The sequence below is a fragment of the Hydractinia symbiolongicarpus genome, chromosome 1, assembly GCF_029227915.1.
Source record: "Hydractinia symbiolongicarpus strain clone_291-10 chromosome 1, HSymV2.1, whole genome shotgun sequence".
NCBI lineage: Eukaryota > Metazoa > Cnidaria > Hydrozoa > Anthoathecata > Hydractiniidae > Hydractinia > Hydractinia symbiolongicarpus.
Window position 1 is genome coordinate 24638860 of NC_079875.1, and position 240913 is coordinate 24879772.

The 240913-nt window shown below is 35.2% G+C and overlaps 16 protein-coding genes and 1 long non-coding RNA gene across 25 annotated transcripts; 8 read left to right on the forward strand and 9 right to left on the reverse strand.

Annotated features, from left to right (window-relative positions):
* Positions 1-11224: 11224 nt before the first annotated feature.
* LOC130615087 (uncharacterized) lies at positions 11225-13761 on the reverse strand. The gene has a single exon (XM_057436367.1). The coding sequence runs from the start codon at positions 12974-12976 to the stop codon at positions 11225-11227; it is 1752 nt and encodes a 583-aa protein (XP_057292350.1). The 5' UTR covers positions 12977-13761.
* A 12121-nt stretch (positions 13762-25882) lies between these two features.
* On the reverse strand, positions 25883-30766 carry LOC130647864 (uncharacterized). 2 transcript variants are annotated; one of them, XM_057453882.1, is made up of 14 exons: positions 29970-30766; positions 29751-29883; positions 29521-29675; positions 29258-29291; positions 28781-28869; positions 28475-28527; positions 28322-28401; positions 28156-28245; positions 27686-27810; positions 27506-27566; positions 26945-27348; positions 26547-26660; positions 26370-26472; positions 25883-26295 (listed from the first exon to the last, which is right to left on the reverse strand). In XM_057453882.1, the coding sequence occupies exons 1-14, from the start codon at positions 30209-30211 to the stop codon at positions 26011-26013; spliced, it is 1968 nt and encodes a 655-aa protein (XP_057309865.1). In that variant the 5' UTR covers positions 30212-30766; the 3' UTR covers positions 25883-26010. The 2 variants fall into 2 exon arrangements, with proteins under 2 accessions (XP_057309865.1, XP_057309857.1); XM_057453874.1 differs by having other exon boundaries at positions 26927-27348.
* Positions 30767-30903: 137 nt separating this feature from the next.
* Positions 30904-34509, reverse strand: LOC130647882 (uncharacterized). Its single transcript, XM_057453891.1, has 10 exons — positions 34293-34509; positions 34071-34212; positions 33887-34000; positions 33755-33809; positions 33182-33302; positions 33009-33097; positions 32118-32309; positions 31746-31838; positions 31501-31579; positions 30904-31398 (listed from the first exon to the last, which is right to left on the reverse strand). The coding sequence occupies exons 1-10, from the start codon at positions 34356-34358 to the stop codon at positions 30952-30954; spliced, it is 1398 nt and encodes a 465-aa protein (XP_057309874.1). The 5' UTR covers positions 34359-34509; the 3' UTR covers positions 30904-30951.
* A 504-nt stretch (positions 34510-35013) lies between these two features.
* On the reverse strand, positions 35014-80836 carry LOC130647857 (AP-3 complex subunit beta-1-like). 2 transcript variants are annotated; one of them, XM_057453851.1, is made up of 26 exons: positions 80580-80836; positions 79127-79202; positions 67735-67809; positions 64908-65003; positions 64619-64779; positions 64475-64541; positions 59648-59833; positions 47996-48163; positions 47824-47921; positions 46506-46560; positions 46334-46405; positions 43950-44012; positions 43517-43870; positions 43381-43446; positions 43180-43293; positions 43014-43095; positions 42299-42417; positions 41791-42031; positions 41532-41707; positions 40986-41058; positions 40781-40905; positions 40532-40705; positions 36779-36821; positions 36270-36354; positions 35822-36061; positions 35014-35195 (listed from the first exon to the last, which is right to left on the reverse strand). In XM_057453851.1, the coding sequence occupies exons 1-26, from the start codon at positions 80726-80728 to the stop codon at positions 35054-35056; spliced, it is 3300 nt and encodes a 1099-aa protein (XP_057309834.1). In that variant the 5' UTR covers positions 80729-80836; the 3' UTR covers positions 35014-35053. The 2 variants fall into 2 exon arrangements, with proteins under 2 accessions (XP_057309834.1, XP_057309844.1); XM_057453861.1 differs by lacking the exons at positions 35014-35195; positions 35822-36061; positions 36270-36354; positions 36779-36821 and adding an exon at positions 37274-37715.
* On the forward strand, positions 79333-80381 carry LOC130647892 (uncharacterized). The gene is made up of 2 exons (XR_008982899.1): positions 79333-79427; positions 80036-80381. It is a non-coding gene; the product is annotated as an uncharacterized LOC130647892 (long non-coding RNA).
* Positions 80837-80997: 161 nt separating the features above from the next.
* On the forward strand, positions 80998-118199 carry LOC130647910 (uncharacterized). Of its 2 annotated transcripts, XM_057453912.1 has the most exons (10): positions 80998-81160; positions 101760-101799; positions 102452-102620; positions 112997-113129; positions 114154-114288; positions 115923-116046; positions 116120-116170; positions 116240-116311; positions 117914-117961; positions 118071-118199. In XM_057453912.1, the coding sequence occupies exons 1-10, from the start codon at positions 81114-81116 to the stop codon at positions 118119-118121; spliced, it is 870 nt and encodes a 289-aa protein (XP_057309895.1). In that variant the 5' UTR covers positions 80998-81113; the 3' UTR covers positions 118122-118199. The 2 variants fall into 2 exon arrangements, with proteins under 2 accessions (XP_057309895.1, XP_057309904.1); XM_057453921.1 differs by lacking the exon at positions 116240-116311.
* A 241-nt stretch (positions 118200-118440) lies between these two features.
* Positions 118441-121627, forward strand: LOC130647922 (vesicle transport protein USE1-like). The gene is made up of 7 exons (XM_057453932.1): positions 118441-118597; positions 118680-118735; positions 119259-119334; positions 119408-119555; positions 119634-119661; positions 120161-120317; positions 121323-121627. Exons 1-7 carry the CDS (start codon positions 118484-118486, stop codon positions 121509-121511), a joined length of 768 nt encoding a protein of 255 aa, XP_057309915.1. The 5' UTR covers positions 118441-118483; the 3' UTR covers positions 121512-121627.
* Positions 121628-121720: 93 nt separating this feature from the next.
* Positions 121721-124330, forward strand: LOC130647900 (probable ATP-dependent RNA helicase DDX59). Its single transcript, XM_057453901.1, has 7 exons — positions 121721-121917; positions 121988-122575; positions 122659-122833; positions 122969-123113; positions 123189-123488; positions 123589-123738; positions 123860-124330. Exons 1-7 carry the CDS (start codon positions 121845-121847, stop codon positions 124151-124153), a joined length of 1725 nt encoding a protein of 574 aa, XP_057309884.1. The 5' UTR covers positions 121721-121844; the 3' UTR covers positions 124154-124330.
* Positions 124331-124428: 98 nt separating this feature from the next.
* Positions 124429-126708, forward strand: LOC130647932 (cysteine-rich motor neuron 1 protein-like). 2 transcript variants are annotated; one of them, XM_057453948.1, is made up of 5 exons: positions 124429-124672; positions 125103-125423; positions 125775-125901; positions 125990-126188; positions 126557-126708. In XM_057453948.1, the coding sequence occupies exons 2-5, from the start codon at positions 125120-125122 to the stop codon at positions 126605-126607; spliced, it is 681 nt and encodes a 226-aa protein (XP_057309931.1). In that variant the 5' UTR covers positions 124429-124672; positions 125103-125119; the 3' UTR covers positions 126608-126708. The 2 variants fall into 2 exon arrangements, with proteins under 2 accessions (XP_057309931.1, XP_057309925.1); XM_057453942.1 differs by having other exon boundaries at positions 124472-125423.
* A 572-nt stretch (positions 126709-127280) lies between these two features.
* On the forward strand, positions 127281-128826 carry LOC130647973 (uncharacterized). Its single transcript, XM_057453990.1, has 4 exons — positions 127281-128124; positions 128206-128332; positions 128418-128616; positions 128692-128826. The coding sequence occupies exons 1-4, from the start codon at positions 127824-127826 to the stop codon at positions 128740-128742; spliced, it is 678 nt and encodes a 225-aa protein (XP_057309973.1). The 5' UTR covers positions 127281-127823; the 3' UTR covers positions 128743-128826.
* Positions 128827-128876: 50 nt separating this feature from the next.
* Positions 128877-132814, reverse strand: LOC130647947 (OTU domain-containing protein 7A-like). The gene is made up of 4 exons (XM_057453960.1): positions 132391-132814; positions 130861-131163; positions 130563-130793; positions 128877-130491 (listed from the first exon to the last, which is right to left on the reverse strand). Exons 1-4 carry the CDS (start codon positions 132665-132667, stop codon positions 129239-129241), a joined length of 2064 nt encoding a protein of 687 aa, XP_057309943.1. The 5' UTR covers positions 132668-132814; the 3' UTR covers positions 128877-129238.
* LOC130647958 (uncharacterized) lies at positions 132722-144423 on the reverse strand. Of its 2 annotated transcripts, none has more exons than XM_057453978.1 (16): positions 144300-144423; positions 136712-136807; positions 135771-135831; positions 135612-135689; positions 135484-135531; positions 135335-135411; positions 135134-135247; positions 134707-134799; positions 134513-134622; positions 134100-134137; positions 133955-134025; positions 133720-133867; positions 133597-133650; positions 133394-133527; positions 133111-133248; positions 132722-132925 (listed from the first exon to the last, which is right to left on the reverse strand). In XM_057453978.1, the coding sequence occupies exons 2-16, from the start codon at positions 136795-136797 to the stop codon at positions 132856-132858; spliced, it is 1320 nt and encodes a 439-aa protein (XP_057309961.1). In that variant the 5' UTR covers positions 136798-136807; positions 144300-144423; the 3' UTR covers positions 132722-132855. The 2 variants fall into 2 exon arrangements, with proteins under 2 accessions (XP_057309961.1, XP_057309952.1); XM_057453969.1 differs by having other exon boundaries at positions 133720-133870.
* A 2381-nt stretch (positions 144424-146804) lies between these two features.
* LOC130648027 (uncharacterized) lies at positions 146805-149708 on the reverse strand. Its single transcript, XM_057454049.1, has 4 exons — positions 148898-149708; positions 148438-148673; positions 148298-148362; positions 146805-147671 (listed from the first exon to the last, which is right to left on the reverse strand). Exons 1-4 carry the CDS (start codon positions 149130-149132, stop codon positions 147077-147079), a joined length of 1131 nt encoding a protein of 376 aa, XP_057310032.1. The 5' UTR covers positions 149133-149708; the 3' UTR covers positions 146805-147076.
* A 426-nt stretch (positions 149709-150134) lies between these two features.
* Positions 150135-162620, reverse strand: LOC130648005 (tRNA dimethylallyltransferase-like). Of its 3 annotated transcripts, XM_057454027.1 has the most exons (5): positions 160140-162618; positions 153424-153556; positions 151899-152333; positions 151206-151424; positions 150135-151135 (listed from the first exon to the last, which is right to left on the reverse strand). In XM_057454027.1, the coding sequence occupies exons 3-5, from the start codon at positions 152287-152289 to the stop codon at positions 150483-150485; spliced, it is 1263 nt and encodes a 420-aa protein (XP_057310010.1). In that variant the 5' UTR covers positions 152290-152333; positions 153424-153556; positions 160140-162618; the 3' UTR covers positions 150135-150482. The 3 variants fall into 3 exon arrangements, with proteins under 3 accessions (XP_057310010.1, XP_057310024.1, XP_057310017.1); XM_057454041.1 differs by lacking the exon at positions 153424-153556 and having other exon boundaries at positions 160140-162620; XM_057454034.1 differs by lacking the exon at positions 160140-162618 and having other exon boundaries at positions 153424-153852.
* A 4420-nt stretch (positions 162621-167040) lies between these two features.
* On the forward strand, positions 167041-184758 carry LOC130647982 (proprotein convertase subtilisin/kexin type 5-like). Its single transcript, XM_057454001.1, has 20 exons — positions 167041-167624; positions 168609-168707; positions 170315-170404; positions 170898-171000; positions 172029-172066; positions 172181-172257; positions 172334-172422; positions 172512-172684; positions 172751-172966; positions 173095-173195; positions 173261-173485; positions 173567-173865; positions 173943-174151; positions 174228-174405; positions 174515-174788; positions 175562-175761; positions 175967-176291; positions 176374-176588; positions 176702-177388; positions 183045-184758. The coding sequence occupies exons 1-20, from the start codon at positions 167409-167411 to the stop codon at positions 184241-184243; spliced, it is 5013 nt and encodes a 1670-aa protein (XP_057309984.1). The 5' UTR covers positions 167041-167408; the 3' UTR covers positions 184244-184758.
* On the reverse strand, positions 184671-197234 carry LOC130647989 (cartilage oligomeric matrix protein-like). 2 transcript variants are annotated; one of them, XM_057454017.1, is made up of 26 exons: positions 196834-197234; positions 193047-193102; positions 192517-192580; positions 191481-191726; positions 190753-190857; positions 190482-190684; positions 190186-190336; positions 189959-190113; positions 189830-189884; positions 189060-189220; positions 188776-188913; positions 188481-188555; positions 188266-188409; positions 188091-188195; positions 187914-188021; positions 187527-187686; positions 187337-187455; positions 187172-187224; positions 187018-187103; positions 186498-186772; positions 186374-186422; positions 186107-186306; positions 185953-186027; positions 185762-185859; positions 185434-185573; positions 184671-184941 (listed from the first exon to the last, which is right to left on the reverse strand). In XM_057454017.1, the coding sequence occupies exons 3-26, from the start codon at positions 192563-192565 to the stop codon at positions 184889-184891; spliced, it is 3003 nt and encodes a 1000-aa protein (XP_057310000.1). In that variant the 5' UTR covers positions 192566-192580; positions 193047-193102; positions 196834-197234; the 3' UTR covers positions 184671-184888. The 2 variants fall into 2 exon arrangements, with proteins under 2 accessions (XP_057310000.1, XP_057309993.1); XM_057454010.1 differs by having other exon boundaries at positions 189959-190116.
* Positions 197235-231361: 34127 nt separating this feature from the next.
* LOC130648034 (uncharacterized) lies at positions 231362-233164 on the forward strand. Its single transcript, XM_057454057.1, has 3 exons — positions 231362-231605; positions 231690-231830; positions 231908-233164. The coding sequence occupies exons 1-3, from the start codon at positions 231389-231391 to the stop codon at positions 232786-232788; spliced, it is 1239 nt and encodes a 412-aa protein (XP_057310040.1). The 5' UTR covers positions 231362-231388; the 3' UTR covers positions 232789-233164.
* Positions 233165-240913: the final 7749 nt, after the last annotated feature.

Genomic DNA, 240913 nt, shown 5'->3' on the forward strand with positions numbered 1-240913 from the left:
GGTTGTGAAGTGAATTACTTGTTTAAGCTCGAGACGATATGTAATGGTTTTCTGGGTTGCCGCCGCTGGGTTCCAAGTCTACCTTTCTAAGGGGCGGTTTCTTGGTCAGCCCAAGCATTACGATACGATTTCTCAAGTGTTCATGTCTAAGGTCAGAAAGCTTTTCTGTTTCCAGGTTTGCTGCTTTTTATTCTTTGTCACAACCTCTCTAAGGGCTGAGTTCCAAGTCTACCTCTCCTAGCCCTGGGCTCTGTGTCAGTAGGTAAAAGCAACAACGATACGATTTGCAGCTGTCGACTTTTCTTTTTCCAAAGTTTAACAAAAGTTATTTGTTTTGGCGGACGGTGTCAATGAATGTGGCTGGTGTCTTGCAGGAGGCAGGGGATGCTTACTCAAGGGCCCGCACCAGATCCCAAGCATGAGTGAATTTCACCAATCCTTGTGTTTCCACATTCATAGGTGTTTGTTTCAGTACAGTCGAAATCCATTAACTTTCCGATTATCCCTGTAAAGGGGAGAATGCAGAAGTTCTCCAGCAGCTTCTTATTCTTTGGAGAGAAACCTCCTTTTTTTAATTAAACTTTCCGTCTTAAAAGACTAGTTTTATCTGCATTGCGATTTAGTTACTCCTATTCTCTTTTTCCTGTTTCTTACACAGATCCAGTTGACTGCCAGGAAAGACTGGTTGACACTGGGAAAGACTAGTGACTGTGGGAAAGACCACTGACGGTGGGAAAGACCATAGATCGTGAAGGCTTTTAGGTTTTAGTGACTGAAGAGTGTGTGTTCTTCATTGGTTAGGATGGGTCTTCAGTTGCTATCTCGAGACGATTGATAACTCCTTCCAAAGAATGGAGTGTTGCGGATTTCGAAGCATAAAAGTAGACTGGGTGGTGAAGTGAATTACTTGTTTAAGCTCGAGACGATATGTAGTGGTTTTCTGGGTTGCAGCCGCTGGGTTCCAAGTCTACCTTTCTAAGGGGCGGTTTCTTGGTCAGCCCAAGCATTACGATACGATTTCTCAAGTGTTCATGTCTAAGGTCAGAAAGCTTTTCTGTTTCCAGGTTTGCTGCTTTTTATTCTTTGTCACAACCTCTCTAAGGGCTGGGTTCCAAGTCTACCTCTCTTAGCCCTGGGCTCTGTGTCAGTAGGTAAAAGCAACAACGATACGATTTGCAGCTGTCGACTTTTCTTTTTCCAAAGTTTAACAAAAGTTATTGGTTTTGGCGGACGGTGTCAATGAATGTGGCTGGTGTCTTGCAGGAGGCAGGGGATGCTTACTCAAGGGCCCTCACCAAATCCCAAGCATGAGTGAATTTCACCAATCCTCGTGTTTCCACCATCATAGGTGTTTGTTTCAGTACAGTCGAAATCCATTAACTTTCCGATTATCCCTGTAAAGGGGAGAATGCAGAAGTTCTCCAGCAGCTTCTTATTCTTTGGAGAGAAACCTCCTTTTTTAATTAAACTTTCCGTCTTAAAAGACTAGTTTTATCTGCATTGCGATGTAGTTACTCCTATTCTCTTTCTCCTGTTTCTTACACAGATCCAGTTGACTGCCAGGAAAGACTGGTTGACACTGGGAAAGACTAGTGACTGTGGGAAAGACCACTGACGGTGGGAAAGACCATAGATCGTGAAGGCTTTTAGGTTTTGGTGACTGAAGAGTGTGTGTTCTTCATTGGTTAGGATGGGTCTTCAGTTGCAATGTCGAGACGATTGATAACTCCTTCCAAAGAATGGAGTGTTGCGGATTTCGAAGCATGAAAGTTGACTGGGTTGTGAAGTGAATTACTTGTTTAAGCTCGAGACGATATGTAATGGTTTTCTGGGTTGCCGCCGCTGGGTTCCAAGTCTACCTTTCTAAGGGGCGGTTTCTTGGTCAGTCCAAGCATTACGATACGATTTCTCAAGTGTTCATGTCTAAGGTCAGAAAGCTTTTCTGTTTCCAGGTTTGCTGCTTTTTATTCTTTGTCACAACCTCTCTAAGGGCTGGGTTCCAAGTCTACCTCTCCTAGCCCTGGGCTCTGTGTCAGTAGGTAAAAGCAACAACGATACGATTTGCAGCTGTCGACTTTTCTTTTTCCAAAGTTTCACAAAAGTTATTTGTTTTGGCGGACGGTGTCAATGAATGTGGCTGGTGTCTTGCAGGAGGCAGGGGATGCTTACTCAAGGGCCCGCACCAGATCCCAAGCATGAGTGAATTTCACCAATCCTTGTGTTTCCACATTCATAGGTGTTTGTTTCAGTACAGTCGAAATCCATTAACTTTCCGATTATTCCTGTAAAGGGGAGAATGCAGAAGTTCTCCAGCAGCTTCTTATTCTTTGGAGAGAAACCTCCTTTTTTTAATTAAACTTTCCGTCTTAAAAGACTAGTTTTATCTGCATTGCGATTTAGTTACTGCTATTCTCTTTTTCCTGTTTCTTACACAGATCCAGTTGACTGCCAGGAAAGACTGGTTGACACTGGGAAAGACTAGTGACTGTGGGAAAGACCACTGACGGTGGGAAAGACCATAGATCGTGAAGGCTTTTAGGTTTTAGTGACTGAAGAGTGTGTGTTCTTCATTGGTTATGATGGGTCTTCAGTTGCTATCTCGAGACGATTGATAACTCCTTCCAAAGAATGGAGTGTTGCGGATTTCGAAGCATAAAAGTAGACTGGGTGGTGAAGTGAATTACTTGTTTAAGCTCGAGACGATATGTAATGGTTTTCTGGGTTGCAGCCGCTGGGTTCCAAGTCTACCTTTCTAAGGGGCGGTTTCTTGGTCAGCCCAAGCATTACGATACTATTTCTCAAGTGTTCATGTCTAAGGTCAGAAAGCTTTTCTGTTTCCAGGTTTGCTGCTTTTTATTCTTTGTCACAACCTCTCTAAGGGCTGGGTTCCAAGTCTACCTCTCTTAGCCCTGGGCTCTGTGTCAGTAGGTAAAAGCAACAACGATACGATTTGCAGCTGTCGACTTTTCTTTTTCCAAAGTTTAACAAAAGTTATTGGTTTTGGCGGACGGTGTCAATGAATGTGGCTGGTGTCTTGCAGGAGGCAGGGGATGCTTACTCAAGGGCCCTCACCAAATCCCAAGCATGAGTGAATTTCACCAATCCTCGTGTTTCCACCATCATAGGTGTTTGTTTCAGTACAGTCGAAATCCATTAACTTTCCGATTATCCCTGTAAAGGGGAGAATGCAGAAGTTCTCCAGCAGCTTCTTATTCTTTGGAGAGAAACCTCCTTTTTTAATTAAACTTTCCGTCTTAAAAGACTAGTTTTATCTGCATTGCGATGTAGTTACTCCTATTCTCTTTCTCCTGTTTCTTACACAGATCCAGTTGACTGCCAGGAAAGACTGGTTGACACTGGGAAAGACTAGTGACTGTGGGAAAGACCACTGACGGTGGGAAAGACCATAGATCGTGAAGGCTTTTAGGTTTTGGTGACTGAAGAGTGTGTGTTCTTCATTGGTTAGGATGGGTCTTCAGTTGCAATGTCGAGACGATTGATAACTCCTTCCAAAGAATGGAGTGTTGCGGATTTCGAAGCATAAAAGTTGACTGGGTGGTGAAGTGAATTACTTGTTTAAGCTCGAGACGATATGTAATGGTTTTCTGGGTTGCAGCCGCTGGGTTCCAAGTCTACCTTTCTAAGGGGCGGTTTCTTGGTCAGCCCAAGCATTACGATACGATTTCTCAAGTGTTCATGTGTAAGGTCAGAAAGCTTTTCTGTTTCCAGGTTTGCTGCTTTTTATTCTTTGTCACAACCTCTCTAAGGGCTGGGTTCCAAGTCTACCTCTCTTAGCCCTGGGCTCTGTGTCAGTAGGTAAAAGCAACAACGATACGATTTGCAGCTGTCGACTTTTCTTTTTCCAAAGTTTAACAAAAGTTATTGGTTTTGGCGGACGGTGTCAATGAATGTGGCTGGTGTCTTGCAGGAGGCAGGGGATGCTTACTCAAGGGCCCGCACCAGATCCCAAGCATGAGTGAATTTCACCAATCCTCGTGTTTCCACCATCATAGGTGTTTGTTTCAGTACAGTCGAAATCCATTAACTTTTCGATTATCCCTGTAAAGGGGCGAATGCAGAAGTTCTTCAGCAGCTTCTTATTCTTTGGAGAGAAACCTCCTTTTTTAATTAAACTTTCCGTCTTAAAAGACTAGTTTTATCTGCATTGCGATGTAGTTACTCCTATTCTCTTTCTCCTGTTTCTTACACAGATCCAGTTGACTGCCAGGAAAGACTGGTTGACACTGGGAAAGACTAGTGACTGTGGGAAAGACCACTGACGGTGGGAAAGACCATAGATCGTGAAGGCTTTTAGGTTTTGGTGACTGAAGAGTGTGTGTTCTTCATTGGTTAGGATGGGTCTTCAGTTGCAATGTCGAGACGATTGATAACTCCTTCCAAAGAATGGAGTGTTTCGGATTTCGAAGCATGAAAGTTGACTGGGTTGTGAAGTGAATTACTTGTTTAAGCTCGAGACGATATGTAATGGTTTTCTGGGTTGCCGCCGCTGGGTTCCAAGTCTACCTTTCTAAGGGGCGGTTTCTTGGTCAGTCCAAGCATTACGATACGATTTCTCAAGTGTTCATGTCTAAGGTCAGAAAGCTTTTCTGTTTCCAGGTTTGCTGCTTTTTATTCTTTGTCACAACCTCTCTAAGGGCTGGGTTCCAAGTCTACCTCTCCTAGCCCTGGGCTCTGTGTCAGTAGGTAAAAGCAACAACGATACGATTTGCAGCTGTCGACTTTTCTTTTTCCAAAGTTTCACAAAAGTTATTTGTTTTGGCGGACGGTGTCAATGAATGTGGCTGGTGTCTTGCAGGAGGCAGGGGATGCTTACTCAAGGGCCCGCACCAGATCCCAAGCATGAGTGAATTTCACCAATCCTTGTGTTTCCACATTCATAGGTGTTTGTTTCAGTACAGTCGAAATCCATTAACTTTCCGATTATTCCTGTAAAGGGGAGAATGCAGAAGTTCTCCAGCAGCTTCTTATTCTTTGGAGAGAAACCTCCTTTTTTTAATTAAACTTTCCGTCTTAAAAGACTAGTTTTATCTGCATTGCGATTTAGTTACTGCTATTCTCTTTTTCCTGTTTCTTACACAGATCCAGTTGACTGCCAGGAAAGACTGGTTGACACTGGGAAAGACTAGTGACTGTGGGAAAGACCACTGACGGTGGGAAAGACCATAGATCGTGAAGGCTTTTAGGTTTTAGTGACTGAAGAGTGTGTGTTCTTCATTGGTTAGGATGGGTCTTCAGTTGCTATCTCGAGACGATTGATAACTCCTTCCAAAGAATGGAGTGTTGCGGGTTTCGAAGCATAAAAGTAGACTGGGTGGTGAAGTGAATTACTTGTTTAAGCTCGAGACGATATGTAATGGTTTTCTGGGTTGCAGCCGCTGGGTTCCAAGTCTACCTTTCTAAGGGGCGGTTTCTTGGTCAGCCCAAGCATTACGATACGATTTCTCAAGTGTTCATGTCTAAGGTCAGAAAGCTTTTCTGTTTCCAGGTTTGCTGCTTTTTATTCTTTGTCACAACCTCTCTAAGGGCTGGGTTCCAAGTCTACCTCTCTTAGCCCTGGGCTCTGTGTCAGTAGATAAAAGCAACAAGGATACGATTTGCAGCTGTCGACTTTTCTTTTTCCAAAGTTTAACAAAAGTTATTGGTTTTGGCGGACGGTGTCAATGAATGTGGCTGGTGTCTTGCAGGAGGCAGGGGATGCTTACTCAAGGGCCCTCACCAAATCCCAAGCATGAGTGAATTTCACCAATCCTCGTGTTTCCACCATCATAGGTGTTTGTTTCAGTACAGTCGAAATCCATTAACTTTCCGATTATCCCTGTAAAGGGGAGAATGCAGAAGTTCTCCAGCAGCTTCTTATTCTTTGGAGAGAAACCTCCTTTTTTAATTAAACTTTCCGTCTTAAAAGACTAGTTTTATCTGCATTGCGATGTAGTTACTCCTATTCTCTTTCTCCTGTTTCTTACACATTTCCAGTTGACTGCCAGGAAAGACTGGTTGACACTGGGAAAGACTAGTGACTGTGGGAAAGACCACTGACGGTGGGAAAGACCATAGATCGTGAAGGCTTTTAGGTTTTGGTGACTGAAGAGTGTGTGTTCTTCATTGGTTAGGATGGGTCTTCAGTTGCAATGTCGAGACGATTGATAACTCCTTCCAAAGAATGGAGTGTTGCGGATTTCGAAGCATAAAAGTTGACTGGGTGGTGAAGTGAATTACTTGTTTAAGCTCGAGACGATATGTAATGGTTTTCTGGGTTGCAGCCGCTGGGTTCCAAGTCTACCTTTCTAAGGGGCGGTTTCTTGGTCAGCCCAAGCATTACGATACGATTTCTCAAGTGTTCATGTGTAAGGTCAGAAAGCTTTTCTGTTTCCAGGTTTGCTGCTTTTTATTCTTTGTCACAACCTCTCTAAGGGCTGGGTTCCAAGTCTACCACTCTTAGCCCTGGGCTCTGTGTCAGTAGGTAAAAGCAACAACGATACGATTTGCAGCTGTCGACTTTTCTTTTTCCAAAGTTTAACAAAAGTTATTGGTTTTGGCGGACGGTGTCAATGAATGTGGCTGGTGTCTTGCAGGAGGCAGGGGATGCTTACTCAAGGGCCCGCACCAGATCCCAAGCATGAGTGAATTTCACCAATCCTCGTGTTTCCACCATCATAGGTGTTTGTTTCAGTACAGTCGAAATCCATTAACTTTTCGATTATCCCTGTAAAGGGGCGAATGCAGAAGTTCTTCAGCAGCTTCTTATTCTTTGGAGAGAAACCTCCTTTTTTAATTAAACTTTCCGTCTTAAAAGACTAGTTTTATCTGCATTGCGATGTAGTTACTCCTATTCTCTTTCTCCTGTTTCTTACACAGATCCTGTTGACTGCCAGGAAAGACTGGTTGACACTGGGAAAGACTAGTGACTGTGGGAAAGACCACTGACGGTGGGAAAGACAATAGATCGTGAAGGCTGTTAGGTTTTGGTGACTGAAGAGTGTGTGTTCTTTATTGGTTAGGATGGCTCTTCAGTTGCTATCTCGAGACGATTGATAACTCCTTCCAAAGAATGGAGTGTTGCGGATTTCGAAGCATAAAAGTTGACTGGGTGGTGAAGTGAATTACTTGTTTAAGCTCGAGACGATATGTAATGGTTTTCTGGGTTGCAGCCGCTGGGTTCCAAGTCTACCTTTCTAAGGGGCGGTTTCTTGGTCAGTCCAAGCATTACGATACGATTTCTCAAGTGTTCATGTCTAAGGTCAGAAAGCTTTTCTGTTTCCAGGTTTGCTGCTTTTTATTCTTTGTCACAACCTCTCTAAGGGCTGGGTTCCAAGTCTACCTTTCTTAGCCCTGGGCTCTGTGTCAGTAGGTAAAAGCAACAGCGATACGATTTGCAGCTGTCGACTTTTCTTTTTCCAAAGTTTAACAAAAGTTATTGGTTTTGGCGGACGGTGTCAATGAATGTGGCTGGTGTCTTGCAGGAGGCAGGGGATGCTTACTCAAGGGCCCGCACCAGATCCCAAGCATGAGTGAATTTCACCAATCCTCGTGTTTCCACATTCATAGGTGTTTGTTTCAGTACAGTCGAAATCCATTAACTGGGAGGGGAGGGGAGAATGCAGAAGTTCTCCAGCAGCTTCTTATTCTTTGGAGAGAAACCTCCTTTTTTAATTAAACTTTCCGTCTTAAAAGACTAGTTTTATCTGCATTGCGATGTAGTTACTCCTATTCTCTCATGGATTGGAGAGCGCCTCATCGATTACCGCACAAATTTCTTTTCAGGAGAGTGGGCTTGCTTCAGACGGAACTAGGGTACTAGTTTCATAAGATTGATAGGCAAAGATATATATATTTTCAACTGTAAATTGTATTTCCTTCTTCCAATGTCCCTCGTGCACCCACCAAGTTTGAAAAATGATAAATAGTGGATAAAATTAAGTCTATAACTTAAGGGAAGAAATTTTGGTGGGAAAAAATTTGGTGAAAAGTTAACTTGGCGGAATTGACGGAGAGGGAAAAAAATAATTTTGGCGGGAATTTATTTGTGCGGGCGGCGTCAATACCACCAAATTTTCTTCCCGCAAAAAGATTTCTTCCCTTGGAAGTTGTAATTTTTCGACTTTCTTCTCTTTCCAGTACGACCAGAAATTGACGCAAGTACGCGAAATTACTTTAATCAGAAAATTAGATGTGGGTGGCCATTCTGCTGTGTCAGCACATTAACGCGGGTTAAGACAAGGATATTAGAAACAGTATATTTATCCTATGGAGGCATTCTCGGAGCCATTTTTTTTTGTATGTATGGATTAGTTATGATATTTAAAAAAGCTACATTCGCAATTGTCGTTCGATATCGTATTTGCAAAAATAAATATCGCAAAACCACAACCTCGAACCCAGGGCCTATAGCGTTTATTTGATATGATATCAAAAAAACGCTACAGGCCCTGGGTTTGAGGTTGGCAAAACCATATTTTCTCAATGAATCAAAAAAATTAAATCTAGCAATAATTTATACAGCGTTAAATATCCTGTTAAGGTACTTGTTCAAGCTCGACCTTAGTCAGGGATTTTTTCTTAGGGCGGGGAAATCAAAAGGACAAGGGGTGGAAAAATTACGCTGGGTCTCAAACGAATTTTCTGCGGTCGGGATACTGATCGATAAATCTGCGAAAGTTTCTTAGTACTGAACAACAATAATAGCTTTTTCTCTCCTTTTTTGACAATTAAACGTTACTAAGAAAATATTCTTCTAAATCAGGCTTTTGGTAAATTTTCCGCCACTTCCCATGTTGGAGAACGATAGCCAATCCATTTAACCTGATATTCTCTCCGATCATTGACCTCTCTGTGAGTCATTATAAAGTCAATGAAACCTTCATTTTGGGCAGACTTATCCAAAACTTCTCGAAGAGTCACAACCTTTCCAGATTTGTTTGGAACATTATCCACTAAATTAAGTGACTGGGTATTTATATCAAGCTCTTCGCGTTGAATGGCCTCTTTAGATTTTCGCTTTCTTCCATTAAATTCACGCACAACTGTTTTCTCAGACCCTACATTATCTTTTGAGCTATGCGGTTGTTCAATTCGCTCTTGCTCCTGCTCCTGTTGGTTTAAATTGACCGTTTCGGATGACTCGGCAATGCAACTTGAATTAGTTGTATGGTTTGTTATAATTGGAACTAAACAAGAAGTATGGTGCATTTTAATTATTTTCTAATCAGCAGTATATATCACAGAAATAATAAAAAACCAGCGTGAAAACAGCGAGAAGAAACTTAACCATGATAACAGATGTTTTACCAGTGAAAAATATGTGTTGCATATTCTCTTTTAATATTTTTAGCTCGACTTGGGAACAATTGCTAGGCTTTTTAAACATAAAACCGGCCGGTAACCCATTTACTGTTACGTGACCATTATCTACTTGTTTGTAGGGAACTGTTGTACGCTTCCCACGTGATGCCAAATCTATAATAGGAAGAGAAAACTAATGTAAGTGAACACTAGAAGCAGATTACAAACCTCTTTTTAAATAAGTAAAGCAAAGCAGCGTACATATTTTTTGATTCAGTTCCAAGGTTACTTCTTTTCTTAAAGATGTTGTTTCTATGGTTGCTTCAACCGGTACACCTAGTATAATATATTTGAAGAATGAAAATAATGAAGCTAATCGAAACATGGATTGTAGCGCATTTAAAAAATCACACTGGCGAATTGTAAACAGAAGGCTGTGCTTACTCATTATGTGACTGGCGAACTTCCATTCCAAATCATTTTGAGAGTCAACAAAATCAATTCCTTTTTGACTTCCGTATACAGTGACTTTATTTCCCGTTCTTTCTGTGTCCATATCCATTATAACGATATCCATTCTGATGGATTCCATCTCTCTACACTAAATAGTAAAGTTTTACGATTCAATATTCTGTTATCCCTAATCTCATATTGTTGAAAATATAGTAAAAATTACGGATTCTTAGGTGGTAAAATATTTCAAGTTCCGGAATATTTTAATTTAATAACATTTTTGGCATCAGCTCCTTAAAAAACAAAGTTTTTGTACTAACAATTTTTTCAATTTTTTCCCTCTGCGAACAGCCGACGATTGACTCTGTTGAGATAAACTTGAAAAATTTGGCTTCTCAACTGTAGAAGCTTGGGCGTTATAGGTTTTCTTATCTTCTTCCGGTAACGCCGTCCAGGCTTTATTCATATCCGCCATTTTGTTGACTGGATTATCTAAACAAAAAAAAACTAGCGAGTATTATGTACTTATAATATTTTCAGTTTATAGACTTACTAATCTCATTTTTAGCTTCTCTTCTTTTCAAACTCAGTTGGATGCGTACTATAATAATGGCTGGCAATAATATGTTAATGAGATGATACAACGATATAAAATAAGTATTGACAACAAGCTAAACCTTTCATATATTGTTTACGAAACATGTCAAAGCCAGATGGTTTTCTTTCGGGTAGTTTTGTCGACTTTACTTGTGGAGGTCTTCTTTTGCTATTAATCCAATCCTACACCAAAAAGAAAAACAAGGTCAACTTTGTAATCATAATAATGGTATTGCCGTAATTCTGTTTTTTAAATGTACCAAAAAGTGTTTCGACAGACAGAACAAACCTTGATTTTCGATTCACTTAGGCCTGTTTTCAATACCGCTTGCTCTAACAAAGATCGCGCCAGCGTATTGTCACTTTTATAGCTCTTCATTCCAGCTTCATAAAGTTCTTCGAGGACAGTGACTTGTTCTGGGGTCTTTTTTACTAGCTTTCTCTTATTTTCAGCCATGTTCTACTGTTTTTTGAACTACGATGATAATTATCAAACATACACAGTTGGCTATTTCCAAAAAATATAAGATCAGTTGGGATGAATCGGAACAAAAACAGTTTTGACATAGCAGTCAGTTAACTCACCCCTACAAAATGTCGCGTGTATTTATTTCGTTACTGCAAAGTATGTGGAGTATGTAAAGCACAATTTGTGGGTATTGTTACCCGAACTAGCAAAAATATGAGCGTCTGAAATATCTTACCATAATTTTTTTTTTTGCTTTTCCCTCGACAAAATTTTCAGCCTGCGACATTTTGTCCGCACAAGTTTACATAATTACATAAAGCCGGAAAGAAAAAAACTTTTATTTTCATAAAATTCGACGAAATATGATGATTTATTATGAACTGTGAAATATAATTTCGCGAAAATTCATTCAACCGCGAATCGCGATTCTCTTTTTTGAAAATCTAGTTTTTTTTTTAAGCATGAGAGAAGCTCCAGTCTAGGGATAGACAGTTCATTGAGAGGGGATACTTTTGTTTTACTACACACAATGCGTCCAATAGAGCGTCCGCTTGATAACGTTCCAATAATGTAGACAACAGCAGCGTATGATCTTTTACTTGCATCACAAAAGCCATGCAGGGTGATGTTTTTCAAATCACTTAAAGGATAGTTAGCGAAGTAATAACGTGGCAATCGATATTTCGACGAGATTGAAAATAACTGTATTAACGAATTCCATTCGTCCTTTAGTTCCTCACTAACCTCAGTGTCCCAATCGTTTACGGTTGTGCATAACTTCTGGAAGAATACCTTAAACGGTACAACGAGGGGCGAAACCAAACCGACTGGGTCGTAAATCGATGCGATGATTTTTAGGATGTTGCGTTTAGTAAGAAGGACGTCGGATTGAGCTAACTGTTTTTGTCTTGACAGGTCTATTTCCATTTCGTCATTGGCCGTATCCCATGTGATGCCCAAGATTTTTTCATCGGGAGGAGCTGGATCCTTGATTTCGAATTTAGAGATTTGCGCTTGGAGAGTTGGACTGTTAGAACGTAAGATTAAACCAGCTTCCTTAAGCCGTGCTTTTGCCTTTTGGTAAAATGTGAACACCTGATCGCTGGTATCTCCTCCGCCAATGCTGTCGTCGACATAAAGGTTTTCTAAGAAAGCTAGCACAAAGTCAGGGTCGGCACTTTGGTATTTCTCCAAGTGCTTTATAATTGATGCAGCTAAAAGGAACTGTGAAGCGTTCATTCCAAAGATTACACGAGTGTATCGGTATATCATGAGTTGAGGATTTTCTTTTGTTATATCGTCAAACCATAGGAAGCGTAAGAAGTCACGATCAGGTGTGTTGATCGCCACATTTAAAAATGCTTGTTTAATGTCGCTTGCTACCGCAACCTTGTAGGTCCCAAAACGGATAAGGATGTCCATAAGTAGAGGAAGAAGAGAAGGACCCTTTTCCAAGCAATCGTTGAGTGACGGAGAATTTGAAGAAGCATCGTAAACAATGCGCACCTTGTTTGTGGACTTATCTTCCTTTAAGATGTAATGATGGGGCAAGTAATGGACTTTACCTGGCGGCGGTGGCGGCTCTGTCAACTGCTCGATGATACCGTCACGTTTTTGCTGTTTAATGATGTCGTCGTATTGTTGCAGAAGCTCGGGCTCAGCCTTAAGTCGGCGGAAGACTGATGTTAACCGATTTCTGCTGTTTTGGAAATTGTCCGGTATCTGTTCATGATCTTGTTTCCATGGTAATGGGACGGAATATCTTTCTCCGTCGAAATCAATTTTCTCGCTGAATTTACCTATGTTAAACGTAGTATCTACTTCATTTATGTCCTCGACTTGCCAAAATTTCTTTAGATTATCAGTTGACAGTTCGTGCCCGCCATGCGAAAGTAAAACGTGTGCAACGTTAACAGTGAAAGAAGATACCCGCACATTTCCGTTAAGAGTCCAACCAAGGATAGTTTGAACAGTGGTAAGAGCGTTCTCGGTTTTTATAATTTGTCCTGTTACAAAGTTCCAATAATAATTTGCACCTATAAGAACGTCGATCTGTTTATTGTCAGAGGCGTTGTTGTCAGCAAGGCAAATGTTTGGGAGAAGGGTTTGCGCTAAATCGACTCTTTGGTTAGATAGAGGTGAGCATATCATGTCCATAACATACGCTTCGATTACGGAATAATCGTTAGAATGGGCGTTTTTAATTTTAACCTTTACGACGTCTAATTTTCGAGGTTTTGAAGAGTTGTCGCCAAACACTTTTACGTTTAAAATCTCGCTGCGGATGATTTTTAATTTTAATCGTTGTTTTGCGTTACTTGTGATGAATGATTTTTGCGAACAGTTATCAAAGAGCACGCAACCAGAAAAAACAACGGAATTTTCGTCAGTATTTAACAAGTGCGCATTTGCTGTTTGCAGCAGTGTACTGTCATGGCAACCAACGACGTTCACATTTGATGATTGATTTTGTTCATCATCCTGAAAATGTTTTATAGTTTGCTTCACGGGACTAAAAATTATACGTCAAAAGTCTTTGGATCGGCTAATTAGACGAGAAATAGTCTATTTAGGCTATGCGCCACCATGTTGGAAATATGCGCACGGGAAATTTAGCCTTTTTTCAGAAGCAACCGTGGCCGTAAAACAAAGAAGCCGTAACACAGCGCATGCGTTCTTAATCAAAACAAACTAAACGCTATATCTTCTGACAGCGCAAATAATGAAGAAAAATATATTTGGACCATCAAAAGGGGGTTCTATAGAATGTTTTTAGCTAATAAAATCATTGCGATTATGCAACAGAACAGCGATAGGCAGCAAAAACCATGTTGATAGCCTAATTAGGAGAGATAAATCGCCTAAATAGGCTATCGTAGACTAATTAGACTGTTATAGCCTAATTTGCGGTTATCCCTGAGTGTTTAGCTCGCTTGTATATCACTATTTTTTATATGTAATGAACCATTCTTATTCTCACTCACACCTAAAGCTAGCTAGCTTAAAACTGCAGATTTAGATAGAATAATAATAGAACTTAGATAGCATTTAGCTACCTAGCTACTGTAAGAGTTAGCTAGCATAAAAACGAACAAACAATGCAATATAGCTAGCATAAAACTAGCTACAAAGCTTGCAGAAAATTAACTACTTAGCTGGGATAGAACTACCCATGTAGCTAGCAATAAATTGCTATTTTTGCTGGCATAAAATCAGCAACATAGCTAGCATAGAAAAATTGTTTGAGACTGATTTTCTACCTATCCCCTATCTAGCTAGCTAATATACATATATACTACACAGTTGTTGCAATATACCACTATTGCGGCTACCATTTTGATATATAATAGTTTGTTTATATATGTCGGTCACGGCAATTCGGTAACACGTTTTTAGTACGAATTAAGATGGCGTCTAGTTTCTCATCCTTCTAAGTTGTAACTTGGTGTCAGAAGTAAAAATGAATACATCACATAAACGACCAGAATTGAAGTTAACTGGCAACATATCTGAAAATTTCAAGAATTTTGAACTTAGATTCAATGACTATTGCATTCAGTCGAACTACAGAAATTTGGAGAAAGACTCACAAACTGAGCAAGCAGAACATTACAAGCAACCTTTGTTGGAGATCTCTGCACTGAGATCTTCAATGCCAGATGAAGCTCTCCAGGTGATACGTTATACCATTGAGCCATCCATTCCAGTAGATGATAAGAAAAAACCGTGGATTTGGATGAATCGTCTACGCACACATTACACAGGAACAACAGGATCTACCCTAATGACTGATCGGTTCAAATTCTGGCATTCGTCCCAAAATCAAGATGAGACAGTGCAGGATTGGGAGGTCCGAATACGACAAGCCGGAAGCCTGTGTGAATATGGAGAAATTACAGACATTATGTGTCGTGATAAGTTTGTCTTCGGACTTTGTGAGGACACAGCACGAACTGAACTGTTAAAAACACATCTGAGAACAGATGGCACACAGAAAACAATGTCAGATGTTGTCGCAGAGGCCAAGTCAATGGAATCTGCTCGAGTGACAAACAAACTCATCAGTGATGCATCAAAAGGGACAGAAGAGAATGTTCACTGGACAAAAGCAACAATACCACCACAACAAAGGAAGAAACACAGAGACATGAAATTGAGACGTGAGCCAAATACTTGCCACTGGTGTGGAGACAATAAAGGACCACATCCTTGGGCAAATTGCCCAGCCAATGGACGTAAATGCACAAGGTGTGGTGAATTTGACCACTTTGCAAGAGTATGTCCAGAACAACAAAATGTCAGCCACTTTGGCAACAAGGGATACAACAGACCCAACTACAACAGAAGAAATAACCAACGTCCTCCACAACCAAACAGCAATCCGCAGGGTATGCAAAAGTCGACCAACCACCTTCATGCAACATCAACATATCATCAACCAGAAAGCAGAACAGAATCACCTGAGCAGCAACAACCAACATACTACACTGATGAACAGCCACTGTATTACAGCACAGCGTACGCAACAGATCAACGGAATGGACAATCCCAATCAAATCAGGAAAAATTTTATTCAAAGCTTTTGTGTTCATCAACAGGGAGAAACTTTGTAAACCTACAGTTCCAAATCGACTCCGCCGCTACATCCAACACCATATCGCACCAGGTCGTCCAGAAATACTTTCCTGATATCGAGCTTCAAAAATCGCGTTGTGTATTACTTCCTTATGGGAACAAAAGTGAGCCAATCAGACCCATCGGGAAAATCACCCTTTTGTGCGAAAAGTTCAAAAAGTATCATAGTCTAGTGTTCCAAGTCCTTGACTCGAAGGACATGATCGGAAAGCCAGCTCTCCTTTCCGGTAAAGACTGTGTAAACATGAACATCATGACAATCAACACAGGGGATATCTACTCTCTGCAACAGCAAGGCAACCTGAATCAGCCAACAACCACTAGCCAACCAAAAACACATGTTAACAAAACAAAGCCTTTAGATACAACCCATCCGCTGACCAAAGAGTCATTAATTGAATGCTATAAAGATAGCTTTAACGGTGTTGGCTGTCTCCAACCACCAGTATCATTCCGGGTAAAAAATGATGTTACACCAGTTCAAATGCCAATTCACCGAGTACCACTGAGCAAACGTGGGAAAGAAAAAGCAGCTATAGACAGATATGTCAAAGAAGGAATACTGGAAAAAGTGACACAACCAACTCCATGGTGCTCAAACATACTTTGCAGAGAACAACCAAACAAATTTCGTGTATGCATAGACCCCAGCCAAACAATAAACAAAGCAATAGAACGACCTGTATACCAAATGCCAACACTGAATGAACATCTACACAAACTGAACAATGCAAAATGTTTCACATTAATTGATGTAAAGGATGGGTATTTTCACGTGCCGTTAGATGAAAAATCATCAGATATGACAACAATGCACACTACCTATGGACGTTATCGATGGAAAAGACTTCCATTTGGCATCAACAGTGCTCCAGAGGAATTTCAAATGAGACTCATGACAGCGTTAAAAGGACTAGAAGGTATCGCACCCATAGCTGATGACATCCTAGTAAATGGTTGTGGGGAAACATACCAGACAGCAGAAAGGGATCATGACAAAAATCTCATTGCACTAATGGAAAGAGCTAGAGCCAAGAACATCAGATTCAACCCAGCAAAACTCAAATTCAAGCAGAAAGAACAGAAATTTGTAGGACACATTCTTACACAAAATGGCATCAAAGCTGATCCGGAGAAAACTGATGCCATCCTACAGATGCCAAAACCACACGACAAAAAGAGCCTGCAACGCTTCATTGGAATGGTCAACTACTTATCACCTTACTGCCAGAACTTGAGCACTGTCATCCGGCCATTGACTGAACTAACAAAAACAAACATGGCGTTCACATGGTCTTCAACACAACAGACTGCATTTTCAGATGCTAAATCACTTATAGCATCTACACCTGTCCTACAATACTTTGATCCAGCTAAGAAGGTGATACTCCAGGTTGACGCAAGTGACAATGGTCTTGGAGGAACACTTCTACAAAACAACAATCAAGAACAGTTACAACCAGTCGCATTCACATCTTGTACTCTCACTGAAACTGAGAGAAGATACTCTCAAATTGAGAAAGAGTGTTTAGCTATATGTAATGCATTCTCCAAGTTTGACCACTGGCTGTACGGACACAAAAACATTGAAGTACATAGCGACTACAAACCTCTGGAAATCATCATGAAGAAGCCACTCAACCGAGCACCGGCACGACTCCAAAGAATGCTATCCAGACTACAGAGATACCAATTTACGGTAACCTACAAGAAAGGAACCACACTCTACATAGCAGATACCCTATCCAGAGCACCACTCACCAAACCTTCTACAAACACAATAAATGCCTTTGAAGTATTCCGCGTTGATACAGAGTCAGAGTATCCACAACACCACCTTCAGCTCAAAAACGACACGGAAATGAACATCCTATCAGCTACGAAAAATGACCCAACCTTTCAACGGCTCTACACCCTGATACAAAGAGGATGGCCAGATGAACCACAACAACTTGATCAGGATCTCAAACCATACTGGAACTTAAGAGACGAACTGTCCATCAACAATGGTTTTATATATAAAGGACACTGTACCATGATACGAAACGGACGGAGAAATGAAATGCTTCAGAAAATACATGCCAATCACATGGGTGCAGCTTCCAACACGAGAATGGCAAAAGAAGTACTTTTCTGGCCAAATATGGCAAGAGACATTACTAACATGTGTCATGACTGCTCTGATTGTGCAAAATACCAAAGATCAGCATCTAAAGAACCGATGCGATCAATTCCTGTTCCGTCACTCCCTTGGCAAATTGTTAGCCAAGATCTGTTTGAATACGAGAATAAGGACTATCTGGTCACAGTATGCCACTTCTCTGACTGGATTGAAGTTGATCACTTACCAAACACCCTTGCTTCTACTGTTGTAAGGCACACCACAGCACACTTTTCGCGTTATGGGATCCCTGAAATATGCCATACAGACAATGGACCACAGTTCATCAGCAATGAGTTCGAGAATTTCGCCAAACAATATGGCTTCCACCATACTCGCTCTGCTCCATATTACCCAAAAGGGAATGGGCGTGCTGAAGCTGCAGTCAAAGTTGCAAAAAACATGCTCAAAAAGTCTCAAGACTTCCAAATAGCGCTTCTAAACTACAGAAATACTCCGCAACAGGGACACTTGAGTTCCCCTGCACAAAGAATGATGAACCGAAGAACCCGAACTATGCTACCAACCTCAAAGTCTGCACTTTTACCTTCACCCATAGACGTAGCCAATACAACACAACAGATAATTGACAAACGTAGAACAGCCAAGGAAATATACGACCGTCATTCAGGACCGGTTCACGACAAACCAGACGTTGGCACATACGCATATGCTAAACCACCTCCACAAAAACGGGGACAACCATGGACGTATAGACGAATAATCAGAAAAAATGACATGTCGTATACTTTGCAAACACCACAGAATACCATTATCACAAGAAACCGGGTTCACATCAAACCAGCGGCAGCACCATCCGGGCCACTGAGCATACATAAAACTGTCATCGTACAACCTCAACATACCACAGTCAAACCACGGTTGGATCAAATAACTACTGCACACAATCAAGCACCTGTAACCCATGTAGCACGACCTCTTCCATCTGAACGACCACGCAGCAGTCCACAAGCAAAGCAAGCCTCAATCGAAGATTCGTCCATGACAGCAATAAGGCCACAGAGAACAACTAAATTACCAACTCGCTTTAAGGACTATGTCATGTCTTAAAGAAAAATAGGACAGTACTTCATCAAAAGGCCATCGTTTTATTGACTCAGACTCATTTTTCTTTTGTTAATTTTTTTTCGGTAGGGAGGTGTTGCAATATACCACTATTGCGGCTACCATTTTGATATATAATAGTTTGTTTATATATGTCGGTCACGGCAATTCGGTAACACGTTTTTAGTACGAATTAAAATGGCGTCTAGTTTCTTATCCTTCTAAGTTGTAACTCAGTGAGTGAGATAATTCTACTCTGTAGGAATGTCCCATCATACAGCTTGTTCTAGCTACAATTGTCCACAAAATGGCCAAACATAGCCAGCTAGATATTTTGCAGATAGTAAATGTTTATATACAGGTATGTCACGTGTAATTGTTTACGTTGCTTAGCCACAAATGGGCAGTTCTTAACATTAAGGGGGAATAGAGAGCTATATTTTCGTGGACGGTTGTAGCTAGCTATATATATTGTACAAACGTCAGGAAATGAGCATACATCAGTGCGGCTTAAGTTGCAGAAGCGAAAATTATTTCAATATATATATATATATATATATATATATATATATATATATATATATATATATATATATATATATATATATATATATATATATATATATATATATATATATATATATATATATATATTGGGAAATTTTTACAACATCAACATTTGTTATTACTGAGGCTTTTTAAATTCTGAATAGCGGTTCTCGTTCAATCGTCGACATGTATTGAAAATCTGCAAATGTATTCATTATTTCTTTTTCACGATATGTATATGTTTTTTTCAGTTTGGAATAAGAGCTTTTTATCCTACCGTCATGAAAACTTGTTTGCAAAATAAACATATACTGCTGTTTGATTTTTAGCTGGACAGGATAACAACAGGCTGTTTCCGCTGTGTTTTTTTAAACCGAAGTTGCAAGAAAGTTTTTTGGGAAAATGTGTTACGCCTATCAGATGTCACGATTAATTTTTGATCTTTCACAGAAACTTTTCCCATAAAATATTGCAGTTTTTTTTTGCTTTAAGAGGGTAAAAACAGGTTATAAACTGTATTTTTATTTTTAAATGTTACAAAATTTTCCACAAAGTAAAATTGTTTTAGGTGCGTAGGATAACAACAGCTTGTTAACTGTCTGTTTGTTTGAACCGAAGTTAGGATATATAAGATGCACATGTAAAGTTTTTCATATATATATATATATATGCCCTGTTGGTCTAATGGCTATGACACTCATGCAAATGAGAGATCCAGGTTCAAATCCTGGACAGGGCTAGGAAAAATATAATTATCTTGCATCTACAACAACCAGATTGTATTGTATTGGCACATTATTCTGCTAAGATGATTTACTGTATATAGACCTTATATAAATTTAATACCCTTTTCATTGAATTTGAACCTCGATATTTTCTATACCCCCTGGACTAATATGACACAGAACTTAGATATATTGCCTTGCCAGCGCTGACCGTTCCTTTGCCTACTTTTCCTATGGCTTTTCTGGTGCCTGCCTACTATGCCTACCTTGCCCTACCCCTGCCTTGCTGATTCCTCTTCCTGTTTCCTTGCCTGTCTTTGCCGTGCCCTTTCCTTGCCGTGCTTAATGCCTTTGCCTTGCCTGTGCTTCCCATGCCTTGCCTACCCCTGCCTTGCTGATTCCTCTTACGTGCCCTTGCTAACCTTCCTATCTATGCCTTTTCTGGAGCCTGCCTACCCTTCCTATGCCTTTTCTGGTGCATGCCTAACTATGTCCTTGCCTGTGCCTCCCATGCCTTGCCTACCCCTGCCTTGCTGATTCCTCTTCCTGTTTCCTTGTCTGCCTTTGCCGTGCCCTTTCCTTGCCGTACTTAATGCCTTTGCCTTGGCAACCTCTCCGCGACACTTTCTATACTAGTCCGATATGCCTCAAAATTTTAAATTTTCGTCAATTTAAGAAACTTGTTTACCCAGTAGTTTAATCTGGTTATTTTTTCGTAAAATTTCTGATTCAGCAAGTCAACGGGGCGAAGAAGTGCTTTTGTTTTTCTAAAAGATGGCTGATTGGGGAATATCACGTGACTTTCTCTCTGATCTATATCTAAGCTATATTGCAACTGACGGAGGGCTTTTTCAAGAAAACGAAGATAAGGTATGTTTAGCTAGCTAGCTCGTATATCACTATTTTTTATATGTAATGAACCCATTCTTATTCTCACTCACACCTAAGGCTACCTAGCTTAAAACTGCAGATTTAGATAGAATAATAATAGAATTTAGATAGCATATAGCTAGCTAGCTACTATTAGAGTTTGGTAGCATAAAAACAAACAAACAATGCAATATAGCTAGCATCAAACTAGCTACAAGGCTAGCAATGAACTAACCACTTAGCTGGGATAAAACTACCCATGTAGCTAGCAATAAATTGCTATTTTTGCTGGCATAAAATCAGCAACATAGCTAGCCTAGCATAAAAAAGTTCTTTGGGACAGATTTTTCTCTAGCTAGCTAGCTAACTATTTTTATTATTTAATTCTTCAACATCTGCATTTGTTATTACCCAGGCGTTTTAAATTCTAACTTTAACATCAATGTCTACGATGTTTTCTGTTAAGAGGCTTTTTAAATTCTGACAAGCTGTTCTCGTGCAATCGTCAACATTTTATGACAAATTAAAGCATTTTGTAGTCGGTCCTAAAACTTAAATTCTTTTTAGCAGAAGAGGCTGAACTTTGTTATAATGATATTTAGTATATTTTACCACCAAAAAGAATACAGAAGGAAAATTTAGAAAATAAAAATAAAATATGACCAAATTTATCATAAAAATTATTTATTCATAACAAGTTATTTTTTGAAATATGCACCCGTAAAGTTTTGTTTTGTATATATATTTATTCATGCCCTAGATAGATAGATAGATGTGCATGTTTTACATGGCTAGCCTCACAAATATCGAGGGATATACCCTGTCTATTATTTCCAGGAGGGGCCATGGCTTAGATGGAGAGTCCTAGAGTATTTAATGCTCATTTTAAGCGACGCAGACCCAATTAGGGCCCGCGCTCTACTAGACAACTTCCGGCAACATCCAACGGCCCACACAGTGTGCCATCTTCCCAATTTCCCTCACATGGCTTGGGTTAACCCGGGGCTATGGTAACTCACTCGCCCGTGTTGAATCGCCGTCAAGAGGAATCGAACCCCCGGTCTCCCGCACAGAGTACGAGAGCTATAACCACTAATCTACGGCGCCACAATACGTCAGTTTTAAACTAGCTAGCTTTAGGTATCTAAATCGGCAGTTTTAAACTAGCTAGCTTTAGGTGTGAATCAGCATTGGCTCCTTCTTTACGTCATGACAGACTTATTTTAAGAGTGAGGCGGTGATGTCACGCAGTTCGTTGTGTCGCAGGGTGACCATGCCCCCTTTTTTACAAGACAAGGCATGGCAAAGGTCGAATTTTTCACCACACACGCATTCTGTCGGCAGTCGCCCGAGGTTTCAGTTATACCTTATTCTGATTGCGTCCCAAAACTGCTGTTTATTCAGATCGTAGCCCCACTCTTTCAGGGGTAGTGTTGTCAGCCAGTTCGAAACGCCACTTTCAAGGTTGGTGTCGTTCAAACGTTTTTCGGCATCCACCATTTCTTCTCGTAGGCTGTCGAGCTTAGCTTGTTGCTTTTTTCTCCGTTCTGCCTTGATCGCTGATTTCGTCTTGCCACCTTCTACTTGTGTGTCTAGGATCATGTTCTTTAGATGGAGCGTGACCTGGCAGGAATTTTCATATTCTTCATTTGCCGTTCGAGTAACATTTTTCAAACCAAGGCCTCCAAGACGTCGCGGAAGGGACAGGAGTGATCTCTCTCTATCATTAACGATATGTCCACCAGTAATGGCTGGGATGAACTGATGTTTAAGGATCTCTTCGAACGGTTGTAAGTAGTTTTCAATCCCTGGGATTGTTCGGAAGAAGTACGTCAGCTTATGTTGATATCCAGCATTATAACAGCCGTATGCTGCTTGCGGCTGTGTTGTCGCAATCCGAGAAAGCAGAGACATTTCATTCACCCATTTTTCGACCAATTCATTAACGTATTTTCGCTTGTACTGTTTGCTTCCTACCACCGACCCGAGATGTCTTTCTCCTTCAGTGGTTATTTTCACCCCAGTTCCTTCAAAAATCTCTCTTGCCTCGTCGAACTTCTCTGGCCTCACGATAAACCACGACTTTGTTGGTTGGGGATGATATTCATATTTTGGCCCACATTGGATGAGATTTGACCATCCGCGAAGGCCACCATCTTGTTGTTTTGATCCTCAGTTGTTGCAATTAGTATGTCAAGTAGAGGGGATATAGCCATTGCGTAAATAGCCATTCCGAATGGATCACCTTGTGTTGTGCTCTCTCTTGACAATATTTCTTTACATATGTAGCAATCGGTGATCATGTAATGGAGATGTTGTGAAGCAGCACTCTTCTGTTCACACTATTAAAAGCGTTTGCAGCGTCAACGAGGCGGACTGCTTCAGACTGCTCTCTTCCAAACAGCTCTTTCATTGCGTGTATCGCCGCTTCACTACCTGCTTCTCGGCCGCACATTTCTGATTTTGAGGAAGCTTCTTTGTGACACTCATCACGATTTTTCCTGCTATTCTCCTGAGCACTTCACCTACTCCAATAAGCCGTAGTCCTGGTTGTTTGTCCAGTGGGACTAGTCGGGAGTTTTCGTTGATGGTATCGACGCACATCCTTTTAATAACGTTTGCTAGAACTCTTCTAAGATCTTGTCCAGTGTGTCGCCATACATCTTCGAGGAAAGCATCTTCCTCCAACCGTCCGCATCCATACCAGATGGACCGGAACCCCCTTTCGTCATCTGGGCTGCTTTGAGAACTATGGATTTAAAAATAATTGGTTCTACTGTGGGAATTTCGCCTGGAAGTAGGGCTTCTTTATTTGCCTCTTTTCAATCGGGATGTTTGATTCGCAAAAGCTCCATTGTTTCGTTGTTTAAGAGTAATATCCCTCCTTTCATGTTGTTCGTAAGAAGCTTGATTGCACCATTCACGTTACCCTTTTGCATAAGCTCTTTAAATTGTCTTGAAAGAGCTGCCATATCTCTCTTCCCGTTGTTGGTAGGTAGTCTTGACTGAATCGCTTTCGCTTCTCTGTAAATTTTTGCTAAGTCTCCCTTTCGCCATGTTTCAAGGCGTCGTTCGAGAGCTTCGACGTGGTCTTTACTCTTTGATCTTTTGGATGGTTTCTGTAATAGCAAGGCGGGCATAATGTGTATCAGCCTCAGCGCACAGTTCTTGAGTGGAGAATTCTCTGTCCACGAATTCAGCAAGCGTGTCGTTTCACGAATGTATGCCTTTCCGGAAGCGCCGCTTGGTAGCATGAATAGATTGATTTCCAGAAAACGATTTTTTCGTAAATCTCTTTAGCCTTTTCTCCATCTCACTACCTTTCGTTTCGGACCACCAGAAATTTTCCGCAATTTGTTCTTCTTGTCGCGGTGGCAAGTGCTGCTAGGGTGCAGGGGGCGGCTGGCCAACTTCTTGATTGATTTCATTTCTCGTGCAGTGTCTTAGATGTTGGATAGTTCCACGTTCAGATTTGCATTTCTTACCACAACGTTCGCAATTAAATAGACGTTCACTCGTTTGTTCCATCTCTTCTCGGTTAATATTTGGTAAAACTCTTTCTGTATGAAGAATATTTTCCAATAGTGCTATTTTACGCTGAAAATGTTGGATGGGTTGTTGACGTCATCAAAATTTAAATGACGCTTCTTCTTCATTTTTATCCTGCCTCGGTGGATTTTTCCACGGGCTTTATCGACTAGTCTTTAATAAAATCTTCAAAATTAATGAAAAATCTAATGTTTTCGTTGAGATGGCATCATTTTGTTCTGGTTTTATAACCACGTGAATTGATTTTCAAAATATAAATTCGAATAACTTGATTTCGGAGTTCGAATGATTTATTTCAAAACAAAACTCCTAATTCACTAGTGAAATATAACTGATCTGTTCTAAAACTACAGACGAATGCGTAGACGAGTATAGACGAATACAAACGAATCACAGACAAGTACAGACAAGTTACAGACGACTTACAAACGAGTACAGACAAGACTCATAATTCACTAGTAAAATATAACTGATCTGTTCTAAAACTACAGACGAATGCGTAGACGAGTATAGACGAATACAAACGAGTCACAGACGAGTACAGACAAGTTACAGACGACTTACAAACGAGTACAGACAAGTTACAGACGAATTACAGACAACTAGGGTAGAGTCATGGGTATACCAGTAGTACCTTAATAATCTTTTAGGTTTTAACAGTAACGTTGAATAGCATAAAATGTATGCGGGTATTGAAATGACAACCATGGAATAATATGCAAGTCTCATATTCATGCAAAGCTATGTACACCTCAAAAACAAATCTGCAAAATAATCATCACTTTAACCTTGTATATTGACAGAAATTGGTACGTCCTCAAAATATTTAAAATAAATTATTTGTTAATATCAATCTTACTATAAATTATTAGTTCATGCTCCAATACTAACCCTATAATAACTGTTTATGAGGGCAATACCGGAGAATATTGACCGACGTCAAAGTATTGCCTGAGCTTGTGAGGGCAATACGTGACAGAGGTCAATATTCTCCGGTATTGCCCTCATAAACAGTTATTATATGGATTATTATCCGGGTACTGCATTTTACAACAAAAAATATTACATTATAAAAGCAGGATGTAGAAACCACGTCTTTATAGAACTATTGGAAACATATGGAACGTACGTACATTCGAACAAAAAATATTTTTTAAAATCGAATATCGTGTAAACATAGCAGGTTTTCATTGCAGCCACAACATTGAATTCTTTAAAAGATAAAAGTAAGTTTCATTTCTGTTTCACTTCTGTTTCGCATTTTGTTTACTTTTTTCCGTGTTTATTTACATTTAATGTTACCATATTTAAACTTTAAACACGGTTGTTATGGTAGCGGGCAATACCGTGAAATATTACCAACTATGACGTAAGTTCTAACCAATCACATTGCAATATCAATGCCGCTCTTTTACCCGGGTATATATATATATATATATATATATATATATATATATATATATATATATATATATATATATATATATATATATATATATATATATATATATATATATATATATATATATATATATATATATATATATATATTCAATTAACATTCTGATTATCCGCCAGATGGGAATAATAATTAGCTTTTTGTGTTCATTTGAAAAAAGTGCAGGTAATTATTACTTTTAGTCTTCATCTGAGTCTCCATCGTACGCTGTAAGTGAACTCAACGCACCCATCTTTATTGCTCCTGAGGTTGATTTCTTAATAGTCAGTGGCTTTCGTGCTTTGAATAAATCTGAATGCGCTCGATCTTTTCGAATATCTCTTCCATGTTTTTTATGAAATAAAGGAGGGACGGGTGGGGGAGGCAAAAATGCATCGCTTAGCGGCTTAACATCTTCCGCCTTCGGTTCATAAGAGTCTTCACGCAAATTTCTGGCGCCTCGTCCTTCCATAAGTTTAGGATCCTAAACCAAAAAAGCAAAACATGATCACGATCAAAAAAATTCTAATAAATAAATAAAAAAGCAAGGAACGATACCTCACTAAATTTTCTTTTCTTTCTCCACTCTTCTTTTGTCTTCCCTTCATATTTGCTGATATCACGCTCGGTGCATTTGTCGTCATAAGGTCGATAACGATGCCTAAGTAGTAAACAAGTCATTTTTTATGAAAGAGTTATCAACATTCCACATTATATCACCATGTATTATATTACCTGCTATCATGGCTTTTTTTTGCAGTTGGTGTTTCCTTCATTTCTCTCGTGTTACGATCATCACGAAATCTATCACGTTTTGTTTGGTTTGGTTCACACTGATCTGTATTTCCACTAAAAAGTAAGAATTTTAATAATAGCCGTAGTCCGTCTGTTTGTGCACGAAATAAACACTGTGCTACTAAAACATGGAAGACGGTAACTCCGTGGATTTTTCCACGGGTTAACGATAAGCCTAGACGCAAAATGGCGGCTCCTTTCATTTTGACGCGAAGTCTACGCCATTTTAATTGGTACGAATGAACGCTTTGTGACTCGATCTAACGTAATGATGACCATCGCGAACGAGGTTTGTAAATCGTTTTATATTTATATCTTACTGAACTCGATCGTCATACTTCGTAGCAGACTGATGATTTCGATCAGAACTCCAGGCGTGCAGTTCTTCATTAATATTATCTTTCGCAGAGTGAGCGTGCGTACGGTTTGGTCTTGCTATATCTAAATGGTTTCTTTCAACAGTATTGCTGTCGTATCGTCTTTTCATATCTTCTCTGGGGGGATAAATGTACTCCTCTTTTGTCGCTAGGACCTCCAACCGCCTACTTTCATCTGTCGTTAATTCATACCGCGTTGCAGATGAGAAAGATTGATTTTTAGTTGATGCCATCTTAACCTGCTCAATTTGACCAGCATTGAAGTCATATTGTTCTTCATGGATGTTTTGTGATGGTGAATAAAGGTACTCGCGTTGTTCTTCATTGCGTTTTCTCTGCAGCCAACTTTGATACTGTTGATGTACCTAAAATACGGACTGTCAATTATTAATGAAACATTATATAATAAAAACTGATAGTCGCATTTCTTCCACCTAAAACAACAAGCAAACGATTAAACGAACGACGAGGTTAAATTCGATCCATTATCTGTCGGTCACGTCGCCATAGCTTCATACTCACTGTGTCGATCAGATTTTCACAAAGTTGGCGAGCCAGGTCTAAACCGTCCTGGTGAGGATGACTACAAAGAACAAAACGTGGAAATTAAGCGAAAGACGAAATTAGCAGAAAGAGGAAATTAGCAGGAAGATGAAATAGACTGGCACGCACGTATGTAGCACACAAAATTGATACACTCACCTAATATAAATATGAAGAGCTTCAAAAGATTCCCGACCAGAGTTGTGCTCCAAATACCCTGAACGTTTACCACGCAGAAACACTTTACCACCGGATTGTTGCATGATAAAACCGAAGTTTGTACCCTAACGATGAAAAAAACTTAGGAATCATTTCATCCAATTAATGCCACAGAGGCTTTTCACATTACGTTTCAGGTAAAATGTTGCTTAACCTCTACCCGATATTTGATAATCCTTAACCAGGTTTCAGGTTTAAATAAGGGTAATATATAATACAAACCTGATGTGAATCAGGTTTGTATTAAAAACCTTGCAGCACGGAATTTTTTAACTTTAACTTTAGCACAAAAATTAAGAAACAATCGTCAAATTAAAAACTAACACAAATTCGTTTGTGTTAGTTCATTTTAATTTTGATACATGAACTTTTCCAGGATCATAAACACACAGGCAAAAATACAAACATACTTTGTCTCCCCCAAGTGAGTAATTAACATTAAAATCAGGATGGGCGTCATCTAAACCCACGAATATTTTATCTTGTACGTAATAATTCGCCTACAAACAGTAAAGAAAAAAGTTATTCTCGTAGTCCAACTGAAAAGCAAGTTCAAAATCTATAAGAAACACTTACAGAGGGTTGATTGTTGCTAGTAAAATTAGGTCCGAACTTCTTACAGTTCGTAATAAGATCCATAAACTTGTGCAGCGCAACTAAAAAAAAATGCCACATCTGTACACGTTGTGAAAAGACTTGTACAAACTGGTAATAAGTAGTTTATCCTACCTTGAACTTTCGCAGCAACATCCGCATGAATCATAATGCTTAAAGGTTTTTGACTAAAAAGATAAATACCAAGGTTGGTTTTGTTATTATAAATTTGAGTATCAGCTGAATCGTAATAATTTAAATAAACCGCTAAAGCCTTGTGTGTTTCTTTAATCTGAATTTCAACTTAACAAAACAAAAAAAAAAACGACAAAATGAAACGCAATGGAACCAGAGCATGTTTCTCTTGTTTTTTACATTTATAATTAGAACCGAAAAGTTTCCTTGTACCAACTCACTCTCAGAAATTAACAGAAAACTTACGCTATTCCTGATATGATGCTTCTTCTTTTGTCTTCAGTGGAAAGTTGTTTGCCACGTAGAGTCACTGCAGCACCACATTGCTTGCTTACCTAAACAGTAATACGTAGCCTGGTATTTTAGAAATTGGTGCACTGGCTGCTTGCGTATTTTCATTTGATCAAATTAGGATAGTAGGATAGTAATGAAAAAAATCAGTAAAAAACACAACTCACGCGTTCAAGTAGTGAAGGGTCTGTTACAAAAAGCAGTAAAAAACACTACTCACGCGTTCAAGTAGTGAAGGGTCTGTTACAAAAAGCAGTAAAAAACACAACTCACGCGTTCAAATAGTGAAGGGTCTGTTACAAAAAGCAGTAAAAAACACAACTCACGCGTTCAAGTAGTGAAGGGTCTGTTACAAAAAGCAGTAAAAAACACAACTCATGCGTTCAAGTAGTGAAGGGTCTGTTACAAAAAGCAGAAAAAAACACAACTCACGCGTTCAAGTAGTGAAGGGTCTGTTACAAACTGTCTAAATGTAAAGATAAATTAAATGTTATTTCTTTTCTGTTTGTTTTAACTATATTTAAAATATAGTGTAGAGCATTTTTTCCAAATTATTTAGTTTTGAGAATCAGCACACATACATAGGAATTTACAGACAGACGATGAGTAACAGAAAACATTTTAAAATTCTGGAAATATAAAAATCTAACCCTTAACAATTTTCTCTTCATAAATTCCCATAAAAACGGACATACCTCTCAGGAATATCATTTACGTCCATCTCCGTAAAGTAGCCTCCGTTTTGCAGCTTTTTTACTGTAGGTATAGTAGCAGCTTGATTCGACGCAGTTGAAAATCCAGTGGGTTTATTTTTAATAAACTGATCAACAGGGTTTGATATTGTCTGTGGCTAGACGACAGATATAATGTAAAAAACGCATGGTTTAAAAATTATTCTACTTACGATGAAACATAACCAGCTTACCAACAAAGACATGGGTTGTGTTTGATACTTCCCTTCTGCAGCTAGTTTTGCAGACAATTTGGCTGCTCGTTGTCTTGCTCTCTCTGTTGCGCTTAGATTCGAGTCGTCACTCTTCGCAACATCCCATTTTCGTCTGAACAGAAAAAAGAGAGTGTAAAGATTAAATTTGAAAGATTAAAAACAAAAAACAAACAAAACAAGAATAAAAATTGAATTCACCTTTTATCCTTTCGGAAGATTTGATCCAGGTTATCCAACAAGAAAGACATTCCATTTTTTTTATTTAAATCAGCAGCATCCAAACGCAACGCAGCTTCACGAACTTTCCCACTTAATTTTGCTCGTACAGCCAAAGCTTGTCTTTTCAGTTCTATCGCTGTATGCTCACGCCATGACACAATTTCAGTTCGCCATTTCTCATATGTGTCACCTTCCTTCAGTATGGGAGGTTGGTCAACCATCGCGACTTTTTAATATTGTTCTACATATATCAATATACAATAACTTTACAAAGTCAACAACAAAGATGATGCTTTTAATACTTAGGAACTGTACAGCTGTAAGTAACAAAATTATTAAACAAGAATTTTCTAAATTATTTAGTACAGACTATTTCGTTTTTAATGCATGTGTGTATAAATAAGTCGTCTTAAGTTATTACGTCAGGTTTTCTTGCTCGTAAGAAAAACAAAAAACCAAAAGATTTTAACTATCTAACACGCGTAAACAAAAGCATGTGAACAAAACTGCACTGTTTTTCTATAAACTTAATTCAAGAGCCATCAGAAAACACGCAAAAATTAAAAAACTTTGTTAATATTCTTTTATTTCTCTCCGCAATTTTCTTGTTTGGGTTTTTCCCTCTTCACTTTTTCTCCTCGCTTACTAGTTTGAACGCTGTGTTCGATTTGCACATGTCGCGCCAAAAAGTCACTTCACCCCAGTACGCAAAATCATCAAGCAGAAAATATTTCTTTGAAATACGCAAGTAGGCAAAAACTTTTCAATCTGGAGCGAAACTTGACTAAGAGTCATAAGTGGACAACTGACAAACTTTTCGAAAATGTTTCCTGGTAACTGATTTTATGCTTGCTCAAATACCAAATAGGCTTCGCTTGATGACTTAGCTCTGCAAAAACAAATGTTACATCCATTTGTAGTTGTGTAAAATTATTATATTTGCGAAAACACAAAATTTCATTCACAAAGAATCCTTTATAATACTTCGATTTTCAGCCTTTTGCTTGGTAGTCACGTTTGCTTCACCCTTTTTCACCTTTCTACGACGGTTAGTTTTTTGCGTTTTTGATAAAGATTTTTTAACACGTTCTTTGATGTAGCTCTGGCTGTACTTAGGTTTCGTAACAGTTAAATGTGATTTTGTTTTACAATCTCTGTGTGGTTTATAGTTTTTATTCATCTCATGCAAGTTTTCAAGCTCTGAATCAGTTGAATTTTCCCCATCTAAAAGAATAACAATATCTTTTTGTCTCCCTTGTTCCTCATCGTCCACCTCCTGCTTCTTCACGTTCCAGTCTTCTCCTTCGTCTTCCGTGTCGTCGTCATTATTGTCCTCTTCATCATCATAATCATCATCATCACTGTCAGAGGTATTATCAATATGGTGCTGCCGCATTTGAGAGATAATCTAAATCGAAAACAATCTATCTAGCATTTCAAATAAAAAAGAAATACATTGCACATTTTTTCACATATTAGTTTATTCAATAAACTCTGCTGTGACACTCACATGTTCATATTCTTTGTCTTCATCATGTTTCGTAGAAAATCCGCTTGCACAAACTTGCGTATCTAAATCATCCACACTCCTATAACAAAATGTGGCAAATTTCTCTTTTTTGGTTCGATTTTGTTGTAGCATTTAATATTTAGCATTAAGCTTATTTTTAAGACATTACATGCTTATATAAAGATATCAAAACTTGTTAAAATTCACCACTACTAACAAGTAATATGAAGCTTCGTGTTTCTTACCTGATGTCATTAAACTGTGGATAGCGGTCGCCTTCAAAACCAAAGCGCTTTTTAAAAAATTCTCGTATGCACTGCACATCTCTGTCGAAATACCTGTAATCGTAATGCAAACATAAATTAAGAAAAACTTTAAAAATAATATAACTAAATGAACGGCAGAAGTAATTATGTTTGCCACAAAACGACGTATGCTCACATTCGCTTTACCGCACCGTTTAAAGTTACAGTATGTTGTGAAGAGCATGTTTCATTACTATTCTAAAACCACGGTTTTCCATAGATAAGTATAAAAATCAGCAAAATCGATGAACTCCATATGATGTCGAATTGCAAGGGACTATATTTTTAGTGTTTATTTAGCTTTATACTAACATTTGAGCATTCTCATGCGATGTTGATACCATCTGTGGAAAGTCAATTACGATAACTTTGTTTTTTTCTGTAATCAACAAATTGAATTCGTTGAAATCACAGTGTACAAAACCATGAGCAGCTAATCCGAGGATAAGTTCCATACATTCACTGTATGTGTGACCAGGGCTTTTTAAGTTGTTTACTTGATACCTGCAAACAAAAAAATAGTTCTTTATCACATTCGTTGAAACCACATCAGAAGGATTGACAAAAAATAGTTCTTTATCACATTCGTTGACAACCACAGCAGAAAGATTGACAAAAAATAGTTCTTTATCACATTCGTTGACAACCACAACAGAAAGATTGACAAAAAATAGTTCTTTATCACATTCGTTGAAACCACAACAGAATGATTGACAAAAAATAGTTCTTTATCACATTCGTTGACAACCAAAACAGAAAGATTGACAAAAAATAGTTCTTTATCGCATTCGTTGACAACCACAACAGAAAGATTGACAAAAAATAGTTCTTTATCACATTCGTTGAAACCACAACGGAAGGATTGACAAAAAATAGTTCTTTATCACATTCGTTGACAACCAAAACAGAAAGATTGACAAAAAATAGTTCTTTATCACATTCGTTGACAACCACAACAGAAAGATTGACAAAAAATATTTTTTTATCACATTCGTTGACAACGACAACAGAATGATTGACAAAAAATAGTTCTTTATCACATTCGTGGAAACCAGAACAGAAGGATTGACAAAAAATAGTTCTTTATCACATTCATTGAAACCACAAAACAAAGAAAGACATACATCGATACTCACTATTAACTGACATCAATCTTCACTCACAAAACAAAACAAACACTTATAAATAGTTGTAAAAACTTACAGTGGAAAAGCATCAACCAACTCCATTATTAAACAATGTCTATTAAAATCTACAGGTCTAGGTACAGGATAGTTATTTTCATACAAAACCTACAAAAAAGTATGAAAATTAATAGCTATGAAATTGCAATGAACGGAAAGGTGGTTTTCAAATTTAAATTTTAAAAGCGTTACTTTCATAAACGCGAATTCTTTAGCTGCGGCTATCCTCGACAAATACAACCACGAAGAATTGCTTCGATTTTTATGATAATCACGCTTCTCTTTAACTTTTCGAAATGACGTGCGTCCAAGTCTAATCAAGAATATTAAAATTTTGTATTACTGTTGTAAAACCTAAATAAATTTTAATTCATTTTTACAATTTTGTGTGCGAGATTACAGTTCATTTTAAAAGTAAGTGAGAAATATATTAATTTCTGCCTTATGTTGGTATTGTATTTATTGTATGGTGATCCCATGGTAAAGTCGCTTTATTATCTGTCTGGCAATGTAATTGCAAATCAAGACTTGATGTTTTTTGTATGTAATTTAAATAGACATTACCATATGGAGAAGGATTATCCAGGTTATTGCCTTTTATCAATCATTAGCTCGTTTTCATTCTAATACTCAAGAGTCGTGTAACACATGGCTCCTGAATATTAGAAAGGGAAAAGATTGCATGGCGTATAGAAACTTGAAACCACAAAACAGGTTGTGAGAAAACTACGAAAACTATGGTAAAAACTTTTATTATTAATGTACCTGTGGAGTTTCATGGCATATTGAGTGCTTTCTTCATCTGCAACAATGTAGATGTCTATAAATTGTAATCAGGATATGTGTATTTAATTCACATTTATTGCTGTAAAGAAAAATGCTACTAAATGCAAATACCTGATTCTTTTCCAACACCTATTTGATTACCAACAGAGTACACAACATCTCTAGCAACTAAAGTTTTTAATGCCAAGTAATCATAACCAGCGTATGTTAAATGATATCCACAACCTAAAAATAAACAATTTATAACAAGTTTTGCAATAAGCTTGCTTTTTAATACCAAGTATAAAAAGTTTACCTTGTCTATTGTTGGCGTACGCTAACAACTTGTTCTTCACTAGTTCCCTAAGTATTTTGTGACAACCTCCATGTTTTAAACTAGCAATTTGAGAAATTAAGGATGGTGGAACAACCTCATGATTCTTCATGCCCATCTCAACCTAAGGGAACAGCAGTACATTATGTATACATAAATATAAGAACTAATTTAATACTTGGCCTTCATCAATGTTATACTTACTGCAGTCAGAACACGAAAATCCTCCCGTGACATGTATTTTAAGAGTGTTGCGTTTAACTTGACCATTTTTCCTTTTTCTAAAATGTAAACTGCACGTCAAAGCATTTTCTTGTGTTAATAACAAAAGATAACACTACGCAAAACATTTATATCTGTACAACGCTTTAATTCTTTACTGTGTTGCCAATCTTCACAAAAGAAAGAAATTTATTTTGATACTATTAAATCTACACTTTCTATTAAAATTACAGCTTGAAAAACATGGAGAAATCATCAATTAGAGTGTAAAATAGGGAGAAAATGAATATAAAGAGTCACAACTATAAAAAATTCTCTCGTCCTATAAACGAAAAAAAATCCAACACCGGAGTTGATCCTAAATATTCTATGCACAACAGTATATTTGGTGGGGAGTCTCACTGACAAGTATTGAAAATGTTAATCATCTATGTTGGCATTTGATTGTTATGTTGCACATTTATAGTCCCATGTACACACATACAGCATTTTTCAAGCCTTTTAAAATTATGTCTCTTTATTCTGGGAACGCAAAACTAAATATCCTAGACGTCTCTCAAATGGTTGTATTGAAGTCCAAAATGATACGGATCAGCCCCTGCATTAGGGTGCAGATGACAAAAATATGCCACATGTATTGGTAACTGCAAAACCTTCAAGAAATACTGATGGAAGAGGTTTGACAAAATCACAACACATAAAATTACATGATATAAAAATATTATTCAAATTTGTGCTTAAATTTATATTCCATTTTTAATTTCTTTTGCCAGCAAGGAAGCAATGCTCATCTTTTCACAGTTGACAACGATCGTGCAATCTTGCGAATGACCTTTCAGTGTCAAAAGCACTGGAAGGGTTGAAGATATCAAGCTCCCAGCAAACCTGAAGATAACATAGCAATATTTATTCTTTGCCTGGTAAAACTGGTATAAACAAACTACGTTTAAAAATAAGTCATGACACTGGGGTAAATATACAGTACAGGTAAACTGTGTTGCATATGAGTATAGGCATAATACCATTTTACAAAAAACCTTTTTCGCTACTTTGGTTTAAAAAAATTCAGAAAACTGCCTGTCGTTATCCTGTTTACTACTTTTTTTTTCTAGTTGGAGGTAGCTAGAAAAACACAACCACAACCCCAATTACAAATAAATAATAATATACCAAACTGAATAAAAAGAACAAAAAATAAAAAAGGCTAGCCAGCTAGCTAGCTGGCTTTGATGCTCCTTAGAAAACGTGTTAATATATTCGTCTGAAGATGTAGAAAGATACAATAAATAAATATTCCTATAGATAAAGTATTTTAAAGAGAAAAAAGTAAAAAAACGAAACTTCCCAACTAAAATGACCGGGTTCTGCCGTGATTTTTGAAATTATGCTGCATGCAATTAAAAAGCAGAGGCCCGTAAAAATTGGGTTCTGCAAAAATTATTACAACCATTTTGAACAGAATACAGCTATTATTATAGAGATAGAGATTAGAGAGATCAAAACTGCATTACCTCAGTATGTTTTCATCACTAGGTGGTGAAGGAACTTGTTGCATGTTAGTAATCTGTAGCACTTTACTGCATAACACCTTGTGGTCAAAGGTAGAATTCAATTTACATTCAAGTCTGCTTTCTGTCATACCAGTAAGTTGGCGCTGTTCACTTTCAAACTGATTTTCTGTCAGATTAGCAGGTTTCACCAATTCTCCTACTGGAACTTTGATTGTTACGGAGAATGTATCCACTTCCGTGCTTAAAAAAACACACGTTTGATACAGTTTCCAATAGCCTAAATTTTGTTGCATGACAGTTGCACAACATTTGCACAACAATCACTGCACCAATCGTTTTGGAAACACATGTTGCACAACAAAAACAAAACAAGAGATAGAATTTTTGTTACAACAATTTATTTGAAACCAGTGACAATACTTTGTTGATAGAAAGAATTGATTTTTACCACAATTCAAATGTGACGGGTTGCATGGTATCCTTGAAGTCAATGCCAATTGATACAACTTGTTGTTGTCCTGCAGGTAAACTTCCTAGACACAAAAGTAAGTACTAGTTATTGCTTCGTGCTGAGTGCAATGGTTTATCGATAGCAAGAAAAATAGTTTTTGAATGATACCATATTTCAAACTACATACATTTGAAAGCGAAAATACAAAAAAACCAACACAGAAAACTTTTAAATTATTCAAAACAAATGTCGGAAAACACAACGAATTTGCATTTTTAAGAGCAGTTGTAATTTTAGTTTGGAATTATTAACCAACAATAATCAATCATTAAATCTAGTTCTTATATTTATTTCCATCTTTTGAATTCTACCTTTGGAGTTTGGATGATGTGTTGAGAGTTACAAAATATTTTCGCTTCAGTAAGTTGTTTTGGACTTGTTATAGAGTGGTTCAATAATATCGCCCTTTTGCCTTTTTTTTAGGAGAAAACAAATGTTAAACTGACCAATTTCTGCGAACTCTTGCATCTGTGATCCTGAAGCAAGTTTCTGAAAAAAGAACAAAGTAAAATGTTAGAAGCACTTAATAAAAGGGTAACATTCAAAAAGCTAAAAAAATTTCTCAAACCAAAAAAGAAAATATTTAGAGTAAAGATGGCAGCGACGAAGACGGACGTGTCGAGAGTAGCTTTCTACGGATTTATTTTGATATTTTTACATCTTTCTCTTTTTGTGAGAAAACCAAGTTTCTGTAGACCGGATGGAGTGAGTGTTACAATCGCTAAAGATGGAAGGTATATAGAACCAAAAGAAACTTTTATTTACTCAAGCATATTTGTCTCATCATCACCTAAATTTTACTTTCGTATACGGAGAAAAAGTTTGCTTCTCTTATTGATGTTAATTTGTGGAGATATTGAGAGTTGCCCAGGACCAGCATTAGATGAAATACTGAACTCCCGTGGAATCAAGTTAATACACCAAAACATTAGAGGATTATTTTATAACCGAGAAAATTTACAAGCACTTTTTTCAACCGAAAATACTATCATAACCTTATCAGAAACTCACATAAAATCCGACAGTTGTTATGACAATAAAAACTTATACGAAATGCCGGGGTACCAATTTATCTACAAAAACCGTACTAAAGGTGAAGGAGGTGGAGTAGCGATATATATTTCTGATGATTTAAAGTGGAAACGACGAGCAGATCTAGAAAAGGACAACGTAGAGTGCATATGGATTGAGGTCATCATTTTTAAAGGAAAAAATTTGCTTGTAGGGTGTATATATCGACCCCCTGATTCATCAAACTACTTACCAAAAGATTTTAACAAGTTTTTCAAGGACATGTTAATCAAAGTGAATACTCTCTCCATGGAAACGTTTCTCTTGGGTGACATAAACGCGAATTACAACGTTAAATCTTCTCATAAAGAACTAAAAGAGATAATTACGTCTCAGGGATTTTATCAAATAGTTGAAAAAGCAACACGAATTACAGCTGAAACCAAAACGCTAATCGATGTTATATTGACCAACAAAAGATCAAATGTAAAAGTTACGGACGTCATTCCATTAAGTTTGAGCGATCACGATTGTGTTTTATATGTCAGAAAAATTAATCATAATAAAATTCCACATCGCACTATCAAATGCAGAAATTATGCGAAATACAACCACGAAGATTTTCAGGAAGACCTACGATCACGTGACTGGTCCCGTTTGTATATGATCACAAATGTTAATGCGGCTTGGCTTTACTTTAAACAGATTCTTTTTCCGATATTAGATAAACACGCTCCAATCATTGAAAAACGGGTGAAAGGTAAACGTTGCCCTTGGTTACCAAATGACATCAAGAAAGACATAAACACTCGAGACCAGCTTCTCCGTAAAGCGAGAAAATCCAACAAGGTATCTGACTGGTCTGCATATAAAACATTAAAAAATCGTTGTAACAACAGAATAAAATATGCTAGACAGAAGTATCATAGTGATTTACTTTCTGAGAATTGTAGAAATCCTGCAAAATTCTGGAAGTGTTTAAAAGAAATCCTACCTCCGAAAAATTCGAAAAAATCACAACAAACTACGTTAAACGATAGTTCCAGAAACACTGCAAGAGCAAAAAGTTTTTGTTATTACTATTCTACTGTTGCAGAAAAACTCAAACAAGCTGCATTTCCATTGCAAAATTTCATCTGGAAGAAACCTAAGCAGTACGACCGCAGAACTGACAAAACCTTTAAGTTTGAATACGTTAGCAAACTGTTTGTAGAAAGAGAATTACAATCGTTGAAACGTAAAAAAGCTGCTGGATGGGATAATCTGCCACCGGGTATTTTGAAAGATGCAGCGACAGTTCTGTCAGGCCCCCTTGCGCATATCATTAATCTATCGCTACAAACTGCTACGGTCCCAACAGAATGGAAAATTGCCAAAGTAACTCCAATTTACAAAGGAGGCGACACAAAAGATTGTGGTAATTTCCGCCCAATATCTGTATTACCTGTTCTGTCCAAAATACTGGAAAAAGCTGTACACAAACAACTTATCGATTATCTGGAAAATCACAAGCTTTTATCAGAACACCAGTTTGGATACAGAAGACGCAGATCCACAGAGCTCGCAACAATTTTACTAGCTGATAGTATCCGTAAAGAAGTTGATAATGGTAACCTAGTCGGTGTGCTGTATATCGATCTTTCAAAAGCATTCGATACGCTCAACCATCCAGCTCTTCTAGAAAAGTTATCATCATATGGTATAAATGGTACAACTCACGAATGGTTTAGTGACTACCTTTTTAATAGAAAACAAATGTGTGTAGTTGAAAATTCCAAATCTGACTTGATGAGTGTGACATGTGGAGTGCCTCAGGGGTCAATACTAGGACCGTTACTCTTTCTGGTGTATTTCAATGACTTCAATGAATGTCTAAAAAATTCAATCGACATCGAATTTGCTGACGACACAGTCATATACATAGCGGGAGCAAACAAATGTATTATTGAAAATCTATTAAACAACGACTTGAAAAATGTATCTTCGTATTTTGAAGAAAATGGTCTTGTCATCAACCTGAAAAAAGGCAAGTCAGAGTCAATGTTATTCGGTACATCTAAAAAACTGACCAAATGGGGAGATGAATTGTCATTGTACTACAACGAAACACCTATTCCAGCCACCAAAGAATACAAGTACCTAGGAACAATCCTCGACAACACCTTATCACTGAACAGCAATTTCAATCGAATGTACAGAAAAACCTGTGGCAAACTACGTTTGATGAACTCCATCTCGAAGATGTTGACACCATTAGCTAAACTGAAGGCATACACGGGAATGGTGTTACCTTGCATTACGTATAATTGTGCTGTTAATCTGAATTTAAATCGCACGCAACTGAACAAGCTGCAAAATATCGATAGACTTACAGCAAAAATAGTGGTAGAGAAACAACCTACGGTGATCCACGAAATACATAAACATGCAGTGATACTGGTGAAAAAATGTCTGACAAATGAAATTTGTAAAAGTTATACTGATTATTTTAAGATCCACACACACGGAAGAGCAACCAGAAATAGCGGATTTCTGCTCCACGTTCCTGCTACTAAGCTGAAGTTCGCTACGTCTGGTTTTTTCTCCATGGGAGTAAAATTATACAATTCCTTGCCTATAAAAATAAGGCAAGAGGAGAGTTTTTTGGTTTTTAAGAAACTTGTTTCCGAGCACTATCATGCTTGATCAACCTCGTTTCCAGGATCTACACTATTATTCTTCGAAACGAGGTCGGTGCTTGCATTGTAATTTTTGTCTGTAATAGACATACTTTACATTACTTTCCAGTAGTCTTCTTTTAGTGGCCTATGTTCATCACGTTGGCAAATGTTTCTTGAACATATGGTACTTGGTGGCTCGTTTGTTTGCCTTACCACGCTCGTGACATCTCTTTACGTAGTGTTTTCGTCGAACCGTCTCTTTTATTTTAAATTTTTGTCATGCTTTTTACCAACGATCTTTTCATTTTATTTTATTGTATAATATATTTAACTAATTTTAATTGATTATTCTTACATTTTAACTTTTAAACAGGACCCATATTAATAGCAATATTTTTATATTGAAGTGCACATCCTGTATAAATATTCTTAAATAAATAAATAAATAAATAAATACTAATTTTCAGATAGAATGACTGCTTAGAAGAACCTAATGGAGAAATAGAAAAAACGTTTGAAAGATTTTACCTTCTTGCCAATATGAAGATGTTTGATCTCTTTGTTGCTCTGATTCTTGAAGTCGATTTCAATTCCCACCATGGTCCTTGAATAAATGCACGGGCCTCTAGTAAACCTGTATTCAGCTGTGAGACCTTTTCCATTGATTTTGTTTAACAGTTCATAGGATTTTAAAGATGCCGTCTAAAAATACCTGATCTTATTAAATTTAGTTGGTATTAAATTTTTAAAAAAATGAAATTTGAAAATCTTTCTTACTGATATTTGACGAGAATAGTTAGAATAGTTGGATGGTTCCATAGATAAAGTTTCCATGTCAGATACCAAAGAGGGTGTAAGTACCGGTGCATTACCATTTATTGCTGGTACAGAACTACTTGAATCTAAGATGAGACAACCAGTGCTGTCATTAGAAAAAACATCAGAATATGGCATACGTTAAAGTTACCAAACATGCACCAACCATCATCCAGATCCAATAGTTGGTCGTAGGAACTCTTATGTGGCATAGACGATACAGTTTTATTTGTTGTTACCTGAAAACAATTTTTTTTAAATACTAATGTTATACAAAACATTTTATAAAATACACATTACTTCTATGTAATATTCAGAATATTAAAAACAGTTTTAGTGTCGAAATACTGTGCAAATATTTTTTACAATGCTATTTATTTGTTTTTCTTAACAAAAACATGCAGAAAACCTGTATGCACAAAACCAAAATTAAAAATTTAAATGTTAAAATTCCTTTTATATAACAAGGAAAGAGGTTTAGAGGCATAATTTCATTTTTAGCAATTGCTATTGAAAAAATTATATATTTACTTATATTATTTTTTGCACGTTTTTATAATAAATTTCACGCAATAGCAAACTTTTTCTGTGTAAGTAAGTAAGTAAGTAAGTAAGGCAATCGTATTACTTTTACTAAAAAAAGCATATTTAATATAAATTTTAGGACACTATAATTTATTCAATATTTAACAAAAACACATTCTGTCTGTACCTGCGTCTCTTGATCACTTTCCTCCTCTGAAGATGTTTCACCATCGTCATCGTCATCATCTTCATCATCCTCATCGTCATCAGATACATTTTCGTCACTTTCTTCATCTTCCTTAGCTTTTACTGCAGGCAATGAACTTTCTTCCTCACTTCCAGACAGCTCTTCAAATTCACTTTCTAGAACAAAATTTTTTCCAGTGAGATTATTTACAATCAAAATCTTGAGTCACACTTTAAAAAAATTCTGTTAAAAAAATAACCATCTTCCGAATCATCTTCTTCACTTGATTCTTCTTTGTCGTCGTCAGTATTTTCTTCTTCATTTTTTGTGTTTGTTCCCTCTTCACTAGACTCTTCATCGGAATCTGTTTCCTCATCACTATCCTCCTCTGATTCATTATCATCATCATCATCCTCATTTTCATCAGAATAAAAAGACTTATCTTTATCCTCATCTTTTTCTTTTGTAAGAAGAAACTGATTCCCCCATACAGGTAGCATCTAAAGTTAACAAAAGCAATATTAGTACAATTAAGGCTACTATTCTGATATTTTGATAATTAGCTAACAGGAGGAAGAAGCAATGGAAGAGGCAATTCATTATGAAAAAATACTTTATTGCTTTCTTACAAGTGAAAAAAAAAGTTTATTGAGGTATCCGCTGGTGGAAAAAGTACGAAGATTTTAATTACCAATCGAAAGAGGTAAATCTCCCTAACTTCAAAAAATGTTTTTTAGATCATGGCGATTAAACAAAAATTACGTCACCTCAACATTTCGAACTGTAGGATCTGGTTGTTTGTCAGGAAAATCAGGTAATTCTTGGTAACCATTTGCTTTGGCATCAATCATGTGTGACAACGAGCCTAACTGGTATTCTCCTCTGTCTATACAATTATAGAAATGTCTTTACTATGTGTTTCAATATCCTCACCAATAATAATAAGTACTAATTAAACTCACATTGTACGAATTAGGGTATAAAGAAGTAGAAAAAATATGTCAGTAGTAACCACAGGTTTGGGTGGTTAGGTTCGGACACAATTTAAATGCAAGGCAATCTTGAAAAATAACTGTGTATTTTACTTATACGCTATACATATAAGTTATTGTTTCTAAATTTTTCATATTTCTACAACATGTTAATCAACACTTACATGTCACAACAAGAAAAATCACCTAAAAAGTTTGTACTAAAATAGGAAAAAATGCTATCAAGCGTATTGCGTCTATTATCCAAAATAGCTTTTTTATGATATTATTTCTATTTATCAGATGGGTGCTTAATTCTCTGTTTTGATTGGATAAAAAGCCACCGAATCAACTCTTCTTGTAAAAACAAAAACAAAGTTAGTTCACAAGTCACTTGTACTTTTACCATATATCAAAGCCCTAAATTATTATAAAAATAAAAAATGGGGGAAATAGAATAGTCAAAAAAAAGACATTAAAAAGTTGCCACTATCTTTATGTATTTTTTTACCTTTAAAAAGAGATTGTAAGACTGGAGCAGGTTTTTCTACCAAGAAGACTTTCTTAGCTTTTTTCTTAAGGTTGTTTGTTCCCTATAATATATTTATTGTCAAATTAACATTGTGTTGACATTACATGAATCTCAAAGACTGGTTTAAAAGAAAGGTTTTGCTTACCTCTGCCCTATCAGCAGGAAATAACATAAACTTTAAAAATCTGGCACGATCTCTGATGTCATAGTTCTGATCATACTTAGCCAGCTGGATAACATATTGACACAGCGAGCGAGTCTATATATAAAAACTTTTTATCACTGCTGTTTTAAATATTTCTACAAGGAAATTGACTTAATTTGAGTTTGCAACAAGCATGCTGACCTGCTTTGAGTTTGTAACATACAATTTTGCACCAAGATTTAAAATCTGCAACTTCACAATATCTTCCTAAAAAGACAAGTAATATTTATAACTAACACTATACAAACAGTCTATTTTCAATATCTCAAAACCTCACCTCACTGGCAAATGTTTTGGCCATTTTTCGCAGCACATCTGGAGATATTTTTGGAATCCTATCACTGTATTCTCCAATCAGCCATAGGATGCTCGCCCTTGCCATTGGCACATGTACTTTCTCTAGTAGTTTAGCCATGTGTACAATAACATCACTGTGGTCTTTTTGTCGCATTTGTAAAAGTTTCTTGACAACTATGATGCTTTCGCTCACAACATGTTCATCATGGTTGGAAAGCATTCTGATTAATCCAGCTAAGCAAGTGTCTGTAACTTCCGGTATATTCGAAGCACATCTCCCAATTGACTGAATTGTTGAAGCAACAAACTCCTTGTCCGAACTGGCAACATATGTCTGAAAATCAGAATTTACTATATAAAGACTAAACAAATCATTAAGAGATAAATAGAAAAAATAGAAAGAATAATCATACCTGGAACTCTCTTAAAATTGTTGGTATGTTTGACTCAGTTGCTAGATTTGTCAGGATTTCCAACTATAATAGAAATTTCTTAGATTATAAATTGCGAAACTCCCTTAAAAGTCTTTATTTTTTTAGAACTACAGTACAAATAATCACATTTCCTCTCAGTTTTTTTCAAATGCGCTGTTGGAATTTTATGTCAAAAAAGATAAAAGATAAAAACAAACAAAATGTGTGGAAGCATATTTAAGGTGCTAGTAACACAATATCGTAACCCCTTTATTACTTTATTAAATCAGGCAGAGAAAAAAAAATCTGAACTGGAAGTTGTTTGTATTTAAAATATTATCCCAAGTGCATTTTTTGTTAAAAAAGCCTTTAAAAAAGCCTTTAAAGTAATAACCTTTTAAGTGTTAGAATTTGAAAACAGGTATTTCAAGCCAACCCAAGCTACGGATTGACTTTCTTAGCTTGCTGACCTGTGAAGTTGAATGACTAAGGTAACCTTTTGGCATTATTAGGCAACTTTGTGAGACTTTATGTAGGTGTGTGGTGAATGCCAAAACATCGCACAGGGCTGCTGTTTTGGCATGGGGAACATTTACTTGCTGGAATTTTAGGCCGTATATAGACAAATCACCTCTAACAAAATCATCTGCATTATTGCGAAGCAAAATTGTGGCACACGTTTGCTATGCGAAGTATACCAAGAGAATTATTGAGATTCTCAAAATTTTGATAGAAAAATAATCATATAAAATCAGCATAGATATTTTTTCACAAGGAGTAGTTTGTTTTTTCCTACTAGAACAATTAAGTTTTGACCTGTAATAAAAGTAAGCTAAAAAATTGCCCGTATTTCCAGATTTTCCGTTTGCCGGAAGCAAAAGACTGGTAAGTAAAATTGAGCAATCAAACTGATTATAATAAGTTCTATTTCATGATTTTTTTAAATATAGTTTATACAAGTTTTACGTTGTATTCTTTTTATGGAGCAGATGAAGAGTGAATTGTAGCTGGCTAAGTAAAGGTCCGGATGATCCAATATTAATTTTTTGCATTTTTTTTGTCTTGGTTTGATGTAGGTATACTTAGCTAAAGTACTTTTTGGTGACTGAGGCCACCATCGAAAATATTTTTATCAATATCTATGTCTTTAATGTAAAAAAGTCTAGCTACTGTAAGAGAGTCAAACTGAAAAAACCTAAAAAAATTTTTAATTAACAAGTGAAATTATGGTTGAAAAATTTTTGTACTGTGGTTAATAGCTTCTTTTCACTGATATATGTTGCAAATGCAAACTATATTTCATCAAGATCAAAAGGTGCCTTTACCTGAAATATAAGTTTGGAATGGACTGGTCTACAAGCAACATAACGCCTGCATTATTTCGCCTGTCGATTTGTGTAAAAAGTCTGAATATTATAAGCAACACATGTCACGTTAACATCTACAAAAACGTTGGTGGGTTTTTCTCAAATTTCTCAAATCTGCAAAAGTAAATAAATTTCCAAGACAAAAACAACTTAGTACCAACCAATCCTTTTTTTCTGTTTTTTTTTTCACTTTACTTTTTTCATAGTAGAAATTGGTCAATTGCAGGACATATATTATTTTGACCTCTCAGAATATATATAGTCAAAGTAGTCCTTGGTTGCCACCATGACATTTATATCAAAACATCTGGAAAGACAACAGGTGCTTCATTTAATTTGTTAGATTATGCCCAAGTTAGTGTACGCATGTTGTTAAAGGGAATAAAATGATGTTGAACTTATACTACAGAGCTTAAAACGTTGATTTTTAAAAAGCTCTTTTGGTTCTCAAGATATTCACTTTAAAGAATTTCAGACTTAATTATATTGCATAAATTAAGATGTTATATTTAAGTAATAGCAAATTTCGACATTTTCTGTTATCAATAATTTATAAAAAACAAATTAAACTTTATACAAAGTTTTCATTATTATTTTGTAAATTATTATTTTGTAAATTTTAGATTTTAAAAAAAAAGGATGATTAAAAGCATATTTGCAAAAAATGGATTATTCTTATTGTATTGTTCTTTCGAAATTGCTGTTGCACCATTACAATCTGCTAAACCCACGCAATGAAATTTAAAGATTTCCTGAGGTTTAGATTTTATTTTTGTTATTTCACAAAACTTTATTGGCAAGTTGGAAAGTGCGACAAGCTTTTAGCTTGCCTACGCATAAAGAAAAGTTGCTCCGGTTGTTGAGTTAATAGTTTTAGCCATCTTTGGAAACTGTCCCAAAAAGTCGTTGTTTTGCCAAACTTTTTCCTTACCCATTGTAGCTGTGGATATAAATTGTAAATACTTTAAAAGATGGTTCTTCTAGCTAATGTGTGTGCAAAAAAAAAAAAATTCTCACCTTTAACTTTTTGATGTGTGTAGGATCACCAGCATGTACAAAAAATGATTTTAGGTACGAGTCGAACAACCCCTAAAACGTTTTAAACAAAGTATATTGCAACAGCAAGTGTAATGGGTTAAAAAACAACTTTACACAAATTGTAAAATGCTACATATATACAATGGCGTACCTTACGCTGCAACGATATGGTAACAATGTTGCTTAAAACAATCGTTTGAACTTCTCTAAAAAAAGATGAAACTGGAAAACTTAAAAAAGAAGAACCAGCATCAGAAAAGTTCTGTCTACTACTTCAAACTTTTATCTGTGAATAGCAAAAATATAATTATTGTAATTGTAGAAAAATTAAAGCCAAACTATCATTAATTCTTTGAAAAAATGGTTAAAAAAAAGATTTAAAATGGTTACTAGTACATTAATCATGTGGTATGCCATTAACCATATTCTTACATTTTTCGGGGGGAAAAAGGGGTTGCGTTTATCACCCATGCTATATGTCACCCATATTTTCAACAACAAATTAAAAAAATTAGAAAAATATACATTGATTGGCTGGAAAAATGAAAAATTTAGAAAGTCATATTTTTAAAAAAGTGATGACGTCATCGAATTTCTTGATGTCAAATCATTTCTTCCATTGCAATTTCCCAATCTCCACCTACAGCTCAGGACACAAAACCTATTCCAAATAGTCCTCTGAAACTTCAACATCCTATATCTTATATATACAAATATTTTTTCACACGCTATTTTATTATAGTTTTTCCTTTGAAGCCTAACAATTAACAAACTTCCTTCTAAAATGACCATAAACAATTCCAAGTTCACGTTTTGACACATATTACACATATGATCAAGTCCTAATTTCGGTACATCTGTATCATTTTTTTAAACTGACCTTTGAACTGACAGAGCAACCTGAAACTACTATTTAAAGTACCGAGTTGCTGTTAATTTTACCACAAGCATGTGCTTTTTACATGCGAATGTGAAACCAATTAAGCTGTGTTATATGATTATAGATGAATGTTACAAAATCACTTTGAATAAAGTTACTTTTTAATAAAACGATTTCAAAGTGTTCAAAAAATAATGAAATGATTGTCATACAACTTAAATCACACGATTTAGATTAGAATGACTTCATTAAAAAGGTTTATTTTAAAAAAATAAAGTGAATGCTCTATCACCACAAGGCTATCAGAGAGGATACACTGTGTGCAATTTCTGCAATGTTGATGTGCAACTTCTGCAATGTTGATGTTTTTTATATCTGCCTTGTTTGTCAAACAAAGAGCTATTTGTTGACTTCATTAAAAAAATGTTAAATCTCAATTATTCGGTAGTTGTTTATTCAAACTACAATTTGTCTTAATTAGCACACAAAATTCCTTAAACTGATAACTTGGTCATTTGCCCAATCAAAAATATAAATAAAAGGTTGCATAAAAATAGATTTTAACGAATGTTTGTAACACGCAGCACACCTGTGACTTCTTAGCAGGCGAACAAGTGCTTTCACCACAATCCCAACTTCAGAGGCAGGGGCAATATGGTGATACACTTTAGCAATTGCCATAATAACCTAAAGTAAATGATGGAAGTATGACAATGCAAAATAAACAGATTAAAATGAACAGATTAATTAATTCAACATACTGCTGCATTTCTGCTTTGCAATAGTGGCTGACAAGAATGCAGCAATAATCTATGATCCGGATCCATGACATATGCTTTTGGCTTTTCAGCGTCTTCATTTTCAGATTCATCACTATTTTCAGATTCAGAGCTTGGATAAAACTGTTGTGATTCAGGATTTCCAGCTTGCTAAAAAATTAAAGACTTATAAAAATATTTGTGGAAAAATAGGGAAAATATGTCAAAATTATAAATAAATAAAAAAAATCGAAAATATCTCTTTTAATCAGCCCTTTCATAAATTTTATAGGAGTTGAACTTTTATTTATTTATTTATTTAAATACAAAAATTAAACAAGTTGCTGTTTTAACATAATGCATACTTTTACAACAGGTGGATTGGCCCATCTTTAGTGGGTCAGCTTAATTTTGAACCAAGGTGGTTACTGGTTAGCTGTATTTTGCCTTAAAATATGTGGTTTTGGGAAAAACAGTAACTGATTTATATAATAAAGGGAAACTACACGCAAAGATTATTTTTTGATATATATATTTTTGATATATTGTCAAAACTGGCTGGTCTATTTCAAAAAATAAAAAAGTGCAACTTAAATATGTTTTAACCTCAATAAGAGCAATTTCATTGCCAGCAATATGCCTTTTTTTAACAGGCGGCGTAAAAACAAGAAGACGGAAAATAGTAACAAAAATGACGTTGCAAAGTGCAACACGTAGCAAACCGCCGAGAGGCCCGTCTTCAACTTTGACGTTTCAATAAAAACTGTATAAAAACCAGTATTAAAAATAGCCTTGGCAGCACTAAATAGTATGAAACATGAGTTCACACATTAGCTCACTCTTGCAAAGTAATATGTTTAGGTTTAATTGCACAAAACCAAAAAACAAAATTCCGCTAATGAGTTTTGAGAATAAATGATAATGAGTGAAAATAAAAGTAAACGTAAATTATACAATGATTTGATATATGCAAATACAAAGAAAACTTTTTTTTTTCGCATTTGCGTATAAATGGTATAACCACAAAAATCATCAAAATATTATCCTTACAACATTAGTAAAAGGTAATTTGCTTAAATGATGGTGCTATTTATAAATTTATATGTAATGCAGATGAAAAAATAAAAAGGAAAATTAAAACATTATGCGCCTGTGACATTATCATATATTATATTTGTTTTTGTAATTCTCTGATAATAATGCAGAAATTTAGTGTAAGGGCAATGATGACATGAAATAAAAAATAAGTGAGGAACTATACCTTATTATTTTTTAAAATACTTCAATTAAAAAACAAGATTTATTATTATTGTCGAAACAACCTCCTTCATTTTTATTATTTTATATGTAATCTCTCAATTAAAAAAGTCGATACCATAGAGGAAAAAAGAAATAAAAACAAGGGAAAATAGCTTGTTTTTTACACTATTTTAAGTGGGAGGAGAATAACTTCCTGCATAAATATAACTTTCAAAATAGCCCAACCATATTCTGTATAATTTCGGGAAAACTTCTTGCTGCATAACCTTTTTTGTTTTTTGTTGTTTTTTCCGTTTTTGAGCATGCAAGTATTTTCATCTTTTCCTACATAGTTAACTTTAAAACAAGAGAACAAATTTATCCAAACATTTTTCTTGGTGAGATGAACTAATTTTCCCCTTTTCTTGACCAACAAGAAAATATTCGAAAGTCTTATGTGTTTCTATTGTTTCAGCGCACAAACATCTTTTATTCATGAATTAATTTGTTAAAGTATCTCCGATTTTGTAAGCGTGTATGCAAATGTTATTGTTCTACACACGAACGAGATGTATATCTTTTGTCTGAAAAAATCTAAAAAAAAGCGCAATAAAAAAAACAAATATTTCTGAGAAGAATCAAAACTTTTTTAGCACAATAAGAAGAATCAAAACTTTTTTTTAGCACGATAACAAGAAGAATCAAAACTTTCTTAAGAACAATAACAAGAAGAATTAAAACTTTTTTAGCACAATGAGAAAAACAAATGTTTCTGAGAAGAATTAAAACTTTTTAACCCCATATTTTGTGATTGTTTACATCAAAACAATAACATGCATGTCTTAAATTCGAATAGTTTTTTGCATATACAAATTGTTAACACATGCCAGTATAGATAACTGCTAAATTCACTAATTTTTTTTAATAACGTTTTATTAACTCTATTTTGCTACGCTCAATGCCTATGATATTAAACATCTGCATGTCAAGTCAATGGAGATCCTATACCACTCGGAGCCATTACGTAACGCTAGCCCTTAAATTTCTATGGTATCCTGAAAAAAATAACTTTTGTTAAGATTATACTTAGAAGTAAAAACCCACTACACAACTTTATTTCATTTACTAAATTTTGGACATGTTAATATATGAGTTTTACCTTAAAATTTACCTAAATTTACCTAAAATGGCAATTTTTGGCGTGTTGTTATACGCATTATGTAAAAACAGGGAGGTGTGTTTATTACATACATTAATTACATCAGCTGGAATTAGTATATTTGTGGTACCCTTTCAGCAGAAGAAGAGTGAGTTGTGAAGTTCTGGATGATCTTCTATTTATTTTTACATTTTTTGCCTGGGTTTGATTATGCTAGCTAGCTAAATTACTTTTTGGTGACTAAGACCACCATAGAAAATTTGGATCATTAGCTAGCTATACAGTAAGAATAAAGCTTTTTTGCCAATCTGAAAAAAATTGCAAAAAAATTTCAATCCACAAGTACTAACAAAAATCTTTCATTTTAAATTTTATTGTACAATTTTTGACAAAACCCACGAGATTCAGATTCTGGTTTGTTCTTAGAAATATTAACGTCCTGTCCTTATACAGTTGTTCTTACAAAAAAAGCGTATTGTCCAGTAAAATTTCATAAAAATTTCTAAAACGTATACCAGAGCAGGTGATTTGAATCACTCAATCCAGACAAACAAAAATTATGCTGGTGAATTAATACGCTTTTACAAAAGTTAGTGTCAAATGATCCTATGTTTTTTCCTATCCTGACTAAAAAGTTAGTGTCAAATGATCCTATGTTTTTTCCTATCCTGACTAAAGCAGGGGGGCAGGGTGCCAACAGCCTCAAGGCATATATCCTCGCAAACACTGTGGTTCTTGATAAACAAATTTTACTTGCAATTTGCGAGAATGCTTTCAAACCTTTTTTACTTTAATGACGCACTAAGTGCATCAAATTTGATCCAACCTAGAAAAACTTGTTAAAAGTTATTAAAACATATTCTACATACCTCACTTTAACCCTAGCCAACCTCCCCCTTACGTTTCTTTAAAAAAAATCCCTTTATTGCATGGCTGTGCTACTTACTGAGTTTTAATATTTATCTATTAGACACCTACATGCCAAATTATTAGGTCCCATACTGGTTAGAAGCTTTGATATTGGATATAACTTAATCTTCTCCTAATAATGTCTACAAAATCTTTGTAATCAGGATTATCCTTTGAACTTGAAACTTACAACACAACTTTGTTTTATCATGTAGAATCCTTCTGTTCTGTTTGTTTGAATTCGAACTATGCATAAAAACAAAAATTAACTTTTATATTGGATTCAAATTTATAAACGAAATGTAAAAATTTGCTCTAGAATTAATTTTATGCAGAAGTAATTGCTGCTCTAGAACTAAAGTAATTTTATGCAGAAAGTGGTAGCAAAAAATCATTGCTACCATTTAGTTCCTTTTGTGAAATACTTTAGTGTGCCAAGTTTGATTTAATTTGTACAAGCATATAAAAAGTTAGGGAGGGGGAGTTAATCTGCCCTCCTCCTCCATGGTTATAATATGTTCGAAAAACACTGAACCGAATAGGGTTAGCAAACTTATGTTTCATATTTTGTATTGTGATTGCACACTCCAAATTTAAGCAAAACTTTTGTTACATCCAGCTTGAGAAATCATATTGGCAAAAATGTTTTTAACACCTTAGAAAGGCTCACATTAACCTGCAATAAGAGCAATTACTAAATTTTTTTAACGAAATTTTATGGAAACCTTGCATTATATAAAGAATGTATAACAAAAAAGAATTATACCACTTCGTCTTAATTTGGGAGGATAAGTGAATATTTTATCTTAAACAAGATGCAGACCCTGTTTTCACAAAATAATGTATTTACTTGACCTGTAGCCAAGCCTACAAAATGGCTACAAGAGCTTTAAGAGACAATAAATTTAAACAGCTAGATATAGCCACAAAGTTTGCACAAATTTATAGCAGCTAAATGAACTGCTTAAAATAATTTTTTGAGGAGACAATTTCGATTCACAGTATACACGCCTATTTATAAAAATTTCAAAAATGTAAGCAGGCTATTCCTCATTCTTATTTTTCTATCGATATATTTATCTGATTTTTTAAACAACTGGAAATATCAGAAAAGTGATGAAGGCTGCTAACAAAAAGCAAAACACGGTGCGAAGAGGGAGAATTATATAAATTTACCAGTGATTAATTTGAATAAGAATAATAAATTTTTTTTCTGTATGAAAAGTGCTGCAAAAATTTTGTTCTCGTTTCTGTCTGTCTCCTGATAAGTAAATAGGAAAAAATTGTATCACTTCCTAAAAACAAATTTTATTCTATTTTAAACTGTTCTTTGTTGTTTCTTCGTTTTATTTAAAAAGTTTTTCTCCAGTATTAAGAAAAATTCGAATTAAATTGGAACGATTGTAGCAAAACTCTTTAAAAAAATATCAAATGTTTTTGTGTTCCTGCTTTAATTTAAAATGCCATGAAATTTTACCTGTGGAAAGTCCTGTTTTGATAATTTCATACGCCAGTGTTTTTGTTATTTTTTACCAATAAATGAAGATTTTATGGTTTCATAGAGCCCATCAAACATATCAACTTCACTATTATATAAGAGGGTGAGATATGGCCATGCTAGTTTTAGCTCATTGGTTGATTTTAATTCTGGGTTCACACTGAGAAATTATTTTGTGTTTATTGGTACATTTGACATAATTGTTTACATCTAAACTTTAAAATACTGATTAGCTTAAGGCAATTTAAACAAAATCTGAGGTCTGTACTCTTAAATGTAGGTCAAACACTTCTTATATGGTCAGAAATTTGTGAATAGACGAGCTTTTATTTAAAAAAAGGTTTTTGGTGTCAATAAGTTTCAAACGTCAAATCTCCTTGTTAAAACCACATTTTTATTTCATTTTATATCTCACAAAAACCGCACAACATTTTTATGAGCCAAGTATAACATGCATTTAAAATGGTCAGTTGCTAAAAGAACATTTAATATTTTTAAAAAAATAATGTTTTGAGGGAACGATGTGATGATGGTTCGTGGTACACACACTTTTTTATAAGAATATCAAAATTTAAGCAGCGCCTGGTCATTATTTTATTTCTCTACTGTTTTTCATTTATGTCTATTTTTATAAACTTTTTTTTTTAACCCTTCCCGCCCCAGGCATTTTTTAACACATTATGTCCCTGATCCCAGGCGTTTTTAGTAAAAAAACACATTCTTCGTAAATTTTATAATATTAGTCTAAAATAAACCTTAACAACTAATTTAAAGCATATACTATGTTTAAAATGCATGCAAGGTATTTTTCTTTTTTTAAAAATGGTCATAAAGCATTATCTAAGTCCCGGTTCGACTCCGGTAATAGACAATTCAGTATAAATTGTAAGTATATAAAAGGAAAGTTGGCAATCCGTCTATTAGCCATGCTTAGATTGTGCTTATTGGACCACAACCTATGCTTAGTTAGTGCTTTAGACCAGCAAATAAAAGGAATGCAAGAGGAACTTCTTATCAAATATATAAAACATAATTTTGAGATATATAAAACATAATGTATATACTAAAACGTTATCGGTTTCTCAGTTCTCTATTTAGACATCATTTGAATATATTTACAATGAAATCTTTATAATTATGATAAAGCATCCATTCTTGACATGACAGTTCTTGGAAATGGAGTAGAAATAGTAGTGTCTGTTGACCAAAAAGACTTTAGTAAATCTTTTTTTACTATGCCAAAATAAAAAGTCAAAGCCAAGAAGCTTGATATTTTTTCAGTAGAGATTCCATTTACAGGCCATCTAGCCAGGTCTGAAGAGGGAGGAAGACCATCACCAGCTTTTTTAAGAAATTCATGAGCATAGCAATTAGTTTCAGTAGTTATATCATAAATAATTTCATTGGTGATAAACAGTTTGAAAAAATAAAGTTCGTCGGCATCCTCAGGAATATCAACATTTATTCGAGGATTTGCAGCAGAATGGGGCAACTCTTGCAACTTCTTGTCACCAGATTTCCATTGCCCCATGTTCCAACCAGGAGAGTTTGGTTCCTTTCTACAATCCTGGACAAAACATATTGGAACTTTTCACATTTTACATGTTTTTGCCCTGCTCACATCCCCTTCACCCTATTTCAATGTTGCAAGGTGCCTTATAACCAGTCGGCAGCCCGGCAACATTGAAATAGGGGGCAAGGGGGCCAAGAAGAGGATTTTCCTTAAAAAGTTCCAAATATTTTGTCCGGGATTGTCTGAGAGGAGAATATTGAGAAGACTTAAAATTTTTTGCAACCAAAAATTTTTGCGAAACTTTTTATACTTGAATTACTGTCTTAAATTAACAACATGCTTGTCTTTATCGTTATAGTGCATAAACACACAAAAAATAAAAAAATATAGAACAAAAGAAAACTATACAAAGGAATGCCATCATCTCTCTAAATGTACGTAAAATACCTTCACCAGGAGTAAAATTGGCATTGCAGAAATGAAAAGAAGGTATCCAGCCTATTCCAAAACGACATTGTTTAGGCATATGAAGGGTAACGTTGCGGTTGAGTTTGAGGACCGTTGCCATGGAAACAGGGACAGGCCAAGGAAAGTTTGCGACAGGGATGCAAGATCGATACTGCACAACTTGACACAACTTCGTTTTTATCAGTGCAGGAAGAAAGGTATTCTTACCAGAGAGGATTTAACGAAAAGGCTAAAATTTGCCAAAAAATGTAAAAAATTGGCTCCAAATTTTTGGACAGACAGTAAGTTATTAAGGTTAATTATCTTGTGTTGTGTTGAGTTGTTTTATACATGCCTTGCTAGTTGATTCAACTTATTGAAACTTAAAATTTTGTTGTGCGCATCATGATATACCTGTGGGTAATTTTAGTGATATCTTTCTACCTTGATGGAACTGGCTGGGTGCATAAAACAAATCCATGCAAGGCAGCAAAAACAACAAGGACACAGATGTGGCGGAAAAGAGGTGAAGGTTTAAGCAGAGAGTGTACGGCTAAAGGAAGAAAGGAGTGCAGTGGCGGTAGGATGGCTAAGTTCATGGTAGCGATTGCGTATGGAAAAGGTGTAATTGAGTGTCATCAATATGAAGGTGGCCTCAGTGGTGAAAAGTGCGCACAGTTTTTCAGAGATCGCTTTCCAGTAATGTTTGAACGTGGAAATAACCAGCTCGAGAGACTGTTCCTTCAAGATGGAGACCCTTCACAAAACTCTCGTTTGTCGCGTGATGCTACGGATTCCTTCGGGTGCAGACTTTTTAAGATTCCACCTCGTTCACCCGACCTTAACCCCATTGAAAACGTCTTTCATTTGGTTGGTATCCAGCTTAAGAAACAGGCCTTGGAAAAAAGACTGGAGAAAGAAACCTATGTGCAATTCTGTCGTCGGGTAAAGAGAACACTTTTAAATTATCCTTTCAGAATTATTGACAAAACAATTGCTTCCATGCCAAAACGTGTTGATGAGGTTATAAAAGGTAAAGGACGTCGTACCCGGCACTAACCTTGTGAAAGACCTTGTAAAATTGTTGAAGTTTTGGAGCACCGAGTAACCATTGAGTAACCATATACTGTTTACAGGTTTTCTTAGCAAGATTTGATGAGTAACACGAGTAACCGTACTGTATATAAAGAATATATAGTATTCCTTTAATATAAAATATGGTGACTCGTGCTACTCGTCAATTTTGTTAAGAAATCCTCTAAACGACCTACGGTTACTCGATGGTTACTCAATGGTTACTCATTCACTTTTTGTTTGTTGTTTTTGTAGGAAGGCATAGTAAACTATATATGTGTTTTATAATATAAATTGACTTGTTGTATGTGCAAATCACATGGTGGACACAACACCAATTGCTAAAATGTTCGAACAAAATAATAACATAAGCTCATTATAGTTTTAAAAGCCAAAAAAGTTTGTGTACAACATAATTCGTCTTAGGTAGAATGCCTCTGTGATAGGAGAACAGAACCAAAGTAACAATAAATACGTGGTTGTCATTCGTCACAACCCATAAATACAAGTTCGGCGAAACATCTACTGCAAGCTGCCAAATCTCTCTGTAGCAATGTTGGTATTTGAGCAAATAGGTGAAATGTTCGCCACCTTGCCTCCATCATTGCGTCTTCCCCGTCTTTGTTGTTACTTTTGCCAGAATATTTAATTGTGGAAATGCTTGTCGCAAATATCGGTATGTCATTTTGTATGCAAATGTCTTTGTAGTAATGTGTCTTTGGTGTTGAGAGATGGACAAGTTGTCCTTCTAGCAAGTTGAGGAATTCTTGCCATGGAATATGTCTTGGTTCCAGTGCAAGTCATTTAGGAAAATAAGTTCTTTCTTTTCGACACCAACAAAGGCGTATTTACTGCTTGAAGGATTTGAAAATGTGTCGTAAATCTGTGTCAACGGGGTCAACAGAAATGTGTTGCCACAATTTGCTGGACCGATTAGCAGTAAGTTTCGATTTTTGCTTTGACCGTACTCCAGCAAAATGCGGACTGCTTCTGCAAAGACATATGCATTAATCTTGTTGTTTTTCAAAATCTCTTTAGCCATACATAACCAGTCTTTGTTTTTGCAGGATGCTATGCGTGTGTTTTTGACACTGGCAGTGAGTCGCTCCATGCAGTTCTGCAATTGTCTGTGTAGTGTTTCGGGTGCTTTAGCCATTTTTCATGTTTTATTGATAAGTTCCCGATAAACGTGTTCTGGTGTGTTAGCAATAAAGCCTTTTAGATCATTTGATCCATCTGAGCCTTGTTCCTCTGCCAAAGCTAAAGTTCAGTTTCACTTTCGATGTTGCATGTGCGAATGATATTCATAACCGTTAATTTTGACAATTTTTGATTCTTTTTGCCTTTGCTTTTGCAAATACCGCCTTTATCTACAGGTGTAGATTCTCTACGTTTTCTCATCAAACTTTTGCTTGCACAGGACGTTGTCGGTGATGCCACCAGGTTAAGGTTTGGGTGTCCTACACTATGATAAACTTCAGGGTCCTCTTTTGTCACATATCTGTAAGCACTCATGTAGTTTTGGTGGCCATCACTAAAGTGAACGCTAATCCCAAAGTTTGCAATTAGGTACTGTTTCGCCCCATACCAGCGCTTGTTTCCACTTAGCTTTAAACACATGTGGAAATGGTAACCGGTCTCTGCATGCAGCTCCTTACTAACTGCCCACTGCACAGGTTGCACTGAGCTTTCTTTCCTAGGATCGAATGCCTCAATAACTACCTCCCCGAACCTTTCTCTGTAAGCACATTTCTTTTCATCAACTTGACTGTAAGTAATCAAATATACTTTTCGTATTGCTCTGATGGCTAAACCGACTTCAAAGTCCTTGTCAACACTCATTTTTATCTTGTTTTTTCTAAATTACAAGATTAGCACTTTTAGCACAGGTCTTTTGGTCTTGTTTTTGTTCCTTTACGTGCACAGTTATGTAAATCACAGCTATGTGCTGTGATTTACGGCCTAAATTTGAGTAAAAAATTTTTGGTTGGCCAATTATCACAATTTCCTGTTCATTTTTTTGCTCAGACAATCCCGGACAAAATATATTGGAACTTTTCACATTTTACATGTTTTTGCCCTGCTCACATCCCCTCCCCCTATTTCAATGTTGCAAGGTGCCTTATAACCAGTCGGCAGCCCGGCAACATTGAAATAGGGGGCAAGGGGGCCAAGAAGAGGAGATTTCTCAAAAGTTCCAAATATTTTGTCCGGGATTGTAGCTTTCTTCAAACTAGGTTCTGTCAATTCATCATTATCAGTTGAACTTTCATCAACACATTCTTCCACACCATCAGAAATTCCCAAAAAATCTTCGTCTTCACTATCACTCTGGCAAAATAATCTGTTAATTGGATCATCACTTGCTACTACATCCTCATCGCTATCCTCTTCAAGGTTTAGTTCATTAATAGAGAGGCCAAATGATGCATTAATGCTGCTAAAAGGCGAAGATCCAGAGCCACAGCATGCGCTAAATCCAGTCACCATCTTTGTTTTAATTTTGAAAAGCAAATCTGCATAAGTTACGGTAGCCAAATTTAAAAATCGTCAGATCTGGCGCAAACGAGAGAGAAATTATTCTACTGTTAAAAAGAATCGATCTTGTTAGTTTTAAAGATACAGGGCGGCCGCGTGGGTCGTTCAAAGTGGTCCTAGTGAAAACCCCGACCTGTCCGGGATCAGGATTTTTCCGGGAACGGGACGGGAAGGGTTAAACTGAAACAGCAGTAAAAAAATCAGATTCTTATAAATAATAAAAAAAGGGGCAACGGTGATAAGAATATGCTTTATTAGAAAACCAGGCTGGAATTTTTGGTAAACACAATAGGTCTATTGTTTAAACAACAGAGAAATAAGAATAATGAGAAGCCTTGTTAGAATACATAAAGCAAGTAAAAGATCTTAAATTGAATATATGGCGTGGTAATTCACTCTGTCTATACCTTAGGTTGACTGGTTTAAAGAAGGGAAGCTGGGAAATTTAAGACTTGTTGCACCAAATCAATGGTCTGGACGTTGTATAGTATTTTAAAGAATTAAAAAAATTAACACTTTGCACTCGCAAAATGATTATCCACTTGGGAAGCGATTGTCCCTTATCAACTGGAACATAAATCCATTTTTTACAGTTAGGTAAAAATACCTTTTGCAAAACCAAAGTAATGTTAATGTATACTTTCAGAACCTTGTAATCCATTCACAGAAACTATGGCAGCAAAAGCAATAATAATTATTAAATTTATTCATTTTAAAATAAGTTTTGCAAGTCAATTAAATTGTCTTCTGTCTTCTGTTCAACAGAAACGTCATTCTTTTTTATTATGTACACAGTTACTTTACTGCATTTTAAAAATGCTGAGATGGGCGTTTACATTAAATATTCAGAAATTAGCTCTGTCACGATAGCTCAGTTGGTTAGCATGTTCACTTTGATGTAATGTTCTGCTGCAGTGCTGGTTCGAGTCTCCCTAGTTTTTCCAAAATAAAACCTTTTTGTTGAAGTTGCAACTGCAATTTGGAACATTGATAGTTAGTTAATTACGAGTTGGAAACTAATACTATCCTTGCAGGCGAGAGTTTAAAGTACAAACTTTTATTACTTATTGAGTAGTACAAAATTTCCACTTTACCAGTAATTTTAAACGTTACTACCAGTAGTCCTATTGTCTTACTACCGATCATAATGGTAAAATAATACCAGCATTATAGAATAGAAAGTTTCTTTTAAGCTGCTGAAAAAAATATATATACTAGCAGTAGTAGAACTTAAATACCAAAAAAGTATTTGAAAACAACAACAACAAAAAAACATACCATATTCTTGTTAGGATCAAGAAACTGTGTTCTAGAGTATCGCACTAGCATATTAATAACAGCCACTTGTCCCCATTCATCAATATCAATTAACATGTTGCACAGTTTTCGATAATTTTTGTGGATGAGGTCTATTCTTTCTGGACACACTTCTTCAAAAGCTATCACAGTGCTGCCTGCAACAAGCTAAGAGTAGAAAAAAGATTTGCTTGATATCGTTTATGTTGTTTAATCACTTTTTTGTTCACACTCAAGGTAAGAAAATAAACATCTTTTTAACCTTTACCCTTATGATCGTGTTTACCCTTATGATCGTGAAGGGTGAGAATAAGCAGTGTGATTATGTTATTTAGAGCGTCCGATGTGAGTACTCAGGGCTTCGTAAATTGCATGCACGGTGACGAACGTGCACCCAAAGTGAATAAATCTCCTTATTATAAAAATTTTGATTTGTTAAAAAAACAATGAAATATACTTATGTGTGACGTTTTTCGTTAAAAAATGATTAAGCCCGCATGGTCGCTGATAAAGTTTCTAGTGCTTTCTTCTTCACAAAAATGGCAGGCAACAAAAGTTATACCACCCAAAAGACGACGTTTCCAAGAAGTGGAGGACATCGATAGTGATTCATTATGCATAACTAGCAACAGTGAGGACGATAATAAGTGAAAAATAATTTTTTTCTAGGAACCTTTGTTCTAACAGTGCATAAAGTGCTTTCACACATAAAGTGTGTTTATGAATCTTGTTTATTGTCCACAACAGTATTATTGCTTTTGTTTTTCCCCCATCTCAAAATGAACTAAAAATGTTTTCATGAACCGATCATAAGAGAATATATAATATATAACGTTAATGTCCTTGAACAAACTTTGAATCCAGGTTTAGTATGCCCTCTTGCTTCGAAAGCTCTCTTTGCGCAAATTTTCTTTAGGTTTCTATATAAATAAAAACTTGCGAAGCACTGGGAACGACTTCAGTCTTCAAAAGTATAACGATGTGCTATCTAAAAACCAGAGTTGAACTGACGCAAGCTTGGTAAAATACAAGTTTTCAAGGAGCATTTGGAAAGTGCCCTGAGCTTTAGTTTATGAAAAATGAACATGTATATCATCAACTACATCCCATAAGCAGCTCATATTAAGCGTACGGAATACACCACGGGAAGGTAGGTCAATAGGACTTGTATTCCATACCTGAAAATTGGGAAAGGCCGAAATCGATTATATAAAGCTTCTGACTAACCTTTTTTGTTAGGGAAATTTCTAAAAATTGCATGCACAATTTACGCGCACGCCGATGAAATCACGGGCACGAAAATTGTCATGCACGACCGTGTATGTAATTTTATGTCACGTACATGTAAACCAGCCAAAAATGTAACAAAAAAGATATTTTTATTTTTTTTTAAATATAATCCTTTTTAACTAAGGAGAAAATCAAACCTGAAAACACTTAGTTGACACATTACATATGCTAAATTTTCCAATATTTTTAACAACAGGAATAAAATCATGGTAAAGTTTTAATTTCTTTAAAATTAAAAAAAAAAAGATTGAAAACTGTATTTATTTAACACCTTGACTATGTGTGGGCAAAGTAGTGATTGCAGGAGTAAAGGATTAATTCCAATCCAATCAACACTCAACAATTTCAAAGTGTAACTGTGTAAGGCCATTTTTTAATATCTTGATGATAATACCCGTATTCCATCTGTCTGTCTCTGCGCAACATGGCGTCGCAAGTAGCGAGACATACCCGCGGTCCTGAAGCTTTATTTTGGATCCACGGCAGACTCCGTTTTTACCGGCTTTGGTTTGATCGTTAACGCGTAAAAACCAATCATGAGGGTTGATTTTCTCTAATGACCAATTGAAGTGCTTCACGGCCTCAACATGCCAACGGAGGAAACAAGCTACCCCTACAAAGGTCATTTTGGTTTGGAAGTGATGGTTTGAAATTTGTATGTCTCCTTTTGATCCTTTTTTCTTCTGAGTACTTTAGTAGTAGGATTATTTAGTTTCTGTGTGTTTTCTATTCTTTTAAAGTTTTTTCGGTTTGGTATATTGTTATTTATTTTTATGTTGAAGTTGGGTTTACCTAGCTAGCGCCTTTTAGCTACCTCTGGCTAAAAAGTGAAAGTAGCTAAATGCAGTTTGGCTGCAACAAAATTCTTAATTCTTATGCTAAATGCAGTTAGGCAGCTACCAATTTTATTACTGCTATGAAATCTTATGCTGAAAAAAAAAATTGCTGAGTATATATTTTTTTAACTGAACTTGATAACGACAGGTGGTTTCTTGATTTTTTTTTAAACTGAAGTCGCGATAAGTTTTTTTAAAAATGGTGTTACGCCTTACTCATGTGCGACACAGTCTACCTGTACTTAGCGCTTTGTCCGGTGTTAACTACGGGCTGTTTCCTGTGTTTCTGTTTAACTGAAGTTGTGATAACGTTTTTTACAGAAAAAAGTACACATTGTTTATCGTTACTAAGCGCTCAGCTTAACATTTTTTGAACTTTTCGCCGGAAATATTCCCCGAAAAATAAAGAAGATTGGCCAGTTGCTTTCACTATGAAGGGGTAACAATGAATTGTAATCTAAGTTGCCGAAAGTTATTTTTCGAATAATATATTACACCGGAAACACCATAAAGTTGTGTGCACTTCACTTGATTTTCTACACACTATATGGCTGTAGTAAATCGCTTAACCTCCTGAATGTGTGGCACAGTTGACGGTTCTTATTAATCACATAATCTGGTGTTTAATGCTGGGTAACAGCCACTTGTGGCTTAACCCGGCGTTTCAACAGAGTGTATCCTGTGTTTTGTAAACCAAAGCTGCAATAGTTTTTTTTGAATAGGTTCTTATGCCTAAACGCATGTGCCGTACCGTTTACCTGTACTAAGCGCTCAGTCCAGTGTCACAATTAATTTGTTAACCTTTACTGAAACTTATTTCGCAAAATAAAATAAAATTGACCAATTGTTTTTCCTATAACGGGGTAACAAATGGTTGTAAATTGTGTTTTTATTTTAGCTAAAGTTGCAGTAGAGTTATATTTTCAAAAATACACTACAGCCGAAACACTATAGTGTTGTGTGCACTTTACTCGATTAACGACATACTGCATACCTGTACTAAAGTGCTCCACCTGACCGTGTGGCACAGTTTATGGCTCTTATTAGGCGCTCCACATAGTGTTCAACGGCGGGTCACACCTTGACTTGTGACTTACCCCTACATCTATTATCTCTTTAATAATAGCCGTATTTTGTCTGTCTGTCCGCGAAAGCCGCGTCCTGTTACGGAAACACGAAATTTTGTAAATTACGCGCCGATACCAAATGCGATATATTTTTACCGACTTTGTTTTGACCGCTCGCGCGTAGAATACCATTCACAACGCCTGATTCTTTAAAAAAAAAACAAGATTTTCGCAACCAGAAAGAATCCAAGATCTTCGCGGAACAAAGGCCATTTTGATAATGGTCATGTTTGTGGTCAGTGTGTGAGGTTTGTAGGCCTGTTTGACTTTTTTATCTTCTAAAAGCCTTATATATTTGTAATATTTGTTTTCTGTTTGTTTTCAATGTTAGGATAAATATATTGTCAGGTTTTTTAGCCACGTACAGATCTTAAACGCACCAGTTTTAGGATGTTTGGCTAGGAACGAAGATTAGCTAGCTATAGCTACTAGCTAGCTAGAGCCTCACTTATTGCTATTCTGTTTGGTATAAGAGCTTTTTATCCTAGCCAACATTTATTTTTATGTTGAGGCTGTGGCTATTTAAAAAGTGAAAGTATAAAAATGCAGTTTGGCTACAACAATATTCTTAAGCAATACATAATTTTTATGCTAAATGCAGTTAGCTAGCTAGGTATAGCTACATATTTTATAATTTTTCTGCAAACTTTTTCTGCAAATGAAATGGCTGAGCGATTGTTTTGGCTGGACGAGTAACGACAGGCTGTTCCCTGTGTTTTTATTTAAACCGAAGTTGCAATGAACATTTTTGGAAAAGGGTAATACGCCTTATGCGCCTGTTCAACTGTGTTTAACTGTACTTAGCCTAGTGTTAAAAACAGACTGTTTTTTGTAAAAGGCTGTTACGCCTATGGGCATGTGCAACACCGTTTACCTGTATATACTAAGGTCAGCCCACCACTGTGACAATTAATTTTTAAACTTTCTTGGGAATCACGCCTGGACTAACCGCTCAGCCCTGTGTCTGCGAGAAAGTTTTTTTCAAAAGGGTATTATTCCTATACGCTGTGCAACACGGTTTAACTGTACTAAGCGCTCAGCCCAGTGTCACGATTAATTTTTTAACTTGCGCAAAAAGTTATTCTGCAAAATGAAATAAAATTGACGATTGTTTTTGCTATGATGGAGTAACAACACTTTGTAAACTCTGTTTTTATATCAGTTATCGTTGCGGGAAAGTTATTTTTTGAAAAATATGTTACAGTCGCACACTATAATGGTGTATGCGCTTCAAAAGATTAACAACATACTGTATACCTGTACTAAAGCGCTCCACCTGATCCTGTGGGACAGTTTACGGCTCTTATTAAGCGCTCCACAGAGTGTTCAATGTCGGATCACACCTTTACTTGTGGCTTAACCCGGCGTTTCGACGCCGGGTTTCCCGGCTAGTTCTATATTATAATACCCGTATACGTCTGTCTGTCACACAAAATGGTAGCTTAGCTGCGCAAGTAGCAAGTAGCACGCAATGCAGTATAAAAAGGACGGGCGAACTTGTGGATTTTCCACGGGCTAATGACTAGTTATGTCACAAAAATAACAATTAAACTTACTGTTGTCTTATCTTGTAACAATTTCTCAATGATCTCCACTAGTGCATCCTTTTGTTCTGCATCCAAACTTAAAATGACAACGGGATTATTATTTTTATCCTTGCAATACATCAAAAATGCTAGCAGTAACAACATTAAACATACCAGTAAAGCTTTGGGATTGCATTAGCAGCAGTCTTGCGAACATAGGGTGACATATCAGTGACTGCTTCTTTTAATGACAACATCATGATTGGAACAATTACAGGAACACGAATACTTGACAAAACTCTTAAAGCACTTGCACGAATTAGTTGGTTTGGATCCTTTTATTTAGTAAACAAATGTAAAATTTTTTCACAACATTAATTGAACTACTAAGCTAAAAAAACTATTTCATGATTGGTAGCTATGAATAAATGCTGAAAGCTCAAATAATTTTTAAAGGAGATACCTTTAAGCCCCTTTGAAACGTTGCGATTGATAATAAAGCAAGGTCTTGTTGTTCTTCAGCATATCGCACCAGGTACACATACACTAGCTTCTTTATCTAAATATTGTTTTTGTTTATTCTGACAAAAGTAAAGAATTAAGAAACACATACAGAATGCCGGCATTCTTTTTGCCTCATAGGTAAGAAATTTATTATATTTATTTATATTCCATTATTCATCGTCATCATCATTCTTGGCTTAACGTCCGTTTTCCATGCTAGCATGGGTTGGACGGGGTATATTAATGACCCTCTTCCAATCTGATCTAGACTGTGTTAGATCTAAACTCAACTTCCTCTGTATCAAGTCTGTCCTTATAACTTCCTGCCAAGTCTTTCTCAGTCTGCCTCTGAGCTTTACTTCAGGAACTATTAAGTCTCTACACTTTCTTACCCAATTATCCCCCTACATTTTTTCCAAGTGCCCCAGCCAATTCAATCTTCTTATCTGGATAACATCTTTAAATCTATGGATACTTAGCCTGCTTCTTAGCTCATCTGAACACTTTCTGTCTCTCAGACTGGCGTTACACATCCACCTAACCATTCTCATATCTTTCTTTTCTAAACGGATCTTCCTGCTTCACTGCCCATGTCTCACTACAGCCCTTAAAGTTAGAACTTTTTTACATCGGCAATAAAACTGCCGACGTGAGATACATTTCAACTGATTTGCGTCGGCAATTTTTTTTGTAGTAAAATTTTTCAGCTGGCAAAAACTTTGTCATTCACCTTGTATTGGGGCTAGACCTCACATAAATTCGATGTATTGATCTCCTAAGACGATGACAAATGGAAACGGAGTACAAGTCCCATTGACCTACCTTCCCGATGCTGTACTTCGGTAAGTTAATAGTTCACTCCTAACTGGCATTCTATGTTTCGAGATGAACTCATTAGGAAGTACGTTGTGCACATGCTATTTACGAACTGAAGGTCAGGGTATCATTAAGTTGTATATTGCAGAAGTCGCCGGTGACATGCTTCGACAATGCTTCTCACCAGCACAGTTCACCGTGAAGCAGAACTCAATTTATAGAGTCTTCACAGAACATCTCTCCTCACAAAACCGAGGGCAGGGCTGACTTATTGCCTGCTGTGTTGTGTGGAAGACTGAACTGTCAGACTTCTTTTTAATACGATATACAATTTTTAGATTATTATTAAATTATTATTATTACTAAACATATTTGATTTCTCTTTCCCCTTTTAAAAAGATTTTTTAAACTTGATTTAACATGATTTTTCCTTGGTATTACATCACCAGAACATTCGTCCGAAAGCTGTATTAAGGTACAGGACACCTAACCTCTCCCATGTTCTGGTTATATTTAACTTGCATGGGTGCGCACTCTTCTCGCAGTATTCTCTGTGACGATGAAAGTCGGACTGACTTGTAGCATGGTTCCAAATAGTCTTCCGTCTTTCGTTCGAGTCTTAGTGAAATGCACCAGCCGAGTAAAAGAGTGTCAGCATGAAGGACAGGGGCCGACTTTAATGTTCTCTATACCTTACGCTCTTCATAATAACACCGACCGTTTTTGATCGTGGCATTCATTCAAATTTCACAACTAAATTACTACAGTATTTTCGTATTTTACGTCGGCAATTACGTCGGCAGTGCCGAATGCCGACGCTAATTTTAAGGGCTGCACTACCGTACAACATAACACTTCTTACACAGGCCTTATACAACCTACCTTTTAACTAAATTGACAAGACTCTGCTAGTCAACAAAGGAAGTAACTCTCTGAACTTTTTCCAAGCAGAACCTATCCTGTAAGTAACACTTCTTCCAACACCCCCTTCACTGCCCAACATATCACCAAAGTAACAGAAATTCTTAACTATCTCTAACAAGCCACTGTTGTACATCATTGAAGCTGGAAATACTTCATTCTCTATAATCTCACCTTTGCAACGCTTGCATACAAACTGGATGTCAGCTCTTAACCTTCTACCAATACTACTGCGCTTCTTATGTACCCAATGCTTGCAAGTCTGACAAAAAATTGAGTTACTACCAACCCCTTTCCTGCAAACTCCACAAGGCCACTTACCAACTACAAGGTCACACTTGTCTGCAATGCTACTAATCATGACTTAAGACTTTGCTGTGTTCACCCTTAGCTCTTTCCTTCTAGTCCTTTCTTCCACTTCTTAAACTTTTCAACTAATCCTTCCATCGACCCTGCTATGAGAACCAAATCATCTGCATACAGTACCACTATCAGGAAGCCTAACATCGTGTATCGTGTATCATGCGCGACACTCACAATCCATCAATTCTTTCTCTAAGTAACTTATCAACCACTCTTTCAACAACTTTTATTACTTGATCAACCAACTTCAAACCTCTATAGTTACCTTCTTACCACCCTGGCCCTTAAAACAATTCACTATTACACTTCACTCACTCAGAATAGCACCATCCTTTATAATCTGATTAGCAAGACTTGTAATAAGCTCAACTCCAATATATCCAGATGCTTTTACCATCTCTGCAACAATACCTGATACTCCTGCAGCCTTGCCAATCTTCAATTTCCTAATAGCCTCCACTACCCATTCTGTCTTGATCTGCATAGCTTGCCCTTCTACAACATCATCATCAGGCAAATTATCCTCATCACAATCAAACTCAGTGTTAAGCAACCTCTGATAAGAATTCTTCCAAGCTACCCTTTTCTCCTCCTCTGTGCTAGCCAAAACACCTTCATCATTATAATTAATGTAAAATAATATAATTAATGAGCAACAACTCATTATTTAAAAGATAAAATTTCACCTCTATGTTCTTTGAGACAACGTTCTTGACCACAGCAGGAAAAAGTTCTGACACATCTTTTCCTGATGCCATCATCTAAAAGTTTATGAGCAAACAATGTTTATATCCTTGCTTTTGGGAAATAAATAAAGAATAAAACAGATCTGATAAGCTCTGACCATAAGAAAAAGACTTTTGCCCAACAGGTGTTTCAACTTGCTTCAAACGTTGATATTTATACATTTAATTAATTCTATCATTATTGAGTTTTTATTTACTAGAAATAGCTTTCTCTTGTAAATAAGAAAATCATTAAAAGTTAAAAAAACTTGTGATGACAATTATTTGCCCATGCTTAAAATGCTGAATTTCAAGGGCTGTTATTTTAAACATGTAAAAGTGGGGACTCTTTTTGCAAACAAAACAATTGTTACTAAACAATTTTGAATAACATTTTCCATTTTTTTTTAGAAAGAATTTGCGATCCATCAAACAGTAGCAAATAAACTCTAGATATGTTGATTTTGACTACCGTATTTTCTCTAATAAAAGACCCTCTCTAATACTGGACCCACTTTCAAATTGTAACTGCCCATGGAGGTCGTCCTTAAAAGACTAATTTTAGAACCCATTCAAAATTGATCCAAATTAATAGTAGACCTGTCTTATATTAAAAACATCATAATTAAAGCCGTTAATTTACAACGTCATTGAATCATTTAACAGCTATTTCCCAATCAAAACATATTCCTGAATTTTTTAATCCAATAAAATAATGAATGGAATTATACATATATATACATATACTAAACATATACTAAAATGAGAGTCAGGACGAACAGACCATAGCTTAATTATCGTAAACAGTTGAAGTTATCAAATCCTAAATTTTTTCCCGGTCACCTTGGGGTGGGAAAATACAACTGAACTCAAGTCAAAAAGCTATTCTGTCTATAATACCATAAATTACAGAAACGGTAAGGTAAAAAAAAAGGGTTTTTAATTGTTAATTTAAAATATGAGAAACTCTTCTTCCTAACAGTAAGGATGTACAGACACTGGATAACAAGTCCAATTTCTCACTTTTGCTTTTTATTTCTTCAAAAAAAGTCTGAATAGCTTGATCGGGACCAATTTTTTATATAGAGTGATAGCAAAAGAAAAAAAGTTTGTGATATCACTTTTTTTATTCATTTCCCCTCCTAAACCTCATTCTAGGTATAATAGACCCTTCCTGCAGACGGTATTTGCAACATACTTTGCATGGTAATATCACACATGCACACAGCCATTATGATACCATAGACCATATGTAGTTAGAATATGTTTAAATGTTTAATAAACAAAATTCATGTGAAAATTTTGCCCTTAAGGAAGTTGAAAAGTATACCATTTTGGCAACTGTGAAAGAATAAAATTAACAATATATTTAATTCATTCTCGCTTCTATAGATTGTTGTTTTTGTTTTCAGCCAATAAATTAATTTATAAATTTCAAACAGCCCCTGCGTACGTATAACACCTATTTAAGGAGCACCACTTTTTATCCTAATTACTTCAATGATCTTTGCGAGTGATTTAAAAAAAACTTCAAAATAAAATAATACAGTAACTTTTTTCTCATGACTACGAGTTCATTGTTAAACTTATAAATCACGCAAACACTATTGTTATTAAAAATGTTTTACGCATATGTTTTTTTATATTTTAAAAATATCATCTTTTTCAACATTTTATTTAATACTTTTTATAACAAAACATTATGTAAAAGATTTTTAAAATTGCCCACGGAACTATTGTTGTTGTTAAAAAAAGGTTTAAATTTCCCGTGAAGAAGCTTTATTAGCCTTCTACGATACGGTAACTTTTTACTGTTATCAGGTCCCCGTTTTAGTAGCTTTCCATGAAACTATGGCAACGTTTTAGTGCATCAAAAGTTCATTTCTAGCACAACAAAAGCAGCAAACATGTATCTTAATTTTACAGTTCCTCATGCAAGTCTTTTCAAATTGGCACCATGGTTATTTACGTAGGTAAAGTTATACAAAAACAGATTGTTTTAAAGCAAGGTATGTAACAAACGATGCATGTATATCGTCTTTTACAAATATAAGATATTCTTGTTGAAGCAAAAGTATTAAGCTTTCTTTAATTACTTCATGGTACAAATAATATAAATTTTTATTGCTGTTGTTTATCAATTCTATAGACTCTGCGGTGAAAGTATTCTCCAGATCGTGATTGCAGGTTATTTTTGTTTTAGCAATAAGGTTCTTTGATCTATTCACCTTTTTAGTGATGTAATTATGTTCTTGTATGCAAAAGCTTTTATCTAGACTGCACTGTAATTCTTGCAGGACAGAGATACTCTTTTAATACTCAAGGGAAGTAGATTTAAAGACTATAATTTTTATGTGATAAGCCTGAAATGCCTTTACCTTCATTGGCTTAATAGTGAGCAATTCTAAAAAGGTACTTAAAGGAGAACTAACAATTGATAAAATGTTGTATTTAAAAAGTGTGAAATGACCCGTGTTAATTTTTTATATTTATTTTCAAGCAATTTAAGGTCAAAGTAGTCATGACAGTGTCGATTGGGACATTCTGTTCAGTAAAATACTAACTTGTGTGACATAAGTCCAAGGAAATGTAAACAAGCGCATTCCCAATGAACAAAGTGAGGGAATGTTATCTTCCTCAGAATAGAATGATGTTTCTTTGTTATAAATATAGTTTAGGGTTTTAGACATGAGTTATCACTTAAAAAAAAATATTAGAGATGTGTATTTAAATTTATCATGAAATGTTTTCTTGTGTTATTTTTGTATCAAACCTCTAGAAAGACAACAGGTGCTTTATTAATTTGGTAGATTTGAAAACAAAACTTTAAATGATTACTGCAACAAAGTATACTGAAAGCGATTTCGTCATAGAAAAACAAAAACAGTTTACCTTTGCTTGTTGGTAAATTCTTAAATTTTTTTTTTTTTTTACTGTGGTGTTGTTCTTTTGGCATTTAGCTCGTATTTGTTGATATTGTGATTTGTGTTAATTCTGTTGTTATCTTTCAGTAACCAATACAATAGTATTAGAGACTGGTGAAGCCTTCAAGTTACCTCACCAAGGTAAGAATCATTTAACAATGGTAGCAGAGTTAAAAGGTACAGATCAACTGGCCTGGTATTTATGATCATTGTGCGAGTGACATTTGAGTTGAAAGAAAGCAATTGAGGGCACACAACCGGGTGTCTTCCTTGAGGTAAGAGAGATAACTTTCCCTTTTGTTGGCTATTTGTTGACAGTATGTGTGCAAACCAATTGGTGAAGTGGTTTGTGAACAATGGCAACAACAACATTGAAGGCTCCACCAGTGTTTAAAGATGACTATAGCAGTTGGAAGAACGATTTGGAGATCTGGCAGATATTTACAGAACTACCAAAGACAAAGCAAGGTCCAGGGCAGTACGCAACCTGACACCTGCAGAAGTGGGATCAGATGATGGTTTGGGCAAGATTATATCTAAGCTAGATTCAATATATTTGAAAGATGAAAGCACAAGATCATTTATTGCTTTTAAAGAGTTTTATGACTATAAGAGAAATAGTGGAGACAAATTTCCTGATTTTATTGTGCAGTTTGAGAAGCTCTACAATAAGATATCCAAATATGATATGGCATTGCCTGAAGCTGTCAGGGCATATTTTTTTCTCACAGCTGCGAATATGTCTGAAGAACATGAAAAACTGGCTCGCACAACTTGTGCAGAACTCAAGTATAAGAATATGAAGGACACAATCATGAAGATATTTGGAAAACTGAGCAGAAGACGCTGCACATTTGGGAGCTTTTCCTGTGAAACAGGAATGCTTATATGGAAATCTTCATGCTGATAAGGAATACACGTTCAAGAATGAATCCTGTTGATAAGGATGGGAAACTCATGAGGTGCCATGAATGTGACTCAACAAGACATTTTGCTAATAAATGTCCTCATAGAAATCAAGAGCAAACAGGTTTCAGATTACGGAACAATAGACCTACAGAAAAGAAACAAGATGTAAATGAGATCCATATCACCTTTTTTGCAGCCTCTCCAGACCAAAGGCAATATTGTCTTGTTGGAGAATGCTCTGGTAGAGGTGTCTTGGATTCTGGCTGTACAAGACAGTAGCTGGGGAGAAATGGATGGATGAATATCTTGTGACTCTCTCTGAATCAGATAAAAATACTGTAGTTTCAAATAGTACTGATTCTATATATAGATTTGGTGATGGAAAGGAAGTGAAAGCTACAATAAATCTAATTATAACAGTTATTCTAGGTGGCAACAAGTATAAATTGTCTGTTGACATAGTAGAGATTGAATACCACTACTGATTAGTCGTAGTACCATGAAGTCTCTCAGTATCTATATAATAATACGCCAGTTCCGTGTGTCTGTAACAGGCAAAGTTGATATCGTCATTTTCCTTTGATGTTGCCGAAAAAAATCTTTGATGTTGCCGAAAAAAATATGTCTTCTTTGTCGTGAAAAGCCGCGAGTTTTGTGTGGTTTGTTAAATGAAGTTCTAGCACAAAGTAACGGAAATTGTGTTTGCAAAAAAGATGGCTGTCCTTTTTAAGCATTTGTCTTCTCTTGCCTTCAAAATAAATCTTTACAAAAGCATTTAAAAAGGGGCATGGTATATAAATGATGTATAGAAAGGTTTCTGTAAGGTTTGTTTATGTTTTTTAAAGTTTTGATGATATTATTGATGCGAGACATGTTTTTTAGCTAGCATCAACCACACCAACAACAACTAGCTAGGTAGCTAGGAATTTATAAATATGTAGCCATGTTCTTTATACCTAGCTAAGTCTCCAGTTTATATTTAAGTGACCAGCTATTAGCTGCTGTAGCTACCTTATGTTAGCTTAAGTTTTATGTTGCTTTTTACATGTAAGCTAATCTTAGTGGTCTTTGCTAAGAATGTGACTGTAACTTATTTTAATTGACATTTTAAGCTTAAATTAACAAGCCACAACAACTTTTAAAAAAGTATTACATAATATTTAAGAAGAGTTTAAGGACTGTTTTTAAGCAAATAATGTATTTTTCACAATTTGTGTATGCAAATAATGTATTTTTCACATTTTGTGTAACTAAACTTATATACATCGGTTACATGCAATATGACGAAACGATTTTTATTTAACGTGTAGTAATTCTGGTACCTTAAGTGTAGTGATTTTTGTTGTTCTAGATGTTCTGACTAAAATGTTTTTGTTTATGGCATTTTGTCTCAATTAAGAAAAGTTTCAACTTTTTTGAGGGAGTACAACACCGAAAAAACTTGTGTTTTTTTTATATTTTGTTTAAATTCTTACCAGGCAGGACTCTGTACAACATACCGAAATGACTGATCCCTCTCTATTTATAAATTTGATGCGTTCCAAATCACAGTTTTTTGAAATTTTGGGTAATATTTAATGAGTACAAGATGCAAATACTGATTTTTGTTGAATCAGAAGTATTTCCTACAACCATTCTTTTTTTACACTTTTGTGGAGAAAAAGTGTATGCAATATCATCAGAATAACTGATTTTGTTGCAAACTGTTTTTCTTTTTCAAATTTTGGATTGAAATATTGTTATAAAGGGCATATATCAATAGACATATATATACCAAAATAATTAAATTCTGCAAACTTTGATTTTGTCGTTCACCTCTCATCTTTTATATTTTGATTAAACTTTTGAGGAAAACCATAGGAATTATTTAGAATTTGTATTTTGTGTTGCAAATTTAGTGCAAAAATTTAACTGTTGTGAGGGAGGACCATATGCAATTATATATACTAAAAATAATAATTTGATATTCTACAAGTTGTATTTTTGTATGCACTTAAATGACTGCTTTTTCTGAGTTGAATTTGATGGGTTTCATATCAATTTTGTGGAAGATTTTATGGCTGAAGACAATATAGAACATGCCAATTGAACTGATTTTTGTTCATATTTTGATTTGCTCCTCATAAACCTTTGTGTTCTACATTTATTGTAAACTTTTGTGAGGAAGGACCATATATATATACAATGTTTTCAAAATAATGATTTTTGTTGATTTGAAATTTACTCCTTGCATATTGCTTTTTCGACATTTCAGGTTAAAATGTTTGGTAAAGTCAGTACGGATCATTAGACAAAAAATTGTTTTGTTAACCGGTTAATTTTTACATTTTGTGCATATTTTTGCTGGAGAGGATGGTATGCAACCGAATAAATGATTTTTCAAAGTTTAACTTTTTGTTTTTAGGTGTTTTGTGTTTGTTTAAGTTTGGCTTTTTGATATTGTTTAAAATGCGTAAAGAACTTATTTCATAGATCTGTGCTTACTGTTGTAAGCCTTTTTTTTCGACACTTTAGATTAAAATATTGAAGGTTTTCAACATAATCACATAATAAGATGTATACATATTTGAGATATGTGTTATTTCTGACATTATTATTATTGTTGTCGTAACTGTCTGAGTTGTGACTGTCAATGTTGTAACTTTCTACTAACTAGATTTTACACCTTGCACGCCGTTGTTTTTCATATTTTGTCTGAAGTTTTGTTGGGAGGATTTCATGCGATTTGACATTTGATATTTTGTGTTTGATTTTAAGAACTTTTTTGTTAAATTATGACTTATATACTTTCTTTTTATGCATTTTCAGATTATTTTTTTAGTAAAAGGCATATTCAATATACTGAAATATTTGCTGATGTCATCAAAATTCAAATGACAGAACTTTTCAATTGTTTTTCTGCCTAAGTGGATTTTTCCACGGGCCTAATCGACTAGTGAAGTAAGATTTTACCAGTGACCTAGCCCGTATTGGGAAGGAAAGAATTGACTTAATATGTACCACAACAGGACACTATTGTCTTCCACTAACACATTGTGATCTTGATGCTCAAAAAGGAACAAAAATCATTCTACATGGAGAAAATTTGAAAAATATTCATAAGACAGAGAAAATAAAGAAAGCTATGAAACTGCACCGCCAATTCGCTCATGCTGTCAAAATAAGCTACTTAAACTTGTAAAGGATAGTAATTTGTATGACAAGGGAAAATGTTGCCATGGTTGTGAAATATAAAAGGCCATACAGTAGACCAGTTGTGGGTATACCTCTGGCAAACACTTTTAATCAAGTAATATGTATGGATTTAAAAGTTTATGAACATAATAAACAACACATCTTACATATCATTGATGCTGCAACTCGTTACTCTGCTGGATGTCTTATTATATCGAAACATAAAGATGTCATTGTCAGTAGAGTGTTTAGATTTTGGATTGCATACTTCGGATCACCAAGTACTATCTTGACTGACAATGGTGGTGAATTTTCGAATGAGGTTTCAGAGACCATGTTCAAGACCATTGAAGATACGAAGTGTGAACCAGACGTAGCACTAGCATGGGCCCTCAGCGCAAGGAATTCTTTACAGAATCATGGTGGCTACAGCCCAAACCAATTGGTATTTGGCCATAATGTGAACACACCCACTATTCTGACAGATCATTTACCTGCATTGGAGCCAACTACATCAAGTGAAATAGTGAGAAAAAATCTATCTGCTCTGCACAGGGCAAGGGAGAATTTCATTAAAGCAGAATCCAGTGAGAGAATTAAAAGAGCGCTTATACATAATGTTAGAACATATTCTGATGAGACGTATTTGAATGGGGAAAAAGTCTACAAGCGAAAAAACACCAAAGGTTGGAAAGGTCCAGGTGTGGTTTTGGGACAAGATGGTCAAATGGTGCTTGTCAGACATGGTGGTAACTTTTACCGAGTGCATCCCTGTCAGTTGATGAAACATAGTCAAAATTATAAAGTTAGTGAATTCAAGTCAGATCATGTCAAGAGGAAGGAAGGCCATTTAAATGAGTTGTGTGATATGAACGATAGATGATGATGGTGATGATGATGGTGATGGTGATGGTGATGGTGATGGTGATGATGATGATGATGATGATGATGATGATGATGATGATGATGATGATGATGATGATGATGATGACACGGCTGATAAGAATGTTATAGATGTCTATGATGATTCTGAAGATGTAGAGCAATATCATCAAGAACAAGCTAGAAATGTAGACGAAAATGACCAAGAAGATTCTGGCACAAGTGAAAATGAAGTTGAGGAAAACAGAGATACTCATCAAAATAATGAAACTGAAGAAGACAAAGGTAGTGGTTGTACAATTGACATTTTCAGAAGACCATCTATAGAATCCAAAAAAGTTGAATGGAAACCAAAAGCAAAGATGGTATTGTGCAAAAGTTCTCTCAGCACAACCCAAAAGAAGTGGCAATTATAAAAATTTGGTAAGGTTACTGTTGTTGTGAAAGCTAGATTGGTGGCTAGGGGCTTTGAAGAAAATTCACATTCGTTGAGAACAGATTCTCCAACTTGTCGCAAACAAAGTCTTCGACTTGCTATGGCTATCATAGTTAGCAATGATTGGCAGATTAATTCACTTGATATCACTGCAGCTTTTCTTCAAGAAGATGCTATTGAAAGAAAACGGTTTCTACAACCACCAAAAGACACATTGTCATTGGGAACAGTGTGGAAACTAAAAAGATGTTTGTATGGGTTAAAGAGCATGGTACAAACGAGTGAGAAGTGAAATGTTGAAACTTGGTGGTGAAATGTGTACCTACGACCCTGCTGTGTTTTACTGGTATAGAGGCAAGCAAATCACTGGAATTCTTGTTTGCCATGTTGATGACTTTGTGTATCATGGTAGTCAAGCTTTCCACAACAAAGATGTTATTGCTAAACTTTTTGAAACGTTCAAAATCAGTATGCAATCGAGATCAACCTTCAAGTATCTAGGATTTGGTGTGGATCAATTTAAAGGCAAAATTAAGATTAATCAGGTGAGCTATACAGAGTCTTTGATAACTCTTAATATTGAAAATGATGTTAACAATGAACGAAAATTGACTAGCAAGGAAAAGACCATGCTGAGATCGTTGACTGGGCAAATTGCTTGGGTGGCCGGACAAACCCGCCCTGATGTGGCTTATGACAGTTCAAAATTTGAAAGAGACCAACAAGATTATTTGAAAAATTAAGAGCAAGCATGTTGCAATAGCCATTGCCAAAATTGCAAATATTAAAAATTATTTGCTACACAGATGCAACTCATGCCAGTTTCAAGTGTGGATCATCACAAGGTGCATTCATCATATTTGTGAAACACCTAAGTGAAGTTATACCAATCTGCTGGCAATCAAAGAAGCTACAAAGGGTAACCAAAAGCCCAATTGCTTCGGAAACACTTGCTCTGAGTGAAGAAGCTGATGGTAGTTTTTATTTGGCCAATGTCATACAGCAAATCTGCAAGTTGATGAAGGTTCCAAAGATCACTTGTATTATCACCAACAAGTAATTATTTGAAACCTTGAAAACGACAAATGTCACAAAGGATTTGAGACTGCCAGTTGATATAGCCAGACTGAGGCAGATGGTGGAACAAGATTAGATTACTGTCAAGTGGGTTGAAGGAAAACACCAATTAGCCGACTGCTTGACAAAACATGGAGTGTCTCAAAACAAGTTACTTGAGGTTTTGGAGTATTTTCTATTGCCCGAACCCGCAATAAATTTTAATCACCTTAGAAAAAACTGAGAAGTAAGTGAATCTTTACAAGTCCCATTAGGCTAACGTCACAAATGTATGAAAATATGTACGAACAAAATTAGGTTTTATTTAATAATGGCATCAATGGTTGATACAATTATTGTTTCAGGGAGGAGGAAAACATATATGTAAGTTTTTTTTTCATTCAGGATTGTCTTTATCATTTTAATACGAATTGAAACTATTTTTTATCGCAAGGAAATAGTTTCATTTTTTTACATTGTTCCTAATAAGATCAGGAAATGAATTAAATGTTTCATATTTTTTATGAAACTATTTTATAACAAACTAGCCAATTTAAACCAATTAAACTTGGTAAATGTGCGATAGTTATCACCTTCGCATGAGGTTTCAGTAGCGTCAGAACTTTTGTTGTTATTGTTAACCTCTTGTTAAATACATGAGCCATTATTGCATGTTGAAAACAATAGAGTTCATGTCTTGTTTGCGAAATTTAATTAGCTCATGTGAACTGCGTGTGTCCCATTGTTGTATTTAATTGCTATATTCATCAAGAGATCAATGAAAGAAAATAAAATTTAACAAAGATTTAAGTTTCGTTAAATTGCATTTTTAAAATTTAAGAAAAATAAACAAGAAAAATAAAAACACTAAAAAATAGATAGATAGAAAAAACGGTTGTCGTAACATCCTCCTCCGTTGTTATTTTTATTATCATTTTGTTGTTGTTGTTCCGACCATACATTCTCATTTTTCCATGAATTTTCATTAAATTGGACATCCACTAATTTAACATTCGCTAATTTTAAGATTCGCTAATACAAGCAAAACATACATAGAAAAATATGCTTGTCGTAACACCCACCTCTGTTGTTTTTTTATTTTTTTGTTGTTCCGACCATTTATACATTCTCAATAAAATTATTTTTATTTTGCCAACCGACAAACCGTAAACTACTATCTACTTCGCCCGTAGAACAAGTAATTAAGTTGGAGTGATCTTATTTCTAAAATCCAATTTCTAATAAAAATACAAGATGCAAAAGAATCTTTAAATGTAAAAAACAAAGACACAAGATTAGCTATACGCAACTATTGTTTAATATTTTTAATGTTATTCACAATCCATCATGACAACCACGATTAATAGTGAACAGCGACTATCGCAAAGCTCTTCGTTAACATTTTTTCTATCCACTGGTCACGATAGGATCGCGGATCATTCGTGTCGCGTATGATACGCACTCGCGATGTTAGGTGTCCTGATTCCAGTACTGTAGAACCTATTTTGTTATAACAAGAGAGTAATCGAAACTGCAATTTTAATCATTGTGAAAAAGTTTGTGAAATTTTTTTTTTACGACCAAACGCTTTTTATGCGCAACGTAAAACTAATTTAGTTTTATAATGAAACCATTTGAAAAAAATCAGAAAATAATGAAACAATTTCCATGTGATTTAAAACCATTTCATTAAAAAAATGTTCTTTTAAAAACGTTTAAAATTTGTATAGCAAGTCCTGTTAATTAAAAAATGAAACAATGTGAAACGATTTTTTTAAACAATCTTAGAGATGATCCCGTAGCTCTCCTTTAATAAATTTTACGTTTTCCTAGATATTATTTTATGAAATAAACAGCACTATCTGATAGGAAAATTAATTAAAAAAGAGCAGCCTTCAGTCTTTAGTACATATTTACTTTCATTGCATAAATCATATCAAAAAAATATAGTTCAAAACAGTATAAAACTTACACCAACTATGCGTTTCATAGCATCAAGTTTTTGAGAGTCTTTTGAACTGTCTAACATTGTCTTCAAATCATCATGTCTAGATATAAAGCAAATAAAGTAATAAAGTATAAAAGCAAGATTGAACACCGAACATATAGCCAGCTATAGCTGTCTATTTTTTAATTAATTTTTTATACCTATTTTATAATTTACCAATTCTTTTGTAATTCTCAAAATATTCACATTTAAAGAATTTCAGATTTAATTATGTTGCATAAATTATGATGTCATATTTAAGTAATAGCAAATTTTGACATTTTCTGTCATGATTAATTTTAGACCCATTAAAGGATGCGTATTGAAACTTTATGAATGCATAGGTATTATAAAGATGAATTGATTAACATAAAATAATGTTTCACTGTCATAAATATAGTTTTGGACATGACTATATCTCTTTTGTTAGTTCTAAGAGTGTAAAATAATGCAAAATAAAAAGAAATTAAGCAATACCAAAGTTCCTCTTAAAGTAGAGCAACATTCATCCCTTGCATCCCTTTCTACTGTGATTGTTACTCTCAGTAGAGTTCTATTGGCTACAAAGAAAAAATCTATTTCTTTTATGATCTCTTTCCGAGAACATTAACATTAAAAATCAATATATATATTTTATTCAAAAAGCAATGTTACAAAATTGCAAATGTTTTTCGAAAAGCTAAAAACAGTGTTTTTCTTTCACATTGTTCCGCATATTTTTCGTCTGCGTAAATCATAACTTTCATTACTTAAATCGCCACTATAAATGCAGCGTTGACATGTGACAAGAAAAGATGGAAAAAACCCGTAAATTTTACAAATATTCAGATGTGTAGTCCATTTAATATGTACCCTAAACAGCCCCTGATACAAAAATCTGCCTGGGGTAGATAGATAGATAGATGTGCATATTTTACATGGCTAGCCTCACAAATATCGAGGGATATACCCTGTCTATTATTTCCAGGAGGGGCCATGGCTTAGATGGAGAGTCCTAGAGTATTTAATGCTCATTTTAAGCGACGCAGACCCAATTAGGGCCCGCGCTCTACTAGACAACTCCCGGCAACATCCAACGGCCCACACAGTGTGCCATCTTCCCAATTTCCCTCACATGGCTTGGGTTAACCCGGGGCTATGGTAACATTCACTCGCCCATGTTGAATCGCCGTCAAGAGGAATCGAACCCCGGTCTCCCGCACAGAGTACGAGAGCTATAACCACTAATCTACGGCGCCACGGTAACAGGTCTTTAAATTCAAAATGTGCACTACAAACCCTGGACAGTATAATAGATTTGGTGTCTGTCCACCCTGATCCTCTAATTAATGGTAGCTAGCTATATATTTGTTTAATTAGTCTGTATCTAGCTATCTATTGCCATTAGTGCAGTTACACATTTATTATGTGAAACGTTTGTAAATATATAGCTACGTACTTTTTACCAAACTGATTAGCTAGAAAGGAGACAACAGCTGACGAAGCTGATTGAGTAGTACCCGAGTCTTCATAGATTGAATGACCCATTGCTTGTTGGGGTGCTCCAGAATCAGGGTCGTTATAAGAAACTGATGACAGAGAAGCCATTTTTAAAAAAATACAACCAGAGTAGCAACGTGGTAAGTAGTTAAAATCACTCTCAGGTTCTTCGTTTAGTTCCCCGGTTCGTTCACGGGACCCAAAACAACCGTACGGCAGGAGAAATGTAAACACGGTAGGCAATTAGCAAATAAAAAAATCTGATTAAAATTCTTAGTCGTGCCTAGACTAAGAGTGTTGTTGACCAATTGCAATAACAGAAAAGAAAATCCCAATTTACTCCGTTCTTGTTTCCAGTGGTTGACATTATCGATCTGGATATAAACTAAAAGGTCCCGTGGATTTAAAATTCCAAAACATAAATGGCGGAGTAAAAACACGTTTTACGGTGTACCTACGGATAAAGTGTCATGCATGATTTCGAAATAACGACATGCAAAATATAAACGCCATTAGTAAGGATGGCGAAGGAATAAAGTGGTAAGTATAACTTAGAGCTATTTAAGCAGCAGCCGATTGATTAAGGTTTCGTGATCAAGCAATACTCCTTTTCACAGTTGAGAAAAAATAACATACCCCTGTATTTTATCCAGCTCAAGTTATATTTACAACTAGTTGCACCGTACTAATCATCTTAAAACGTGTTTGTTATTGTTTACTTTAGTTTCTGTGCAGTAGCCCCCATGCACATTTTTCTCATAGCCGTGGGGACATTGTCTTTTGAAACCACTACTTCATGTATTATTACATATCATAATAACTGTGAAAACATGTATGACCAAAATATTCAATCTGAAAGAAATTATTGAGCCAAATGTTCTTGTGTCGTCATTAGGCTGTTCACATGATTTTTGCTGCCCATCACCCTTTTCTTCTGTAGTCGCAAACTTTTTTCTTGGGGGCGATATTTCTTTGTCTGTTGTTCTTATTATTTATCTTGCTTGTCTTGTAAGTCATTAACTTGCGGGTAATAAACAAAAGATTCTCGAAGAAAAGATAACTTACTATAACTCTGTGTAACTATTGTTAACTAGTGTAAAATAATTATTCCCAATAGCATAATTGTAATGTTATTAACTCTACCAATGTGACACCAAGAGCCATAGTTAAGATATTTGAAAAACTTCTATATAAACGGGTGTATGGATTTCTTCAAGCTAACAATGTCCTAAGCAACAACTTAGTTTCAGAAAAAAATTACTCAACCTCTCAAACACTAATGAATATCTCTCTAGAAAATATGGATGCTCTTGATAGGCTTCTTATCAATGGTAAAATGCTTATGCCAAGTGATTCTATTAAATATCTTGATGTTCTATCAGATTCTGATTTAAGCTGGAAGTCTCAGATCAATAATACTGTTCCCAAGCTCAAGAGGGCTAATGGAGCTTTAGCTAAACTTTGTCATTTTGTGCCTCAAAATGTCCTTATCCTAGTCTACTATGCTCTTTCATGATAAAATGTCTGCTACTATCCAGAATACTTTTGCGGTTGACTTCAACCATGCCCAGAGCACTCATGCAGGAAAGGCTGGGTTGATCAATCTTCCTACTGTCAATACCGTTTGTTTTGGTAAAAATTCTATTAGATTTAACACCATTAAATCCTGGAATAAGATACAGTCCTTTTCAGGAGAGGCGTGCGATCACACTCACACGCCTTGGCACACGCCTAAATCGTTTCAGGTGATTAATCGCACACTTGAAAAATAAATATTGAGTTTTCAAAATCAACCTTTAAAATCCATTTTGTAGCGTGCGATAGCAGCCCTTGAAATAATTTTAGGAGACTTATTGGACAAAATGTCCTTTAGATTTCCGTCATGGTCGGACACTTTAAGATCTCAGAAATTATTTAATAGTCCTGGTCCTTTTAATCCACGACCAGCCTATTCATAGCCAACTTGACCATCCTAGCTAATTCAGCAATTCCTGACTTATATACTTAAAAGAACTACATAGACATAAATCTATTTTGCCTGGCCCCTTCGTTGTTGGTAACCAGGTCTTACACAAGAAATCCAGTTATGCGGTTCTTAACTAATGCTGAGGTAAACGCCGACGGAGCACGGATGAAGCAAGTCTGCAAAACTGCACACACAGGCAGAATAGACATTTTATCATGGATTTAATTGTAGATAATTTCTTCAGGTCCAAATTTAATGGATTTTTTCTTTATGGCTGTAAAAACGAAACCCACGTGCGGTGTAAATTTCTTTGAAGCTTTAAGCCACATAGATGAAGATTTTTTTAAACTTAAAACAAAGCATATTTTTGCCTATTTTCTTGTGATGACCTGAAAAGTGAACAATAAATATAAAAATGACAGTATAGTCATGCATGCTATTTCGGACATGTAGAAAAGGAAGTTAAGATTGAGAGAGTCACTATACCAGTAGACGCTCAATCATCCTGTTTGGAGTTCACGATTTAAAACGTCCCCCAACTTTCCTACCGCAAAATGAATGCGCAACAAAAAATAACCTCGTAGACCGTGTCATATGTGTAACATTCTTTGCACGTGTGCTTTACATCGCACACGTTACTTGATTTACACGTGCGAATCATCGCACACCTACTCAAATATTCCTGAAAAAGACTGAAGATATCATCTGAAGACATCAATGTCTAAAATATTTTTTTCCATAGATTACTTTGTTCTTAAAAGTGATGTAAAGAAGTATTTTATTGCCTCTTAATAATTTGTAACAAATTTTCCCTTTGTTCTCACACGGTTCATTTATCTGGTGGTTATATATGTTCGTGCCGTTTTGTGTGCCTTATCCTCGTCTTCGCTTCTGCTATTAGGTAAGGTCTCCCTTCAAAAATAGTTTGTTTGTTTTTCTCTTCATATTACCAATTTATTTAATTATTTGAACTGACAGCTATTTTTGATTAATAAAATTATCTTATTTTATCTTTACTTATCTTAAATAGTTTCAATAAAAGTTTTGCGTGTAACTAAATAGACTAGTGAGAAGGCATTGTTGGTTGCGCGGGGTAAATAAAGCTTTTAAGCGATAGAAATAATGATATTTTAACAAAGATTGAAACTTTAATTTTAAAAAATTTCGTTTGATTGCATTTTAAAAGTTAAATAACGAAGAGCAGTGATAGGAATGCTTTCTTAGATTGAATTTTAAAAAATTAAGAACAAAGAACAGCGATAGAATATTTTCATTAGATCGCATTTAAAAAGTTTAGGAACAAAAAGTGGTGATAGAAATGCTTTTTTAGATTCCGTTTTAAATATATAAAAACGAAGAATGGCGATTGATTGTTTTCAGTATTCAAAATGTTATTAACTCTAACCAATGTGAAACGTTTTATATATCTATTTTTAAAAAGAAAAAACAAGACAATATTTTTAACAATAAAATGTAGTGTGATACTATAAAACACAATTAGCACATCAGTTCTGGAGACCGTAGATCAAATCCTGCTCACTGCTTGGCAGTGTGTTATCATCATCATCATCGTCATCATTCTCGGCTTAACGTCCATTTTCCATGCTAGCATGGGTTGGAAATATACCCCATATTAATGACCCTCTTCCAATCTGATCTAGACTGTGTTAGGTCTAAACTCACCTTCCTCTGTATCAAGTCTGTCCTTATAACCTCCTGTGAAGTCTTTCTCGGTCTGCCTCTGGGCTTTGCCCCTGGAACTATCAAATCTCTACACTTTCTTACCCAATTATCCCCCTCCATTCTTTCCAAGTGCCCCAGCCAATTCAATCGTCTTATCTGGATAACATCTTTAATTCTACGGATACTTAGCCTGCTTCTTAGCTCATCTGAACTCTTTCTGTCTCTCAGACTGGCATTACACATCCACCTAACCATTCTCATATTATTTCTTTCTAAACGGTCAGGATCTTCCTGCTTCACTGCCCATGTCTCACTACCGTACAACATAAAACTTTTTACACAGGCCTCATACAACCAACCTGTTAACTGAATTGACAAGACTCTGCTAGTCAACAAAGGAAGTAACTCTCTGAACTTTTTCCCAGCAGAACCTATCCTGCAAATAACACTTCTTCCAACAGTGATGAACAAAGTAGCTTTTCTTCAATATGACTTACACGCATTATACTCGCCCGTCAGAATCAGAGGTCTGATTGGGGTAAAGCATTTTCTGTTGAGAATGAAATACGGATGTGCTATGATAAATATTCACCTATGTATACACACCATCCGGATAAACTATCTGAGTTCATCAATAACATATTGCCGCACGTTGTGTAGTGGTTTCGTCTGCGGCTCCCAGTTCTGGGGACCGCAGATCGAATCCCGCTCACTCCTTGGCAGTGTGTTAGTGATGAACAAAGTAGTTCTTCTTCAATATATCCCCTTACCAGTCATAAAATTTTAATCTTTTTTTAGCTGCTTTTTGGCTTTGTCCTGTCAAAGTCACTCTAATAAACTGCTTATGACTTTACGAGATATATAAACTGTTAATAAAATATTAAGCCAAAACCAATTCCATATCTTGAGCTTGTTGTATAGTCTTTCAAATTCAATAATTATAATCATTTGTCATTATTAATGTATGTCTGCAAAATTTCTCAAACTTTTCATATGATTCATAAGCTGAATGGTGTGAGTTAGATACAAGAAGTTTAACTTCTTTACAAGTTCCTTTGCACCATTATTAAAACTTAAAACTGCAAGTTCCATCTCGAAAATTGCTTTCGTGCTTGACCAGTCAAAGTAAAAAAAAAGCAGTTGCTTGCTTCTTCTTCACCAGCGAAGTAAAAAATTGCCATATCTGTACTTCTTTCTTCATATCATATTAGTGTTATCACCAAGTGTTGGTAAGGCTTTATTCTCTATATCATGATTCTGTAAAAAATAAAAATTATTCTGACGAAACCTAAAGGATGGTATTGGATACATTTTCGATCAGATTCGACATATTCTGAACGTGGATTTCAAGCACTTTACAGTTTATACGGGTAATTACGTGTCAAGTAACAACTTTTTTGAATCTTAAGTAAGTGACACATTTTATTTATTTGTGATGACGCGTGCCCTAGTAAATTCCTTTCTTGATCACTTTTAAATCTTCTGTTTGCTTTCTTTATCTAGAAAATGATTATCTAAAAAGAAGAAAATAATGCATCATTCAAAAGGGTGATATGAACTTCATTTACTCCATCAATGTCCAAGTTGTCCTTTTTTGCCAAACCATCATTTATATAGGGAAATTTATTAGCAAATATTCACAAATATAGCATTTAATATAATTACCATGTTTACAAGTCTGAATAATTTTCACTACAAGTCCTTTTGTAATTGTATAATTCTTTCATTGCATTATAGGCTCTTGTATTTTCGTCCTTCAAAAAAAAAGCATCCAATTGAGTAATTATTTCATCAAGACCATCATTCTCAGTTAGTTATTATTATTATTATTATTAACAATTTCTTTTACATTGACGTGTAAATAAAAAAAAAAAATTCTAGCTTCTCGGGAAAAGTCGCTAATTAAAGAAGAAGGCAATTAATTTAGTTAATTTGACTTCTTTGCTTTGCATACCATTATCCTGAAATAAAGGATGGTTAGACTATAGCTTTTATTTTTGAGATTCTATATATTGCAAGGAAGTGGTATGCCAGAAAATTCGGGAAAAAAAACAAAAACAAACCGCAAAATGCTATAAATACTAAATAAAAGTCTGCCTGTCAAATAAAACCTAATCCATTAAAATACGGTTTGCACAACCTACAAGGGCAACTTTCTGGATTCCATTTCTTAATTTTTGACTTAAACTCTTGTAACGTTTCAGATGTTTTTATATTTGATGGTATCATCTGCCACAATTTTGGCGCAAAATTTGAGATAGTTTCAGTGCCATAAGTAGACGTTTTTGCTGTGTGATAGCAAAGTTCTCTTTCATTTCTCAAATTATAAGTGCTACTACGGAACAGAAAAATATCACTTATTATATCAGGTGAGAGTTTGTTTTTAGCTTTATATATTTCTATAGCTAGTGTTTCAAGATTTTTTTCGTGTATCGTTTTTGATTTATCTCTATGTAACAGTTCCTTAAATGTTGATGTATGGTCACAATAGATTATTCGAAGTGCTCTTACATGCAGATTATTAATTCTGTTATCCAGCTAGTCCTTGTTTATTCATATCCAAGTCAGTATAAATCTGCTACGCCTCAATATCATTTTTCCACGTTATATAATAATCTTTTTAACTAAACACCGGAAACAATAGAAACAATAAAACAAAAGTTACTCCTATGTCTGTAGTGCAACATCCACAATGCCACCAGCATCAACAGCATTCTTGCACAACAATCAGAATTGTCACCCTCTGTACCATGTTAAAAGCTTATATGGATGTCTTACCTTGTACGTTTAATGATAATTTTTAGTTACTAAAATAACAATAATAATATCACAATATTAGCAAAAAACACTTACTTATAAAATTATCAAAATGGGACTCCACAAAAGCAATTACCCTAAAGCTTCTATTGTGTGAAGCCAACAATAGCATCCTTAGGGCGCAGTTTTGATGCATTGCGATGTGTTGAATGTGAGTAAACATCTATTTTATTTTTTCTTAATTTATACATAAAGAAAGACTAATGCACTTTTTAATGAACTTAAGAAAATGTTCCTCTTTTTGTAAAAATTGGTCTTGTAAGCCATTTTCTGTGAAATCAGACAGAAAGCAATGTCTTCAAATTTTGTTCATTTGCATGCACATAATTTATTATTGTTTTTAAGATTATTGTATACTTTGTGGTAAAAATCAAATTGACCATCACTGAAAATATTTCCAGTAGCTTTGACATTAATTTTAAAAGTACTAACTTATTAATCTATATTTTGACCAAATTGGGTAAATTTTTTTAAGGGAAAATATATGGCGAAGCTTTGTTACATCACTAACAACATAGCTTTTGCAAAGATCTTAAAAGTAATTGGGTCGTTTTCATATGTTACTTTTTGGTGTTTTAATAATAGCTAAATAAGATTGTTTTACCACTACCTAGCTCTGCTAAGAGGGAGCTTACTGATATATTTGTCATTAGCTTTGAGGTTATTTAGTACTGCTATAGTAAAGTACTATTGAGTCAAATTATTGGCATTTGTTTATGATAATTCCGAATATTAGTAAAACCACTAATCTTTTGTCTTCTATAAGACTTTCTAATATTTTCTCAATATTTTTTTATTCTGATAGTCTGTGATCTTTCTGATGAAATCCAGCAGCTTTTCCTGCTTTCTAATATTCTTCTTTGCTTGTATTATTTCATCCAATACTCATAATGTGATCTTCCTGATGTAAACCAACACTTTCTCAGCTATATTTACAGATCAGTGATATTGTCTTACTCTTTGTTTGTTCTATATAACAATTAAAACATGTGATCAACTTTTATAAGCAGCAACTCGTACACCAGTTGCTAATGTAAAAGGAAGATTATTGCAACTAGCAATTTGCTATTTTTTTTAAATCCATGTTATCACTTCTTTTTTTCCAATCATTTCTTTTAAAAAAGCCAAATCTGCTCTTAAGTGATTGTCCTCCAAAACTTTTTGTGTGGAATATACAGCATCGTAAAGTGTTTTAATATTGGTTAAATATTGAATTGATGGTGCAATATGGAAAATTTCCTTAAATAAACATCGAACCCAATATCCTTTGCTAGCATCGATCAATTGCATGGTCTCTGCAGAAAGCGTATTATTAACTACTCTTTTTAACTTTCTTGGCTGCCAGGAAATCAGGGATAGTGATTGATTTAGTTGATTCGCTAAGAAAAATAAGACCCTTTAGATTTGCAAATGATACATCATGAAATACCAGAAGTTTAGCTTCTATGTTTCCAATTGCCCTGAATTTCAATTCCACAGGTTCACACTTTGTTGACTCTTTCATCGTTCATGTTACCCATTAGTTCACAGCAATCAAAAATAATGTCTGCAGGGTTTGAAATCCAACCCTATTTCTGGTGAGTCTTTTCAGACTTGTGTAAAAATAAGTAAGGCAAGTCTAATTTTTTTTTACTGTGGAAAGTTTATCATTTCTGGAACATAATGGTTTAGTAGGCGACGTTTCGGGAGATCCTTCTCCCATCATCAGGCAAAGTAAAATGATGTTGAGTATTTTTTATAATTGCAGAGGATCGAAATTCATAAAAATTAACAAATCAGAAACGAGCTGATAATTACAGTTAATTACTTTAATTAACATTTTCGGACCTATATGTAGGTAACTACTTCTTCTGTAGGGCTGGTAATCAAATCTCAGGAAGTTGATACGAGATGCCGTTTATGTGTTTGTTACATGCTACACTATTGATGGTTTCTTTAATCTTCCTGGCCGTTGTTCTGGATTCTCTGTCAATGATTATCTTCTCATCCCAATTAAACTGATGACTTCTGCTCCAGCTGTGGTCCGCAATTTTGTTTTTTTTCACATCTCCGTTTCTCACTGCACGCATTTGTTCTTGTACTCGTTGCTTAAACTTTCTTTTTGTTTCGCCTATGTACACTGCATCACAATCTTTACACGGGATTTTGTAAACAACATTGCATTGTTCTTTCAGGTTTATTTTGTCTTTTGGTTTAGACAAAGTGCTTCTTTGGGTGTCTTTAGAGTTAAGAATGCATTTGATCTTGTGTTGCCTTAAAACTCGACAAAAGATCTCGCTAGTACCTGGTACGAAGGATAGGAAAGCCGATGCGATAAGTTCCTCTGATGTTTCCTTGTTGTCTCCGTTGCATGGAAAGCAGCACTCATATACACGAATATCAAGCTGGAGCTGCTTACAGATCCTGATATGTTGTTAATGTTTGAAAAGGGTATTCGAGGTGGTATCACGCAGAGTGTTCACAGATATGCGAGAGCGAATAACAGGTACATGGGGGAGCAATATAATCCAGATGTTGAGTCGTCATACTTACACAACCTCGATGCCAATAATCTCTATGGATGGGCAATGCAACAACCACTCACAACCCATGGTTTTAAATGGGTGTGGAATATTGAGATAATAGATGAAAAGAAGATCGAGAAGTTGGTATCTGATAACAAACATGGATATCTATTGGAGATTGATATTGGTTACCCGACTGAGCTCCATGACAAACATAATGAGCTGCCTTTCCTGCCGGACCATAGGATGATTCACAGGGTCAAGAAATTGATACCAAATCTTGAGCATAAGCGTAAATATGTAGTTCATATTGCAGCTCTTTATCAAGCTATTAAGCATGGCCTCCTATTGAAAAAAGTCCACCGCGCTATCCAATTTAAACAAAGCGCATGGCTGCGAGGTTGTATCGATCACAACATGAATCTGAGAACTGCCGCTAAAAATGATTTTGAGAAGGACTTTTACAAGTTGATGAACCTCTCAGTCTTTGGAAAGACGATGAAGAATATCAGGAACCATCGCAACATCAAGTTAGTCACGAATGAAGCCGCTTATGCAAAATTTACTATGCAACCAAATTTTAAAAGCGGTACTTGTTTCAGTGAGAACCTTATATGTATTGAAATGGGCAGGACGGGAATCAAAATGAACAAGCCTGTATATATTGGCCAGGCAATACTTGATTTATCAAAAACCGTAATGTACTAGTTTCATTATGACTACATGCAGTCAAAGTACGGTAGTAAAATAAAGCTGTGTTATATGGATACGGATTCGTTCGTATACCACATACGAACAGAGGATTTCTATCGGGATATTGCCAATGATGTTGAATCACGCTTCGATACGAGTGCCTATACGAAGGATGACAACAGACCTCTCCCAATCGGCAAAAACAAGAAAGTCGTGGGCCTTATGAAGGATGAACTTGGGGCAAAATTATGACTTCATTCATCACATTGAGACCAAAAGCTTATGCATACAAGAGTCCCACGAAAGAGGGCGGAGATCGTAAGGCCAAGGGTGTGAAGAGGGCCGTGACTAAAAAATGCTTGCCTGAGGTCATTATTGGTTGAAGAAATAAAAATGGAGGATGTATTGTTACTGATCGCGATTCTACTCCCATATATGTTGATACTTGCTTTCCTTTATCGATACAAACACATAATAAATAGTATGTCTTCATAAGCAGAAATATTCGACAATGTTGCCAATGCTACGGAAGCACCTGATCAACCTATAGATAAACGTCAAACATTGAAAGATGTACGAAAGACTAAGCCACACCTCTTAAGAAAAAAATGTACTGAGACATTCCTGGACAAAGCATCACCTGAGGTTATTGAGAAAATACATGCCGAAGTAGTCGAAAAGGAACTCCATGAGAAAGGAGAGAAGACTGCAAAGGCATTATCAACTCATGACGAAGGGCAGCAGCCTGCATCAGCGGTTCAGTAAAAACATTCAAAGCCTGACCTTGATGTTTTTAAGATGCGATGATCCTTATAATAAAGCATGAGTTCTAATGTTACCCCTCAGCAAAAGGAGATTATAGACATGGTGTAAGAAAGTGTTGTGGACCTCGGGTTCACGTTTTTATACTTTTATACTATATTTTACAGCTGGTCGAGGTAGTCGAGAAATGGCAGTGAGTAAGGGGTGGTTGCCCGCGAGTATAGTCCCAAAACCTTAGTAAGCAACCACAAGTTTCATGTATACCACGTGGTATACATGAAGAATAAATTACTCTAGACATCGTTAAAGATCCATGTGCTACAATATTCACAGGACCCACTTCTTGTGGAAAGACACAGCGCATGCTTGACCTTCTCGAGAATGAGTACAGGGCCCACGTTCATAATATCGTTATACTCTGCCCTACTCTCTGATGAAATAGGACTTACTTGGATAGATCCTCGCTGTGGCTCGATCCTTACGTGTTCCTAATTAACCCGAAGGGCCAGTTATTTGAATGGATTGAGAAACTATCGTCACTACTGGCAGGCGAAGAAAGGTTATTTATGACGATATGATAGCCGATGAAAATCTCGATAAGCGACGACAGCCCTTGCTCGAATTAGCTATTAGCACAGGAAGCATTCGTTACGGCTCCTTACTCAGAGTTATACCGCTTTACCCAAAAAATTTGAGATGGCAAAAGAAGCAGCTGTTTATATGGTACCCTAGTGAGCGCTCCGATATGAAACTAATTGATGAAGAGACCAACCTTATGGATGATTGGGAAGCTATTAAGGCTCAACTCAAAAAGTCTAAGCACGCGTGTTTGTATATTAGACTCGAGCACCCAAGGATTTGGTGTATATTAAAATACATGTCATATATCAGAACATTAGAAAGGCAATTGGAAAATTGTCATGAAGAAATAGTCAGAATACCCTATCTGGAATCTCAACTGGAAGCCTCCAGGAGGAACTTCGTGATGTATTAGAAAGGGAAAAGAATACTAAGTGTTTTTTCATATCTGTCCTAATTATATGGACCCTAGTTGGAACCATTTTTTAAATAAAAAATGTCACTTAGCTTATTGCCTACCATTGAGATATTATTAAACAATCAAGGTAAACCCATGTTCAAGCGTGCTGATCTAAGAAGGTTCTTGGGAATTGCTGATATAAGAGCAACTTACAGAGACGTAAAAACCATGCCTCGTAATGAGATCACAGACCATGCGGCAGCGGCATGGTCCAAGTAAGTAAGTGGAGACGATGCTTTCGTAACCCTGGATGCTGCATTAGAGATTGTACATAGATCTAGAAAACCAAGGGCTCTTGAGATTATGAAATGGATTGCGATGAAGGGTATCAAAAAATTACAAAATGAAATAGAAGAATATTGTCAAGCTCTGGCAATACTCAACGATGACCTGAACAAGAGAGAACAACAGCTCTATCTTCGAACTCTAGAAAATGCGGAGCTTCTTGATCGGCACTTACACACAGGTTATCTATATGATAATGTGATATGTGTGATTGACAAGAACGATCCTAATGAATGTGGGAAAAAAGGCCAACATCCCCAAGAAAGAAAGAAATCCAATATGTGATGATCCTAGCGCTGTGCATACATGGAACAGGTTCAGAGATGATAATCTCTGGATAGAGAATTTATGACGTAATCATTTCAGCTTACCCGATGACGGCACGCGTGAGCTATTCGAGGGGTTGTATGATATCGATAGGTCATCATGTGTATATGTTTTTGTAGCTCATATATGAGCCACAAAACATCGAGAAATATTACCAATTTTTAACGTGCTCCGAAGGTACTTCTACATCCTCTGGAATCAACATTAATTTTCCTGCCACAAAACTTCGATCAGGCCCTCCGTCACGATAGTATAGGAGGCGTGTACCAGTCACGATACGATCCAACCTATACATACGCTTCGACCACCAGGCATATATGTTGCACGTCTTTTCAAATCCTTGTGTTCTTCCCCAGATTGCAAAAGGTATATGTAAAGGCCATAATCAGGCAAAAATCTTTTCCTCCGGGTGCTTCTCATTTTTTGCAAGCGGCACATCATCAAGCTTGATGGCAGATGAAGGTTTCATTCCGATCATAGCAGTCTTACTATTATTCAAAATCTTGACGATAGTGTATAGATGTTTCACCCATGTACTGCTAGTTTCATCAGTGACCAGCTCCTGCGCGTCCTGAGGCTTGAAGAGTCTTTCCACTAACACTTTATTATAGCTTTCGACAAACGCCATGAAAGTATGGTGGTATTTGGTAGTTACACGCTTTATTTCGAGACCCTCGCTTTCAAGAAACTTTGTCACGTCCGATTTAAATTCACTCCCGTTATCGCATTGGAAAGTCTTTGGGTATCGGAGAGGTCCTGCTTTATAAATGTCCTTGAGCATATCAGCGACCTCACTGGCTTTCTTGGTTCTGAAGGGCCTCGCCACCTTATACCGTGAAGCTACATCAATACCTGTGAGGATATATTTGTACGTATTACCATACACTTTATCATGGGGCATGTACAAGAGATCAAATTGATGCATTTGATTCGGCCTCGTAATGGTGAAATGCGGGTAATTGATCTTTTTCAGGCCTTTGATATGCCTTAATCAGAGCAACTGACGACTAACCCAATGTATGATTTTCTTTTTGGAAAGACCAGATTTTTCAGCGAGTATCTTAATGGCCTTTCTTCCAATCCATAGATGTTTTGGTTGGTAATAGATGCTGCTTAATTTTTCTGCTTCTTCAGGAGTAACAATATGCTTTACTTTCGACATATTTATTACATATCGAAAACGTTCTGCATCATATGTATTTGTACGCTACAAAACCGAGGGGGGCCAAGGAGCCTAGAACGAACGTGAGTTCACCGTCCTGTTGAGGTTTGGAAGGTATATAGTAGTCGGATAACTTAGGTGCTTTTTCAATCGTCGCTATATAGTATTGTCTCATATTTTCATCGAGCTCTTTGAGACTTTGCCCTGCCTCCCGCTCTTCTTCTCGTTTCTTATTGTACCAATCTATTTTTGCTTGACGATCCCGCACCCACTGCGCCTGAGCGGCTTGTAATTTCTCGAGGGCTAGATTGTGTCTTTTCCGCTCTTCTTTACCATGACCTAAGAGTTTACTGAATAGGAAATTAGAACCCAAAAAGGCCAATGCGTTAATCGCTGCACCTGCTACGAGTACACCAATTGTTGCCATTGTTTATTCTATGATATATCACATAATAACGCATGGTACTGAACCCGAGCACATTGATCAATACTCCACTGAGTGAAAACGCCCATCCAGGATGTTCAGCTGGGCGTCCATCAAGAGATAGACGCAACACCGTATATCACCGGTTCCTTCAGCTTTTTTCGTGATGTGCAGGGTTATGCCGTCACTGAGCCTCTGCAGAGGTCTACCATTTCCATGCAAGAAGTCCTTGGTCCGTTGCCCTAAAATCGACAAACAGCGCATAACGCTCAGTCATGAACTGGCCTATGGTCACGATCGAGTCATGCGATCCAAGAAACGCAGGCACCTGTTCCATGTGATCTTTCGACATCATCGCGTGGCTATACAGTTCATTCGGCTCACCCTCTAGGGTGATCGAGATTTTCTCGATCTTGGGGTTGTAAAACTTCTCATTATTTTCAGAGTAGGCCTTGACCACTGTAGGGTCCTAAAATATCAGTAAAACACCCTTCAAGCTCTTGGCAGGGGTATCCAATTGTAGGTTGTACGATGTATCACTTTTCTTTAAGGTCACCACTTTGCTCCTGAGTATACGCTCATATGGTAACGCTAACCTCGAATACCTTGAGAGCATAGCACTCCCCTATTGTTCATTGGTCACTTTATCAAACTTGAGCGCAATATTGGTAATTTTATATCCACTGTCGGCTGGTTTAGCTGCGGTAGACCCTGAAGCTGGTGTACCAGCATCTTTGATCACGTCACCGTACAGTGCAAAATGGATGACAAACTGCAGTCTATCATGTCGGCCATGTTGGTAAAATGGTAGATCCTTCTTCATCGAGAACATGGAGCCAAGAGGTATGCAGAATGTGTTACCGTAGGCCTCAGCGATGGCCATTTCCTCGTTATTTCCTACATGGTCGCTGGCTTTGACTTGCAGAGGTCTGATGGTGCCGCTGTTAGGGTTGATACCTTGTAAAATTAAGTTATTGTTCCTATTAAATTTTGAAATCCATAGATGACAGTACACTGATAGCACATTGTAATCTTGTATGTTTTGCACTTCATTACCGTTCAAGCTGATGCGAAGGTTTTGAACCAGGGCCTTGCCGATGTTGCTGACGATGGTGCGTTTGGTATTGGTACCCGTCAGCTCCAAGTCAAATAGGATTTTGATAGAGCCTGGGAAAATTATGTCGTTTTAACCAATGTTTAGGATATCCACGTATAAGTCCTCATTTTGGTTGATTGTGCTGGGTATATGAGATACCTTAACACGCTGTTTCTTGCCTTTTATCGCCATCATCGTTTTGATCTCCTTATTGGGATTAAGTATCTTTCCAAACATATTTATTATATGTTTCTGGGATTGAAATAAAATGCCTATAAATCCAACGTTTGAACCAGATTTTACACCAGAGGAAGACATTCCATACGAACCTGAAGAGTTTAGTAGTGAAATCCTTCGACCCAAGGATATTCAAGGAACAAGCACAGAGCCCGCAACACCTTCACGAGGTCACACTCTTGCAGCAAGGTGGGAAATACTGATATCAAAAGTTGATAGTCTATACGAAGCTCTTAGTAAGGAGCTGAGGCAACCGAATGCCAGACACTATGATAACTTTACAATAGAAGGTAATCAGCTTACCTACGATGGTAAAGAGCTTACAAAACAAGATGGTGACCTCAAGAGTGTTGCCGAGATACGGAGGAGTTTAGGTGCAGAGCGATTGCGAACCATGGGGTTCGACGATTATACTACACCACACAAGGGTAATGGAAATATGGCTCAGAAACTCAACGAACTGGATTATGTCAATGAAAAGGCTGATGATATTGAAATGTTGCTGCTACTAGAAAATGTACTTGATGACAAGAAAAACCTGATCGAAGATACTTCCTTTGGTGGGGATATCACAGAGCGTGAAAGAAGAGGGTTAAACCGCGAGCTACAAACGTTACGTGGTACCCTCTAGTACTTAAAGGGCAAGATGGTTGTCTACGACAGTGAGATCGACAAAGCAGAAGCCAAGGTGAAAGAGCTTGAGAGCAAGAAAGCCACGCCTTGGGCATTCGAGGAACAGATCGCGAAGGCAATGGAAGAGCTAGAAAAACTAAAGGATAAGAACTAAGAAGCACGAAAAGCGCACGGTTTACTTTCCTCAGATACCCAGAACCAACTAAAGCATATTAAAGAAACTCTTATGAAGATCGCGGGGGATGACATGTTACTCGTGGAAAAGCTCAAGGTTCTCTTCAAGGAACAAGGCTTGACTATTGGCAGCATTATTTCTGCTGTTGGCTTGCTCATATCCACCCTGGTCCTAGCACTCGCAGGTGGTGGTGCAGCAGGAGGTGCGGAAGGAGGTGGTGGTAGCAAAGGATTCGTTCAAAAACAATTGGAGAGACTCGGTCCTTAAATAATTAGCAGGCAAGGTTAGAGCAGCTCTTCCTGGAATCATTGGTACGATCGTATCGTTCTTTTTCCGTGTAGCCGCCAAGATTGTGGAGTATGTAGCGAGGCATCTGTATTTAGCAATTGCAGGAGCTGTAGGTATCGTAGTGGCTTATGTGAGTAATAGGATGAATAAGGCTGGGAAGAGATATTGAGTATGGAACGTTCTGGTAAGCTAGTGGCTTACCAGACAACTATTACATCTATTTTTTTAGCCAAATATATGCTAGAATGACCCCTACTCCTACCATAACCAGCATGGCTTTGGTATCCTCGTGAACAGCAGCTTCCTCGGAGGATGGTGGTGGGGGATGATGTCCTGGGAAGGCTGACGTTGATGCTTCCTTGGTATGGGCTTGGCAACAGTATGCGAAGCATTGATATTGGGATTAATACCAATATTAAAATGATCCCGACTTATAAGAATCTTGTTGTTGTATCCTTGCACATTTCCGATCCTCAGATTCATATCTGAGGGGATCATGTAAACCCTGTATGCTACCGAGAAGTCTACCTTGGATCTCGCATATCTCAGTACATTCTCGAATTCACTGATATCCCTACCCAGCGACGTAGGACTAATCACCAATTGTTCGAATGTCGTCAAGTATAGTTGTTGGGCATCAATCGCGGAGCCCTCACTCCCGATTATATTAGAGCGGGCGTTGGCTTGGCTCTCCAGAATCAAATATGCGTAGAACCTTACGCTTTGCGATAACCTTTCAATGCCAATACGGATTAAGCTGATCGATTTCTCAATCACCCACCGACTCCATGATCCCTCGTCGAAATACGAAAGCCCACTGACGGGGAAGTCTTTTCGTTTGGCCTGAACTGAAAATACTCTCATTTTTCCATTCTGGCTCATTTGGAGATACTCCAAATTCATGTGCTAATTGCTGGAGCTTTTGATTATTAAAGGGGTTATTCAAAAGATTAAAGCGGGAAGAGCCAGGCAACGATACCTCAAGCTCCTCTAATATTTTTCGAATTTGGAAATAGACATGGAATCGATAAACAGTGCGTACAAGGGGCAAGGGGGAGTTTAGATGTTGTATGCTGATACCACATGCCGATGTAGTGCAAAATGCCGCAAAATTTAGCTGCATTGACCAGACGCCGAAAGGGTGTGTTTTCCATTTATCAACCGGAGGGTTAGCATTGAAAACATAGTTCACAAAGATATCGAGAAACCTTACTTTAAATGACGAGCCTTTCGCGTCAACAACGATAGATTGCACAATGAGATCAGAGCCCTTTAACTGCTCCAGGTACCTGCCATGATTCGACAGATATTTGGGTTGCACGAATATATGTTCATTCTTTCTTAAAGAAAGATGCGACAGCTCTATGTCACAAATATAGATAAGCCTACGATTTTTGAAGATTACCTAGGGCAGGACAGATAGCTCTTAAATCCATCAGCATTCGACCTATGTGGCTGAATCTCTACAGCAACAACGATTTTACCCTTGTATACCGATGACACATTTAAATCTGCATCCTTGCCTTTGTTGGCTTTAATAGAATCGCTGATTACTATTTTTTCAATTTGAACCTCATCAATATCGAGCACAGTTGGTTCACTGTAAAAATCCCTTGTCTCTACGGAGTCATTGTAAAATTTGAACATCTTTATTATAATAAGCAGAGCCCAACTAAGAATTTTTACAAATACACAATCCACCGTTGTATGTTATATACATCATATAGTGCTGCCAGCAAAGCATCCTTTCTTTTATGATTAACCTCCGTCCACACTTCTCGCATCTATCATATTTATCAAGATCAATTCCGCATTCGTCGCAATATTCCTTGGTCATATTTATTTTTAAAGGCTTCGGGTAACCGTGGCCCCGAAAAGATCCCGCCATGTATTCCCTTCATTGTTTATTTACTCCACAAAAGCTCAAGATCCTTCTTTTCATCCTCTGAAAAACACCAATCAATAACTCTATCATGATGCCACGCAATAGGAGTATCTCTTCCTTAATCATGGCCTTTTCCTTCTTCCTCGATCGGTACGCATCAAGCAATCGAGGATCAATGCTACTACACATATCCCGGGTCACGAACCAGTCTGGAACAAACTTGAGTAGATGAGGTCTATCTCGAACCGCATAGTCACATATGTCTTGCGTCTTGAACCTGTCAGCCACATGTCTGATCATCCCTGGATACTCCTCAACTGCCTTTGTGCGCATGTCCCGCGTCTTGAACCTGTCGGGGGGTATACTTGAATAGCCAGGGGTTCTTTTGAACAACCTTGTTGCACATTTCCTGGGTCTTGAATTGGTCCGGTACATACCTTACCACTGGGGGATCCTTTTCAACTAATTTCTTTCATCTTTCTTGTCTCCAACTTGTTGATGTCAGCATTATTCCTGTTAGTTGCTTTTGGGCATGACGTCATATGATTTCGTTTATATTATTATATGTTAGTATTTAATGTTTAATATTATTTTGTGTTGGTTATTGGCAGATGACGTCATGTATTTCTGGTATATATTATTATGTGTTGGTGATTGGCAGATGACGTCATGTATTTCTGGTATATATTATTATGTGTTGGTGATTGGCAAATGACGTCATGTATCTTACATTTAATATTATTTTGTGTTGGTTACTAATGGATGACTTAGGGAATTTTCCTTTGACCAAGTCGTCTGTGCCAGAAGGAACATTTCTCTATCTCTAACATTACTATCTACGTTTGGTTGTTGAGTTAAATAAATGATCTTTACAGTTTAAAATATCGAATGAAATAAAGTAAGGAAATAAAAAATGCACAATAAAATATGTCTGCGTAGCCAACCAATTTAATTGTCCAATCAATACTCTCAAATCAAGTTTTTAATTCATATTCAATTTTATCCTAACCTTATGTTTGTCAATTGTGAGTACTTTGATTTTCTGCAAGTATGAATTTTGTGACACTATAATGCTGTCTTTTTTTCATGAAATCTAATCCCAAATATTAAAACTCTGTGTTGTGCACTCTACCAATTTTCTGATGCAATGGTAATATCACATTTAAAAACAGTTTGGTGCCACCCAAACAAAAATCATCTACATGGGTTGTCTCTCCATTCTGAACAGTCTTGCATCAAGTTTACTTACTGAAAGCTTTAACATTTCCTTCTTTTCTTGGAAATACATGTTCTAGATGCATCTAGAAGGCCATAGACTTTATTATTCAAATTCTAGACATTCCATTTTCTGGAACTCTACGTGGTGTAAGGTATATATCTCTTGCAATGGGTTTGCCTTGCAAAAAGGTTGCTTTCATGTCAAAAGAGTTACAGAACCAATTGACAACATTAAACATAATGATTCTTTAGTGCAATTTGGAGAGTCTGTCTAGATTGATTTTTCAAAAAAATTAATTATCGATCCAGTTGTACAATTTCTGCTTTTTCGCATATCAAAGGCTCTTGTGATAACTTTTCAGTAAAAAACCTACTCTTCAACCTTTGTCCAGTCTAAATTCTTAACATTTCCAACTTCATCAACAATCTTTAACCAATTCTTAAACTTTCCAATTGCCTTTCCAGCTAAATTGTTATTTACAAATGAAGCATCCATTATTTATATTAAGTTCACTGTTGGTAATTGGTGTTTCACTACTTTTCTCCTCATCTTCAAATATTTCTCTTTCAGTTTCCTGCATGCATGTTTACTTTCTTCTTTGAGGGCCTTACTTAAAATTGTTACTTAAATTGTTGTTTGTGTAATTTGCTGAACAACTAGAAAAGTTGTTTTAAAGAGTCTAAATTATGCTAACACAGGCACCTAAGTTTTACAAAATATCTAAGTTTTGCGTACATTTTATGACCCTGATTGGGTCAAATACAATCGAAACATTTTCTTTGGCATGATTATATCAGAGTAAACAATCCAGCTTCATGAATCCTGCTCCATTGGCACGCCTCAGTACAATAGCTTAAGGATACGGTAACACATACTCAGGCACATACTCAGCACATTTAAAATATCTCCTCTGCTCGCTATATTAACCCTAACAAATATATATCTTCTTAAAGCCAAATAAATTATCTCTAGAGTGATAATAAAATATTTCCATAAAATAAATCCAAAAAGGAGAAAAAAAATTATATACAAAAATTCACCCTTCCAGTTCATTTTGTCGAACACTCCCCTTAGTAAAATTTTTGAGCGTTGAAAAAAATATGATTGCGAAGCTCTTATTCAGCTCTAAAAAACTTTGCTTTTTTTACTCAAAATAACACGTGGTTTCAAAAGTATAGCATATTTTGTGTTACACTAGCTGTTTTATGACTGATTTATCTATTTTTTAGCATGATAGATCAATAACTCGATATTTCCTCACTTTCTGTGTTAGAAAAAGTAAAGTTTTGTAGCCAAAGATATAATTGTCGCAACTTGTTTTCGTACAATTTCGATAAGATGGAGGGGAGTGTTCGACAAAAATATATACTGTTACGACTATTTTTTCGAGAAAAAGCAAATGAAGAAGAATCATGGTTACACCCACTTAAACGTTATGAATAATTAATAACTCATGAATATTTTATTTAAAATTAAAGGTAAAGTGTTTTCGTAGAACTATGGGTCCAGTTAATGTTAAACAGACAACAGGATAAGATAACATAACAGGATAAAAACAAAAAAAATAAAGAAATAACTTAAATAATAATATATTTGTATAGATTATTAAAGTGTGAATGTTTCCTATGTTATATGCAATTTTTCATTCGTTCTGCAAAACTCCCTTTAATTATTATACAGATTAAATATATTTGAGGAATTTTAAACTTTGAGCACACTATTGAAAACTTTAAAAGATAAAAAGGATTTTTTCTCATTTTACCCCTCTTAACAATAAATATTTTTGATTCTTTTTTTAAAAAATATCAGGAAAATATGCCAAAGAATCAAAATTAAAAAAATATTTTTTTTAAAAAAAATAACTCTGAAGGGGGTTATCGTATCCTTAAATAACAATATGGGACTGTTGCTTAAAGATTTAAGTTCTTTTTATTTTTTGTTTAGTGTAACCAATCGAGAAAACTTGGCGAAGAAACATTTTAAGGTAAAAGTTTGTAAAAACATCAACATATATTGTGCTCAGCAATCCATATAAAAGTTGCCTAACTCAGGTGTGTCACTCATCAGACACACTAAATATTGTTGCTGGCATAAAACAAAGTGGAAATAAAACCATAAAATTTTGTATTCTGTACTTAAAGCTCCCAGTCCCATATCTTATGATCTTGGAGACTTACCTGAAAGGTTTGCATAAGAAATTCCTAATTTTTGCTTAAACTCTTCTTAACTCTAGATTATTTATTTTCCTTGCCATTGCAACCATGCTCTTTATTCAATTTTTTTAAACTGCCTTCAAACTTTTTGTTTGAGGGTGTGACCATATTATTATGTCACCCTTTGCTGTGTTTGTTACATGATTTAATCATTCAACTCCATAAGATCACCCACTCAGAAAAACTTTAGTGTGCCCACCCTATATTTTCTTTACAATTAATCTATTTTGCAGACTGACTGACCCACCCCTCAAAAAATTATTATCTTTGCCTAACAAATTTAAAATTTGTTTTTGTGATTTGTGATTTGTATTGGTACTTCATAATTTGATTAGCAAAACTGTATAAACGATGAATAAAATGTATTCTTAATTGTAACATTTGTAATTAAATTCTAGTTATTTACGATATATTTTTTTACAGATCAGATGTTGGCTTGAAGAAATCTTTACTTCCATACCATCTTATGAAGTCACTGAAGAAACTATTGCTTTTTTGCATGCTTTCTTAGAACAAAATAAAGCTATGAACAGACTGGCCACATTTCATTGTGTTGACATTCAAACGAAAAGCGAAGAATATAAACTTGAAGGTAATCTTTATTGTTTGTAAACATCACTAACAAAACTCAATAAGTTTGATGTTAATGGTTTTTTCACCTAAAATACGTCTCATTTTCTGACACCCCTTTCCCAAATACCTGGACATTTTTGCATTAAATCAAAATTCAGATTAATAAAGAAAGAAGTTTCACACTATGGTATCATATCATCTATTTTAATTAAAGACTTGTTTAAACAGAAGTCCAGGAGGCAATTTTAAATAATTAAAATGTAAAAAATGAAATTATTAAATATGGACTTTGAAACCCTCCTCCTGTGCACTTTTAGTTTGATGTCTCCCCTCCTTAAATGGATTTTAAATGCATTTTGTTACCACTAGACGCATGTTATGTAAGTGCATAAAAAAAACAGGAATGTGAGAAAGTAAAAGCCTGGGTCCAACTAAATGCGTCAAGTTATGGTGAACACAAACTTGTTGATGAAGAGTTGAAAAATGTCTGCACACAAACAATCTGTGGAAAAGGAGGGCAATGAAAAAGAAATGTCACTTGAATTTTAACGACATAAGCAAGCACCTGTCAAGATCCCAAAAAATAATTTGTTTACTGGTTTCTTCTATTGTGTAGAGTTAGAGACACTGACCCCGCTATATGAAATTGGTCCTATTTTGATCCTTAGTTACTTACACCCTAATCTTAATCAAAAGTGCAATGCAATGGCTTTACCAATCTTAATGAATTGACACAGTGTAGGCAGTTAACAAGTAGGACATAATTAAAAATGGACATGACAGTTTGCCTGTTTCAAACAATAATTTTGAATTTTATAAAGGAACAACTGTTTGTAGGAGAGACTATAGAATAATTTAAAGAACTAGCCGGGGTAAGCGCCACAAGTAAAAGTGTTACCCAGCATTGAAAAGCCGGTGGAGCAATTAATAAGAACCGTAAACTGTGTCACACATTCAGGTGGAGCACTTAGTATAGGTATGCACTATGTGGTAAACGTGGTAAAGCACACAGAGTGTTTCAGGTATAATATATTTTTCAAAAAAAAATTTCCTACACAATTAGGTTAGTCTACAACGCGTTGTTACCCTGTCATAGTAAAAGCACCTGACCAAACTTTGTTATTGTTTAGAAAATGTTTGCGGTGAAAGTTTAAAATTGAATGTTACTCTGGATTGTGCGCTTAGTACAGTTAAACAATGTTGCACATTCACGTAGGTACAATATCGTTTTATCAAAAAACTTTATCGCAACTTCAGTTAAGCAGAAACACAGGAAACAGCCCGGGCTTAGCACAGGTAAACCATGTTGCACATGCGTTTATACTTGATACCCTTTTAGCACAGTTTATTCATGGTGTTAACTCTGTCATAGCAAAAAAATTAGTTTCAGTAAACGTTACATATTAATCATGACAATGGAATGAGCCTTTAGTCACACATGTCTATAGGCGCAATATCTTTTTCCCAAAATAACTTATCACAACTTCAATTTAAATAAAAATACACAAAACAGCCTGTTGTTAACACTGGATTAAACATTTATTACAGGTAAACTGTGTCACACATGGGTTATAGCTAGGCGTAATAGCATTTTCCAAAAAAAACCACAGAAAACCGCCCATCATTACTCTGTCTAGCTAAAAAAATTTACTTTGCGGATTAAGTTTTCATGACAGTAATAAAATGTGTAGTTACCTAACTATATTTAGCATCATAAAAATTATCGAATAAGAAATTTGTTGTAGCTAACTTGAAACTGCATTTGGCTATTAAGCCAGAGGTAGGTCAAGAGCTAGCTAATAGCCACAACCCCAACAAAAAAATCAATATTGATATTCCAAACTGAATAAAAACTTTCAAAGAATGGGAATAAATACAGCTAGGTATAGCTAGCTAGCTAACTTCAGCGGAATGCTATACCTCGAAATCTATGTTCCTAGCTAAGATCTTAAAATTGGTTTGTTTAAGATTTATGCATAGCTAAAGAACGTGAGAATTATAAAGGGATGAAACATCAAAGAAAATGGGAAAGAATTGGGAAAGGTAAAGTGTGTAAAACCAATCCGTCCTCATGGCCTCGTGGTTGCGATATTCTGATGACCTTGTGAAAGCCCTGGCCCAAAATTAAACGCCAGGCTGCGCAAACGTGTGAAACGAATAAGGTTTCTGATTGGTTAATGAAGTTAAAGTCTAGGCTTAATACTCCGGATTAATATTCCAGATTAATGGTCCTGATTAATGGTCGGGGTGGCTAGGTCGAAAATGTGTATTTTTTGCAGAGGGGAAGATGGTGGTAAAGAGGGACGTGACTTTAAAAAGATGCATAAAAAGGTTGGTATGACGATGAAGAGGTTACGAAAAAACAAAAACTTTGGTTGTTTCACTATTGTTGAGGCGTGGAGGAAGCAGCGATGCACAGCTAAGCCCCCATTTTGCATTACATACAGATGGACCAGCGTATACGGATAATATAGATAATTATCTGAGGAAACAATGCAAAAAAATTTCTCAAGAAAACAGCGAAATTAAAAAATAATTTTATGAGGAAACAATGTAAATGTTGAAATTTAATTCTTCAATAGTGTCGGTTTGTACAAATATAAAACCACTAGTCGTTAGCCAGTAGAAGAATCCACGGGGTCGCTTGTCTTTTATATTTACCAGTCGCAACAAAGTGGATAAAAATATATGGCATTTGAAAATGTGTTTCTGTAACATCATTTTCTAACTCAGTGGGGGGTCCGTGCAGAGACAGACAGACATGACAAGTATTTTGTAGACTAAATTTTAAAGAAATTAATTCCTTTCTAGGCACAAAATTTTACAGAAACAGTTTAATAAAAAGAGTGAGCTTAATAAAAAGTGTACTTAACTTTCATCTTCAATAAATTTTATCTTTACCATTAGAATAAATGTTTTGGCATTCTTGAACATAATGAAAGTAATGAAAATTTTTCCATTTTTTTTTTAGCTAGACAGAGTAACGATGGGCTGTTTTCTTTTTTTTTGTTTTTTTGCTTAAAGTGGCGACGAGTAAAGTTGATTTGAGTAAACAATTTGTTATACTTCAAAATGTTTGGATTTCAACATGTAATATGAAAGATATGAAACATGTAATATGAAAGACACAAACGCAAAAGAGAAATTATTTTGAAGATGATTTTGCTGATGTAAATAAAAGGAGAAACAAGAAGAAAAAAGAACGAAATCTGCCAAGATACTGGGCAGCACCTGGTGGAAGTAATATCTGCTTCACAAAAAGATATCAAACAGAAAAATCTTCAAATCATTGGGACTCTCCCACTGATTTAATTTTTATCTGGTACTTAAACACGTATTTTTTGACAATAGTGTTCATGGTGGAGAACATTAACGAAAGTCATAGTGCCTCAAAAAACGAATTAATAGAAACTGTTTTAAATCGTCTAATGGAAACTAAGTCTTATATTCGTGTTTCAAGTGTGCTATTTTGATTGATAGAATTTATATATGTAGTTTTTTCATATTTGTTATCCATTCCTGCTTAAAAATCAAAGAAGCAAGTTTAACATTAAAATTCAAACATAAAGTTATAAATTTTTTTTATTAAATTCAAATAATTTACGTCTAGTAAAGAAGTTCGAAGAAGATTAAATAACTGAACTATGTTCAATCCTTTCAAGCCCTGTGAAGAATAGTTGTTTGAATGTTAAGTTTTTGCGGGATGACAAAAACTTTGTGTAATGGGAAAAGTTCTGTCATGGATTTTTGTCATCCCGCGAAAACTTAACAATTGTTCATCACACAAATTTTGTTTGTTGTGAAAGGACCTGTTTTAATATCCACGTCGAAATATTGATTTTTTTTGTCAAGGTTTTAGTTGGCGATACAGCTGTGATAAAGCCAAGCACCCCTAGATAAAACGAAAAACAAAGCATGAATAAAAAATTAAAAAAGGTATCCCAGTTATGAAAAAAAACATTTGGCGTAAATATGTTTTATGCGTATACCTGTTGCTTCATTTCGATTTATAGAAGAATAGAATTTCAAGGATCAAAAGATTCAGTTATAAATTAATTTAAAACATTTATAAAACTTACCACAGAAAACAACTTTTCACTGTGTAAGTACAGATGATGGAGTGTGAAAAGTAGGCTTGATTCCACTATATAACAACAACAGGTGGCCTCGTATCCTAGAAATTGGATACTAGTTTTTTTAGCTACTAGTTTTTTTAGCAGAGCTCAATTTTGTTTGAATGCTAAACACTAGACACATTAAAAAAAGTATCAAGGATTACACACAATACTTCACCTTTAAAAGCAACAGAAGGATGAAGTAGCTTAATCTTAGGCAGCTGTAAGAAAACACCCTTGGCGCAAATTTCCTTTCTAGTTGCAGTAAACATGTTCGGACCAGATCTCTATTATTTTTTCTCTTGCAATATTTAAAAGGGTCTTCCGACTTGTATCATATTCGTTGATTAACTCTTTACCAGTTACTTGGGAAGGTTTTAGATCAAATCATTCCAAATGATAACTAAAAACTTTTATTTTTATTTTTTTGTTTTTCCAGTTTGTCTAGGGGATAGTGGACGTACTTGCGTGTTTACACTTCTTCAGCCTCAAGACAAATGTTGTTTTACGTGTTCTTTCGATTATACGGTCAGATATTCAAGGATTTATAGACAGTGATGAAGATTTTTAGTCCGACATTGTACAGGGAGTGACTTTAAGTGGCGTGTGTTTGAAAATTACAGCACACGAACGACTGTACAATAAACACAACAAAACAAAAAACTCATACTCACGCTTTCTATTTTTATATTTTCGAGGATAACAAAAAAGACAACCACAAACCCAGTATTTATTGTTTTCTATCAGTTAATGATTTTAAAAATTTTTCATAAACTTAAGTTAGGTTGTGGGTGTATTATAAAAAGAGAAACATGATATAGCAGAGTTTAGTGATTAAAGAATATTCTATCAACTTTTTGCACAACATGTACACGTTTCTTTTAGAAGAAACATACTTCTTGGGTTCAGTCTGGATGTTTAGTAACTTAAAAAAAGATTTTTAGCAGTAGCTTCGTTAATTTTTTACTTTCCTTAATTTTATCACTATCTCGCAAATTAGTAGTTGAAAACAATTGTAATCTTATATAGCCCCTTGGTTTTTATAAATAATTGGATGAAGAATGTCAGTTTGTCAATTAGTCACATGTATGAGAAAGAAAATGGTTATTTATTGTTTTTGTTTTGGGCACTCTAAAAACGAATAAGTAGTAAAATTATTAAATCATGGGATTGGGTGTTTAGAGAGAACTAATCTACAGGCATCATGATCAGAAAAAATTTTTTTTTTTAATTTGGCAGGCGAATGTAAAAAGATCAACCAACACTAAAAGCGAGCCGGTGATATGTGTTGGTTTGTTTACAAGTAAGGAATAGTCTTTTAACATGAGGTTTAGATCTTCATTCTTGTTGAATGCATTGGTATTAAAATCTCCCATGACAATACCAGCACTCTAGCTTCTTAATAAATTATCGATCGTTTCTAGAAATGATCTAGCTTCCCATGATTTTTTTTCGATAAAAAGATTTTTTCAATATAGCATTAAGATTCTTAACTTTTTTTGTTTAAAAGATGGTATGCGAAATATGTCTGTTAACTCCAACGAATCACAATGAAGAAAAGCTAAATTCACAATCTATCTTCCTTATTGTTTGAAAAAAATTTTGAAGTTTTTCTCCAGTAAGTGATTATTTAAACTTATTTGTGTCTCAGTAAATCACTTCGAAGTAGACTTTGACTTGAAGCTATGTCTATTCCTTTTTTTAACTTACCTGTGGAATACAATCCATTTGGTGAAATTACTCTGCTGAGAGCAACATATATTTGTCGGAAAATAAAACTTATTACTGCTTTTTATATTGAATGGCTTTGAACTTTGTGTACAGTACAAGCCCAAGCTAAAGTAAGGAAATTGCGTTCTTCCGACTATGAGGTATTGTAATCTTCAACTTTTCTATGGGTACACTGTTGGTATGTATTGTATTATAATCAGTGTTTTATAGTTTTGTGCCAGCTCAAGTTTCCTCATATTTTGCATTGATTTGACTTACTTGCCCATTCGCAATGTTAAATCCTGCAGTCACCCATCAATAAGTCAACATAACACTTGGTGCAATTTTTTCTTTGGAAAATTCGTCAATGGCTATATATAACTGATTTCCATTAGCTTGTAGTTTTGTTTCATTATATAATATCATTTTCATTTCAAAAAGGGTAAAACATGAATAATAAATGGTTTGCATATTTTTCTGGGTGCTTGTATTGATTGAGAGTGTGATATCTCAAGGTAGACTTCACTTTTTTACGCATTAATACCTCCTGATAGACATCAGAGGCATCTTTTTGGGATAATCATGTTCACCTTGATTACTTTCCCATATTTCACAAGTAAGAACTTCTGATTGACAATTTTTCCAGTTTCATCACTTGATTTATATGCCAAATAATAGTGGGATGGAAATTTGCGTAACTCAGTTGATCTGCTATTCTATACTTTTCCTTTTTAAAATGACGGTCTGGCCTCTAGACATCTTTTTATTTTATAAATATTGACACTGTTTTCGGGTAGCTCATTTTTTCTTCACTTTTGCAAATCCTATATCTCTGTTCTGGTAAATGTTTTACGCAAAAACAACATAATGTGATACACAGCCTCTTGAACTGACCATTCTCTTTTAGTTGCATATGCTCGAGCTATAGCTTTTATTCGATTATACTTGTTTAAATTATTGTTAAAATATTATAGTTGCTTGTTTTATGGCTTGCGAAGTCTCATCTTCTGATTTTGGGAAATATGCACACATGTAACTAACAGCTTTGTATTGATTTATCACAGGCTTGATGTATAAGTTAGCATGCCACACTGAAAAGTAATTATTTATAATAGGAACATAAATTTCCTTCGTTGGGTACAAAAAATTATGTTTTGCCAAAAAAAAGAATTTCTGGCATTTCTTTTAGAAGAGATTCAGCCACTAATGACTTCTCCAAGGGGTCCCATTAACAAGAATGTCTTTGAAAAATAATTTAACACGATTTTGAAAATGTTGAGCCAAAAGAACTGGGTTACTGTTAAGATGATGGAAGTTCGTTTATCTCTTTGTTTGTCACTGGATGCCCATCAAAACATTTAGTTATTGAAACGTCTTAATTGTTTGACTGTAGCCATTACTTCTTGCTGGAGTTAATAACAGTTGTTTTACCTTTTCTTTAAAATGTTAACTCAGCATACCTGATTCCATCCTACCTTCTTTATGGCAATATTCATGCGTAGCTGTTGTAAGACTGAATGAGCGTAGAATATTTAGACTGGATCAAAAGCAAACATTTGCTTGTAATTTAGCAACCGCTAAAATACTTTAAAAGGCAAAGATGAATATCTCTATGAGCCTTGTAACTAAATTTACCAGTTTGAAGAAGACATGTATGGGCAAGCTCTTCACAATGATCATCACATAGTAAACACAATAGCCTTTTTTCTTTCCCGGGAGCAATTGTCAAATTTTCCTTGTTCACCTCGTATAAAATGGTGCTCAATAACGCTGTTTCTGTGGTCTGCATTCTGTGTTTATTCAGTGGGTTATCTTTATCCTCTTTTGTCATCGTTTTTTGATTCTTCATCTTGTAAAGATAAGAGAGTAGGTTGAATATTGTTTAAGTCAATAGTTTTGTCTTGATAAAATGGATTGTGCTCTTTAATATATGAATCCCTGATTCCAGCTTGAAACAGTACGTTAAAAACTTTGTTTATTTCTATTGGAAAAAATGTTAATTTCGTGACATTCCTAAAATATAGCTACAAGCGTCCACATAAATATAGCTCTGCAATCCTCCTCAATGTTAAAAAGTGGTCTTTGTGGCTGATCAGTGTAACAATTACACGTGACCACATCAACCTTTATGTAAGCATTGATCATGAGTGGGGACAGAACGTATTATCTGCAAAATATGTATCTAGCTTTGTTCTTTTGCTGACTTTGCTAAACTTTTTGGTTTATAGTTTTTGGTATAAAATTGCCAGAGACAACAAATTTTGTGGACGATTGTAGCTGGAAAAATGTGATAGGAGAATTATCTCACTTAACCCTATTCGGTCCGGGGTTTTTCGAACATACTATGACCGGGGGGGGGGGGCGGATTCCGCCCCCCCCCCTCAATAACTTTTCATAGGATTGTTCAAATTGAATCAAACTTGGCACACTTATAGTACGTCATAAAAGGAACAAAATGGCGGCAATAAATATTTGCTTACGTCAGCACATTTTCTGTGACGTCATCAGAAGCTTGAAAATTGTTAAAAATGCCACTATCTGCTTAAAATATAATTACTTTTGTTCTAGAGGGAATTTTTACATTCTGTTTGGAGTTTCTGAAAGCTAAATAAAATTTTTAACATATCTTCCGGTTTTTACATGGATCGAATAAAAAATTGCCAAAAATTGCCCGAAAATCCGTTTTTTTTCGATTTTCGGGTAAAATCCGACAATCCCCATTATAAGGATTTCATAGAGATTTTAGGGGTAGTTTCGAGTAATGGCCAATATCAAAGCCTCTGAAAGGTATGGGACCTAAAAATTTAGCATGCAGGTGTCTAATAGATAAATGTTGAAACTCAGTAAGTATCATAGCCATATAAGAAAGCAGTCAGAAGTTATTAAAAAAAAACCGTCAGGGGGGCGGAATCCGCCCCCCCGGACCGAATAGGATTAATGTGTAGTATATGTAGCTAGTTCGCTAGAAAATTTGTCCAATCCAACAGAATTTTTCTATAATATAATGTGCAGCTGATTTTATACTAGCTAGCTACAGTAGCTATATACTTTTAATGCTAGCAAAATTAAGTAGGTAATTTTATGCTAGCTTTGTAGTTAGTTTTATGCTAGTTGTACACTACCCATATATTTATATATTTGCTCATTTTTAAATTGTTTCCTCAAAAAATTATTTTTTTAAAAAAATTTGCTGGTCACCCTATTTGGCTGCTTTAATGTAATGCATCACACGTTTATAAGAATCTGGTTTGTTTGCTCTTATTTCAGTTTAAAAAATAGGCCTATTGTTTAGAAAAATAAATTAACATACATTTGTTGACAATGTATATATTTTTAATAGCTAAAGTACTGCGAACAATGCTATAGAATTTTTAAAGTGACTATATTTAATAGGATCACAAACAGTTGTCAAAATGGCAGACATGAAAAGCATTTTCTTGAACCATGGGCACTAACATTTTGAGGCTCAAGCATTAAAAACAAGTTGAACTAAGAGCTAAGAAACAGACTAGAAATTATGTTGAATATGTAGAAAAAAAATATCAAGAAAATAAAATAACATGATACTGTGACAGATCTGTAGTGTTTTTAACAATTTAATTTCTCCACAAATGAATGATTTAGTTGAAGCTCAATGTAAATGTTTAGTGGTTATACGCTTTATGCTTTTTAGTACAGCTATGCTCTTGTTGGTACATGTTAGTAAAAAGGTATGTCGCAAGTAGGACATATGCCTCGTCTGCAAGTAAGTAGTATCCTGACCTCGTCCAGATGTACTAGGGAAAACATCGCATAGATAGGGCAATAAGTAGAGCAACAACGCGACAAGCGAAAGGTTATAGGTTTAAGTCCCATTCGATCTATCATCTTTGCAACACTTGGTAAGCTAATGTGCGGTTTTACTTAGACTAATTTTTTATAAAACTAAAAATTTATCGTTTTAATTACATTTGCATCATTATTATTTTAACATTTGTACCATTTGAACCAGTTCAAGCTACATCCTAATTGTTGTTTTTTAAGAAACATAACAATGACAATTAAGAGCATCTCCCTGTCAAGCCATTCAAATATAGATGAATTATGTATACCAACTTGACAATTCTTTTGTAGCCACTGTGTCTAAATATCCAAATCAATATCAATAAGTTACCCTTGCTTTAATAATTGGAAAGTTTATTTTGACATAAAAGTTTATAGGAATATCATACTTCACATTTTGTATTCTGTTTCTTTTTTCTTTTCAAACACTCTTTTGTAAAAGCACGACTCTTCCTCTCAAACGCAGATAAAATTGAAATCCGGTCCTATGCCCTCCCTCAGCACTTTTAAAAAATGCTATTTAAAGCTTTCAAAGCCCTTTTACAAAGAAATTGGACAACTTTTTAATTTTCTTAGCATATTCGACTCTGGGCTACTTTATTACTTTAGATATTTATTTTGTTTTTGTAGTATCTCTTCAGCGCGATTGTTGCAGTGCACAATACTTCTTGTTTCCTCTTCGTGCCATGTAGTGTTATGAAAATAAAATAAACAGACCAATATATATATATAAATTTATATGCTTTAGGCGAACGCATTAAAAACATGCTGACTGCTCTTGGGCTATCCATACCCACCTTATCCAATGCTGGCAAATCAAGTGTGAAATCGTTAGCTGACGTTGCCATGCTGCTTGACATAAAAGATACTCAAAAATCAAGGTAGTGGTTGTTTCATTTTCTCTTCCAGCCCTGTGAATCCGAAGGATTGAAATTCCAGCCAGCCAAAGGCTGGCGAAATGTTGCCGACTCAAAGCAAAAATTAGGTCGGCAAACCTATCTGAGGTCAGCAAGGTTGGCACAAGCAAGCCTATTCAGAGCCAACCTGACCATCCTACCTAATTCACCGACTCCTGACTTAGCTAAAAGAACTACGTAGACATAAATCTCTATTGCCTGGCCTCTTCATCGTTGGAAACCAACACAAAAGATATATAATGCAGAGGTGAATGTCGACAGAGCACAGATGAAGCAAGTCTGCAAAACTGCACTTATGGGAAGAACAGACATATCATGGATTTAATTGCAGATAAAACTGGGGGATTTCAGTCAGGGAGGCTCATTAACAAATGTTAAGAAGTTATATGTCAAAATGGGGAGTTCACTTCTACGAACCAACATTCCTTCGTTCGTGTGACATGCATAACCTGAAAATGGTACAAATTTAAATTCTTATCAACTGCAATTAATTTTCATATTAACATCGAAAATTAAGCTTTTGATTTTCTATTTTGTGCATCGCAGGTTCTGAGGCGTGCAAGACATACACTCCCAAGTTTCTTTTAGACGTGTGACGAGGCGTGCGCATGCAATTGTACACTGTTTATGACCAGGCCTGATAAATGCAGGAAACTTGATTGACACTGACAAAATACGGACGCTATACTAAGTGTTCTCAAAGAATCTTGTTAATAGCAAGTAAAGTTCCGAGAGAAGTATGGAAACGGTAACAGTTCGTTGACGCTCAATTTTTTATACTTATTTGTGAAACAAGGTTGGTTTTGCCGACGTAATAAATTAATATTCTCGGAATGCCGACCATGGAAAAAATATAGATTAGTACAAGCCGACTTCAATTTAATGATGGTCGGTTTTCAGATCAGCATTGCTGAGTGACGACCTAGATTCACAGGGCTGCTCTACTGATTTTTTTTTAGTTAAAATATAATGTTTTTTTATTTTCCAGTTATCTTTTAGCAATGAGTAATTTGGCAGATGATATCCAGAATATTGAAAATCTTGCAGCGAAGAAAGAAGATGAATTCAATAAGCTTGTCTCACAAATGACTGCTTCTCTTCAGAATGTAAACAATGTTAAGAGGTACTATCTTATCTCCATAACATTTTTTTAAACTATGACTTTCTATCCTCAGGGAATTCTCTTTCGTTTATGAGCAAAGCAAAACCTCCGCAATTTTTTTTCATAAAAAATAGTTACTGTCAGGGTGCCTATCTCATCATTTTTAAATTGCAATAAAGTTGCTGTGTGCATTAAAAAAGGAATGAGGCAGACAACCGAAACAACAATTAGGGCAGATTAGCGCAAGTTTTCCTACTTTTTTTAGCAACCCTTAACACTTGTCTAGATAACCATCACACTTTTATAAGAATCTGGTTTGTTTGCTGATATTTCAGGATAAAAATAGGCCTATTGTTTAGAAAGAAAATATAAATGAAAAATAACAGAAAAATAAAATAATGACCAGGCCTGGTTTGAATTTTGATATTCTTATAGTATATATTATTCTTACAGTGAACCATCACATTTTTGAAATTGTTTCCTCAAAAAAATTTTTTTTAAAAAAAATATCTCTGGTAGCCCCATTTAGCTGCTTTAAATTTACCAGAGTCATTTAAGAGGCTTCAAAACCTAGTAGCATAGTTTGTGGTCACAGGCTAAGTAGCATACACCACTTTGGTTTTCTTAAATGTAAATTAAACAACAGAATTGGGTGTGTCACTATTGGGAATGTATTTTGGTTGCACCTTTTTAATAGCGAGATAGTTTATGCAGCTTCTGCATCTTTTTTGATGTTGGGTAGCAATCGCATCGTGACAATTCGTTGAAACAATGGATTTGTTACATAAAAATCTTTTCAGAAAGTAACAGAATATTGCAAATCATGCTGAATGAAAAGCCATCTGTGTATATAACTTGTCCTTGTTTTTATTGTAAACTTTCTTTTGAACATTCTAACCACCAAACTAACCTAATTAAAAGGTTCTGTCAACAAAAATTCTAAATGTTCAGGAATTTTTATTTTATCAATATTCATAGTTCTCTTCTGTTCCCATAGAGTCATTAGTGGCCAGGTGCTCTCCACCGCTGAGAATAATGAGTTTACTTGTGACTTCAAAGACTTGATACGTTGAAGGATATTATTTGAACACTATTTCAGAAAGAATGTTCAAACATTCTCCGTGAATTATAGATATTCTAATTAATAAAATACCTAATTAAAAGTAACTTTATTTCCTCCTATACCTTTTTGCAAAATCTCCTAAAATGAGTTTTTGTACGTTTTTAGTATTTTCTCCAAAATTTGACCCCAAGTACTTCCAAAATCTTCCTAAATTCTCCTAATTATAATGAAGTTCTATATCTATAGCCACTTTATTACATAAAACTATTTGAAGTGCAACAACTTAAATTTCTGTTAGAGGTTACACTTCAAAATTGTTTTTTTTGCAGCTATTATTAACTCTTTTCTTTATTGTATTTAGACCTTCTGTAATTTCTCATGATAGTGTATTTTCTATATTCAAAACATGCATCTATTATTGAAATAACGTATCATAGTAGTACCAAAACAAGTTATACCTTCAGTGTTCATAATCTCAACATTTCAACATTTTTGCAACACAATGCATCGCCAAACTAACTTCAGATGATATTCTGAAAAACACCGGAGTTGTTTTGCAACTACCTTTGCTCACTTGTTTGTTTTGTTTCAGATATGGCTCAAAATATGAAGAAGAACACACGATTGACGAATCAATAGCTGAAAAGAGGAGAAAAGATACAATTAACCTTAGAAACAAGGCAGATAATTATGCTAGCCAGATAATCGCGTCTGAGGTATTTGTCGTTTTATAGACATCGTCATTTTTGATGTCAACATTCACCTAACTGTTAACATAATTATATTTAGGTGGAGAGTGATCCTCACATCACGCATGAAACCCTCGTTCGTTTAGCTCAAGTGAGAAGTTTTGTTTTGTTATGGCTGTTGTACTAGTATTGTTTCGTATTGTATTGTGATTTTATGCAGGAGGTGAAAGAACTGAAATCTGAAGTGCAACCACTCCTTTCGAAATATAAGATGTACAGAAGCCTCCCTCCGGTGCGTATGTTTTTCACACTCTACCGACATATTTTCTCGTTACGGTAAAAAGAGAAATTTTCACGTAACTTTTTTTGCGATTGTGAGGGCTAAAGTAAAAATGTTTGCAGGACATCTTTTTGCGGATAAAGTTTAGTTTAAAAAATGAGGAACAAATATTTGGGATTGGTGGCACTAAGAAAATGCAGACGTGATCTTTTCGTTAAGAGTTAATATTGCATTTTGAATATTCCCACGCCTCTTCATAACTCCTAAAATCTCCTGAAATCCAAAAGGTCTCCTCAATTCTCCTCAAATTCCCTCAATTTTTTTTTAAATTTAGGTTTCCTTGTCAAGTCTGCTCAAAATTTTTTTGATATGTTGGATATTTTTTATATATGCTTTTATATAAGATGGAAAGAAGGAGTTCATTGAGTTTATTAAAAATGCAGTACATCATAACAGAGGTAATTTTTTGCAGTGTGACAAACCAAGTGGTTCTACTTGCCTTCTAAAATTTAGCAGGAGTTATTATAATCATCCTTACATTGTCACATGAACAAGCTTCTTCTGTTGAGCGTGGTTTTACTGTTAATAAAAATTTGTGAGCTGATAATCTGTCAGATATCAGCGATTACATGTCCAATGATGTGTTGCCACGTCACTTTGTCGACAAGTCAAAGATATCATGCTCACTTACAAAATCAGATTGAGTTTATAATAAAAAACAGCTAAAAAGAAGAACATGAATGAATAAGTGGACCAAATCAAGAAAAAGAAATCATTTTAACAATCACCAGATGCCGATCTCTATGTCTAACAAGCAGAAAATTGTAACACTCTAGATAATGATTGAGATCACTCCTAGCCGAAAAAGAACTTTGGGATTTCAATGATAGGATAATTGTTTTTATAAAAAGTCATGACGAGATTGATCAAATATTCTTTCAGAAGAAGATGTTCAAACAATCTTTGTGTTTCAAAATATTGCACCAAACATCAGACTTTGCTTAGTATATTTACCCTTTTCTGTTGTAATAAAAAAAAAAGATTGATTGATTTCGTATAAAAAGCAAATGTATTGCCATACTTGTTTTCGTGTTTGTGTTTGAAGCAAAGTTTCTTAGTTATCTTCTGAAATGATTAGTTTTCGAGCAAAAGTTCCTCAAAAACCACAAAAATCTCCTCAAAAGTCCACAAATCATTTTAAATTTTATTTTGAAAAAGTGTGTCAAGTGATCAAAACCTGTCCTTTTAAACTGGTCGCTGCTCGGCGGCTTTTTGTATTTCTAAAATGTTTTTGTGTAAACACAAGAATCAAAATCTATCGATGTGAAAGAATAATATCAGAAAAGTTTTCAAAACTTAAATAAGTTATTATTGATGATGCAGGATATGGGAGAAATGTTGTAGTTAGCTTTTTAACACAAAATGTATTAAGATTTGTTCTTTATACATTTTTTTTGTAATTTAAATCTCATTTTGCAGCTTTTCAATCATATGACCGGAAATATTTTTGGTGTCAGAATTTTCTTTGACTTTAATTAAAAAAGGGTCAAAATTTCATTACCATAGCTCTAATAAATTTTAGGATATGTTCAATTAAAGCGATTTTGTTTTCAGGATGTCAACCTGGCAAAAGTAAAGATAGAGGAGGCAAAGAGACAACTGGTACGTTTTTTGTCAACGGTTTTATTGGAGATTTCCCCTCTGTGAAACTCTTAAGTTACGCTCATGCGACAACGAGATACGCTTAAGCGATTATTTATTATTTTTTTAGATGAAATTGGAGGCGCAACTTCAAACTGATATCGATTTATTAACGTTGTGATATCGATTCATTAACGTCGTGATAACGATTCATTAACGTTGTGATTTTGTAACTAGTGTGAAAATAATTGTTTAACAACTTTGTCGTATTTCATTGCCATTCCGTGTACATTTATGATTGCCACCAACCCCCAAAACCTTACAAAAAAGCTAAATAACATTTCCCTAAATTGTCCTAAAATATCGAGGCCTTAATCTGAAAATCGAGGTTTCATTATTTTGAGTTTGGTTCAATTAATGAACTTGTGTTTCAGATACGCAAGAATGGCCATGCTTAAAGTTTGATTAGGACTTTTTGTGTCAACCATATGATTTCATCTTCATTTTTTATAAAAATACAGAAATTAAAAACAAAAACACAAAATGGGAAAATCATCCAGAAAGGAAATCAATATTCGGCGTTTGTTAGCACAATGTGAAGTAATGGCATCTGACTGTCAACACAACGAGTGTAAAATCGACTGGCGACTTGCTAAGGTATCTTTTGTTGTCATTTTTTTTTTTTTTTTTTGAGAGAGTTATCTAGAAATTATTGTTTAATGGTATTTTCTCGTCTTAGTATTTAAAACATCTTGATAAAGAAATCGAAGCATTAAAAAAAGATCAAATGAATCCGTGAGTAGTCCTGATACTTTTGTAGTCTCGTTTTAAATAAATTGTATGTTTCTCATGCAGTCACTGGCTGCATATGTAAAATTTTTTTCGGTAGGGACTCTATTTTGAATTATCTGATTGGTTGATGCAATATTTTTCAACCAATCACTTGCACACAAGACAGCATATTTTTTTTCGCAAATATTTTAATCTACAAGATGTGTTTTTTATGCACCTCCTAATATTGCTAAATTGGACGAGTTTGACACAACGATGACACAACGACAACTTAACTTTTTCATTTTTTTTTTCGATTAACATAACAACTTTATCGCTTTCGTTTTTTTATTCGTTAATCTGTTTGTCATTTTTTGTGGTATTGGTAAATACTAGACGTAAGATGACATAACAACAACTTTGTCTCTTTCGTTACTTGTAAGATTTGTCATATAAATACGTGAAGATATTTTTTTTCTCGACTATATTTTCATAGTTACTTTTATTTATAAATATTTATATATATATAAGATATTTTTTATTTCAGCCCGACGACAGACGTGGTGCGTGATTATGAACGTAAAGTGGAATTTCTAAAAGGTATCGTGAAAGCTGACGAAGTGGTTAGTATAAACCTTGATTTAAGAACGGGACTGTTAGAAAGGATAATATATATTGTGATTCTTTTCTGTATAGGATGATCCGTTGGAACGCACTTTATTGTGCCATCACTTACTCCCCTCAACAGTTATTAGTGGCGAACAATCTTGCGGATCGCACACTAAAGAACTACATTTGCAGGTCAAAGGAAAACATCAAAAAGAATTGCGTCAGCAGCTTTTTGGTGAGATTTTGTTTAATACTTTATTTTTGTTGATAAATTTATTTTAAAGGATGTTCAACGACAGCTTGTATGTTTCAGGTGGTGAAGATGCGCTTCGAAAGAGAAAGTAAGTTGAATTGTTGTTCGTTTCCAGGAACTGTTACTTTGCTCTCGGAGGGCTGTTACACTCCTCATAACTCCTCTATTTTGAAGTCTCCTCAAAACTCATAAAATATCCTCCAAAAGTAGAAAAAAAGTTTCATCAAATCTTCTCAATTTAGATGGAAAACTACACAGAAATCTACATTCTTCTTTCCTGGAATTATCTTGAAAAGTATAAAAATCTCATTTTTTTAAGAAAATAAAAGCATAAAAATTCTTATTAAAAGTGCTCAAACTTTCTCAAATTTGATTCTATAAAAAGAGTACCTACCCTGTGTGTTGTTTTTTTAAAGAGTACACGAATCTTCTACTACAAAAGAGTACCTACCCTGTGTGTTGTTTTTTTAAAGAGTACACGAATCTTCTACTACAAAAGAGTACCTACCCTGTGTGTTGTTTTTTTAAAGAGTACACGAATCTTCTACTACGAAAGAGTACCTACCCTGTGTGTTGTTTTTTTAAAGAGTACACGAATCTTCTACCACGAAAGATAATATCAGTCACATTATTAAACAACACCACGACATGCAAGAAAAAGTGGCTGAAGAGATGATCAAAATGGCAATCTCTATGAAGGAAAATTCTCTCGCAGCAAGAGATATCATTCAAACCGATAACCAGGTAGATATTTGAATCAATAGATTTTTTACACCCAGGATATCCACAAGCATGATATTTTAAGCCATTGTCAATAATTTGGCTTCCACACACTATAATTACAAGATTTGAACACAAAGTCTTTTTTATATATTCTTCTGTTCTGTAGAATACGTAGTATCAAAATGTGCAGTATAATTTGTTTTATATATTCTTCTGTTCTGTAGAATACGTAGTATCAAAATGTGCAGTATAATTTGTTTTATATAATCTTCTGTTCTGTAGAATACGTAGTATCGTAATGTGCAGTATAATTTGTTTTATATATTGTTCTGTTCTGTAGAATACTTAGTATCGTAATGTGCAGTATAATTTGTTTTATATAATCTTCTGTTCTGTAGAATACGTAGTATCGCAATGTTCAGTATAGTTTGTTTTATATATTCTTCTGTTCTGTAGAATACGTAGTTTCGCAATGTTCAGTATAGTTTGTTTTATATATTCTTCTGTTCTGTAGAATACGTAGTATCGCAATGTGCAGTATAGTTTGTTTTATATATTCTTCTGTTCTGTAGAATACGTAGTATCGTAATGTGCAGTATAATTTGTTTTATATAATCTTCTGTTCTGTAGAATACGTAGTATCGCAATGTTCAGTATAGTTTGTTTTATATATTCTTCTGTTCTGTAGAATACGTAGTTTCGCAATGTTCAGTATAGTTTGTTTTATATATTCTTCTGTTCTGTAGAATACGTAGTATCGCAATGTTCAGTATAGTTTGTTTTATATATTCTTCTGTTCTGTAGAATACGTAGTTTCGCAATGTTCAGTATAGTTTGTTTTATATATTCTTCTGTTCTGTAGAATAGGTAGTATCGCAATGTGCAGTATAATTTGTTTTATTTATTCTTCTGTTCTGTTATACAAAACAAATTGATATACATGAGCTTACTTTGGAAAAGTAAACCAACGTCATTGTTTGACAACACAATACACACCTGCAATATAAAATTTTTCTTTTTTTGTAGGAACTGGAGCGAGCCACCAAAGTTACAGAGAGCAATTACAAAAAATTGAAAACCGAGAGTGACCGTCTTGAAGAACTGAACAAAAAGACATGTTCATGTACTATTTGGATCATGCTCGCTATCGTGTGTGTCGTGTTTATCAATATGATCATATTTATCAAGTTCTTTCCCAAACGGAAAACTTACTGAATTTTAGTGAGTTGGAAAAGATGTATAATACGAATATAGGATATATTAACTTGAATATGTATATAATAAAATCTGAAATACTTATTTATTTCGTTGTCGATTAAATTTATGTTTGAGTTTTGATGAACGTTTTTGGAGTGCAGTCACGATGTTAAGCAACTTTCTTGAGGGTTGGGGTACAAAAAAACATGGACCCTGGTCAGTAAAATGCTTCTTTCACATGTCAAACCTGAAAAATAAATAGCTGCCAAATGGAACACTACTGCGTCAAAAAAAGGTTTAATTTTGTTGTTGTTTTTTAGGAAAGTAGAATGATAAAAGAATGAGAAGTTAATGTCGAAAAGGACGTTCAATCAATCACTTCCATTTCTACCAAGAAGTTTGCTGCAGAAAAACCCAGCAAGAGGTATGATTTAGTTTTGTGTGCCAAGCGAAGTGGAAGATTATTTCATCTTACGCTTAAGTTTAACAACTAGATGTAAAAGTAAAGAAGTTATCAAGAACAGAAGATGCAGTGGTCCGTGATGACAAAGTGAAGCAAACAAGCAGAGAACAACGATGGCCTTCTTATGACGAACCTGTGTGCGTTGTTTGTGGCAAGTATGGCGAGTACATCTGCGATGAAACCGATGAAGATATTTGTAGTGTGCAGTGCAAGAAAACCCATCTAGATGAACAGCAGCAGGAGAAAGTTAGCGAGTCAACCGACATCTGTGTAAACGAGACATTTGATTGTTACTATGAACGACAAACTAAGTATATGCCTCATCAAGGTTTGTTGCATATCACAGAGGATAAAGCTGCGATGTTTAGAAAGAAAATGAATATTTTTGTGAAAGGAAAAAATATTTCAAAATTGGCGACGACTTTCCATCATTTTAATTTTCCAGACCAGCTTCTCCATAACCTTACGGAGAATAAGTATGCGGTACCAAGCGCAGTCCAAATGCAAGTCATTCCACTTGTTCTCGAGAGCAGGGATGTGTTGGTGAGCGCAGCAACAAGTAGCGGTAAATCAGCAGCTTTCTTGCTCCCTATCATTCATCGTGTACACGCATGCACTGGTTAGCTTTTTTTAGTTTTTATTTACATTTTTTTAACTCAGTCGGTTTTTGTCAATCTTTCTCTCCTTTGTTTTTTTTACTAGGAGGACTTAAAGTTTCCCACGACTTCTGTAAATACCCAGTGGCTTTGGTATTAGCACCCACACGTGAATTGTGTATGCAGCTGGAGGAACAAGCAAAAGTTTTTTGTAGATCTTTACCAAACATGAAAACGGCACTGCTTGTCGGCGGCTGTCCACTTGCACAACAACTTCACAGGTACGACAATCCAGCCTCCTTTCATCTCGAATAAACGCTCCTCGATTAAGTGCACCTGTCAATTAAAGATAGCTTTTGAAATTACTTAACCAAATATTTCATGTAGTTTGTGATTTTCGTGAAATTATTTTCCAGGTTGAGACACAACGTGCAACTGGTGATCGGTACACCAGGCCGAATAAACGATATTCTGGCTCATCATAATTTGAATTTACAACACGTAAAAATGGTCGTCCTCGATGAAGTTGATGTAATGCTAAACATGGGATTCCACAACCAGGTAGCCTTGAATAGGAGATTCGTTTATTAAGAAGTGAGAAGCAAAGAACAGCATATAAATATATTTCTTTTGTAGATTTTATCGATACTTGAGTTGCTACCTACTAAACCACAACATCTTTTTTTTTCCGCCACTATTCCACCCACGATCGAGGCGCTGGCGGGAAAACTAATGCACGACGTTGTCCATGTGCGCGTGGGACCTTCAGGCGTGCCTACTGCACATGTCAAGCAGCTCGTTCTCTGGGTAGAAGAAGCTTCGAAAAAGAAGAAGTTGTTTTCTATTCTGACAGATCGAAAACATTTTCTTCCTCCTGCAGTGGTCTTCGTGAATTCTAAAATAGGCGCTGACATGTTGTGTGAAGCTGTTTCCAAGGTAACTGCTGCTGCTTCTGCCACATCTTTGTTTTGATACAACAAAAGGGAGATAGCGAGTTTGCTGTAATTTTATCTCTTATCTTTTGTTTTTATCTTAGAAATTTCGTTTGAGCTGCGATAGCATACATTCAGATAAGACACAAGACATGCGCACAGACATATTACAACAATTTCTCGCCGGTGCACACGACTTGCTTGTATCAACAAACGTCATGGGTAGAGGTTTGGATCTAGTGAATGTGAGACAGGTACGTAATAGTCTGTTTTATGGCTGTGGCCGGATGATTGCATTGTACATAAAAAATGTCATTATTGCTATTCTAGGGATTAAATTCATTATTTCTTTTTTATATTCTGATACCTCTGCAGGTTATTTTGTTTGACATGCCGAAATCTATTGAAGAATACGTACACCAAGTTGGTCGAGCAGGCAGATATGATGACAAAGGTTTTTCAATAGCTTTCATTAACAACACGAGCAAACGTTTGTTCGTTGACTTGAAAAACTTGTTTGATTTTACAAGTAATAAACTGCCCGACGAACTACTGCACTCTCCTTATCTCAAAGATGATGGCAGGAAAAAGAAGGTTGTGCAGTCTCAAGGAAAGGAAAGAGATATTAACACACAAAATTTATTCGAAATATTGACGAAAAAGCGATGAAAGAAAACTGTGTGCGCTTTTCATCCTGTCTACAGAGGATTAAGGAATAGGCAGTCCCACACAAATCCACTATAATTCATTGTTGATGTGCAGAGTACTTTAAATATTCGCCAGTATCAAGCATGTTTTTGTGTCGAAACAAATAAAACACTTCTTAAAAAATCGAGTCGTTTTTATCTTCTAAGAGTAAGACCTAATTTTTTTCCTCAGTTCTAGTTCGCAAGTTTTTCTTTTTAAGTGTCGCAAAAAGGAAAGTTGAGTTACAATTTTTTTTTTTCATCGTCCCTAATCCTTGATTGACGTTTCACAATCGCGCGCATTGTTATCTCTACTTAGTGGTATTTAGGGATGGATTGTAGAGACATTAATTCGTAAGGCTGTCTTATTTAATAGATTGTTTGTGAAAGCAGTCTAGTAATCCGACCTGATCTTTTCTGCCAACGTTACCAAATCTTTCTCTACGATCTGAAAGGAAACTTTTCCCTGACAACATATATCAGAGAAAATCTCTTTGTTGAGGTAAATCAAAAGCAACTAACATTTTCCGATCGTATTTTTTATTTATCTATGACACAACTTTATGTGAAACACACCAAAGAAACGGTATTTTTTGTTTTATTTTCAAATTGCAAAGTTGATCGTTTGAACGAAAATTTTGTCGAAAAAATTATTTTTGTGCGTTGTGAGCTCCTACGCAGTGACACCATTATTTACTTGTTAGTTGTATAGTAATTTCAATCTTTAGATGTATAAAAGAGGAAGGACCTTTAAACACATTCAAAGCATTGTTCAATATGAATAAATTCCTTCAAGCTCTCCTTGTGCGCATTTATCTCTGCAGCTATTTTGTTTTTATTGTGTATTTTTATTCTCCAAGGAGGAGTGACGGCTTTGTAGGAGCGTGTATAAAACATGTACCAACACAGTCGTTGTAAAATGTCCATTTTAGTTTTGTGCGCATACGTTATGAAGATAGTTCGTACCGGCGTATTGATCAGTTTGGTGCTTCAAGTGGAGGCTGTATTCAACAATTTTGTACAATTGAAATGTCCCGCAGATTGTTCAAGAATGTTGTGTGGCAAATTAAAAATCTTAAAATCGCTCTGTCGTGCTGCTGGTACAGTGTACGATACATGCGGCTGTTGTCAAGTATGCGCCAAAGCGGCTGACGAAAACTGTGGCGGCCAAGAAGGAATTTATGGTAAATGTGGCCGTGGACTTTACTGTTTTCTACCAAATCACAGAATTCAAGATATGGGACGTTGTCGGCGTAAGTGTATTGGGCGTATCCTTAGTGTAGTCGTTCCCCTCCTCCTAAATAAAATGGGCTGTGTTCTCTTTTCACGTTTTTGAAAGCATTTTGTTCTCATGTGCTAACAAGTTAATAGGTGTTAATTGGCGCTACTTATAACACGTCTCCGCTAATTAAGTTGAATGATTTATGATTGCCACGAAAGAAAATAATTCTCGTTAAACCAGTGACGACAATAACATGCTTTTGTACTCATTAAAAAATTATTCTTGGCTTCCTTCCTAATGTATCCTCGTAGTTCAAAATCTATTCCTGAATGAAACGACTTTTGACATTCTCGGCATTATTTTAACTCATTTCTTTTTTTAGCTATTCCGAAGCGGCCACCATCACAAAGCTTTACTCTACAAATCGAAAATTCTGTGGAAGTCAAGTGTAAACCTCGTTGTTCTCAAGACTTTTGTTCAAAATGGCCTGATGCTGTTTGCTCGGCAACGTAGGTGGAAGGGTGTGTTGTTTTTATGTGGGTTTTTTCACAGTCCGATGATGAAACGTCAGATTTTTAGCGGGTTATGTTGTTTTAGGGATAATGTGGTGATCCGAAGAACATGTCAGCAACCCTGTCAGCACACAGTGTGTCAAGCATGTTATTTTAAAACAAAACGTGAACCACCTTGTCCTAAATGTGCCACCGATGACTTTGGGTGTATGAAAAGGTTTTCTAAATGTGTACGCAAAGATGCTTGCACACGGCACAAGTACCCGTGTGAACCCCATCAGAAGGTAATAAAGCAGCCTGCATTTAGGTTAAACCTAGTGTGATCTGTACTTAACTTTAACCTTTTGTGAACCCCATCAGAAGGTATTAAAGAATCCTGCTCTTCAGTTAAACCCATTGTAAACTGTACTTAACTTTAACCTAGTGTGAACCTTACTAAAAGGTAATAAAGAACCCTGTACTCAATTTTAACTTAATGTTAACTGTACTTAACCTCACCTAGTGTGAATGGTATTAAAAGGTAATAAAGAACCCTGTGCTCAATTTTAACCTAGTGTAAACTGTACTTAACCTTACCTAGTGTTAATGTTATTAAAAGGTAATGAAGAACCCTGTACTTATTTTTTATTCGTGTTGATAAAATTATTTTTAGAGGAAAAGTGATGGTAGATTCGTGTGTAAAGTACCAGCTTGTTTGACATAAAGTTCGCGAGAAGATATTAGTAAATTAGAAGAAGTATTTATTTTATTTAACTAAGTTATTTTAGCTATGTAATTACAAATATATATTAACAATAGCGATTATTTAATTCAATTTGTCATCTGTCCTTAGAGATTCCAATGCTCCTTCCGTTTCATGAGTCACTTGACAAAAACTGTACAACACAAACGTACAAAATATTGCGACCGGTTGAGACGTGGTTGCACTAACCACGATATATATTTTTGTTTTTACAAATGCGTAGTATAAGTATGGATTAGTATAAGCTGTTTATATGTGTTTACGATTTTTTCCGTCACAGCTGTTTCTTTCCTTTTTGTCAACAAAAGATATGCGTTGTTTAGTTTTCGTTGTCTAAAACTATTCCAAAAGGCTGGCAAATAAATGCGTAACGTTCTCAAAATAACACTGAATACGGTGGTCGCTAAATCATTCAACTGATTACATTTGCGCGTACTTTTGTCTCTTCTGAACTTTTCCGAGCGATGCTATTACTGATTCTAAGGTGTTTTTAATTCTTCGTGTTAACGAGCTTCTTCTGCGTTTGTGGTGAGACTGCGAGTTATGTCGCCGACAGCTGATAGCAAACAAGTCATCAAATAACATTCTTAATCAACTTAAATAGTTCCGCCTAAATGTCGTTACCTAGAATTGAATGCCCTAACAATATCATTGTGCAACACCATTTGCGTAGTAGCTATTTTTAAGAAGTGATGAAGGTCTGAGTATGAAGTTGCACTGATGTATGCAAAATACGTTACGGTGAAATGGAATGAAAAGGCTTTTGTTTTTTAACAATGTTTCTTTGTTAGAGGAAGGAAGTGGACGTTTGTGTCTGTGCACTTTAAACGCACAGAATTTTTTTATGTAATAAGGTGGTGTTAGCGCGCCTGTAAACGACGAGATGTTTGTGTGGGATGCAGTTTGGTCAGTGTATCGTTGGTAACAAAACAAACGGAACGGCTAGAAATAAACGCAATGTGCTAATTACGCCCTCCTTGTTTAGGTGCGGTATTATAGCGGATATTATAAATACGTATACTAATTACAACGGCTAACTTTTATCACACATTGTATTGGAACACTTTATGATCATATTACATCAGAATGTTTGCGTCGTTGAAAAGACATTATGATCAAGCGAGCGTGACGACTTATTGACATATAAACCGCATGAAGAAAGATACAATCAGTCAAAATGAACAGTTTAAGCGTGAATGTGCTAATCGCTTTAAATCTTCTCATCTTCGTCCAAGCATCTATCAACTCTGTTCTCAAATGTCCTGATGATTGTTCACGACTGATGTGCATGAAAGGAAGACACTTGAAGAAAATTTGTAAAAATGGAATTGTATATGAAGCTTGTGGTTGTTGTCGCACATGTGCGAAAGGTGAAGGCGACATTTGCGGCGGTCCAATGGATATGTATGGCAAGTGTGGAGAACGTTTGATGTGTTATCCTCCGAAAGTGAAACCGGGAGACCTTGGCACTTGTCAACGTAAGTTTATTAACCCTCCACCCCCTCCTCCCTCATCCCATTAAAAAATCTCGCTTATTCTAATACTTTTTTCGTTTCTAGCGATCCCAAACAAACCGCCGCAGTCACGTGAAAAGAATGGCAAGACGAAAGTATACGAGAAAAAATGTCATCCGAAATGTACTTTCGAATTCTGTTCAAAATGGCCAAATTCTATTTGCTCTGCTTTGTAAGTTCACTTTTTTGTCGTGAAGTAAAAAAAAAAAAAAAACCGAATAACTTCGGGAGAGGTATTGTAAGTTTAATCTTCTTAGGGACAACGCAGTGATCGATCGCAGTTGTCAACGCAAGTGTCAACATACACACTGTCAAGCGTGTTATTTTAAAACAAAGAGAGAATCGCCCTGCCCCAGGTGTGCAACAGATGACTTCGAATGTATGAAAACGTTTGCGAGCTGCATCCGTCATGAGACATGCACTAAACATAAATACCCTTGTGAAGCCAAACAAAAGGTACTAATCTTTTTGTTCTTCTTATTTTTATCCAGTGCAAAATAATATATATATATATTGTACAATTTCTTTCAGAGAAAGATCGATGGCAAGTTTATATGCAAAGTAGCTCCCTGTACAAAATAGTGTCAAAAATATTTCAGTATATATAATAGTGGAATGTAGATATATTTATTTTAAAAGTATTTAGTTCAAATCAAAAGTCCTTTTTTATGCACATGAACCAATTTGGCGACCGATTTATAAATGTAGACCTTTTTTTATAAGAAACATATTTTGAGATTAGCCTAAATTCACAACCTTAGGTAAAACTCCAAAATGTCCTTCGATAGATCTGTCAACCGATCAGTGTATTTACAATTTTTTCAATATTTTTTTAAGTTGGAAGTTGAAATACAATTTCAGCTGCGAGTGATGAAATATTGTGTTTCTTATAAAAAAAAGACGTGAGTGAAGAAATAACATAATGTGGGAAAACTTTTACTGAGTTTGAAGCGAGTTTTGCATTTTTTCACATGGAGTATAAAGATGCTACTTGAAAGACAAGTGATTTCATCAACTTAAAATGACAACAACAACAACAAAAAGTTTTTTCACTGTCATGTTGCACCTTGAGAACAATCTAACTACCGCCATATTTTATTTGGCGATAGCAACCTGAGCAGAAACCTTCTGTTTCTTCGCTCCCATAAAATCTGCAGCCATTTACACGACAACTTCGCACCATTCTCCTACCCTCAAGAGCGCTAAATGTGCGCATGTCTGATATGGGAATAACTCTTTCCCGAGAAATGTTATTCTCTATTGTCGCGCTATCACGAGACACTTGATTCTCCTGGCTGTCTAAGTTAACCTTAATATCGTGCAAGGAGGCGGATCTATTTACCAGTGCATCGGACACAGGCTTTTGTCCATTGTCAAGAGGAGGAGAAGACCTGAGCTGTGGCACCTTGTTAGTTTGGTATATTCGATCGTAACATTCCACACATAGGTCCAAATAATCTGGCGAAGCAGCGTACCTACAACCTTTTGTGGCGCACTTTATCTGCTCTTGTGAAGCTTCTAAAAAACGCTGTTTCGTTGCTTGAATGTAATTCTCAATCATTTCTTTGTACTGTTTAGGTCGTTCGGATAAGTTTAATTTACAAGCCAACAACTTGGCTTGGTGAACAAACATTTCATTAATCTTACTTAATCCTTTATTCACTGAATTATTTCGCTCGTACTCAGGCTGCGAATCTCCTTGTTTATCGAACCGTACTTTAACAACATCAAGATATCGTCTCAATAGATTTACTTTTTCTTCAAACGAAAGTTCGTTAATTTCCTCTTTTACACTGTCATCTTGTACCAAATCCCATGTACTTCCTGGTTCAATGTAAAAACGCAGAGGGAGTAGTTGAAGATGTCTATTCATCAGCGGTATACTGTTCGATAATTTCTCTCCCTTATTGTACATTTCACCATCCGCAGGTACTAAAGCTGAAAAGTGAGATGCATCGTACGCCAACACTAGTGGGTATTTCAAACACACATCTGGGTTCTTTTCTAATGGCAAGTATATACCACCGAAAGGAATGGGTACGACATCGTTCCCTGCACCATCTTTAAGCATCTCCTCCGCAATTATTATAATCGGACGACACAGTAGATTAGCCAGTGCGTAAACATGAATGGATTCCAAACTATCTAAACTCTCCCCCTCTCGAAGATTAGGAACAGCTCCTCCGATTTCAACGGACGTTCTAAACGACAACTGTCGACTGATCCTTCGCCTGGGCATACCTCCTTCGAATCGTCGCGGTCTATCGGATGTCAGCTTTACTACTGCGTTCCACTCCTCCTCCCACTCAGAATGAGAATAAGTCAACCCACCTAAAAGAAAGATCTCAAATCACAACAACTTTCTATATATCTAAATTGACCTGTTCAAGAAGAACACTCACCGCATTTCAAGTTTTCTTGCCATAGGTTGTACTTCCATCTCCGCTTCAGTGCTTTTTTTGCTAACGGGTGCAACATAAATTGGTGTAGGGACTTTCTTAATGTTAATAAGCGATCATGAAATCCCCACATGCCCAGTGACGCTGCGTGCAACAGACAATTGCCATCGCCTACTGTGGAGAGAGGAAATAACTTTCTGCAAGCACCAATGTCCGCCCACCAATTGAGATAATCTAAAAAAAAGAAGACTGATAACAACCACTCATTTCACTCTTGCAGCAGAGAAAGAACAAAACTCACCCGCACTTGTCAGCGTTTGTAAAGTATTGATACTTATGAGGTCGTTTTTAATAAAGTTCGCCAGTTCCCGTGAGAACTGACTGATATCTGGTAATACAAAATTTTTTCTCGCCGATTCGTCGAACATCTCGAATTGGCTGCCGTCTTCGCGCTCATTCTCTTCGATAGAGAGCTGTTCGCGCGCTTTTTGAACGAGTTCCATGTTGGAGACTGAAAAGCCTCGACCAACTTGGCGGAGTGTTCCTACTTTGCGCTCTCTGCGATGCTTCTCTGCTTCAAGTAAATCATTGTAACCACGGATAGCTAAACAAGAGATATAATACTACATATTACAATTAATTTAAACGGAGGTTATTTTATCAAAACCAATTCTATTGGGACATAAGGCTCTTATTGTCTAATATTTTGGAGATAGGAATGTTGTAAAGGCCAGTGTTCGTCTAAACCGTTCGAGGGTATCATTGTTGTTGCTCAGAGGAACGATTTTGAGAACATCAGCGACGACAAATTAATTTTGCATGTTAACCTGGATGTTGTTGGAGTTCTGTTTTTTTGTTTTTTAAACTTTTCTTTGAATTTTAAGGACAAGTGTTCTAACTTTTATATCCATTTTTTTGTTGAGTTATCCTTCACCAATCTATCTGCATGTTGAAATTAGCTGAACCTTTTACTATAACATAAAGTGGAGAGCTCGGTAGATAACGTTTTTCTTACAATTTTCTAACGAGAGCTACGCTGTAATCTTCATTTAAAGTGGCCATTATTAAAATATGTCTTCAGGGAAGAGATGGTTGGCGGAACGCGGAATTAAGTTTGCAAAATGAAAAATTTACACTGCTAGTGTTTTGCTATCTAAAGTGAAACCACAATTTAAAAATTGCGTATGCCATTGTTGTTAAAAAAATCAGAACTTACGTTTCAAAGGTAAATTCGAAAACCATAATTCTCTTTTATTTGGCATTCCATGTAGCTGAAAGTAACCTTATCTTCCGTGGAAAGAAAAATTTGTTTTTTTTTATCTTTGTGAGTTTGATAATTTCCAATATGGCGTCTGTTCAAGCAGCAAAGAAATGATTTCAATAATATTTCAAATAAAGTTTCAAATGACTATTTTCATATCCGAGACTAATTTGAGAGTTCTTTGAAACTTTGCAATTCGAAAAACAGAACGCGAATTTTTTTAATTTTCGTAAAAATTATTTCTGCGGCAGAGCAAACTTTATCGATTTTGTTTTTCAGCGGATGAGCACAAGTTAAAATCTGCTAACAAACGAAAAAAGTAAAGTATATAATTTCACGGTGAAAATTTCTTATTTCAAACGTTGAATAGCCACTAAAGATTACAAACACTTTTCAGCAATATTATGATCAGATAAGAAAAACTATTATTAACTATTAATTATCGTTTAATTTTTTTTTCTTACTGAATTTTTTTTTTCGCGATTAAAGACTTTTAATAATTTCTCGGAATTTAACTTCTCGAAACCGCGAAAATTTCTGACAATAAATACAGAGAGAAGGATGACGTACCAGCGGCAAGATTCCAATTATTCGAAGCCAGGTACTCCCTCGCCAGTGTCTCTTCAATACCAGTCTCAGATGCAAGCTTCCGAACTAAATCTTCTCTGCTTCGTTCACGCTGCAACTTGGGGTTGTCACTGAGCATTGTGCTGTCACAAGGAGTAACTCTTAATTCTAATCTAAATGAAAATGTCAGCTTGCAAATAAAATACGAAAGCATAAATAAAAAATAAGAACAGCTGGCATTGATATTCCGACAACCAACATAATCTATAAATAATTCCATCCTAATTTTAGCTCTAAGTAGGAGAGTGGAGAGTTATCATCCGGCAGAAATTAATCAGCATAAAAAAACAGTTTTATTTTATAATGCCTATTCATAAAACATGTGCTTATAAAAATATAAAACTTATCAAAATAAATAAATAAATTACAATAAAAGATTTCGTGTTAAAAAATTAAACTCTATAAAATTTATTCATCGTGATGTTCACTTTCTTTTGAAGTAACAGTGCGGCATAATTCGTCCAAACAGTTGATCCACCTGAAAAAGGCAAAATTTATCAACTTTTAATGCAAGCAAAATAATGCAAGATAGGACCTTAATATCAACTTATAGACATCATGTCAGGTCATAAAATTGTCACACAGTATTGATGTACCGATATTGATGTCACGTCATAGAAATTGTCACACAGTATTGATGTACCGATATTGATGTCAGCACACCTTAATTTTTCTTGTTCATCATGTGCCATAAGGACGTATGTCCTCTCTTCTGTCAAGATATTAAATGTCGCATTATTTTTGTCTTGTTTGTGTGCACTCACGTCTTGTACTCCCAACACTTGACTCAGCTCGATGTACCTAATCAATTTTTCAACATTTTAGACACACAAATAAAGCTCACAACATCAATCAGTATTTATTGCGCATGCGCGTGACATAGTGATAAATATTCCTGTTGTTGATGAAAATTACAAACAGTTATTATGATGGTGAGCAAACTCACCCCTGTTGTTGATGAAAATCCTGTTTTTTGTAGTAATACAAACAGTTATCATGATGGTGAGCAAACCATCGTTTTTTCCAACGACGGCCCAGCGGTCCTCCCTTTACTCCACGTTTGCATAGCCAACCTTGCAACTAGAAGAAGAAAAAAACGGTTTACATAAACAGTTTCGAAACATGCGTGTCGTTATTTCATAAATTCACCTTCTGTGGTTGTGCGATACTTTCTGGTTCTGTTGTCTTTGTATCAGCACGATTCTGCAGAAGAGAAGAAAAGATAAATATCGGAGGACTAACTTCAACGTGGAGAGCAGGAGGAAGACTTACAGTGTTCATCTTTACACGAAGATTCTGCACCAGTGAATGTAGATCACTAATTTCCGCTTGCATCATTTCCACGTCGTGTTTGTAAGTCCCCAACATGGCGAGAAGATGCGCGTTGCGAACTCTCAATGCTTCATTCTCTAACTCAATCCTCCTGAAACATTCAAATACAAGTGACAAAATATCTGAAATAAGAAAAAAAAAAGATATTTCCTCAATCTGATTTAAACTTACATACTTGATTTTCAAACTTTTTCTCACAATAAAATCATCATCGCATACTTGGTGAACAATTTCTTTCACTTCTTCCTTTAACAACAACAACAACATAACCTACTTCAAAACCACTGACAGTCAAACAAATATTGCAAACTATAACTTACTCCTACGATCAACTTTTCCAATGTTTCTCTTGTGCTATCTAGAAACAAGAAGAAGAAACAACAATACAATTTACTATCGTACATCCGCGTTGAGTTATCCTTGTTTTTTATACGAAAGTCGAGCTGTTCATTTCAAATATAACCTTTTACCCCTTTCTTGTAATAAATATATCCCCCCTCCAAAAAAATTTGTATCAAGGTGGAATTTGGCCTACACATAACTCATATCTCATGACTCACTGTTATGTGTAAAAGCCGGGTTCCCTGTTATGTGTAAAAGCCGGGTTCCCTGTTATGTGTAAAAGCCGGGTTCCCTGTTATGTGTAAAAGCCGTATAACTCCTGAACGAACGGACTATAACATGAATATTACGATAATAAGTCAACACAAAACGATATGAAAGCCATATGTACCTTTTCTTGTATTCCGAACACCAAGCGCTGACGAGGAGGGCATACTTCCAAAACGTGTTAATGTCGCATTGTCAGCGCGTTTCAACTCTTCAAGCATTAGAGTTCGTCTTCTGCAGAAATATAACACTGTTTTCGTTAGAAAGTAGTAAGGCTGAAGAGAAGAAGAATTAAAAATGAATATGTCTATATATTACTGCACAGCTCTTTCTTGGAGTACGTCAGTATGCCAAATAGTTTCATCGTCACTATCACTGATGTGACTGAAATTGCTTTCAATGTCCGAATCACTACGAAAAAAGTAAACAAGTCTAGTTAAAAAAAACATTTGATGAAGCAAGTGAAACATATTCAACAAGGCTAGTTAAGAATTCTCAACAAGGCTAGTTAAACATTTAACGAGGCTAGTTAAATGTTTTCAACAAGGCTAGTTGAAAACAACAAACAAGGCTAGTTTAAACATTTAACGAGGCTAGCTAAGAACATTCAACGAGGCTATGTAAAAACATTCAACGAGGCTAGATTAAAAGAATCGACGAGGACATATATTCGAGGTTTCGATAGACATGTATTTAGCTAAAGAACATTTGTAGATTCGAAGTTTCAAGAGCTTCATGATCATACCTTTCAAATCCTGTCTTTAAGTATTCACAAGATATATCGACGGTTAGACTGACTTGTCGTACCATTTTAGAGAGAGGTTTCAAATCAATCATTTTGGTTTCACAATGTAGTTCGCTAAAAATATACATTTTTGTTTTAAAATTCATGTATCTTTTCCTAATGTTTTTTTTTTGATGAAATTAGTTTTACGAAAAAGATTACCTTTCACTTTCAAGAAGTGCAAAATCAGCAATATTAAATGAGTGAGTGGCTAAACGCTTTAAGGACAGTCCAGCAGTCTAAAAAATGGCGAGCGTCAATAAATTTTGTATGAAGACAAATAAAACTAAAGTTCGAAATTTGTTACCCACTTCTTCCAACTGTAATGTATAAACCTTGCCTTCAAACTCTCCACTGTTCTACAAAAATAAACAGACGACCATACAAACATCAAAGTACTGTGGCTGGATGAAGAGATAGATAAAACAACAGTAGTCACCTTGTGAAGAGTCACAAACATAGACTGCGGTGTCAAATCTTCGAATGTCAACACCTCTTCAGTGCGCTCATTGAAAGGCTGTTGTGAAAAAAATATTTAGCACGATATTAATAAAAATGTTTCAACAAATATAAACAGAAATAATTGGGAAAAACTTGCCAGTGGAAAATGTTTCAAGCGTTCTCCACGTTTCCATGTTATTTGTAAAGATGGCGACGACCTAAACAACAATAGTGTATTTTGTAAAAATTTTTAGCCTGACCAAGCCAGCTAAATTGAAAGCCACAAAGGATGTAATGATATCTAAATTAGGCCATCATTCTTATCTTACCATTCTCATTTTATCAAAATAATTTATTGAAAAACTCCCAATCTTACCTTATTTAACGAAGTTGTATCTTTTAATTTTTTTAAATCTTAGAACTCTCTTCTTATTAGAAGGGAGTTCCAAGTGTTGCAGAAACCTGCATTTTTATCCGTTTTCTTATTTATTAATCTGCTCAAAATCGAAAATAAATTGTGATATGCTACTTACCAGATTTCAAATTAAAATTATTTAAAAAAATTATTTAATCTTATTTCAAAATTAATTCTATTTAATTGTTTTTCTTGGATTTTTGGCTGATAATATAAAAAGAACTGTATTCATTGAGATTTTCCTAAGGACAGGATTAAAAAATTTTACTTCTATATAAATGACTGAATACTAAGACAATCGTAGAAAAGAAAGATAACTCAATTCATGTAACGTAAATTCATAAATTCATTCAAATGATAACACTGTATACTCTTCGCACAAGCATATAATGCAAAACAGTAAAAATTAAATTGACCTTTTTAAGTTGCAAATTAACTTCAAAGGTATTTCTGTTTTTATTTGCTTTTAAGAATCAAAAAGTGATGTAAATTACTAATTCAAATTAACGGTAAAGGGCACTTTGTTTTAACTTGTTAGTATAATGTTAAAATTACAAGAAAAAGTCTTCTCTTTTATTCTATTCTACCCATAATTTTTTTATGATCAAGTGTTAAAATGATAGAAAAATCCTCCCTGCTGAATATTTTGTTATAGGATAGTTGGTTTTACAAAAAGTACTTACCAACTGCTGGCTGCATAAATGACACACTTCTTTATGAGAAAAGTGAAACAAAATTTGACAGCTTCATTTTTCTCCGCATCCGCCATTCTGATTTATCTGCAATAAATCAAACAGCAAAATTACAAACATATATAAACCTATTAGCATAAAAATCTACACTATAAAAGAATTTAAAACTATAAACTACTATAATAGAATTAAAAATATTTCAAGCATTTTCCTTTTCTCAATAGACTGGAAAAAGTATGTGATTCTAATGGGTCTGATTGGATAATGTCAAGGATTAAATTATATGCTGCTAGAAACAAACATAAAACAAGAAACACTATACCTTGGCTTAAAGCGTGCTACATAAGCATGGTTTTATAAACAAAGCTAAATTTTAAGTGACTCCTTCTATTAAAATAGAAAACACAATACAACCAGGGAATAAAAATTTCAGCATTCAAAGTATATTTGCTTATTTGCTTATACTTGGCTTAAAGCATGCTACATAAGCATGGTTTTATAAACAAAGCTAAATTTTAAGTGACTCCTTCTATTAAAATAGAAAACACAATACAACCAGGGAATAAAAATTTCAGCATTCAAATTACTTATTTAAGCTTTATTAGACTTCTATTTGAAGGTGCATTTTGCATTTAAGCACATTTACTATAAAAAATCAAGTTTGAAAAAAAAGATTAATTTTGCAATTTAAAAATTTGAAAACTCGACAAGACTTGTTAATCTATCAAACACTGGGCTGCAAAATGCCCTGACTAAAGAATTTTCTAACACTTGCACAGGAAGATGCCCCACATGACTATGAAGTATTAATATAGCAGTCTGACTTTAATCATCCTCATCAACTAAATCTTTCAATACTGCAGCTTCTTGACAGTGGAGCTTCTAAAACTATATGTGGAAAAAATGGTTTGATATTTTCACTGAAAGTTTACCATCTAGTGAAAAATGTTACTTCTTCATCTAACATTTATTAATTTGGTGATGGAAAGAAAGTTTAATCTACAAATGGTGCTGGCACTATCTAAAACAAAAAAATTAGAATCCATACAGATATTGTTGACCAAAACTTTTACTTTCTCTTATCCATAAAAAAAGTTAACATGTTTAATAATTTTTTAAATTTTTTAAATGACACAACTCATGCGCTTGGACAAAACATCCCTGTAACAGCCACCACAACAGGACATTTCACCATCAATCAAATAATTCAGGAGGTGAAGAGTCACAATCAATAACCTTGACCATAACAGAAGATCTTAATAAAGAAAAAATGGCTGAAAAGATCCATCGTCAGTTCACACAGTCTAATAAAATCTGCTGGACAACCATCAGTAAAACTGTTAACAGAACTGAAAAAGGTATCATAATTCTGCACTTGATCAACCATGCCACCCGTCTGTCAGTTGCATTACAGATACCTAACAAAACACTATCAACTATTGTGAAAACAATAGTTGATGGTGTTCCATCAATATTTGCTTGAACAACACCCTTAAACAATTATTGATGACGTTCGCCATATTTGTTTTGATTTTGACGTGTTTCCCATGTGTTTGCAAAAGTTACGGAAGAAGTGATAATTTCTGAAACCCTCGCATTGTATTTTATAAAAATGTTGTGAATCTTGCATAGCTCATTCCATTTTGTGAGCATGTATGCACTTTGAGCTGATTTCGTCAAGTGAAAAATGGCAAAAACCCGAAGTTGACCAATACCATTTTAGCTAATGAATGCTCTAGCAAAGTTCTTGTTGAAAACTTAAAAGCAATTCAAGCTACCAGGAAAGCCTTTGTCAAAGCTGAAAATTCTGCAAGAATTCGTTGTGCTCTCAACCACAACATTCGGTCTTACTCTGACGCTGTTTACCTAAAACAGGGGATAAAGTTTACTACAAACATCGATCAGACAGGAGAAGACTAGCAAAATTGTTATTAAAAGAGGGTCAGCAGGTATTGCGGAAGCATAGGTGTAACTATATATTAGAGTATATCCTTGCTGGTTTACACGTAAGCCAGATCCTGCTTTTCCCCCTTAATACTCAAACAGTAATTGTAGGAAAACTGTAGACAATTTAACCATATCAGATTCCACCTCCTCGTCCAGAGTTTTAGATGATCTTACAAAAGCAATAAAACACAACAATCTGAATCAGACTCTGAGCCATATGTTAAAATAAACAACACCACACCAGCTAATAGTAACACCAATAACCTGAAGACACTATTGTTCCTCACGCGTCCAGTGCTGATTTATCAGGTATGGATCTACTCAGCTCATCTTCACCAAATCTTCCTGGTGATTTAGACATCAATGCTCCTTCATCATTTACTGTTTCACACCCTGCATGAAAGAAATCACATAACCATTTAAAGAAAAATAACATCCGAAAAGTTGTTTAAAAAAATGGCAAATCCATTACTGTCAAATTGTTATCTAGATTAGAAAAATAATATTAAATAGAGCCAGTCCTGGAATATCTTGTCACCAGATGGTAATGTCACCTCTCTTAAGGTTCAACATGACACAGAAAGCTGGACTTACGCTGATCAAGAAATACCTTAGATCATAACCAGAAATTTATCTCCAGTGAAATACAAATGCTGGAAGGATCAAAAGGTGTATGAAGACAGCAATGTGTAACCACTCAGTGGGTTGTGACACGAGAACTTGTTAATAGCAAAAAAAATCACTAAAGCTTGACCTTGTGCATGGGGTTTCCAGAAAGGTCAATCCTTCCACACAGACTAACCAACTTGCTCACAAGAAAGCTTAAAACTGACTCTTACAATCATGGTTGAAACTTAAGATCAATCTATAAAAAACAGCATCTTACAAGGACGGCATCTTTAAAGGACAGTGCATTTACGACCTACATCTAGGAACTTTTAAACATGTATGGCCTAGCAGATGCACCTGGAAAATTTTATCTACAGGGTATTCTCATTTTATTGGGCAACATTTTGTTCAAACATGTGAAGTGCTCTAGGGATAAAGAATGCATAAAATCATAATCATGGGCCTAAATACTAGTTATTATATTTATATCGTATTTTTATTTTTGCTGTTATCCTTACAAATGAATAAGTCTTGTAAATTTCTTATTCCTAATAAATGACTATTTACTAACTTACTTACTATTATGGTCACCAATTTCATGCAGGGTTGGATATAATACAAGGACACTATTTAGAAGTTCGCAAAGCTTTAAAGGACGCAACAGTTAGTTTCTACATTCTGCATTCTAAAACATGGTAAGCTCCCCAAATACTAACTGCTCCAATAGACTTGCACTTGTAAATATTGCAACATCTTGCATTTTGTTATTAATGGTTTGGTACCTATTTTGTTGACTTGCTTTCTTGTTAACTGAAGCATGAACTGATGCCATACCACTATCTTTTGTATATGTAGGAATTTTTAATCGTTATCCTTACCCATACCAACTCAAAGATCAACCACATGTTTCGCAATTTGATAGACATCGATTACTCATTAATTGTTATGGAATATCACAAATCAGTTCATCAACAAGAAAAGAAAGAAAGGAGAAATTGATAATATCTTTATCTTTAAATGAAGTAAAAGTATACAGTCTTTTTCAGGAATATTTGAGTAGGTGTGTGATGATTCGCACATGTTAATCAAGTAACGCAGGCGATGTAAAATGCACGTGCAAAAGATGTTACAGGGCGATACGGGCTCCAAGGTTAATTTTTGATGCACATTTATTTTCCGGTAGAAATGTGGCGGACGTTTTAAATCGTAAACCCTAAACACGATGATTGATCGTCTACTGATATAGCGACTCTCTCAATCTTAACTTCCTTATAGTATAGTATGCATAACTATACTGTCATTTTTATATTTATTGTTTATTTTTCAGTTCATCACAAGCAAAGGCAAAAATATGCTTTGTTTTCAAATTAAAAAAAAAACTTTATCCACGTGGCTTATATAAAACTTATTTAGAAAGTTCAGCTACATTTTAACAAAATTTATACAGAAAAAAGAACTATACGGCACGTGGGTTTCGTTTTTAAAGGTATAAGGAAAAAACCATTAAATTCTGACCTGCTATGGTTTCCGATTGTTTTGTCACATGAAGAAATCATCTACAATTAAATCCATTACAAAATGTCTATTCTGCCTGTAAGTGCAGTTTTGCAGACTTGCTTGATCCGTGCTCCGTTGGTGCTCACCTCTGCAGTAGTTAAGAACCGCATGGTTGAATTTCTTGTGTAAAACCTGGTTACCAACGACGAAAGGGACAGGCAAAAGAGATTTATGTCTACGTAGTTATTTTAACTAAGTCAGGAGCCGGTAAATTAGCTAGGACGGTCAGGTTCACTATGAATAGGCTTTTTCATGGATTAAAAGGACGAGGACCATTCAATAATTCTGAGATCTAAAAGTGTCCAACCAAGACGGAAATCTATTGGGCGTTTTGTCTAACGAGTCTCCAAATATTATTTCGAGGGCTGCCATCACACGCTACAAAATGGATTTTATAAGTTGATTCTAAAAACTCAATATTTATTTTTCAGGCGTGCGAATAATCACACGCCTGAAACGATTTAGGCGGTTGCCAAGGTGTGTGCGGGCGATCGCACGCCTCTCCTGAAAAGCCTGAGTATAGTGTCAGTTACTCGACTGCGGGTATTTATACACCAGTGTGCGAACAAAGTGAGAGAATATCAAAAGTTGAAGATCTAGTTAAAAGTATTGTGAAACCAGGGTTCAGTCAAACAAGAAGTTATACTCAGTTATCAAAGGTAATCTTACATTTCTTATTTATTCCAACAGAAAGTGTCACTTTCTTCAATTGATACAAGTCAAAAAAAAAACACACACACAAATTTGCGTTGTTCATAATGAGTTGCATAAGTTAGAAGTCAGTGTCAGGTAATAATAGCTCATGCAATACGTCACAAAGAACAACAAATGATTGGAATTATATAGCATCACCTCAAAATAAAGTTTGTTTAGAAGCAATGCTAGCTTAAATTTCTTTACTTAAGACACAAGCAAGGAAGGGTAGCTATAACTCAGCTTTTTTTGTAATTGCTGATAGTTATGGGTTTGCTAGATAAATAAATGGAGATTTTGGACGATTTTCTTTTGACTTTTCTGATACAAATAAAAAGATGCTAAAAAACACCTTCAACCAACCTTTTCTATTTCTAATCGTCCAAATCTACTTTTTCTTTTTTTGTATTTTTTTTACAGATTACGCCACCTGAACAAAATGTTGGCTGTCGATTTTGGGAAAGAAATAGTCCTTGTTTTTAGGAAAGAAATAGTCCTCGTAAAAACTTACCTTGTTGCACCTTGTTGTAGACTTTCGAAGAAAGTCTTCAGAATTAGCAGATTTGTGCCAGTCCTCCATTGGATTGAACATCTAGTTTAGACCAATGTGTGCATATGTATAATAGAGTTTGAATCAGCCCGTCTTAACGTGGTGTATCCAACCAGTTGTGGTTCATCTGGTATCTGGAATAGATATTTATCAAGGCTGTTTTTAAAAAAGTCCAGTGTGCAACCAGACATGTTACGGATGGATTTGAGGAAGATGTGGATAGGTAAACTGAACTCTGCTACCCTACTGTATGGATCACACGGTCCATACAGTAGGGTAGCTTTCCGCCCATGCCGAGGATGATGATAGTTTTGGATTTTCAGATTGGTCGATACCTTTCTCTTCTACGCTCCAATGAATACAGTTTCAGTTCCTTCAATGATTTCTAATAGTTGTGATTGGTCAAGTTTCTGATTTTTTATATATAGGACCATTGCAATGCCTCTATCATCTCTATCTCTCCAACTTTATGTGGACTCCATAGGACTGAACAATACTCTAATAGAGGAAGAACAAGAGATTTCCACATGGTCATACGGTGATACTTTGTTCTGGTGTAAAAAGTTCTTAAAATTCAAGACATCATGTTTTTAATGTCATTTACTACTTTCAATATGTGGGAATGAAAGGAGCAGTTGGTGGATAACATGACACCAAGACGTTTCAGTTCCTCTCGCTCTGTGATGATGGATCCAGAGGGGGAAAGATACAATGTGCAATTTTTCAGGGTGTCGTTCGTGCCATAACACGTGATCTCTAACTTTAGATCATTAAATTTCATGTTTTCATCTTCTTCCCATTCATAAATTTTCTGTAGATCACTTTGCAACTTGCCCATGTCCCTGAGAGAGTCGATGCTTTTGGTAACCCTTGTATCATCAGCAAATCACTGTACAATGTTATCACTGACATTTGAGTCTATATCTCCAAGGAGGATGATGGAGATAAGTGGTCCAAGCACACTACCTGAAATAACTGCAACAGGATGTGATTCCATGCCATTGACAATGACTGATTGGGTGCAGTTTGACAGGAAAGCTTCAACAAAGTTATATAATTTTCCTTTGATTCCAAGTTTTTCAAGTTTTTTTTAAGACAATGGTAAAATCTTTGTATATATATATCTTAAATCTTTAAAAAATTTTTAAACTGCAAAATCAGTTGTTGGGAGAGAAAAAATAATGCACATCCTGTCGCTCAGGATATGCATTATTTAATTGTGAATGTGACGAAGCATGAACGTGGTAACTGCATTTCAGCCCAATCCCCAAAATTTCTTTAAGTAGTTCAACGCTTTAGGAAGATTCTCATGATATAGATTGTAAAGAAAAACCAAATCAGGAAATTTCAAAATGCCAAGATTAAATGGGATTGTTGCTATTCAAATGAGATGAGTCTCACTGTGCAATGTTGAAGACAGTAAATATGGTCAATGAAATGATGACCTGGTTGGCCCCAAATTTCATTGACGTATGCGACTACAAAAAATAGCATGGTAGCAGACTTAAGGACATATTGTGGAACAAAGTGACGAAGTTTCGCTATAGCTCCGTTAGCCCTCTTGAGTTTGATGGCAACCTTATTGATCTGAGTTTTACAACTAAGATAAAATCCAGTAAAATGCCAATATACTTAATGCAGTTACTAACTAGGGAAGAGATTTTTGTTGTTGATGAAGATTTTGAAGTCATAGTTTAAGTTAACCTGTCTATTGGAGCAGATTAAAGTTCTCTTTATTATCATGGAGTATATTGGTCCCGTTCTACAACCCTTTATATATTGATACTATAACAGCTATTTCAAAATTTTCCCTGACTTTACCAGCTAGCTAGGTAGATACAGTAGAAAAATACATGAAAACAGATTATGAAAGAATGAACATACATTCTAGCTATCTGTGAGCTTAAATTTGGTCATTTTTTAGGCATAAGAAGATGTTGTGAAGTTTTCATGTTTGATGCTTGTAATTACTGGTGTTTAAAATTTATATATATAAATGCAATATTTTTTTTTAAAATAAGCAGATTTTGAGCCCAATCATGTGTTTTTCATAAGCATATTTCAATAAATCTTTTTGCCATTAAGCATAAATTAAGCATATTTTGATCCTGAAAAGTACTTTTCATAAGCATCCTAAAGTTAATTTTGAAAGCTGAGGATACAAACAAAAACAGGGCTTTTAAGTGATCAACAGTTAAAAGATTTAAAAAGGCAAAAGCCTACCTTGACAGTGTCAGCTAGCTATACATTCCTAATCAACAGGTTGATGACATACAATTTCCTTGTTATGATACAGATACGTTGTTGATGTCACCGAAAGTATAGAAAAGTTATTCCGTGCAGCGCTTACATAATTAATTTATTCCTAAGCTGTAAAAAAATGCATAAATTATCTTTGTATCGAAATTTTGTGAACGCAAACACTTTTCCTACTCTTGTCTCCTTTTATGTTACGGTTCATTCGCAAAACTTTAGTGTCTGCTGTCGGGGCTACCATGGTTAGTTGTGATCATTATAAACAAAAATTTGCAAGAATATTACTTCACTGGTTGCTACCGGCCTGATCAGAATATGCTTCATAAAAATATCAGGCTGGGATTTCAAGTTGAAAACAGTACATCAATTGTACCGAACAATAGAGAAATAGTTAACGCGCTCTAATTCGACACTCCTTTATTCCATAAGCTCTCGTTTTCGATTAAATTAAAAGTCACTGTCAAATTTCCTTAAGAAACTCTCACAAACGAAGCTCCATTGTTCGACATTCTCTTATTCGATAAGCTCTCGTTTTTGATACAAATTTAAGGTCCCGAGAAGGAGTTTTGCTCCTTTATTCGATTTCTACAGTGCAAAAAGGTTTTTATACGGTTTTGAATTTCGAACGAATTTCAGGCTTCGAATTTTCGTACGTTCGATTTCTAAAAGTTTTCAAAACAAACGGGTGAGGCGATGCAAACAGTTGATAAAAAATGGCGACTGCATCGGTGAAATGAACGTTGAAAACAAAAGCCTCGTTTATTATTTGCATTTTGCTCTCTCATTCGACATTTACCCCTTACTACACGAATTAGAGAGACTTCCCACTACTCGATAAGCTCTCTAATTCGATTAACTCCCCTTGAATATCGAATTAGAGAGCGTTAACTGCAAGAGCAATGACCAGCCTGGTTAGAATTTTAATATTCATATAAAAAACTTGTACAGGCACAAAAGTAAACAAAAGTGGGCATGTTCATAACGATTGAATTTTATAAATAAATTTTTGATCCGTCTTCGATGGCCTGGGGACGTGGTCGCCTAGTTTACAAAAAAAACGGCCTCTAAACTACTAAATCATTTTTGTTTTCACAATACGCAGCCCAACAACAAATATTTGTCACCAATAATTGCACAAACACAGCTTTAACAAGTGTTCTTGTCGCATCAAAGAAAAAATTCTCTTTGCATTGCGTTTCGACCCACACTACAGAAAATCAACATGGTGCAAAAAATAATTTTAAAATTTCTTTGTATCGGGTAATTGAAATTATTCGGGAGCAGTTCTTGTCTTTGCGTTAGCTGCTTTCCTATCTTAAGGGTTTAAGGTTACTGTAAAGGAAAAAACTCACTTGATGAGTAGTCTGAGAAAAACCCTTATAATTTATCAATACTTTTATGGAACTAAAAACGAACACAACTCTTTAACGACGTTTCGGCCGTACGACGCCCATTTTCAAGTATAGCTATTTACAATTGACAAATTCAACACTATATACAAAATATCGTACGATATACTTTTATATTTATTTTTTTATTTTATTTTTTTGTTTCTGAATGTTTGATGAAAGACTTTTTTGATGGTGTTATTTTCGTGAGATGTTAATTTTCCAAAAAGAAAATATAATGAATTAAACACACACCTTTTTTTTGAAATTATTTGTAATTATATATAATCATTCAAAAAATGCATATTATTTTCTTTCTATCGACATAATTCTCTAATCAGTAATTTATACAAAAAAATCCGGGAACCTTTTGTGCATAATTTATTCAGCTTTCCAGTACCGAAATTTTCAATGAGCCAATAGAAAGCTTTCGGAAAAAGAGACCACAAACGTAAAGGCATGTATGCAAAAATTTACCAATGAGATATTTGTTTTTAAAGATTTTCGTAGGTGTTATGAAAATGTGTGAACTGAGTATGCAGAAAGAAGATGGAAGTGTGAAAAGGCTTTTTCCAGAAAAAAGGGATGTTCCAAATATTTTTATGGAATATAAAATATGTCATTCGAAAGAGAATTTTTTTTTTCTATATGTCATGAATTTTTTGCAAAAAACCTAAAAAAAAATTGGTTTCCTTTACAGTAACCTTAAATTTACAAAGATTTTTGAGGGATTTGTCAAATAAGTTTTCTTCAAGTAGCATTGTGTTATTATAACGTATGTGAGGGGGGAGGGGCTGGCGGTGGGGGCGTTGTATGCCAAAAACAAAGGGGAATGATGATGCAATCTCCCCTACTAACTCGAGAGTATTTAAATTCTCTTTTGGATTTATATGAATTCATTCAAGTTATAACTGATATACATAAAATTGATTTTCATAAGGGTGTTGTGATGTAGCGTGCTCTGGTGAAAGCGTTTTCTGACCATAATTTTTCATGGCTTTGGTTGTCAGCGTTTTTCTTTGTACAATAAAAATATCCCGATTCGTAGTAAGGATTTACCCCACAAACAAAAATCAAGAAGAAATTCAGACATACTAAACAGTAAACAATATAGTATAAAATCCGCAATCGGTAAATAAATTACACATATTTTTAAATTACAAATATTTGCAAATATCCCAAAAAAAAATTCTGAAGCGTGTATACATTGTAAAATTTATTTATGCGCCTGCGCATGTGTAGCAAATTCGATATTGCCGTTATGGAGAAGTAATTGATTGGACGGTTGATTCACTTGATACAGTCCAATATTTTGTTGACTCTGTAATTTAATATACAATTTCGTTCTTGTTTCAATTACAACAAATTTAAATCTGAACCCTTCGTTAAAGTCCATTCTCGTTCGCTTGTCTTAACTCGCAACTCATTCTGGGTAATCTTCACCACGCTGTTACTAGGTATCTCAAGTGTAATGTCATAGAAAGTCATTTTTTTATATCCTCTGCGGGGGACCGATTTTGCAAGATTTCGAGGAGACGTCGGGATGTCATAAAAATTGGAATCCAGCATTTCTGTTGATTCTGCAATTTTTAGAAAAGGGGAAGAATATCGACGAAGATTTTCGTTTTCGAGTATCTCTTTTTTTTTCGTTGCAATGTCTGTTCCGGAAAAACGTCGCTCTTCTCCTCTGCTCTTGAGCATCGCCTTATTAACTACAAGTTCATCCATACGCTCGTATAAATTCCCGTTTTCAGACCACGAAGAAGAGTCATCTGCGTCTGTTATTAACGAGTGAATCCTTTCTAAACGAGGCTCCCTCTCCATATTTTCGTCCTCATTAGATGATTTTGAAGCATTTGTAATGGATGATATTCCGGAATCACGATTTTTATTTCCAACACTGTGAAAATCTCTCCAGCACGAACTTTCGGATGTCCGATGCATGTTTAATCTAAAAGGTAGCGATTAAATTCCCGCCAAAAATTTTTTTTCTGTCTGTCACGCAAAATGGCAGCTTAGCTGCGGAGGTAGCGAGACGCACGCAATGCGGTACAAAAAGGACGGGCGAACCCGTGGGTTTTTCCACGGGCTAACAACTAGTCATTTATTAATTATTACTAAATTCTTGCGAGAATAAATGATGATGACTTTTATGGACAAACTGTGAAACCTCTCACCATGGACACTTTTCTCTGAAACAGACAAAATAACTGTCAAACTCTCATAACTAGACCTCCATGCAGCGGACACAGCGGATATTGTCTTGTCTTTTTATATTTTTAACTTAGGTTCTTGAAACAAAATAAGCTAATTTTTTAAAAAAAAACTTTATGTACTGGACACTTCTTTTTAGAGAACATTTTTGTTAGGTGTCCGCCATGAGAGGTGTACAACTCGGGTAAAAATAGAAAACGCAAATATCATTTTAGCTGTTATATTTTCGAACCCAAAAAAGGATAAAAGTATGTTCAATGTGCGGAATGTAAACAAGTAAACATGTTTTGTGAAAATGTTTACTCTCTTTGTGTAACATCATGTTCACATCAGAGGTTGTGATGACGTAATTGTCTCGCTTACCTTTCACATGACGAACAACTCCGTGTCTCATCATCGTCCAAAACGTCCAACAGTGAGGCGTAGATCTAAAAATAAAAATTGAAGAGAAAGAGAAAATAATTTTTTTGTATCGATTACCTCAACTTTGATATTACATTTACCGGTTCCTCCTCGTTTTGTTCTGTTTCTGTGATCGGAAGTATCATTCCAAACTCACTATCCAGTTGTAGTAAATAAGTTAGCGAATCATACCAAAGTTTTTTTTGTGTCTCAGAATACGCACATAAATAATACTGTCTTGTTTTAGTATAGATAGCCAACACATGTGGGTATTGAGCAGGAAAAAATGGATGTTCCCGCATGTATACCGCATCATCCTTCGAGATTGCGATTGTTCCTAACAAAACAAAAATGATTACTCAGGCTGTCACTATTTCAGACAGAAAAGTACGACGCTAGAACTGAAAGGAAAAGATGTATAACTTTTTAGCTATATAACGAAAACAATGCACCAAAGCCAACTGTCGAATTAATACTAACGAGTTAATATTGGTAAGTTAACACTTAAAAATTAGCGTAAGGTTGTTGCAAAGACAAGAAAAAAGAACTTAAAGAACTCACGCAGAGGTTTCTTCCCTTTGTCGCGGTCAGTTTTGTGCTCCCAGTACACCAAAAATAATTCTCCGCGTATATTCTGTTGACTCTTTTTGACTAAGTTATTCAACTTGTCATGGGTCAAACGCACTAACGCAAAATAGCGCCTGTGCCACGACTTGAGTTGATCGAACTTTTCTGGAGGCGGCGATTTGACGAAGAAGTCTTCAAGTACGACACAACTGATATCATCCAACCTCATGTTGCACTGGCGTGCGTTCGACTGTGTTGTTTGTGGATGTCCACGCGTATTTATTCATGTCAGCAATAACATGATTTAACAACACTGTCATCTGATTGTGTGTCTTTCTTTCAGAATTAAAACATCTGCCACGAAGAGCTATAAATAAGCTTGAACCATTACGTAAGAAAAGAAATTGGTTTCGAATACTAAATAGCCTTAGGTAAAAAAAAACTGCTTACAATAGTAAATAATCGAAGCAGGTCATAAGCAACCATATCAAAATGCATACCCTTCGTTTTACGGAACACGTGGTTGATTTGTTAGCGGTGGTGATTAACCGACGGAGAACTTACTTAAATGCGTCCCAGTTTGAGTTTTTTTTCTCTCTCAGCATGTTTTTATAAAGAACGGGTTGGTGATGTCAAAAATGTGTTAGGACATATTTCTGACATTGTATTAATATTGACAAAATGGAAAAATTGAAAAATTAAACAAAAAATGTTGTAACAATAATGCATATTTGACACCATAAAAAAACGCTCTCCACATGAGAGGCGATAATGCAATCAATCATTCCGCGTTTTGTTGGATCAAATATCAAGATCACGCCAACAAAAATTAACGCAAATTTATTGAAACAACAAGTATGGTGTTTTGAAATGTTTTTTTTTACATCGAAATAAATAACCAATGAAACAGAACTCTCGTGTTTCATTTTTTTCCTGTTAATTTTGCGAAATGACTCACAAATCGAGAAGTGAACGCTAAACATTAATGTAACGTTTATAATTTTACTCTGCCTAAACATCGAAACATTAAAAATTAGTATCGTCAAGCCCTGAAATCAAAAGTAGACTGACTTTCGCAACTCTGAACCGCGTGGGAGGCAAATCAGTTAAAAATACTCTCTATTATCCAAAACATGTCGCGCTGTGCGAAATAATGTCAAAAGGCTAAAAACTGCGACTTTTCACAGTACAGATAAATAATGCAGGGAGTATATAAATAAATAGATATTAATTGGATTGATATCTGAATATTTTCATAAATATTTTAGTGCCATCTTCTCACCAGCGCGTATTCAATAAATAGGGCGTTGGCAGCAGATAGATCGCGAAATATTTTGAATTTGTATTAGTATCAACTATTAAATGCAAGGCGAGTTATTTAAATATCTGCCATGTTAGAATTAAATTTGACACAGTGAAAGTTTTTTGCGTTCAAAACTTTCATTGAATCCGGTACAACGAAGACATCTTAGGTCGCTATTTCATTTCAGTGTATATTGTGTTGAAACGTCCTCTGTCATTAAATATGTAAACAACGTTAACGTTAAATACATCCAGTGATTCGATGATAAAATAAATTTCAAGATGGCAGAACTTCTTTTAACTGTTTTTTTATAAAATATTTGTGCCGCTTCGAAGAAACATGCTCCTTCCAACTCGCCTCTCCCATTATCGTCCTTCCGCTACACGTTTCACAAATAAACTTTCTTTTCGCATTCAGGTTCACACTTCGTTTTTCTACTGGCGCTACAGGGATTTCAGAGTTTGCAAGAAATGCACGAGTAACATCGACAGCTTTTTGCAGAACGTCAGCCTTCCACGTGTCCAGGTTCGTGGCGTCCAACTCGTATATGTCAGGAGTGGTTTCGCCATGTCGAGATAAGAAACGGTTTTGTATCCAAGTTCTTTGTTTTTTAGAATATTTTATAGTGACACGCTTGAGCGCACTTAAACCTTCTCTTAAATGTGCTTCTTTCTTTTCTTTATCGTCGCATGTAAAATAATCATGAAATTCTTTAAATCCTATAGCTTGAAACAACCCTTCTTGATATAACGTGCTATCTGTACCTAGCGTCTCTTTGGATTTTTTGTAGTTCTCGTAAAATTTTGTAACTTCTTCATCGAGTCCTTTAGACAGCATGCTATCGACTCGCTCTGATATTCTCTTATCCAGCTCGCCTTGGTCACAAGTTAGCCAAAAGATGAGAGCTTTGGAAAAGCGGAGCGGACCACCTGAAAATTCAAGAGCGTAATAAATATTTCGAAACTGTGATTGGGCCGTACTATGTATACGACGTCTTACCTAACGGACTTGCACCAGGTTGCTGTCTCTGTTCTTTCAACAACTCGGAATGTTTTTTTCCAGTAGTACGAAACACTTGCAAACTTCTTGCTATTTTTCGCGTGTCATTTGGATGCAGCTCCGCAGCCCGTTCGGGATCGACAAAGATGAGTTGTTCAAACGTATCGCCGTCTATTTTTGCTCGTTTATTCGATCCTAACTCTTTTCGAGTCTGAAGCACTATGAAAAAAAATCGAAATAATATTCTAGTGTAGTGAGGCATTAAATTAAATAAACACAGAATTTAGTGCAGCGCTAACATGACTGCACTGCACTTGCAACTTTGAGGCTAAATAACATGTAAACGGGTGGTAACGCCAATTAACAATGAGACCACAATTGAGCGTTTCGGAACAGGTTAACAAATTTCTGATTTTTTTTGTATATACACTTATGACATCATCAAAATGTATCTCCGTATAATTTTACCTCCCCTAATAATGCGGATTTTTCCAACTGGTCCACTGACCTAATGACCACCACAGCGTCTTAAAAAAGCCTCGTCAACAGTTCTTTTTTATTAAAAGACATATCTAAAACATATCTTGCACAGGTAAGGTACATTTGAAAGAAAAAAATAAAATGTTCTTAGCTCGTTCTTTTTGCTTACCCACTTACTCCCGTATCTGGGATAGGGTTTGTTCTTTTACTTACTATCAGGCGAGCTGGTATCATCCATTAGGAAATTCCACAATAAAGCTTCTATGTAATAATTGGTCCCACCCACAACCACAGGAAGTTTGTGAGCACAAAACAACTGCTGGATAATATCAAGTGCAGCGCAACGAAACTCACTGACAGAGTATTCTGCAGGTGGTGTTATAACGTCAAGAAGGTGGTGTGTCACTTCAGCTCGCTCTTCTACGCTTACTTTGTTAGTAATAATCTCCAATCCCTTGTAAACTTGCATCGAGTCTGCACTAATTATCTCACCATTTAACCTCTTGGCAAGTTCAATACCAAGCTTCGATTTTCCAGTGGCTGTACTACCAAGGATAAATATGATAGGTGAAGCGAACATATTTCTCATTGTCTGTACACTCATGTTGCTTTTTTACAGGTGTCACGTGACGCATCGATGTTTATGCACTAACATAATAAAAGAAAATAATTAACGAATATACATTGCAGAAATGTTGTCCCTACTTCAACTTGAATATATATTAGAGAAATGTTGTCCCTACTTCAACTTGAATATACATTGCAGAAATGTTGTCCCCTACTTCAACTTGAATATATATTGCAGAAATGTTGTCCCCTACTTCAACTTGAATATATATTGCAGAAATGTTGTCCCTACTTCAACTTGGATATATATTGCAGAAATGTTGTCCCTACTTCAACTTGAATATATATTGCAGAAATGTTGTCCCTACTTCAACTTGAATATATATTGCAGAAATGTTGTCCCCTACTTCAACTTGAATATACATTGCAGAAATGTTGTCCCTACTTCAACTTGAATATATATTGCAGAAATGTTGTCCCTACTTCAACTTGATTATATATTGCAGAAATGCTGTCCCTACTTCAACTTGAATATGTATATTGCAGAAATGTTGTTCCTACTTCAACTTGAATATATATTGCAGAAATGTTGTCCTCTACTTCAACTTGAATATATATTGCAAAAATGTTGTCTCTACTTCAACTTGAATATATATTGCAGAAATGTTGTCTCTACTTCAACTTGAATATATATTGCAGAAATGTTGTCCCTACTTCAACTTGAATATATATTGCAGAAATGTTGTCTCTACTTCAACTTGAATATATATTGCAGAAATGTTGTCCCTACTTCAACTTGAATATGTATATTGCAGAAATATTGTCCCTACTTCAACTTGAATATATATTGCAGAAATGTTGTCCCCTACTTCAACTTGAATATATATTGCAGAAATATTGTCCCTACTTCAACTTGAATATGTATATTGCAGAAATGTTGTCCTCTACTTCAACTTGAATATGTATATTGCAGAAATGTTGTTCCTACTTCAACTTGAATATATATTGCAGAAATGTTGTTCCTACTTCAACTTGAATATATATTGCAGAAATGTTGTCCCTATTTCAACTTGAATATATATTGCAGAAATGTTGTCCCCTACTTCAAATTGAATATATTTAAGACAAATGAAGCTCAGCAAGAAAGGCATCCTCATAAAAAAGGGCTCACCTGAGTATACCAATCGATACAATATATGACGAGAATAAAAACTGGAAGTAGGGGACCAAACACAATAACAGAAACCCACAAAGGAACTGGTAATAAGTCTTGGATTTTTTGTACTATGCTATCTTTCATGACACTAAAATATATTAAAGGATATCAGTTTCACATCCTTAACACTGCTTTCCAGCCAACATAATTCCAATTGTAAAGATCTCAGGTTGGGATTTCAAGTTAAAAACAATAGGTCAATTGTTCATAAAAATGGATAAAAAAAGACACATGCATCAACATTTACAACAAATAAACTTTAGCCTAGAATCCAACAGCTTAGATAGATCATGTCACAAAGCATAGGCCATACAAAAGAAGTGTCTTAATAAATATGACTGATCTCCACACAGTTGCACTCTGAAAGCATTCACTACTGTGGCACGAGACCCACAACCCACCACAGAAAGTCATGGACGCAGCAAATACTAGATGCCAATTTTCACATCCAGACCAGAAACTTACTCTTGAACAGATACATTAAGGATGGAAACCAGAGGATAAGGACAACAATTTTTTGATAACCTCTGCTCCAATGCACGTGGAAACAAATAAAAGAATATTACAAGCCTATGGAAAAAATAGCTCTCAAGAATTTTCAATACAGATGACTGACCCTTTATGACATTTTGCAATGAAATTTAAAGAAAGACTGTCAGTTCACAACACAGCTGAAGATACAGCCATCAGTGACCAAATAATTATTGGGAGAAACCATTGTAGGAAACATGGACAATACATTTAACTACCAGCACAAGGAGAACTTCAAGGGAACCCAGGGTATAAAATGATGTTGGACTTATATTATAGAACTTAAAAAGTTAGCTCAAAAGTCTTCTTAAATTTTTTAAAAAGTTCTTTTCATTCTCAACATATTCACATTTAAAGAAACTCAGATTTAATTATGCTGCATGAATTATGATGTCATATTTCAGTAATAGCAAATTTGGACATTTCCTTTCATCAGTAAATTCAGACCTGTTAAGCGGTGTGATTTCAAACTTTATCAATGCATAGATATTATGACGGTTAATTGATGAACATAATTTTTTTTTGCCAAAATGACACTCGTTTAATTTTTTGCTGACAAACTCGTAATTTGGGATCTGCATGTTGGCTTGCAATCAAATTTTGTGAGTAAACATATATGCTCAAGTCATTTTTATTTCCTCAGTGTGAAGGATATAACACCTCTGAAAAGGATCTTTCCAGAAAAGAGGGATGTTCCAAATATTTTCATGGAATATAAATATGTCATTCGAAAGGGAATTTTTTTTGCTATATATAAGTCATGAATTTTTGGTAAAAATCTTGTTTCCTTTTTCTTTAAAATATGCAGCATTTTAAAATACACACTAACTGTAAATCATACACACAACAGCATGATACTTAAAAATAATAAAAATAATAAAAATAATAAATAATTAGGAGAAAGAAGTTTCTCTACAGAATTATTAACTTAGAAATAAAGTTGCTTTTATGTTTGAAAATGCGCTTATATAAAAAACCTCTTAGATCGTTTTTATAATTACTAAAATTTTATATAATTATAATTTTTTTAAAACTTTTCTAAAACTAAAAAAGTTTTCAATGAAAAAGTATTTTAAGTGGTTTTATATTTTTAATTGAAGGTAATTTTATTCACAACATTGTTGCATACAGCTGACCGATCTTATTAGCTCAAAACATTTTATCACACCCACTTTCATTGTCGTAAAATATTTTTCTTTATTATTTGGGCTGTCGTAGATATTATACGTTACCCGAGAATGATGATGATGCAGGGTGGCCACAGAATTTGGTAAAAGAAATTCCATGACTTTTCCATGACTTTTCCCTGACTTTTCCATGACCAAAACCGTTAAGAAAAATTAAACCCCTAAATTAATCAATTATCAAACAAACCATAAATTTCATTATTTAGAGAACAACTTTGCTGAAAGTACTTTTTTCTATGATGAAAAACAACAAAATCGAACATATATATTCATACAGAATATTCATATAATTCATATAAAATCAGAACTTTAGAAAAAAATAGACTAGAAAAACAACAAATATCAACTAATATCCTATATAGAGTGTGAGCATTGACGTTACTTTTCTTTCTTAACTAACTAAAAAGTCCATGTTCTCAGATTCCTCAGCTTTGTAGCAGAGTTTTTCAATATCCCTGTTCAGTGCATTGATGGATGAGATTAATCTTTTCTTATAGTTTTTAACATTGTTGATTTCGTCTGTTATTGATTTTCTTTTGTTTGATTTCTTGTCTTCGTTGACTTTTCTTTTTTGGTCTTCCAGATGTGTTCCGTATCTTTGTCTGGCAGCTTTACAACTTGAACAACAGACCATTACTCAATTAATACTCATCCAAATCCACACTGGATGATTGTAGGTGGTCATATACAACTCTTTGGCTAACAATAGATTTCTCTTGAAGATTCTCAATCAACAGTTCTTTATTGATACTAAATCCCCGTTCAACAGCAGATTGACTGTGTGATAATGTGAAGATCACTTTACAGATAGCCCATAACGCTTTTTGATCTTTGAAATACGGCCTTAGGAATTCATCCACTCTTGATTTGCTGAAATCAAATTGCACAAACTCTTCCTTAGTAGGTGCGTCGAGCAATGATAAGAATTTCTCAAGCTCTTCTTTTGCCGAATCTGCCACAGAAGGCAACACATGATCAACCTGATGAAGCTTTTCAACCAGAGATATAAACTGACTTGTAGCTTTCTGTTGGTTCTGTACCATATTGACTGGTGATAATGAGGAGAAGCATCGAACGATAAGATACTTCAAGGGACTTTTCTCTTGTAGCTTCAATATCAGATTAGTTAGAAAAGCCACACAATCTTTTCGGAACTGATGTTTTGCCCCATCTGTTATCTCTCTTGACCGCAAGATAGCCTTTACAGCTGTGCCTGTGTTCACCATGTCAACTAGCAATCGATTCTGAACCTCCTCAACATCAATGTTAATAAGTTTACGAGGAGTATTCGCTTCAGTCATAACCTCCTTACGAAAAAAAAGGTTCATGATTTCTCTAGTCAATCCCTCAAGCACATCACTCAAGAAAGGAACCATTGGATTATCTGATTGGAAAGCAACCAAGTAACATTTCAGGGTCGTTGCAATATTCTTGAAAAAGGTAAACTTTGCGACCATAAGTTTGTCCTTATAAGCAGCCAATAGAACATCATATGATTTGCACTTTGGCTGTTTGCTTTTGCTGAGACTCCCCCAATAAGACATAACTTTGACAACATTGTCCCACAATTCAATTGCTCTTGCTGCTACGTCCTCGTCCTCAATCCATCTTGTGGCGCAAAATCTGTGAATTAAATCAAATATTACCAAATTGTTGTTGTTGTTGTTGAGATTAAAAGTTCGCGCACCTTCCAGTTTGTCTTGGGACCATCCATAGATAGCTGAATCATGTTTTTAAAGCATAACTCCGCCAACGAGTCCTTCAATTCAGTGACAAGATTTTCTGCGTTTGGTCATTTTATAAATCTTGAATCTAGATACCTTGTACTGACTACATTCTCAGATTCGTTCCAAAAACGTATTTGAATGTCCATTTGGTCATCTTGGACTACACTATTTAAAGATTCATCAAAAGACACAACAAAATGAGATGATGCTTTTATCGAGTTCAAAAGTTCTTGCTTGAAATAAGGAGCTAAGCCAAAGTTAATGAGATATGTGCACTTCGTTTTACCAAGTTTAAAATCTTTGGCAATGTCACTGTCGTTGAACATTACTTGGGACTTGACAACGTTCAAAGCCCAGAGGATCTCGGAGCAAAGCACGTTGCTTGATACAATGAAAGACTCGATTGTTTCCCTTGGCTCAGCTTCTTTAGGAGCTTTAAGGTAATGGCAAGGTGATCTTTACTTTCTAAGAACAAATATATTCCTGTCCCATGCTACAAGCTAGAACTATGCTAGGACTCCCTTCCTTAGAAGAAACATTGATTGAAAACGATTTTACCGCACAGATTACATCAATACAAGTTATCATTGCTTGTAAACTAAGCAGTCACATGACATAATGTATAATAAAACAAATTTATAATATAATAAAACCAAACACAACTATGTTATATTGCAACAAAGCTTGACAATGAAACTGTTCAAAAAAATTGAAATTAAGTTTTCTTGAAATTTATGCTACAAAATATAAACTGCAAAAATATTTAGCCAGTCAAAAACTTAGGTTGTCAAGGAAAAAAAGTTCCATGACTTTTCCATGACTTTTTCATGAAAATCCTGTTTTCCATGACTCTTTCCAGACCAAATAAAATTCCATGACTTTTCCATGATTTCCAGAAATTCCATGACTTGTGGCCACCCTGTGATGATGATGATAAACGGGAATCATGACACCTAACATTATGGACAGGCACAATCAACGATACTGTCACGTTCACAAATTTTTTAGCATCGTGAACATTGCGATCTAATCTGAATTACATTAATTACATTACATGGTGATCTTATGACATTACTACCCTGAGTTGTGAATTAAATATAAAAAACATAAGCAGTTAGGAAAATAGATCAAGAAACAAATATAAACTTATTTACAATAAAAGAATGTTGTTTGTTTAAAAAAGGTTTAAATAAAAATATAAATCAAACAACTTTTCAGCCCTTAATATAATCGTCATTGGTTCAACCATTGGTCGATAAGTTTTAAGATTTGTTTAATCATGGATAATCCACCATTAAATTCGACAATTGTAGAAGTCGCTATTTATTCTACTCCCAATGCTCAAAACTAAAAACCTACACGCTTGAAGATCTTGGCTTTAAAATTGATAAAACCGAAAAGAATATCTGGAATCTGGATCAATGAATTGCTGACCAAAAGTATATAAATCATTATTCAAAAACACATGATGCTTGTTTTGCAAAAGGGAATAAATATTGTTGCACCAAGAATGGTTTCATCCATGTTCGTAAAGATGAAGGTGCCGTACTTATGAAATTTGTTTGCTTTTTTCAACCCTTCAGAAGATTTGCACTTGTGATCTTTTTTAACTCTTTTTTAACTTTTTTAATCTCTCCAATGACAGAAACAGAAAATACAATCTGTAAGCAATGTGATTATATAGTGGATCATAACCGTAACAGCATCTGTTGTGATGTGTGCAACACTTGGTTACATTTACGGTGCTCTAAAATTTCATTAACTACTTTCAAGAAAGTTTTTGTGGCCTTATCAGCTACCTGGTATTGTAAATTCTGTGCAAGTGAGGCTCTGCCATACACACTGATTGACAATAAAACTCAAATCATTCAGAATGGGTTATTTATTAGAAAATGCGAAAATATGAGAAGAAATTTACTAAAATTAAAACCTTTGAATGAAATTGACCTAGGCCAAAACAAAAGTCAGGCTAATGTTCACTCTCCAAAATCAGAAGCGTTAAAAATAGAATATTCTTTTTGATAGTATTGAAACTTCAGGGACGCAAATTAATTGTGGTTACTATGATTCTGATGAGTTCACAAAGCTTGGTAAACATGTATCAAAAAATAACTACTCAATCCTATACTCCAACATATCCTCCCTTACTTGTAATTTAGAAAACCTTAATACTCTTCTCAATCTAGTAATTTGATGAAATTTCACTTACAGAAACTTGGGACCAGAAATCTTGCAACAACAACTTCTCCCCGGATGGTTATCATAATTTCTTTAACCAAACAGGTAGTACAATGAAAAGTGGCAGTGGGCTTTTTGTATCAAACCACCTCTCTGTTATACCCAGAAAAGATCTTGCCTCCCATTCTTATAACAAATGAGTTTGAATGTAAGTGGGTTGAAGTAATTCACAAAACAAAACCAAATAGTGTTATTGCTTCGATCTATCAACATCTTAGCAAGAATGATACTGCTTTCTTAACTTATCTCGAAAACACCCTTAGTATACTTAGAAAAAAAAATTCTATTTCTCACTGGAGATTTCAATTACAACCTCTTTAAATTTCAATAAAGACCTTGAAACTTCTACCTTTTTAAATAATTTGTTAAGTCATAACCCTTAGCCACATGTTAATAATACTAAACCATCATTGTTTAACATTATATACATTGATGGAATTCAGTTTTCCTCTGTGAGTGGGAATTTTACATGCAAAATCTCTGACCACCTACCTAATCTTTTAATTATGGAAGGAAAATACAAAACTAAAACTAAATCTACTAGAGCGTCAGGATATGCACAAATATATAATGCATATCCTGACGCTCAGGATATGCATTATAGGCGTCTTTGTGCCCTGAGCGTCAGGTGCATGAGACGGATGAGATGCACTGAGTGTCAGACGCATTGACATGTCCTGAGTGTCAGGCACATGTTAGTTATGGTGTTTTACTCCACACCCTGAGCGTCAGGTGAATGAGAGATGTCGCGAGCGTCAGGGTCTTCATCATGCCCTGAGCATCAGGCGCATGTCTCTTATTCACATGATGACTACACTAGAGATGCCCTGAGCCTCAGGTGCATCGACATGTCCTGAGCGTCAGGCACATGCTAGTTACTGGTGCTCTTATTCTACAATGTTTCTACAATGACTTGTATCAACACATTACTTGCCTAAACAGCTGACGAAGGAGGCCCAACACACCCATCAATTAAATTAAAGACTACCTATAGACTCTTTGTTTCTATCTCTGGACTAAAATTTGTTTGGTTGTGTTGTGCTGTGTCCCCCCATAACAGTTGTGATGCAGTTGTCTTTGTTGCAATGGAGACATCCATGATATTTTGATTTCGATTCGATTCCATTGCACAACGGTGATAAATCGAATTGGTATCTCACATCCACCATTCATAGGCGTGTTGATGACATAAAACAAAGAAAAAATAGGTGAAGAAAATCAATATATAAGGGTGGGAGGGTGGGTAACTGTAAGCTGTATGGTACATCTGAAGAACTTGTGCAGTGTGGGCGTTGGGTTCTTATATGCAACCATTAATAATCAAGACCTGGGTGGAGGGTCTTTTTAAGAGACAAAAGAGGAGTCCTCCACCATACCTTAGTTTAAAGGAGAATTGTGGAAGTCCCATGAAATGCCACATAGTGATGGTGTCACTTTAAAAAAAACACTCAGTCCGGTCTGTGAACGGTTGGCGCTAGGAATGACATCCAGCTGTAAAACAATGCCAGAACTCTTTATTAATGGCCGTAAGAACAGTTGATCAGACAAACTGCGTAAACGGGGCTGGAACTCTAAGGAGTGAAGGTGTCACTCAGGGTAGGACAGATGTCAGGGGTGAGCATCGTCAGACTGTTACCTAGCTATCACATCACAAGGTATAGATAACACTAGGTTGAGGATAACTAGTGTAAATGTTGGTACTCTGAGAGGTACTGTGGACTCAGTGAGGAAGATAAAGATCAGTCACATTAAAGTTTGGAGACACTGAACTTGTCATGGTGACTTTAATGGTATTGTTGGGAAGTCATCTCAAGGTTATAGAGGTGTGCATGGAGACTATGGATTTGGGAGCAGAAATAAGGATTGCTTGAGTTTGGAATGGCAACGGACATGGTGGTTTGCAACACATCATTCAGTAAGAGACAGAGTAGGCTGATAACATATGAGTCAGGTGGCTGTAAGACACAGATAGATTACTGCCTTGTTAAAAAGTCAGACAAGAAAGTGGTGAAGGACGTGAAAGTTATATCGGGGGAAAGTGTGTTTCCCAGCATAGGTTGCTGGTTTGTGATATTATCTTGAAGAGTGTTAAAGAAGCCAAGGGAAAGTACAGGCCCCATCGTAAAGTCTGGAAGCTGGAGGAAGAGATTGTAGCAAGAAATTTATTGCAAAAGTTCAGCAGTTAGCCCACAATGGTCAGTGTGATAGTGACAATGTTGAAAGTACTTAGAGTACTTGGAAGAATTGTCTTCTAGAAGCTTCTGATGATACCTGTGGGTGGACGAAAGGACCAGCTAGACATAGACAGACCTGGTGGTGGAATAATGAGGTTGACCAGTGTATAAAGGAAAAGAGGAAACTTTGGAAAGAGTGGAAGTCAGGTGGTAGTAAAAATATTTACTTAGAAGCTAAGCATTGTGGTCGTACGGCAGTGTATAAGGCAAAATCAGAAGCAGAGAGAAACAGATTTGCAGAATATATTAAGAAGGGAAGACTAGCACAATGAGGGATTCAAGATAGCAAAGCAAATGAAGAAGACTAATCAAGATGTTGTAGGTGAGAAGTGTATCTATATAATAATACGGAGCTTCTGTCTGTGAATTTTGCGAAGTGGATAAAATTTCTTTGATAAAGTCTATAAAACATCGCCTATAAATTTGTTCTGTAAATTAGCAAACTTTGACGTTAAAGCAATATTGACGTCAAAGGAAAGTATATTAAGATTAGTGAAGCCAATGCATTGCACTTTTAAAATTAAGGCTTAATAACTTGGAAACGGGTGGAAATAACTGACGTCATCTCCTGCGTGGGTAACTAGGGACTACCTGGGACCAAGTTGGGTAAGTTTTCCAAACCTGGGTCACCAAATCCGTTTCGGAATGGACGGGTAAATGACGTCATAAAAAAACCTTTAAACCCTAATATCTCTGCATCCGTTTGTCTTAAGTACACGATCCTATACATTTTCTTGATCAGCGTTTTAAGATCTATACGATGAATAGGTACACAAATTTATTGAAAATAAATTTTTGGGTTTGACAGGCCACTGCTGACGTCTACAAAATTTTTAACACCTTACAGTACAGTCCAGATGTAAGCGTACGCCTAAGCTCAAGTTTCACACCTTTTTCTTGGAGGCGGTAGTTGTTTGTCTTTTGTTCTTATTAATTATCTTGCGAGTCTTGTAAGTCATTAACTTGCGCATAATAAACAAAAGATTATTGAAGAAAAAATAGCTTATTATAACTGCGCGTAACTATTGTTAAATAGTGTTAACATAACTATTCCCAATAGCATATTGCATATGTTATCAACTCTATCAATGTGACACGAAGAGCCATTGTTTAATAATTTCATTAAAGAAAAGTTATGCGTGGAAACTAAATAAACTAGCGAGAAGGCATTGTTGGTTGCGCAGGTTAAATAAAGCTTTTAAGCGATAGAAATTATTATATTATAACAAAGATTGAAACTTTAATTTTGATAGAAAAGCTTTTTTAGAACGCATTTTAAAAGTTTAAAAACGAAAAAAGGCGATAGAAATGTTTCTTAGATCACATTTTAAAAGTTTAAAAACGAAAAACGGCGATATAAATGTTTTTTTAGATCGCATTTTAAAAGTTTAAAAACCAAAAACGGCAATAGAAATGTTTTTTTAGATCGCATTTTAAAAGTTTAAAAACGGATAGCGGCGTTAGAAATGTTTTTTAGATCGCATTTTAAAGTTTAAAAACGAAAACCGACGATAGAAAATGTTTTTTTAGATTGCATTTTAAAAGTTTAAAAACGAAGAGCAGCGATAGAAATGATTTTTTAGAAAGTTAAAGAACGAAGAACGGCAATAGGAAAGCTTCGTTAGATAGTTTTTTAAGTATTTAAAATGTTATCAACTCTATCAATGTGACACGGCGAGCCATTGTTTGATAGTTTTATAAAATAAAAGATTTGCGCGAAAACTAAATAGACAGCGAGATGCATTGTTTAAATCTTTTAAGAGATAGAGCTGTTGCACGCTAGAAAAAACAAAGACAATGTTTTTAACAATAAAATGTAGCGTGATACTATAAAACGTCATAAGTTATATTTTTAGATTTTTTCTTTCTTCGGTATTAAAATTTAATTTGTTTTCGAAATCTTATCGCGAAGGGAAAAGTCTCGGACGTAGGGTTTTTCCGTTTGCGTTGCTAAACTTTGCTTTTTATAAAAAAACTTTTAAAAGTTTTGCATGTTAAAAAATATGTTTCGACGATCAAGAAATATTACTAAAAGTTTTAAAAGCATTAGTTTTTTTTAAATATTTAGATCATTGGATTTGTTGTTTTTTAAAAGAGCTTGTGTTTTTTAAATAAATCGAGATTAAAATCGCGTTACTATAATTAGTTTCGTTGTTAAAAAAAATAAAAATTCAATGGCCTTCGCGTTTAATTTATTCTCGCACAGAGTATTGTTTTTAAACAATGTTTCTTGCTACGCTTTTGTTTTTAACACGAAGCAATTATTTTTGCGCAATTTGAAAGGAACTCGCTATCCTATTGTTTTTTTAATGAAAGCAATTATTTTTGCAAGTTGAGCGTACGCGTACGCTTACATCTGGACTGTACTGTATATCTCCTTAGGCTTTTGTCGAATACATATGATCCTATACATTATTGTGATCAGCGTTTTAACCTTTACACGTTATAGGCAACAAATAAACTAAACTTGGCCAATTTTTTTTGTACCTGCACTGTTGACGTCAGCAAAAAATCTAAAACAACCTATTTTTCCATTGTCCTTCTGCCTGAGTGGATTTTTCCACGGGCTTTATCGACTAGTACGTAATAATGAAGGTGTTTTGGCTAGCACAGAGGAGGGGAAAAGGGTAGCTTGAAAGAATTATTATCAGAGGTTGCTTAACACTAAGTTTGATTGGGATGAGGATAATTTGTCTGATGATGATGTTGTAGAAGGGCCAGCTATGCAGATCAAGACAGAATGGGTAGTGGAGGCTATTAGGAAATTGAAGATTGGCAAGGCTGCAGGAGTATCAGGTATTGTTGCAGAGATGGTAAAAGCATCTGGATATGGCTTGCTAATCAAATTATAAAGGATGGTGCTATTCCGAGTGAGTGGCAGTCGAGTGTAATAGTGAATTGTTTCAAGGGCAAGGGTGATGCATTAGAAAGAGGTAACTATAGAGGTTTGAAGTTGGTAATGAAAGTTATTGAAAGAGTGATTGATAAGTTACTTAGAGAAAGAATTGATATATAGATAAGATGAAATTTGGTTTCGTTCCAGGGCGTGGCACTACAGATGCAATATTTTTACTCAGACAGCTTCAGGAAAAGTACTTAGGAAAGAGAAAAAATCTATATTTTGCATTTGTATAGAGAAAGCTTTTGAAAGAGTACCACCTAAAATTATTTGGTGGGCTGTGAGAAAATTAGGTGTGGATGAGTGGCTACTTACGGTGGTACAGTGTATGTACATCAATGCTAGAAGTCGTGTCAGAATTAACGATTCACTTAGTGATGAATTTAATGTAAATGTTGGTGTACATCAGGGTTCTGTACTTAGTCCTTTGTTGTTTGTTCTAGTCTTAGAAGCGCTGTCGATGGAGTTCAAAACAGGTTGTCCATGGGAGTTATTGTATGCAGATGATTTGGTTCTCATACCAGAGTCCATGGAAAAATTAGTTAAAAAGTTTAAGAAGTGGAAGAAAGGACTAGAAGGAGTTGGTAGTAACTCAATTTTTTGTCAGACCTGCAAGCATTGGGTACATAAGAAGTGCAGTAGTATTGGTGGAAAGTTAAGGGCTGACATTCAGTTTGTATGTAAGCGTTGCAAAGGTGAGATTATAGAGAATGAAGTACTTCCAGCTTCAATGATGTACAACAGTGGCTCATTAGAGATAGTTGAGAAATTCTGTTACTTAGGTGATATGTTGGGCAGTGAAGGGGGTGTTGGAAGAAGTGTTACTTGCAGGATAGGTTCTGCTTGGAAAAAGCTTGGTGAGTTACTTCCTTTGTTGATTAGCAGAGTTTTGTCAATTGAGTTTAAAAGTAGGTTGTATGAGGCCTGTGTAAGAAGTGTTACTTGGCAGGAGGTTATAAGGACAGACTTGATACAGAGGAAGTTGAGAATAGATCTAACACAGTCTAGATCAGATTGGAAGAGGGTCATTAATATACCCCAACCAACCCACGCTAGCATGGAAAACAGACGTTAACCCGAGAAAGAATGAATGAATGAAAATGGGTAGGGTCCAGTTCCTTTACAAGCAAGGGAGACTAATATCCCTGGCAACCTTGAAGATTAGGTCTATAGGTAGAAACCTCCCCCGCTGTGCCAGGCTCTACATGACATCCTCAATGAATAAGGTAAACCTAATGTATACTAACCACAATACTAAAGAACCGTACTTCTGTCACCACAATTGATATGAGCAAAACTTGCAGCTTAGCTTCATTTAAAAAAATTTGAAATAATCTATGAACACCAGTTTGGTTTCCAATCTGGAAAATCTGCTGATCTGCCTATTCTGACATATATGCTAAAACTAAAAAAAGCCTTTGAAAAAAGAAAAATATCTGGTAGTGTCAAAAATTTTGCAGAGGCTTTTGACACAGTTAATCATGAAATTCTTTTACATAAACTAGAATACTATGGAATCAGAGGCATTACCAAAAATGGATTGTCTTTTACTTGTCAAATATACAGCAAAAGGTTAAAATTGGTGATTCATTTAGTATGTGGCGTTCCACAGGATAGCATATTAGGACCAATTTTGTTTTTGCTATAAATTAATGATAAAAATCCCTCCCTTATTCTTGACTTTCATCTCTTTGCAGATGACACCAGGCATTGTGGCGCGTAGTTTTGCAGGAGACTGGGGTTCGATTCAACATGGACAAGTGAATGTTACCATAGACCAAAGCAATGTGACAAAAATTCAGGAGATGGCACAATGTGTGGGCCGTTGGATGCTGTTGGAGTTGTCTAGTAGAGAGCAGACCCTAATTGGGTAGCTCAAAATGAAAATGCTCTAGTACTCCCTACAGTATCTAAGCCATGGCCCCTGGAAATAATAGACCGGGTATATCCCTCCATATTTGTGAGACTAGCCATGGATAATATGCACATCTATCTACCTTAGTATACTCTTTCTTATTCCGAATGCTTCAAACTAGCTTCTATGGTTATTTTCTACCACTCTGGTGTATGGTATAGATAGCTACAGAAACAGTTTCCGTATATAAAGAAACTCTCTCTCAAAAAACATTATATATAGCTTTGTTTTTTTGTAAAACATAAATTGTTTCCTGCTTTGCAAGCTGGTTATTCAGAAATTATTTCTTATTTTTACACAAAAAAGTTTCTGAATATTGAAACTGTTACTCAACAAGGAAACTGTTTCCAAATCTGTACCTTATCCCAACTTTCAAAGGTGCAAGAAAATGAATTCTGGTGCTCAATGCAACCAAGACAGATAATAGGGGAAATACCAGTCTCTCCAGCCCACTCTTACGCTCAAAGTTTGTGCTTTATTTCCGAATAACAGCGATTAAGCAACGAAAAGAACAGTTGTTAAGAAAAGCACTTTTCCCATGTTATTTCTCTGACACGCGCTGTTGGAATCCGCCATGTTTGACTTAACTTTCATTCTGCAAATTCTCTTATTTATTTTTAAGAATGAGTGATTGAAGCAGTTGTTGTTTTTTCCCGCTCGTGTGAAAACTACATAATCCCTAAAAATCATTTGTAACATGTTTTTGAGATAAATTGTGTCAACAATAAAAAATTGACACAAAGCCACATTGTATTGAAAAATAACATGGTAATTTGATTTCAATTGTTCCTTTAATACAAATATAGAATGTCGGTTTAAAACAATAGAACCACTATTCAAGTGGATGAAACCTATGGCATCTCGTGTATACTTAAAACAACTCATTTTAGCTCATTCAATGAGCTTCATTAATCAAATTATACATGAAAGTAACAAGTGCGCCTTTTTTTGACTGTGTGGGAAAAGTTGTCGGATGTAAAAAAGAATACTTACCTAGTTACACAGAACACTCCAGCGCAGTTAGCGTATTATCGAATGTACAGAGTTTAACAAGAAGTCGTCTCATAAAAGCGTTATTGACCTGGTTTTTAAAAAGCATATATTTAAAATCTCTCATGTAGTGTTAAAGAATTGAGACAATTTTACGAGTGACAGTCACTAAAAGAGTGACACTGTAGCCAGAACGTATTGGTACCAGGGAACCACAGAATGAATCTCATCCCAGTTTTCAGTATTTTCGTTCAATTTTGTTTATTGCACATAGAAATCATATCGACAGGGAAGGGATACGTAATTCACCATAAGAAAAATCATAAAAACTTTGTAAAAAATGTTTTTCTAAACACATGGGCTGTTGTTGTACATGGCGATGAAAAGATGGCGCAAAGAGTTGCCACAGAGAATGGTTTTGTTAATAAAGGAAGAGTACGTTTTTTCATTTTCTTTTCTTACCCAACACGAAAAAGAAGTCCTGGGAACGAGGTGGTGGGGTTTTTCTCCACCACGATACTTCCGTTATACAACATTAGCCTTTCGTACAGGGGGATTTTCACGAAGCGAATTAAACGGCGAATTCGATGGCGAATTGTATCTGAGCATGCGCAGTTTTGTTTGTTATGATTTTGCACCGAAATATTCGCTTCGCTGAAAAGTAGAAACAGCTCCTACTTTTTCGCGACTAAATGTTTCGCTGTTAGTTTTATACCAATCAGAACGCAGTTAATCAATGTAAACAATGAATTTGGCGTCTATTTTATTTTGTCGTGAAAATTAAAAAGCGAATTCAATTGGCGTGTTTTTTATCAGCTAGAGATTTCCATTTAATCACGGCGGCAGTTTATTTGTGCTTTTAACAAATGACTAATATTGACTAGGTTCTGATGACGTGCTGCGCATGCACTGCTATAAATAGAATCGTTCTTTTTGAATCACGCCAATTCTGACTTTCTTGTTTACAAGCAGGTTTTTATTTCCTCACATGGCGAGCAGATGCGTATAATCAATTCCAAAAATGTCTTTGTTTTTCGCTACTTTAGCAGGGATCGTTTAAAAGCTAGTTTTAATTTCAATGATTACGCTGACTAGTGTTTTTTCACGAGCCGAGCAAGCTTAAAATAAGTCACGAAATTTGTTAATATTTAACCAGATTCTTCAATTCTTCCAGTTTTGTCAGATCAACGCTAAAACCAACCTCGTCATTAGGATGTCAAAATAACCGAAAAGGCGGAAAGTCTTACGAGGTTGGCTAAAAATACACAAATATCACAATAAAAGTGTGGTTATTGTATTTCAGGTATTTTCCCTGGAAAAATATGTCAACCCCGAGGTCCCTGGTTTGCGAGGTCTACTTGCCAGCATTTTAGAAGTCTTATTCTTGATATAATTTGTAATATATGATTTCTTATCTAGTTATTCGGAAATGTTTATGAATTTGTGCATCGTGGAATTCCAAGAAGAAGAAAGCGTGCTGCCTTTACGAAAACGATGCATCTCAACACGGACATACGGGTAAATAATTTCGTTTTCACTAACTTCAACCATTCTGTAAAATATTAACAAACGAACGAATCGAAAACGAAAGCATTTCCAAGAAAAAGTTGTCTTTGTCAGTCTTCGGAACTAAAGGAAGTTTGAGGTATGTAACAGGGATTTGACAATGTGTGTATTATTTTGAATTATATCTCAGGTCTTAAAGATAAAATGATAAAAAAGGTAAAACGATACGGTCTTATTTCTTGAAAGTACAAGAGGCCATAGCTAGCTAGATAGCTATATAACTAGACAATCTCTCCAGTAGATAGATAGCTAGATAGATGTGCATATTTTACATGGCTAGCCTCACAAATATCGAGGGATATACCCTGTCTATTATTTCCAGGAGGGGCCATGGCGTAGATGGAGAGTCCCAGAGTATTTAATGCTCATTTTGAGCTACGCAGACCCAGGGCCCGCGTTCTACTAGACAACTCCCCCGGCAACATACAACGGCCCACACAGTGTGCCTTCTCCCCAATTTCCCTCACATGACTTGAGTTAACCTGGGGCTATGGTAACATTCACTTTCCTATGTTGAATCGGTGTCAAGAGGAATCGAACCCCGGTCTCCCACACAGAGTACAAGAGCTATAACCACTAATCTATGGTCACTAATCATATCTTCTAAATCACATCCACAAGGTGGCAGTGTTGGGTCAGTTCGGAAGTGCCAGAGCTTTAAACATACACTCCACATTAATTTAACATGATTGCTTTCATTTTTCCAGAATTTTTTATTTGGTCGTATCATTCATACAATCTTTCCATGTTTGAAGGTGACATTGATTTTTTTAACTTTGCCATGAAAAATGACAATGATGAGACAAAAAAATAGATCCATACACAGTACTACTTCACTAACAATATTTACACAACAATTATGCACAATGGTTCCCGTGCCCATAATTGGCTATATATAGGCAGTGTCAATATTGTCAACTACAAATATATATAGATAGTTTAAATAGATACCTTATTACACGAAAAATTTTGCATTAATTAAAACCATGTTAATTTCATTGATTTTTCCTCCATGGTTCGCTTTACAAAAAACATCTGTTAATGCTCCTTATTTTTTTAAAAAAATGAAGGAGATCTATGAACATTTTAAATCTGAAAAGGAGAAGCATCATCAAGGCGGGATGGAAGGCAGCTGGTATCACAGGCACTTTAAAGAAGGCTTGCCAAAGAAACCAAAATTTGATTACTTATAATCAATTGCTGTTGTTGTTGAATTTTTTTTACGTTATATAATGCCGTTTAAATATTTGTTTGTTTTTTTAAATGTGCTTTAATTACCACACACTTAATACCGAAATTTATAAATTTATAAATTCACGTTAATTTCATGTGTCATAATTAATTAAGTTGACTACTTATTTTCGTGTAATAAGGTATACTACAAATATTTCATAGTTAAATTTAACAGCTTTTTTTCAAAATGATTTATATATATTGAACTAGTCGTTAGCCCGAGGGCAATTACTTTAGGTGGGGAGTCTAGCTGTAGAATTTAATGCAAATATGCTACAAAAAAATTATTTCAATACTATATATAAATTGAATTTTTTCCTTTTAAGGTATTTTGGGCAACGCAACAAGAGGCAAAAACACGCAAGAAAAGAAGTATCCACTTCAACGATGAAAGATGGAAAAATCAGTGGTACTTAGTAAGTTCAAAATTCCATTCAAATAAGTTTCAGTGATAGACTAACAAGCTTTAAGCACACATAACAAGAAAAAAAATACAGGAGATTGTTTAGATGATCAAATTATAAAAATTAAACTTCAGCAGATGGAGATGAGTTGCATGAATGAATATTGCAATTAGCGTTCAAACTGGAATTTCTGCCATTTCAAGATTTTATTTGCAAATGCTTCATTTTAGACTTGTTATTGGTTTATGTATACAAATATAACTGGAAAGTCTTTCTAATCAGCTGATGCAACTGCAGGGGATAAACAAAATTGATTTAAAGTTAAACTAATAAAAGCGTCATTAATTTTTACATCACATTTAAGCATATTTTACAGACCAAATGAAATCTAAGATCTAGAACGTGTTTTGAATATAAATGCTGTTTGTCATGATTTTTATTTTACTGGAAAATTTATTTAAAAAGCCCTGAATTGAATTCTTACATTTTTTTGAATTCTTTTTAGCACCGTACAGAAGTTGGCTACAAGGAACATGACATGAATGTTCTGCCTGTTTGGGAAAAAGGTTTGACGGGGAAAGGAATTGTGATATCAGTATTGGATGATGGTATGTGAACTTGTTTAGAATTTACAAACACCTGATAAATTGTGTTGTCTTTACCGTAATCTCCCATTACAGGGTAAAACCTTCCAATGTATATAAACATTACTATCAACAGACACCTTGAATTGAGGTCAGGCCTTTTAAATATATGCCTTCACAAGAAGAGCTATGGACATTCTGTATGCACTTAGCCCTTAATGGACGACATCACGATTTTCCCTCAACTTTTTACATGGTTTTGCAGGACAAAAATACGAGTTAAAACAATGGAAAGTAACATATATATAGGATTGATGTAGTAATCAATACTTATTATTTACAATTAATTACAATTAGGAGCCTAATCTTCCTTCCCCTGTTCAACAAGCTGATCTACCCTCAAACTTGTCATTAGCAAAAATGTAGCAAATTGCTACTGATGGTCTAGGTAACACTTGTGGTAAGTTTCATATGAAATGAAAAACAACTTTAGCGGAGATGGTGTAGTGGTAGCGCATCTGACTTGTAATCAGAAGGTTTCAGGTTCGAGTACCCACTCCGACGCACTTTAAATGCAGTGTTGTCAGCCCATTTAGTGCCATTTACTGACTGCTAAACGGCTTGTGTGGTAATTTAACATAGTTGCAGTTGGAGGGAAGAAAGAGCCAACCGTTAGGATGAAATCCCCAAGGACGTTAAAACTTCCCGTTACTTACTTACTTACTTTAGCAATTACAAAGGCCACTTACAAAACAGTTATGCTAATAAGTAGGATTTATAGTTTATACCTCAGTCCATATGACCAGCCTCTTGTTTGTGCTATATATATTATAGAGTTAAGACGTGTTTATATTCATTGTAGATTCATTCGTCTATATTATATCTTTTACAGTAATTTAAATATTATGTGATTACCGTGCTTCCTCTTTTAAGCACCCTGATGTTATTAAATTTTTATGTATCCAGTTGCGATGTTTATTGGAGGAAATATAAAACCGTGTGGTTGAAAGCCACTATACACAACTTAGAAAGTACCATTGATGTTTTTACAGGTTTGGAAAACACACATGATGAAATCAAAAGTAATTATGTGAGTTGCTTTTATATGTACAATCGTTAAGAAAATAAAAAATAATCCTTCGCTTCACTTGCGTATTCTATTGTTTTCTGCACACCATTTTTTAAAATAATTTTCATGTTCCAGGATAAGAAAGCTAGCTTTGATTACGTCAGTAATGACACAGATCCGTTACCAAAAGAAACATGGCGCAATGAAAACAAGTAATTGTTTTTACATTTCTTTTTGCTCTTCGTTCTGGCGGAAATAAAGTATTACTTTTTTCATAAAACTTTTTAGCCACGGAACACGTTGCGCTGCTGTTGTTGCTGCTGCAGCAAACAATTCGAAATGTATCGTTGGTGTAGCTTTTGGTGCTAGCATAGGAGGTCATCTTGCTCGTTTGAAAATGTTTCTTTTTTTAGCTGATCTTTGTTTAACAGGTTTTTTGTTGTTGTAACCTTTTGTATTCATTCAGGTATTCGCATGTTGGATGGTGAAGTCACTGATATCGTCGAAGCCCGTTCTCTACGTCACGCGAGAGATCATGTTGACATATATAGTTCATCTTGGGGACCGGACGACCAAGGTGCTACAGTTGAAGGTCCGGGACCCCTGGCTAAACAGGCGTTAAAGGAGGGTGCACAATGGGTAAGTATATGCTTGCATTAATAGAGGGAGGAGGGTATTATTTTGCATATGAATGTTTGTTCTCAGGGCCGACATGGAAAAGGCAGCATCTTTGTGTGGGCATCGGGTAATGGTGGCGCCGATGGTGACAACTGTAACTGTGATGGCTATACAAACAGTATCTACACAATATCTGTTAGTGCTACCACTTCAAACGGGACGCAGCCATGGTATTCAGAATCTTGCGCCTCCACGTTAGTCTCTGCATACAGTGGCGGAATTTCAAAGTCAGACGGAAAAATTGTAAGTCTTTGTCTACACTGCCGTTCTTAGTATTTATATTTATATTGTGTTTATTATCAAATATGGCATAGTTTTCACGGAGTGCGGCGGTTTTGTAAATTTAGTTCTTAATGTTTGATGTTGCCTAGGTGACAGCAGATTTGCGTAACGGATGCACGGATGAACACACAGGAACCTCTGTGTCTCCACCATTGATTGCAGGTTTTGTTGCACTGGCATTAGAAGCAAAGTAAGCAGGTGTTTTTTTGTTTATTAATTTACAGTGTGCACATACGTTTAAAGTTTACTGTTTAGCCCTAACCTGTCTTGGCGGGACGTGCAACATCTGCTCGTTGAAACATCCAGCTTAGACAAACTTAAAGGAAAGGACTTCCGCCTAAATGGTGCGAAAAAACGCTATAGCCATCATTTTGGATTCGGCGTAGTAAATGGAGCGAAGCTGATAGATTTGGCCGAAAAATGGCCAACTATAACTGAGCAAAAACAATGTCGCCGCAGGGAAAAAATACCTGGTTTTCCGTAAGTAAATGAATTAGTAATTCGAAGAGATTCAGTTAGACCACCATTTCCTCGGTTTAAAATACTTTGTTCTTATCTCAGAAATAATCGTTTCAACCAAAGTAGTCCACTCATAGCGAGAATCAACACCACAGCGTGCACAAGAGCTGATCAAAATGTGAAATATGCGGAACATGTGCAGTTAATAACAACCTTTAATCACAGTCGGAGAGGTGCTACCGAAATTCTGATTGTCTCTCCTATGCGCACCCGAAGTTGGGTGTTACAAGACCGAGAAAAAGATATCAACGCTGGTTGGTTTAACAGCTGGCCATTTTTGTCCACACATTTCTGGGGCGAAGATCCAAGAGGAATATGGGAAATTATGTTTTTTAGTAAAGGTATTATGTCGCGATTTTATTTTTAAGCAAATTGCTTATACTTTTGCAGCTGATTTCATTATTGTGCTATTATTTAGATCGTGACGAAGATGGCCAAGGCTTTCTAACTGAGCCCATCACTCTTATTATTCATGGTACGGAACACAAACCTGGTCAACACAAGAATGGTGACCCGACTACACCGCCTTACAAATGCCACGTTGAATGTAAAATGGGTTGTTCCGGTCCTGGAAATGATCAGTGTGCAAAATGTCAGCGTTATACTTATTTTGACGTCAAAACAAAGGTATGTCAATTTTATCGCGACATATAAAAAGACGTCGTACTTTGCTGTGCGTGAAAATAAACTCGTTGTTTTTTAGAAAAAACTCTGTTTGGCTTCTTGTCCAAAAACCAAATTTGCTGACAACAACACAATGGTGTGTCTAGAGTGTCACAGTTCGTGCAGAACGTGTTCCAGACACAACATATCGCACTGTACGTCATGCGCCGTGTCTCATACACTCAACAACGGACACTGTGTGCGCACGTGTCCAACAAGTAAGTGTACTTTTGTTTAGTAAACACTTTTTTCTGTAAATTGTGTAGTAAACGCGTTTTTCAATGAATGAAATGGTGAATCTAAACTATCGTTATTTTAACCTGTCAGGGATGTTCAAGTCGTTGGATGGAAAAGGATCGTTTGTTTGCAGTTACTGCAGTGAGGGGTGTGCGGCTTGTTATGGTACAAGTGGTAACTGCACCGCATGCGATTACAGCTCTACTTTGAACCGTGGATCGTGTTATGAGAAATGTGCAAGCAATGAATGGTTGGATGGCGACTTGTGTCGAGCTTGTCATCCGTCGTGTAGATCGTGTAATGGTGAGGGGGAGAATAAGTGTACGTCTTGTCCGAAGAAACAACTAAATGATGTCGAAGACAGGTATGTACTTTATCATCCCAAACTCTTTTCAGCACAAATCTTCGTCGACCCTAAGTATTTTTGGGGGTTAGTTTTCATCAGTCAACATGTTAAAACTTAGGGCCAACAACAATTTCGGCTGACAAATAATTTGGCCTGTTTTCAAACTTCAGTGGACAGTTTAGATCTTATTCCTTGCTTCTACTCAAAAATGAATTTTATAAAATTAACAACAAAATTTACGATATTCGCGAAAATTAACTCTCGCAAATATTTATTCCCTTATGTTAATGTTTAAAATACTTCTATAGCGTCACTATGGCGTCGACTTTTATGGCGTCGATTTATATGGCGTCTCCATGGCCTCGACTTTTATGACGCTCATATGACGTCGAATTTTATGACGTCCCCGTGGCGTCAACGTTTATGACGTCCCATAGCGTCAACTTTTATGAGGTCCCTATGGCGTCACCATGACGTCCCTATAACCTAAACTTTTATAACGTCCCCATTGCGTCAGCCTTTATGACGACCCTATGGCGTCAACTTTTTCGGCGTCCCTATTACCTCGACTTTTATGACGTCCCTATAGCGTCGACTTTCATGGCGTCGACTTTCTGACGTCCCTATAGCGTCGACCTTTTTAATTATATATACCGGAGCAAATCATTCGTAGTGCAAATTATTTATCTCCTTAATTTTTCGTTGTACCAAATTTATGTAGCGTTATTTCTGTCACTTTATTCTTCCGCCTAATTTCTCATAGAACTTCATACTTCTATTTTGTTTTTTAGATATCTTTATAAAGGGACTCGCTGTCTGAAAGAGTGTCCACTTGGTACGTACTACGAGAACACCATCAAACAAAATTGTATGAACTGTTCTCAGAACTGCTTGCGCTGTTCAAACGATGGACGACAGTGTGACGTGTGTGATGTCAAATTTTATCGCGTGTCTTCTGGCGATGGAAAATGTGTTGAGCGATGTCCAATAGGTAAAAACAGTCCGCACGTCAGTTGTGCTACTTCTGTGTAGAAATAACAACCCTAGTTAATCTACGGTGACTTTGTTAAGAAAAAATCGCAACTTAGCAATTTTTTTGACTCAATCTATATAAAAGTGCAGAACTTTTATATAACCTTACCTACTGCACGGTGTTAATATAATCGAGTCAGACATTCTGTTAGTTTGTTTTTAAGGCTACTACACAAACAAGATTAAGCGTACTTGTGAAGCATGTGGTTTGGAGTGTGCAAATTGCGTCCCTGGCAATCCTTTGGCTTGTACCTCCTGTTTGAAAGGCTTTTATTTGAAAGACAGCGAGTGCGTGTCTGCATCTGAATGCAATACTTATTACTACGTCAACAAGACAAGTGGAAAGTGCTCACCCTGTCCACCCAAATGTTTGATTTGTAAAACTGCTGACGTCTGCAAATCCTGCTTCGTCAACTACTTCCTGACTGTAAACAAAAAATGTGTTTCGGTATGTCCGGACGGTACATTTGCACCGGACAGCAGTGACAGGTAACTTTTGATGTGCGTCTACAGTTTAAGACGTTGTTTGTTTTGTCCACGGTCACACTGACGAACCCTGCTATCGTTTTAGATGCGAGTTTTGTCACAGTGAATGCGCAAGTTGTGATGGACCATATGTTCACGACTGTACCGCGTGTCATAAGGGAATGTATCTACACAATGGTAACTGTGTGAAAGATGTCCCTATGGGTTATTATGTGGATAAAACCTTGACATGCAAACGATGCCATCACACATGTGCGGCGTGTGTTGGACCCGGACCAAAAGATTGTCGGACTTGTAAAGGTAAAATTAATAACGCATAACTAACATAATTAATGACTTACACCAAATAAGTTTTTGGTCTTATGTTATGGAGGATAGGATTCTGTTTGTACCACGTGCGTTTGTTTTTTTAGACGGATTAGACAAACGAACAAGCGGAGCGTGCGTCAATCCTTGTCCTGGTCAGTATCTTTCTGAAAACAGCTGCAAGAATTGTCATCCGAGCTGTAAGTCATGCGTTGGACCCACTGCTCGAGAATGTTTGGAATGTCACAACAATGAATCACTAAACGTTGACACACGCACGTGCAACAAAGCGTGTCATCGCAAGTTTTACGCCGACGACAAAACATTTATTTGTCAGTCATGTCACAAATCATGCGCCACGTGCTCTGGTCCTGCTCATAACCAGTGCCTCACTTGTCCAGACAAATTGCATTTCCACAATAACACCTGTCTTTCGCAGTGTCCAGCCGGTTGGTACAAAACTTTCGACAGAAAGTGTGCTCCGTGCAGTACACGGTGTAAAACGTGTCTGTACGGCTATGATTTATGCACGCATTGTAAAGCGGAGTTCGTGTGGCGTGATTTCAAGTGCTACACCGAGTGCGCTGCTCGCATGTTTCGTCATTCAAGCAACCGCTGTTATTCTTGTGATGACAGCTGCTTAACGTGTGTGGGAACCGCTCCAAATGAGTGCACGTCGTGTGAGGCAGGCATGACACTGCACAATGGAATGTGCGTGCGTGGATGTTTACCTGGTTTTTATATGAGTAATAAGAATTGTTACCCGTGCGAAGAGAATTGCTTAAGCTGTACAGGTAAAAAAAAAGTATTTCGAACTTATCTGTCATTTGACCACTTCTCCAAAATTAAGCAGGATTGGTGGATTTTAAGTTGGTTGATTACAAAAATAATCTAAACTAGCTGTTTCCCGTGGAAGAATCCACTGTATTCCATTTAATTTATGTAGCAGATATATGTCCATCAAAAAACAAACAATACAGCAGTGCGCATCTTACATCTGCATTATTATATAAATGACCAAAAAAATTGAAGGTGTCCAACAACTGCAGTGTATATGTCACATTTAAAATCTAAATCTACTAAAATTACTGCTCTGACCATCTGACAAATGCGAAAATTATTCGGAAAAAAGTTTTTAAAAGCATTTCAACATACATCTCACCCATAAAATTTAAATCACTCAAAACGCCACATATATACAAAAAAGCTGATCAATGTCAAACACAAATCTCTCTCATTGTATATGTTAAAATCAGTTAGTTTATTGCAAACCCTGCCAAAGGTTGACACAAAATGTGAAAAATAAACAATAAATTTTGCCTAAGTAGAAATTTTTATCTAAGGTGTTAAAAAGGGATTTGCAAGGATAAATTATAATGCAATAAAACATTATTTGATATATTGCATACGGTCCTTCCTCACCAAACTTTAGACAAAATGCCAACAAAATAACGGTGTTTAAATCTAAAATTAATAAAGTCCTTTTAGCAATTTGCATGCTGTTTTACCATCAATAAAGTAAACAAAATTTCAAATCTCACATAGTATTCTGTCACAAATTTTCATAAAATATATATATAAGTCATAATGAGTCATGTTAAACAACAGCAATCAATCTGTATATAAGTTTATTTTATGTCAATTTTTGCACCAATTTTGCAACACAAAATACAAATTCTAAATAATACTAAAATCTCTTATTTTGGTCCTTCGCATACCGACGGTCTCCCACAAAAGTTTAATCAAAATGTAAAAAATGAGAGGTAACGACAAAATCAAAGTTTGCAAAATTTAATTATTTCGGTACATATATCTACTGCATATGCCCTCTAAAACAATATTTTAATCCAAAATGCCTAAGAAAGACAGTTTGCAACAAAAATCAGTTATTTCAATAATATTGCATACACTCTTTCCTCACAAAAGCTTCACAAACTGTAAAAAAAAGAATGGTTGTAGGGAGTGCTTCTGATTCAACAAAAAAAGTTTTTTTGACATATTGCATCTAGCCCTTACCCATTAAATCTTACACAAAATTTCCAAAACTATATACGATTTAGAACACATCAAATTTAAATCGAGAAGGATCAGTCATTTCGATATATTGCACGGAGTCCTCCCCAGTAAGAATTTATACAAAATATAGAAAAACAAAGCTTGCAAGGTGTAAAATTGAATTCTTCTTCTGTATATATATATATATATGGTCCTTCCTCGCAAAATTAACATAAAATGTCAAAAAGGTTCAGATATAACATCTAACACAACAAAAATCAGTTCTATCAGTATATGTTATGCCATTGTCTTCCACCAAAGGTTCCCCTTAAAGTTTTACAGACACAGCCTGTAAATTAAAAACAACTAAGATCAGGCATTTTGGTCTATTTCATACCATTCTGTTCCAAATAACTTATAAAATGTAAAAATTGAGTGGTGAAACAGAAATTTGCAAAATTCCATTTTTTTATATGCATGTATATTATATGCCTTCTACAACAATAAGTTAATTCAAAATGTCAAAAAGAAGAAAAAAATAGCTTACAAAGAGTATAAAATTGAAATCAACAAAGTATATAGCTCTTTTGGTGTATTAAATATAAGCCATACGCACAAAAGTTTACACTAAATGTAAGAAAATGGTTGTGTTTAGTAATTCTAAATTAAGAAAAGTCAGTTCTTTTAGCATGCTGATTAAGGTTTTTGCCCACAAATTCTTACATGAAAATGTCAAAACCACAATTTGAAGCAAATTAAATTCACATTTTAAAAATAAGTAATTTCTGAACTTTATTTTCAGAATATTTGGAGAAAAAGAACTTCGCAAACCAAAAAAAACCAGGAAAATGTTTAAAATTTTCAGGGTTAATAACGTTTGATGGGTTTTGTGGGAATATATATACTGGGAATCTTTAGTTTAAAGCTAGCATTAGCTAGCTACAGCAGCTAATAGCTAGTCACTTAAATATAAACTGGAGACTTAGCTAGGTATAAAGAACATGGCTACATATATATATATATATATTCCTAGCTAGCTAGCTAGTTGTTGGTGGTGGTTGGCTTTTTATGATGCTAGCTATAAAACATGTCTGGCAACAATAATATAATAAAAACTGAAAATAAAACATGAAAAAACCTTACAGAACCTTGCTATGATTAATTTATAAAACGATGTTCTTCTTCAAATGTTTTTTTAAAGATTTATTTTGAATGAAAGGGTAGAGAATACTCAAAAAGAACAGCCATCTTTTTCGTAAACACAATTTCCGTTTTATGCTAGGAACTTCATTTAACAGTGCGTATGCTTTGTGAATATCTAATACCGTTTCATATGTAGCGATACCTATATATATATGCTAACATAGAGTTTTTTGGTATATATATTTATATCGTTATTAGCAGCGGGTTATATATTTACACCTTATGTGCGATTTCTATGAAGTACATCCCTAATCTTTTTAGTTAAATTTTAGCGTACAGCCACGTCATAAGAAAGTGACCCGTGATTTTCGTGTCGTGGACTCACAGTTTTACTCACGCAAGGGAATTAATATATAAGACTAGCTGTTTCCCGTGGAAGAATCCACTGTATTCCATTTAATTTATGTAGCAGATATATGTCCATCAAAAAACAAACAATACAGCAGTGCGCATCTTACATCTGCATTATTATATAAATGACCAAAAAAATTAAAGGTTTTCAACAACTGCAGTATTTATGTGACATTCAAAATCTAAATCTACTAAAATTACTTGCTCTGACCATCTGACAAATGCGAAAATTATTCGGAAAGAAGTTTCCAAAAGCATTTCAACATACATCTCACCCATAAAATTTAAATCACTTAAAACGCCACATATATACAAAAAAGCTGATCAATGTCAAACACAAATCTCTCTCATTGTATATGTTAAAATCAGTTAGTTTATTGCAAACCCTGCCAAAGGTTGACACACAATGTGAAAAATAAACAATAAATTGTGCCTCTGACAGAATTTTTTATCTAAGGTGTAAAAAAAGGGATTTGCAAGGACAAATTATAATGCAATAAAACATTATTTGATATATTGCATACAGTCCCTCCTCACCAAACTTTAGACAAAATGCCAACAAAATAACGGTGTTTAAACCTAAAATTAATAAAGTCTTTTTAGCAATTTGCATGCTGTTTTACCATCAATAAAGTAAACAAAATTTCAAATCTCACATAGTATTCTGTCACAAATGTTCATAAAATATATATATAAGTCATAATAAGTCATGTTAAACAACAGCAATCAATCTGTATATAAGTTCATTTTATGTCAATTTTTGCACCAATTTTGCAACACAAAATACAAATTCTAAATAATACTAAAATCTCTTATTTTGGTCCTTCGCATACCGACGGTCTCCCACAAAAGTTTAATCAAAATGTAAAAAATGAGAGGTAACGACAAAATCAAAGTTTGCAAAATTTAACTATTTCAGTACATATATCTACTGCATATGCCCTCTAAAACAATATTTTAATCCAAAATGCCAAAGAAAAACAGTTTGCAACAAAAATCAGTTATTTCGATAATATTGCATACACTCTTTCCTCACAAAAGCTTCACAAACTGTAAAAAAAAGAATGGTTGTAGGGAGTGCTTCTGATTCAACAAAAAAAGTTTTTTTGACATATTGCATCTAGCCCTTACCCATTAAATCTTACACAAAATTTCCAAAACTATATACGATTTAGAACACATCAAATTTAAATCGAGAAGGATCAGTCATTTCGATATATTGCATGGAGTCCTCCCCAGTAAGAATTTATACAAAATATAGAAAAACAAAGCTTGCAAGGTGTAAAATTGAATTCTTCTTCTGTGTATATATATATGGTCCTTCCTCGCAAAATTAACATAAAATGTCAAAAAGGTTCAGATATAACATCTAACACAACAAAAATCAGTTCTATCAGTATATGTCATGCCATTGTCTTCCACCAAATGTTCCCCTTAAAGTTTCACAGACACAGCCTGTAAATTAAAAACAACTAACATCAGGTGTTTTGGTCTATTTCATACCATTCTGTTCCAAATAACTTATAAAATGTAAAAATTGAGTGGTAAAACAGAAATGTCAAAAAAAATAGCTTACGAAGAGTATAAAATTGAAATCAACAAAGTAGCTCTTTTGGTGTATTAAATATAAGCCATACGCACAAAAGTTTACACTAATTGTAAGAAAATGGTTGTGTTTAGTAATTCTAAATTAAGAAAAGTCAGTTCTTTTAGCATGCTGATTAAGGTTTTTGCCCACAATTTGAAACAAATTAAATTTTCATTTTAAAAATAAGTAATTTCTGAACTTTATTTTCAGAATATTTGGAGGAAAAGAACTTCGCAAACCAAAAAAAACCTAGGAAAATGTTTAAAATTTTCAGGGTTAATAACGTTTGATGTGTTTTGTGGGAATATATATATACTGGGAATCTTCAGTTTAAAGCTAGCATTAGCTAGCTACAGCAGCTAATAGCTAGTCACTTAAATATAAACTGGAGACTTAGCTAGGTATAAAGAACATGGCTACATATATATATATATATATTCCTAGCTAGCTAGCTAGTTGTTGGTGGTGGTTGGCTTTTTATGATGCTAGCTATAAAACATGTCTGGCAACAATAATATAATCAAAACTGAAAATAAAACATGAAAAAACCTTACAGAACCTTGCTATGATTAATTTATAAAACCATGCTCTTCTTCAAATGTTTTTTTAAAGATTTATTTTGAATGAAAGAGTAGAGAATACTCAAAAAGAACAGCCATCTTTTTCGTAAACACAATTTCCGTTTTATGCTAGGAACTTCATTTAACAGTCCGTATGCTTTGTGAATATCTAATACCGTTTCATATGTAGCGATACCTATATATGTATGCTAACATAGAGTTTTTTGGCATAAGGGTATATATATTTATATCGTTATTAGCAGCGGGTTATATATTTACACCTTATGTGCGATTTCTATGCAGTACATCCCTAATTTTTTTAGTTAAATTTTAGCGTACGGCCACGTCATAAGAAAGTGACCCGTGATTTCCGTGTCGTGGACTCACAGTTTTACTCACGCAAGGGAATTAATATATAAGATAAATATTTTGGGCAGGAATCGTTTGTTTCTTAGTAGTGAATTTTTACATAGGCGAAATTCCAAAAGTAGAAATTAATACGTCGCATTGTAATAAAATGTTTGCCTAAATATGCCCGGTATCTTTTCAAGGTTAGTGATTAAAATATGCCCGGTATCTTTTTGAGGTTAGTGATTAAAATATGCCCGGTATCTTTTTGAGGTTAGTAATTAAAATATGGTGACTACAAAATTAAATTAGAGAATTAACAACTTTCTGCCACATAATGTTCTCACTGTATTTAATAAAATAATTATGTATTTATTTTTTACGGTAGAAGATATTTATTTTTAGAAGGAGCCAGCAGAACGCCAGCCTGTACAGTTTGTGCGAACTATACTGTGTTACTACCAAATGGGGTCTGTGCAGAAACTTGCCCCGTCTCGACTTACCAATCACCTCTAGATAATCGATGTATTCCTTGTCAAGGGATAGGCTGCAAAAGTTGTTCTCACTCTTCCACCTGCTCTGCTTGTCTACCCTTTTATGAATTATCAAATGGCATATGCAAGTCTACATGCGGCTTGGACATGTACCCAGATTTAAATACCAAACAGTGTCGAGAATGTCATCCGTTTTGTTTATCGTGTGATGGACCAACTAAAGCCGATTGTAAACGGTGTAGTAAAAAGGCTGTGATGGTGATTACAAAGAAAAATAAAAAACAATGTCTTCCCTCGTGCCCGTTTGGTTTTTATTCGCTCAATCAATTATGCGTACCCTGTAAGAAGTCGTGCAAGTCATGCGTGAACAAAGAGATGTGTACTTCATGTAAAAACAACACAGTGTTATACGAGAAGCGATGTCTCACTGCCTGTCCCAATGGATGGTTCCAAGGAAGCCGTCAAAACTGTGTAAAATGTTCTGACAAATACGAAAACTGTGTAGAGTGCAACGCTACACTTTGTACGGAGTGTATACCAAGTGCGTATCGTCTTTATGAGACATGCGTCACGCATTGCAACGCTTCTTATTTTCGAACGCGTAGAAAATGTCTCCCGTGTACCACAGCTTTCAGGCATTGTGCGAGTTGCAATGAAAGCGCGTGTGTCACATGTCAGGATGGATTTCACTACATCAACAACTCGTGCGCGCCAGCGTGTGGTGATTGCGCATTTAACGCGTCTTGTGTACCATGTAGAAAAAAATCCCTAAAGGTGGAGGGACCGACAGTTACCACCGTCACAGTTTTGCAGGAGATAACTCACGTAGGGAACCACAATGCTTCTAATATATCGGTGAGAGTAGTTCAGAGGTCGCGAAGAAGCATTGATGAGGATTCTGAAGTATATCCTTCATCTGGGAAATTTTTCAAATTATCGCTGGCTGTTGTAGCGATTGGTTTGGTTAGCTTAGTCGGTATTCTGTTTTGGAGAAGTAAAAATATGTACCAAGGGAGAAGATTCTTTACAAAGTCTATCGACTCTCCCCCATTAACGTGGAAAAAGCCGGAAAAGAAATCGCTGCGGGCAAATTTTGCACTGATCAAGTAACGATTTGAGAAGATCTCCGAACTTAGAAAACTAAAAAGTAAAAGTCGACATTTTTTGTGACATCGCAATTTTAAGTTTTATGACGTATCGAAAGAATAACCCTGAAAACTATAGGATATTTTATTTTCTATATCGAATATGTTTGTAAAGCGTTTATAGGCAACTTTTTTGAAGAGCTTGTACACAATTTTTTTCGTTGCTGCGCTTCTTCGCACGTTAAATAAGTGATTAGGCAGGAGAAATAACGAACTTTTAGCCTGGAAAAGATTTGATGGCGGTCAAAAAATAAACTTGCGCGCAGCAAATTCGAACAAAAGTAAAGTTGCGCACAGCGAATTCGAACAAACAAAACGAAAAAAACGTTAGCTATTTCTCGCGTCCTTTTTCGCCTGTTAGCATAAAAGAATTGAATTACTCTGCAGAGGGTATTAAACAGACAAACGATGTAAATTTAAAAAGGTTTTATTTTTAACTACGGTATTTTATACATCATATTATATTCGACACCTACGAAATATTTTGTCTTGTTGTGTCTCGTTTACACCAGATATTGTTCTTCGTTAAAGTGTTCGACAAGCTCGTGTATGAAAATCACTAAAATGTCGAGTGCTGTTATTTTTTTTCAATTGATACATTTATCATTTGCTAATTCGATTTTTTTGGTTGAATAGCCGCCAAAATATCTTCAGGTATCTCTTCTGTAGAAAAGAAAAAACAAGTTGTCAATACCAGAGAAATCCTCGCAAAATCTCTTCAATCTACAGCATACCCCTTAACCCTTTGACGATTATAAACAGCAGGAGGCTCCGCCCCTACAACCCCATGTCTGGTCTATTCTCACAAATTTTGAAGTAAAGTATAATTTTTTGTTTTTTTTTCTGTTTGTGTTTACACTTTTCAAGAGTGACGAGAATATTTTCTGTTTCCAATATTCGCAATAGCAAACAGACTTCCTTCTTCATACTCTTCGATTTTGTGTTACGAATGCACAAATTTTTGGCCGAAACAGCAAATATTTTCAGTTTACACAATCAACTATGAAATTGTGACACAAAGCCCCCGTCCTAATCCGAATATAATCTTTGATACTTAATTGTGTATTTCCAATAAAAAAGCGATTTTGATAATTAACTCTGACTGTAGGTTTATTCTGCAAACTTTACAAAAATCACTACATGCAAGTAACTTACCGTTACATGTGACCTTAACATCTGACCATATCATTCCTGATTGGCTGAAAGAATACGGTCCGAGTTGACCACCCTTGATATCGTTGTGTATGATGTATCCTGTATCTAGCAAAATGGCGCTACGTCGATAAACTTTTAATCTAGAAAAAAGTTGAGGAAATGGTACAATAAAACAACCCCAGAACTTCTTTTTCACTTTTAAATATCCGCGCAAGTCACATATCAGAAAGAAAGCCCTGGGAACGAAGTCGTATAACCGTAGTAACCACATGTCCCTCACGTTCTAACGTCATGAATCTCTAGCGTATCAGCAATCAGTTGAAAATACCTTATAAGTCCCATGCTAGGTCGATGCATTAAAAACCATTTATACGGCACTTTGTCCTCCCAACCTCGCTCCGCTTTATCCCGCCATAGTTGTGTCACCTGAGATAACAATTAAATAATTGAAGCACATGAGCGTGCAAATAAATAAATACATAAATATATTCATAAAAATAAGCAAACAAATAGATATACTTGATTAGTGACGTTTCCAGAATGCCAAATAGCAGCACGCAAGTCAAAACTCTGTCCAGTTGACGAATGAATGTACTAGAGAACAAAGAACGTTTTTTTTAAAAGCACTTGAAAAACAATTTTTTAAATGTTACATGACCGAAGATAGTCGTACCTTTAATTCGATACCAGCTTTCGCCGTGGAGAGGTATGATGGCTTGCTGCGCCAATAGCTTTGCGTTTTTTGTTTCCAAGACAGCAAGTAAAACTTTCGAACATTTTGAAAACCAAAAGCAAATCCAATGAAATCATCATCATTTCTCGTGTTCACAAAAACGCTTCCAGTAAAATCGAATCCATTGAAACTGTCCTTACCTACACACAATCATATGTTTATTAAAAAATCATCAAACAGAATAATAAAAATAGGAAAACAACGTACTTAGAATTAAAGATGGCGCCGAATTTCTCTCTTGTACCATCTCCCTACCCTGAAAAAACAATAATTGTAACCGCTAAAAACCTTTTTTTTTAAAAAAAATTAGAAAAAACTTGCGAGTTTTTACCTGATCATGTAAGGCCCACTTTGGATGTTTTTGAGCTTGTCGATCCATTGTCCCCAGTAACACAACGTCATGACGTGTGAAATCTGTTGTGAAAACATACTTGTTTTGAGGACAAGTGTCGTCATATAATTTACCGTCACCGTCTTCATCCCCTTGACAGACGTCTCCAACACCATCACCGTCAAAATCACTCTGTGCTGGGTTGGCAACTAGATGGCAGTTATCAACATTGTCTGCAACACCGTCTCCATCGTCGTCATCATCGCAAGCGTCACCTGAATTCATCCAATCATTTTTATAATAACAAAATCGCTGGAGTACATATGAGCTCACCACTGGTGCCTGCTCTATTTCAATTAGTTGATAGAATTGATGGAACAAGTTGTGTTAGTTACTAAACCGTCTTTTAGCGTACAATTCCACTACTTATTATTTTCAAAATGTTAACCGGCCTCTGTCGATAATGAGTGTGGTATCAACCTTTTTGAATCGAGTTATATTTCTGATTTGTAAACCCTACCTTTTCCATCAGAATCTGTATCTAATTGGTCAGCGTTTGCTTCATGTGGACAGTTGTCAAATTTGTCAATGTGTCCATCCTTGTCACTGTGTCAGCAAAAACAAATAATTACATGGATGCAAAGCTACCAACACACAAAGACACGTGCACTTACTTGTCAATATCATTGTCACATTTGTCACCATATCTGTCGCCATCAATGTTTTTCTGTGAAGAAAAAACTTATTAGCTGCAATACCATTAATGTCATACCGTGTTTCTAAGACAACATTCGTGTTGATGCATGGAATATGAGCTTGCAAATACCACGTCGGCTTACCTGCTTAGGATTATATGTATCTGGACAATTGTCGCACACATCCCCCGCGCCATCTTTGTCTCGATCCATCTGGTCTGCATTTTTAACAGTTTTGCAGTTGTCAATAAAATTAAGCTCACCTGAAAGAAGAAGTAACATAGAAAACATGGCACTGATTCGCTTTCAAAACATTTCATATTGACAAACTGACCGTCTCCGTCCATGTCTCTGTCGCACACATCTCCCTTCCCATCTTGATCGTGGTCCTCTTGATCAGGATTAAAGACAAACATGCAGTTGTCACACTCGTCGCCATGCTCATCACTGTCACTGTTCGTTTGTCCTTTGTTTGCTACGTATGGACAGTTATCCTATAACACGTCAATTTGTTGTCAACAAGGCCAGTACTGGCAACTTAATATCCTACTTATTTCAGAGTATCTTTTTTTGCGTATGTAGTTTTTGCGCAATGCTCGGTGTTTAGATGAAACATAATTTGATAAATTTTTTGTGAACGAAAATATTACTAATGTTTAAACCTGTACGCAGCTGTAGAAAAATTAGATGCGAGCTAAAATATCACGAAGATCATTCTTACCATTGCGTTATGAATACCGTCGCCGTCAATATCGACATCACAAGCGTCGCCTTCACCATCGCCATCAACGTCTTCCTGTCCACTATTTGGTACAGAGGGGCAATTATCCTAAAATACCGTATTTGGAATCACATATCAGTTCATCCTTGGCTCTCCGCCACAGAGAATTTATCTTACTTTTTTACAATGCGCATCATCACAATTTAAGTCGACGTCAGGATATCCGTCACCGTCTTGATCGTTGCCACATACATAGCCATCACCTGCTGTTGCCGCACGACACTATGGAAGAGACTTAGACATAAAATTCCACTATTTTTTCTCTTCCTGTCACTAGGTGTATTCAACTTACAGTACAGCGAGCACCATGCACTGAACGTTCGCATGTTGCATAAACAGAGCAAACATCTTTTCCTGTACACACTTCAACAGGTAAGCATTTTCCTTGTCGATTTTTTTTGAACCCCGGGTTGCAATTACCGCATTTAAAACCGCCCTAAATGAAAACAAATTCATTTAACAACATCATCATAACATCATAAAATGTTTGCAGAAGATACCACTTACGGGTGTGTTGGTACACTTGGAATGTTTATCACAAGAATGAAGATTCTCTTTGCATTCATCAATGTCTGTACATTCCTGAACAGAATTATATATGTGTAACAGATTCAATCAATCTTTGAAAGTTATCAGCTTGATGGGTTATTTTTGGTTAAAGCACACTACAGCACACTCTTAACCAAATGTCATGACTATATTCACACTTCATAGATTACTACGCGGATGAGTATAAACACATTTAAGCAGAAAGATTTTTTAACACGGTATGAAAAAGTTTTTGTCTGAAGATGTTGTGTACCTGTTTTTTGAGACGAGCAAACTCGCGACCAATTCCGATCACTTCCTCTCCGTGGTAGCCTTTTGGACATGCGTGGCACATATATCCGGGAAATTTATTCTCGCATCTTGATACGGACGAACAGGGTAGCTCATCACACTAAAAATTGAGAAATTCTATAATATTTATATTCATTTTTTCTTTTTGGTAATGTCGTTACATCTACCATATCAAACTCATTTCCGTGAAGAGGATGCATTGGACAAACTAATGATTGTACGGATTGTAAACGACAAAATATTTACTTCGTTAATATCTTTACAATTGACACCGTCCCCTTCTAAACCCACAGGACATTTACCACATGTAAATGTCTCGCCTGTTGACACGCAAGTTACAAACGGATAACATGGCGACGAAGAGCATGCGCTTGAAATGTTCTGATTGCTCGATGTTTGGAATACATCTAAATAGTTAAAAATACAGCTGCTTAAGAGAAATTTCAAAAAAAATATTTTTTGTTTCTTTTTTTTTTTGTAAATTTCAAAGTTTGGTGAGTCCTTTAACAATTTTGTTGTCTGAATCGAGATCTTAAAAAAAATATATTTTAAGATTTTCAGCCAGCTCGGTACAGCTGAGACGTTTGAGGTTGTCTCCTGTAGGACATGAGTGTGTGGATGTTCTTATCATTTGCTTAAGGAGATATAATAAATTTGATCTGAATCGATTCAAAGAGTTTTTGGTTATTGTTACACAAAAACATGACCAAAAAAAGGACACGCATATCAGAAAAAATATTACTACCACAAAAAAAAAGAACTCGCAAATAGTCTAGCCTTTTCTCTTTTTTTTGATATTTATTCCACCAGCAATGTTATAGTTTTGTCACAAGAATAGCTCCCTTGGATAACTTCTCTATATACAAGAAGTTTATCCCCTCAATGTACGAGGAAATATATGTATCCACTTTTAGAATCGTCTGGTGTGCGACAAAAATATCCACCTCTTTATACCAACAAAACTTTTAAAACAACAAAACATCAAGTCGTTAGTAAAAATAAAATGTAGAACATACTGTCTCGCCTGCCTCCCAACAGTACTAATTCTTTCAAACTTTTCATTTCAAATACCTAAATTAACAGGTCAGAATTTAAACACAAATAAAGAACGGTAGGAGGAGATGAAGATTAATATTTTTTCCAACCTGATTGTCTTGGCGTGCCCGGACGTCTTTTAAGAGCGACACAATCTCTTGTAATTTCGACGATGACGGCACGTTGTTGCCATGGTTTTCCAAATGACGAAAGATGGATGAAATTTCATTTGCTGACAGAGATGACAAAATTGAGCGTGTGGTTGCTGCTAAAGAAAAAAAATCTTAATCACGTGATAGAAGAGAAAAACATCCAGTGAAACAACAAAATGTCGTACTTGCACCGGCAACCGACTTGAAGGGCAAATTCTTGAAAGGATTCTCCGCAGGCGGTGCATAGGATGGTTCGGTTGGAGGTTTGCATTTATTCTGTTGCAAATACGTTGATATATTTCTTTGAAATATTAAACGAAAGTTGGTTAAACTGCCCTGAGAATTAAAATACGACATTGTGACCAAGTGTAACAAGGTACTGGGTGCAAGCTTGCGTGTAATAAGCAGATACAGAATGCAAGTGTAATTTACAGAACAGAAAATATAAAATACAGAATTCAATCACACCATAACGTAATACCTTAAACCTGGAGAAAATTTTTCCAGCTATTTCTCGCTGTCCCAAGCGTAGTTCTAAACCATCTTTTGGTCCATTTTTAATCAACACTCGAGCTTTCTTCTTATCGACCAATTTGCAGTTGACGTACAAGCTTACTAAATTCTTTTTCTTCTGTTTGTGAAAATGCAGAGTTGCAGTGTGCCATTCAACATCATCGTACTTAGCTGAAAATTAAAAAATACTTCGAAAAAAATGGATACGATGTACACCGCTGTTGAAACATTTCTCTTACTTGTATCTTGCAGCGTAACATATTCAACTCCAGTCTTTCCGTAGAATTGCAAACCATATTTTCCAGTTTTTCCCGACCTCATCCACAGTCCAAATAATGGTGTCGCTAAAAAAATAACGATCATGACGACTAGTCGTTAACCCGAAAAGGGGGAGTGTACTGGTTGGCCATCATTAATACTTCATGTGTCAGTGTTTCGTGTAGCGGTTCGGCTACTATTTGGTATTTGGAATGGCTATTGCTATATAGACAAGTTTGCCCGCCCTTTTTATTCCGCCCAGCTTGGCTCGATTGCAATCAATATATTTTAAGGAACAAACTTTCGCGATTAAGTCATTTTTCGCGAGGCCTGACTCTCGCGATCTAGACCAAAAACAGCGCAAACTTCATTTCGCGAAACCTTCTTTATTCAAAGTAGACGTTTATTACGGATTCGCCTGTCAGCGAATTATTCACTCCGCAAGGAACGAAAGCACAAAATACGGCTATTATAGAGATTACTCGCTAACCCGTTGAAAAATTAAAGTATCACACTTTGGAGGAGCGGGAGAAGTGGTGGTCGTGCCGGAATGAAGCTGTTCTGTGCCATTTTAGATTATAAATCAAATATAGACTGATTGTTTAGAATTTTGTTTTTCGTATTAAAAAAAAACCCTAAATAAGCCTCTTCCTTTCACAATTGTTGAAATCCGTGTTCTGATAATTGTGTTTCCGAAAAAATGTGGTACCTGTGCGCTTCTGTTCTAACCAGAGAATAGACCCTTTATGGTATGGTTCGGGTCTTACTTTGAACGTGATAATAAACGAATGGTGTTGTGTGAAAAGTTCGACCACTTCTTTTAGAACCTCATTAACAGCAGTTATACCGTTAGACGTTCGACCAAAATAGTAACCATTTCCCACTTTGCAGCTTGTCGTAGCTTGCACACCATTTTGACCATCTTTTAAGTTAAAAGAATCAAGAATGTCCACCTCTAAAATATGGCGAAGAAATTATTTTTAACTTATATACAATTAACATGCCGGCCTTAGGAACTTAAATGTTGAGTTTCAAATTATCACGAAAAATTAAAAATTCAGTCGCACAAATTTGTACGCCATGAATTAACCTTGTTTACCTGTTATTTATCAATACAACAAAAGCGCTTTCAGCTGTTGAGAGGATTAATTTCTAGGGAGATATAATCACCAGTTTAATATAAGTCACGTGACCGATGAGTTCCTCATTAAGCATGTGAAGATATTAACATCGAACACAAAGCTGACATGCGCAGTATGATAGACAAAACGGGAGATAAAAATTTCAGAAAAAATTGATGTCATAGACGTGTTCCCTCCCTATTAATAAGATGGCAGATTTATCGGTTTTTTATCTTAATAACAAGTCTTTTAATTGGTAGATTAACAGAAACTATGGAAACTTTCCCTAGCAACGCCTTCATAGTTATGAATGAATAACAAAAATTTTAAATCGCCAGCATCATATATATTCTCAAGCGAATCACGCAGTCGAACATTAATGCGAAGGAGCAGCCCAAACCTCCAAAGGTTAAAACCCCTGGGGTCAAGGTTGGTGGCATAACCTGATAAACTCCCATACGGAGGACTTCATTGTGACGGTGGAGAGGTCATAAATTATGGAATGATCATTTTAATTGTGGGAATTGTACGATTGACATTGAAGGGTGACAAAAACTTAGTAAAAGTGAAGTGGATAGATAAATAAAAAATATATCGCTTGTCAATCAAAATAAACAAACATACCCAAAGTGTTGACGGTTGACAAAAACAACAATAAGCCGATGCTGAGCATGTTATGACTGTAAAGCTAAAAGAATGAAATTTGAGTGGGTCATTCGAAGCTCGTATTTACGACGAACATCCCATCATCCCGTGTAAAACATAACACAATCTTCTATTAAAAAACAAACCTACAATCTCTTATATTTGTCCAGCCTCACACTCTTTCTCCAACTTCAGAATGATGATGAAAAAAAACTGGCCACAATTATATGTTGTACAATAATGTAATCTTTGCAATGACAATAGGCTCAATTTAAACGCACTGTTATGGAATGATCGTTTTATCATCACAGATAAATACAAGCGAGCTTCGAATTTCTGAGTAGCATTTCATGCACGAAAGACAAATATATTTTGAAATTATTCTACAACAATAAGCTGATTTTAAACACAAAAATAAACTCGGACATTTTTTCAAAAATCGTCGATGTGTAAATAGATTCTTATATTGCGCTTAACAAAATAATAGTTTGAAATAATAAACTAAATACCTGCTGTTATAAACGATATATTGCGAGTCAATCTTTTCACTTTCTTGAATAAGCTTCTAAAGATGGAAAAACTTCAAAACACTTTATGCTCATCAATCACTCACCGATCTCCTACGCAGATAATAAAAAATGTGTCGTGTGGTCATTGCTGATATAACTTTGTATTAGCGTTGTGAGCGCTTTGGACACGAGTTATTCTTTTTTTTCCCAAGCACCATCCACAATACTTATGATAATCCAAGTGAGAAATAAACCTTCCACGGCAACACGCAAAGTGTTTATGAGTCACAGTCCAAAAATTGATTCATTTTTTCCGCGGACTAAACACGTTTTTGAATTTTCACTACAGGAAGATATTCTTTTATATAGCACCATCTGAAAATGTACCTAACTGGGGCTACGCCAATACGTTCCATTTAGCCGATTTGCGAAATTTCAAAATCTTCACTAAGCGTTCTGATAGACGTGCGCTGTATGCGAGGGCGATAATAACGCAGCAGTATTTAACCCAGTTGTTGTGTCTTTAAAGTTTCTTGGCTTCAACGTGAAAATATTTACCAGTTTCTCAACTTACGCAAAACTGTTGTTTTAAATAAACAGCTTAAAAAAAAAATTAGACAAAAGATGAAAAAGATAATATAAAGGTAGTATATTTTTAAGTCTTACATTCAATATTTTAACTTTACGTATTTATTGGGGACGACACGGGGTTCAAACTTTTAATAGAAAATAATATTGAAGAAAGGGACAACAAAATCATGAGTTAAAAAACGACTAATGCTGTGCTCCGTCTTTCCAAATGAAAAATTGATTTACACGTTCGCTCAAAATCTCTAGCCTGGCGTATATTTTATAAACGTTACAAAATTTAAGTAAACTTTTGGGTGCACACCCTACGGTCAAACTTCACTTGAAAGACCTGCTATAAGATTGTTTTGCAAGACACTCTGTGGTTAAACTTCACTTGAAATACCACTTATTGATAAACAACTTCCGAAAAATTGAGGCTTGGCACGCATGTCATATTTATTTCCACAATAATCGAGCAAACTTGCTTCAAAAATCAGTCCAGGCAAAGTTCCACTTTACAGCACGTATGATTTTTGTTTAACTTTCGACGTGTTTGGTGGCTAGCTGATCGTGTTCAACGAATGGTTCTTTTTCGCTCGCATCTAACGCCTGTTGTGGATTCAAATGGCGGTACAGGCTGTTGGTACTGTATAATTTGTCCATAAAAGACGGAGAACCGGCAGCCGAGGGGTCGGTATACACATGCAGCCCATTCATAAGCTCGTTCATATGAAATTCTCGCTTCTCTTTTAAATGCTCCAACATTATTTTTCCAGACACTTTTCGCTTTTCATTTTGCAGACGTTGCAACTTTTGTTCTAAAATAAAAATATTTAAAATAGCTGTATTTAGACTATGAAGGGTTTCCAGGCTAGTTTTTTCACAAGCTATACGAGACTTGACAAGCTTTTATTAAGAAGCGGTAAGTCTTTCGTAGAATAGTTTGGCTATTGTTAAACCACGAGTGAATAAACAGTATCCTATTGCGAGCAAATCGGCTCGCTGTACTGCCTTGAAATTCGGGACGTTTTCGCAAAAATACGCTTATTAAAGCAATCATTAAATACATGAATTGGAAAAAATTGTCACAATATATACGTATTGTTCGTTTGATCTCTAATGCCGAAAAGTGTAAGAATTAAAAGTTTTAGTTCAGCAATTATGAAATAAAGATATAAAATGAAGTCAGCTTTCACTTAGCTCGGTTTATATTCCACAAAATACATATCGCAAAAAAAAAAAGGAGATCATAAAAAGGAGAGAATAACAGTGTGCGGACTATAAAACTCATTAGCGCACAAATGACAAGCGCTGGTAAAAATACAGGTTTTTTGCGTATCAGGAACAGATGAAAAAAATTAAAATCAATTAAAAATTAAAAAAAAATTGCGAGTTATAATCTTACGAAAAATTTGCCAACGAAAATTGCATTATTACGATTAGTTTATTTGAGTACAGCACACTTACAAAATGCTGAGAGATGCCACTTCATACAGTCATATTTTTTTTCAAAGGGCGATAGCTTATTTTGAACTATATTCACGTTGGACAATATTATTGAATGAATGATATCTTTAAGATACTTCAAATGACCAAGGATTTATAATGACAGTCTTTGTCTTTTGATACGGAAATTCTATCTCGGTATGGGAACAAGTTTTTAAACTATCGTTTTAAAAATCTTCGCATCAGGAGACAATCTCTAAATTCAGCAAAATAGTCCGTATTCTGTTGGAGTCTCAGTGCTAGCTATAATATGGACAAAGTTTTTGAATAATGTAAATGACTGAATCATCGCCCCTGTCAAATAAGTTCCCCAGGGTAGGAGTAATTTTTTAAAATAAGCACCCCTTGAGCTTATTTTGTCCCTTAGTTTTACCAATTACCAAAGCAACTTTTTTGTTTGCAAATCGGTCTTATCATAGACTCCTCCTCAAATATCGTTCAAATTATGTGTATTCACTTGAGAAAAATTTAATAAGCGCTCGAATGGTGGAAATTTTAAGTAAATAATCATTTTTATGTTCTGTTTTATGGTATATAAATGTATATTAATCCTTTAAATACGATATTTCTTCAAGTGTGATGTGAGTATAAACAGCAAGAAGATATATATATATAAACAAAAGAACATAACAATCTGAGATCAAGTTTAAAAAACAGATTAACAGTGGAAGGATTAAAACCTGCTTATAAAAGGGAATATGATTTAATATATTTACATTTAATATACATTTATTTCTTGAAATCGACAACAGATGAATAGCCAAATGGGCCTGTTCTTTCTTCTCTTGTTTGTCAGAATAATGCGCACTCATATATAGAACTTAATGAACACTAACAAATTATCCTTATATATGAAGTCTGTAGTTCATACTAGACAAAATAAAAAAATTCATAAGCAAAGAAATATGACAAGGCGTAATTCAGAAAAAAATAAGGTCTGAACGAGGATATTTTTATTTTTTATTTATATCCAAGAATAAATTGTAAATAACATTGATTTAAGACTTTAAGTAACTGTGTGTTTAGTGCTAAGTATTTAGGAGGCTAAATATCGTGACACAACAGCTGCAAAAATTGTTTTATAAACGGTCTCTGCATGGTAAAATGGTGCCTTGAGGTGTGAGAGTGGTAGAAACTAATTTCTGTACAAAATAACCCACTGCTATTTTTTATTAGAATATCAAAATGTATAATTATTCCTTATTTCTCTATTGTTTCTACCTGAAATTCAAGCCTTATATTTTTATAAAGTATATTCGTATAAAAGAAAAAGTGTGCACCATATTGAACGTTTTAGAAAAATTACAGAAACAATTGCAAAGCTTAAATTATTAAATGAGTTCTTTCTTTTTTTTAAAAAAAACATGTGACCATGTGACCACACAGTTATTTTTATAGAATCAAACCTTGTATTTAATTACATTTCATGTCAAAAGAAATTGTTACATGCTGTAAAATAAACAAGAAATGCTAACTAACCATTTTTCGCATCCAAAAATTATAATGCATTCATTCTTAATTAGTTGCATAAGTTGTTACACTGGCTGATATCTGGAAACAACCCAAAGCATTAGAAGTCCGATTTTATGTACGCTTTAATTCACAATTCAAACTCAAATAAAATAAAATATTATTATATCTATTCGCTGCTAATTAGTTTAGATAATTATTCCATTTTTTGAAATCACGAATGATAATTTTTAGTACGTACCAAGCTTTTTTGTGTATTCTTTTTCATCTAAGGAAAGATTTCTTTCAGTCATGTTTGCAACAAAATTATCGCTAAATCCACATGTTTTCTGACCCACAACTTGCTCACATTTTGCTGACCAAGCATCACATTGCATATTTAACTATAAAATAAATTGATTGACAGACTTAAGGTCAACCCTTTCTTAAACTTTAAACACTTTTGCAATTGGGATGGAAAAATCAATCAAACTTTCATCTTATGGGACTTGTGGGTGACAATTTAATTTTCTAATACAAGAGGTTCACTACAGTACCAACCTTTAAAACCTGTGAGTTATGACCTGTGTTATTGTGTTTTACATATTCAACTTAAGATTTACCATGACACTGTACTAGCATGATGGTGACTTAAAAATACGAGGGAACAAAAAAAATAAAAATAATAATAAATATTTATTTATTTATTTATTTATTTATCAATATTTATACGGGATAAAACATTTCAGATAAAATAACTGCTTTACAAATGTGTCCTGTTTAAAAAAATATTAAAAATAGCTAAAAATTAGTTAATATTTGATTAAAATCTAAATAAAAACGATATGGGAAAAAATTGAAGAAAATGTGAAACAAAAGGCAGAGAAAATGATTGAGTGTGGACACAAATTTTGAGTAAAGACGCTCCTCAAATAGGACACATCTTGGAAAACAAAGAAACCAAATTTCATAACATAAACCTAAATATAATATTGCTCTAATTTCTTTTTAAATGTTACATAACATTTTTCTTTTCTAATATCTAATGGCAACTTGTTGTATAGACCCATGTAATAAAAACCACTTTAATTTAACTTTTGTTAAATTTAACTACACAACACACATTTCTTATTATCATACTTTTTTGATTGTTGTAATGTTTGCATTTTTTGTGACCTTTCTCACTCTGTTGTCCAGAGACACAAACCTTTTCTGTTGTGTATTTGTAAATTTCAGGTTGATGAAACGTGATAAGAGGTATTGTAATAAAAATAATAGTATCAGTGTTGTCATTGATTTGCGATCTCAATGTTGATAGGAGACGAAGCCTTGTTGAAGCTTTCTAGTAGGCTGTGTCAAAATTCACTTGCATGCTAGTTTTGAATCCAGAGTCGAACCCAAATATTTATACTGGCTTGCCGTGTTGACTTCCACAAAATTGTAAAATAGCTTGATCTTGTGAAATACTGATTTCAACTTTTTACCAGTTCCGAATAACATCGCCTCCGTTTTTCCTCTTTTTAAGTTTTTAATTCTCGATTAGGTACTGTTCAATATTTTTTAATTCTGAGTTAGGTACTGTTCAATATTTTTTAATTCTGAGTTCAAGATATCTTCGATGTAATTCACATTGCTTCCAGCAATATAAACCACTGTGTCGTCATCGAATTTGATAGTACATGCTCTAATAAGCAAGTTATCAAAATCATTGCAGAAAATTAAAAATAAAAGCGGTCCTAAAATAGATCCCTGAGGGGCTCTGCATTTTATATTCTCAGTTTAGATTTGATGTTATCAATAAACACCTGTTGTGTATGGTCGAATAGGTAGTGGGTAAACGATTCTAACTCTTTGCCACAAATATATATATACAGTAGAGTCTCCATAACTCGAACCTCTATAACTCGAATCTCTCCTTAACTCAAACAAATTCGTTGGCACCGTGAAAATTTCCTAATAAACTCTTATAAAAAAACCTCTACAACTCGAACCTCCATAACTCGAATCTTCCCTTAACTCGAACAAATTTTTTTGTCCCTTGGAGACTTTTGTCTCCATAACTCGAATTTTCTGACATCATAATCAAAATTCGAACAGTTTTCCTGATAAATTGGATCTAAAAATCTTGTTAATACGTGTTTTGCAGGCCTTATTATTAATTCGAATGATTAATGATGCGTCATCCAAACCTTTCGAACGTCTTTTTCGAACGTTTTCGAGAAAATCTAAAGAATTTCAAAAGAAAGACACTCTCATAACAATGTTGTCTGTGGCAGGATTAAAAGTGTATTGTTTTGACCAACTAATGATTTAGAAGTCCTTGATTGTATTTCTCTCTTTGATAAAAAAAAATCAACAGGTCCTTTCAGCATTCCGTACCAAGTCCTTCTTCCTACTAAAAAACTCCTCGCAGTTCCAATTGCTAAATTAATCAATCTTTCCTTTTCAACTGGTATTTATCCATCTTCTCTTAAAATTGCAAAAGTTATCCCTGTTTACAAAAAAGGCTCAAATGTCGAACTTTGCAACTATCGGCCCATATCTTTACTTTCAAACATTGACAAAATTTTCGAAAAGCTTATTTTCAATCGTTTATATAATTTTTTTTCTATGAACAATACTATCTTTCCAGATCAGTTTGGCTTCAGGAAAAAATTTTCTACCTCACACGCCTTACTAAACATTACTCAAAAGATTATGGAAGCTATTGACAATGGTCTTCTTGTTTGTGGTGTCTTCATTGACCTACAAAAAGCTTTCGACACTGTTGACCATGAAATTTTAATTAAAAAACTTTATCACTATGGTATTCGTGGGGTCCCTTTATCTTTGCTGCGCTCTTTCCTAACCAACAGAGAACAATTTGTGTTTATCAATAATTCGTCATCTTCACATAAACCTATTCGTCATGGTGTTCCTCAGGGCTCTGTTCTTGGTCCACTTTTATTTCTACTCTATATTAATGATCTTCATACTGCAATTAAACATTCCATGGTCCACCTCTTTGCAGATGATACCAACCTGCTAAATATTAGTAAGTCCGCTAAACAACTAAATAAACATCTTAACTTGGATCTCAAATTCCTTTGTCAATGGCTCAATGCAAATAAAATCTCATTAAATAAATCTAAAACTGAACTTGTTATTTTTAAAACTCCGTTAAAACCAATTTCATTTAATTTTAAATTTCTAATCAATGGAGCTAAAATCGTTCCTAGTGATACTGTCAAATACCTTGGTATAACTCTTGACCCAAAATGTGTTCTTCGTCAAATTTATTTTGCTATTTTCTACTCCCAAATACAATATTGCTCCTTGGCATGGGGCCAAAAATCTTCTCTTACCCGTCGAATAGAAATTTTACAAAACCATGCTATCCGTATCATCTCTTTTAGTACTTTCAATGCTTCTCCTACCCCACTATACGGGAACCTTAACTTAATTAAATTCTCTGACATGATCTGTATACATAATATAATTTTCCTACTGAACCTTTATTATAAAACTCTTCCTATTAGCCTCATCAATACTTTCGCAATCGACTTCGCCCATTCCCACCACACCCGTGCTGCTGACAAAGGCTTTTTGAATCTACCTCTTGTTCATTCAACTGCGTTTGGTAAAAAGTCTGTTAAGTTCTTTGCAATAAACTCATGGAACCGTCTTCAAAATTCCTTACCCTTTAAAATCTTGAGTAAAAATACCTCTGAGCTAAAAATTTTTTTACATAGTCACTTTATTAACACATATAAAATCTAATTACAATTTTATTTTATTTCACCCAGTCCAAATTCCTTTTTCCTGCTTGAAGGTTTGTTTTAAGCAGCTTCCAGACATTTCATGCTATTTTTGACTTTGACTCTGTGATATCCTCGTCTGAATGTTCGTCTTGTCCCTGTGTTGTCCTGTGGCTTCGTCCTACCTGTTGTTCTCCCAGGTAGCTAGCACGTTATTTAAGCACATAAAGTGCTTTGTGCTAGTTATCCTTTTATTAGGTAAATGTTCAATATATTTTTCATATTATATATTTTCATTGTAAACTCCTAATAAAAAAATAAATCTCTCTCTCTCTCTAACCTAATAGCCCCCTTAAAGTTAGACTTAAGATTAAATATAACGTTTTTATCCAGCTGGTTCACGTAAAGGGAGGATATTGCGCTAAAAGTTGAAAACCTCTACAACTCGAATGTCTCCATAACTCGAACGATTTCCTTTTCCCCGTGGCTGTTCGAGTTATGGAGACTCTACTGTATATATATATATATATATATATATATATATATATATATATATATATATATATATATATATATATATATATATATATATATATATATATATATATATATATATATATATATATATATATATAGATAGTCGTTAACCTGTGGATAAATCCACGGCTTCGCCCGTCCTTTATTAACCGCATGTCATGTGTCTCACTACTGCGGCTACCATTTGCGTGATGGACAGACGTATACGGGTATTATAATATAGACATATAAGAAACCGTTGGAAATTTGAATATTTCTCATTTTCTGAAAAACTAATAAGTTTCAGGGCAAGAAAATTAAGTATATATGTTGTTGGCAGCAACCCTAATTAAAATAAACGCAAAGGAATTTTAAATTATATTTTCGAAAATTTTTACAAAAAGTTTTTTACTTTTCTTCATAGTCAGAACCTTCTTAATATTATGGTGCATTATGGTGAGGAAATTGAGATTATCTCTACTTTCTTAGCATTGGCCCCAAACTTCCCCCTGCCTAATAGTGGATAGCTACTGTTGTAAAATTGTTTATTTTGTCTAGTATAAACTATAGTGGCCCCAAACACACTAGGGAAGACATGTACATAATTCTTGTTTATAAACAAAGTAATGTTCTGACAAATTCCTATATGATCACATGATGAAGAATTGGTGGTTTACTGCAACAAAAAGGTGGTTTACTGCAACAAAATGCTAATTTGACGCACTGTTTCTAAGTAGCAGAATATTGAAGTCTAATTTGGATAACAAATGCCTAATAAGCACCACAAAAATATAATCATAGAATAAACCAATATAAAGACGGAACCACACGCTCTTTGATAATTGTGAGAAATGAATAAAGAGCCATCTCTTTTTTAAAAACAATTTTGCGGGAGCCAACGTCAAGTAAACAGCCTTTGTCAAGAGGTGGCACAAACCGATCATATATTTTATTAAACATTGTATTTTCTGATGTTTGATGGTTTGCGTATATTTATTTTTTGATCAGTTTGGTGGAGTAGTTTTTCATTAAACATGTTTATAATCCCCAGACCTTTTATGCAAATCGACAGGCAAAATAATAAAGCTGGTAAGTTGTGGGCCAGTCCATTTCCAACTTTATTTTCAGTTAGAGAAATCTTTTGATTTTGAAATTAAAATATAGCTAGCTTGCATGTGTAGTTTAGATTTAGATCATTATCAGCGAAAAGATGCTAGTAGTAGCCACAGTACAAAAGTTTTTAACCATAATTTGACTTTCTTTACCTAGGTCTGCATTTTTCTGCCTGTCAACTTTTCTGATTTTTCTGCGCATGCTGAGGAATCCCGTAAAAACGTAAACATTATTGACAGTTCTTGTATATAGCTAGCTAAATAAAACATTACAATGTTAGGCCCTTACATTGAATGTGTAAAGTTAAATGTGCAACTAAAATTTAGTAACAGCAAATATTGAAGTAAATTTTTCAACTTTAATGTGACCTCGTTAGGGGAAGGAAAACACAATTATAAAATAAACAATATCTTTCCGTGTATCCAAAATGCGATTCCGTGGTTTTAAAATTAAATTATTATTAGAACTACGTCATTTAAATATGACGTATTGTTGCGTAATACCGAAATGCATTGGGTGCGCATTTAGCAAGAATTCGCAGAAAAAGCCTGCTGGAGGCACACGCACATGTTTTTGAGATTTTGTATACCGTTGAAGTTTTCAACTAAAATAAAACCTTTCGAACTGTAATCATCGTTTAATAATCGAAATAAATAAAACGAATAATGAAAATCTAGATGGTAAGTTGTCAAAGTTTTTTTTTTAATATTCTTGGATATTATAAAGAAAAAATAAAAGCTAGAAATAAATCAAAATCGAAAATTTTTTTCACTGGATACTTTGTAGATTGTAAAGAGAAACAGAAATATATATTCGAATCCATGGAAGATGTCGATGTAGCAGTTAGAAATCTCCAGATAAAATCATTATCCCATTTCTCTGTTTATCAAAATAATAAATCATTCGGAGTTGCTGGTGAGTTTTAAGTTATAATAAAAAAAATTGATCTTTTGACCAAGACCAAGAGAAACAATGGCAGTAGAATCCGTGACCTAAAAGGGACATTCAATTTTCATTTTAAAATAAAAACAAATTTCAATTTTTTTATCAATTTTTCTTTTTTAATTTAATACAAAAAGAAAATTTAAACTCAATTTTCGTTTTTCGTTTTCAAATCAAAAAACAAAAAAGGAACTTCATATTTTGGCAAAAAAGTACGCTCTCCTTCGCAGACGTTTTTCTTCTACGAACCCAAGGATTACTTTGAGTCATTTGGTGCTAAAAATCCCAAAATGTAATATCAATTTCCAAATTTTTGATTTTTAATAGAATTTCAAATTTGAAAATTAAATCAAATTTCGTTTAAATCAAGAATTGAAATTCAAGTTCAATTTTTGATTTTGGTTTAAATAGAAATTTAAAAATCAAATTAAATTTTTGATTTTTGAGTTAAATCAAAATCAAAAATTGAAAATCAACTTTGATTTTTAAATTAAATTAAAAAAGGAAATTCGATTTTATTTTTTTTCTGAAGAATAATCACTTTTTTTTATTATTATTATTATTATTATTATTATTAGCGGACAAGGATTTACGCAACATATTACGTCTACTTACAATGGGGAGAAGGGTCCTTAAACCTAGCTTAAACCGTGGGCCAGTTTTTAAACTTTTTCCGAGAAGATTTTGAAAATAGTGGATAATAATTTATCAACTGTGCGAGAAAATCTTCAAACATTTCAAAAATTACGGAATCAAGCTACAGATTTATATGTCATCGATTTGGACTTAGGAAGATTCCTTAAAACAATCTTATGAAAATATTGCGCTTGAAACGCCGCATTGTTTAGGTTGGATCGAAACGAAAAGGCATATTTAGTGAATTGATTAAGTAGTCGATGTTTTGACAATATGTTTAAAAGAGAATCTTACAGCAGATTCCCGGTCAGTGAAAAGAAAAGTTTCGTATAGCGAACTTAAAGCGTCACAGTACTTCTCGCAATGGATACATAACACAAATTTTGTTAAGAACAATTTATATTTTAGGAATGATGATTTTTATTTTTAAAAGCGTTTTTGAGAATCGATTCAATACGTGCTTCTATTTATTTTATGTGAGGTAGAATGTAAAGTAGAAAAAAAAAACTTTGCACGCTTTGAATATTATGCCGAAAGCTGTTACGAAATTTAATATATTGAAAATTTTTCAATACGTCAGACTTGTGGTTGAAAGAATAAATTAGGCTACGTTTTCAGTGAAGAAGGTCATAAAAAACTTTGTTGCTCTCTGAATAGCTTCACTTCTAACTCCTATAAAGTACTAACATCGCTCAGCGTGGAACCGATACTCCATAAAATTGTAGATAGGTTTTCACAACTCATTTTTACAACTTACAGAGAACTTATGCCGCAAAGTTTTAATTTTTAGCTAAAACAAATATTTGTTTTTCCTAATTGTTACAATAATTTAAGTCATTTTAGGTAAACCTTTTTTGTCACGGAAGGTAAACTTTAAGGTTTGAATTTAGAAATCAGGAAATCTAAATATAAGCAGAACATCAGAAAATCAGAACAAATGAATGTAGACGGAAATAGTGTTAAATTATTAATGTTTCTTTTTTCTTCAGTTCAAAGAAAAAATAACTAAAAAAGGAAAATCTAGAATATATAACAATGTTTTACTTTTAATAAAAAATATCTTTCTTCTCTCTAAAAACAATTATGTTCGAGCTTCCTTTATAATTCATGAAAAAAAATGTGAAGCAGAAAACAATTTATTTCCAAAGTTATAGATGTGACATAGACATTTGACAATAAACGAACACTTGTATAAGAATAGCTTCTATTCACCAGTTTCAAGAACTTAAATGATTTTACTAGTAAGGATAGTAAGGATAAGAAACATTTTTTTTAGAAAAAAAAGTTAAATGCACATATAAAAAAATTACAAATTGTTTAAAATTGCTAAGATATTTTCAAAAACATTGACCGTAACGGTCTCGTAAAACTCGTTACGGCATGGGGGCATCGTAATTCCGTCCATTGATCCACACACGTGGAGCATCCAAGTACTTGTTTGCAACACATTGAAATTTTTTGAGAAAAAAAAGAAAGAATTTCTTCAGTAAAAATTTTATTCATGTCTGTTTCTGTGGTAAGACAAACAACATTTAACTGAATCCTACGAATGTTATACAACTCTTTACACTTCACGTCAATTGATCTGATAGGCCAGAATTATCACATGACTTGTCACATGATTTGTTACTCCTTTACTAACTTCCTTTACGCATTTACGAGTTAAAAATTTTCAATTTTCTATTTAAATCAAAATTGAACTTGAATTTCAATTTTTGATTCAAATTAAAAATCAAAAATTGAACTTAAAATTCAATTTTTGATTTAAACGAAATTTGATTTAATTTTCAAATTTAAAATTCTCTTAAAAATCAGAAATTTAGAAATTGATATTACATTTTGGGATTTTTAGCACCAAATGACCCAAAGTAATCCTTGGGTTCGTAGAAGAAAAACGTCTGCGAAGGAGAGCGTACTTTTTTGCCAAAATATGAAGTTCCTTTTTTATTTTTTGATTTGAAAACGAAAAACGAAAATTGAGTTTAAATTTTTTTTTTTATTGAATTAAAAAAGAAAAATTGATAAAAAAATTGAAATTTGTTTTTATTTTAAAATGAAAATTAAATGTCCCTTTTAGGTCACGGATTCAGTAGTCTTCTTTAAAAAAGAAAATCTTTGTGTGTTTACCAACTTAATTTTTTAGATATATATTAATTTAAAAAATCACAAAATTCTCTTCGAAGATATCAAGAACAAGGAGTCACCCCAACAAATCCTTTGGTCCGGAACTCCTTTTTTGATTGTTGGAAAAAAACCTTTTTGGTAGGAAGTTCTGTCCCGGCTGATAACTACACGGTTTTTTTGGGTGACGAAAACAACTATCCGTCATGTACTTGCTTGGATTGTCGTAAAACCTTGTTGCCCTGTAACCACATCCTATCTCTCATTAGTGGCAAGGTCGCAGATGTATCCTGGAAATCTTTATCGTCGCGATACATCTCCTTTTTTCATTTTGGATCATGAAGTTGTTAGCAAGGAGGTTACTTTAGAAGATAACCAAATGTAGAACGATTTTATTGCATCAATGATGTCGAAACCGAGTCCGTTTTAATGGATTCTATTCCTAAAATATGTTTTCTAAATAGGTTCAAGGCCTCGTCTTGCAGAGAAATTTAAACCAAATCAAAAGCTTGTCATTCATAGTGTATGATAATGATGCACTAGACCACCTTCATGAAACCTTGACTCAGGCTTTAAATGATCTATCATTTTATGCTCCCAAGGAAGACAATTTGGTTGTGGAAAGACCAAAAGTTATAGGATCAACATATTTAAATAAAAAATTCCAACCTCTCCCAAAACCAAAACCAAAAAAATCGGCGTTTTCGGGAAGAGTCGGTTTGGCTGCTGAAAAAAAAAGTTTTCATCCATAATCAACATTGTCTCTAAAAAAGAAGAAAATCATGCGACGTCTGTGGTTGAAGAGTTCCCTGAATGCGATCCATCTGTCATTTATGATGTACCAATGGAGCAGGAGCAGTTTAATGACGCTGCTGCTCAACTATTAATAAAATCTGGGTAAATCGGGGATCTGGGTAAAAAGTGCGTCTAAAGAAAGCCACATTTAATGCCGAAGTACTTTAAATAAGAGTTAATTTTAAAATTTTAAACCACGGAATGGCATTTTGGATAAAGCATCTTCCGTGAAGTTGTCTCTCTAATTGTCGCAATTGTCTAATTGAACGCAAAACTTAGCGGTATGGATTTGACACTTTGTAAGTTCAAATACTAAATCTGATTTAACTACAGTATCTACGTTACTTGGCGGAACAAATCCAATTCGTTTTATTGACTGCTTTCAACGACTGACTAATTTGTACGTTTGCTTATCAATTTCCACTTGTTTGTTTTTCGCCAGACCTCTATCCTAACCAAATAAATTTGAAGGCACAAATAGAATGACTATTTTGAAAATTTATACATTACAAAATTTCGGGAAAAAAAATTACTAAAGTGCCTTGTATCTTCTAAAATTATGTCCTTTTTTATTTTAATTTTACTTATTTCTTGCGTAATACGAGAGTAGACACTCTTTGTACTTGAAACTTTTTACACGCAAAATCGCAACGAACATGGTAAAGTTTCGCGCTTAAAATGTAAAACTAACTGGGAACGAAGTTGACACTTCAACGCTGTAATTGTTTTTTATTTTTTTTTTAAATTATATATATTATATTTAGAAATTATAAAATTACATAGTATCATCCGTTTATTCGGCTTGATACCTTGAAAATTCAAACATACGTTATTTTATATAATTTTGTTTTGGTCTATTTCTATAGCGAGAGACCGCCGCTCAAAATATATAATATATATATAATACTATTTCGGCTATCGGAATTCCCTTATTTCAGATAGTGTGTTGGTCAAAGACATGTCGATATCAGATATGTTAACATCCCGCCGCAATGATCTTGATCCACGCAGGCATAGCAATGTCGATCGGAGTAACGAAAAGCAAATTTTCGTTCTGACAAACGTCGTAGCGATAGACGTTGGTATACCACGTTTATCTGTTATCAACTCAGCAAGACGTTGATAGAATCTCTTGCATTCTCTTCCTAACCCACCGTGTGTAGAAAACACCAAAGGTGTAAAAGAACCATTTTCAACCTGCAAAACCCTTTCGTTGTATAACCTTTTCTTTTCTTGCTCATTTCTTTCATAGCAACGTTTGATTTCTGTGTTCCTATACCTCTGGGCGTTAAGGTCAAAGACCCTGACATCGCAGAATACCCGTTGGCCAGGAATCCAGAAACCAAGTGCGCTAACATCTAATCGGGCTTCATTGGATGTGATCGCACTTTTCTGGTCAAAGCGTTCGTTTTGTAGTGGAGCAAGCATCGGTTCAATTCGTACGTCTTTACACACTTCTTTCAAAAGCTGAGCAGTTATATCACGAACTTCGTTATGACGTTGTGTGACAAACCCACCCTTTTTGCAGGATAACGCATGAGCAAGATCAAACTTTGAGCCACATGCACATTCAAATGGTAACCTGGGTAATTCCCAGTTATATCGAATTCTCAATGCGTCGAAAAACTGCTCCTTTGTGAGGTAGTAACCACTCTCTTTTATTGGCAGAGTCGTCAACCATTTTGACGCACCTATTTCCTGATTTGCTTCGTTCTGCCTCTTAGCACTTTCATCCATTTGTGACAATAGTCCTTGCAGAATGTTTTGATGGCTTTTATTTCTCTCAGACTTTATTTGGCTTTTCGTTTTGCTGATCTCGTTCGCATTTTCATTTTGTCTGAGAAGAATATTTACGAGCTCCGTCGTCATTTTCCGAGAATTCTCGTATTCTGTGTCAGAAACATTCTCAAGGATTTTTATTCCTAGACCTCCGAGACGTGGTGGCAAGGACATTAGCTCCCTCTCTACATCGTTTACAATATGACCACCAGTAATAGCCGGCAACAGTTGGTGTCTTATTACACTTTCCACTGGTCGCAGTAATGATGATATTTCTGGGATGGTCCGTAAATAGTATGTGAAGCGATGTTGATATCCACTAACATAGCATGTGTAAGCTGCTTGTGGTTCGATAACAGCTATTTCTGAAATTAGTGTGATTTCTTTCACCCATTTCGCGACAATGTCTTCAACGTACTCTTTTCGAAAAGTCTCACTGCCAATAACTGCTCCGAGATGTTGTTCTCCTGTACATGTAATTTGGATATTTGTTTCTTTGAAGTGTGTTTTTGCTCCTTCAATGTTCTTATCTTTCACAATTAGCCATGATTTCTTTGGCTGTGGTTGGTAACCAAATTTTGGGCCTTCCACAATGAGCTCGTCCCACCATTTCCGAATGGTGGAAAAATTTCCAACAGCTGTTAAGTCATCAGCAAAAGCTACCAATTTCATATCAATATCAGCAATGTTTTTCATTCTATCAAGTAATGGTGTGAGTCCTATTGCGTAAATGGCCATCCCCAACGGGTCGCCTTGAGTGGTACCTTCTCTTGAACTCAGTTCAGTTCCACCAATCACAAAAAGTCTCGCAGGCTTTATGTAGCAGTTGTTGATGTATGTTGCTAAAATCGGGCAAATGATCTTGGTATTATGAAGTGTTGCACTACGGTTCAAGCTATTGAAGGCATTTGCAGCATCAACTAATAAGACACATTCGGCTTCTTCACTAGAGTATGCATCTTTCATTGCATGTATAGCAGCTTCGCACCCAGATTCATGACCGGAGCACATTTGAATTTTTGAACAAGATTCAATAACATCATTCTTTGATGCGTACATCACGGCTTTTCCAATAATGCGTCTTAAAACCTCTCCTACTCCGATAGGTCTAAGACCAGGGTTCAAGTCTAAAGGCACAAGACGACATCCTAAATACGCCTCTAAAGAATTATCGTTTACTTCTTCATGGCAAAGTCTTCTTGCAAACTTAGCTATCGCTTTCCGTAAATCTGTTCCTGTTTGTTTTTTATTGCGTAATTTAACGCGTTTGGAACGAAGATAATGCTATCTTTAGATAACACGAGTTATCTTAAGTTACGAAAAATATCGTCAAATTATATTAATAACAGCTCTAATCTCAAGATAACTACAAAGTAAAGATATAATTATCACATTAATATGTTATCTTAAGATTACTCGAGTTATCTTACAATCAGGACATTAATGTGAATATGCACGCATTCCAAAGTCACATTAATAGAGTTATCTTAAGATAACATTTGTTATCTTAAGATAACTGTATTAATGTGACTTTGGAATGCCATAGCCTTCCGCCATCTTGGTTTTTACAATTTGTCCGTTTTGCCGGTTGCCGATCGGTCATAACATCACTCCAAATCATTCCTCAAGGCTCTGTTTTAGGACCACTTTTATTTTTAATTTATATAAACGACTTGAATTGTGGAATTAACTATTCTATGGTACATTACTTTGCTGATGATACAAACCTCCGGCATTTCAGTGACTCTTTGAAACAACTGGCCAAACAAATGAATTTAGACCTCAAGCTTCTCTGCCATTAGCTGAATGCTAATAAGATTTCTCTTTATGCTAGCAAGACGGAGTACATTATATTTAAACCCCTTAATTATGATTTTAGGCTTCTCATCAATGGTAATTATATATGTTCGTGCCCTCTTGTGTGTCCTGTGCCGTCTATTCTACTCGTCAAAGGGTGGCCTTATCCTCGTCTTAGCTTCTGCTATTAGGTAAGGTCTCCCTTCAAAAATAGTTTTTTTGCTGTTTTTTTTTTCTCTCTTCATATTACCAATTTATTTAATTATTTGAACTGAACAGCTATTTGTGATTAATAAAATAATCCTATCTTATCCTATCCAACTCAGGGTGGCCATCAAGAACGAATCCAGCAAGGCTCCGCGACAGACGTCTGTCACGGTTGCTACGTCGCGCAGGTAAGAGTGGCTCTTGTTTGTTTTGCCCTGATTATTGGAGCTGGGTTTACGGTTAATGGAGCTAGGTTTACGTCTGCTGGAGCCGGGTGTATGACTGCTCTGTTTTGTTCGTCTTGCTGCTGTTTCCAGTACCAAGTATCGTCTAAATGAACCTGTTTGTTGTCGACATGATAAGGCTAACGTCATCCTTGTGTCGACGCACGGTGGAATTGTTGTCTTGACTCTGCAGAATTAAACCCGATTTCCCGTCATGCTTACCACGTTATAGCTGGATCTTTTGTATAGAGGCTTGCATTTCGACTGTTGTTTTTGTTTAGCAGCAAATACTTTATCGCCTGGTAGTGCTTGGTATGGACGACGTTTGACGCGGCTGTTTTGACGCTCACCTCGATCACGCCTCTGCTTTTTGTCTTGCAGTCGAGCCTCCTTACCTTGGTTATCGGGGTATATGTTTCTTGAGAATTCTCAATGACATCCATGACGAACCAGGATATTTCCTGGTGCTAAACCGGTCGTGGGTGCGGTGTTAAGCAGACAAGAGTTCATTCAACGACTGGTCACGGTTCTGCTTCGTCTCGAATGCTACTTTCATGGATTTTCCAATGGGTCGCATAAATGTTTCTGTAGGAGTTTGTGGCTGGTATGGAAATATTTCTGTGTATGAAATACCGTTTATGTCAAGTAGGTGTCAAACTCGTGGCTGTTAAATGGAGAACCGCTGTCATTTCGGTAATTTTCAGGGTACCCGTAGTTCATGTATATGTCATTTACTGCTGACAGTACCGGCTTTTCTTACGTTGATGGCGCTATTTTCTCTGCAGGGAATATGGAAAAGTTATCTTGAACAACGAGAATATGTTTCTTATCAGGATAAAAAAAATCGATGTTGACGTCTTCTCATGTGGTTTCGCTAGTTCCCAATGCAATTACGGGCTCTTTCGTTGTTTTCTTTGTGAAGAGTTGGCATCCTTGACATGTGTTGATTTTCTGAGTTACCAATTCATTTAGTTCTGGAAACCAGTAATGTGTTGTCAGTGTCCTCTTCAGTCTACTAGCTTCGGGGTGTCCACCTAGGCGCGCTTAATCGATAGCAACTTTCCAACACGACTTTGGTGGAATAATTCGTTCTTCAGGAGCAAAACTTCATCTGATTCCGTTAGATAGTCCAAGATTTTGTCTTCTTTTGGAATCTTTCCACGTTTAAGGTGCTTGCTTAGACGTGCAAGCACTTCGTCAGCTTTCGATTTTTCTATGATCTTTTTCATTGAAATTGCTTCTAAGCATGGAGAGAATTGCAATAGCCGTACGGCTTTCTCTAATTTGTTAGTTTCGTTGGAAAGGGATAGCTAGGCGTGATATGAAATCAGCGAGGTCCACGTTGCCAGCACGCCGTTATACTTCGTAATCAATGTCCTGATGACGTAATTTAATACGATCAGTTCGAGCAGATTCTTTTCTTGTGCTGCCAAAGATACTCACCAACGGCTTGTGGCCAGTTAGTACGATAGCTATAGGCCCTCCAACGAGATAAGTTTGAAATCTCCTAAGGTCAAAATCCACTGAAAGTGCTTCGAGATCGATCTGGGCACATCTGCACTCGATTGGTGTTGTTGCTCTGCTGCCAAATGCTATTGGTTTTGCATCTTCTGGGTCCCTGTGCCAGCATTGCTGAAATACCACTCAAATGGGTATCAGTGAATAAAAATGTGTTATGATTCGGATAAAAAAAGGAAGCAATGCATCCTTACTGAGCGAGTGTTTCTACTCTTCGAACTCATGCTGGCATTGTTTTGAATTCAGCCTCCTTTTTGGTTAACTGAAGCAAAGTAGGTACGAATTCTGCATTAGATGGCATCATGCATAGAAAAGATTTCAGGGCAACAACCTTCGTTGGATCTGTACGTATACCATCTTCTGTCACAATCATTACCCAAAATGGTACCTCTTTCTTGGCAAACAAGCACTTGTCTGGGTTGAGAGTCATGCCCAATTCTGATTACATGTTCCTCAGATATATCTGCAGATAGTGGATGCTTTGTTCCCATCACTAGACGTTTGAAGCGACAGTTAAATGTCTGTCATCGGGTGCAATCAAGCTTTGAGACATATTTGCACCCTGATAGTTGTGCCTTAACGGAATAGGCATATTGGTGTCTTTTATAGCCTTATTCGGTTCGCGCATGTCAACAACCACCCTTATTCCGCTGTCATCTTTTGGGGCTAGGTCAACGTTAGTGCTGGGCCACCGTGTTCTTCTATGATGTCGGCTTCCTCCATCTTCTTTATCATCGCATCGAATCTTCCACGCAAGTAAAACGGTATAGGGCGAGGGTTAGCTGCTACAGCTGGTACGGTCTCATCAACATGAAGTGTCACCTCGTGGTTTTTAAGGATCCCTACGCCTTCAAACCTTGTAGTTGCTAATAATGTCTACTGGTGTTGGATCACGTTTGGTTCTTGTACGTCTTATTAACTTGGATTTACTCATCGCCTGTGAAGCTGCAGTAAACTCAACAATACCAAGCTCTTTAGAAGCGACACCACTCAACAGAAATTTCAATTCTTTCTTCAAAATATAGATTCTTAGGTTGGCCATGGCTCCTTTCCACATCACAGGACTTTCATAATAAACAGCGCATTTTATGGCTTTCGATCCATGCGGTGTAATTGGATGTCCTGTTTGTGGCACACTTGTTGGAGGGCAAAGCGATATAAACATTTTAAATTAATAAACACTCATGATTTTTATATATATATTAGCATATCTTGTGCACAATATATTTTATTGTAAATAGTTTTCTTCTTTAAAAATATGATGTGCAAGTTTAAACTGTTTTCATCAATACTTCCACTGCCGTACCATAGCTTCTTTGTTTCGAAGTGATCATGAAACTCTCTATAACAGACTTTTTGTCCACCACTAGGAATTTGTAACTTTGGTTTTTCGCCACTCTTCTTTTGCAGCCTCAACCATTCTCAAGAAAAGAATCTGAAAGATACAGAACGATAAATGTATTCTGAATTTTATTAACAATACGAAAGAACTCTCCACAAATTCTGCACACGTTAGCTAAAAATTAAATATGGACAAACAACGATCTGATTAAGACCCGAGATTGGGCGGGAAGCTAAGTTATGCCATCGTCCGACGCCTTTTCAGCTTTGTTTGTGAACAGGAAGGGGTGCGAGAGTCTGTTTATTAACGCATCATATTTGAGGTTTATAAGCGAAAAGCGAATTTGCCAGTGATGTCTAAAGATTGGGCCGATTCTTTGTTGACCAATATCGCACACTATCTCGAGCACTAAAATGATTGCGAAAATGCTTTCAAGTATTTCCAATGCCAAAAAAATGCCCTGTTCTAAAATGGAGGATACAGATAGCGATTCTATTTTGATTTTCTATCGTTGAACAAAAATCAGAGAAAACGGAATTACAAGGTGGCACAATGTAACCAAAGTTGGTTGAATTATGAATATAAGCCCTTTGTTAAATACGGTGCTAGTTTTAAGTAATGCCTTGATTAAATTAAGTAAATTAAGTAAAAAAAAAAATTGAAAAACATACAAATTTTAAAAATATTAAAAGTAAAAGAGTTTCATCTCAACTGAGCAAGTCCAGACGTGAGGATATTAAAATTTTTGCTGCGGGCTCTTTGTGCAGGGAATACAAAAACGGCGTGTTAACACTTACGAACCACGATTTATATTATAACATTCATAAGAATATAGCACAATTCACTTGCAGTGCAAGCGACTGTTAAAGTCATCATCAGGTAAAAATCTAAAATAATAATAAAAATCAGTTAATACAGATTAAAACAAAAGTGTCTACAACATACGTTCACTAAACTTCAAAATATATTGAAATTATATAACAATTTTATCAAAAGAGTGTGACTTTTAATCTTGTCTTTTGGATGCTCCCTTATGCAGGTGGTGAGATGCCGACTTGATTGATTACATCGTGGACAACAAATTTCATAGACCACATCACTTTTAAAAGGAATATCAACTGGTTGTTTTAGGGAAAGTAGAACAGTTTTCAACGTTGATATGGAGCTTTCAACTTTTTTAGTGTTTTCTCGTATCTATCCGTATGCTTACCGCGGTACTGGATAAATATCATCATCTTTGCTTCCTCTGACTTTTCTGTTTTGTTTTCAGGAGCTTTTGGTTGCACTTAAATTTTTTTTCTAGCGTTTGTTTAAACTATCCGCAATGCTTTTCGTAGAACAGTTTGTTTTGCATTCATCTACAAATAGAAAGCCATTCAGCTGCTTAGTTTGCAATATTAAATAGGCAGATGCTGGCTTACTGGAACTAAACCATACAAATGTGGTGGTTGCCTACTAAAAGGCTTTAGCTTATTGTATAACTTCTATAACTTCAGTACTGATTTTATTATTATTATACTAGACTCGTCGGGGGCCTGTGGAAAAATCTACAGGTTCGTTTTTATACCGCATTGCGTGCTTCTTACTACTTCCGGTACCACTTATCTATAATTAAAGTTAAGAAAACGAATTGGTGTTCTTAATATAATTGTCAGCACGAAACAGTAAGACTGCTAGTGTCTGTCGTTTCACTACGATAGACACCGACTTGAATATAACTTCATTTTGTAGGTTGAATATCGCACTGTGTGCTTTAGATTTAAACTAATTGGATTAGCGCGTACGACTGGTAAGCTTTTAGCCTTATCCCAAGGGCGTTTTATCAAATTCTGTAGGTTAAATACCATTTTGAAAGAATGCCGAAACGTAATGGAAAAAATAATTCCAAACCCAGAAAAAAATTCAGTGAAAAAGTTATCAGTTCAGCATCGTCCGCTGGCGAGTCAAAGGAGGGACATGATAAAGGACGGAAAAAACCTTGCGGGATCAGTAAAAAACTTTGTTGGTTCGGTTTGAACAACAAAGAGGAAATAAATCTTGCTAAACGTGTAATTTAGGATTTAGCCTGACTCGTTCCAAAATTAAAGATATTGTGCAAGTATTCATTATTCTACTCGAAAAGAAGGTTAGGAAATAAATGGACACTTTTGAAGTTCTTGGCTTTGCTGTGTTGACAAACTTTTGGAAAAACTTTTGTTTTTTTCTTGGCATGTAATGTAGTTGTATCGTAATTTTGGGTATTGTTATTCAATGGTCCCTACCATTAAATATTCTTGATGTTTGGACTTAAAAGCACCATCATAGTAGCTTTGGTCAGATAGTTTTTGTCAAGTAGCTTTGGTCGAGTAGCTTTGATTAAGTAGCTTTGGTCGAGTAGCTTTGGTCGAGTAGCTTTGATCAAGTAGCTTTGATTAAGTAGCTTTGATTAAGTAGCTTTGGTCGAGTAGCTTTGGACGAGTAGCTTTGGTCAAGTGGATTCAGGTAGTGTGCTATAGTACTGGTATGCAGTATGTCGCATGTTAAATAACTATCCTGCAAATTTTGCTGAATAATAAAATAGAAATACAGGAAGATAGCCTGCTGTTGCCCTATCCTGCTAAAACAATAACTCAGCAATTTTATTTGTAGAATAAGTTTTCATGGCAGTAGTAACAGGATTTAGCATAGAAATTATTAACTAAGTACTTTGGTGTAGCTAAACTGCATTTGACAACATGTAGTTCGAAGCCAGATATAAATAAACAGCTAGCTGGATAAGCCCAAGCATAAAAAAAAATAATTTTTGTCAGGATAAGAGCTCTTATACCTAAATAAATGAAAACTTAGTCATGCTCCATCAAAATCCCATTTTGCATCATAGATGAAATAAATCAATTAATTAGCCAGCTCGCATAGAAGCTAGGACTTGAACGCTCTCAAATAATTTGGCAAAAATATACTTTTTAATGAAATTGGTCCCATTATAAAAAACCCATCCTCGTCCCCAAGGTTTGTTGGCTAACTTGGCGGCTGAACAATTAAACGGTTAATTTCGCCGCCTGCTTTCGATGTGAAAAACCCTGGGGACGGGGTTGATCAAAAAACAATTTGTAGGAACAATGGCGTCAGTAATTTTCATAATTAATATAATTACTATTGAAAGATGCGGAATAAGTAAGAATAACCTTGTGTGGCAGTCCATCATTTCATGATACTGTGAAAAGTCTATTAAGTCACTCCAAATTATTCTTTACTTGGACTGCCGGTAAGATTTATTAGCTTCTTTATATTTTGTCTGTTTGCCTGTCTGTCAAGGAACCACGAAGTTAAATATATAAAGGACGGGCGACCCCGTATATTTTTGCACGTTTAGTTTATCTTATATATTAATTCCCCTGCGTGAGTGAAATTGTGAGTCCACAACACGCAAATCACGGGTCACTTATTTACTAAAAAAATAAGTAAGCCGCCAAATAAGAAAACAGGGGTCCATTTTTCTTTTATGCTACAGCGCCGTTCTCGGTTGTTACAGTTGAAATAATTTTATTATATACCCGTAAGCAAAAACAGCCATTGAATAAATAATCGTATTCCACCCGTATTATTCGATGCTTGTGTTCAATAGTTTTGACAAAACATTCGTAAACGCATGTTTTGATTTTATCCTTTCCGCCTCATTAATTTTTATCGTAATTAACTGTGATTGGTTGTTTCTTAGTGGTCCGTTTTCTGATTAGTCGATTTCCAAACACGTGAAATGGCGGGAACGTTTTTGTCGAGAAAATTCTTTTTACAAAAACATCAAAACAAAGAAATCGAAACAAAAATGAATCGCTTCGGGGACATAACGAAAACAAAACAAACACAAAACAAAATAAGTAATATTAATTATAACAATCTCTTTTGGGTATATAATAAAACATATATACAATAGGTAAACATAGGTTATTGGATTTATTAACCCTCGGTGATATTATATTCAACTCCACTGCGCGTCGTTGAATATAAATCACCTCGGGTTAATAAATCTCAATAACCTATGTTTACCTATTGTATATCTACTTATAATTTTACCCCTGGTTTACCATGTGCGCGCCGTATCTCATGGAAACAAGTTGTTTATCAACTGAAAAAAGAAAACCGAAGCGAAGAAGGTTGTCTGCTTTTTAAGTTAATCCTGAAAAAAGTTACTTCAAACAAAGCATGCCAATGTTTACTCATCATGAGGTTAGCTTATATGTTTTTCTATATTTTACATTTTTGTGTTGTGGGACCGAGGTTGTATCGCATGCAAGTATGGCTGTAATTCGAATTTAAAATGTAAAAAACAAACTGTTGTTGTCGAACGAAGTTAATAATGTTGTTGTCATAAATATTTTTTAAAACGAAGAAAAACGTACGATGATAACACATTACAAAAAGAATTGATTGGAAATGCATCAGACAATTGTAGCTATACATTTTCAATTCGTTCTCTTTGGGATGAAGCGAAATTTAGTAATCGAAATGAATTTGGCCCAAATTCATTTCGATTACTAATCACCCAAATTTTGGGTGTATAACGATTTTTTAGCCGTTTCTTTTGGAGCTAAAATTTCCTTAAATATTAAGTTTGTTGTTGTGTCTTGAGCCGGAAATATTTTCTTTAATCACTAATTTTGTAAGAATAAATTCTGAAATATGGGTCAGAAGTTTAGAATATTATAAGAATACGTCCAAGCTTAATAGTTTTAAATATGAACATTTGTATGACGCACAAAATTTATTAGAAGTTTACTTTTTTTATTGTATATCAAACGAACTAAACTTTTTTGTGTCCAAGGAATGGGCCGTTACATGTAGTAGAATTGCCATCATCTAGATATAGTAACTTATAGCATGCTTTATTTTATTAACCCTATTCGGTCCGGGGTTTTTCGAACATACTATGACCGGGGGTGGGGGGGGGGCGGATTCCGCCCCCCCTCAATAACTTTTCATAAGGTTGTTCAAATTAAATCAAACTTGGCACACTTATAGTTCGTCATAAAAGGAACAAAATGGCGCCAAAAAAAATTTGCTTGCGTCAGCACATTTTCTGTGACGTCATCAAAAGCTTGAAAATTGTTAAAAATGCCACTATCTGCTTAAAATATAATTACTTTTGTTCTAGAGCGAATTTTTACATTCTGTTTGAAGTTTCTGAAAGCTAAATAAAAGTTATTTAACATATCTTCCGGTTTTTACATGGATCGGATGAAAAATTGCCAAAAATTGCCCGAAAATCCATTTTTTTCCGATTTTCGGGTAAAATCCGACAAAATCGGGAAATCGGATTAGTCACGTGTTCAAATTATTCAAAATGATCTTTCTTGATGAAACAAAGTTGTGTTGCAAGTTTCAAGTTCTAAGGATAATCCTAACAGGAGTTAATATATTTTCCCCATTATAAGGATTTCATAGAGATTTTTAGGGGTAGTTTCGAGTAATGGCCAATATCAAAGCTTCTAAAAGGTATGGGACCTAAAAAATTAGCATGCAGGTGTCTAATAGATAAATGTTGAAACTCAGTAAGTATCATAGCCATATAACAAAGCAATCAGGAGTTATTAAAAAAAAACCGTCAGGGGGGGCGGAATCCGCCCCCCCCCCGGACCGAATAGGGTTAAGACATTATATGTTTTCAGGCCATAGTCATGTTAAGAACATATTAAGAATAATGAGGATAGTATTTGTTAAAATAGCTCAGAACATCGAATTTCGAAGCCGAAACTAAAACACAATAGTCTTATAAAAACTATTCTTATAATTTACATTAACCGTAAAAAGTAATTTTTCCGTTGTTGCTGTTTCTAACACTACAGGTTGTGAAATTCAGTGTTGATGTCGTTATAAAAAATCTAAACCTAAAACCTAAAGTTAAATCAATGTTTACATCTGTTACGTTACGATAGTTTGAAATTTATTAGTTTTAAAAAAATAATTGAACTGAAAAACCGACTGTAGTTTAAAGGTGAAGTCACGAAAACGATTGTTCGAACTTTGATTCGAGGGAAAGGAGATTTTAACCTTGAAATTAAAGGAGCCAAATGAACAATTTAATTGGCAGATCCAGATGACACATCGTAGAGATTATTCAATGATCTCTACGATGAAGAACAAGTGTAATTTTTGTGTAGTTTGATGCTGTAAGTAGTTTGATGCAATCTGTTCTTAAAGGACCGGATACACTTGTATAACATCACTGAAGTATACCTTGTATTATCAATATAATTTCTTAAAATATGTTTAAAATTTGGTTGTTCCGGTATCGAATGCCTTTTGTTTGTGTGACAATAGATCTATTATCTGCTAGCATTGTTGTGGCAACGATGTTATGAAATTAAATGAAAAGCCCTTGCAGGCTAAAAGATTTCAGATTCTTGTTCGTCGTGTATAATTTTGTTCCCTATACCTTTCAAGGTCGCCAGTAGGCTGTTTTGTACAGAACTTCTACAATGTTGTTCCGTCATTTATTACCTTGAATGTTTTATGCAGTATTTGAGATACAGGCTAGAACAAACCAACGTGTTGTTGTTAGCAGGCAAAGCAAGGGTCATAAGTTTAAGTTGGCCAAAGCGGTGAAAAAAATGCAAGATGACCAGATTTTAGAATCAGATGCTTGTAAAAAAAATAACCTGTGAAAACTAATACTTTAAAACAATACAGTACCACACTTAACATTCATAAGAAAGAAACGAAAACGTTTTGTGTTATTGCTTGTGGTGTAACGATTTTTAGGAATGTTTTATTATGCCTGCGACATGACTAAAATCGTTATGAAGTTTAACTATAGTATAGTATGCCATGAAGTCATGGAATTGATATTGATGATTATCGGAATCCTTTAATCACAGATTGCTTACCCTAGGGTATTCATTGATCTCTCAAAGGCTTTTGATGCTGTAAATCATAGCATTATTTAATCTAAACTAAAATCCTACGGTATTCGGGGCAACAAATTAAAATGGTTTACAAATTACTTGACTAACCGGAAACAATGAAAAAAACGACGCCCTTTCAGCTAATAAAAAGTGGTGTTCCACAAGGATCCATTCTTGGACACTTACTGTTTTTAATCTACATAAACGACTTACATAATTCCTCTAAAATATTGAGATTTATTCTATTTGCTGACGATACTAATCTTTTTTACTCTCATGCTCACATTAAAGATCTTTTTAAAACAGCTATCCAAGAACTTGGTTTAAAGCAAATAAACTCTCACTTAATATAAGTAAAACTAATAATGTATTATTTTATAACCGTTAAAAAACTGATAACATCCCACTCCAACTATCTTTGCTTAAAATAAATAATGTAACCATAAAGAGAGAAGAAACAATAAAATTTCTTGGCGTAACTTTGGATGAATCATTAACATGGAATAAACATATACAAACCTTTGAAAATAAAATCTCTAAAAACGTAGGAATATTATATAAGGTCAAACGATACTTAAATCTCCATTGCTTAAAAAACCTTTATTTTTTTCATACACAGTTACTTATCATATTGTAACATATGCCGGGCAAGCAATGATTAAAAAATTATATAATAAACAAAAGCATGCTTGTCGAATAATTTTTGGTTTAGACAGACATGCACCAACGCAACGCAACACCTAATTTTTTAAATTGGGGCTTCGAACGTCTATCAATTAAATATACATCAAGTTTTACTTTTCATGTATAAGATAATGCAGAACATAACACCAAAATTGTTTACTACCCAATTTAGTTCAATACAACATAAATATAATACCAGATTTTCAAAAAATAATTATCAAGTGCCAAAAATTTTATTAAAATCTAGCGCATTTTCAATTAGACATAGCGGACCATACTTTTGGAATACTTTTTTATCTGATGCAATTAAAAAAACAAAACTCTTAATTTTTACGAAAAATACGAAAACAAAATTATTAACGACAGAACTTATAGACAGTTATAAATATTTTAGATACACACTCGTATATAGACTTTCGTATAGTTAACATATTTCTTTACTATATTTGATATCTATTTTAATATTATTCTAACTCTCTCTCTTTTTTGCTTAAAAACGGGGTTGGTGATAAGGCAACTTGTGCCTTCTTTTTGCTCCAGCCATTTTTGTTTCGAATAATGCATTAATACATAAAAAATTAATACAAACATTGTTCCACTGACGTTTTCACAAGTAGCAACCTGCTGCTCCACAAGATTGTTCTATAACATTCTGCATGTCAATCGTATATGTCCCAGCATAGAACGTAATGCGTTTTCTTTCCATTATAAGATTAGGCAAGTCTGCATGTGAATCGTATATGTCCCAGCATGGAACGTAATGCGTTCTCTATCATTATAAGATTAGGCATGTCGCCATGTGCATCGTATATGCCCTAGCATAGAACGTAATGCGATTTCTAGATTGCCTGATGGATTAATGCTCACGTGATGGTTCAGACGAATATAAAGGCTGCATACGATCTGTGTAGTTTTCAGTTGCAGTCGCGTGACTGTTGTAGCAAATGACAAGCATTAGAGAAAAGCTATGAATAAGAATAAACAATTTTCAAAACAAGAAAAAGTATCGTTTCAGCAGTTTATAGGTTTAAATAACAACAAAATACTTTTGAGGTTCATTATTGCAAAACAATGAAAAAAAAAATGAAGCTTATCTTAGTGTAAATATGAACTAAATATTTTCTAGCCAAGATAGGGTCATTCGTCGGAAACTTTATTACGAAATAATTGTTATGGCTTACCAAAATATGACGACTTGGACATCAAATAGTTGTGAGGTCATTGGTGTGATACACTTGCGCTGATGATTGCAATTACTTTCAATCGAATGAGGTTGAACAGTTTTAGGTGTAATACAGCACACTAACATTCTTTGAAAAACCTAATCCAAAATAACAGAACACGAGAAGAAGTTCATAATGTAGACAACCATCTTGTTGATAGTAGAACGATGTGATTTTGGTGGTTGATTAACTTCAGTGAGCATATTATTCACTTACTGCAATGTTACATAAATACAAAAGGTATATATACAACCAAACTACTAAAAATATTTGAACAAATGTATTTTTTTAATAAAAAAATGTATATATAAATATCTAAATAAATATCTATATAATATATATATAGACTGAAAAAGATTTGAAAAAATCGAAAATTTTATACCACACCATGTGTTTTGAATGTTTTTATATTCATACACACATAGACGAAATTGGTTTTCCTTGTGTATACACTGAAGAAGATTTGAAAAGAATCGAAAATTTTATACCACACCATGTGTTTTTAATGTTATATTTAATATAATAAATATTAATATATATTTAAAATATACTAACAGGATGATATCATCATCGTAACTCTATAAAAGTAGCTGCAAAGTTGATTGATCAAAATATGGCTTGTCAGTTTGTCAGCGTGGTGTCGTTGAAAGGCTAAATTTGATAGCATTATGATCAGAGAAATGTATACACTTGACATAGCAATTAATGCAGTACATCGACAAAACGCTACTCTTCACATAAACATGATCAAGGATAGCACCAGCTAGATGAGTAGGTCCTGGTACAATTTGTGTATAATCATTCATGATATCTGCTAATTCTGGCTGGTCAGCTTGGGCATTTATATTGAAATCTCCAAGTATAACATGTATGTCAGAACTTGCAATTTTCCTTGACAGCATGTCGTAAAATGTCTGCAGATGACTGTTAACTTTTCTGTAAATAACCATGACATTAAGAACATCAAATGAAAAGGACGGTTTGCGAAGTGAAACAGAACTGACCCCAGGATTATCATGAATATTATGAACCAATATATGCTTTCGAAAACACAATGAACTGTTTTTGAATTCATTTGTCCATGAGCTAAGAAGTAATGTTCATCACCCAAAAGAGCTGACGTACTACTCAGGAGACTTATAGCAATTTGAAAACGATCAATATTGATAGATGTTGGTAACTCATAACATGCCATGGGTCTGTTGAAATTTGACTGCTTAAAATTAGCATCGCCATGTTCTAAGATGTTATCTAAATCAAATGATATTTAAACAGAAATTCTTTTGAGTTGGGACTAACATATAGCTAGAAGAGCATTGCACATACACTGAATACCAGCAGTTTCACCAAACTTTTAGTCGCCTTGATTAAATGACCCATTAACTGATTTAATATGGTAAGCCGAACCTGGATTAGATTCAATATCCCCGCACAAAAATAATAGAAGTTTGTGCAAGAAAGAAGATATTGTAAAAACATGGCAGAAAAACATAATTAGCTAGTTACATGAAATAAAATAATACACTAAGTCAATGGAATGATGAATAATATTCAGCACGACGTACCTTGGTACCTAAAGCAGCTTCCCAAGGTATTGAAAGTCTTCTCGATCTAGCAGTTTTAAATTTCAGTGAGTGAAGGCAGACTTTGCAGAACAACAACACACTAGGCACACTTTGTACAACAACAGTAGGTCAGTAAGTCTAGCAAGATAGCAGATTGCATGAAAGCAAGATAAATATTCCAGCAATACTTCATTTATATTTCGCATGCATAAACGACTGGTCTGTGGTCTGCAAAATACAGTTAAGACACGCACAACATGATAAGAAGCGGGAAATAGAGTCGCGGAAAAAAAGAAGAATTATGGCGCGGGGGAGCGGGTAAGTTACGATATTCGGTCAGATCGCATGTCACTTTTGGTCGCACAAGCCGAAACCAATACACTCCTCTCCTCCGGGACGAGTGTAACAAAACAACAGGAAAAAATCTGTTGCTAATAACGGACTGTGCGCTTATTACAGGTAAACGGTATTGTGCACATGTATAGGCGCAATACCCTTACAAAAAAAATTATTGCAACTTTGGTTTAAAATGAAAAGCAGGCAACAGCCTGCCGTTACACCCTGTAGCTAAATTATCCAACTCCCGAATAATCGGGAGTTGGATAAATATTAAGCTCGGACATTTTAGTTATTATCTTAGAAAAAACTATCCTCTAAATAATAAAAAATGGCGGACATTGACATTGACCCTTTTGGAGATCATGGGAGACCGGATGAAGGTACCGATGAAACTTTTCCACTCATACCCACCGGGAACCGTACGCGAGTACATACACCAGGTGAGGAAGAAACATCATTCGGAGGAGGTTCCACTCAACGTACCAGAGTTTTGCGGGAAATGGTTGATGTGTTGTATGATAGATTATCTGAAGGATCCCTGTCAAAACCTGAGGTGCTACATACAGACCTTTTTGAAATTAAGGATGGTGAATTATACTACAGAGATAAAAACGAACCTTTCACAAACAATGGAAGACTAAGGGCCACCGGTACTATATCAGATATATTAGGCAAGAGAAGGCTGCGTAATTTAGGCTTTGACATACCAAAAGGTAAGATTACAGCCCGACAAGCTGCTAAGCTAAACAAAATACAAGAAGAACTACCCTCGTCATCTAAAATAACAACAGCAAGTGATGTAGAATTAGAAGCTATATCTGGGGATGTGGTAAACAGTACGGAAGATTTAATTTCATTGGTCAAACAATCTGTAGACCATGAAGCAACCCAGACCGGTGATCTATTTGAATATCCTATGCGTGAATTGCTAGGATTGGATAGATCATTGAGAAACATACGAGGAAGTCTTCAGGATGAAGTTGCAAAAAAGGTTCAGCTCGAACAGCATATTGACAGAGAAAAAAACAAGTTGGAAGAGATGGAAAACACACCAAATATGACCGAGGAACAACAAAATGAAGCGAAAGAAAGGTTGAAAGGTTTGCAAAATGAGTTGAAAGGCCGGCAAGAGATTATCGATATTCTCAAAGGTAAACTTAACAGTCAAATAAAAAGCATCAGGGAGACGATTGCTAAAGTACTTGACAAAGATACCACACTGTCTGAGAAGATACGAACACTATTCCGTGAGCAGGGTATCACTGTTGTCAGCGTACTAACGGCATTTGGTATGGTTATCGGCCTTCTCGTAGAAGCTTTGTCACCTGGGGGTGGGGGGTCATCCACCGGTAACACACAAAATCATGAAAAGGGTGGTGCAAAGGACCTCCGGTCCTGGATAAAAAACAAGTTGAATGCGTTGGGATCTCTCTTGGGAAGGTTGGCGGGGACGGCCGCTGCAGCCCCACCGGGTATATTAGGATCCATCGTATCATGGATACTCAATAGAGCGAAAGAAGCCGTTGGTTGGTTGAGTCAAAACTTGTGGGCTTTGATAGTTGGAATCGGAGGTCTGATATACACCTATCTCGTGACAAAGCGTTAGATCCTTGTATAGATTATATGTTACACGCATCATGTAACATAGAGTACCGGTAGTACCGGTAGTACCGGTAGTACTATCTTTCGAAATACCACACAGCACCACCGACACCGATCATACTTAGCGCGATAAAGGCCAATTCCCTTTCATGTTGATCCTGACTCGGTGTATAAAAGTCGCTCAATACAGGTTCCCGCGGTAGGACATCCAGTCCTTCAAGTTTATCCCCAAACACTTTTTTATATTCACGCATTGCATCGTTTAGCTCTATGAATTTCCCTTCGGCCTTCTTTTCAAGTCTGAGCTGCTTATTAATAAAGTCTATTCTCTCTTGTCTTTTACGTTGCCACAAAACCTGAGCTTTTTGTAACTGTTCTATGGCCTGATCATGACGCTTTCTTTCCTTATCAATTCTGTCTTTTGATAAGCTTGAAAAGAGATAGCTTGAGCCTGTAAAAGCCAAAGCATTGGCTAAGGCCCCTCCCAACATCATCGCAATTGAAGCCATGTTTAGATATTTATAGTTTCGGGTATAATCTTTTGCTTAATTAAGTATTCCCTTGACATTTCACTAGCGGCGACGATGGCGACTAGCTTTCCGGTATCTTCCAAGTCAAACTTTTGAATTGATGGTGGTGACATTTTTAACACCTTTTTTCCTAACATTGAATAGCCGACAGCGAAAACGCAGACGACCGATGCGTGATATAAATCGTTGACGATACTTTTCTTGTCCATGTTATTTCTATACTGTGAGATTATTATATCGCGATATTATCCCTTTATTCCATTTCAAGTTTACTTATTCTCACAGGTGTTTTGGATTTTTGTGGTGGGGTACCCTTCGGCCCAGTTATAGCAAATAGTACATTGTCTTTCTGTTTATACACAAAATAAGCACCAACCAAACCGATGGCTATTATTCCCCCTATAGCGTAGTTCATGGGCTTTTCATTTGGGACGATGGTAGGTTCTGCCTCTCCGGCATTGTCTTCTTGAGATGGCTGTGTATGAGGCGTCTGCTGTGTCTGAGGCGTCTGTGGTGTCTGAGGCGTCTGCTGTGTCTGAGGCGTCTGCTGTGTTTGTGCCATGACCGCTTTTTTATATTCTTCCCGCATTTTACGGTTGTATTCCGCCAACCTCTTACCCGCTTCAACCTTTTTAGGGTTCTTCGTTGTCACCTGAATGGGAGTCTGTTCCTCTGACATCTTTATTATCTGTTGTATTACTACTACTAGTAGTATTATTATTTGCGTTTAAATTTCGTCCGGCGATATAATGCCTACCCGTAATGAGACCAACACTGAGTGGTGCTAACAATGAGCCGAATTTATAATACAAGTCACATGTGAATCTTTGAAGGGCAGAGTTTAGGAAGGGGTCATTTTCCAGGTCATTGCTCAATGCATTTTGAGAATTTATTCCCAAGACTGTACAGGCCCCCATGGAATACATGTGAATGATTGATTGTCCTAAGGACTTTACCATTTGACCTGATAGTTTAGCTTCATATATACTAAATAGTTTCTTCACCTCATCATCTTTGAGCTTTTGAATTTGATCGTCCGTATACATTTTACCCAGGTATAGCTTGCTATTTCCGGTTAACACACACTCTAGCAATTTTTGCCTCTTACCATCCTCGGATGGAGGACCCGGAAGAGCAATTAAGTTATCAATTGCCGTTTCAGATTTCAAGAAATCTATAGGAGTCTTATAGGAGAGTCTTATAGTAGTCTTATAGGAGATTTCAAGAAATCTATAGGAGATTTCAAGAAATCTATAGGAGTCTTATACTTTTGTTACAAGAGTCTTGTAACAAAAAACGTCCAATCTAGCAAATCACGTAAGTTCTTGGATGTTCCATTCTCATGACTAAATGTGTGTATTTACCATCTTTTAGCCTTTCCTTAACCGTCTGGATCTCTGATCGTGATTCAATGACATCATTCTCTTCATGAATAGTTGCGAGATCTTGTCTGTCTTTTGGATACCACACATATAACATTTTAGCTTGCCTTCGTAAATTTTTTGGTATAGCGGTGTATGATTGTGTGAGTAGCCACATAGTGTGGTTTCGATGTCGTCCGCTAACGGCCAACTCTAGCAATGGCTGTCTCTTTTTGTCTAGTTTCTCATCTGCGATGATATCGTCGATCAGGAATAAGGTTTTGTATCCGGCACAGAAATCCGTCATCTTTCGAATATAATCATATAACATACCTCCCGGCTCAATTAGAATCACATATCTGTCGTTCCAAAACCATTTTCGGTCCCTATATGTCTTATTCCATCTTAATGTTGGGCATATAATCACGATGAAATCGAAGTGATCAAAGTATTCATTCTCTAATAATTTTACAACACGTTTGGATTTTCCGCAGCCCGTAGGGCTAACAAATAATGCTGTGTGGGGCTCTTTCATGTAAAGTGTGTTTTTCGCCATTCTATCTTAATAAAGTACATCAATAATTTCACCGTTTTGAATGTTTAGTTGAGCGTCCATGATTAGATATATATAGGCGTTTAAGGATCCTGCGGTTTCTGCTGTCTTTTCAGATACTCCTCCTACACACGAAGATGAGAAGATCGCTCTTGTGATTGCTATGACAACAGGTTATTTCATATGGTATTTGTTTAGATAAAGAATGACGTCAATTAAATGTCAATCAAACCAGAATAACAATAGAGAACAATGCATTCCTTACATACCAAATATCCTTAGCAACGGCTACTTTCGTTTTGACTTTTTCTTATGTAAACAACTTTCTGGTATGTAAAATCCTAATGTTATAAGCGTTTGATTGACAGATGGTTTTACAAGAGTCTTGTAACAAAAACTGCTTGCGTGTTGTTATTTATGTTTTATTATCATTGATGGTATTACCACGTACGCTAGAGGTCATTATAGACAGGGTTGAATCCTATCACTGTAATGGGGGGAGTTTGGGGGTGGGGGGCCCAGGGGGACACGGCGGGGATTGGTGGATTGGGGACAGAAACTCTTCTATCGTTGATTTAACGGGCATGATCTATGATTTGACGTAAAATGGTAAAGTGCTAAGGGATTTTATGGACTCTTCTATCGTTGATTTAACGGATATGATCTATGATTTGACGTAAAATGGTAAAGTGCTAAGGGATTTTGTCCTAACATCCGCATTTTCCTATCTCTACACCTTCGTGCCTAGTGCTATTTACAAATTTGCGTTGAAAAATAATAAATACTCAACTGCATAACCTAGACTGTAATAAATCTAACTGACTTACATTTTTGCTTTATGCTTTGAGAATAAAAGCCACTAAATCACCTGGCATTGTAGGGAAAACAAAAAGACCGTTTGTCAGTGGTAGAAAACAACAGGGTAAAAACACACCAAAATCCCTCGATGCAATAATGGACTTCGAATTGGAGGATATGAATATAACGGACTTCCCGTTTTAAAATGAAGTACTATAGATGCCTCCTCTAAACACACCATCTACATCATCTAAAACAACAACCTCAACAACAATGGCAACCAAAAAATAGAACCTGTTAACCCGCCATTGATAAATAATATTGGACCTGGCAACAACCTTGGCAATTCGACAACAAAACCTAAAGGTGGAAATGAGATTGAACGTTCCATTTCAATGTCGATTTCAAAGGTTTCATCAACAACCAACCTTAAAGCACAAAAAAAGTACAATAAATCCACAAACAAATACCATCATTGACATAAACTGTTTTTTTATAAGCGTAACTTTCTTTATATAAGAGCAACTTTCTTCCCCCATTACCAACTCTATTATAACAGGAAAACTTGATATACACCGTTATAAAACACAACATCACAATACATTTAATGCAAAGATACTGGGAACTAACTTGTTCCGTCATTTTAAGAGGAAGTGTAACGAACAAAGGTACCGTTAATTCTGAAACACAAAATAAAACAACGTCGTGACATGAGCTACAATATACCAACTCTCTCAAAAAGAAGAGAAATCCATATCACCATAGCAACTCATTGTACTCATGATATAAAAAAAATATTTACAATTGGTCGAATCGAACGACATTTAATAACGTTCTGCTACCACAGCCATCCAACAACATAGAGAGATAGAGCCCAAATCAATTTCTAAACGACACTTGACACCTAAACTGTTTTTCAAACCAACTAAAACTCATATTACCATAGCAACATTATGCACCACCATTGTGCCTTAAAATATCAAACAAAAAATATACTGTAGAACGGCCTGTTGACACAAATTTTCAACAAAACGTAACGCATGGACACCTTTAGCCGTGCCAACTCTGAAATTAGCCGTACTAAAATCCTAAATTGTGTTTTACTTATAAAAGAGACCTGAGTACAAAGTTGCAACCGGTCTCTTAAATTAATCATAACCCATATCACTATGGCAACAACTAATACTCACATTGCGCTTTTTTGAAAAAGACGAACAACAGTCGACAACGACCCGTTTAAACGGCCCTTCAACTATATATGGCTGCACATGTCTTAAAATCGACCTCTTTTCACTCGAGTAGCTGTCGTAGCAAGACATACATACGCAAGATATCCATACGCATCATGAATCAAAACGATCCTTTGAATTTGTTTCAGTTGCACGACAATGAGAACGGTAAGTTAAAAAAAGAAAATTGTTCTTACTAACTGATGAGAATACTAAACAAAGGTATGGCCCACTATCACGAGGAGTTATTGATTAGTCCGTGCTAGGACGGGGCTGAAAACTCCAATGACGGTAGAAATCAACTGATGATCTCATTATTCAGTTAGTTTTTTAAAAAGAACGAAACACAAATTGCCAATATCAACACTTATATATTGGTAGATAACCAGAGCAAACTACAACAACATGTTCGCTCAAACAAACTTAAACTAAACCAATTTGATTGTTCAATGTACGATGGGGAAAGCAAGAGGGAATAACACACTGATTTTCACACATAACACACTGATTTTCACACACACAACAAAACTGATTATCCCTTTTTTTTTAAAAGAACGAAACACAAATTGCCAATATCAACACTTATATATTGGTAGATAACCAGAGCAAACTACAACAATGTATTCGCTCGAACAAACTGAAACTAAACCAATTTGATCGTTCAATGTACGATGGGGAAAGCGAGAGGGAATAACACACTGATTTTCACACAAAGGGAAAACACGAGGCCAAAATTTCACGCAGATACAATTTACTATATACAGGTTAGAGCAGGATCGTATCATAATCGTCTATTGCGATGAATGAACATAAACAACACTGTACATAACATAACGAGTTATCATAATGGCAATCTGCCTACAAGGCTGGCGTTACTGGTATAAAAGTCATAATGGCTCTAGGGTGGTTAAAAAGTGACAGTTTCTGGGCTCCTAACATGATATAATATATAAAATGAAACAAACCGACCTGGCTACATGCAATATCTGTCCTGAAGAAATATCCGAAGGTTTCTCCTGATACCAAAGGTACATGATCCAAAATTTGCTAGAGTCATTGGATGCGCTGCCATTATAGTAATTAAAGCCAAAAGATGGAGCTGATGATATTAGTAGGTTGCAGTGATAGATGCTATTAGCAAAATATGATGATGCCAAACCAAACTATTAGCAAAATGTGATGATGGAAACTAGTTGACTTTAGCTGCTCCCATTTTATTCTTCGCTCCGGATTATCACGTGACATGCGTAAAAACATTACGTAATTTTTGCTACCATTTTGAATTGGGGGAAAACATTCTGACTTGCACGCCAGCGAAAGGGGAGATGCCTAAGAGTTGCTGTGTTGTTTCTTGTACCAATAATGTCAACAGTCGTCCTGACTTGCAGTTTTACATTCTTCCAGCTAAAAAGGCACAGAGGAAGTTGTGGCTGACAGCAATAAATCGTGTTCGAACTGATGAGCTGGGAAATCCAATCAAAGGAACTTTATGGTCACCAAAATCAAAACACCACTATGTATGCTCTGAACATTTCATTTCGGGTAAGTATAACATGTTTATACAGTACATACACAAATGTAAATGTATATAAATGAATTAAGTGTTGTTACTCTTCCTCTTTTTAGGAAAGAGAGAGTTAGCTTCAAGCCATCCTGACTATGTACTATCTGTTTTCAAAGTTTTGATTTGTGGAAAAAAAGTTGCATCACCACATCGATCAATGAGCAGATTTAATAGAAGATTTAAAAGACTACATAAGCGTCCAGGTAGGATTCACTTGACACTTCAAATGTCTTTTCAATGTTGACAAAAGTATAAGAAACCTATTATGTTTTTTTCATAGTCATTCGAAAAAAGCTAGTCACAGACCTTGAAACAGAAAAAGCCAAGACAGAAAATATATCAACAACAAATGAAAATATTGAAAATCTTGATGATATTGAAGATCTTAATTCACCTTTGGAACTGGAAAATATGCAATCACCAGAAAGTGAGAGTACTATTTCGCTGGCCTCCCCAATTTCTGTGTCAGAGAGGGAGGAATTATATAGAGAAATGGATAATCTTCGCGCTGAGAATAGAAAACTGAGAGCAAATCTTCCCGTTGATTTGAGTGTTGCTTCAATTCGAAGAAACCCGGGCAAGTGTTTGATGTTAACCAGGTTGCGTTTCGAAGTATTTGAAACATTACTCACATATTTATGTACTGAAAGTGAAAGAAAACCCACAAGATTGAAAGCTGAAGACCAGATCCTATTAACAATTATCAAATTGAAACACAATATGAGTTTTGATATGCTATGCTACATTGTTAATATTAGTCATTCCACCGCTGTTGAATATTTTTGGACATGGGTAGATGTTATGTACAAGAAGCTCAGAGGAATGATAAGAATGTCAGACAGAGATAATATATTCAAAACAATCCCCAGTGTTTTCAAAGTAAAATTTCCAAGATTGACCTCTATAATTGATTGTTTCGAAATATTCGTCGAATCTCCAGCATCACTGTTAGCAAGAGCTCAACTGTACAGTCAGTACAAAAAACATTGTACTATCAAGGTGCTCATATCATGTACACCACTTGGTGCAATTAATTTTATTTCAAAATGTTATGGTGGGCGTGCATCAGACGTTCAAATCACACGAGAATCCGGCTTCCACTTGAGTAAATACCATATGCCATCAGATCCTTGCAGACAGAGGTTTTACCTTGAGAGATGAATTTGCTGCCGGCAGTTCTTCTGAACTTATTGTACCATCTTCACAAAGGGAAAAAAGCAATTAGCAGCTAAGGAGGTTGAAAGCTCGAGAAAAATAGCTTCAGTAAGAATACATTTTGAACGTGTTATCGGTTTGATGCGAAATCGTTACCTTATTTTGAAAGGGACATTACCACTGAGAATTATAAGAAATATAAAGGATGAGGCGCATTCATCAACACTGGCTAATTGTGATAAAATTGTGACAGTTTGTGCTGCACTCACTAACTTGGGTGAAAGTATAGTATATAAATAAGATCGAGATTGTATATATCTATATTGCTGAAATACTTTTTGTATATCACATACATACATCATAAATCTTCATCATATTTGCATTATGTCTTTTTTCTCTTTTTCAATTTCCTACAGTCTATACAATACCATATTTTCCGAGTAGGCAATTTTTTCAATTTTAAACATGTGGGATGGAACCATTCATCATAGCTTGGGTGCAACTTGTTTTACGGAATTCAAGAATTCACACAAGCCAACATGTGTACTTGTAGTATCAACTTCTTTTTTTGGCTTAGTAAGTTTCGCCTTGGCATCATCACTATACAAATTTATCTCAGCAACTGGAGAACCAACAATATTTCGTGTAAACACCTGGTTCCATTGACAAGGTAACTCAGTTGGAGTACTAGACGTCAATCCAATTCGAACTGCAGCCTCTAGTTGATATAGCATGGCAGCAACGTGTGAACAAGTTTCACCAAGTCTATAAATAAATTATAATTTATGATATTTAGATGCTCTCAAAAGGTCATGAAACAACCATCTTTTAAATTCAAACTTACCCTGCCATGCAGTCACAATGACCAGCCAAAACATTTCCACGAGGGGCAACAGCAATCCATGGTTTATGAGGAACTTCGGTGGTCCTATATGATGGTCTGACATCACACTTCATAATGACTGCTCCAGTAGCTTTCACATGTTTGATTGTTTGAATCCAGCCATCATGGAAAAATTTGTAAGCCTCTAAAGCTTTGTAGTTTTCCATTGCTTCGGGTGTGAAAATTCCTACAAATGGAAAGTTTCTTGTTTATAGAGTAGATAAAACTTCAAAAAGAAAAGAAATGTCATATGATTACAGTGATTCAAGATGAGTTAAATAATCTAGAACAATATGGACGTCGGAACATGGTGGATATAAGGGGCATCCCAAGATCAATATCATAGAACACCGACAAAATTGTTCTCAACGTAGCTAACTTAATGCAAGCTAACATCAGCACCAATGATATAGAAGTCTCGCACCGTACTTCAACATCTAACGATGCAGCCATTATTGTGAAGTTTTTCGCACGAAAAAAAGAGAGGAATTTATATCGAAACGAAAAACACTTATTGACAAAACGACACGAGATATTGGATATATCGACGAGAAAAAGATTTATATAAACGAAAGCCTCACTCAGCCTAATGCAATGTTACTCAAGGACGCACGTGATAACCTGATGCCAAAAGACAACAAGTTAGTAAGCTATATATGGACTAAAAATGGGAAAATATTTGTAAGAAAGGACAATGACTCCAACACCGTGCAGATAAAGGATAAAGATACCATTTTAAAACTAAAACAGCAATATGGAAATGGACAATAACAGGTATATAACATATATAACCATTTACAGTACAATCCCTACTGCTCTCTCTTGGACTTTCTTTTTGTTTAACTTTATTGTTGATGTAGTTCTTTTCACAACCAAACTATGATGTCAGCAACAATTGAAAATCTTGTTTGTCATGTCTGTGATTAGCTAGTTCTGTCTGACTCTATTTTTTTGTGATAGTTGTAAAACCTGGCTTCATATAAACTGTCTGAAACTCTCTAAGTTAGCATTAAAAAAATTATCTAAAAGTAACGATCCTTGGTTCTGTGAAATCTGTGTGACTGAAACACCCTTCCTTTTATAAAGTTAACCACAGCATCTATTAAATCCATAATTTATTAAAAATAATAGTATCTACTGTAGAGCAGGTAAACATCATCTTCATTTGCAATGTGCGTTTTTGAATAAAAATAAAATAAGTTTATGGAATTGCATGGAATGTAACCCATTTCCATATCATACACTTGATAATGAAGACTTTAACTTGCAAAGCAGGTTTAACTCTACCGTAGATAATATAAACATCAATAAATATATAATTAAAATTAATAATGATTCCTTTCAATTTCTTAAAAAACTGCCTAAGCTATATTTTCCTGTAGAAGATTACTCACACGATAAACAAACTAATGATTCTATTGACAATTCCTGTATTATTGACTTTGGATACTACAACCTACATACTTTCTCAAAACTTACAAAAAATATTTCAAAGGACAATTTTTCCATCTTTCACACAAATATTAGATCTTACAACAAAAACATCACATCTTTAACACTACTATTACAAAATTTAAATTTTGAATTTGATATAATTGGTCTAAGTGAAACATGGCATACAACTAACAGTAACATTAACGTAGAGACTATGGAAGCATATTCTCCTTATACATATACTTGTGGCCAATCTCAAAATTCAGGTTCTGGTATGTATGTTAAAAAAGATATTAACTACATTAAAAGAGAGGATCTTTCCATCAATTGTAATGAAAATGGCTGTGAATTTGAAACACTTTTTATTGAAATTTATAACAAAAATTTAAAAAATATGATAATAGGTGTTGTTTATAGACATCCAAAAAGCAATCTTGCACCGTTTTTGGAGAAGATGGAATCCATACTGGCTATATGCATGTGATAAAGAAAAAAAGGAGTTTGTAATTATGGGGGATTTTAATATCAATTTTTTGTCAGCCAAAAATGATACATTTCTCAATATTCTTTTAACTCGGTTTTATCAACCGCACATTATACAACCTACTAAATTTTCTGAGAATGATGGTCACTCACTAATAGATATTATTTTTTTCAATAGGCTCGAATATGTTTGCACAAGTGGTAACTTGCTTTCTCACATTTCTGATCATTTACCTAATTTTTTAATAATCTGCAAAAAACAGGACAGGAAAAGCAAAAATAAGGTTTACAAAAGAGACTACAAAAATTTTGATCAGAAAGCTTTTCTGGCAGATCTTACAAATTGTAATATGGTTGACTCCCTAGAAGGTACCACAGACATAAATTCTATGTATGATTTTTTTCATGACAAAATAGGTCTTCTTATCGATAAACATGCTCCATTGAAATCAATCTCTAACAAAAAAATGAAACAAAGAAGAAAGCCATAGATTAATGATTTTATTCTAAAACTTATTGGGAAAAAACACACCCTATATAGCCATTTTATCCAAACCGGTGACAGGGAAATTCTTAAGCAATTCAGGTCCATTAGAAATGACATTAACCACAAAATACGTAAATCAAAATACCAATACTACAAAGATTATTTTACTTCATGTAAGAATAACATAAGAAAGTTCTGGAAGGGAGTCAACCAAATTATTAATTGCAAACAGGTAAAAGATGAATCACCAAATCTTATCATCTCCAATGGGAAAACATATAATAATCCAACCGATATCGCAGAACAGCTAAATTCATACTTTGTAAATGTTGCTCTATCTCTCATTAAAAAACTTCCAAAATAAACTACAAAGAGAGATTTTACTTCTTACCTTGAAAATCAAATTGGCGCAAGCTTCTATATAGCACCAGTTACCAAATGTGAAGTGGAGGATCTACTAGGGTCATTTAATGGGAAAAAAGCATCTGACATTTACAACTTTCCTATCAATGTCATTAAAGACATTAAAACTATCATTAGTGAACCACTAAGTATAATAATTAATAAGTCCTTTTCAACAGAAATCTTTCCAGATAAACTAAAACTTGGAAAAATAACACCCTTGTATAAAGGTAACTCACGCTTTGAAGCAAAAAATTATAGACCCATTTCTGTTCTACCAATTTTTGATAAATTAATTGAAAAGCTAATGTGCAAACGTCTTTTAAACTTCCTTAACATGAATAAAGTGCTCACATCTAGCCAGTATGGATTCAGAGAAAATAGTTCTACTAGTTTTGCTGTGCATGACTTATTATCAAAAGTTACCGAAGCAATGGAAAGTAAAGAATTGTCTTGTGCAATTTTTCTAGACTTTGCAAAAGCATTTGATACTGTTGATCATCAAATACTACTACAAAAACTAAAACATTATGGGATAAGAGGGACTCCACTGAACTGGTTTTCTTCCTATTTATTTAACAGAAAACAATGTGTTTCTGTTGCAGGAGCACTATCTAACCCCAAGTTAATTAAATGTGGTGTACCTCAGGGTTCTGTCTTGGGACCATTACTTTTCTTAATATATATTAATGATATAACTAATTCATCAAAAACACTTCATTATACACTGTTTGCTGACGACACTAGCCTTTTATAAGTCAAACTGTCTTTATTTTTGTGGTAGACAGGAATATGATAAAACTATAAAAATCTCTATATCTGGAGAATCTATACAACAAAAACCATTTGTAAGTTATCTTGGTCTGAGGATAGATGATAGCCTAAAATGGACCCATCAATTATCTTATGTTAACTCTAAAATCAGACAAGGCATTGGTATAAATTGTAAATTAAGATTTGTACTCCCTTTAAGGTCAATTCGTCAAATATATTTCAGTTTTATCCAATCTCATATTACTTATGGCATCACACTCTGGGGTTTAGGTAGATCATCAGTTAAAACTCAAGTTTTAAATGGAGTAAATAAATGTATTAAATTGATGACATACAATACAAACAAAAATATTAATAACATTCTATTTGAAACTAAAATCCTCAACTTTGATGGTCTCCTGATCATGGAAACCTGCAAGATTGCATATGCTTTTTATAACAATACGTTACCTAACAACCTAAAAAAATTATTTTGTCTTAAAAACCATCATCACATTACTCGTCGTGCACATAATTTCCACATTCCACATCAAACTAAATATAATCAAGTTTCATATTTATGCTCTTTAAATTGGAACACATATTGCACAGATCTATTAAATATAAATAATAAAAGTTTGTTGTTCAAGAAATTGAAAGACAAACTGATCAACAAATTATGGAATGCATAACCTATTTTGCAACTATCACAACAACTCTTGAGTTTAACATTGCTTGTTTTGTTCTTGTTTTTTTTGTTTGTTTGTTTTGTTTTTTGGGTTTTTTTTCTCTTCTTCTTCTTCTTCTTCGTGATACCAGATTTATAGTTTTATAGTGCCTTAGAAATATTCACAAACTTTGTAAACTATATTTTGCTAATTTTAATCAATCAGCTCTTTCCATTATTATAATATTTTTATTTAAAAGTAGCCCTGCGTTTGCGTCTAGTCAATTCTGAACATATTTCAGAAAGAACATCTTGTTCTTATAAGTAAGTTAATATTATATTTATATATTTTAAGCATATTAAATAATTAGTTTTGTAACTATATTTATGTGCACAACCAGAAAGCCATACATAATGGTTGTTTTTGTGTATACATTTTTTACGCCACTGTACATTATAAAAGAGAAAATATATTACTTACTTACTTACTTACTTACTTTTCACTCGCCCAAACAAATATTTTATTCTTAAGTTATTTAAAAAAGTAATGTATGTGACCATGTTGGCCTTGTGCTTACTGGTTAATATAAATTGCGGAAATCTTCAAGCCATCAAGCTTTTTGTTAATTTTTTATCAGCATGACTTTAAATTGTTGTTTGGCAGACATATTTCGTAGTTTGTTCAACTGTCAAGCATTTTAGACTTGCAATGCAAATACCTCGACAAGATTATTGCAATAAAAACTTAATTATTTTCATTGAAACGAGATAATTTTGTTTTACTTTAGATATGGTCACATTGAGTGAAACGGAACTACAACAGTGGAAAAGAAAGAGACATTGGATGACCATCATTTTTTCATTACAGTGTTTCTGTATCGGCATCGACTATAGCTCATCATTCATATCCGTCTGGCCATACCTTAAAAGCATGATCAAACCTAAAAATCCAAAATATTTTTATTTAGCCATATGTTCTTCGTACCACATTTCCGCGATAGTCATGTCTATCATTTTTGGAAAATACATCGACCAAAGAGGAAGTGTGCGCAAAACATTTATTTGCGTGAATATTTTAATGGTTATTGGAAGTATTGTTTATGTAATGCCTTTCTCCCCTTGGTTGCCAGTTTTAGGGCGGTTTATTGCCGGTGTAGGTGGTGCACTAATACCCATCACATCAGCAGAAACAGCCAAGTGTTATCCAAGTTCTGTCATAAAAAAAAAGTTTTCTTTGTTTTACAGTCTTTATAATGCTGGATTTATTATTGGTCCTGGTGTCATGTTGACATTTGAGTCTGTGAATATTTGGCTTAGTGCTTTGAATATTCGCTACGAGAATTTCTGCGGATTGTTGACAGTTGTCTTGATGAGTAGCCTCGCCGTTTTATCTTACATAGCATTATATGACGTTTCCAACATATACCGTATCAACAAGACAAGGGCTGACCAAGAAACAAAAAGAGACGTATCTTGGTGTGGTTTATGCTCTCATGTAGATGTTGGCTTTATACTGATCTTATCCTTTTTCGGGAAATACTTCTATGGCGCAGTTGAGATGTGGTTACCGTTATTGATAATAGAAGTGCGTCGTGAATCAGTAACAGAAATGAACATGATGATGATGACGTCAGGATTAATCAGCGTAATTGTGTTGATCATTTTTTCGATAATTAGAACTTCGAATTCTCAAATCTTTTATATTTCAGTGCTGGGAAATTTATCGTTTTGTGGAGTTTTGGGTGTATACCTGCTATATTACTTCTTACCGCTAAATGCATACGTAAAAATGACGGGCACGATTATTTATGGTGTAAGTTTAGCAGGGTTAGGCGTTTGTGATGGCATATTTGTTATTAATACATTAGCAATCATGTCGCCACCTAGTAAACAAGCACTTGCAGAAAGCACTCGCGTGTCATTTGGGAGAGCAGGCTTCCTATGTGCACTAATGTTATCACCGTGGCTTTTCGACTGGATGCCGTTTGTGACTTTAGTGTATATATGTATTGTTTTATGTCAAGCCATTTTTATGCTGGTGCGAATGAAAACTTTAATTTGCCCGGAACAATTAACCCATAATAGTTTGGTGTAGAGAATAAAAAAGTTAACCCTCATTATTCACATAGAGCACGTTTCAACCGCTAAAGATAATCACTCTCAGAGTTCTTGAAAAATTGTTACTTGGGAGAATAGGTGGGGGAAAAATTCTCGAAAGAATAATGTTTTGTATCCAGTGAACTTAAAGTGAGAGAATGTAAAATGGTAGAACGGGGGAACGTGTTGTTATTGTTATTTTCTTCTACATTAGTTAATAAATAAATGTTTTAACTTTTAGTTTTACCATGATGACAAAAGTAGGTATTTCGATCACTTACGTGCATTTATATTTTACTTAGGAATATTTTGATTTACATATAATGCTTAATTTCCAATAAAAACTTCTGTCTATTTATATTATTTCACATGTTTATAATATTTATAAAACACGATTATTTTATGTGTATCTATAATGTTAAAAAAATTTTAAACAAGATTTTATTTACTAGCATCCTAGAAAATGAATTGTTTTGTTTTTCCTTACACCATATCAGTTTTTTCTATATCCAGTCATGACTAGCTTACTTATTTTTGTACACTTTCAAAATCAAGAACCATTCACAACGCTAACACGGTAACCACCCTTCGTCTTACTTGATCTAATGACATTGAGCTGTATCCTTGGCCTACAACATCGAAGAATACGACGAATTGTCCTTCTTGTGATAACTCTTAGGTCTAACAGTAGGAGAATATCTCGTTCAATGTGTTATGTTCGGTACAATTAAGCTGTTTTAACATTGGTTAATTACCTTAATTTAACGATTTTTCCGGAATACAAAATATAAATTAGTTTCCTTAGCTATTCTTTTCTCTTTACAAGAATGAGTTACAAGAAGTACAGCTAAAGTTTTTTTTTTATAGTTTTTATTTCAGATTGCGTATATATTAACGTTTGTTATATTTGCCTATTTTTATAGCC

Coding starts and splice junctions, on each gene's coding strand:
- LOC130615087 (XM_057436367.1), bottom strand. CDS start 12,976: ATGGACATGATATGCTCACCTCTATCTAACCAAAGAGTCGATTTAGCG.
- LOC130647864 (XM_057453874.1), bottom strand. CDS start 30,211: ATGGTTGACCAACCTCCCATACTGAAGGAAGGTGACACATATGAGAAA. Junction 28,870..29,257: donor ACCCTTCACTACTTGAACGC/GTGAGTTGTGTT, acceptor ATTACTGTTTAG/GTAAGCAAGCAATGTGGTGC. Junction 26,473..26,546: donor AAAAAAAGCCATGATAGCAG/GTAATATAATAC, acceptor TTTACTACTTAG/GCATCGTTATCGACCTTATG.
- LOC130647882 (XM_057453891.1), bottom strand. CDS start 34,358: ATGGTCAAGTTAAACGCAACACTCTTAAAATACATGTCACGGGAGGAT. Junction 34,001..34,070: donor GTACGCCAACAATAGACAAG/GTAAACTTTTTA, acceptor GTTTATTTTTAG/GTTGTGGATATCATTTAACA. Junction 31,580..31,745: donor CCACAGTTTAATGACATCAG/GTAAGAAACACG, acceptor ATTTTGTTATAG/GAGTGTGGATGATTTAGATA.
- LOC130647857 (XM_057453851.1), bottom strand. CDS start 80,728: ATGGCTTCTCTGTCATCAGTTTCTTATAACGACCCTGATTCTGGAGCA. Junction 64,780..64,907: donor CGTTTCAAAGGGGCTTAAAG/GTATCTCCTTTA, acceptor ACTAAATAAAAG/GATCCAAACCAACTAATTCG. Junction 46,406..46,505: donor CCATATCGTTGCAGCGTAAG/GTACGCCATTGT, acceptor AAAACGTTTTAG/GGGTTGTTCGACTCGTACCT.
- LOC130647910 (XM_057453912.1), top strand. CDS start 81,114: ATGCAAAATATAAACGCCATTAGTAAGGATGGCGAAGGAATAAAGTG. Junction 81,161..101,759: donor GATGGCGAAGGAATAAAGTG/GTAAGTATAACT, acceptor TTTTTTGTTTAG/TGTAACCAATCGAGAAAACT. Junction 116,047..116,119: donor GCCAGATAATCGCGTCTGAG/GTATTTGTCGTT, acceptor AATTATATTTAG/GTGGAGAGTGATCCTCACAT.
- LOC130647922 (XM_057453932.1), top strand. CDS start 118,484: ATGGGAAAATCATCCAGAAAGGAAATCAATATTCGGCGTTTGTTAGCA. Junction 119,556..119,633: donor ATTGCGTCAGCAGCTTTTTG/GTGAGATTTTGT, acceptor TGTATGTTTCAG/GTGGTGAAGATGCGCTTCGA. Junction 120,318..121,322: donor TCATTCAAACCGATAACCAG/GTAGATATTTGA, acceptor CTTTTTTTGTAG/GAACTGGAGCGAGCCACCAA.
- LOC130647900 (XM_057453901.1), top strand. CDS start 121,845: ATGTCGAAAAGGACGTTCAATCAATCACTTCCATTTCTACCAAGAAGT. Junction 123,114..123,188: donor ACATGGGATTCCACAACCAG/GTAGCCTTGAAT, acceptor TTTCTTTTGTAG/ATTTTATCGATACTTGAGTT. Junction 123,739..123,859: donor ATCTAGTGAATGTGAGACAG/GTACGTAATAGT, acceptor ATACCTCTGCAG/GTTATTTTGTTTGACATGCC.
- LOC130647932 (XM_057453942.1), top strand. CDS start 125,066: ATGTACCAACACAGTCGTTGTAAAATGTCCATTTTAGTTTTGTGCGCA. Junction 125,424..125,774: donor AGATATGGGACGTTGTCGGC/GTAAGTGTATTG, acceptor TTCTTTTTTTAG/CTATTCCGAAGCGGCCACCA. Junction 126,189..126,556: donor CGTGTGAACCCCATCAGAAG/GTAATAAAGCAG, acceptor AATTATTTTTAG/AGGAAAAGTGATGGTAGATT.
- LOC130647973 (XM_057453990.1), top strand. CDS start 127,824: ATGAACAGTTTAAGCGTGAATGTGCTAATCGCTTTAAATCTTCTCATC. Junction 128,125..128,205: donor AGACCTTGGCACTTGTCAAC/GTAAGTTTATTA, acceptor TTTCGTTTCTAG/CGATCCCAAACAAACCGCCG. Junction 128,617..128,691: donor CTTGTGAAGCCAAACAAAAG/GTACTAATCTTT, acceptor AATTTCTTTCAG/AGAAAGATCGATGGCAAGTT.
- LOC130647947 (XM_057453960.1), bottom strand. CDS start 132,667: ATGGAATTATTTATAGATTATGTTGGTTGTCGGAATATCAATGCCAGC. Junction 131,164..132,390: donor TAATTGGAATCTTGCCGCTG/GTACGTCATCCT, acceptor TCTCTTGTTTAG/CTATCCGTGGTTACAATGAT. Junction 130,492..130,562: donor GCAAGAAAACTTGAAATGCG/GTGAGTGTTCTT, acceptor TCTTTCTTTTAG/GTGGGTTGACTTATTCTCAT.
- LOC130647958 (XM_057453969.1), bottom strand. CDS start 136,797: ATGGCGGATGCGGAGAAAAATGAAGCTGTCAAATTTTGTTTCACTTTT. Junction 135,532..135,611: donor TGTTTGTGACTCTTCACAAG/GTGACTACTGTT, acceptor TTATTTTTGTAG/AACAGTGGAGAGTTTGAAGG. Junction 133,871..133,954: donor AGAAAAAGTTTGAAAATCAA/GTATGTAAGTTT, acceptor TGAATGTTTCAG/GAGGATTGAGTTAGAGAATG.
- LOC130648027 (XM_057454049.1), bottom strand. CDS start 149,132: ATGAGGTTGGATGATATCAGTTGTGTCGTACTTGAAGACTTCTTCGTC. Junction 148,674..148,897: donor CAAAGGGAAGAAACCTCTGC/GTGAGTTCTTTA, acceptor TTGTTTTGTTAG/GAACAATCGCAATCTCGAAG. Junction 147,672..148,297: donor AGTTGTTCGTCATGTGAAAG/GTAAGCGAGACA, acceptor GCTACCTTTTAG/ATTAAACATGCATCGGACAT.
- LOC130648005 (XM_057454041.1), bottom strand. CDS start 152,289: ATGAGTGTACAGACAATGAGAAATATGTTCGCTTCACCTATCATATTT. Junction 151,425..151,898: donor TGATACCAGCTCGCCTGATA/GTAAGTAAAAGA, acceptor TTTTTTTCATAG/TGCTTCAGACTCGAAAAGAG. Junction 151,136..151,205: donor ACCTGGTGCAAGTCCGTTAG/GTAAGACGTCGT, acceptor TTGAATTTTCAG/GTGGTCCGCTCCGCTTTTCC.
- LOC130647982 (XM_057454001.1), top strand. CDS start 167,409: ATGAATCTCATCCCAGTTTTCAGTATTTTCGTTCAATTTTGTTTATTG. Junction 167,625..168,608: donor GTTTTGTTAATAAAGGAAGA/GTACGTTTTTTC, acceptor TTTCTTATCTAG/TTATTCGGAAATGTTTATGA. Junction 174,406..174,514: donor TGTGCGCACGTGTCCAACAA/GTAAGTGTACTT, acceptor TTAACCTGTCAG/GGATGTTCAAGTCGTTGGAT.
- LOC130647989 (XM_057454010.1), bottom strand. CDS start 192,565: ATGCTCAGCATCGGCTTATTGTTGTTTTTGTCAACCGTCAACACTTTG. Junction 190,337..190,481: donor AAATTTTCTCCAGGTTTAAG/GTATTACGTTAT, acceptor TTTAATTCTCAG/GGCAGTTTAACCAACTTTCG. Junction 186,307..186,373: donor GGCGCCATCTTTAATTCTAA/GTACGTTGTTTT, acceptor GATTGTGTGTAG/GTAAGGACAGTTTCAATGGA.
- LOC130648034 (XM_057454057.1), top strand. CDS start 231,389: ATGCCTAAGAGTTGCTGTGTTGTTTCTTGTACCAATAATGTCAACAGT. Junction 231,606..231,689: donor CTCTGAACATTTCATTTCGG/GTAAGTATAACA, acceptor TCCTCTTTTTAG/GAAAGAGAGAGTTAGCTTCA. Junction 231,831..231,907: donor AAGACTACATAAGCGTCCAG/GTAGGATTCACT, acceptor TTTTTTTCATAG/TCATTCGAAAAAAGCTAGTC.